Source organism: Ranitomeya variabilis, chromosome 2 (assembly GCF_051348905.1).
Source record: "Ranitomeya variabilis isolate aRanVar5 chromosome 2, aRanVar5.hap1, whole genome shotgun sequence".
Lineage (NCBI taxonomy): Eukaryota > Metazoa > Chordata > Amphibia > Anura > Dendrobatidae > Ranitomeya > Ranitomeya variabilis.
This window is the reverse complement of record NC_135233.1, coordinates 883,272,573-883,560,930: the sequence shown is the minus strand read 5'-3', so window position 1 is coordinate 883,560,930 and position 288,358 is coordinate 883,272,573. Positions and strand designations below refer to the sequence as shown.

The 288,358-nt window shown below is 44.7% G+C and overlaps 2 protein-coding genes across 3 annotated transcripts; one reads left to right on the top strand and one right to left on the bottom strand.

Moving 5' to 3' along the window:
• Nucleotides 1-72,553: 72,553 nt before the first annotated feature.
• BDH1 (3-hydroxybutyrate dehydrogenase 1) lies at nt 72,554-166,919 on the bottom strand. Its single transcript, XM_077290371.1, has 7 exons — nt 166,788-166,919; nt 164,310-164,411; nt 148,197-148,257; nt 130,302-130,409; nt 123,392-123,533; nt 90,648-90,800; nt 72,554-75,067 (listed from the first exon to the last, which is right to left on the bottom strand). Exons 2-7 carry the CDS (start codon nt 164,381-164,383, stop codon nt 74,598-74,600), a joined length of 1,008 nt encoding a protein of 335 aa, XP_077146486.1. The 5' UTR covers nt 164,384-164,411; nt 166,788-166,919; the 3' UTR covers nt 72,554-74,597.
• Nucleotides 166,869-250,756, top strand: LOC143808097 (D-beta-hydroxybutyrate dehydrogenase, mitochondrial-like). 2 transcript variants are annotated; one of them, XM_077290369.1, is made up of 5 exons: nt 166,873-167,160; nt 213,018-213,128; nt 217,455-217,596; nt 223,650-223,802; nt 247,445-250,756. In XM_077290369.1, exons 1-5 carry the CDS (start codon nt 166,945-166,947, stop codon nt 247,909-247,911), a joined length of 1,089 nt encoding a protein of 362 aa, XP_077146484.1. In that variant the 5' UTR covers nt 166,873-166,944; the 3' UTR covers nt 247,912-250,756. The 2 variants fall into 2 exon arrangements, with proteins under 2 accessions (XP_077146485.1, XP_077146484.1); XM_077290370.1 differs by lacking the exon at nt 213,018-213,128 and having other exon boundaries at nt 166,869-167,160.
• The last annotated feature ends 37,602 nt before the right edge of the window (nt 250,757-288,358 follow it).

Genomic DNA, 288,358 nt, shown 5'->3' with positions numbered 1-288,358 from the left:
CATTGCGTTAGGGCAATCCGTTTAGCGCTAGTGCTAGCGGATTGCGCTAACGCAATGTTTATTTAGGGGCCGCGTTAGGGGTCGCGTTAACGTCCCCGCTCTCGCAGATCCCCGATCTGCGAGAGCGGGGAACGGACCTCGGGCGCGCCGCGGACGCTGCAAGCAGCGTCCGAGGCGCGCCACAGAAGAACGGCACATCGCTAGCGCGAGCCGAAAAAGGCACGCGCTAGCGATGCGCTACAGGGAAACTTCACATTGCTGTCAATGGGTGCGCTAACGGACCCGTTGCACGGCGTTAATTGCGACATTTTCGCCGTGCAATGCTGTCCGTTAGCGTGCACACATTAACGCAATGTGAACCTAGCCTAACTCATTAAATTTTTGCACAACCTCATGTTGCACAGAAATATTGCAACTTTTCAGTGTTTTTCCTCCAGAATTCTGGGATAAATGCTTTGATAACTCATCAGAATGTATCCCCTTGGTACCACAGTCACTTTTTTGTTTTTCCACTGATATAGCCACATAAGGACTTATTTTGCAGGGCAAGTATTTTTTGTGGCAAAATTTCATTTTTCTTTTAGCAGAGGATAACTTGGAAAGTACCTCCTTGGGCTCTGGTTTTGTATAGTTTCTGGACCATTCTAGCATGAAAGGGCTTGTTTAAATGGCATAGTTTTATTTATCAATTTGCAACAAACTTTACAAAAGTAGTTTCTTATCAAGTTGTATTTGTGGGGAAAACCTCCTTAAGAATGGCCTTTAGTATGTCTATATTTCTAGCAATCACTCTTTTCTTGCAGCTCAAAGGGGATTGTCACTACTCTCCCTTCTCTGTGTTATTTTTTTCTATAATATCCAATGTCTAGTATTACAAGAATTATTTATTGCTAAGTCATGACGCTTTGCAGAAAAATCTTGACTAAAATACTCAATTTTGTGTCTATAGTTCCTATGCAGACCTAGGTGTCTTTATGGTCACAGACAACGAACTATACCTGCGTACTCTGATCTGGCAGTAACACTTCCTTACATTTGGAAATTTAAAAGTTAGCAAGAAGTACAGAAGAGACTTAAAGGGAACCTGCCCAGGCAGAGGTGTATATAGGGGGGGCAGCCGGGGCATGTGCTACAAGGAGTGCGCACCCAGAAGCCTGGAAGGGGAAACGCAGTCGGGCAGCCCAATGTGGCGGTCCGATGTGTCTCCCCGGCAGCTGCATTCTGCTGCCCCCTGGACTAGGAGTTGGGAGCCGGCACAGAGAAGCTGCAGTGCGCCGGCTTCCAGTATTCATTAGTACTCTCGTCTAACAGACACGAGTACAATTAAAGCTCTGATTGCCGGGTCAGAGCGACGCCATCAGTGTGATCATGTCATGTGATCACGCTGCTGATGTCACTTGCCGGCGCTGCAGAGGCGCAGATGGTTGCCATGACAACGATCAGCAGCCCGCGATACTAAACACTTCCAGACCATGACGTATAGGTACGTCAAAGGTTGAGAAGGGGTTTTTAAAAATCATTTCACCTGATGAATGAGTGTTTTGCTGATTCCTTGGGTGATTGGCAGCCTGATTATAGAATTGAGCATAATAGGAACACATGGTCATGATAACTGGCCAGTATAAAAATCCAACATTAGAATGCAGGGTGCACAGTGCTACCATGGCTGAGACACCTTCTTAGTATTTCCTGCACAATGACGCTCTTCCGGACCCCACCGATCAGAACACTATTAAATTTCCTTGTGGTCTACCATAACATTTAATGATGGGAATACCTATTTAAGCATTGAACAGATAGACAGTAGATTATTCTGCATTTTTCTGTAGTTATAGTTTTATCATAATCTATTGTTTTATCCCTGACATATTACCAGTGCAATAGAGATATTTGATGAATGTCACACAAGAATAATTAAATCCACTGAGGACAGAAAATGCACAATTTAGGGTGAGTCAAGTAAAGCGAAGGAGTTATGACAAACTGTGTCACAAAGAGACAGAACAAAGGTTTGTTTCATTCGTCTTGAAGAGAATGGATCCTTTGTGGCAGGAACTCAGTGTCACTGTGTGCCAGACTCACTCAGGGAAATGGTCTCCTCCACTGTCCGGCCTGGCCAGGAGACAAGCACTCATTGTCACTATTCACTCTATGAGGGCCAGAAGACTGTTGCATTTTAATAGCCCATTACTGGTTCACAGAAATATCACAACCTATCGGTGGTAAAGATGTTTTGTTCGTCGCTGGCGGGAATCAGTCTTGTCTATGATAAAGATGAGCAAATCCCAGCAACAGCGTTAGATATGATTGAGTTAACAGGCTTTTCTGTTGGATCAAAAGAAAAGACGGGAAATAATGTGGGAGTCTCACTCAAGAGGTCTCTGTTTTTAACTTAGAAATATATTTGACTTTTTAAACCCACGTATCCATCATGTCTAAGGCTCTCTGTGTTACTATGTTACCATGCGGTTGATTTTCACAGATGTTGGTTAGACTGATTCATTAGTCAGAAATATAACATTAACAGCAATAAATCCCACACCTTCCCCTTCATTATGAAGCCCACATTCTAGAAAAGAAACACTTTTGACTTTTAATAGTCTCGGCGTACCCCGCATAGGTACAGTGTCAATGAAAACGAAAAAAGAAATGGACACAACAGTGCCATCTGCTGTACTAGTGTGTTACGAATGATGGACAAAAACGCCAAACACAACAAAGTCTATTTTTTATGTTATATAGTTTTAAGACATCTTTAATAGGAGTACTTTTATGTACAAAAATCTTGAGTAAAAAATGTTTTGAAGGAAAATAATATATTTACTCTAAAGGGTTTTTCACTTTCAGCATTCTGTACGCAATTGGTGTGTCTGTATTCTAAAATAATAGAAACAGTATTCGGCCTCCCTGGGTCCAGCGTGGTGTCTCCACTGGTGTAGTAGCTGTAGATGGTATGAGCAACTAACCCCATTGATGGCAGTACCGTTGATCTGAAGTCCCCTCTAATTCCGGTAAACAGTCCCCAGAACAGTGGTGGAGATGCAGGGTGGTACACGGTGAGGGTGAGTACCATCTATTTGTATTATTTTTAACACAAGCACAATCAACTACTTTATCATTGATGACCTATCCTTAGAATGGGTCATTAATGTCTGATCGGTCTGTGTTCGTCATCCAACAACCCCGCCGATGAACTGTCCTCTGTGTTTGCGGCTGCCAGATGGAAATGCTCAATTGCGGAGCTGCTCCATCTTCTGATAGTGGCCGCTGCCAGGTACTGCACATCAATTTTAATAGGAGGATGTGCAGAACCCGGCCACAGCCACTTTCAAAAGATGGAGATTAGCTTCCTTTAGTTGAAAGTGCAAAGGATGAGGTTACCCACAGAAACAAGCCTGTGAAAGAGAGTGAAAGTCTCACCACATGGAGTGAAAGAAACCTGTAAGTGAGGAGCACTGACTGCTAGAGAGGCAAAGATAATGGGACTAACGTATTATTGAGTAAAAATTGGACAGTAAAATGACCAATTTGATGCAATAAAGCTGTTCAGATGAGTTTCCCTTCCAAGCATTGGATGAGAATCTCCTATACAAGTTGTAAGGTGCCAGTTGAACACCTAGTGGTTGGGAGATAAACATGAGTAATGATTTAGTACATCTAGGACAAAAAGGGGTTAATTGGCTATAACAGATTGTTTGTGAGCAGCTGAAGAGTTGGGAGAGAGGGCTGCCACCATATCTCCACCCCTGGGTGTGGTTTACTTTGTAAATTGAGAGCTGTTTGTCTCACACATGGCTGTGTATATGGAGGTGTGCAGACCTCTTGGACTGAATGCCTTTGCTAAAGGACTAAGAAGCTGGACTCTAAGCCAGGCAGGTTAACCAGCACTATTAAATGGACTTGTTGCTTTATGTTTTTTATTTTATGCTGGACAAATATGACAGAAATTGAAATAAATGGAGCTACGGTAGAGGCCCCCTAGAAGTCTAGAGGGGCTTTCTTCCAGCTCCATATAACTTGTAGGTTGTAAAGAGCCCTACTAAGGCCTTGCACAATCGTCGCCACCATATATTAATACTGGTTTATTTACAAAATACAACACAATAGTCACAAAAGCCTTGGTCACTGGTGACGTAACCGCTGTGCTTTACGGCCGGCGCTCACAGTCAGTGCGGGAAGCTGACGGCGAGGGACGTGACAGACACCGGAATGTAAGTATGTACTGTTTTTTTTTTTTTTACATTTACAATGGTAACCAGGGTAAACATCGGGTTACTAAGCACGGCCCTGCGCTTAGTAACCCGATATTTACCCTGGATACCAGTGAAGACATCGCTGGATCGGCGTCACACACGCCGATGCAGCGATGACAGCGGGTGATCAGCGACCAAAAAAAGGTCCTGATCATTCGCAGCGACCAACAATCTCCCAACAGGGGCCTGATCGTTGGTCGCTGTCACGCATAACGATTTCATTAACGATATCGTTGCTACATCACAAAAAGCAATGATATCGTTAACGAAATCATTATGTGTGACAGTACCTTAAACGTCCACTCTGCAACCTGGTAGCTGCGCTACTGTATACTGTGGCTACAGACATCAGACTTTACACCAGCCACATAGTTCCCTGTATATAACATCCGATATCTGTGCACACCTTATATCATATCCCTAATATATCCTATACTATGTACAGATATCGGATGTTATATACAGGATAATATGTAATGCTATACACTGTGTTCCAAATTATTATGCAAATTGGATTTAAGTGTCTTAAAGATTTAATTGTTTTGTTTTTCAAATAAACTTGTGGATGGTATTGTGTCTCAGGGCTCAATGAATCACTGAAATCAATCTTAAACACATGTGATAATTAGTTTTCCAGGTGATTCTAATTAAAGGAAAACTACTCAAAAATGATGTTCCACATTATTATGCAGGTCACAGGTTTCAAGCAATATGGGAAATAAAAAGGATATCTCTGCTGCTGAAAAGCGTTAAATAGTGCAATGCCTTGGACAAGGTATGAAAAAATTAGATATTTCATGAAAACGTAAGAGTGATCATCATACTCTGATGAGATTTGTGACTGAAACAGAGCACAGACAGAGTTCATGCAAATAAAGGCATAATGAGGAAGTTTTCTGCCAGAAAAATTCATTGGATTAAGAGAGCAGCTGTCAAAATACCATTACAAAGCAGCAAACAGTTATTTGAAGCTGCTGGTGCGTCTGGAGTCCCTCGAACCTCAAGGTGTAGGATCCTTCAAAGGCTTGCTGTGGTGCATAATCCTACTATTCGGCCACTCCTAAACAGTGTTCACAAGCAGAAATGGTTGCAGTGGGCCCAGACATACATGAAGACTAATTTTCAAACAGTCTTGTTTACTGATGAGTGTCGAGCAACTCTGGACGGTCCAGATGGATGGAGTAGTGGATGGTTGGTGGATGGCCACCATGTCCCAACAAGGCTGCGACGTCAGCAAGGAGGTGGAGGAGTCATGTTTTGGGCTGGAATCATGGAGAAACAGCTGGTAGGGCCCTTTAAGGTTCTGAAGGTGTGAAAATGACCTCAGCAAAGTAAATAGAGTTTCTGACTGACAACTTTCTTCCATGGTCTAAAAAGCAGAAACGTGCCTTCAGGAACAAAATCATCTTCATGCATGACAATGAATACCTCTGAGTAATTGGCTGCTATGGGCATAAAAGGAGATAAACTCATGGTGTGGCCACCATCTTCCCCTGACCTCAACCCTATAGAGAACCTTTGGAGTATCATCAAACAAAAGATCTATGAGGGTGGAGGCAGTTCACATCAAAACAGCAGCTCTGGGAGGCTATTCTGACTTCATGCAAAGAAATACAAGCAGAAACTCTCCATAAACTCACAAGTTCAATGGATGCAAGAATTGTGAAGGTGATATCAATGAAGGGCTCCTATGTTAACATGTAACTTGGCCTGATAGGATGTTTTGGAGTTAAATAGCTTTTTTGTTCAGTGAATGCGACCTCCTAATGCTGCAAATTCCACAAATGAGCATTTTCAGTTCTTTAAAACATATCAAATGTTTAGAAATACTACTGTGCCTAATAATTTGGAACAGTGCATTTTGAGTTTTTATTCATTTTGGAGATTATACTGTTATCATTGGGAGGTTTCTTCAATAAAATTCGATGTATACTCTAACAGGTGATGACTTTTATTAGACTGACTGTCATTTGCACTGACCATTTAGGAAAATCCGAGAAAAATGTCATTTGCATAATAATTTGGAACATAGTGTATATGACACTATGTATATAGACATCAGATCTTATATCATCACATATTATCCTGTAAATAAGATCAGATGTCTGTGCACATAGTATAGGATTTATGAGTGACATATTCTCCTGAACACTGCATATACTATGTGCACTGTGTATTGTATATTATGATATATGCACTGACTGATCTCTCATGGACCGGGCTACAGGACACACATGATATAATATATGGTGGCTCTATATATATACTCTATGTATGAAATTTATGATGTCCTGCAGCTAGGTTCAGGAGCAGTCAGTATATGATTCTGTATACAGCTGCTGCAGTCACTCTGGGACTAGGAGTTATTGCTGCAGCTTGAAACTTACACACAGATCGGGAGACGCTGGAGCAGATGACTCCACTGACAGCGCGACCCAATCTGTTTGAAGCTTCAAGCTGGGCAATAAATCATCTCACCTGCCTCAGAGCGACTGCAGACACCACGACAAGGCAAGATCCGACACTGCCAGAAACCTCCTGCCCTGGCCCCCTGCTCTGCTGACCTCCATGCAGAAGCTCCTCTCAGCCCGGCGGGCTCGCAGGTGACATCCACCCTCACATCATGTGGTGTGTCTGCAATGCTGGGATGGCCGGGCCGGCACCAGTACAACTGTATAGTACAGTACAGTGCTGGGAGGCCTAAACCGTCTGTACGGGGAACTGCACAGCCCACCCCTGCTTGTGCACATGATCGCACTGCAGAACTGAAATCAGCAGGGCCAAGGGGCGGCACAGAACAGCACAGCGCCACCCCTGGTCCTGGTGGTTTCATCACTGCAGCTTGATTGTGTGTGCAAGGCAAGCTAATGCTGCCGAACGTGCATGCTGAAGAGCGAGTGATGGTGACTGAGCGGCCCATTAGAGGCACCAGCCGTTCTGGCATTTGCCAGAAATACCCGATGACCAGTCCGGCCCTGGCTGCCATTCATGTGGAAATGTCACCTCAGAGGTGATGATAATCTCTACATCTGCTCTGTGTGAGTAATTGATCTTTTTTAGAAATGTATTCTACTGCAATCTCAGAACATGTTATTTTTAGTTTTCTGATAAACTGGCGTGTTGCTGTTGTACCTTGTAACCACGCCGCCTACAGAGCTTTCACTCACCTGCAAGTTGCCATTTCCTATTTTATGACACCTTGTACGATCTGAGCTGTGCTAGTAAACTACTGTAATTTAGTAAAACAAACAAAAAAAAACCAGTGAATGATGAAGGGTTAAACTCGTAATGAATGTCGCAATGATTGGAGAATTCCAAATAAAACGTGTGATAAATCCTTTCGTCCCCCCACCCTTGCAGCATTAAGTGCTCTATTATTCCGCTCAAAATGGAAATCTACTGAATCCCCAACTAAGGAAGACTGGTTTGGTGAAATCGCCATGATATAAAGAATAGAGGTGTCATGATCCATTCCGGAGTTTAGTCCTCTCTGCTCGTTCTCTGGGTGGATCATGTCTAGGGTTAACTTGCTCTGCCTCATTCTGGGCACGGGTTTGCTATTTAGCTCCCAGGTATCCTGAGGGTGGTGTCAGCTATAGCTCTGTCTTTTGCGTGTGAACCTGACTCTGGAAGCTCTTGATTTGTCCTGGTGTGAACCCTGACTTGTCCTGTGTCTCTTATCTTCCCCTGCCTGCCCTTTCCCAGTGTCTCTTTGTCTGTAAATCTGCTTGACTCCCTGGTTCTGACCTCCTGGCTTGGCATTTTGACTCCGTCTCAGCTTGTCCCTATGGTACCGTATTTTGCCCGTCCTGGTTTACTGATCCCTTGCTAGGTCCTGACTATCCATTCTGTCTAAACCATTTTGTACTGTAGTGCTATTTTGTGTTCTGACTTGGCTATCCTGACCTCTCTCTCTCGCCACTAGGTGGCGTCTGTTCAGCTGCTCTGTGTGTGCATTCTCGCTTCTCTACCAAGCTCCCCCTGGTGGAGGTTGCGCTGTACTGCACTGCAGCGGCATGACAAGAGGAACTCATTGCGCAAACCTCTTGGGTATGCGACATATATATAAATACTTAGCGATATTGGCTATAGTTCCAAACTTCCCCCACATAACATGCTATGACAAATTATATAAACTTTGACAATATGTTCTGTGTCATATATTCACTCTTCTCTATCTCTGATTACTTTATCTTGTAACCCACTAGCTTGTGAACAATTATCAACCATCACAGTAAATCATCTACAGGAGGAAATTTATAGTTACTTTCTCGGCACTTCTGTTCTCTCCATCCCTTTTGTTTTCTGTTTTATGAGGGAAAATCTCTGCCGCTTTGAAATTTTTTTTACAAATTTTTTTTCTATTGTGAGGCAGTGACTGGTGTTACATGTGAGGGTCCCTGTGTGTTTCCCCCAGGATGCGCACAGAGGCGTATTGAGGCCAAGGGAGTGCATTGCAGTCACAGGTGTAGCTTTGATTGCAATGCAGAATAAAAGTGAGAATAGGTCTTGGATAAGCTATTTGTCCAGGGCAGATTTAAGAAAACCTGCTGGGCTTTTATTTTTGAAGCGAACTACAGGATGGTAGTGGCGCAGTCCGTTTCCTTCCTGGCCCGGTCTTCCATGTGGCCCAAGGCCACAGATTACAGTTAAAAACTCTGCAGTAAAGGGTTTGGGTGTGTCAGGGTTAGTGTCAGTGTCAGTCTGGTGTTTGCAAGAGTGCAGAGCAGAAGGCTCTGCAGAGATCCACCTGTGTGACACAACACAGGCAAGCAGAGCCAAACAGCCAAGGGAGATGAAAGACACCCACGGCAACTGGTCTCGAAGGTGGACTGGCGTTTTTGTTGGCTGCAAACTGGAGAATGTGGTCCCGGCTGCGATCCGAAGGATATCATGTGCTGTGTATTGCTGTGAGTTGAACATTAAAACGTTTTGTTTTGGAACTTTCCTGGGTTACTGCCTCATCACTGCACAGCGTGGATACCGCTGCACTACACTATATATAATTTTTTAATGTCTTGTCTTGCTTTTAGTGTTGAGCATTCCGATACCGCAAGTATCGGGTATCGGCCGATATTTGCGGTATCGGAATTCCGATACCGAGTTCCGATATTTTTGCGATATCGGGAATCGGGATCGGGATGCATATTCATGTGTAAAATAAAGAATAAAAATAAAAAATAGGGATATACTCACCCTCTGACGCGCCCTGGTTGTAACCGCTGCAACCGGCAGCCTCCGTTCCTAAGAATGAGCGAGCGAAGGACCTGCGATGACGTCGCGGTCTTGTGATTGGTCGCGTAACCGCTCATGTGACCACGACGTCATCGAAGGTCCTTCACTCGCTCATTCTTAGGAACGGAGGCTGCCGGTTGCAGCGGTTACAACCAGGGAGCGTCAGAGGGTGAGTATATCCCTATTTTTTATTTTTATTCTTTATTTTACACAGGAATATGGATCCCAGGGCCTGAAGGAGAGTTTCCTCTCCTTCAGACCCTGGGAACCATCCAGGATCACTTCCGATATTTGTGTCCCATTGACTTGTATTGGTATCGGGTATCGGTATCGGCGATATCCGATACTTTTCGGATATCGGCCGATACAATCCGATACCGATACTTTCAAATATCGGAAGGTATCGCTCAATACTACTTGCTTTAATTCTAAACATTTTTTTGTCATTTATTGCACTCTTTTCCGCTCTATTTAGCAATAGTGTTTTTTTTAATTCTAACTCGTATATTTTTTTTTTGCTCAGGATCTATTCAGGATGTTCATAAAAGTGTCCCATTTTCTTTGTGTACTTTTATTTTTAAGGACAGTCCACGATTGTGGTATTAGGATGATCTCTTAGGCGATGAAGTCTAGCCTTCATTATTATAGTGTTTTTGTAACTCGTACACAAAGTATCTTATTAAATAATAAGTGAAAGCTCATTATGTTTTAGCCACCGTTACGTGACTTCTAACCTGTACATTTGATATTCTGGCTGGCCTATTCGTTAAAATAAGATCTAGAAGGCAAGTGACTGCAATCTTTGTAGTGATGCCAAAAAATATGTGGTTTCTGTGGCAGAAAAAACCCACAGAAACAATATGAGATGATATCGCAGAACAGTAATGTAATTCTTGAGGTTTTATTAAATCCTGATTATAACACTGAGGATTATCCGGTGGCTAGACAAGGAACAATACAAAGCAATTTCAGGTCATTGATGTTTCCACTCAGCTTATAAGCTTTATAAAAAAAAAAAAGAAGACGTAAAAGAGTATTTATTGCGGTAACTGTTCTTGACAGCAACCAGTCCATTGTTCCATAGCCATATTAATCAAGGACTGCTTCATGTAAACTCTTAAGAGCCTTCCAAAGTATGTTGCAATCATCTTGCATATTGTCTCCAAGATTTGGGAGTGCATTCTGTTGTATTGCTCATTTTTCTGTTGAATGTCTCCGATTTACAGGACCTACTTTGAGTAACATTTTCAGACACCCGCTTTCCTCCTGCTTATCCACTAAGGATAGAGGAAGCTTCTTCCAGCCATTGCCTAGGTCCCCGATAAAATGTAGTTAAAAATATTGTGTCACAAACTTATTGTCGTCAACATAATTTACTGGCATTTCAAAAATGGTTACAAGACAAAATATTCTTTCAGTCTGGTTTAATAATTAGCAAGAACATTCTGTAGAGTTAAGCTGTGCCAAGACTGCAAGTATGACATGAATAACTTAGCACCACAATGTCATTGAAACCTAAACAGGACATTTCTTGCATTTCATGTGTACCAATGCCAGGTATCTCATTTGAACCAAACTATCAGATTGAAACTTGGAACTGAGAAGGGATAGTTTAAAGGGAACCTGTGAGCCGATTCCTGCTGTTCAAATCAGTGGCAGGATGAATGACAGCCTGGCTGCATAACTGCAGCTACACGTATTTTTCTCTGAAAAGCTACAGTTTTTAGCAAGAGACCTGTCAATCATCTGGAGCTGCACTGCAAAAAGCCAGCCAGTGGCGGTGCTGGACTAGACTCATCTCTGCCTATGGTCCCCCGCTGGCATTTCAAACTATATTTTCTCGAAAACACTGAAGCGTTTCAGAGAAAAATATACTTGGCTGTAATTGTTCTGCCAGTCTCTGATTCAGGCTGGCCATTGCTTGGGCAACACAACATAAATCGTCTGAAAAGTTCCCTTTACTTTCCATAAAAAATTGATAAGAACTATGAACTGGGAAGTAATAGGATCCCGGCACCAATATTATTATTATTATTTCTTTTTTTTAACACAGTAATGCACCATGCTTACAGTGATTAAAATGTATTGTATTTGGGGAGGTCTTTTTTTTAAATGACTATTGACTCCTTGTAACTGTAACAATATGGATAATATAAATTAAAGGGAAGGTTCAGAATGTTTCCAGTCAAGTGCATTTGTCCTCCACATGAAAATGCTTGATGACTAGCGATGATAGAAAATACCAGTTTCAAGTCAGAAGTTCCTGTATGAGATTTACATATTAGAATCACTTAAGTAACATGACTGAGAAGAATGCTGAGCACCGCTACCCAATTAACAGACTTCCCTTATGAGGATGGGAGATTAGTAATGAAGTCCATTGAGAGGTGATTCCAAGGTTGTTTTGGGGGTGCGTAAGGACTGAAGAAGTCCAACGGGACGAGTTCAGAGTGTTCGTTCAGGCACAAATTTCGCAAGTACCTTTTCCCTACAATCACAAACAGTGGTTGACCACTGAAAATTCTTGGTTATAAGTCAGATTAATATTTTTCGTACTAGGTCTAAATGTCATCACAAAATCAAACCTAGAGAAGAAGACAGCTCATAGAGCTTGCCTAAGATTTAGTCTTTGAGTTGATTCAAAATACATAACGTTTTTGTGGTCCTTAATAACAGTAATTTTATGTTTAGCACCTTTGAAGAAGTAGCACCATTTCTTAAAGGCCCATTTTTTTGCCAACAATTCACAATTGCTGATATACCGTAATTATTTTAGTCAGCAGATGAACATTTTTGTAAAAAGAAGACACATAGATGGAGTCGAGTGAGAGACTGTGTACCCTGTGATAACACCACTCCCACGCCAATCTTAGAGGCATCAACTTCCATTGCAAAAGTATCTTCAAGAACAGGCTCGACCAATACAAGGTCAGATTAGAAACACTTAACTCAGTAAAGGTGTGGATGGCCAAGAAAATGTACTTTTTGACCAGGAACACACATTTTTCAAGTTTAGCAAACAAAAATTGCCTTTGAGTCTCTGGCATCCAGTACGTTCAAGTTGGATGTGTGACATAATATCAGGTGAATAATAAACCAATATTTCATCCAGATAGACAAACATATTGAACACTGATCTCTCTGAATATGTCATTAGCATAACTTTTAAAAACAGCCGGCACTTTACTTAGCCCAAAAAGCATTGCAAGATATCCGTAGTGATCCTCAGATATGTTAAATGCTGTCTTCTACTCAACTTCTTCCGTGATATGTATCAGGTTATATGTTCCTCTGAGATCAAGTTTGGTGAACCAAGTGGCTCCCAACAACTGGTTAAAAAGATCAGGTATCAGTGTCAGAGGATACCGATTCTTTACAGTAATTTTATTAAATACCCGATAGTGAATACGTGTTCTGAGGACTCTATATTTTTTACAAACAAAAAAGATACCTACACCTACTGGTGACACGGAAGGTCTGATGAACCCTTTTTGCAGACTGTCTTATATATACTGTTTCATAGCCTGACATTATGGACCAGAAAGATTACATATTTTTCCCTTGGGCAGATGTAAGTTTGGCACCAGATCATTGTGACAATTAAAATCCCTGTGTGGGGGTAATTTTTCAGATTAAGACACAAAAAATACATCAGCAAAATTTCTAAATATATCGGGTACACCACTAGGTATGACTTTAGACTTAGATTTACAGAAAAAGACATACATTTGACCTGATACTCATTGCTCCACGTACAATATGATCCTGGAGTCAATCAATATCCTGATTACTTTAGAGTAAGCAAGGCATGCTCAAGACCACAGCCCGAGACAGGTTTTCCAGTACAAAAATGACATGGATTCAAAATGTAATTTACAAACAAGAAGGGATAGCTCCTTAATGATATGTTTCAGCATGCCTTGAGTGAGAGGGGTACCATCAATACCTGTGATTTTCATTGGAAAACAATTTTAGCAGTGGTAAACCAAGATCTTAAGCCACTTGGACATCAACACAATTGGCGGCTGAACTAATGATTGAAAGGACCACCCACTGGACCAAAAATTCCAGAAAGAGAAAAGGTTTAAATGATTAAAGGGAACCTGTCACCCCGTTTTTTCCGTATGAGATAAAAATACTGTTAAATAGGGCCTGAGCTGTGCATTGGAATAGTGTATTTTGTGGACCCCAATTCCCCACCTATGCTGCCGAAATACGTTACCAAAGTAGTCGTTTTCGCCTGTCAATCAGGCTGGTCTGGTCAGATGGGCGTGGTGTCTTCCCCCAGATCTTGCTTAGTTTTCCGTTGGTGGCGTAGTGGTGTGCGCATGTCCAAGGTCCCGAATCCACTGCACAGGGGAGTGAAAAGAGCGCGATGTGCGATATTTCATTGGTGATCGGTGGGGGCGGCCATCTTCCTTTGGCCGCGCGTGCGCAGAAGCGGCGCTCTGCTGGCCGCGGCTTCAGGAAAATGGCCGCGGGATGCCGCGCGTGCGCAGATGGAGATCGCGGCGGCCATTTTCCTGAAGCAGAGATGCCAGTCCACCAGCCTTAGTCCTGTAACCTTAACACACTCAGGAGGGTTTCACCTCCACATATATCCCCCTGTGTTAAGCATTAGCCTGTCTTATATAGAGCTAACCACACCCAGTAACCCATCACATGATTAGCCATGTGGTCTGACATCACCACAGGTCCTGGAACACACATATATACATGGTTATATACAACAAAGAAATACTTCGGGCTACATTACAGCAACAAGGCACTTATGTGGCACATACTTCCCGTCGACTACACACCCTTTAGGCATGCTACATACCTCCCCCCTCTGCCTAAAGCCGTGGGGCTTGGCACTTTTCCCCACTAAACAAGGGATTCTTGATAGGGCATCCGCATTACCGTGCAGCTTTCCAGCCCTATGTTCCACATGGAAACTGAAGTCCTGCAGGGCTAAGAACCAACGGGTGACCCTAGCATTTCTACCCTTTGTTTCCCTCATCCATCTTAGTGGGGCATGGTCAGATATCAGTCTGAATTTACGACCCAGCAGATAGTACCGTAACGTGTCCACCGCCCACTTTATGGCCAAACACTCTTTTTCCACAACTGAGTAGTTCTTCTCAGATGAGGACAGCTTTCTACTCAGATAGAGAACAGGATGCTCCTCCCCATGTAGCTCTTGGGAAAGGACTGCTCCTACCCCAACATCTGAGGCATCTGTCTGAAGAATAAATTCTTTATTGAAGTCTGGGGCCATCAGAACGGGCTGCTTACATAGAGCCCCTTTTAACTCTTGGAAGGCGGACTCTGTCTCTTCGGACCATTTAACCATCACCGATTTTGTCCCCTTTAGCAGATCAGTCAGAGGCGCAGCCACTGTGGCGAAGTTCGGGATGAACCTCCTGTAATATCCCACGATTCCCAGAAAGGCTTTAACTTGCTTTTTGGAGAGTGGTTTCGGCCATGTTTGGATTGCCTCCACTTTCCTGATTTGGGGCTTTATTTCTCCACGACCCACTATATAGCCTAGGTATTTAGCTTCTTCCTTACCCAAGGCACACTTCTTCAGGTTTATTGTAAACCCCGCCTCTCTTAGAGCATCAAATACCGCTTGGACTTTCTCCAGATGACTCTCCCAGTCCGGGCTAAAGATGACGATATCATCTAGGTACGCAGCAGCGTAGGCCTTATGGGGTGCAAGGACTCTATCCATAGCCCTCTGGAAGGTCGCCGGAGCTCCCTGTAGGCCAAACGGCATCCGGACATACTGGAAGCATCCATCAGGTGTCGAAAAGGCCGTCTTCTCCTTGGCTTCCTGTGCCATGGGCATCTGCCAATACCCCTTTGTCAAATCCAAGGTAGATATATATCTGGCGTGCCCAAGCCTTTCGATGAGCTCATCAACGCGGGGCATGGGATAAGCGTCAAACTTGGAGACCTCATTCAACTTCCGATAGTCGTTACAAAACCTCCACTCTCCATCAGGTTTTGGGACCAGGACAATTGGGCTTGACCAACCGCTCTTGGATTCCTCAATGACTCCAAGCTTCAACATACGCTCCACTTCCTTGGAGATAACTTCTCGACGAGCCTCAGGAATACGATAGGGCTTCACGTTCACCCGCACATGTGGCTCTGTTAGGACCTCGTGCTCTATGACCTTCGTGTGTCCTGGCAACTCTGAAAACAGGTCCCTGTTTTTCTGGAGTAACTCCCAGCACTGCTGTTTCTGGGTCTTCGATAGCGTCTCCGCTATAGTAACCGCTCCAACCTCACCTTCTGGGTTGCTTAACAACGATGGAGTTACTGTCGGCTCTCTATCTTGCCACGGCTTGATGAGGTTGACATGGTATACTTGGAATGGTTTCCGTCTTCCTGGTTGGTGAATTTTATAATTTACTTCACCAAGTTTCTCGACAACCTCATATGGCCCTTGCCATTTGGCCAAGAACTTGCTCTCCACCGTCGGAACTAACACAAGAACTCGGTCTCCCGGATTGAACTGCCTCACTCTTGCAGACCGGTTGTAGACTCTGGCCTGAGCTTCTTGTGCCTGGAGGAGGTGTTCTTTCACAATAGGCATCACCGTTGCAATCCTCTGCTGCATCAGGGCCACATGCTCAATGACGCTTCTGTGGGGCGTGACTTCGGCTTCCCAGGTTTCCTTGGCTATATCCAGGAATCCTCGCGGATGTCGGCCATATAGAAGCTCAAACGGTGAGAACCCTGTGGAGGCCTGTGGAACTTCACGAATAGAAAACATCAGGTAGGGTAAGAGACAATCCCAGTCTCTACCATCTTTCTCTATAGCTTTTCTCAGCATGCTCTTCAGTGTCTTGTTAAATCTCTCAACAAGGCCATCTGACTGGGGATGGTACACCGAGGTCCTCAACTGGGAGATTTTCAGGGCTTTGCACAACTCCCTCATCACTTTGCTCATGAAAGGTGTCCCCTGGTCAGACAGGATCTCCTTCAGCAGACCTGTCCGGGAAAAGACATGGACCAACTCGCGGGCTATACTCTTCGAGGAAGAATTTCTCAGAGGAATTGCCTCAGGATAGCGTGTGGCATAGTCCAGGATGACTAATATATACTGATGGCCCCGGGCTGATTTAACTAAGGGACCGACCAAGTCCATGGCAATTCTCTCGAACGGTACCTCAATAATGGGCAGGGGCACAAGGGGGTTCCGGAAATGCGGAGTGGGAGCAGTTAGCTGACATGTAGGGCAGGACCTGCAGTAGTTCACTATTTCCCGGTGACACCCAGGCCAATAGAACCTCTGCACAACCCGTTCCTGCGTTTTTTCCACCCCTAGGTGTCCACCCAAGATGTGTGAATGGGCCATGTCCAACACCTTCCGTCTATATGGACCCGGCACTACCAACTGCTCTACCAACTCCTCCCTTATTTTCGTGACCCGGTACAACAACTCCCCACTCATCATAAAATGGGGAAATCTTGTGTCTGCCCCCGGCTCCTGTACCACCCCGTCAATAACTGTGACATTATTAAAGGCTTCCCTCAGAGTGGGGTCCCTATGTTGGGCAGTCCCAAAATTTTCACCGGTTACCTCTAACTCCAGAATGTCAGATGTAGGGGACACTTCCTCCTCATCCCCAACCAGAACACAAAAAGGAAACCTGTCTGACTCCGGGTGTGGCGACACCTGTTCTGGTTCTGGTGGTTAGGAACACATGAACTGACCAGATAAGTAAACCAAAAATAAGGACAAGCTCTGGGAATGTGGGAACTTTACTGACCGCAATCCTGATCCTATCAACACACTATAGGCAGCTGTGGAGCGTACCTGACTCGGCCTAGACGCCTCTTCACAGCCTGAGAAACTAGCTACCCCTAGAGAGAAACAAAGCCTCACTTGCCTCAGAGAAATTTTCCCCAAAGTGAGAGCAGCCCCCCACAAATAATAACGATGAGATAAGAGGAAAACACAAACATAGAAATGAAAACAGGTTTTAGCAAATGAGGCCCACTAATAACTAAATAGTCAGAAGATAGCAAGGAATCTGTGCGGTCAGTATAAAATACTACAAAAATTATCCACGCAGAGAATACAAAAAGACCCCCACACCGACTCACGATGTGAGGGGTGCAACTCCGCACCCCAGAGCTTCCAGCTAGCAATCAAATAGCATATAAGCAAGCTGGACTGAACTCATCATATACTGAGAAACATTTTCAAATAGCAATGAGCAAAAATAGGCTAGCATGAACTTAGCTTCTCCACGAGGAGACAGGTCACAAGGGAAGTCCCAGAGAGATCTGAACCAGTACTGAATACAACGACAGCAGGCAACAAGTAAAGGTCCAGGTGGAGTTAAATAGGCAGCAAGCCTAGCAGGAAACGAGGCAGCTGGAGTCCAGCTAAAGACCAGCCGTAACACTCAAAGCCACCAGAGGGAGCCCATGAACAGAACTCACAAAGTACCATTCATGACCACAGGAGGGAGCCCGAGAACGGAATTCCCAACAGTACCCCCCCTTGAGGAGGGGTCACCGAACCCTCACCAGAGCCCCCAGGCCGATCAGGATGAGCCAAATGAAAGGCACGAACCAAATCGGCAGCATGGACATCAGAGGCAACAACCCAGGAATTATCCTCCTGACCATAGCCCTTCCATTTAACCAAGTACTGAAGCTTCCGTCTCGAAATACGAGAATCCAAGATCTTCTCCACCACATACTCCAATTCTCCCTCGACCAACACCGGAGCAGGAGGATCAACAGAAGGAACCACAGGCACCACATACCTCCGCAACAATGACCTATGGAACACATTATGAATGGCAAAAGATGCTGGGAGGTCCAAACGAAATGACACAGGATTGAGGATTTCTGAAATCTTATAAGGACCGATGAAACGAGGCTTAAACTTAGGAGAGGAAACCTTCATAGGAACGCAACAAGATGACAACCATACCAAATCCCCCACACGAAGTCGGGGACCCACACAGCGACGGCGATTAGCAAAGCGCTGAGCCTTCTCCTGTGACAACGTCAAATTGTCCACTACGTGGTTCCAAATCTGCTGCAACCTATCCACCACAGAATCCACCCCAGGACAGTCAGAAGGCTCAACCTGACCTGAGGAAAAACGAGGATGAAAACCAGAATTACAAAAAAAAAAGGCGAAACCAAAGTAGCAGAACTAGCCCGATTATTGAGGGCGAACTCAGCCAATGGCAAAAAAGTCACCCAATCATCCTGATCAGCAGAAACAAAACATCTCAGATAAGCTTCCAAGGTCTGATTAGTTCGTTCGGTTTGGCCATTCGTCTGAGGATGGAAGGCCGAAGAAAAAGACAAATCAATGCCCATCTTAGCACAAAAGGACCGCCAAAATCTGGACACAAACTGGGATCCTCTGTCAGACACAATGTTCTCCGGAATACCATGCAAACGAACCACATTCTGGAAAAACAGCGGAACCAAATCAGAGGAGGAGGGCAACTTAGGCAAGGGCACCAAATGGACCATTTTAGAAAAACGATCACAAACCACCCAGATGACAGACATCCTCTGAGAGACTGGAAGATCCGAAATAAAATCCATGGAAATATGCGTCCAAGGCCTCTTCGGGACAGGCAAAGGCAAAAGCAATCCACTGGCACGAGAACAGCAAGGCTTGGCCCGAGCACAAATCCCACAGGACTGCACAAAGGAACGCACATCCCGCGACAAGGAAGGCCACCAAAAGGACCTGGCCACCAGATCCCTGGTACCAAAAATCCCAGGATGACCCGCCAACACCGAAGAATGAACCTCGGAAATAACTCTACTGGTCCATCTATCCGGGACAAACATTCTCTCCGGTGGACAACGGTCAGGTCTATCGGCCTGAAATTCCTGCAGCACCCGCCGCAAATCAGGGGAGATGGCAGACAAAATCACCCCCTCTCTGAGGATACCAGCCGGCTCAGAAACTCCCGGAGAGTCAGGCACAAAACTCCTAGAAAGGGCATCAGCCTTCACATTCTTTGAGCCCGGAAGGTACGAAACCACGAAATCAAAACGGGAGAAAAACAGCGACCAACGAGCTTGTCTAGGATTTAACCGCTTGGCAGACTCGAGATAAATCAAATTCTTGTGATCCGTCATGACCACCACGCGATGCTTGGCTCCCTCAAGCCAATGTCGCCACTCCTCGAATGCCCACTTCATTGCCAACAACTCCCGATTACCAACATCATAATTCCGCTCGGCAGGTGAAAACTTTCTAGAAAAGAAAGCACATGATCTCATCACCGAGCCATCAGAGCTTCTCTGTGACAAGACAGCCCCTGCTCCAAACTCAGAAGCATCAACCTCGACCTGAAAGGGAAGAGAGACATCAGGCTGACGCAAGACAGGAGCCGAAGAAAACCGACGTTTCAGCTCCTGAAAGGCCTCAACGGCTGCAGAAGACCAATTCGTCACATCAGCACCCTTTCTAGTCAAATCCGTCAAAGGTTTAACCACACTAGAAAAATTAGTGATGAAGCGACGGTAAAAATTAGCAAAGCCCATGAACTTCTGAAGACTCTTCACCGATGTAGGTTGAGTCCAGTCATAGATGGCCTGGACTTTAACTGGATCCATCTCGATAGTAGAAGGGGAAAAAATAAAGCCCAAAAAGGAAACCTTCTGGACTCCAAAGAGACATTTAGAGCCCTTCACAAACAAGGCATTGGCACGCAGGACCTGAAACACCATCCTGACCTGCTTCACATGAGACTCCCAATCATCAGAAAAGACCAAAATATCATCCAGGTACACAATCATAAATCTATCCAGATACTCTCGGAAGATGTCGTGCATGAAGGACTGAAACACGGAAGGGGCATTAGAAAGCCCAAAAGGCATCACCAAGTACTCAAAATGACCTTCGGGCGTATTAAATGCTGTTTTCCATTCATCGCCCTGCTTTATACGCACAAGATTATAAGCTCCTCGAAGATCTATCTTGGTGAACCAACTAGCCCCCCTAATCCGAGCAAGCAGATCGGACAGCAGAGGCAAAGGGTACTGAAATTTGACCGTGATTTTATTTAGAAGGCGATAATCTATACAGGGTCTCAGAGAACCATCCTTCTTGGCCAAAAAAAGAACCCTGCACCCAAAGGTGACGAGGACGGACGAATATGCCCTTTCTCCAAAGACTCCTTTATATAAGTCCGCATAGCGGTATGTTCTGGTACAGATAAATTAAAAAGTCGACCCTTAGGGAACTTACTACCAGGAATCAAATTTATAGCACAATCACAATCCCTATGAGGAGGTAGGGCACTGGATTTGGGCTCATCAAATACATCCTGGTAATCCGACAAAATTTCAGGGACTTCAGAAGGAGTAGAAGAAGCAATTGACATCAAAGGAACATCGCCATGTACCCCTTGACAACCCCAACTTGATACAGACATTGCTATCCAATCCAGGACTGGATTATGAACCTGCAGCCATGGCAGACCCAACACGACAACATCATGCAAATTATGTAACACCAGAAAGCGAATAACCTCCTGATGTGCAGGAGTCATGCACATAGTCACTTGAGTCCAGTACTGAGGCTTATTCTTGGCCAATGGCGTAGCATCAATTCCCTTTAGTGGAATAGGGAATTGCAATGGCTCCAAGATAAAACCACAGCGCCTGGCAAATGACAAATCCATCAAATTCAGGGCAGCGCCTGAATCCACAAAAGCCATAACAGAGTAGGATGACAGAGAGCAAATCAATGTAACAGACAAAATGAATTTAGGCTGTACAGTACCAATGGTGACAGACTTAGCGAACCTCTTTGTGCGCTTAGAACAATCAGAGATTACATGAGTGGAGTCACCACAGTAAAAGCACAACCCATTCTGACGTCTGTGATTTTGCCGTTCAATTCTGGTCAGAATCCTGTCACATTGCATAGACTCAGGCCTCTGTCCAGAAAACACCGCCAGATGGTGCACAGGTTTGTGCTCCCGCAAACGCCGATCAACCTGAATGGCCAAAGACATTGACTCATTCAGACCCGCAGGCGTGGGGAACCCCACCAAAACATCCTTAAGGGCTTCAGAAAGACCCTTTCTGAAAATCGCTGCCAGGACACACTCATTCCATTGAGTGAGCACAGACCACTTCCTAAACTTCTGACAGTAAACCTCTGCTTCACCCTGACCCTGAGAGAGAGCCAGCAAAATCTTTTCTGCCTGGTTTACTAGATTAGGTTCCTCATAAAGCAATCCAAGCGCCAGAAAAAATGCATCCACATTTAGCAATGCAGGATCTCCTGGCGCCAGGGAGAATGCCCAATCTTGAGGGTCACCACGTAACAAAGAAATAATAATTTTAACTTGCTGAGCAGGGTCACCGGAGGAACGAGGTCTCAGAGAAAGAAACAATTTGCAATTATTTTTGAAATTCAAAAACCTAGATCTATCTCCAGAGAACAGCTCAGGAATTGGTATTTTAGGTTCAGACATTGTTATGATCCTTAGTGGTTGAGGATCACAAATTACTCCAGCTAAGTAACAAAACATAGGACAAGCTCTAGGGAGGTGGCAAACTGGACTGACCGCAAATCTGAACCTATCCAAACACACTAGAAGTAGCCGGTGAACGTGCCTAAAAATCCTAGACGTCTCTAGCCAGCCTGAGGAACTAACTACCCCTAGAGAGAAAGAAAGACCTCTCTTGCCTCCAGAGAAATAATCCCCAAAGATATAGAAGCCCCCAACAGATAATAACGGTGAGGTAAGAGGAAGGCACATACACAGGGGTGAAAGCAGATTCAGCAAAAGAGGCCCACTAATTCTAGATAGCAGAAAATAGCAAAGGGGTCTATGCGGTCAGTAAAAAACCCTTACAAAATATCCACACTGAGATTTCAAGAACCCCCACACCAACTAACGGTGTGGGGGGGAGAAAGTCAGTCCCCTAGAGCAACCAGCAAGTAAGAAATCACATTTTAGCAAGCTGGACAAAAAAACATGATGAACGCTGATAATCAGAAAATGAACAAATAAGGACTTAGCTTGTCTTGGAGAGACTGGGAGCAAGGTAGTCACAAGGAATCTGAAGAGCACTGAATACATTGATAGCAGGCAAGGAACTGAGTATCCAGGTGAGTTAAATAGGAAACCAACCAAGGATAACGAACCAGCTGATGAGGCCACCTGCAGAAAGACAACACTACACAGTACCGCTTGTGACCACTAGAGGGAGCCCAAAAATAGAGTTCACAACAGACATAGGACTGTGAACTACATAATCCTGAATGCTTTGTATCCTTGTAGCGAGCTGATCCACACAAGAGGACAGACCTTGAATGTCCATATCTGCAGCTGAGTCCTGAACCACCCAGAGATTAAGGGGAGGAGAGAGGCTAAACACACTGCAGAGGAAAAAAAAAACAAACCTCAGAGCTTCTCTTATCCCTCTTTTGCGATGCATTGACACTTTACAGGCCTGCTGTACTGTTCTGGTTCTGGTGGTTAGGAACACATGAACTGACCAGATAAGTAAACCAAAAATAAGGACAAGCTCTGGGAATGTGGGAACTTTACTGACCGCAATCCTGATCCTATCAAACACACACTATAGGCAGCCGTGGAGCGTACCTGACTCGGCCTAGACGCCTCTTCACAGCCTGAGAAACTAGCTTCCCCTAGAGAGAAACAAAGCCTCACTTGCCTCAGAGAAATTTTCCTCAAAGTGAGAGCAGCCCCCCACAAATAATAACGGTGAGATAAGAGGAAAACACAAACATAGAAATGAAAACAGGTTTTAGCAAATGAGGCCCGCTAATAACTAAATAGTCAGAAGATAGCAAGGAATCTGTGCGGTCAGTATAAAATACTAAAAAAATTATCCACGCAGAGAATACAAAAAGACCCCCACACCGACTCACGATGTGAGGGGCGCAACTCCGCACCCCAGAGCTTCCAGCTAGCAATCAAATAGCATATAAGCAAGCTGGACTGAACTCATCATATACTGAGAAACATTTTCAAATAGCAATGAGCAAAAATAGGCTAGCATGAACTTAGCTTCTCCACGAGGAGACAGGTCACAAGGGAAGTCCCAGAGAGATCGGAACCAGTACTGAATACAACGACAGCAGGCAACAAGTAAAGGTCCAGGTGGAGTTAAATAGGCAGCAAGCCTAGCAGGAAACGAGGCAGCTGGAGTCCAGTTAAAGACCAGCCGTAACACTCAAAGCCACCAGAGGGAGCCCATGAACAGAACTCACAAAGTACCACTCATGACCACACGAGGGAGCCCGAGAACGGAATTCACAACAGACACCCTTCCAGGGTTCATTGGTTCCCTACTCTTGCTAGGGAGCTCAGAACCTTTTCCCCACAAATCCCAAAACAAACAGAAATCCCGGCCAATAATTATAGGGTGCAACAAGTCCTGCACGACGCCGACTATGTGGGACTCAGTGCCACATGCCGTTTCAATGTCCACCCTGGCCAAAGGGTAGTCCTTTGCATCACCATGTATGCATCGCACTCCGACCTTCCTTCCCGGGAGCAGGTGGAGAGGAAAAGTGGCCCTCACCAGGGTCACTAGGCTCCCCGAGTCTAACAGTGCCGTTACCGCTCGACCGTTCACCTTTACGGGACACGCTTGAGGTCCCTCGTTGGGCGGAGAGTTCACACTGCAGGCTGGATACGGATAGTATGAACAACGGCGTCCCATGCTGCAGTCCATCTGCTCAGTGGTCTGGGAACAATGGGCAGCTATATGTCCTGGCCTGTGGCACCTCCAGCAAATAATATCACCCGTAGGGACCTTGGGCACCACCTCCCCCGCCCTTTGTGACCTTGGACGCGCCACCCCTTTTTGGGACTCAGCAGCTTTCTGGGACCCCCAGTACGGCATGGGCTGCCTCCCAAAGGAGCCTTCCATCCCTTGGTATCTCTCGACCAGTCCGATCAGTTCGTCGGCATTCTGGGGATCACCCTGGGCAACCCAAGTCTGTATGGACCTCGGGAGGGAATGCACAAACCGATCCATCATCACTCGTTCCACCATCTGTGCAGGTGTACATGACTCTGGCTGCAGCCATTTCTGGACCAGGTGCAACAGATCAAACATTTGAGAGCGAGGCGGTTTGTCCCGGTGATAGGCCCAGCTGTGAACTCGCTGTGCCCTGACAGTCAATGTCACCCCTAAACGTGCGAGAATCTCGACTTTCAACTTGTGATACTCTTTGGCATCCTGCAAGGTCAAATCATAGTACGCCTTCTGGGGTTTTCCCGTCAGGTATGGTGCCAGTACCTCTGCCCACTGCTCTGGTGGGAGTTTTTCCCTCTCAGCAACCCTCTCAAACACCATCAGGAAGGCCTCAACATCATCCCCGGGGGTCATTTTCTGCAATGTGCGTCTTACCGTCTTCCGAACGTGGGTGTCATCAGCCAGACCTGGGGTTGGGGCACTCGTCTTGCCCTGGATGGCGGTTGCCAGAAGCTGCATCTGCTGCCGTTGCTCCTGCTGGTTCTGTTGCATCTGCTGTCGTTGCTCCTGCTGGCTCTGCCGTTGCTCCTGCTGACTCTGTTGTATTTGCTGCATCAACAGCTTGCTGCTGTTACTGCGACTGGACCAAGTGTTTCAGCAGTTCCTCCATTTTCTCCGGCTGGCTTACAACAGACTTGACCCAGGACATTCAATAACAGACTTTTCGTCTCCGCTGGGAACACTGCCCGCACGTCTACCACCAATTGTAGGGATTTCACTCACTCAGGTGCGACGGCTGACACTCAGGAGGCACGTTCCTTTAAAGTTCACAGGGTTTATTACGTCATAAACCACATAGAAAAATAACAGCAAACAAATAGCCTTTAGTTCAGGAAAAGAAAAAACAAAGTGTCCAGTCCACCAGGCTTAGTCCTGTAACCTTAACACACTCAGGAGGGTTTCACCTCCACATATATCCCCCTGTGTTAAGCATTAGCCTGTCTTATATAGAGCTAACCACACCCAGTAACCCATCACATGATTAGCCATGTGGTCTGACATCACCACAGGTCCTGGAACACACATATATACATGGTTATATACAACAAAGAAATACTCCGGGCTACATTACAGCAACAAGGCACTTATGTGGCACATACCTCCCGTCGACTACACACCCTTTAGGCATGCTACAATATATATAGGCATTCAAAAAGTGACATGAACCTCAAAAATTTAGTAACATAAACTTCACTTTGTCAAGCTAAATAACAAGCTCTGACACATGTTTGTCAATGAAAAAAAAAAAAAGTTATTGCTCTAACAAATTTCCACCCAAAATATTACCGTATATACTCGAGTATAAGCCGACCCGAGTATAAGCCGACCCCCCTAATTTTGCCACAAAAAACTGGGAAAACTTATTGACTCGAGTATAAGCCTAGGGTGGAAAATACAGCAGCTACCGGTGAATTTCAAAAATAAAAATAGATGCTCCATACCGTTCATTATTGCCCCAAAGGAGGTTCCATATAAAGCTGTGCCATATATAATGTTCCATACCGTTGATTGTTGCGCCATAGATGCTCCATATATAGCTGTGCCATATAGAATGCTCTGCACCGTTCATTATGGCCCCATAGATGCTCCTTATAAAGCTGTGCTATATATAATGCTCTGCACCATTCATTATGGCCCCATAGATGCCCCATATACAATGCTCTGCACCGTTCATTATGGCCCCATAGATGCTGCATATAAAGCAGTGCCATATATGCTCTGCACTGTTCATTATTGCCCTATAGATGCTCCTTATTAAGCTGTGCCTTATATGCTCTGCACTGTTCATTGTTGCCCCATAGATGTGCCATATAAATCTGTGCCATATATAGTGCTCTGCACCATTGCCCCATAGATGTGCCATATAAATCTGTGCCATATATAATGCTCTGCACCGTTGCCCCATAGATGTGCCATATAAATCTGTGCCATATATAATGCTCTGCACCGTTGCCCCATAGATGTGCCATATAAATCTGTGCCATATATAGTGCTCTGCACCGTTGCCCCATAGATGTGCCATATAAATCTGTGCCATATATAGTGCTCTGCACCGTTGCCCCATAGATGTGCCATATAAATCTGTGCCATATATAGTGCTCTGCACCGTTGCCCCATAGATGTGCCATATAAATCTGTGCCATATATAATGCTCTGCACCGTTGCCCCATAGATGTGCCATATAAATCTGTGCCATATATAGTGCTCTGCACCGTTGCCCCATAGATGTGCCATATAAATCTGTGCCATATATAATGCTCTGCACCGTTGCCCCATAGATGTGCCATATAAATCTGTGCCATATATAATGCTCTGTACCGTTGCCCCATAGATGTGCCATATAAATCTGTGCCATATATAACGCTGCTGCTGCAATTAAAAAAAAAAAACACACATACTCACCTCTCTTGCTTGCAGCTCCTCAGCGTCCCGTCCCGGCGTCTCTCCGCACTGACTGATCAGGCAGAGGGCGGCGCGCACACTATATGCGTCATCGCGCCCTCTGACCTGAACAGTCAGAACAAGAGGACGCGAAGACAGAGCGGCGCCCGGCGGTTGGAACGTGGACAGGTGAATATAAAATACTTACCTAGTCCCGGCGATCCGGGCGCTCCCCCTGCCTGTCACACTGTCTTCGGGTGCCGCAGCTCTTCCTCTGTCAGCGGTCACCGGCACCGCTGATTAGAGAAATGAATAGGCGGCTCCGCCCCTATGGGAGTGGAGTCCATAATCATTTCTCTAATGAGCGGTCCCACTGTGAGCGCTGAACAGGGGAAGAGCTGCGGCACCCGAAGACAGTGTGACGGGCAGGGGGAGCGCCAGGAGCGCCGGGACTAGGTGATTATGCCTCAGCGCCCTCTCCCCCTCACCCGCCGACCCCACCGCCGACCGTGACTCGAGTATAAGCCGAGAGGGGCACTTTCAGCCCAAAAATTTGGGCTGAAAATCTCGGCTTATACTCTAGTATATATACGGTAATTACTTTATTAAAGGGGATTTTATTGTGAAAAAATAATAACATATTAATAAACAAATATGCATATTTGGTTACATTTTGTCAGTAATAATTTTATTTATATAGCGCCAACATATTCCGCAGCGCTTTACAAATTATAGAGGGGACTTGTACAGACAATAGACATTACAGCATAACAGAAATCACAGTTCAAAATAGATACCAGGAGGAATGAGGGCCCTGCTCGCAAGCTTACAAACTATGAGGAAAAGGGGAGACACGAGAGGTGGATGGTAACAATTGCTTTAGTTATTTAGACCAGCCATAGTGTAAGGCTCGGGTGTTCATGTAAAGCTGCATGAACCAGTTAACTGCCTAAGTATGTAACAGTACGGACACAGAGGGCTATTAACTGCATAAAGTGTATGAGAACACGATACGAGGAACCTGATTATGGTTTTTTTTTTATTATGATAGGCCACACAGGGATCGTTAGGTTAATGCATTGAGGCGGTAGGCCAATCTGAACAAATGAGTTTTTAGGGCACGCTTAAAACTGTGGGGATTGGGGATTAATTGTATTAACCTAGGTAGTGCATTCCAAAGAATCGGCGCAGCACGTGTAAAGTCTTGGAGACGGGAGTTGGAGGTTCTGATTATTGAGGATGCTAACCTGAGGTCATTAGCAGAGCGGAGGGCACGGGTAGGGTGGTAGACTGAGACCAGAGAGGAGATGTAGGGTGGTGCTGAGCTATGGAGTGCTTTGTGGATGAGGGTAGTAGTTTTGTACTGGATTCTGGAGTGGATGGGTAGCCAGTGTAATGACTGGCACAAGGTAGAGGCATCGGTGTAACGGTTGGTGAGGAATATGATCCTGGCTGCAGCATTCAGGACAGATTGGAGCGGGGAGAGTTTGGTAAGAGGGAGGCCGATTAGTAGAGTTACAATAGTCCAGACGGGAATTAATAAGTGAAACAGTAAGAGTTTTTGCAGAGTCGAAAGTAAGAAAAGGGCGAATTCTAGAAATGTTTTTGAGATGCAGATAAGAGCGAGCCAGTGATCGGATGTGGGGGGTGAATGAAAGCTCGGAATGAAGGATGACCCCAAGGCAGCGGGCATGTTGCTTTGGAGTAATGGTGGAACCGCACACGGAGATGGCAATGTCAGGCAAAGGTAGGTTAGTAGAGGGAGAAAACACGAGGAGTTCAGTTTTTGACAGGTTCAGTTTCAGATAGAGGGAGGACATGATGTTAGAGACAGCGGTAAGACATTCACTGGTGTTTTCTAAAAAGGTCGGCGTGATAAAAGGAGAAGAGGTGTATAATTGAGTGTCGTCAGCATAGAGATGGTACTGGAAACCAAATCTACTGATTGTTTGTCCAATAGGGGCAGTATACAAAGAGAAGAGGAGGGGGCCTAGGACTGAGCATTGAGGAAGTAAGGGGAAGGTGAGAGGAGGAGGAACCAGCAAAACATACAGTGAAGGATCGGTCAGAGAGATAGGAGGAGAACTAGGAGAGAACGGTGTCCTTGAGGCCGATGGAGCGGAGCATATTGAGGAGCTGATGATCCACAGTATCGGAGTATGCTGCGGAGAGATCCAAGAGAATTAGCATGGAGTAGTGACCATTAGATTTAGCGGTTAGTAGGTCATTAGAGACTTTAGTGAGGGCAGTTTCAGTAGAGTGTAAAGAGCGGAAGCCAGATTGAAGAGGGTCAAGAAGAGAGTTATCTGAGATAGCGGGTAAGACGGGATGTCATGTCGGACGCTGTTCAGACCAGATCGTCCGACAGACAGCGGTAATTCCGCTTTTGACCACTATTTACTGATTGGCGTCTGCTAGATTTTGTCTAGCTGTTCCGGGGTTAATTTACCTGATCCTCGGATTGGAAGCTGGGCCATTTCCATGGCCTTTAAATAGTTCTCCTGATCATTGGGCGTCGCCGATTATAGCTTCTGTCTTGCGTTGTTATCTCGGTCTGGAGTGGAGAGCTGGTGGTTGGAGATTCGTTGCTGGTGGTGTATATTCCTTCGTCTTATTTACTCCTTCCTATATTTGTGTTTATTTTGCCCTGCACATTTATAGTGTATTCCTGAGTGTCTGCGGCGTGGTGTATATTTTCCTTTATCCTTGTATTTGCTAACTGTGGGTATTTAAGTATTACCTCTTCACTGGGTGGTGGGTGGAGGTTTCAGCCTAGGGCTGAGCTCAGGAGTTAGGGTGAGGTTCGAGGCCTGAACATGCACACCATCAGTGTAAACTTCAGGTAGAGGGTCAGTCAGGATTTCCCTAGTCTTAGGGAAATTGCAGGAGCCCGGGTTATTAGCTCTCGCTCACCAAGTCTCTCCCTGACACGGGAGTGGACCAGGCGTTCAAGGAGTTTAGAGATGAAGGGAAGATTAGAGACAGGTCTATAATTAGCGGCACAGTTTTGGTCGAGGGATTTTTTTAAAGTAATGGATGTATGATGGCATGCTTAAATGAGGAGGGAAAAATACCGGAAGAGAGAAAGGTTGAATATTTTTGTTAGGTGAGAGGTGACAGCCAGGGAAAGGGACTGGAGGAGATGTGACGGAATGGGGTCACTGGTGCAAGTGGTCGGGTGAGAAGATGCAAGGAGCCTGACTACTTCTTCTTCTGTAACTGGCTCAAAGTCAGAGAGTGAACTAGATGCAGTGGGGGAGGGAGGACAGTGCATGGTATGAAGAGATTGGGAGATGATTTCCTGTCGAATGCGGTAAATTTTTTCTTTGAAGTAATTGGCCAGATTGTCAGCGCAGAGATCCGTGGTTGGAGCCTGCTCTCTTGGGTTGAGTAGGGACTGGAAAGTGTCAAAGAGACGTTTAGGGTTATTTGACAGTGAGGTGATCAGGGTGTTGAAATAGGTTTGTTTGGAGAGGTGAAGGGCAGAGTTGTATGTTTTTAGCATGAACTTATAATGGATGAAATCTTCGGGTAGATTAGATTTTCTCCACAGACGTTCGGCGCACCTGGAGCACCGCTGCAGGAAACATGTTTGCAGCGTGTGCCACGGTTGTCGCCATCTGTGCTGAGTCGTTCTATGTATAGGAGGTGTAGCTTCATCCAGGGCACTTTGCAGGGTTTCATTGTAATGCTTCAGAGCAGAATCAGGACATGAGATGGAGGAGATTGGGGCCAATGAGGACTGCAAGTTCTTCATAAGTTTCTGGGTGTTAATGGCCTGTATGTTTCTATAAGTGTGTAATGACACACATATAAAACTAGTAGTTTTTAGCCTGCCCAGTGATGACTGTAATATAGAAAATATAAAATAAAGTCACCAGGACTCCCATAAAATGGAATAAAAAGCGATCTTAGAATGCAGAGCCAATTTTTTTTTTTTTAAATAGTAGAGTTTATAGTTCATGAGTATAAAAACATAAAAAATATATACATAATTGAAAATAACTCATTCATCAAAGGCATCTGAACTGTAACTGTAGCCAATTATTAACTTGCAGATAACTGTTAGGGAAGAAATAGATTAAAAACATATACAATAACATTACGGTAGGTTTTATTTTTTTTAATCTCTTACAATAAAATATACTAATGGAGCACAACATAGAAATTAAAAAGTTATAGCTCCCAAAATATGGCTACACAAAAATGCTTTAATGGTTTTTTATTGTGCAAAACATATTGAACATAAGCATACTGAACCACCAAAACAAGCTAATATGTCACTGATACCACATGGTCAACACAGTAGAAAAGTTAACCCAAAATAGGTTAAGAAATTTAAATGTCACTTTTTACCATATGCCACACATTAATTTTTCAAAGACACTTTTAGGGTCAAAATGCTTTTTATAATCCTTAGGCTAGGTTCACATTAGCATTTTGGTGCACAGCGTATCATATGCATGCTTACACATCCGCATCATCTTGCGCATGATGCAAAAAAACCCGCTGCGTGTGCATGCGTTTAAATGTGTTTTGGCATGTGTTTGCTTTTTTTATGCGCATGGTGGAGTTGGTGACATCATTTCCTGGACATGCGCAGTCTAAAGTACGCATGCGTATCGAATGCATGCCCTTGCGTACCAATGCGTTCCCATAGACAGTAATGTTTTTTTGACACTCATCCGCATGCACATGATTGTGCAATATTTGACTTCTCAAAAAATGCAGCATGTTGCGTTCGCTGAACACCGCCGCACACGCGAAACGACGCATTCGTACGCATCCACATGCGCACGCATGCAAACGCATGTGCCTGCATGCACCATGTTAATGATATGTACACATGTGGATCTATGCGGATAACACGCTGCGCACAGAAACGCTAATGTGAACCCAGTCCTAGTAATTGCCTTGAGGAGTGGAGTTTCCAAAAGGAGGTGCTATTTCAGGGGTATTTAAAAAATATTTTTTTACTTTATAACCTCAACAATTGTAGCACAAAGCTCTCAAAATCACCAAATGAGACCTTAAATGCATATGGTGCTGTTTCACTCTTGATCTCTGTTGATTATCAAGCTAAAAGATTATGATCAAGAATCGAGACATGAAACGTGCATAAGACTGGCTGGACAGTGTGTGACACATGGTATATTTATTATAGTGTTTGGTGGGTATATATTGGATTTGTATGCTGTATTTCAAGGGTGGGCAATTCATTTTCTCTGTGGGCCACATGAGAGACCGTGACTATTGTGAAGGGCCAAACCAATAAGGAAACTAATTTGGCTCAATTTTAATATTAATATATCAATTATAATTATTTTATATTATTTGTATCTAATATTGAGCAGAACTAAGTATACTGACATCCCCCTATATGCCATGAGCCTACCCACAGCCCCCTATATGTTGTATGATCCTGCACACAGCCCCCTATATACTGTAAGAGCCCAAACACAGCCCCATATATAGTGTGAGCCCCACATAGCCCCTCTATATAGAGTATGAAACCCTCACATAACCTCCTATATAGAGTACGAGTCCCCACATAGTCTCTCTATATACAATATGAGCCCTCACATAACCCCCTGCATATGGTATGAGCCCCCACAGTCCCCTATGTACAGTATGAGCTCACACATAGGCCCCTATATACAGTATGAGCATCCAAATAGCCTCCTATATACAGTATGAGCCCTCACAGTCCCCTATATACAGTATGAGAACCCACATAGCGCCCTATATACAGTATGATTCCCCACATAGGCTCTCTATATATAATATGAGCCCTCACATAGCCCCCTCCAAACAGTATGAGCCCACAAATAGTTTACTGTATACATTATGAGTCCCTACATAGCCCCCCTATATAAATCAGAGTGTTCCCATACTCAAAGTATCGCTAAAATAAATAAGGGAGTGGAAGGAAATGAAGAGAGGAATTAACCTCTGTTACCTACCCCTTCTTCCTCCTCCCAGTCCATTTTTTGCAGCGGATTTCATCCATGCTAATGAATGGTGAAAATAAGCATCAAAAGCATACAAAAAATGTGGCAAAAAAAATGTATTTTATGCAATGTTCTTCCTGCCAACACATTAGGACAGTGTTCCCCAACTCCGGCCCTCAAGAACCACAACAGATCATGTTTTCAGGATTTCCTTAGTATTACACAGGTGATGGGATTCTTGGTCGTCCAGCTGATACAAGTATCACCTGTGTAGTACCAAGGAAATCCTGAAAAAATGACCTGTTGGTGGTTCTTGAGGACCGAAGTTGAGGAGCACTGCATTAGGATATGCAGCAGAATTTTCTGCTACAAATCCTGAACGCATGCACATAGCTTTAGGCCCTGTCCTGTGTCCCTCCCCATTGATTTTAAGTCCTTCAAAGCTTCATAATGAATTTGAGGGTGGCAGAAGACATTATCAGGTACTTAATATCTTCTCCCATCTCCTAATTCATTACAAATCCCTGACAGTGTCTTCTCCTACCTTTCAATTCATTACAAGTATCCTATGCACCTTATCTCCTTCTCAATAACTTTTAAGTCCCTGATAGTATCATAATGAATTGTGGGATGAGGAGGATGCTTTCAGGGACTTATCACCCTCCTCTATCTCCCAATTCATTTTACATCCATATCTAATCATATCATCCCCTCCCTTTGTTCAAAAGTCCATCATATGTCCCTCTTACTCCCATCCCAATCCTCCACATACCTCATTGTTCTCTCCACCAACCCTATCATTTTCATCTCACCCACCCTCCTGTTATGGTCTGGTGATTAAGGAGCGACATGAGACTAGCTCTGAGCAGGTGGTAACTATACCGACAGCAGTTCCTAATCTTAACACAGACACTAGCAGTAGCCGTTGGATGTTCCTATCACTCCCTGGACACCTCGTCACAGCCGGAGAACTAGCTACCCCTGAAGGTTGAAACAGGAAAGCTATCTTGCCTCAGAGAAAATCCCCAAAGGATAGGACAGCCCCCCACAAATAATGACTGTGAGAGGAGAAGGAAATGACATACGTAGTATGAAACAAGATTTAGCAAAGGAGGCCACTACTAGCTAGACAGAATTAGTACAGAACAGAAAACTGTGCGGTCAGTAATAAAAACTAGAAAAAGTCCACCGCAGAGAAATGCAAAAATCTCCACACCTGACTAAAGGTGTGGAGGGCAAACTCTGCTGCCCAGAGCTTCCAGCTTAGCTAAATAGATCCATACTGATAAGCTGGACAAATGAGCAAAACATAGAAAATGCCAAACAACAAAGTCCACAACAAGTGAACTGCAAAAAGACAAGCAAGGACTTAGCTTTGCTGAAATGGTCAGAGTGGCAGGGAAATCCTCAGAGAACCATGACTCCAAGCTCAACAATTGACAACTGGCATTGAATTAGGGATAAGGCCAGACTAATATAGCCGAGCCAGAAAAACGATCAGTGAGAACAGCTGCTGATGCTAAATCCAAGAAGCAGCATTACCACTCAAAACCACAGGAGGGGGCCCAAGAGCAGAATTCACAAAAATGCTACTTATAACCACCGGAGGGAGCCCAAGAGCGGAATTCACAACAGTACCCCCCCTTGAGGAGGGGTCACCGAACCCTCACCAGACCCCCAGGCCGATCAGGACGAGCCAAATGGAAAGCACGAACCAAATCGGCGGCATGGACATCGGAGGCAACCACCCAAGAATTATCCTCCTGGCCATAACCCTTCCACTTGACAAGATACTGAAGCCTCTGCATCGAAAAATGAGAATTTAAAATTTTCTCAACCACATATTCCAACTCCCCCTCAACCAACACCGGAGCAGGAGGATCAACAGATGGAACAACGGGTACCACATATCTCAGCAACAAAGATCTATGGAAAACATTGTGGATGGCAAAAGAGGCTGGAAGGGCCAAACAAAAAGACACTGGATTGATAATCTCAGAAATCTTATAAGGGCCAATAAACCGAGGCTTGAACTTAGGGGAAGAAACCTTCATAGGAACATGACGAGAGGATAACCAGACCAAATCCCCCACACGAAGCCGAGGACCAACACACCGACGGCGGTTAGCAAAACGCTGAGCCTTTTCCTGGGACAATGTCAAATTGTCTACCACATGAGTCCAAATCTGCTGCAATCTGTCCATCACAGAATCCACACCAGGACAATCAGAAGGCTCAACCTGCCCTGAAGAAAAACGAGGATGGAAACCAAAATTACAAAAGAAAGGCGAAACCAAAGTAGCCGAACTGGCCCGATTATTAAGGGCAAACTCGGCCAACGGCAAGAAAGCCACCCAATCATCCTGATCAGCAGACACAAAGCATCTCAAATAGGTTTCCAAGGTTTGATTAGTTCGCTCAGTTTGGCCATTTGTCTGAGGATGGAACGCCGAAGAAAAAGACAAATTAATGCCAATCTTAGCACAAAAGGCCCGCCAAAACCTGGAAACAAACTGGGAACCTCTGTCAGACACAATATTCTCTGGAATGCCATGCAAACGAACCACATGCTGAAAAAATAATGGAACCAAATCAGAGGAGGAAGGCAATTTAGGCAAAGGTACCAAATGGACCATTTTAGAGAACCGGTCACAAACCACCCAGATAACAGACATCTTCTGGGACACAGGAAGATCCGAAATAAAATCCATGGAAATATGCGTCCAAGGCCTCTCCGGGACAGGCAAGGGCAAAAGCAACCCACTAGCGCGGGAACAGCAAGGCTTAGCCCGGGCACAAGTCCCACAGGACTGCACAAAAGAACGCACATCCCGCGACAAGGAAGGCCACCAAAAGGACCTAGCAACCAAATCTCTGGTACCAAAAATCCCAGGATGACCGGCCAACACAGAACAATGGAACTCAGAAATTACCTTACTTGTCCATCTATCAGGAACAAACAGCTTCCCCACAGGACAGCGGTCAGGTTTATCAGCCTGAAATTCCTGAAGCGCCCGCCGCAAATCAGGGGAGATGGCAGACAGAATCACCCCTTCCCTAAGAATGCCAAGCGGCTCAAGGACTCCAGGAGAATCAGGCAAAAAACTCCTAGAGAGGGCATCCGCCTTAACATTCTTAGATCCTGGAAGATATGAGACCACAAAATCAAAATGGGGGAAAAACAGGGACTACCGAGCCTGTCTAGGGTTCAGCCGCTTGGCCGACTCGAGGTAAATCAGATTCTTATGATCGGTCAAGACCACAATGCGGTGCTTGGCTCCCTCAAGCCAATGTCGCCATTCCTCAAATGCCCACTTCATAGCAAACAACTCCCGATTGCTGACATCATAATTGCGTTCCGCAGGCGAAAACTTTCGGGAAAAGAAGGCACATGGCTTCATCAAGGAACCATCAGAATTCCTCTGTGACAAAACGGCCCCTGCCCCAATCTCAGAAGCGTCAACCTCAACCTGAAAAGGAAGAGAAACATCCGGCTGACGCAAGACAGGGGCAGAAGTAAATCGGCGTTTAAGCTCCTGAAAGGCCTCAACAGCCTCAGAGGACCAATTAGTCACATCAGCGCCTTTCTTCGTCAAATCGGTCAGGGGTTTAACCACACTAGAGAAGTTGGCAATGAAACGGAGATAAAAATTAGCAAAGCCCAAAAATTTCTGAAGGCTCTTCACAGATGTGGGTTGAATCCAGTCATGAATGCCTTGGACCTTAACAGGATCCATTTCTATAGACGAAGGAGAAAAAATAAACCCCAAAAAAGAGACCTTCTGAACTCCAAATAGGCACTTAGACCCCTTCACAAATAGAGCATTATCACGAAGGATCTGGAATACCATCCTGACCTGCTTCACATGAGACTCCCAATCATTGGAAAAAATCAAAATATCATCCAAATACACAATCAAGAATTTGTCAAGATAATTGCGGAAAATATCATGCATAAAGGACTGAAATATAGAAGGAGCATTAGAAAGCCCGAAAGGCATCACCAGGTATTCAAAATGGCCTTCGGGCGTATTAAATGCAGTTTTCCATTCGTCACCCTGTTTAATACGAACAAGATTATATGCCCCTCGAAGGTCAATCTTGGTAAACCAACTAGCCCCCTTAATCCGAGCAAACAAATCAGAGAGCAAAGGTAAAGGGTATTGGAATTTGACCGTGATCTTATTAAGAAGACGATAATCAATACAGGGTCTCAAGGAGCCATCCTTCTTGGCAACAAAAAAGAATCCCGCTCCCAATGGTGACGAAGACGGCCGAATATGCCCCTTCTCTAAAGACTCCTTTACATAGCTCCGCATCGCTGCATGCTCTGGCACAGACAGATTGAAAAGTCGGCCCTTAGGGAACTTACAGCCAGGAATCAAGTCAATAGCACAATCACAGTCCCTATGTGGAGGAAGGGAACTGGACTTGGGCTCATCAAATACATCCTGGAAATCTGACAAAAATTCAGGAACATCAGAAGAGGGGGAAGAGGAAATTGACATTAAAGGAACGTCACTATGTACCCCTTGACAACCCCAACTAGTCACAGACATTGATTTCCATTCCAGCACTGGATTGTGTACTTGTAACCATGGAAAACCCAGTACAACAACATGATGTAAATTATGCAACACCAGAAAACGACAATCTTCCTGATGTACTGGAGCCATGCACATAGTCAGCTGAGTCCAATACTGAGGTTTATTCTTGGCCAACGGTGTAGCATCAATACCCCTTAAGGGTATGGGACTCTGCAAAGGCTGCAAAGAAAAACCACAGCGCCTAGCGAATTCTAAGTCCATTAAGTTCAGAGCAGCGCCCGAAACCACAAATGCCATGACAGAAAAAGATGACAATGAGCAAATCAGGGTCACAGACAGGAGAAACTTAGGCTGCACAGTACTAATGGTAACAGATCTAGCGACCCTCTTAATACGTTTAGGGCAATCAGAAATAGCATGAGCAGAATCCCCACAGTAAAAACACAAGCCATTCTGACGTCTGTATCCCCTCTGTTCCGCTCTAGTCAATATCCTATCACATTGCATAGGCTCAGGACTCTGCTCAGAGGACGCTGCCATATGGTGCACCACTTTGCGTTCGCGCAGGCGCCGATCAATCTGAATGGCCAGAGACATAGACTCGCTCAAACCAACAGGCGTGGGGAACCCCACAATAACATCCTTAAGGGCTTCAGAAAGACCCTTTTTGAAAATTGCTGCCAGAGCATCCTCATTCCATTTAGTGAGCACAGACCATTTTCTAAATTTCTGGCAGTATAATTCTGCCGCTTCCTGACCCTGACACAGGGCCAACTGTGTTTTCTCAGCATGCTCTACAGAGTTAGGTTCGTCATACAATAATCCGAGCGATTGAAAAAATGCATCTACATTAAGCAATGCTGGATCCCCTGACTCAAGGGAGAATGCCCAGTCCTGAGGGTCACCACGCAGCAGAGAAATAACTATTTTTACTTGCTGAATGGGGTCACCAGAGGAACGGGGTTTCAGAGCAAAAAATAATTTGCAGTTATTTTTAAAGTTCAAAAACGTAGTTCTATCCCCGTAAAACAAATCCGGAGTAGGAATTCTAGGCTCTAAGGCCGGAGTCTGAACAACATAATCTTGAATACTCTGTACTCTTGCAGCAAGCTGATCCACACGAGAAAACAACCCCTGAACATCCATGCCCGCATCCAAATCCTGAATCACCCAGAGATTAAGAGGAAGGAAAAAGACAAAACAGACTAAAGAAAAAAAAAATGGCTCAGAACTCTTTTTCTTTTCCTTCTTTTGAGATGCATTCAGCTCATTTTTGTCCAGTTGTACTGTTATGGTCTGGTGATTAAGGAGCGACATGAGCAGGTGGTAACTATACCGACCGCAGTTCCTAATCTTAACACAGACACTAGCAGTAGCCGTGGGATGTTCCTGTCACTCCCTGGACACCTCGTCACAGCCGGAGAACTAGCTACCCCTGAAGGTAGAAACAGTAAAGCTATTTGCCTCAGAGAAAGTCCCCAAAGGATAGGACAGCCCCCCACAAATAATGACTGTGAGAGGAGAAGGAAATGACATACGTAGTATGAAACAAGATTTAGCAAAGGAGGCCACTACTAGCTAGACAGAATTAGTACAGAACAGAAAACTGTGCGGTCAATAATAAAAACTAGAAAAAGTCCACCGCAGAGAAATGCAAAAATCTCCACACCTGACTAAAGGTGTGGAGGGCAAACTCTGCTGCCCAGAGCTTCCAGCTTAGCTAAATAGATCCATACTGATAAGCTGGACAAATGAGCAAAACATAGAAAATGCCAAACAACAAAGTCCTCAACAAGTGAACTGCAAAAAGACAAGCAAGGACTTAGCTTTGCTGAAATGGTCAGAGTGGCAGGGAAATCCTCAGAGAACCATGACTCCAAGCTCAACAATTAACAACTGGCATTGAATTAGGGATAAGGCCAGACTAATATAGCCGAGCCAGAAAAACGATCAGTGAGAACAGCTGCTGATGCTAAATCCAAGAAGCAGCCATACCACTCAAAACCACAGGAGGGAGCCCAAGAGCGGAATTCACAACACCCTCCTCAATTACCTCTCCCCACATCCCATCATAGCACTCTCCCCCACATCCCATCACATCCTATTGTAGTCCTCTCCCCTACATCCATCAGTCTTCTCCCACACATTCATCATTGTCCTCTCCCACACATCCATCCTTGTCCTCTTCCCTACATCCATCATTTTCCTTTCCCACACATCTATCATTGTCATTCCCACACATCTATCATTGTCATCTCCCACACATCCATAATTGTCCTCTCCCACACATTCAACATTGTCCTCACCCACACATCCATCATTGTCCTCTCCCCCACATTCCTCATTGTCCTATTGTCCTCTCCCCCCACATCCAGCCTTGTCCTCTCTCACACATCCATAATAGTCCTCTAACACAAATCCATTTAATTTATTGAACCACAAAGCAGGCAGATAACACATAGAACAGTCCCAGCAAAATACCTAAGATGGTGCACATTACAGAGTCCCACCCTTCCGCTGACTCGCCAGGATAAGAGCCAGTGTAACTTCAGAGCTTCCAGGGCTGACTACTACATCTGTGGAACGCACAGAGAGAAGGTAACGACAAGCTTAGGAAGATGACAGTCCATTCAGGTACAAGGCCAGTTGATCATTGCTTTGTACTGTACCGGTAGACACCGGTATAGTTCAATGCTGTGGTGGGGGAGTCTGCGCTGGCAGCAGGTGGGCACCCCTGCCTCACAGGGGCCCCATAGTGGCTGTGTGATGTGTCGCTAGCTGGGGGCCCCTGGGGAGAGCGGAGGGCCCTAGGCAGCTGCCTGGTCTGCCTGCCCCTAACGCCGGCCCTGTGTGATGTGGTGAAGTAGCATGTTGTTAGTGTACAATATAAGGATAGGACATAAGATATAATTATAAAAGGGTGAGAGTGAACAAGGGAGAGTCAGCTCATCGCAATCAGACCATGACTAAGGCATGCTAGCCAAAATGCATTGTTTTGTTCTGTAGTCCTGCACTGTGTCATGCCAATATTTTGGACTTTTAATATGCTTAAATAAATGTGAAGTTTTATACTTACCTATTTTTCCATCATAGCTGGAGAACCACTTTTTTCTACAGGACATAGGATAAGGACAATAGGCTTAGCACATACTGTTATAGAATAGTAACTGTAGTTAGCTGAAGGTATACGATAAGATACACTTAATGTTTAGGGGCGAGCCCACAGTTGGAGGAGTTTAGTGCTAGTGAAAAACAGGCACTTTCTGTTAGTGAATCAGATAGGGAAGTACAGTAGCAAGGTCAAGTTCAGGTGCAGTGGGCTGCTAGGGCCAGTATGTACCTATCCTTTGATGCAGTGGGATCCCATACTAGAAACTTGTTCAGACATTCCAACAATGTCAAGAACTCAAGGTGCGACATAGTTCCAGACACATGACAGCACACTGGGACTGAAACATGGTTTTCCTGGAAAGTGTCAGGACACTATGAAGGAGCAGCTTGGTCATTGCTACCACTTTACACAGCTGGTAAGCAATACTCTGTAGCTGGCCGTATCGCTGAATCCAGCCAATTTTAAGGTCACTGTGCTCCTACTCTGCTTGCACTATGGGAGAGTGCACAGTTCAGGCCAGTGACATGATAATGCTGCAGATCCAAACTATGAATTATTCAAAACCCCACTGCCTCCTGGGAAGCAGAAAGCATGTGTGCTTATAGCGACATGAGTATAATGCATGTTTATTTTTCCATATTGATAGTTGGTACTATTTATATATCTTGCATGTATGTTTTTTTTTTATTTTGCCTTGCATGAATCTTTTGATGACACTCTTTGAAAACCTAATTGTAGATATCTTGTAAGTTTTTTTTATATTTAATTACAGGAAAGATATATATCTTCGCACCTTGTTAGCCAGTAGATAGAAAAATATTTATAATTAAGAGTCCTCAGTGGTTGATATCTTTTAATGGCTAACTGAAAAGATGGTAACAAATAAGCTTTTGAGACTACACAGGTCTCTTCAACAGGCCTGAGTAGTCTCGAAAGCTTATTTGTTACCATCTTTTCAGTTAGCCATTAAAAGGTATCAACCACTGAGGACTCTCAATTCTAAATATTTTAATATTTTGTCTTTTTCAATTACTGTTTAATTTTACATATCAACCTATTTATTCTCGCATATTTGAATTCCAGTTGTTTAGGCAAGTTGTTTTCATTGTATACTGTATATTCTGGCAGTTAATTTTTTTCTCTTTGAGGTAAGTTCATACAGGGCGTTTTTTTTTTCAGCTATTTTTATGCTAATTTTCAGCTGCTTTTTCCATTACCAGCAAAGCCAATGAGATTTCAGAAATCTCATGCACACACATTGTTTGTGTTTTTTGTGTCTTCAGGATTTTGTGATTTGCTGCGTTTTTTTGACATAGAGGATGTCACTTCTTTCAGCGTTTTTACTGCGTGTTTGCAGCGTTTTTCACCCATTGGCTTGAATGGGTGCAGGAAAAATGCTGCAAAAACTCAGGTATCATTACTTGCTGCTTTTTTATGCAGAAAAGTCATGGCCAGCAGGAAGTGACCTCACAGCCAAGAGCTTTGGGGTGTGGTTACTGAAGTGTCCATAGTGACAGTGAGCTATTGTGAGGTAGTGAGGTGTCCTGATAGTGATCTATTGTGAGGGAGTGTCTGGTAGTAGTGAGGTGTGAAGAGCTATTGTGAGGTAGTGTCAGGTAGTGGGGTGTTAGCCATGTCTTGGTAAAGGAGCTTTAATGTTTCCCAACTAATCATATGGGTGGTTCTACAGGAAGCAGTTATTTTTTTTTCTCTGGGGGCACTCAACTTTATTAGCATGCACAAAAAGACAAAAAAGCCTGAAAAAAACCACACCAAAAGACGCACCTAAACCTGCGTTTTTGACGCACCCTTTTTTCTGGCAAGAAATCAGGTTTTGCTGCAGAAAAAAAAATCATCAAAAAAGCCCTGTGTGAACTTACCCTTACAGTTGACCATAAAGGTCAATTTTTTTTTCATACATAGGACTCTTACAGACATGGTAACACCAAATGTTTAATTTTAACATTGGAAAAGGGTAATTTTTTTAATTTTTTTATTAACTTTCATTTTATTTTTTTGAGTCCCCATTGGGCATTTGAATCTGCCTTAACTTGTACTATATACTAAAATACTGTCAATAGCCAACTTCCCCAACTTTTGCTTACAGAATAGCACTTGTTTTGCCGAACTTTCCAACGGTCTTTAGGAAAACTGCTACCAGACAACATTGGCCATGGCTTATCACAAAATGATCAGCAGACCAAAGTCGGACATGCCAGATCCATGGACCATATATCTCTCCAGTGTCTGCTTTCACAGCTGTATAGACAACTCCCTTTAGAGCCATACACAAGGCAAACATCTGCATTGTAGATGTAAAAGTTGACTTGAGCAGCATTTTTTAGTATTGACGATTATTGTTTTTTGCACAATTGATTTAGATGAACTTACAAAATGTGAGGCTGCTTGAAGATTGATATTGGTGTAATTAAAGTCCAAATCTATATGTGTATTCTCAGCCTAAGGGAAAATAAAAAATTTGTTCATTTTGCCACTTACATCCTCTGCTGAACTTCTTCTTGTAGAGTCACTGAATGGCTTTTGGGGTTTTCAGCTACGCTGTATTTCAAGTCAGAGATAGCCTTAAAAAATTCAATTTTCTTTCTCATTTGCTTTATTTGAATAGATGACAAGACCACAGTCCTGCTGACTACTACACACTGAGGAGAGATTTACAGACTGATAAGAAATTAGATCTCAATGCCTTGTACTGCACCTGAGGTATTAGGGCCCCTTCACACTGTGCAATCAAAGTCTGAACGAGCGTTCGATTTGTGACGTTTATCCGTCCTCGTTCCGAGGTTGCAAAGTGTGACATGGCGTTACGATTTGCGACGCAGCCCAGCATCGTACGATGTGAAAGAAAGAGCAGAACTTTCTTTCGTCGTAAATGTCTCGCTGTGGCGGTCGAAATCGTAGTATGTGACGGCGGTCATACGAGCTCGTAATGCGACTACGTGGGTTGGGCTTCCGCATACCTGTCTCCTGATTGGGCGTGACGTTTTAGCACGCCCATGCTGGTAATACGTCACGCTCGGAGTCGTAGGACTATGGCGGTGTGAAGGGTAGCGTACGATTGCGACGCGTGACGTTCACATCGCAACTACGTCAGAAAAAGCGTTAACATCGTAGAGTGTGACCGCTGGCTACGAGCTCGTACTGCGATGTCGAATATGACGCAAATGCGTCGTAATCGTAGCAGAATCGACCAGTGTGAAGGGGCCCTTATTCTCTCTGACATGCGCTAAACAAAGAGAGACAGAGTAAGTAAAACATGAGAAGCATTGCACCCAAGACCAAACTGCAGTGTTTTGTCAGTATTTTACATCCACATTTGTAAGCCAAGGCCAGGAGTCATTCTTCAGTTGTGCCAACATCAAAGATCATTGAATGAAGCTGGATTCTACAGTCACTTATTTTATTTATATTAATTAAAATCTAGTTCACATTGGTCAATTATTGTGAACCAGCGTTCCCAGGAAAGCTTTTTCCCAATAATTAGCCAGTGTAAACAGGCTGCCAAATCACTCGACCAACAAGCAAAACACTCGTTTGTCAAGTTAAATGATTTTTAAGCTTGCTTATAAAGCATCGTTCTTGGCAGCACATCATCTTGTGCAAACAGCATATATGTTGTTGAGAATAATGGTATTTTATGCAGACAGAGCTATCTATTACCGATAGTGCTGTGCACCTGGGAAGAGCGGTCTGCCCATGAAAAGAAGGAAAAAAATGCTATTATCCACTTAGTGACAGAGCAAACTTTGAGCTTAATGACGAAGCTCCAATTTTCAAATCTGGCATTTTAATTAAATCAACAAAAAAAGTCCTTATGAACCCTGAGGAAGCTTGGCGAAACGTGGTTTGGTTTTGAGAAAGTAACTGACCTACATTTACAGCAGCAACTATCTACAAAAAGGTACTATTTGCATGGTTACCATGATGATTATTGTTTATACCCAATGCCTCATAGTACATCATATTGACGTACTATGGGTTGGAGCAGTTGGGGATCTGAGCACTTTAATTGGCCCCTTCTTTGTGACATGCTGAATTATTTACTGCATGTTTTGAGTGGGCCTATTTAGTGTCCCTTTGGGCTCTTGCACACGACCGTTTAAATTGGACAAGTGCTACCCTTTATTCTATGTGGCTCTGCACATGCCCGACCAAGTGTTCTGAACAAAAAAAAAATCATTGATGTCCGATTATGATCATAGTGTCGGCTCAAAATCAGCAATGTAAGTCTATGGGTGGTCTGATTTTCACGGACTGACTGAATGGAGAAGGTGGAGAAACTTTTTTTTTCTCTCTCCACCTCCAAGAAAAATCGATCCCACTTTGATAAAACTCTGATCAGAGTCTGATTAGCATAATTGGACCATTTTTCTCAGATGAAGAGAAAATGGTCATGTGACCCAAGCATTGCTATGAGTCATCTTGTGCTTTTAACATTATAAATTTTTGGATACCTAATATAAATAATTTTTTCAGAGGATACATTTAAAGCGAATCTGTCAGCAGGATTGTGCTCGGTAAACTACAGACACTAGAAACAAAGCACGCTGGACAAGGGCAAAACACATATATATATATATATATATATCAACTAAAAATAAATTACGGATGTATCATTGAAGTGGTGATATATATGTGCATTGAGGAAAAAATGGCAGACCATTCATATTGTACAGAGAAACCAAGAGAGGAAAAAAACTGAATATGTGGTCAAAGAATATTCCAAGGCATAAATAGAAAAAGATAAAACACCTTTATTAGAACAAACTTGGTGAATGGTGGCACAACTACAGAGAGAGTGCCACACTTAAATATATTAGGAACAGTACATACAATTAATAATAAATAAATACACAGTAATAAATTGTAAAGAAAGATTCAAGGTCCAAAAAGTAAGTAAATAGCAGCATATGGTACACTAGATTAGATACAGAGTAATCATGGCATGACAGATTGCCCAAGTAGTGCAGGTAAGAAGTCCAGCAACATTATTAAAAAACAGTGAAGTCAATAGTAGATACTAATCTCTCACTTACATAATGCATAGAATATTGTGTGGATAAAAAAGAACATTCATCACGCAGGCGGCGGCGCTTGTGCTGTAGCATGATACAATGGCTAATATGCATGTATTCATTTATTATTTAGACATACAGCTCTGGCAAAAATTAAGAGACCAATGCAAAATTTTCATTTTGTCTGATTTCTCCCTTTATAGGTATATTTGAGTAAAATGTAAATTGTTCTTTTATTCTATAAACTACTGACAACATATCTCCAAAGTTCCAAGCAATAAATTTTGTATTTATTTTCTGAAAATGAGAAATGGTCAAAATAACAAAAAAATGCATTGCTTACAGAACTCAAATAATGCAAAAAAAAAAGTTCAGAATCATTTAGAAACAACAATACTAATGTTTTAACTCAGGAAGAGTTCATAAATCAATATTTTGTGGAATAACCATGATTTTTAATCACAACTTTCATGTGTCTTGGCATGCCTTCCACCAGTCTTTCACACTGCTTCTGGTGCAAAAATTTAAGCAGTTCTTCTTTGTTTAATGGCTTGTGACTATCCATTATCCTCTTGATTACATTCCAGAGGTTTTCAATGGGGTTCAGGTCTGGAGATTGGGCTGCCCATGACAGGGTTTTGATGTGGTGGTCCTTCATCCACACCTTGATAGACCTAGCTGTGTGGCATGGTAGATTGTCATGCTGGAAAAAACACAGTCCTCAGAGTTGGAGAACATTACTTTTTATCTTTCCCTAAGCATTTTTTTTTAAGCGTCATTTTATGTGTTAATATAAAATGCAGATGCCGCTCACTTCCTTTTGATTACTTACACATCCATAGGTGGGGACAGTGAAACCAGCGCCGATTTGGCACAGGGTTCATGTGTCATAACAATCTCATGTGGGCCCTGGGAACATGCAGCGCCCCAGAGTCCTGGTCGTTGCAGTACTGTGGCTCCGCCACTAAGGGGAGCTATGGTACGTCTGATGGCACTGAAGGAGTTCACCTGACCAGGTATCACAGACACCAATACATTTCACAGCCGGGCCTCCAGGGGGAGCTAAGGGTTCTATTCATTAGGCCACTCCTCACATACTGGTAAAACTGGGGGTCAGGCAGGAAGTTAGACAGAAAGCTGACTGGGTTGGAACCAGGCAACACCTTGTGGCAGAGGGTGTTGTGGGGGAAGATTCGGTAGGGCCCCTGTCGGGGGTGGGATCCTGACAGAGGCCTGGCAACTTGAGAGAACGTCACAGGACCGTGCCTGCTCAGCATAGCGGCGGTGCCCAAGGAAGGATTAGAAGCGAGATAGATTGTGCTGAGTGAGAAACGAGATCAAAGCAACAAGGAGAATACCAGTAGGAGTCGTGCTGTGAGACCGAGGCAACATCCTACTGAGGCGCACAACCGGCGGCCGGAACGCCGAGGAAGTATTCATAAATCTAGCTTCAAGCAATACTTCAAACCAACGGCAGGACAGTCAGTCATAGGCGGGCTGTCTCACCTAAATCACCTACGAAGACATAGGGGGCAACTTGTGGAGAGGGGCGACTCTAGGGTCCCGGAAGAGCTCCGAGCCTACCCGTCATACGGGTGCCGTCCTAACCGTAACATCAGGGAGGGACGGAAGATTAGCAGAACATCATCTAATCGAGTTGTGAGGGAACTTAAGAAACAGACACAACAGTTGTGGGGGACTTTCCGTAAGCACAGCAGGGAAGGACCACAACACATAGCGCTAGCAGGAAGGCACAGATTTCCACCTGCAAAGAGAACTCTGGAGGTGCCATTGGACCGGCCGGACTTGCGCAGCCTGGTTAACCGTATTCCGGATTGAGGACCCAGAGATCTTCAGTAAAGAGGTAAAGAGACTGCAACCTGGTGTCCTCATTATTCACTGCGACCGGCATATCACAGCTACACCATTATTCTCCACACTATCTCCGGACGTCCCCCTGACAGGCAGGGCCACGGACCGGGCCTAGCCACCGTGACAACCCCAGGGCAGAGACTCAGAGGCCCGGTACCGGGTACCCCTTGGCCCTGCGGCAGTGGGGGCGCTCCAAACACACATGCCGACACCATCGGCACGGGAGGGGAGTATAAATGTTTATTTTCATGGGGGCAAACAATAAGATAGAGAAGGGGTTGTTCTAGTAGTGGACAACCTCTTTAAACTAGATAGTCATACTACAAGGTTTCCGCTTGGCTACTTGAATTCATAATTTTTCAAACCTCCTTTGAAGATGTTAGGTTGGTTTAAAGGGCCACTGTCACCCCCTCCAGCCGTTATAAACTAAAAGACTCTTTTAGTTTTTTATTCATTTATTACCTCAATAAAGCGTTTTAAAAATTGGCCACACATACCAGATATTGTCCCAGGAGGCAATCCGAAGCGTCCTGTATGAATCCCCCAACTGCCGTCACTCTTCTCTTCAGGGCCGATGGTACCCGCCCCCTTCGCGTTGTTGCTTCTTAAATCCGGCGCCTGCGCTGTGCGTGCCTGCCTGGGGCCTGCGCAGTGTTCTTTGTCAGTCACATCTCAGATGCCGGGTGCCTGACTGCGCCCTGTTACTGAATCCCCGCCCCGCACTGTGTTATTCATTATGCACAGTGCGGGGCTGGGGTTCCTGGGAAGGCGGGGGAGCGTCAGAGATGGGAGAGCGTCCGAGATGGGGGAGCACCTGAACAGCGCAGTGCGCATGCCCAGGAATGCCAGCCCCGCACTGTGCATAATGAATAACACAGTGCGGGGCGGGGATTCAGTAACAGGGCGGCCGCACTGCCCGCACAGGCGCAGTCAGGCACCCGGCATCTGAGATGTGACTGACAAAGAACACTGCGCAGGCCCCAGGCAGGCACGCACAGCGCAGGCGCCGGATTTAAGAAGCAACAACGCGAAGGGGGCGGGTACCATCGGCCCTGAAGAGAAGAGTGACGGCAGTTGGGGGATTCATACAGGACGCTTCGGACCGCCTCCTGGGACAATATCTGGTATGTGTGGCCAATTTTTAAAACGCTTTATTGAGGTAATAAATGAATCAAAAACTAAAAGAGCCACCTTGTTAGACTGCAGCATTACTGCTGCACAAGGTGGCTCTTTTAGTTTATAACGGCTGGAGGGGGTGACAGTGGCCCTTTAAATTTACAAAATCAGAAAAAGGATACAAAAAAAAGTGCAATTCTAATATTAGGCAATCAATCCATGCATGAATTAGTAGGAGTGTGAGTGGTTGTTTTATCAGTATTTTTCACTTCACCAAGGGTGCTGCTGCATCCTGCATTAGTTTTTTTTTACCTGTACTGGTAAATACGGCTGTATTTGTTGAATGGTTCATATTTAGCAGCAATTTTTCATTTTTATAAGGAAATTTATAAACCCTATTTTATACAGATCTATTCAATTGTTAACTGACTGAGTGTGTATATTGGAAAAAAAACAAAACAAAATTGAAACCATTTTAAAGACTGTACCTCTCAAATTATTCTAAACTGCTGTGAGAAAATGTGTTGACCATCCTGGCACTACACAGAAATTAAGGCATAGTGGAATGAAAAACTACATCTTTTTCCGCTAAAATATTCCATTAGACACACATTTTCCATTTTCACCAGGGATATTAGGAGGAGAAAATGGACCTCAAAATATATTACTCGTTTTCTCCCATATGTGGCAATATCACATATGTGTTCAAAAACTGCGTTGGAGCTCAAGGCAGGGCTCAGAAGAGAAGAAGCTCTATTTGGAATATAAATTTGTTTGGAATACACTGTACCTTGTCGAATTTGTAGAGCCCCTGTGGTGACTGCATTATGGAAACTAAACCATATAAGAAATTCGAAATTCATCTAGGATTGTGTTCACATTTTTGAATACATAAGTGCTTGCCAAAATTTTATAACATTTGGAAGTCAAAAAGAAAAAAAACATTTTTTACAGTGAAATTATGTTTTAGCCCCACGTTTGTCATTTTCAAAACAAGAACAAGAAAAAGAAGGACATTATAATTTGTTACACAAGTTATTATGAACATTTCATTTTTGGAGCCCAAAGTTGACTGTAACAGATTGGAAAATGTTGCATATAGAGAGCCCCTTAGGTGCTAGAACAGCAGGAACACCCACAAATGATTGGTTTTGGTAGCTGAACCCTTCAAAGAATCCATCTAGGGGTGTGTTGAGCACATTGAGCCCACAGCTCCTTCACATGATTTTATAACATTTGGATGTGATAACAAGAAATTAAGTTTATGCAGTAAAATTTTGTTTTAGCATCAAAGGGGTAAGAGTGGAAAATGGACATCATCATTTTCTATTCAATTTCCCCCAAACGCAGTAATAAATCAGATGTGGTAAAAACTAATGTTTGGACTCACAGCAGAGCTCAGAAAGCAAAGAGCACCATTTCATTTTTGGAGCGCAACTTTGGATGCAATGTTGCATTTATAGACCCCTTGAGGTTCAAAAAAAGCCGACAGTGACCCCATTTTGAAAATTAAACACTGGAAGGAATTAAGCTTGTAGTGTGGTGAACATTTTTAATTGACAAACTACATAAAAGTATTTTATATGTTTGTGTCGTAAAAATGAAAATTTAGATTATTTTACACTAAAATGTTAATTTAGCCTCAAAGTTTTAATTTATACAAGGGGCAATAGGAGCAAACGGTCCCCACAATTTTTTATCCTATTTTTAGAGAATGTGGCAATATGCCATATGTCCACAATTGTTTGAGCATACGGTGGGGTAAAAAGGGAAGGAGTGTTTCTTGGCTTTTGGAATGCAAATTTCGTTCGAATTAGTAGAGCCCCTGTTGTAAAGAACAGCGAAAGAAAAAATAAACACAAGTGACCAGATATTGCAGACTTCACTGCTCAAGAATTCGGAAGTCATCTAAGGGTATAGAGAATATTTTAAACCCACAGGTGCCTCGCAGAATTTTATATAATTGGGCCATGGAAATACTGTAGAACATTTTAGTGTTAAAAATGTAATTCCGTACTAGGTGTACATTTTTCATTCACACAAGAATAATGGCTAAAAATAGACCCATAATTCATTGCACAATTTCTCCCAACTGTGATACCCCATATGTCATCGGAATTTTTAGCTTTTAGAGCACAGATTTTGCTAGAATAGTTTGCAGGCACGGTTTGCAAAGGTGCCAGAACTGCAGAAAACCCTCAAAAGTAGACTCCTTTTAGAAATTACACCTCTCACTGAATTTATCTATGCCAGTTTACTGCCCATACATTGTGCCCAGCTTGTGCTTCTGGGAAAAAAAAACAACATACATTGTAGAGTGGTTTACAGTCACTACAGAAATGCCAAATGTGGAGAATATCTGTAGATTAGACAGGCTGTGGGGCCCAGAAGGGAGGGAATCATTTTGATTTAAGAGTGCAGAATTTATTTTATTTTATTTGAGGGAGGGAGGTCACTTTTCCAGATCATCTACGCAAGATAAACTGACATCCTGCAGTCTAGAAAGACACGCCGCATGTGTGTATACGCAGGGAAGCCGCGTGTGTCCCTGTACGCATAGTGGAGATGGGATTTCATAAAATCCCATCCATTATGCTGTAGCATCTGGCCTCTGTGGATTGGACGTTGCAGCCGTACGCGTTTACTGACCATGAAAACATACCCTCACATTTTTTGTTCCCACCCAGATCCTCAAAAAGTACGATTCAAACAAGAAACCACTATAATTGTCACGCTCGCTCCCTGATTAGTGGGCATGAGCTCGGGGGGTTTGTGGCCCCACTGTGCCACAAACCAGACTACCCTGGAAGGTGCGTGACTATGACAGCTGCCTGGGTTTTCGCTGGAGCCTCTGATGGTGAGGTCAGGCTTGTGCAGCAGGCAGCTGCCATGTGCTACTCCAGGGTGGTGTCTGGCTGTGGCTGCTGATCCCACTTGGGAGACAGGAACACTAGGATTGGTGCGGGCATCAGGCAGGACTAGCAGATGAGCACGGATGAGATTCAGACGAGTAGGCTGGCACGGCTGAGACACAGAGCTGGCAGAGACACAGGACTGGCAGGAACGAGAGACACAGGGCTGGCAGGTATGGCAGAGAACACAGGGCTGTCAGGCACGGCAGAGAACACAGGGCTGGCAGGCACGGCAGGGAACACAGGGCTGGCAGGCACGGCAGGGAACACAGGGCTGGCAGGCACGGCAGGGAACACAGGGCTGGCAGGCACGGCAGGGAACACAGGGCTGGCAGGCACGGCAGGGAACACAGGGCTGGCAGGCACGGCAGGGAACACAGGGCTGGCAGTCACGGCAGGGAACACAGGGCTGGCAGGCACGGCAGAGAACACAGGGCTGGCAGGAACAGCATATGAAGGTGTGGTGTATGAAGGAACAGGTAGGGACCTATTCACACAGGAGGTTCAGGTAAGGAGACAAGCAGAAAGGAATGAAGTATGACGGAACAGGTAGGGACCTGTTCACACAGGAAGAGAAGTGCAAGGCTGCAGATAGGAGCAGAAGAGCAGCAAGAGATAGCGCAGCAACAAAAGCTAAGCAGAGCGGAACTGCAAGGAATGCGGAGAGGAGCTGCAGCAAGATATTACTGCAGCAGCAGAAGCTAAGCAGAGCGGAACCGCAAGGAATGCGGAGAGGAGCTGCAGCAAGAGATTACTGCAGCAGCAGAAGCTAAGCAGAGCGGAACCACAAGGAATGCAGAGAGGAGCTGCAGCAAGAGATTCCTGCAGCAGCAGAGCAGCGTAGAATGGAGCAGAATCGCAGGAGTGCAGAGCAGAGGCAAAGCAGAAAGGGAGCGGAGCCCAGGCAAAGTCACAAGGGTTCAGAGCAGGCAGAGTCGCAAGAGTGCGGGACTGAGAACACAAGGAAAGACACAGCAGGGAAGGAAGCCACAAACAAGGAGACAGAGATAGGACTAAGTTCAGACAAGGTAGTGGAACAAGACAAGGTACAAGAACAAAGACACAGGGACCAGGATATTCTGCCTCCTGGAGGGCGGACAAACCTAAACAAGGCAAAGCAAGGACACAGACACAGAGACCAGGATATTCTGCCTCCTGGAGGGCGGACAACAAGATCAAGGTAAGAACACTGAGAAAAGCCTCCAGAGAGGGAGTAACACAGAGAAAGGCCTCGCAAACTCAGAAGCTAAACACAAACTGAGCTAACACATTGCACAGGCCCAGTCCACTGGGTGGAGCTGCACTAAATACTGGAGGTCTCTTGATAATTGGTCAGGAACAGATTAGTCAGGTGCACCTGATTCCTATAAGAACCAGAGAGTTCAGGCGCCGCCCCCTATGCACACAGCCAGGAAGCATGAAGAGAGCAGAGGCACAGAATATGGAGCTGACACGAAACAGAAATCACATCATGACCTGGAGCAGTGGGTAAGATAGTGTGAGAGATGAGAGGCCATGTCGTGATGCCAGCAAAGTTGTTACAATAATGAGGCAATGAGTCACTTTGGACGTCACTTGGCATCTGTTCTGGTAGTGTCCTTCTGAATGTGGTGAAAGTATCTGTTGTTTAGGTGTTTATATTTGGTTATGTGTAACTGAATACTTAATAATTATCATAATCTTTATGTTTATATAACGCCAACATATTCTGCAGTGCTTTACCGTTTGCACACTATCATCGCTGTCCCCGATGGGGCTCACAGTCTAAATTCCCTATCAGTATGTCTTTGGAATGTGGGAAGAAACACACGCAAACACGGAGAACATACAAACTCCTTGCAGATGTAGTCCTTGGTGGGATTTGAACCCAGGACTACAGTGCTGCAAGGCTGCAGCGTTAACCACTGAGCCACTGTGCTGCCCAATTAATAATACACCAAAACATTTTAGATGCAAAGTGGAGCATTGTGTGACTTGAATATTTCTCACTTTAATCGCAGGTCTCATGGACTGCAGTACTTATGCAGTGCATTAGACTTGTCAATCTTTAAACTGACACAACCTATTAGATCCTTTTGCAAACAGGCTACATACAGTAGTGTTCAAAATAATAGCAGTGTGTTCAAAAACATGAGTTAATCACTAAATTTTTATACTAGTGTTTATTTCCATTCATTGGGAACATTGCACATTTTTTTCTAATTCAAAACATGAAGAGTAATGTATATAATTTTAAGTACTTTACAGAAAATAAAAAAATGAACATTTGTGCTGTTCTTAAAAATAGCAGTGTCTGCATTTGTCTTTACAAACTAAAAATATGTACTATTTTTTTTTGTATTTCTGTGAATCATTAACCTAATATTTAGTTGTATACCCAGAGTTTTTTTAGAACTGCTTCACATGTATGTTGCATAGAGGCAACCAATTTATGGCACCTATAACCTGCTATTCCAGACTTGGATGCTTGGATTGCATCACACAATATTTTGGCATTTGTTTGGTAGGTTACAGCAGTTCCTAGCACTTTTTGCCAGGCAGATCTGTGCCAGTGCTGTGCAAGTGTTTGTCACAGCATTTGGTGTAATCTAGTTTAGCCAATCCTTTTGGGCTAGTAGCACTGTCTGATAGTCATCTGAGTAGCCCGCCTGTGAAGCTAGCTACACCGCCTGTGTATCTAAATTTTTACTGCATCTAACCCAGGAAATCGTTTTGGGCTTAGTAGCAGTGTCTGCACGTCAGCAGAGTAGCCCACCTGTGAAGCTAGCTACACCGCCTGTGTATATAAATTTTTACTGCATCTAACACAGTAAATTGTTTTGGGCCTAGGAGAAGTGTCTGCACGCCTGTATATCTAAATTTTTACTGCATCTAACCCAGTAAATCTTTTTGGGCTTAATAGCAGTGTCTGCACGTCAGCGGTGTAGCCCGCCTGTGAAGCTAGCTACACCGCCTGTGTATCTAAATTTTACTGCATCTAAAGGTACCTTCACACTAAGCGACTTTACAACGATAACGATAGCGATCCGTGACGTTGCAGCGTCCTGGATAGCGATATCGTTGTGTTTGACACGCAGCAGCGATATGGATCCTGCTGTGATATCGCTGGTCGTTGCTGAAAGTTCAGAACTTTATTTGGTCGTCAGATCGGCGTGTATCGTCGTGTTAGACAGCAAAAGCGACGATGCCAGCTATGTTTTACAATGGTAACCAGGGTCGCGCTTAGTAACCCGATATTTACCCTGGTTACCATTGTAAAATAAAAAAAAAAAAAAACACTACATACTCGCCCTCTGATGTCTGTCACGTCCCCCAGCGTCCGCGCTGCTGCTCAGAGCTTCCTGCACTGAATGAGTCAGTGCCGGCCGGAAAGCAAAGCACAGCGGTGACGCCGGGGGACGCGAATGTAAGTATGTAGTGTTTGTTTTTTTACATTTAACACTGGTAACCAGGGTAAACATCGGGTTACTAAGCGCGGCCCTGCGCTTAGTAACCCGATGTTTACCCTGGTTACCCGGGGACTTCGGCATCGTTGGTCGCTGGAGAGCTGTCTGTGTGACAGCTCTCCAGCGACCAAACAGCGACGCTGCAGTGATCGGCATCGTTGTCGATATCGCTGCAGCGTCGCTTATTGTGAAGGTACCTTAACCCAGTAAATCCTTTTGAGCCTAGTACCACAGTTTGGTCACTCAGTTCTGCTCGGTTTTCATCCATCGGTTGTTGTACCAACAACTACAGATGCAGAGTTGCCAATTAGTTAAGCACCAAAATGAGTGGCAAAAGGCCTGCTGCTGGTGGAAAGGGGAATAGGCGTGTTAGAAATGAAAAAAAGGTTGTGTCCGTGGGGTAGGTGGTAAAGCAACAGTAACATCTGCAGAAGAAAGACCATCTTCCAGCTAAAGTAAGATGTCTACTTCTTTTCGTGGACAACCTGATATGATTCCTTTCTTACGACCATCGCTACGAACATCGCCACCAAAAATTCCAGATGAGGCACAAAAACAGCAGGTGCTTGAACGGATATGAAGTGCTCGTTCAAGTGGGCTCTCCTCCATGTCAACTTCAACATCACAACTACTCCAGTCCTCAAAGTTGTCACCCCAATCGCACTTGCTTCCTCACAGCTCCCAAATCTCCAGCTGCTCGTCTGAGCATGGGGTAGCACAGATGGTTGAGTCTGCAGAGCTGTTTACTCATACTATAGCCTGGGAATTAGAGGTCTGCTCCAGAGCTTCTGTGAATCCAGACGAGGAAATGATCTGCACTGAGTGATGCCCAGAATCTTTGTGAGTCGGATCCAGGCCCAGGTGAAGAAGGTTCTGAGCATAATGTAGACCCTTGTTCCCAAACTAACTCCTTTTGGTGGAAACAATGAGGAAGATGATGATGAGACTGAGATACCTGATTGGAACGAAAACTTGACTTTTCGGTCAGGGCAGGAAGAGGTTGGCTCTGAGGACGACGGGTGTGAGAACACACAGGATGATGAGGTTGTAGACCTCACTTACTGTCAACCCACAGTCCGCCAGTCCATGAGGTCAGCAGAGGAGGTGGAGGAGGATGCTAGTGACGAGTCTGACGATGAGGTTAGGTTCCGCCACCAAGACAACAAGGACTTGGTCCTCCTGGATGCGCAAGACACATGAGTGCCTTCTCGCTGCACTACCTGCAACATGACCCTCGGATTGTCAGAATCCTAAGTAATGCCGACTACTGGGTTGCCACACTCTTAGATCCCCGGTACAAAAGCAAATTTGGCTAAATAATTCCTGCCATAGAAAGGGATTCACGCATGCAGGAATATCAGCAGAGACTGTTACAGAATCTAACATCTGCTTTTCCACAAAACACCAGTGGTGCACGTAGTGAATCTCGGAGTTCTAACATGCCAACCGTGGGACTATCGTGTCATCACTCAAACCGTAACAGTAACATCGTATCTGGTGGTAACAGCAATTTTTTCCTATTGTTTCAAGATTTTTTTAGACCATACTTTGCAAGGCCACAGGAGACAAGAAGTCTGACGCACAGCCTGTTGTGAACTCTGTTTTTGGGCTCCCTCTTGTGGTCACAAGTGGTACTGTGTGAGTGCTGTCTTTGGGCTCCCTCTGGTGGCTCTTTGTGTCATTCTGCAGGTCTGAGGCTGGTTCAGCTGTCTCGTTATCTGTTAGCTGGTTTCTTATTTAGCTCACCTGGACTTTCAGTGGTTGCCTGCTGTCGATGTATTCAGTGCTATTTTGATCTCTCCTGAATCCCTTCGTTATCAGTCTCGCCAAGAGAAGCTAAGTTTCTGTTTGGTTATTTTTTGCTCATCAGTGTTCAATATGTTTCTTGGTTATTTATTTGTCCTTGTCCAGCTTGCTAATATGTGATTTCCTTGCTTGCTGGTAGCTCTAGGGGGCTGAGTTTCTCCCCTCACACCGTTAGTTGGTGTGGGGGTTCTTGTATTCTCAGCATGGATATTTTGTATAGGGTTTTTTACTGACCGCACAGTTCCCTGCCTGTCTTCTGCTATCTAGTATTAGTGGGCCTCATTTGCTGAATCTGTTTTTATTTCTACGTTTTGTATTTTCCCCTTACCTCACCGTTATTATTTGTTGGGGGCTTCCTATATCTTTGGGGTCATTTCTCTGAGGCAAGTGAGGTCTTACTTTCTCTATAGGGGTAGCTAGTTTCTCAGGCTGCGTCGAGACGTCCAGGAATTTAGGCACGTTCACCGGCTACCTTTAGTGTGTTTGTTAGGATCAGGTTTTGCGGACAGTCCAGTTACCACCTCCCTAGAGCTCGTTCTATGTTCAGTAACTTAGCTAGTCCATTCTGTGATCCTCAGCCACTAAGGATCATAACAGTACAGCAGGCCAAAAGAGTGTTTAATGCATCGCAGAAGTGGGATAAGAGAAGTCCTGAGTACTATTTTTTTCTTTTTTTTCCTCTCCCTTTGCTGCAGTCTGTCCAGCTTCTCTCATCCCCTTAATCTCTGGGTGGCTTTGAGTTCAGCTGCAGACATGGATATTCAGAGTCTGACTTCTAGTGTGGATCATCTTGCCGCAAGGGTGCAAAGCATTCAGGATTTTGTTGTTCACAGTCCTATGTCTGAGCCAAAAGTACCTATTCCTGAGTTGTTTTCTGGAGATAGATCTAGGTTTCTGAATTTTAAGAATAATTGTAAATTATTTCTTTCTTTGAGACCTCGTTCCTCTGGTGATTCATCTCATGTTATCTCAGCATGCTCTAAGCGCGTAAAAAAAATTGCTAAATCTGTCACCGTTGGTACTATACAGCCTAAATTCATTTTGTCTGTTACTTTAATTTGTTCTTTGTCTTCCTATTCGGTTATGGCTTTTGTGGATTCAGGTGCTGCCCTGAACCTGATGGATTTGTCGTTTGCCAGGCGCTGTGGTTTGGTCCTGGAGCCTTTGGAATTCCCTATTCCACTGAGGGGAATTGATGCTACACCATTGGCTGAGAATAAGCCTCAGTATTGGACTCAAGTGACCATGTGCATGACTCCTGTACATCAGGAGGTGATTCGCTTTCTTGTGCTGCATAATTTGCATGATGTTGTCGTTTTGGGTCTGCCATGGCTGCAGGCTCATAATCCAGTTTTGGATTGGAAAGCTATGTCTGTTTCAAGTTGGGGTTGCCAGGGGATTCATGGCGATGCTCCTTTGGTGTCAATTGCTTCTTCCACTCCTTCTGAGGTCCCTGAGTTTTTGTCGGACTACCAGGATGTATTTGATGAGCCCAGATCCGGTGCCCTGCCTCCTCACAGGGATTGTGATTGTGCTATAAATTTGATTCCTGGTAGTAAGTTCCCTAAGGGACGACTTTTTAATTTGTCTGTACCAGAACATGCCGCGATGCGGAGTTATATAAAGGAGTCTCTAGAGAAGGGACATATTCGCCCGTCCTCCTCCCCTCTTGGTGCAGGATTCTTTTTTGTGGCCAAGAAGGATGGTTCTCTGAGACCTTGTATAGATTATCGTCTTCTAAATAAAATCACGGTCAAATTTCAGTATCCTTTGCCATTATTGTCTGATCTGTTTGCTCGGATTAAGGGGTCCAGTTGGTTCACCAAGATAGATCTTCGTGGTGCGTATAACCTTGTGCGTATAAAGCAGGGGGATGAATGGAAAACAGCATTTAATACGCCCGAAGGCCATTTTGAGTACTTGGTGATGCCTTTTGGACTCTCTAATGCTCCTTCTGTGTTCCAGTCCTTCATGCATGACATCTTCCGAGAATATCTGGATAAATTTATGATTGTGTATCTGGATGACATTTTGGTCTTTTGTGAGGACTGGGAGTCCCATGTGAAGCAGGTCAGGATGGTATTTCAGGTCCTGCGTGCCAATGCCTTATTTGTGAAGGGCTCAAAATGTCTCTTCGGAGTACAGAAGGTTTCCTTTTTGCGTTTTATTTTTTCTACTTCTACTATTGAGATGGACCCAGTCAATGTGCAGGCTATTCATGACTGGACTCAGCCTACATCTGTTAAGAGTCTTCAGAAGATCTTGGGTTTTGCTAATTTTTACCGTCGCTTCATTGCTAATTTTTCTGGCGTGGTTAAACCCTTGACGGATTTGACCAAGAAGGGTTCTGATGTGACTAATTGGTCTCCTGCGGCCGTGGAAGCCTTTCGGGAGCTGAAGCGCTGGTTTTCTTCGGCTCCAGTTTTGTGTCAGCCTGATGTCTCTCTTCCTTTTCAGGTCGAGGTTGATGCTTCTGAGATTGGAGCAGGGGCTGTTTTGTCGCAGAGAAGCTCTGATTGCTCTGTGATGAAACCTTGTGCTTTCTTTTCAAGAAAGTTTTCGCCTGCCGAGCGGAATTATGATGTTGGTAATCGGGAGTTGTTGGCTATGAAGTGGGCATTTGAGGAGTGGCGACATTGGCTCGAGGGAGCTAAGCATCGTGTGGTGGTCTTGACTGATCACAAAAATCTGATTTATCTCGAGTCTGCCAAGTGGCTGAATCCTAGACAGGCTCGTTGGTCGTTGTTTTTCTCCCGTTTCGATTTCGTGGTCTCGTTCCTGCCTGGTTCGAAGAACGTAAAGGCTGATGCTCTTTCTAGGAGTTTTGTGCCTGACTCTCCGGGAGTTTCAGAGCCAGCTGGTATCCTCAGAGAGGGAGTGATTTTGTCTGCCATTTCCCCAGATTTGCGACGAGTGCTGCAGAAATTTCAGGCGGATAGACCTGACCGTTGCCCACCAGAGAGACTGTTTGTCCCAGATAGATGGACCAGCAGAGTTATTTCCGAGGTTCATTCTTCGGTGTTGGCAGGCCATCCTGGGATTTTTGGTACCAGAGATTTGGTGGCTAGGTCCTTCTGGTGGCCTTCCTTGTCGCGGGATGTGCGTTCCTTTGTGCAGTCCTGTGAGATTTGTGCTCGGGCTAAGCCTTGCTGTTCTCGTGCCAGCGGTTTGCTTTTGCCTTTGCCTGTCCCGAAGAGGCCTTGGACGCACATTTCCATGGATTTTATTTCGGATCTTCCAGTCTCTCAGAGAATGTCTGTCATCTGGGTGGTGTGTGATCGTTTTTCCAAAATGGTCCATTTGGTGCCCTTGCCTAAGTTGCCTTCCTCCTCCGATTTGGTTCCTCTATTTTTTCAGAATGTGGTTCGCTTGCATGGCATCCCTGAAAATATTGTGTCTGACAGAGGATCCCAGTTTGCGTCCAGATTTTGGCGGATTTTTTGTGCTAAGATGGGCATTGATTTGTCTTTTTCGTCGGCCTTCCATCCTCAGACGAATGGCCAAACCGAGCGAACTAATCAGACCTTGGAAACTTATTTAAGATGTTTTCTTTCGGCTGATCAGGATGATTGGGTGACTTTTTTGCCATTGGCCGAGTTTGCCCTTAATAATCAGGCTAGTTCTGCTACTTTGGTTTCACCTTTTTTCTGCAATTCTGGTTTTCATCCTCGTTTCTCCTCGGGTCAGGTCGAGCCTTCTGACTGTCCTGGGGTGGATTCTGTGGTGGATAGGTTGCAGCAGATTTGGAACCATGTGGTGTACAATTTGAAGTTGTCACAGGAGAAGGCTCAGCGCTTTGCCAACCGCCGTCGCGGTGTGGGTCCCCGACTTCGTGTTGGGGATTTGGTATGGCTGTCTTCTCGGTATGTTCCTATGAAGGTCTCCTCTCCTAAATTCAAGCCTCGCTTCATCGGTCCTTATAAGATTTTGGAAATCCTTAACCCGGTGTCATTTCGTTTGGACCTCCCAGCGTCGTTTGCCATTCATAACGTGTTCCATAGGTCTTTGTTGCGGAGGTATGTGGCGCCTGTGGTTCCTTCTGTTGAGCCCCCTGCCCCGGTGCTGGTTGAGGGCGAATTGGAGTACGTGGTGGAGAAGATCTTGGATTCTCGTGTTTATAGACGGAGGCTTCAGTATTTGGTTAAGTGGAAGGGCTATGGTCAGGAGGATAATTCCTGGGTTGTCGCCTCTGATGTTCATGCGGCCGATTTGGTTTGTGCCTTCCATGTGGCTCATCCTGATCGCCCTGGGGGTTTTGATGAGGGTTCGGTGACCCCTCCTCAAGGGGGGGGGTACTGTTGTGAACTGTTTTTGGGCTCCCTCTTGTGGTCACAAGTGGTACTGTGTGAGTGCTGTCTTTGGGCTCCCTCTGGTGGCTCTTTGTGTCATTCTGCAGGTCTGAGGCTGGTTCAGCTGTCTCGTTATGTTAGCTGGTTTCTTATTTAGCTCACCTGGACTTTCAGTGGTTGCCTGCTGTCGATGTATTCAGTGCTATTTTGATCTCTCCTGAATCCCTTCGTTATCAGTCTCGCCAAGAGAAGCTAAGTTTCTGTTTGGTTATTTTTTGCTCATCAGTGTTCAATATGTTTCTTGGTTATTTATTTGTCCTTGTCCAGCTTGCTAATATGTGATTTCCTTGCTTGCTGGTAGCTCTAGGGGGCTGAGTTTCTCCCCTCACACCGTTAGTTGGTGTGGGGGTTCTTGTATTCTCAGCGTGGATATTTTGTATAGGGTTTTTTACTGACCGCACAGTTCCCTGCCTGTCTTCTGCTATCTAGTATTAGTGGGCCTCATTTGCTGAATCTGTTTTTATTTCTACGTTTTGTATTTTCCCCTTACCTCACCGTTATTATTTGTTGGGGGCTTCCTATATCTTTGGGGTCATTTCTCTGAGGCAAGTGAGGTCTTACTTTCTCTATAGGGGTAGCTAGTTTCTCAGGCTGCGTCGAGAGGTCCAGGAATTTAGGCACGTTCACCGGCTACCTTTAGTGTGTTTGTTAGGATCAGGTTTTGCGGTCAGTCCAGTTACCACCTCCCTAGAGCTCGTTCTATGTTCAGTAACTTAGCTAGTCCATTCTGTGATCCTCAGCCACTAAGGATCATAACACAGCCAATGCCTAGAGAAGATGGTACAAGAGTATCTCCAAGTTAACATCGATGCCATGACTGTGGAACTGGACCTGTGCTCATTTTGGGCTTCCAATCTTGGAAAATGGCCTGAGCTCGTCACTCACGCCTTGGAGATCTTATCGTGCCCGCAGCCAAAGTTCTCTCTGAACGTGTGTTCAGCGCTGCTGGAGGTGTGCTGACAGATAAGCGCAAGCGGCTGTCCAGTGACAATGTAGACAGACTAACGTTCATCAAGATGAACAAATCCTGCATCCGCAAGAACTTTTCACCTCACCAACCGTTTTAAAAACTCTGGTGAAATTGATGCCACTTAAGTGGTGTCTGTGGCCAAATTTTTGAAAAAAATGGAGACTTTATTGAGTCCCCTTGCTGTGTTTTACATGACATTGCCATAGTCAATTCCAGCTGGGTGGGAGTGCAGAGTTGTTTACTTATACTACGGCCTGGGATTCAGAGGTCTGCTCCAAAGCTTCAGTGTCTGCTAGTCAGCAGAGTAGCCCACCCACCCACCGCCTGTTTACCTAAGTACTATTTTTTAACTGCATCTAGCCCAGGAAATCCTTTGGGCCTAGTAGCATTTTATGCTACTCAGCAGAGTACCCCACCCATGAAGCAAGCTACACCGCCTGTTTACCTAAGTACTATTTTTTAACGGCATCTGGCCCAGGAAATCCTTTTGGGCCTAGTAGCAATTTCTGCTACTCAGCAGAGTACCCCACTCATGAAGCAAGCTACACTGCCTGTTTACCTAAGTACTATTTTTTAACTGCATCTAGCCCAGGAAATCCTTTTGGGCCTAGTAGCATTTTATGCTACTCAGCAGAGTACCCCACCCATGAAGCAAGCTACACCGCCTGTTTACCTAAGTACTATTTTTTAACGGCATCTGGCCCAGGAAATCCTTTTGGGCCTAGTAGCAATTTCTGCTACTCAGCAGAGTACCCCACCCATGAAGCAAGCTACACTGCCTGTTTACCTTAGTACTATTTTTTAACTGCATCTAGCCCAGGAAATCCTTTTGGGCCTAGTAGCATTTTATGCTACTCAGCAGAGTACCCCACCCATGAAGCAAGCTACACCGCCTGTTTACCTAAGTACTATTTTTTAACGGCATCTGGCCCAGGAAATCCTTTTGGGCCTAGTAGCAATTTCTGCTACTCAGCAGAGTACCCCACCCATGAAGCAAGCTACACTGCCTGTTTACCTAAGTACTATTTTTTAACTGCATCTAGCCCAGGAAATCCTTTTGGGCCTAGTAGCATTTTGTGCTACTCAGCAGAGTACCCCACCCATGAAGCAAGCTACACCGCCTGTTGATCTAATTACTAATTTTTAACTGCATCTAACCCAGGAAATCATTTTGTACCTAGTAGCATTTTGTACTACTCAGCAGAGTACCCCACCCATGAAGCAAGCTACACCGCCTGTTTATCTAATGACTAATTTTTAACTGCATCTAGCCCAGGCAATACTTTGGGCCTAGTAGCAATTTCTGCTACTCAGCAGAGTACCCCACCCATGAAGCAAGCTACAGCGCCTTCTTCCTTTCTCAATCTAACCCCTCGGCTCTGGGGTGTCCACTCTCCCTCCAGCTCTCTCCTTCTCACAGGTGGACTACCGCGTGTATTCACACTGTGGCGAATCTTTTGGGCCCAGGCATAAGAAGTCGTCGAGGTAATGGATAATATGTGCCGCCTTAGAAACGTCCATGACAACACATTCGAGGAAGCAACTAAACGCCTCTAATAGTGAGCAGGATATGGAGCACCCCAAGGGCAAACAGCGATCTATGTAGTATGCTCCTTCACAGAAGCAGCCCAATGGGAGGACACTATTCGGAGGCACAGGTAGTAACCGGAACGCCCCTTCAGTGTCTGTTTTGGCCATTAGGGTGCCCCTTCCCAACTTCTTGACCCGCCTGATTGTACTGTACCTCCTTTGACTAGGCATAGTACTGTACTTGGTTCCACGTCGATGTTGTCGTTTACTGACCTGCCCCTTGGATATGACAAATGGTGGATTAGTCTGAATGTATTGGGTTCCTTTTTTGGCACAACTCCCAATGGGGGTACCACTACGTCTTCTAAGGAAAGTGTTCTGAATGGACCCGCCGCCATTCTACCTAAAGATAAGTCTTTTTTATTTATTTTTTTGTCATGACGTCTGGGTGTTGGTAGGGTGATTTGAGATTTTTACTTCAGCTTTTTTTTATTTTAGATGGGCATGACATGCCTATCTCTGTGTCTCCTCCTTTTACTCCTCCACCTCTTTTCTTTTCGCATGACTATATGTAGTTTTGACTTTTCCATGTGTTTCTTGTGTCTTCTGAGCAGTTTGTGAGCTTTTGGACACCTTTTAAAGGTGTTTTCTATGTGTTTTCTATGTGTTTGTATGTGTTTGTGTTTGCCTGCCATTGGTTTCAATGGGGTTCGACGGTGTTCGTCGAACACGCCCCAGTTCGACGAACCGAACTCGAACACTAGGGGGGTGGCTCAACACTAGTAAAGGGGTTAACCCATTCCAATCAACTTTTTAATCCAAGTACGCTGTTCTTCTAAACAATACTTCGAACAACCCATATTTCTCAGGCTTTCAAGGAGAAATGCATGTACAACATATCCTTGCTGCACCCTTAAATATTGCTCACACATATTTCTTCACAGAATGATTGACCTCACTAATTGATCTCCACACTGCTATTTTTATCATCCCCCTTTCAATTAATTATTCTGATACACAGACTCAAAAACATGCAGATCATGAATGGGGACTGTTGGTTTTCTTAGAATCTACTGCACCAAAATTGTTTGACATGTGGTAACATAATTTATACCAAAAACAGTCTGGTTAGTCATATAGCACTGCTATTGTTTTGTACACTATTGTACCTCGACATCAATAAATGAGATCGGGTCGGGATAGAAACTATCGGCACCCACAATAGCGATGCGCAGATAGGATTAGAGGGAACTTTCTCCAGCTTAACCATCTAGATGTTAATGCCGCAATGGTCAGCTGCATCTGAGCAGTTAATCGGTCCTGATGGGTTCTAAAACCGATTGGGACTGATGTCGCAGTTTGTCTGCTGTCATATATAGCCAGACATTGCTGCATTTTCGCCATTGAGGGACACATTCACTGAATCTTGAACACCAGCCAAACAGTGGTTCTAGGTTTTATGTCCACTGTTAAAAGGGGTTAAAGAACCACTTATAACAAACCGGTAGCAGAGAAGAAGCCGTTTAATGTCGCATGTCATTAAGTGTAAACGCACCTCAAGTCCTGCTTCAGATAAAAATATATCAGTATCTTTAACTGAAGGACCTATAATGAGATTAACCTATAATGACAGTGTTGCTGAACATCCATTTTTTCCTGTATGACATACCTAATAAAACTGGTTCAGGCCATTGCTTACTGGCCTGAACCAGTAAGATTAATAGAAGACAGTCAAAAGCAAATTGTTAACAAACATTGTGCCCTCAGGTGGATGCATAAGTGGTAGAACTTTTGAAAAAGTGCAGCTTATTGTAAATAGTCCTTCCCATAAGGCGCTTATCCCTTAGTTTTCCTTCTATGCTGTTAGGAGTCAATCCAAACTACAGAAGGCTTACACATCTTTTCATTATGCTTTTGCTCAGCTTACATTTTACTCCTGGTTTTGGCTTAGAAATTTTGATGGAAAATACTGGTGTGTGGATAAGGTCTAATTCTACAGTAGATACTTTAGATGTTTTATAGAATCAAAGCAAAAATTAATGAAAATGCAATGATAAATAATAATTGGAAAATTATATCAATTAAGAAAAAATTCTTGAATATTATTGGAAATATTTTATATCCTAATGTGGTACGGTAATACATCTACAAATCTCAGGATCAAGCTTTTCAAGGTTATAAAAGGAGGCAGAGTGATCATTGCTCGGATCACATTATGTTAAGTGAGTGAAGCATTAAATTAAAACAGATGGAAGCAAATAGAGTGAGTAGTTCAGTGACGTCAAGTCCTCGGAGATTCTGAGAAAGTAGTGATGTTATTGATAATCAATTGACTGACTGGAGACTACATTTATGGGGCGCTTTTTATGTACCACCCACATTGAAAGGGCAAAAAGGAAAAAGTCTCAGTCCAACATTACATGTCTGACTCAGAAATGCTTTCAAGACTTAAGACTTATTTGGACTAACCAAATAAATTGATCATAAGACGCTTTCATGCATATTAGCAGTATAGAGCACTTAGTCATAGCCTCTAATTGCTATAACGGTGATATCGCAGTTAGCAATTAGCTGCCAATGTAATTTAGCCTGGATTGCTAAAGTGACAGAATGACAGGTGTACTGCAGACGCAATGTACAATTTTACAATCTTAAATAGGATTAGCTTGTTGTACAAAGAGATTCGTAATAATTTCAATAGGGATTTTACAATGGACTGTAAATAAGTCAAACATGACATACTCCTCCTTCCCATATTGGCTGATGCCCATGCATCATAAGACACATTCAGAAAGCATTTTTAATACATGAGAATAAAAATAAAAAGCCGGATTACTTACCGGTAATGCTCTTTTATTTAGTCCACGACAGGACCCACATGAGAGGGATCCGCCCATTGGAACAGGAAACTTACAGAAATAAAAGGGGTGGTCCACCTCTCCTCCTCAGTTGGATTTCAGAGGAACCGCCCAAGTATTAGGTCAAAATATAACTTAATTTTTACATCCAGCAAATATATCCTACTATATACACATACATATACATAAATATATTCCTATATACAACCACCACTACGTACTCTGCTTATATCTAACTTAGGGAAGGTAGTGAGTGAGTGCTGTCGTGGACTCAATAGAAGAGCATTACCGGTAAGTAATCCGGCTTTTTACTCTTTGCCACGACAGTACCCACATGAGAGATTTTTTGGAGAACCATCACCTGGGAGGGACCACCATGCTGAGGATAGCTCTCCCAAAGGCTAGTTCAGAAGAAAATGAAAGATCCAGTCTGTAGTGGGTATAAAAGGTGGACGGTGCTGACCACGTCACGGCCTTACATAAGTTCAATTAGGATGTCCGCGCTTTCAGCCCAAGAGGATGCCACAGCTCGCGCTGAATGCGCCTTTATACCCTCCAGGGAATTTTCGCCTTTCATGGAGTATGCCAGGTAGATTTCATCCGTGATCCAACGAGATAAGGTGCCCTTTGTGACTCCGTACTCCTTCCTGTGGCCCCGGAAGGATACAAACAGAGCACTACTGTGTCTCCAGGCCCTAGATCTATCTATATATTTCAGGACAGCCCTTCTCACATCTAGGGTGTGAAACCTCTCTTCCTCTGGAGTGGAAGGATTACTAAAGGAGGTAAGAAAGATCTCCTGTGACCTGTGAAACTTTGCTGCCACGTTAGGAAGGTAAGACAGATCTGGTTTTAATACTATCCTGTCCTGAAATACTAACAGGAAGGGTGGATCTATAGAAAGAGCCTGGAAGTCGCTAACTCTTCTAGCTGATGTCAATGCTACCAAACGGAGTGTCTTTAGTGAAATGTATTTCAGGGGAACAGACTAATGGCTCAAATGGGGGACCTGTTAGGGCATCCAGAACTAAATTTAGATCCCCGTGAGGTACCCAAGGAATGTGAACCGGGTCACTTCGTTCACAAGCTGCGATGAACCGTGAGACCCATCTATCTCCTGCCACATTATAACCATAAAGGGCCCCCAAGGCAGATACCTGGACCTTTAGCGTACTAACGGACAGGCCCAGGTCTCTACCTCACTACAGAAATTCCAAAATAGCTGTGAACCTCCCAAGAGAAGGTACCCGTATGGAATTCTAGGAATTTCCTCCGTACTTTACTATAAATTTTTGTTGTAGAATCTTTCCTATTCTGGAGTGTGTTAATTAGGCCTTCCGAAAATCCCCTTAATTTTAATAACCGCCTCTCAAGTTCCATACCGTCAAGTGGAGACCTTCCACTCGAGGATGAAGGCATGGACCCTGAGAGAGCAGATCCAGGACTGATGGGAGGGCCCATGGGTCGGTTATGGACGTGGCCCGCAGCCAGGAGAACCAAGATCTCTTGGGCCAGAACGGTGCAATGAGGATTATCCTTGCCTTCTCCTCCCTGATCTTTCTGATGACCAGTGGTAAAAGCATTATTGGTGGAAAGGCATATGCCAGATTGAACTGCTAAGGAGCTTGAAGGGCATCCACTATCTCCGGATGATCTGCTGTATTCAGGGAGGCAAATCTCTGCACCTGCTTGTTCTCTCTCGTGGCAAAAAGGTCTATTTGAGGAAGACCCCATAATCCTATGATCTTCCTGAATATGTGGTGGCTGAGACACCATTCTCCTTGACGTAACACATGATGGCTGAGGAAGTATGCTTTTAAATTCTCCTTCCCCTTGATATGAAGGGCTGAGAGAGATAGCAGATGGGTCGAAAATTTTTACTGCGGAAGACATCTTTTTTGATTGTGTTCCACCTTGTTGGTTCACATAGGGGACTGCTGTAGTGTTGTCTGACAGGACTCTTACATGCGAACCTCGAAGCTTTGGAAGAAAATGGTGCAGCGCATGACTGACCGCATTCAGCTCTTTCAAGTTTGATGAATCATGCATCTCCCCTATGTTCCACTGTCTCTGAGCCTGGCTGTCTCCCATATGGGCGCCCCATCCTTCAGGACTAGCATCAGTGGTGATTATACTGGATGGTCTTATTACCCATGGGACACCTCTAGAAAGATGGGTATCATCCAACCACCAGGACAGGGAGGTTAACACTTCTGCAGACAAGGTTATAACACCCCCAAGATTGCCCCGCAAGCACTTTTCCTCACGGATGACCTCATGCTGCTACTCCCGGATATGATACTAGGTCCATTGGACTGCCAGAATGCAGGAGGTAAGGGATCCTAGAAGGGACATAGCCTCTCTTAAGGACATCCGAAGTCTGTCCATTGCTGTCCTAACTTTCACCCTTATGATGGACTTCTTTACCTCTGGAAGCAGACACCATTGACTTGTCGAATCTAAGTGAAGACCCAGGAAAAACTGAAGGGTCTGTGGCTCCAGCCTGGACTTCTCAAAGTTGACAATCCATCCCAACGCCTGTAGGGACGAAATTGTCTCAGCAAGGCGGTTACTACATTGAGAGTTTGAGTTTCCTATTACCAGGAAATCATCTAAATATGGTATGATCAGCGTGATGCTTTTGTGAAAACTCGAGGTGCCATAGAGAGACCAAAGGGCATCGCTGCGTACTGGAAATGGTGCACTCTCCCAGCCAAGATCACTGCCACCCTGAGATATTGCTGGTATTTGGCATATATAGGAAGATGATAAGACACATCTTTCAGATCCAATCCAGCCATCATACATCTAGGGAATAAAAGTTTAATAGTGGATCTAATTGATTCCATCTTGAATTTATGATTGTAAATAAAGGTGTTTAACTTCTTTAATTTTATAATGGCCCCAAATGACCCATCCGGTTTAGAGACCAGGAACAAAGGGGAATAAAATCCCCTTCCTTCCTGACCTACTGGGACTTCTACTAGGACATTCTTGGACAATAAGTTCAGAACATCTGATTCAAGAGCTATTTGCTGCCTCGGTGACTTAAGTGATGTTATAATGAATGATTCATGGGGAATTCGACAGAATTCCAGTTCCAATCCGAACTTCACTAGGTTCAGGATCCAGGCACTTGCTGTTATTTCCTTTCATTTTTGGTGGAAACATTTTAGTCTGCCTCCTACCGGAGGATCTGGGCTATTGGAACCTACTACCCTTCTGGGAAGAAGGCCCTTTAAACATTGCACCTCTATGACTTCCTTTGTAGCCCAACAGTCTCGGCTTCCCGACATATTCCTTTTGTTCAACGGACGTCTTTTAAACGATAGAAAAGATTGATTAGGGAACCCCTTTTTTCTGTCCCCCGCTTTGGTAAGAATCTCATCCAGTACACTTCTGAAGAGAAATTCACCCTGGCATGGGATTGCACAGAGTTTTGTTTTTGACTGTGTATCTCCCTTCCAGCTCTTAAGCCACAGAGCACATAGGGCGGCATTAACTAGACCAGCTGATCTAACCACTAAGCGTAATGAATCTGCCGATGAATCCCCTAGGAATGCTGCCGCTCTCCTGATTAATGGAATAGCGGATAACAATTTGTCCCTGGGCACTTTCTGCTCAATCTGTTGCTCTAGGTGGTCTATCCATACCAGCATCGACCTTGCCGTGCACGTGCTGGATATGCCTGTCTTAAATGTCCCAGTAAAGCAGGGGTGGTGAACCTCAGGCCCCAGGGCCATTTACGGCCCTTGATGACCTTTGATCAGGCCCCCGAGCAGAATTTCAGGGACCACATTCTTATGCAGGGAGGTATATTTTGATTAAAATCAGCTCATTAATTTCTTCTTGCTCTGTTAGCACACACATGCAGAGTTCACTACTGAACACTGAAGGGCATGCAATGAAAGATTACATCCTGAAACCAGTGCCAGAGTCAGGATGTACTTTGTGGGTGGAGTTTGTGCGGCCCCCGAAGGATGGTATAAATATCCAAATGGTCCTTGGCATCTTAAGTGAAGTCTCCACTCTGCGATCAAGCAGGTCAGATAACATGCATGCATCCTCTACTGGTAGAGTCGATTGCTTACATGTGGAGGCTACCACCGCGTCCACTTAAGGGACTTTGGCCCAGGTTAACAATTCCTCATCACTGAATGGATATTTTCTCTTGGAAGCCGAGGGAAGGAAGCCCCGCTGGTTTTGTTTGTCCCATTCCCTCTTTACTAGGTCCTTTACTGCCGGAATGACAGGGAAGCCTTTCCTCTTTCTTTCAGCAAGCCCTGCAAACATTAAGTCCTGCGTTGTTCAGGCTTCTTTTGCATCCGTGCACTCCATAGTGTTTCTGACTGACTTGACTAAATTGTCTATACCATCTATAGGAAAGCACGAACAGCCCTCTACGTCAGATGAAAGATGACGAAGACATCTGTGAAGAGTCGGAAGCCTTCCCTTGGTCACTATCAGACTCTGAACTGGAGATGGGGGACACCTTTTTCCTTTTACTTGTATGGCTCTTAGGCATTTTGGTCTGGCCTTAGGCCTGAAGCTCCTCTCTTATCAACATACGAATGTCCGTTGTCCCCCTGTAGCGTCTCATTAATACAACTCTGACAGTCTCTTGGGGTAGGAGTCAGGAAGGAGCTGCTTGCACACTCCTTATGTTTAGATTTTTTGTTTTCTTGGTCTGAAAGAGGGAGGTATACGGAAAGGGAGTTAGCTTTATAGGTAGAGCCCAATACACTCACCCAGTGAAGCTTATATGGTACTGGTTCTAGAAGTCGAGATACAGTCAGAGTCCTGGGTGGGTTCCATGTTCCACCATGTTCTCTGGAGTGTCCACTGCCTTTGCCCACGCTATGCGCCTGCAAGTCCACCGCTGGTGGGTGCATCTCATTTCCACCTGGAGATGACATGTTTAGCACACTGGCGGTTCTGTAACCACCAGTATTTATGGTTAGCTCCCCAGGACGCTCTTTTTTTTTTGTGCATGCGCTGTCCAATCCTGGCCTCGCGCTGTTTTGCTTCCTCCGTCATCCAAGCCACTTCCGGGGCAGGGATCGCTTACCGGTCTACTGTGCATGCACGTCACTGGCCTTACGCAGGAGCCAGGCAGGCGGTGCCCAAACCCTCGCTCCCGCGTGAGTCAGGGCGTCCTCACCTGGACCCTGGCCTCACGCCATCCACGAACTGCTTCTGCGGCGTGATCCCCGTGAGACCAAGCAGCCCTCCCCAGACCCACTCCTCCCAGATATGAGCCAGATGAGGAGAGAGACTGATAGACAGAGCTCCCCCGATGCTGCTTCTGCAACCTCAGCCCCTGCCATTCTCAACGGATACTGCACAAGTGGCATGCATTGGCCCAGGTATTTTTTTTCTCCGCAAGTCCTTTGGAAACAGGAAACCAACTGAGGAGGAGAGGCGGACTGCCCCTTTATTTATGTAGGTTTCCTGTTCCTATGGGCGGATCCCTCTCTCATGTGGGTGCTGTCGTGGCGATGAGTAAAAAGTACATAAATGATTCTATTATGGTCTACCATCCAGAAGTTTATAATGTTGTCGAGGACTATTTGATTTTTTTTTTTTTTTTTTTAATATGGGTCTACGATCTAACAGACAGAAAGTTGCCTGTTCTGCCCAACACAGAGCGGTCACAGACCGCTTCTGTAGGTGAATCTGCAGCTTCTGCTGAAGTAACGACAACAGAGCAGCAGCTTGTCTTCCACTCAGTTGACGGGGCGTGACTGACGATGTTATGCTGATTCACGGCCAGCTCTCCGCTGCACAACTGCAGGGAACTAGCTGTCAATCAGCGTGACGTCAGTAGTCACACCCTGTCAACAGAGTAGACCAGAAGAGCTGCTCTGTTGACATGGAGCAGCAGAATCGCCGACATGAGCGGTCAGTGACCATTCTGAGCCGGCACCGGGTAGAACATGCAGGTAGTTAGCAACTACCTGCATGTTAGTTGTTAAGCCCATGGTAAAAAAAAAAAAAAATCAAATGGATAACCCCTTTAAGTTAAATTTATAAAGTCATCCCAATGAGTTATAATAAGAAGTGTTTCTGATATGGAGAAGTTTGAATTATTATTTTATGTGCTGATAATATTAAGTATTTTGTATTGCAACATGAGTGTATTTAGATAAAAGAAACAAAGCAGATATTTGCCTGGTAAAATATTTTAATAAGAATATGATATAGGTAACAAAGCATGCATTACTATAAGACAGGTACAGAGTAAAGGTAAAATAAATGCACAAATGTGCTACAAAATATGAGATTTCTGGAAACTTACTGGAAGAGTCTTCATAAGATGCATAAATGTGGTAGTAATAACAAACATTAAAAAAAATATAGTCATAAAACCTCAGAAGAATCAGTAGGGCATTGGTTGTACCAATAAGCCAAGGTGCAGCAGTGTATTTGCAGTAGCTATGACAATTCTACCACCAGTTCATGATCATGAGAACCTAAATCCAATGAAAAATAAAATAGAATCAAGTACCAAATTCTCTAAGGAGAAAATGAGGAAGGATATATGCAGATTTTATAGTACTGCCATCCGTGGCTTGTCACTTTTTTTTTTATATAATATAAATCTTTACTTTTTTGTAACAGTACAGAAAAACAAATGAGGTAGGTTCCTACAAAGCGCACAGTGTGAGGAACTAAATCTAAATTCAAGAATATTTATGGCCACTTCACACGTAATTATTTGTAAGTATAAAACATACAGCATCATGTCTGTGCTGCAACCCATTGCAATCTATGAGACACACATTTGATAAGATGTTTGACGTACCTTTTTAAGCAATGTTGCTGTTATATGTTTTTAAAGGAATCTGTCACATTTCTATGCTATCTACTCTGAAAGCAGCATAAAGTACAGAAAGTGATCCTGATTCCAGTAATGAGTCACTTACTGGGCTGTTGCATGTAGTTTTAATAAATTCAGTGTTTTATCAGCAGGAGATTATCATTAGAGGACTAGTAAACCTGCTGCTCGGTAGCCCAACCACACTCCCACCTATACACAGTCTACACATAAAGCTGCCAAGCAGTAGAGTGGGTTATACAGCGCTCAGTATTCATAGAACTGGTAGGTCTGTGATTTCATCAAACCGACAGTATGAAGCCTAGTAAGTAATACATACCTGGAATCAGGGTCTCAGTCTCTACACTATGCTGCTCTCAGAATGGGTAGCAAAAACCTGTAGTCAAAATCAGCTGCAGGGAAACCCCCGATTGGTGGGGGTCCCAGAGGTGAGAGACCTTTAAGTTATGCTATGGTTGAATACCCCTTTAGGACTGCGGAGGTAATGTAATCTCTTAGCTGTCAACAGATTCCCTTTAAAAGTTGGAGTGAAATAGGCATAATGTAGAAGTCTGACCTGTATGGTCCTCTTTCTTTACCATTAGACTATGTTCCCACGATGAGGTTTTGGTGTTTTTGATATTGAAGATCATCTGCACTATTTCTGCCCCTATTAAGTAAAATAGGTTACTAGCATTTTTTCCAAAATACATAGCATAAAAACCTCACCAAAAACTCATTGTGGGAATTTAGCCTTAAAACAGCTTCTGAGTTTTAATCATATATATCTGGCGCTTGTAAAAATAAGTAAAGCGAATATGGACTGATTATAGTAGATCTGTAGGTAATTTGTCACGTGATATAGTTTCTAGTGACATCACTCATTAGATAAAACTCTTGGAGTGAAACAAGAGACACAGATGTACTACTGGCTCTGTACATATCGGCATACTGGCTATAAAAATAGCAGAAGCCATGGCAGTCTGCTCGATCTCTCATTAGGATGGGAAAGTAGCACTGCCTTCAGCCTTAAGAAATGTAAAAAATGCAACATTCTGGTCGTTGTGAGATAACACCATGTGAGGTAGTAGAGGCGGCTAATTTTGCTATCTTGTTAAAGGGAACCTATCAGGAGAATCATGGTGCCCTGAAACACCAACAGGCTTCCTCATGATAAAGAACAATGCACCGCCGACAGGTCACCTATGTACATATAGAGACACCAGTCAGGCCAAGGCAGAGGACGCTCCTCCCAGGGTCATATTTTCAGAGATAAAATAATCCTTAATATAGAAGGAGTCGGTCAATATTTAATGATGTCAGAGGTAATGGCAGAATGAATCTCCTGAACTGTTACCTTCTAAATAGAAGAATAGAAAGCTACTAAAAATGTCTAATGAATGTATATTTTATCAGATATTGCCCCGGGCATGTGTGTCATAATCTGCATCCTGGTCCACCAGTAGTAATCCATGGGATTGTAGCGCGTATATGGCGTCTCCGCAGTCAGAGCATGGGTCACGTCATTAATGACTGGAGACGTGTCTGTTGAACCACTATTACAATACGTGTGCATTCTGGCGATTTTCTCGTCAAAGTACTTTCTTCCATAATCATTCTTCACGGTTTCTGATAACTCGTCCCACATCTTATCGCCAATTGCTTTTATTTTTTCAGGGCTGTATAAACTGGTGGCTGCGATGAAATTCCCAGGTTCAACCACACTCACTTTCACTCCAAGGGGGTGCATCTCATAACGCAAGCAATCGGAGAAAGCTTCCACCCCGAATTTGGTGACACAATAGGGAGAACGAGCCGGGTTTGCCATGCGACCCAACATACTGCTTATATTCACTACACGTCCTGGAATAAAACATGGGCATAAAATCATATTAGCGAACATTTCAACATACAGTCTTATTATTTTATAATGACCAGTCTTACTGAACTCTGGAACATACTGACTGTGAATAGTCGTAGTCAAGAATGACGACCCTACGCTCAATGGAAATATGTTGGAAATAAATGATCAGTTCCGTTGTTATCACTTTCTTTTATTTATATAGTAGCTGGATCTCTATTTTTCTGAAACAGATCTCCAATTTCTTTTTATAATGCGGTAAGGGGGTAAATATTGTTTATTTTTATTATTTGGAAACACTCCACTAGCTTATTTTTTACATTTTCAGACAACCTTTTTAAAGAGTAACCGTCGTTTTAATTTTTATTTTCTAAATCATTGGTACATATGAAAATAAGAAAATTTGTAATATATTTTATCAGAGAAATCTGTTTCAAATAAAAACTCTGAATTCTGATGTAAAATCTGTATTCATTGAAGACTTTCCCATTACTGCAAAAACCCTAGTCCATGCCCTCATCATCTCTCGCCTTGACTACTGCAACCTCCTGCTCTGTGGCCTCCCCTCGAACACTCTCGCACCCCTCCAATCTATTCTAAACTCTGCTGCCCGACTAATCCACCTGTCCCCCCGCTATTCCCCGGCCTCTCCCCTCTGTCAATCCCTTCACTGGCTCCCCATTGCCCAGAGACTCCAGTACAAAGCCCTAACCGTGACGTACAAAGCCATCCACAACCTGTCTCCTCCATACATCTGTGACCTCGTCTCCCGGTACTTACCTACACGCAACCTCCGATTCTCACAAGATCTCCTTCTCTACGCCCCTCTTATCTCCTCTTCCCACAATCGTATACAAGATTTCTCTCGCGTATCACCCCTACTCTGTAACCCTCTACCACAAAACATCAGACTCTCGCCTACCATTGAAATCTTCAAAAAGAACCTGAAGACCCACCTCTTCTGACAAGCCTACAACCTGCAGTAACCACCGATCGACCAAACCGCTGCATGACCAGCTCTATCCTCACCTACCGTATCCTCACCCATCCCTTGTAGATTGTGAGCCTTCGCGGGCAGGGTCCTCACTCCTCCTGTACCAGTTATGACTTGTATTGTTTAAGATTACTGTACTTGTTTTTATTATGTATACCCCTCCTCACATGTAAAGCGCCATGGAATAAATGGCGCTATAACAATAAATAATAATAATAATTACTGAGAGAGGGGATGCGAGCTGCTACCGATACAATTCTATATAGACGGGAGGAGGAGGAGCTGGAGGCCGAGCTCTTCCCCATCTTATGTAGATAGAATCTTATATGTAGCAACTACCATCCCTGATCCCAGTAATGGGAAAGTCTTCACCAAATACAGATCTTACATCAAAATTCAGAATTTTGAGAATGACAAATCAATTTTGGCAGAAAAAGAAGTACATTTCTCTGACAAGATATATAGTGGGGAAAATAAGTACCGGTATTTGATACACTGCCGATTTTGCAAGTTTTCCCACCTACAAAGAATAGAGAGGTCTATAATTTTTATCGTAGGTACACTTCAACTATAAGAGACAGAATCTAAAAAGAAAAAACAGAAAATCACATTGTATGATTTTTACATAATTAATATGCATTTTATTGCATGAGATAACTATTTGATGGAATAGAAAAACAGAACTTAATATTTGGTACAGAAACCTTTGTTTGGAATTACAGAGGTCAGACGTTTCCTGTAGTTCTTGACCACATTTTACACAGTATCTTATTGTCATGTGTACTATCGTTTTATGAAATAAAAATTAAAACAACATTTACACTTTAAATTTTTATCTGAATAGGAAATCTTCAGCTCTCTATCAGAAAACTAGGAATTAGTCCTACTGGTAATGGTATTTCCAGGAGTCCATTATGACAGCACCACCAGGAGGTTGCCTTTCATATCCTTGATAGGGACAGGAACACAGAAGAGGTTAAATAGCCCCTCCCCACCTCCACCCTTCAGTGATTTTACAAAGTACCACACCAGGATGGATACAACGCAATTTTATTGAACTTCCTCTCTATACAGGTTTATATCACACATCAGATAGGAGTTCAAGGGAGGGTAAATAATGGGTGCTGTCATGATGGACTCCTGGAAATACCATTACCGGTAGGACTAATTCCTAGTTTCCAGGTCGTCCCTCCTGACAGCACCACCAGGAGAAATACCAAATAACTCCTATTTAGGGCGGGAAAACAGCTTGGAGGACCTTCCTCCCAAAGACAGTCTGTTGATTTGACAGAATGTCCAGCTTGTAGTGTCTGCAAAAGGTATTCGAGCTAGACCAAGTTGCCGCCCGGCAAATTTGGTCCATGGATGCACCTGCACTCTCTGCCCATGAAGTAGATATTGCTCTCAGCGAGTGGGCTTTTAGGTGTTCTGGAGGAGATTCACCGGCTGAAATATACGCAGACATCTGGATAAAGAGGTTTGGGTCAATTCTTCAGCCGTCTGTAAGTTTCAGATATTGCAATACTGTTCTTTTAACATCCAAGGAATGAAGAGAATGTTCTTTGTCATTGTTGTAGTTCTGGCAGAACGTAGGTAAAATAATTTCCTGGTTTCTGTGAAAGTCTGTCACTACTTTTGGGAGAAACGAAGGATCCAATTTTAGGATGATGCAATCCTCTTGAATTTTTAAGTATGGATCTGTTATGGACAGGGCTTGGATCTCGCCTATTCGCCTTGCTGACGTTATTGCGACTAGGAAGACAGTCTTGAATGTTACAGACTTTAGGTCTGCCTGATCTAGTGGCTCGTATGGAGCTTTCTGTAATTCATTCAGTACCAAGCTGAGGTTCCATGGGGGTACTGAACTACATATTGTTGGTCTGATATGTTGCGTAGCTTTGATGTACCTCAATATCCAGGGATGATCCGCTAGCGGATAATCATAGAAAGCACTTAAAGCTGAGATTTGTACTTTTAGCGTACTAGGCCTCAAGCCCGTATCAAAGCCTGCTTGGAGGAAATTTAAGATCTAAGGAATATCTGGTTCTTGGGAAACGGATATTGGAGTACTGCTCTGTGCACAAAATTTCTTCCAAATTTTTAGGTATATGGCCGAGGTCACTGGCTTTCTGCTTTTTTGCATGGTTGAGATGACCGAATCCGATAGTCCTTTTGATCTTAGGATCTCTTTTTCAAGATCCATGCTGAGAGTTGTAGCATGCTTAGATTTTGATGGACCAGCGGTCCCTGCGTTAGAAGATCCCACCTTAGTGGTAGTAGAACTGGTTCTTCTACTGCCATCCACCTCAGCAGAGGAAACCAGCTCCTCTTGGGCCAATATGGCACTATTAGGATTACCACTGCTAGACTTTCTTGAATCTTCCTCAAAACTCTGGGAATTAAAGCAAGTGGAGGGAACGCATAGGCAAGTTCCATGTCCCAATGTTGAGCCAAGGCATCTACGGCAGTTGGATTGTCTCTTGGATTTAATGAAAATAATTCTTTTGTCTTTGTATTTTGCTTTGAGGCGAATACATCTATTTGTGGAGTGCCCCATTGTTGAGTTAGCTGAACAAAGACTTCTCCATTTAGAGACCACTCCGAAGATTGCACTTTTTCTCTGCTGAGAAAGTCCGCTATCTGGTTTTCTGAACCTTTTAGATGTACCGCCATGATGGACTTCACGGTGCCTTCCGCCCAAGAGAATATTGATTCTGCTAGTCCCTGGAAGTGACAGTGCCTCGGACCTCCCTGATGAAGAAAAGATACCGTGGTCGAGTTGTCTGAGAAGATTCGGATGTGATGTCCCTGCATCTCGTTTTGGCACCTTCTTAGTGCTTCCCAAACCGCTCTGAGTTCCCTGTAATTGGAGGAACTGTCGCGTACCGATGATGGCCATGTTCCTTGAAGGTAACGTCCTTCTATGTGGGCTCCCCAGCCCCTTGAGCTTGCATCGGTGGTTATGTTTACGCATGGAGATACTCTCCAAGGTTTCCCTCTTTTGAGGTTTTTTATGTCGATCCACCATGAGAGGGACTGTTTTATCTCACTGGGTAACCACATCTTGTTGTCTAATGAACTTTTCTTTCCATTCCATACCGAAAGAACTTCCCGTTGAAGCGTTCTGGAGTGAAACTGGCTCCACTGTACGCTGGGGATACATGAGGTCATCAGTCCTAGAACCCTCATGGCTTTCCTGATGGAAATGTATTTGCGTTTTCTTAATGTTTGAAGTTCTTTTTTGATTGACCGTTGTTTTTGGTCTGGTAGGAAGGAGTATTCCAGTTCAGAATCTAGTAGCACTCCCAGAAATATTTTCTGTGTTTCTGGTTTGAGATTCGACTTTTTGGAATTTATTATCCACCCCAGACACTTCAGGAGTGATATGGTAATTTTTAAGAATTCTTCCATCTGCTGAGATGAATCTGCTATCAGCAACAGATCGTCCAGGTATGGCGCGATGAGAACTTCCTTTTCTCTTAGATGAGCCATGACCTCTGTCATGAGCTTTGTGAATATCCTTGGGGCAGAGGCGAGACCGAATGGCAGACACAAACTGGAAATGAAGTATCTTCTTGCGGTTTCTGGATGGAAGGGCACATGATAGTATGCGTGTTTGAGATCTAGTGTGCACATCACAGAGTTCTTTTTTATTAACGGTATGATCGATTTGAGAGATTCCATCTTGAAGCGTTTGTAAGCCACCCATTTGTTTAATGGTCTTAAGTTTATTATTGTACGGTATTCTTCGCTTGTTTTTTTTATGGAGAATAGACTGGAGTAATAACCTTGAAACCGCTGATGATGGGGTACCGGGATTATGACTTGCAGCTCTAAGAGTTCTTGTATGTCTGTTAGAAGCCTTTGATGTACTGCTGACGACTCTGTGTGTGTCAAACAGAACCTTTTGGGGGGTAGATGAGTAAACGTTATTTTGTACCCCTGTGCAACTGTCTGTAGAATCCACTGATTCAGAGTAATGTTCTGCCATCCCTCTAGGAAGTATTGTAGTCTTCCTCCTATATTTTTGGCGTCATTGTTTGCTGGGTCCTGATGACTGGTCTCGAAAGGAACCTCTTCCTCTGCCCCCTTTAGGGTAGCTCCATCTGCCGGACTTCCCTTTCCCTCTGTAGTCCTGCCTTGGGTGGGAGCGAGTTTTCCGAAAGAATTGTGTTTTCTTCGGGAAAGCCTTTTTTCTTGTCAGATGCTTTCTCGAGCAGCTCATCTAGGACTGGAACAAAAACGTGATATCCTGAAAATGGAATAGAACACAGTTTGTTTTTTGATTGGGTATCTCCCGTCCAAGATCTCAGCCACAAGGCCCGTCTTGACGCATTTGAAAGCGCGTTATTCCTGGCAGCAAATCGCACTGATTCTGCTGAAGCATCCGCCATGAAATCAGTTGCCATTTTCAGTACTGAAAGAGATTTTAGGATTTCTTCCCTGGGAGTCCTGTCTTTAATATGACCTTCCAGCTCGTCTACCCAGAGAATTATGGATCTTGCTACAGAGGTGGCTGCTATGTTTGCTTTCATAATGGCGGCTGACGACTCCCAGGCTTTTTTAAGAAGATCTTCTGATCTTTTATCCATTGGGTCTTTTAACCCCGACGAGTCTTCACAAGGAATAGTTGTTTTCCTTGAGACTTTAGCTACAGGAATATCAATTTTTGGAACAGATTCCCAGACTTTAGTTTCTTCTGGATCAAAGGGAAGACGGTACTTGAAGTCCCTCGGGACTACTAGCTTTTTTCCCACGTCTTCCCATTCTTCCATTATCATCGCTGTTATGTGGTTGTTGACAGGAAATACTCTATTTCTGCGGGTTCTTAGGCCCCTGAACATTTCGTCTTGAACCGATAGTGGTTCAGTCGAGTCCTCTATCTTCATAGTGCTCCTAACTGCTTTTAGTAGCACATCCGTGTTTTTGGACAAGAACAGGTATCTTTTACGTTCCTCTGGAAACACAACTGAGGAATTGCCACCTTCATCTGAGTCTGGATCGGAATAACCTGAAACCTCTCCTTCTTCAGAACTTAAGTCCATATCCCATCTGGGCCTCTTAGGGCGCGGAGACTGGGGTGGCACCAATGTTGATACTGTAGCCTGGACTTCGTCTCTAATCATGGTTTTGATGTTAGTTAATAACGAAGCCTGTTCGTCCTTTAGTAGTTTAGCGATGCATACTTCGCATAACTTCTTTTCTGGGAGCTTGGTGGTGCATAATGGACATCTGATAGTCCTTTTCTTAACAGTTGACTGTTTGGGAATGTCCTTGTCCTACACATGTAAAGGAAATCCCTGTAGCTATGGATCTAAAGTCCCGTAAGGTACCCCACACCACGACTACTCACATGGTCTGTGGGCAGCTCCAAGGATTGGACGTCTGGACGACTAGCACCTTCCATCTTACTAAGTCAAGTGTGCTGTCAGCTGTCCGTCATTAAATAGTCAGTCTTACCCGGCTTCAAGACATCTGATTCGTCCTCCTTCAGAGCTTAGCTGCTGGCATCTACGGTGATTTCAGGTCCCCAGCTGTACTGCGCATGCGTCATCTGGAACGCACGCCGACCAGCTTGAGACCTAGATCCTGGCCCCTGATCCTGGCGCCACCCTGTTCCGGCCTCTGTTTTCGCCGTAGTTCCCTGGTGTCCGGCCACGCCCCCGGAAGTCGTCATCGGCGCCCTCCGACCCGGAGCGCCGCCGGCTGCACATGGAGCCCGAGGAGGCGCCGGACACCGCAGCAGCACCCGCTGCCTCAGAGCCCCTTTTTCGAAGGGATGAGGCAGCCAACGGGAGCACACAGCTCTACCTTGTCGCGGAGGGACCTCCTTCGGTATCCTGTGACTTGGGGAACCCCACTACAAGACTCCCGCGGCCAGAGCCCCCTCCAGGAGGATAGGACCGCACTCAGGAGCGCCTGCTCTATCGAGACCTGACTCCGGTATCCGGTAAATCTGATCTTCTGGAGAACTCTCTCCTGCGTCTGTCCCTGATAGGGACAGGAAAAACACTGAAGGGTGGAGGTGGGGAGGGGCTATTTAACCTCTTCTGTGTTCCTGTCCCTATCAAGGATATGAAAGGCAACCTCCTGGTGGTGCTGTCAGGAGGGATGACCTGGAAATAAAACTTTAATTTTCTGTATAGATAAAAAAAACAACATGGTGTTAAAAGGTTACATTGTAACAAAGAGGTATTCACCTTTCGTACAGAGGTGATAGCTTGCTGAAAATGAGAATAGATATTGTGTGAATAGTTTATGACTTCTAATCAGTGGGGGGTTTGACAGCTGGGTCCCCCACATATAACGAGAACAGGGCTGTGAAGAGTCCCCTCTGAATAGAGTAGTGGCTGGACCTGCACAGCACTACGCAACTCATTCTCTGAGACTGTTGAGCGCTGTACACAGCCATCGTCAGCAGTCTGATATAGAGTGAATGGAACAGGGGACACATGTCCAGTAGCCACCCCAGACAGGGCTCTGCAGTGCCCGTTTCTAGGGTTCAATGGGGATCCAAGCAGTGTCAGCAAGTTATCACCTGTCCTATCACTATGTCATAGCTTCTAATGATCTAATTGACCATTAAAGGCTGGAATTACATAAAGAAATCTGGTTGCAGTTTCCAATACAATTCTATATTTTAGTAAAACACGGTAATAAATATAATAAAAAGTGAAATATCTGTCTCTTTAAATGGTCACTATTATTTCAACTCTGCATAAAGCAATTGTACAAGAATGTAAAAAATGTTGTGATATATCTCATCAGAGAATTCTGCTTCTTTCTCCATCTATTTGGCACTTCTCTTCCCCTTTCTAACTAATCATTCACTCAAAAAGTCACTTAAAATCTGTGTCTTGCTCAAGAGAGGCTGCTCCCTTAATGAGGGATCAGATTAAAGCTGCTTATCACAGTTCATAGAAAGTAGAGTGTGGAGGAGCAGCAGAGTGAGAGAGAAGCATCCGGACAGACTGGCCATCTTATCAGTAATTGTTTTACCCACATCCCAGACGAGCTAGATTCACAGGTACACTGCTAAGTACTAATGTAAAAAAGTGAGAATGCTGCTTCTGTGTTACTTAGAGACAGAAGAGCAAATATTCCTTGTGAGTGCGCTTTATATGGGAGAAATCATAGCAGCTGTACTTATGTATTTCCTTTCTGCACACTGTGGGCTATTGTGGCGCTGTTGTATGTTCCCATCCGGTCACCCACATTGTTGCGGATTGGGCATCAATGCACTGGACTTGTTCCATACATTTGGGATCATAACCTCTTCATTGACCTGAAGGAGTGGCATTAGTTACCTACCAATGATATTGTGGGGCATTGGTGACATTTAATCTCCTTATGTATATTTTTAATGTACTTTATTGAGATTGTGCATTATAATGGGGTGGACCTATATGATTTCACTTATGTTTTAATGTAAACGTGTGGTAATAAAGTTTTCTAATTTTGATAATATTGGTTCTGTTCACAGCACACAGTGGTTCTTTTCCTTTTTTTGGCATATTATGGTTCACCACTGACCGTGCACCCCCTGTGCTTTATTTATTTTGCTTATGGTAGTGCACCCTGTGCAAATTTTTGCGTTATAAAATACTCCTGCCCACAGACTCAATTAATCAGTCAGACTCTAAACTCTACAAAATGGGCAAGACCAAAGAGCTTTCTAAGGATGTCAGGGACAAGATCATAGACCTGCACAAAGCTGGAATGGGCTACAAAACCATAAGTAAGATGCTGGGTGAGAAGGAGACAACTGTTGGTGCAAACAGTAAAAATGGAATACAAAATGACTCAATCGACATCAATCTGGGCACCATGCAAAATCTCACCTCATGGGGTATCCTTGATCATGAGGAAGGTGAGAGGATCAGCCTAAAACTACATGGGGGAACTTGTTAATGATCTCAAGGCAGCTGGGACCATAGTCATCAAGAAAACCACTGGTAACACATTACGCTGTAAAGGTTTAAAATCCTGCAGTGCCCGCAAGGTACCCCTGCTCAAGAAGGCACATGTGTAAGCCCATCTGAAGTTTGCCAATGAACACCTGGATGATTTTGTGAGTGATTGGGAGAAGGTACTGTGGTCAGATGGGACAAAAATTGAGCTCTTAGGCATTAATTTAACTCACCGTGTGTGGAAGAAGAGAAATGCTGCCTATGACCCAAAGAACACCATCCCCACTGTAAAGCATGGTGGTGGAAACCTTATGTTTTGGGGGTGTTTCTCTGCTAAGGGCACAGGACTATTTTTCCGCTTCAATGGGAGAATGGATGGAGCCATGTACCGTAAAATCCTGAGTGACAACCTCCTTCCCTCCACCAGGACATTAAAATGGGTCGTGGCTTGGTCTTCCAGCAAGATAATGACCCAAAACAAACAGCCAAGACAACAAAGGAGTGGCCCAAAAAGAAGCACATTAAGGTCATGGAGTAGCCTAGCCAGTCTCCAGACCTTAATCCCATAGAAAACTTATGGAGGGAGTTGAAGCTCCAAGTTGCCAAGCGACAGCCTCAAAATCTTAATGATTTAGAGAGGGTTTTCAAAGAGGAGTGGACCAAAATTCCTCCTGACATGTGCGCAAACCTCATCATCAACTACAAAAAAGTCTGCTGTGCTTGCCAACAAGGGTTTTGCCACCAAGTATTAAGTCTTGATTGACAGAGGGATTAAATACTGTATTTTCCGCTTTGTAAGACGCACTTTATTTCCCCCAAATTTGGGGGGGAAATGGGGGTGCGTCTTACAAAGCGGATATACCGCTTATCGTTACAGGCTGGGATGAGGGGGTGTCAGACGCCGCGGTTGTCCGCCACCGCTGCCGCCCGCCATCGCTGCCACGGTTGTCCGCCACCGCTGCCGCCCGCCACCACCCCGGGTGATGCTGGAGGCTCCGGTGCTGCGGGGGGCTCTGGTGACATTTTGTGAAAGATCAGAGCCCCCCGGCAGTTCGTCCATGCTTTCCTGTATGACTGACTCCGGGAAAATGGCGGACGGAATCTCGGGAGATGAGATTTCAGGGCTGAGATCTCATCTCTCGAGATCCCGGCGGTCATTTTCCTGAAGTCCACCGCACAGGAGAGCATGGACGAACTGCCGGGGGCTCTGGCCTTTCACAAAATGTCGCCAGAGCCCCCCGCAGCACCGGAGACAGCCCTGCAGCACCGGAGACAGCCCTGCAGCACTGGAGACAGCTGTTGTGAATTCTGCTCTTGGGCTCCCTCTGGTGGTTGTTAGTGGTAGTGCAGTGGTCTCTGGATTATAGGCCAGGGCAGGTGTTTCTGCTTATTGCAGCTCTATTAGGTATTTAGGTTTGTAGGATCCATCTATCCCTGCCAGTTGTCCATTGTATCTTGGAGGGATTGCATCTCTCTGGCTCCCCTGCCCTGCTGTCATTTCAGCTAAGATAAGTGCCTTGTTTTGGTTCTCTATGGCCCAAAAAGAGCAAATGGGGGCACCACGGTCGGTGGGACTCAAACCTAGGCCCAAAGACCACTATATGACATAAAAAAAGAAAAAAGATAGGCCTAACAAAAACGGGAGTCACCACCATATAAATAACAGGATAACAGCTTTATTCCACAAATATGCAAAAGACAGAACATTTTAAAAAACATTAAAAACAAAGGGATGTGACATATCCCTGTGCAAACAAAAGGCCCATAATACGGCCACAGCACCGCATCACCCTCAAAGGGGTATTAATTACACATGCCCAAAATAATAAATTGCCTGTCCTACAGGATCATGTAATGGCTGAGAATAATGGCTGAAGATAACCAGCTCCCTCAATGCTTACTGTCACTGAAATGAAGAAATAAAGTGCATGCCTAGTGGTGACATGCAATCTGGAAAAGGAAAAAAATGCACACAATCTTTAACATTATTAAATGACCAGACTTGGACAGCCTGCTGTAGGTTGACATGGATGAAATACCCACCAGAAGAGGGAGGACCATGACCTGGAGCACAAGGGCAAATGCAATAGCCCAAAGATACCGCAAAATGCTTACACGGGCATGTGTACCCTAAAGGAGGTGCGGGCAGCAGACACCCAACGCATGTCGCCACACAGCGGTGGCTTCGTCAGGGGTGATGTCTGCATGCCCTGCCTTCAGCTTAAATACAAGTCATAAAATGACTTACCGATATGCAGCTGTGTGGGCGGCCAGATGGGCCGCGTGGAGCAGCAGTAATGGCGTTTGTTTACCTGCCGGGCCCGGCATATGGTTACTGCGTATGCGCCGGCGTCCCAGAGCGGAAATGTGAGCTCCGCTCCTGGTTGCCATGGCAACGCATACACAGTGGTAAAGAGCGCTTGCGCTAGGGAACTGAGATAGAAGACAAATAGGGTTAGACTTAGGGGTACCTTTCCGTGTGGTAACTGCAGCATCTGCCCCTTCACCAGTCGTGATGAAAAAGTGATGGTGCCTTTTTTGTCTTCACAGACGCCCACTAAGACCTACTTTAATTGCAGGACACGGAATTTGGTTTACGCGTTGGTGTGCCCCTGCCCTAAGGTCTACGTGGGCCAAACCACACAGGAACTTAGGAGACGTACGCAGCAACACTTCTCCAAAATCTCTACAGCACAAAAGGACAAGTCAAAGGGGAAAACCCTTACATCAGTGGCGGCGCATTATTTGGCTCAACATAACTCACAGTGGGCTGGCACGAAGATTTTAGGACTCGAACAAGTAAATATGAACATGAGGGGTGGAAATATTACCCTTGAACTTCTAAAACGGGAATCCAAGTGGATTTTTGACCTGAATAGTGTCATTCCACTCGGCATTAATGAAGATCTGTTATTTACCGGCTTCTATAAACAATGAAATGGACAATTAGCTGTGTGTATAGTTTTGTTAGTATTTTTTCAGCATGGCTGAAGCCATGTATTTGGCTCCCATTTTTGTTTTACCCTGTTTAACAGCATGTCTATATGTTTATTTTTGCTTTGAGTTTTGCCTTCTAATGAGTATTGTCTTTAGTGGTTGTTATTAATTGGCATCTGATAGCCCTGTCTGTGCTTTCTTATATCTTTATTTCAGGGCATATTGTGTGATTTGTGCCACCAAGTGTACAGTGTGGCCCCCCTTTCTTTCCTCCTCCTCCCCCTCCCCCCTTTTTCTCCCCCTATAGGGGGCTGTAGGGTCTGTATTTTCATCTCGGGGCACTCCCTTTGTTCACTGGTGGGGTTCATACACTGTTCTCCTTATTTTTTTTAACTATCATTTATCATGTTCATTATAAGTAGATTCATGGCGATTATCAGTCTGCCCAATAGTGGCAAGGTTTTTCCGCTGCCAAACATTGCGCTAATACTCCAGGCAGGCCCCTGCTGTTTTTTCAGTATTTGTCTTCTATCTCAGTTCCCTAGCGCAAGCGCTCTTTACCACTGTGTATGCGTTGCCATGGCAACCAGGAGCGGAGCTCACATTTCCGCTCTGGGACGCCGGCGCATGCGCAGTAACCATATGCCGGGCCCGGCAGGTAAACAAAAGCCATTACTGCTGCTCCATGTGGCCCATCTGGCCGCCCACACAGCTGCATATCGGTAAGTCATTTTATGACTTGTATTTAAGCTGAAGGCAGGGCATGCAGACATCACCCCTGACGAAGCCACCGCTGTGTGGCGACATGCGTTGGGTGTCTGCTGCCCGCACCTCCTTTAGGGTACACATGCCCGTGTAAGCATTTTGCGGTATCTTTGGGCTATTGCATTTGCCCTTGTGCTCCAGGTCATGGTCCTCCCTCTTCTGGTGGGTATTTCATCCATGTCAACCTACAGCAGGCTGTCCAAGTCTGGTCATTTAATAATGTTAAAGATTGTGTGCATTTTTTTCCTTTTCCAGATTGCATGTCACCACTAGGCATGCACTTTATTTCTTCATTTCAGTGACAGTAAGCATTGAGGGAGCTGGTTATCTTCAGCCATTATTCTCAGCCATTACATGATCCTGTAGGACAGGCAATTTATTATTTTGGTCATGTGTAATTAATACCCCTTTGAGGGTGATGCGGTGCTGTGGCCGTATTATGGGCCTTTTGTTTGCACAGGGATATGTCACATCCCTTTGTTTTTAATGTTTTTTAAAATGTTCTGTCTTTTGCATATTTGTGGAATAAAGCTGTTATCCTGTTATTTACATGGTGGTGACTCCCGTTTTTGTTAGGCCTATCTTTTTTCTTTTTTTATGTCATATTGTTTTGGTTCTCTGTAGCACGCATGCAGTGTGCTTTTATGTGCAGTGCAATCTATTGTGTTTTTGTCCAGCTTGACTTGTTTGGATTTTTCTGTCATGCTGGTTTCTCTGGAGATGCAGATATACATCCTATGTCTTTAGTTAGATGTAGTATATAGTATTTTCTGCTGTGGAATTTTCTAGTGTTTTAATACTGACCGCTTAGAACTCTGTCCTATCCTTTCTATCTAGCTAGAAGGGCCTCTTTTGCTAAACTCTGTTTATTCTGCCTGTGTACGTATTTCCTCTTAAACTCACAGTCAATATTTGTGGGGGGGCTGCCTATCCTTTGGGGCTCTGCTCTGAGGCAAGATAGGATTTCCCATTTCCATCTTTAGGGGTATTTAGTCCTCCGGCTGTGTCGAGGTGTCTAGGCCTGGTTAGGTACATCCCACGGCTACTTCTAGTTGCGGTGTCAGTATTAGGATTGCGGTCAGTACAGGTACCACTTACTCCAGAGATAGTCTCATGCGGCTCCAGGGTCACCGGACCATAACAGACAGCCCTGCAGCACCAGAGCCCCCTGCAGCACCAGAGCCCCCTGCAGCACCGGAGACAGCCCTGCAGCACCGGAGACAGCCCTGCAGCACCGGAGCCCCCCTGCAGCACCCCGCATCCCAGCCTGCAGCCCAGGAGCCCCCCTGCAGACCCCCTCATCTCAGCCTGCAGCAATGCTCCACTCCTGCCTCCAGCAACGACCCTGGGACCCTGATCCACCGCAGCCACAACCCCTGGTAAGCAATAAGACTCATGGATTATAAGAAGCCCCCCCCAATTTATTAAAAAAAGTTTTTTCCTATTTTTCTCCTCAAAATTTGGGGTGCGTCTTATAATCCGGAACGTCTTACAAAGCGAAAAATACGGTACTTATTTCTCACTGCAAAATGCAAATAAATAAATATAATTTATACAATGTGATTTTCTGGATTTTATTTTTGACATTCTATCTCTCAGTATTAAAATTAACCTACCCTTAAAATTATAGACTGTTCATGTCTTTGTCAGTGGGCAAACTTACAAAATCAGCAAGGGATGTAATACTTATTTCCTTCACTGTATACACAAATGAAAGCTGATTATGAGAAGTCACCTGAAAATACAGGTACACAAGAGTTTTAGAGGTTAGGGAGAAAGTATTTTTTTTCATTGTTGCCTTTCAGAGACATTTGTATTTTTTCAATTATTTTATTTTTCAATGGCACAATATACAATATATATATATAATTTCAAGTTGGCTTTTATGGGTGGTCTGAATATGACAATATATAAAGAAATTAAGAAAAAAAGTTTGATTTTTTTGGGGGGAGGGAAGGTTGAGAGGGTGATTCTCAAATGATCACAAACAAACTTTAGTGGTCTCTGATCAGTACATAATGAACAATGTAGCCGTTTGAAAAATAAAAAAATAATTTAAAAAAATGATGTGTCGCACTAGACTAACAGATGTTAACGTCTCACAAAATTCTTGAGCCAAATGAAGTCAGTAATTAGTTAAAGGCACAGATGATTGGCCTCGGGGAGACCAAAACATCCAACACCGCGGAGACACCATCATGTGTTTCTCAACGCAGTGATCCAGAACACTACCCTCATCCCTTATGGGAAATATGCAAATGCATGTAGAGTAGCTGCGGAGACACCATCACGTGTTTCTCAACGCAAGCAGTGAATAGCCAGGCCTTTCCCCGGGAAGGAACAACCACGGGAAGGGCAGCATCCAATAGAAAACATCCAATACAGGAAAACCACCTATGCCAAGCATGGTATCCATCCACAGACAGCTGTTTCGGGGTCTTTATTGGATGCTGCCCTTCCCGTGGTTGTTCCTTCCCGGGGAAAGGCCTGGCTATTCACTGCTTGCGTTGAGAAACACATGATGGTGTCTCCGCAGCTACTCTACATGCATTTGCATATTTCCCATAAGGGATGGGGGCAGTGTTCTGGATCACTGCGTTGAGAAACACGTGATGGTGTCTCCGCGGTGTTGGATGTTTTGGTCTCCCCGAGGCCAATCATCTGTGCCTTTACAGCCTTTTTACTAGGCACTGCTCCTAATAGCCAGATTCCTACTCCACACTGATGAGGGGCAAAAACCCCGAAACAGCTGTCTGTGGATGGATACCATGCTTGGCATAGGTGGTTTTCCTGTATTGGATGTTTTCCTTTATTGGATGCTGCCCTTCCCGTGGTTGTTCCTTCCCGGGGAAAGGCCTGGCTATTCACTGCTTGCGTTGAGAAACACGTGATGGTGTCTCCGCAGCTACTCTACAAGTAATTAGTTAAAAACATTATTTGTCAATACACATTGCAGTGGAAAAACAAAAAGTTTACCTTTAGCTCTGCGAATTAGAGGGAGACAGGCTTTGGTAGTTCGGACGGTGCCCCAGAGATTCACCTCAGCCACTTCTTTGTAGGTCTCCATACTAGTGAACTCCACTTCTCCAAATGTAGATATTCCAGCATTGTTCACAACACCCCATAACCCTAAACAATGGAAAATAAGATATTTAACCCCTTCATGACCCAGCCTATTTTGGCCTTAATGACCTTGCCGTTTTTTGCAATTCTGACCAGTGTCCCTTTATGAGGTAATAACTCAGGAACGCTTCAACGGATCCTAGCGATTCTGAGATTGTTTTTTCGTGACATATTGGGCTTCATGTTAGTGGTAAATTTAGGTCGATAATTTCTGAGTTTATTTGTGAAAAAAACGGAAATTTGGCAAAAAATTTGAAAATTTCGCAATTTTCACATTTTGAATTTTTATTCTGTTAAACCAGAGAGTTATGTGACACAAAATAGTTAATAAATAACGTTTCCCACATGTCTACTTTACATCAGCACAATTTTGGAAACAATTTTTTTTTTTGCTAGGAAGTTATAAGGGTTAAAATTTGACCAGTGATTTCTCATTTTTACAACAAAATTTACAAAACCATTTTTTTTAGGGACCACCTCACATTTGAAGTCATTTTGAGGGTTCTATATGGCTGAAAATACCCAAAAGTGACACCATTCTAAAAACTGCACCCCTCAAGGTGCTCAAAACCACATTCAAGAAGTTTATTAACCCTTCAGGTGTTTCACAGCAGCAGAAGCAACATGGAAGTAAAAAATGAACATTTAACTTTTTAGTCACAAAAATGATCTTTTAGCAACAATTTTTTTATTTTCCCAAGGGTAAAAGGAGAAACTGGACCAGGGACGTTGTTGTCCAATTTGTCCTGAGTACGCTGATACCTCATATGTGGGGGTAAACCACTGTTTGGGCGCACGGCAGGGCTCGGAAGGGAAGGAGCGCCATTTGACTTTTTGAATGAAAAATTGGCTCCAATCTTTAGCGGACACCATGTCGCGTTTGGAGAGCCCCCGTGTGCCTAAACATTGGAGCTCCCCCACAAGTGACCACATTTTGGAAACTAGACCCCCCAAGGAACTTATCTAGAAGCATAGTGAGCACTTTAAACCCCCAGGTGCTTCACAAATTGATCCGTAAAAATGAAAAAGTACTTTTTTTTTTTTCACAAAAAAATTATTTTAGCCTCAATTTTTTCATTTTCACATGGGCAACAGGATAAAATGGATCCTAAATTTTGTTGGGCAATTTCTCCTGAGTACACGAATACCTCACATGTGGGGGTAAACCACTGTTTGGGCACATGGTAAGGCTCGGAAGGGAAGGAGCGCCATTTGACTTTTTGAATGAAAAATTATCTCCATCGTTAGCGGACACCATGTCGCGTTTGGAAAGCCCCTGTGTGCCTAAACATTGGAGCTCCTCCACAAGTGACCCCATTTTGGAAACTAGACCCCCCAAGGAACTCATCTAGAGGCATAGTGAGCACTTTAAACCCCCAGGTGCTTCACAAATTGATCCGCAAAAATGAAAAAGTACTTTTTTTTCACACAAAATTTCTTTTAGCCTCAATTCTTTCATTTTCACATGGGCAACAGGATAAAATGGATCCTAAAATGTGTTGGGCAATTTCTCCTGAGTATGCCGATACCTCACATGTGGGGGTAAACCACTGTTTGGGTGCACGGCAAGGCTCGGAAGGGGAGGCGTGCCATTTGACTTTTTGAATGGAAAATTAGCTCCAATCGTTAGCGGACACCATGTCGCGTTTGGAGAGCCCCTGTGTGCCTAAACATTGGAGCTCCCGCACAAGTGACCCCATTTTGGAAACTAGACCTCCCAAGGAACTAATCTAGATGTGTGGTGAGCACTTTGAACCCCCAAGTGCTTCACAGAAGTTTATAACGCAGAGCCGTGAAAATAAAAAATGTGTTTCCTTTCCTCAAAAATATTTTTTTAGCCCAGAATTTTTTTATTTTTGCAAGAGTAACAGGAGAAATTGGACCCCAAAAGTTGTTGTCCAGTTTCTCCTGAGTATGCTGATACCCCATATGTGGGGGTAAACCACTGTTTTGGCACACGTCGGGGTTCGGAAGGGAAGTAGTGACGTTTTGAAATGCAGACTTTGATGGAATGCTCTGCGGGCATCAGGTTGCATTTGCAGAGCCTCTGATGTGCCTAAACAGTAGGAACTCCCCACAAGTGACTCCATTTTGGAAACTAGACCCCCAAGGGAACTTATCTAGATGTGTGGTGAGCACTTTGAACCCCCAAGTGCTTCACAGAAGTTTACAACGCAGAGCCGTGAAAATAAAAAATCATTTTTCTTTCCTCACAAAAGATGTTTTAGCAAGCAATTTTTTATTTTCACAAGGGTAACAGGAGAATTTAGACCCCAATATTTGTTGCCCAGTTTGTTGTGAGTACGCTGATACCCCATATGTGGGGGTAAACCACTGCTTGGGCACACGTCAGGGCTTGGAAGGGAAGTCCTGACATTTGAAATGCAGACTTTGATGGAATGGTCTGCGGGCGTCACATTGCATTTGCAGAGCCCCTGATGTGCCTAAACAGTAGAAACACCCCACAAGTGACCCCATTTTGGAAACTAGACCCCCGAAGGAACTTATCTAGATGTGTGGTGAGCACTTTCAACCCCCAAGTGCTTCACAGAAGTTTATAACGCAGAGCCGTGAAAATAAAAAATAATTGTTCTTTCCTCAAAAATTATGTTTTAGCAAGTAATTTTTTATTTTTGCAAGGGTAACAGGAGAAATTGGACCCCAACAGTTGTTGCCCAGTTTGTCCTGAGTACGCTGGTACCCCAAATGTGGGAGTAAACCACTGTTTGGGCGCACGTCGGGGCTTGGAAGGGCGGGAGCACCATTTGACTTTTTGAACGCAAGATTGGCTGGAATCAATGGTGGCGCCATGTTGCGTTTGGAGACCCCTGATGTGCCCAAACAGTGGAATCCCCTCAATTCTAACTTCAACACTAACCCCAACACACCCCTAATCCTAATCCCAACTGTAGCCATAACCCTAATCACAACCCTAACCCCAACACACCCCTAACCACAACCCTAACCGCAACACACCCGTAACCCTAATTCCAACCCTAATCCTAACCCTAATCCCAACCGTAACCCTAATCCCAACCCTAACCACAACTGTAACCCCAACACACCCCTAACCCTATCCGTAACCCTAACCACAAGCCTAATCTTAACCCTATTTCAAACCCTAGCCCTAATTCCAACCCTAACTCTAATTCCAACCCTAACCCTAAGGCTATGTGCCCACGTTGCGGATTCGTGTGAGATTTTTCCGCACGATTTTTGAAAAATCTGCAGGTAAAAGGCACTGCGTTTTACCTGCGGATTTACAGCAGATTTCCAGTGTTTTTTTGTGCGGATTTCACCTGCGGATTCCTATTGAGGAACAGGTGTAAAACGCTGCGGAATCCGCACAAAGAATTGACATGCTGCGGAAAATACAACGCAGCGTTTCTGCACGGAATTTTCCGCACCATGGGCACAGCGGATTTGGTTTTCCTTAGGTGTACATGGTACTGTAAACCTGATGGAAAACTGCTTCGAATTCGCAGCGGCCAATCCGCTGCAGATCCGCTGCCGATCCGCTGCGGATCCGCTCTGTGTGCACATGCCATAACCCTACCCCTAACCCTACCCGTAACCCTAACCCTACCCGTAACCCTAACCCTAGTTCTAACCCTAGTTCTAACCCTAACCCTAGTGGAAAAAGAAAAAAAAATATTTTCTTTATTTTATTATTGTCCCTACCTATGGGGGTGATAAAGGGGGGGGTTTATTTATTATTTTTTTATTTTGATCGCTGTGATAGAACCTACCACAGCGATCAAAATGTACTTGTAATGAATCTGCCGGCCGGCAGATTCGGCGGGCGCACTGAGCATGCGCCCGCCATTTTGAAAGATGGCGGCGCCCAGCGAGGAGACGGACCGACACCGGGAGCCTCGGTAAGTATAAGGGGGGGGAGATCGGGGCACGGGGTGGGCGTCGGAGCACCGGGGGGTGACATAGGAGCAGGGGGGGAGCGGGCAGGAGGACGGGGGAGCGGAGCACAGGACAGAGGGGACCGGACCCCATAACGGAGCACTGGGGGGGCGATCGGTGGGGTGGGGGGGGTCACTTCAGGTTTTCCAGCCATGGCCGATGGTATTGCAGCATCGGCCATGGCTGGATTGTAATATTTCACCAGTTTTTTAGGTGAAATATTACAAATCGCTCTGATTGGCAGTTTCACTTTCAACAGCCAATCAGAGCGATCGTAGCCACGGGGGGGTGAAGCCACCCCCCCTGGGCTGAAGTACCACTCCCCCTCTCCCTGCAGATCGGGTAAAATAGGAGTTAACCCCTTCACCCGATCTGCAGGGACGCGATCATTCCATGACGCCACATAGGCGTCATGGGTCGGATTGGCACGGGTTTTCATGACGCCTACGTGGCGTCATGGGTCGGGAAGGGTTTAATGTAAATTCAGCACTTACCTATCGTGAATAGCATAGGCGATAAGGACCAAGCTGTTAAAATGGTTATGTACATTGAACAAATAATATTCATCAGAGTTCGGGTTCCTTACAGGAGGTGGCAAATGGATGGAATCTATCACCAGGTTTATGCCATCTAATCTGAGTACAGCATAACGTAGGGGCAGAGACCCCGATTCCAGTGATGTGTCACTTACTGGGTTGCTTTATGTAGTTTTAATAAAACTAAAGGACTAATAAAGCTGCTGCCATGTAACCGGCCATAGTCATGAACTCGGTATAACACCACCCCCACCACTGATTGGCAGCTTTCTGCCTATGCACCGTGTACACAGAAAGCTGCCAATCAGTGGTGTGGGCGGGGTTATACAGGGCTCAGCATTCAGAGAACATTGACTGTATCAAAATTACAGCAAGCAGGTCAGTAAGTGACTCAATGGGTCTCTGCCCCTTGCATCATGCTTCTCTCAGAAGGATGAGCTAAAACTTGGTGACAGATTCCCTTTAAAATCAACTTTCTTTTTTGCAGTTTAGAATTTTTTTTTTTATCTATAAACTATACTGATTGTTGCTCATTAGGTACAATGATGTTGGAAGGTAGAGGGGGCAGCCTGGTGGGTGGCACAGTCTAATGGAGCAGGAGAGCAGATTTCAAAAGTAACCGTCATTTTAATTTTATCTCATAAATCAATAGCACACATGAAAATAAGAAACTGTGTAATATATCTGTATATAATCTGTATTCAGTGAGGACTTTCCCATTACTGAGACAGGAGATGGCCGTTGCTGCTGATGCGAGTCTATTTAGATAGAAGGGAGTAGAGAAGGAGGTGTTCCATCTCTAGCTCCTCCCTCCTCTGCTCAGCTTGGGTATAAATATATATATGTAATAGATATTTATTACACACACATAAGTCTATAGTCTAAGTTGTATATTAATTATTAATAGTCAAGTTCGACGTTAATTGGCAATATTGGAGCTTCAATAGAGGTACATGGAGAGTTCCACTCCTGCCCCTGGAAGATGATAAGTGAAATGTGCGTTGGGGTGAGGGGGTATGCCAGACCTCTCCTGACTGCTGTACCTTTATATTCATATATAGGTAGCACCTTTATTAATTACACTACTTACAATATACTAGCATGCATGGAGTTCATTTTTGACTATAGCCACTGGGGACGGCATTTGATGGTTGGCCTTTTTTTTGTATGTATTTATATTGCATATATATGCAATATATTATACATTACCAGGACCACATCGTTTGCTTCCAACAACTGCTTTTCATCACTGTGACTTCATTCTGCTTTGTGGTTGTTAAATATTAATTAATCGACTTATTCTTGGTCTCGATGCAGTACAGAGCACATTGCTTCTTGCTGACAGTACAAAGAGCTATTTTTGTGTATGTATAAGTCAATGCCTTATAAAGGGTAACACGTGGTCTGTAGACCCATATATAAACAACACTTAGGAGGGTGGAGGGGGCTGTTGTGAACTGTATTTCTTGGCTCCCTCTTGTGATCACTAGCGGTATGACACTTGGATTGTCTTTCTCCAGGTTGGTACCCACCTGGTTTGTTAGGCCTTGGGTGTTCCTATTTAGACTTCCTGGAAACTCAGTCTAGTGCCTGGAATCGATGTAGTCAGTCTATGTCTGTTTGCTCCTGACTCCTGGTCTCCTGCTTTTTGCAAGATAAGCTAAGTCCTGCTTTCTTATTTTTGATTATTCGCATTTCTGCTATTTTGTTCCAGCTTGTTACAATGTGATTCCTGATTTTTGCTGGAAGCTCTAGGGGGCTGATATTCTCCCCCCACACCGTTAGTCGGTGCGGGGGTTCTTGGATATTCAGCGTGGATATTTTTGTAGGGTTTTTGCTGACCGCATAAGTTCTCTTCCTATTTTCTGCTATTAATTAGTGGGCCTCTCTTTGCTAAATCTAGTTCATACTTACGTTTGTCTTTTCTTCTTACCTCACCGTTATTATTTGTTGGGGGCTTGTATCATAACTTTGGGGTCCTTTCTCTTGAGGCAAGTGAGGTCTTATTTTCTCTGAAAGGGTTAGTTAGTTCTCCGGCTGGTGCGAGACGTCTAGAGTCAACGTAGGTACGTTCCCCGGCTACTTCTAGTTGTTGCGCTAGGATCAGATATACGGTCAGCCAAGTTACCACCTCCCTATGAGCTGGTTTTTGTGTTTGCGGACTTAGCTTGAACTTCTGAGATCCTCTACCACTAGGATCATAACAGGGGGCCCTTTTGTCACGTGGGACTGTCATCTCCCTTCTTCACCCTCATTCTCTCCATGGATGTCCGAGAAGGAAGGAACAACAGCTGTTGGCAGCCATCATGACCTTCAAACTTCACACAAAGAGACGGCTTCCATTCAGGACTTGGGAAAGATGAGTAACCAATGCTGATATCTACACATGGACAATCTGTTCGTAACCATTTCGTCTATTTTTATGTTTTGCTGCAATATGATTTTTCTATGGACAATCAATAAACCACTATACTTTTTATGAGAATATGACGACATTTTTCTTTTAAGAATAACGCACCTGGTTAAGTCCTGATTTAAATAAATGTACAAAATAAGCATATTTAACATTGCCGAAGCTAGCCAGTTTTGATTTTTGTGCTATTTTTTTGTGAATTTCCTTCATTTTTGCACACGGGGGGAAGACAGAAGAGTTTGCAAGATTTTGTGCAAGTATTCAGAAATTTCACTTCAAAACTTCAAGTCACAAAGATCTCAGAAGAACCTATGACTTTGTAAACGTAACAGAGACTAACAGGTGTTAGTTGAATTGACAAGTAGTAGGAGTACTACAAGTACCGGACGTGCTAAAAATAGACGTGCTGAAAATAGCTGTGGTGAAGTGAAGTCCGGAGCCCAGCAAAAGAACTACAAGCTGAGATTTCAAGGTAAGACAAATGGATTTGATTAATTCATATGCTAAATCAAGTCAGATAGAATTTTTAAGTTTGTACAGATCTAGTGTAGAAATATTTTGGTTTTCTTTATTTGCGGAATGCAGGATCGCGAATTTGAAGTTAGATTCTAAGCTAGTATCTAGGAAAAAAGAAAAAGAGCAACTGAAATATATATTACATATGGTTAATGTATTTCATGAGTTTGTTACAGAAAAGTCCAAAAAAGACAGTGTGGAAAGAATTTCTAAGGAAAAGGAAATTAATGATGTCCCCAAGATTGAGTGTAATGTGAAGAGTAAGGAAGATGAAGAAGTGAAGCACGTGCCATTAATGGCCACCCAAGGTGACTTTGTGCCTCATGATGAAAAACAAGATGGAGGACACGTAGGAGACATGACAACTGACAAAGATGATGTACAAGAATCAGATGTGGAAGGGCCACTAAAAATAGAAGACGGCTCAGAGGCCCAACTCCAAACTAAATCTAGAAAGACCTTGTTAAAATTATGTAAAATCATTCCTGCATATGATGACAAAATCGATGTGTGCAGAAATTCAGAGATTTTTGAAAGTTTTGCCGATAAGTTTAATTTAACTAATATTGAGAAAAATTGGTTGTTTAAAATTTGGCTCCCAGTAACTTTCTCCAGAAAATTCTCATTAAAAATGCAGGTTGAAGAATTCCACGAAGAAATGACTGATGTAGAAAGATTAAAAATGTTGATATTTTGTGGATTAAAAGAAAATTATCCAGATCTTGATATTCTTCTAAAATTGAGGATTGGCCGGAAAGAATGTACTTTTACATTCATGTCCATTTTTGAAAGGGTTTACAAACTGATCAGTACTAATTCCAGTAAAAAATCAATGATAAATTGTTTTGTGAACAAATTTCGATTCCTAAATCCTGTATCTCGTGTTATTGCGAGACAAAAAGATTCTTTATATGAATGTGCACAGTCCATTGAATTTTCTAGAAAACATGAGAATCTTGAAAGGAAAACAAATCATACTAAGTTTTTTAAATCAGACAGAATTATATCTTATCAGAAGCCAAAATCTCCAAAACTGACCCAAAATCACATCTATGAAGAACGAAGAAAATTACATATTTGCTACAAACCCTATGAGTCTTCCACTGAAGTTGCACTGAAAGGGTTAAAAGCTGGAGGTTCAGATCTGTCTGTAAAAATGGCGGAAATTGACAGACAGAAACAAGTGGCGAGTATCCCCGGGCCTGTTCAACTGAACACTCCATTATCTCAGCTCATAAGTTTAACCCCTTCATGACCTTGCCGTTTTTTGCAATTCTGACCAGTGTCCCTTTATGAGGTAATAACTCAGGAACGCTTCAACGGATCCTAGCGATTCTGAGATTGTTTTTTCGTGACATATTGGGCTTCATGTTAGTGGTAAATTTAGGTCGATAATTTCTGAGTTTATTTGTGAAAAAAAACGGAAATTTGGCAAAAAATTTGAAAATTTCGCAATTTTCACATTTTGAATTTTTATTCTGTTAAACCAGAGTTATGTGACACAAAATAGTTAATAAATAACATTTCCCACATGTCTACTTTACATCAGCACAATTTTGGAAACAAATTTTTTTTTTGCTAGGAAGTTATAAGGGTTAAAATTTGACCAGTGATTTCTCATTTTTACAACAAAATTTACAAAACCATTTTTTTTAGGGACCACCTCACATTTGAAGTCAGTTTGAGGGTTCTATATGGCTGAAAATACCCAAAAGTGACACCATTCTAAAAACTGCACCCCTCAAGGTGCTCAAAACCACATTCAAGAAGTTTATTAACCCTTCAGGTGTTTCACAGCAGCAGAAGCAACATGGAAGTAAAAAATGAACATTTAACTTTTTAGTCACAAAAATGATCTTTTAGCAACAATTTTTTATTTTCCCAAGGGTAAAAGGAGAAACTGGACCACGAACGTTGTTGTCCAATTTGTCCTGAGTACGCTGATACCTCATATGTGGGGGTAAACCACTGTTTGGGCGCACGGCAGGACTCGGAAGGGAAGGAGCGCCATTTGACTTTTTCAATGAAAAATTGGCTCCAATCTTTAGCGGACACCATGTCGCGTTTGGAGAGCCCCCGTGTGCCTAAACATTGGAGCTCCCCCACAAGTGACCCCATTTTGGAAACTAGACCCCCCAAGGAACTTATCTAGAAGCATAGTGAGCACTTTAAACCCCCAGGAGCTTCACAAATTGATCCGTTAGAATGAAAAAGTACTTTTTTTTCACAAAAAAATTATTTTAGCCTCAATTTTTTCATTTTCACATGGGCAACAGGATAAAATGGATCCTAAATTTTGTTGGGCAATTTCTCCTGAGTACACCAATACCTCACATGTGGGGGTAAACCACTGTTTGGGCACATGGTAAGGCTCGGAAGGGAAGGCACGCCATTTGGCTTTTTGAATGGAAAATTAGCTCCAATCATTAGCGGACACCATGTCGCGTTTGGAGAGCCCCTGTGTGCCTAAACATTGGAGCTCCCGCACAAGTGACCCCATTTTGGAAACTAGACCTCCCAAGGAACTAATCTAGATGTGTGGTGAGCACTTTGAACCCCCAAGTGCTTCACAGAAGTTTATAACGCAGAGCCGTGAAAATAAAAAATGTGTTTCCTTTCCTCAAAAATATTTTTTTAGCCCAGAATTTTTTCATTTTTGCAAGAGTAACAGGAGAAATTGGACCCCAAAAGTTGTTGTCCAGTTTCTCCTGAGTACGCTGATACCCCATATGTGGGGGTAAACCACTGTTTGGGTACATGCCGGGGCTCGGAAGGGAAGTAGTGACGTTTTGGAATGCAGACTTTGATGGAATGGTCTGCGGGCATCATGTTACGTTTGCAGAGCCCCTGATATGCCTAAACAGTAGAAACCCCCCACAAGTGACCCCATTTTGGAAACTAGACCCCCCAAGGAACTTATCTAGATGTGTGGTGAGCACGTTCAACCCCCAAGTGCTTCACAGAAGTTTACAACGCAGAGCCGTGAAAATAAAAAATCATTTTTCTTTCCTCAAAAAAGATGTTTTAGCAAGCAATTTTTTATTTTCACAAGGGTAACAGGAGAATTTGGACCCCAATATTTGTTGCCCAGTTTGTTGTGAGTACGCTGATACCCCATATGTGGGGGTAAACCACTGTTTGGGCACACGTCAGGGCTCGGAAGGGAAGTAGTGACATTTGAAATGCAGACTTTGATGGAATGGTCTGCGGGCGTCACATTGCATTTGCAGAGCCCCTGATGTGCCTAAACAGTAGAAACACCCCACAAGTGACCCCATTTTGGAAACTAGACCCCCGAAGGAACTTATCTAGATGTGTGGTGAGCACTTTCAACCCCCAAGTGCTTCACAGAAGTTTATAACGCAGAGCCGTGAAAATAAAAAATAATTGTTCTTTCCTCAAAAATTATGTTTTAGCAAGTAATTTTTTATTTTTGCAAGGGTAACAGGAGAAATTGGACCCCAACAGTTGTTGCCCAGTTTGTCCTGAGTACGCTGGTACCCCAAATGTGGGGGTAAACCACTGTTTGGGCGCACGTCGGGGCTTGGAAGGGCGGGAGCACCATTTGACTTTTTGAACGCAAGATTGGCTGGAATCAATGGTGGCGCCATGTTGCGTTTGGAGACCCCTGATGTGCCCAAACAGTGGAATCCCCTCAATTCTAACTTCAACACTAACCCCAACACACCCCTAATCCTAATCCCAACTGTAGCCATAACCCTAATCACAACCCTAACCCCAACACACCCCTAACCACAACCCTAACCGCAACACAACCGTAACCCTAATCCCAACCGTAACCCTAATCCCAACCCTAACCACAACTGTAACCCCAACACACCCCTAACCCTATCCGTAACCCTAACCACAAGCCTATTCTTAACCCTATTTCCAACCCTAGCCCTAATTCCAACCCTAACCCTAAGGGTATGTGCCCACGTTGCGGATTCGTGTGAGATTTTTCCGCACGATTTTTGAAAAATCTGCAGGTAAAAGGCACTGCGTTTTGCCTGCGGATTTACAGCAGATTTCCAGTGTTTTTTTGTGCGGATTTCACCTGCGGATTCCTATTGAGGAACAGGTGTAAAACGCTGCGGAATCCGCACAAAGAATTGACATGCTGCGGAAAATACAATGCAGCGTTTCTGCACGGAATTTTCCGCACCATAGGCACAGCAGATTTGGTTTTCCTTAGGTGTACATGGTACTGTAAACCTGATGGAAAACTGCTTCGAATTCGCAGCGGCCAATCCGCTGCGGATCCGCGGCCAATCCGCTGCCAATCCGCTGCGGATCCGCGGCCGATCCGCTGCGGATCCGCGGCCGATCCGCTCTGTGTGCACATGCCATAACCCTACCCCTAACCCTAACCCTACCCGTAACCCTAACCCTACCCCTAACCCTACCCCTAGTTCTAACCCTAACCCTAGTGGAAAAAGAAAAAAAAATATTTTCTTTATTTTATTATTGTCCCTACCTATGGGGGTGATAAAGGGGGGGGGGGGGTTTATTTATTATTTTTTTATTTTGATCGCTGTGGTAGAACCTACCACAGCGATCAAAATGTACCTGTAACGAATCTGCCAGCCTGCAGATTCGGCGGGCGTACTGAGCATGCGCCCGCCATCTTGGAAGATGGCGGCGCCCAGGGAGAAGACGGACCGACTTCGGGAGGATCGGTAAGTATGAGGGGGTGGTGGGGGGGTGGATCGGAGCACAGGGGGGGGGATCGGAGGACGGGGGGAGCGGACAGGAGCACGGGAGAGCGGACAGGAGCACGGGGGAGCGAACAGGGGGACGGAGGGGGGTACCTGACAGAACGGAGGACTGGGGAGGAGATCGGGGGCTTTGGGGGGGCCAGTACATGATTTCCAGCCATGGCAGATGCTATTGCAGCATCGGCCATGGCTGGATTGCAATATTTCACCATTTTCATAGGTGAAATATTGCAAATTGCTCTGATTGGCTGTTGCACTTTCAACAGCCAATCAGAGCGATCGTAGCCACGTGGGGGCAAAGCCACCCCCCCTAGGCTGAAGTACAACTCCCCCTCTCCCTGCAGATCGGGTAAAATAGGAATTAACCCTTTCACCCGATCTGCAGGGATGCGATCATTCCATGACGCCGCATAGGCGTCATGGGTCGGGAAGGGGTTAAAGATGATTTTATTAAATAGTGCTGTCCAACAAATTATCAACAGAGAGGTAAATTTTGGGTTAGGAATTGGCTAAAAATGTAATCAATTATATGATGTGTAGGGGAGTTATACAATGTATTTATTAATATGTAATTATTTTATACAATATATTTCTGCAGTTACATATATATATTAATATAGTATACAGTAAATACTGTAGCATATTTGTATAGGTAGAGATTATATTAACTGTATTTTTATATGTTTAGTGAAATAATTAAAATTTATTCCAGTAATAATACTTAGAATTACATTACATATATTAAATATATGCATATGTATAACATATTTAAATTGTTTTGTTTCTGAATAAATATGAAATTAACCTTATCTTTTATTCTTCCTTAGAGCTTTCATTTCAAAACAGGAATTGAACAAAAAACCTTCTTACATGAATTTATGTTTTATTTACACAGAAAGCTATAATAACTGCATGATTGTATATATTTAACACTTAATAAAAAAATATATAACTAATAAACTAAAAACTTGTTTTTTTCCCTTTGCATGGTAATAATGTAGTTTTTTTCCTTCACTGCATGGTGTGACAGGTCACACTCTTGTTTCAACTTAGAGCTATAAGAAGAAACTTTAGAAGTTCCAGGCCTGTACCAGAAATAGCTGTGGAACAGATGCTAAAATTTCTTATAGATGAGACTTAGCCATAGGATAGAACATAGCGTTACTGTAAATAATAATTGGGGAATTTTCAAATAAATATTAGAATACTAAATTTAATAGATTACAAATGCGCATTGATAATTAGGATACAATATTTTGGGTTAATATACATGTTGTTTGTATGTGATATATATATTGTCAACTTATATGTGAGTCATAGTTTGAGTGACATATGACAGATGAGCATTTGCTAAGTGCACTTAACGTAAGAGTGAAGTTAACGAAGGAGCGTGGAATGTGGAACGTGTGGTATGTGAGAGGCCTCATGACTTATGGTATGTGGAGAGAATGAAAAAACAAAAACAAAACAAAACAAAAAAAAAAACCTTGTGTGTAAGAGAAATAAGATTCAGTTAATTAGAATATTACGATATATTTAAATATTATTTACTAAATCTATATATATATATTTCTTTAGTAATTATTATTTATTAATTTCACACATCAATAAGGTTTATCAAGAAATCTACATTTAGAACATTTTCCAAATTATAACTTTTTTATATATCTAGTGTATTTTTTATTGATTACATAAATGGATATCCATTTTCAAACAAATATATGGCACAAGCTGATATGACAGTTATAAAATTAATTATTTTTAATTTTGGTTTTTACAAATTTATTTTTTTCATAAAATAATATTTTTTTATATTAAGGGGGAAATGTGTTTTTGATCCAGATTACGTCATCACATTTCATCAATACCTCTTTTTCACATAGTTTAATAAAAAAGAAATATTAATAAAGTATTATTGGGTACAATACAATAAGTATTATAAAAGTCATTTTTTCCTCTAATGAAGGATATTATATGCAAAGCTGCATAATTTCAATATTTTGGTAATCCAAGGTTATGACAACATCTAGATTATGGAAATATTAAAGGGAATGTGTTATTGAGACATAACCTCTGCATTTATCATCAACATATAAAGGCCTTATTTTTATTTTATTCTCATTTTTAATTTTTCACTATTTCTTATTTTTATTTGTTTATCATTTTTATTTTTCATTTTTCCTTCAATTTTTATTCTTAATTCTCAATTTTTATCTCAAGAAAAATAAAAAAATCAATATTTAATAAAGTAATGTCTAATACAAGAATATTGCTTTGTCAAATATAATGGTCATATGGTTTCATTATATAACAAATGTTTCAATTCTGAGTTAAATACAACAATTCTTTCACTTATTCATTTATTCATATATATATCCTTATTTTGGTTCATGGCTACACATTCTTACATATTATTGGTTATAGTTTATTAATAAAGTTTTAGTAATATCAACATTTGTTACATAAAAGACACACTGACATCTATGGATTCAAAAAGAAATTACACCCATGACATAAAAATGTCCTATCACATGAAGAATATGGTTAATAATATCTTGTCATTATTATTATTATTTTATTTTTCCAAATATGAGTTCCATATTAATATTCCGATAATAATTATATGGATATTATTGATTACTATGGTAAGCTATGATATTATAGGTTAGGAAAATTACCAGATTTGGTATAGAATAGGGAATGAAGACTTCAATCAAGATACTAAAGTTACGTTAATAAAGACTTTGTATATTTTTAAATTCAATTAAAAGTTGCAAGAAGAAAAATCCGTTATCCAGAAGTTTCACAAGGTAACAATGCTATGATTTCTGAGTAATAATAGACTGTGTCAAATACAATTCATGTCACCATTCACAACTACAGCATCCATCACTGATAAGTATGAGTATAATATCCTACCTGCCAACCACGGAGAGGACGATGATCCTATGATGCTAAGATGAACTGTGTTATGTTCCAGTGGTTTCCTATCACCTATAAGACTTCCATGAAAGCTGGTGAACAATCAGGTGATTGTCAGGACGCTACAACCCTGACATGTGTCCTGTGCACTAAGGACTGGTTATGCTGCTATGTTTAGCAGGGAAGAGTTAATTTAACCCTTGCCATGCTGACCTCACGCCTGTTCCAAGACCACTGCGGATGATATGGAGATTCCAGAAATATCCAAGGCGAGCCAATGTAAGTCCAGGTTTTTAAAGGTGACACCACACAGATATTAAAGCTACATCACATCTATGAACTTTGTTTTCTTATCAACATTTGAATTTATGGACTTTGATTGACACATAACACACAGTCTCTACAATATCTACATGCCATCATCTATTTCATAAGAATTATAATAAAGATTGTTTTAAAAGAACCAAAAAGAAGACATCAAGATGAAGACCAGATGACATCAGATGACATCAGACCTGAGATGCTTCAAGTAGACATAGGGAAGTATAATTATATATTTTATATAGATATTAGTTACGGCTTACCATAACATGAATTTACATATCATTATATTAGTGAAAACGTAGAACAATATTATTATTATTATTATTGATATTATGAACACTAAATTATTTTGCCAAAGAGAAGAAAAGAAGAAAGAAGATTTTATTAATATATTTAATTTGAGGGTTCCAATCAATGAATGTCTGTCACCCTCAAAAGGGGGAATTGTTAAATATTAATTAATTGACTTATTCTTGGTCTCGATGCAGTACAGAGCACATTGCTTCTTGCTGACAGTACAAAGAGCTATTTTTGTGTATGTATAAGTCAATGCCTTATAAAGGGTAACACGTGGTCTGTAGACCCATATATAAACACCTCTTAGGAGGGTGGAGGGGGCCCTTTTGTCACGTGGGACTGTCATCTCCCATCTTCACCCTCATTCTCTCCTTGGATGTCCGAGAAGGAAGGAACAACAGCTGTTGGCAGCCATCATGACCTTCAAACTTCACACAAAGAGACGGCTTCCATTCAGGACTTGGGAAAGATGAGTAACCAATGCTGATATCTACACATGGACAATCTGTTCGTAACCATTTCGTCTATTTTTATGTTTTGCTGCAATATGATTTTTCTATGGGCAATCAATAAACCACTATACTTTTTATGAGAATATGACGACATTTTTCTTTTAAGAATAACGCACCTGGTTAAGTCCTGATTTAAATAAATGTACAAAATAAGCATATTTAACAGTGGTTTTGATTGAAAGAAAAAAAAATCTTGATACTAATACATACAAACATTGCAGATATAAAATTACTTATGACAAAATTATTGCACTAGTGGTCTGTTTTTTCAATATGTTGTCAAGTGTGAGGTCTGACTCCGATAGTGAATATATTATATATTTTCTGTTCTTAGTACCCTTATGACAATGTAAGATAAATGCATGGCACTAGACGGAATACTGGACACTCTGTTATAGGATATATACAGTGTTTTTATGTTTTATATTGTCTTTTAATGCAATGCAAATATTTTATTTATTTTACTCACTTATATAGCATCATTAATTTCACAGCGCTTTACAGAAAAATGTTTAGAATTGAGAGTTCTCAGTGGTTGATACCTTTTAATGGCTAATTGAAAAGATGGTAACAAATTGCAAGCTTTCGAGACTACACAGGTCTCTTCATCAGGCATAGACTAATACAAATTCTGAAGAATCACATATTTATGCACAACACAGCACAGAAAAAAGAAAAAAGAAAAAACAGCGCTTTAGGCCATGTGCACATGCAGCGCCCCAGAGTCCTGGTCGTTGCAGTACTGATGCTCCGCCGCTAAGGGGGGCTATGGTACGTCTGATGGCACTGAAGGAGTTCACCTGACCAGGTATCACAGACACCAATACACTTCACAGTCTGGCTTCCAGGGGGAGCTAAGGGTGCTATGTATTAGGCCACTCCTCACAATCTGGTAAAACTGGGGGTTGGATAGGAAGTTAGAGAGAAGCTGACTGGGAATCGAACAGGCAACATCCTGTGGCAGAGGGTGTTGCGGAGAGAGACTCAGGGGGGTCCCTGTCAGGGGTGGGATCCTGACAGAGGCCTAGCGAACAGAGACAACGTTACGGGACCGCGCCTGCACGAGATAGCGGCGGTGCCCTAAGAAAGGACAAGAAGCGAGGTTTATTGTGCTGAGTGAGAAACGAGATCAACGCAACAAGGAGAAACACCAGTAGGAGTCGTGCTGTAAGACGAGGCAACATCCTACTGAGGCGCGCAGCCGGTGGCCGGAACGCCGAGGAAGTATAGAGCTCCAGGCCTAACTTCAAACCTACGGCAGGACAGTCAGTTATAGGCGGGCTGTCTCACCCAAATCACCTAAGAAGACATAGGGGGCAACAACAGGAGAGGGGCGACACTAGGGTCCAGGAAGAGCTCCGAGCCTACCCGTCATACGGGTGCGTCCTAGCCATATCATCTGGGGGACGAAGCAGAACATCATAATCGAGTTGTGAGGGAACTTCAGAAACAGACACAACAGTTGTGGGGACTATCCCGTAAGCACAGCAGGGGAGGACCACAACACACAAGCGCTAGAAGGTAGGCACAGATCTCCACCTGCAAAGGGAACTCTGGAGGTGCCATCGGACCGGCCGGACTCCCACAGCCCGGTTAACCGTATTCCGGACCGAGGATCCTGAAGCCTTCAGTAAAGAGGTAAAGAGACTGCAACCTGGTGTCCTCGTTATTTACTGCGACCTGCACCGCACCACTACAGCATCACCACCCACACCTTTCATTGGGCGCCCCTCAGCAGGGTCACGGACCGGGTCTAGCCACCGTGACAACCCCAGAGCAGAGACTCAGAGGCCCGGTACCGGGTACCCCTCGGCCCTGCGGCAGTGGGGGCGCTACACACACGTTCAGTATTTTTCGCGTTTTTTCTGCGTTTTTTCGCTATAAAAACGTGATAAAAACGCGAAAAAAACGCAAAAAAAGCCTCCTATTATTTACAGTGTATTCCGCATTTCTTGTGCAAATGTTGCATTTATTTCCGCGAAAAAATCGCATCGCGGAAAAAAAAGCAACATGTTCATTAAATTTGCGGAATTGCGGGGATTCCGCACACCTAGGAATGCATTGATCTGCTTACTTTCCGCATGTGGCTATGCCCACCATGCGGGAAGTAAGCAGATCATGTGCGGTTGGTACCCAGGGTGGAGGAGAGGAGACTCTCCTCCACGGACTGGGCACCATATAATTGGTATAAAAAAAGAATTAAAATAAAAAATAGTGATATACTCACCTTCGATGGCCCCGGAGTCTTCCCGCCTCTCAGCGGTGCATGCTGCCGCTTCCGTTCCTATAGATGGTGTGTGTGAAGGACCTGCGATGACGTCGCGGTCACGTGATTGGTCGCGTGGCCGCGACGTCATCGAAGGTCCAGCACACACACAATCTATAGGAACGGACGCCGCTGAGGAGATCGGCTGTCTGCAGGTGAGTATAACCATTTTTTTTTTTTTTTTTATTATTTTTAAACATTCTATCTTTTACTATTGATGCTGCATAGGCTGCATCTATAGTAAAAAGTTGGTCACACTTGTCAAACACTATGTTTGACAAGTGTGACCAACCTGTCAGTCAGTTTTCCAAGCGATGCTACAGATCGCTTGGAAAACTTTAACATTCTGCAAGCTAATTTCGCTTGCAAAATGCTAAAAAAACCCGCGAAAAAAACGGGAAAAAAACGCAAAAAAAAAAATGCTGATTTCTTGCAGAAAATTTCCGGTTGTCTTCAGGAAATTTCTGCAAGAAATCCTGATGTGTGCACATACCCTTACAGACATTACTGGCACTGTCATTATTGGGGCTCACAATCTAGAATCCCTATCAGTATGTCTTTAGAATGTGGGAGGAAACTGGAGAACCCAGAGGAAATCACGCAAACATGGAGAGAACATACAAACTCCTTGCAGATGTTTGTCCTCGGTGGGAATTGAACCCAGGACCCCGGCGCTGCAATGCTGCAGTGCTAACCACTGAGCCACCATGCTACCCAAACTGTTTTTTTACTTTAGTGGTTCTCTTCATTTGGAAATAATTTCTGTTAGTCAGAATTTGAGTAAGTATATTCTGGCAGAGCAATGATTACTGGATAAACACTGATCTCGGCATTTCATGTCTAGCCACTAATTTCAACCAACAATTGTACCCCCTGTGATCGCCAGGTACCTTCTCAGTGAAGGGGGGTTAAGAATAATGGATGTCCCCCTTTGCTGGGTTTATGGATCTGGGTGGATGAGTAAGCGAAAAAATCCCATCTATGCATTACAGATTTATAACCATGGAAGCGGGTGGATCTTACATTTGTTTTTTGGACTTACAGATACTACATGTCTCCTCCTCACAACAAAAATGTGATTACCATAGAGGAGAACAGATTTAAAAGAGATCCTGTCACCATGAAAATGCCGTCCAGTCTGCAGGCTTCATGTGATAAAGCAGGAGTAGCTGAGCAGATTGATATATAGTTTTGAGAGAAAAGATTCAGTATTACCGGTGTTCCATCATTTAAACCTCTGCTCTTTCTGAGATTTCTGGTCCAGTGGACGGTCCTATCAGTGACTGACAGCTGTCTCTGTATGCACATTTATACAAAGATGTTGTCAGTCACTGATAGGACCGTCCACTGGACCAGAAATCTCAGAAAGAGCAGAGGTTTAAATGATGGAACACCGGTAATACTGAATCTTTTCTCTCAAAACTATATATCAATCTACCCATTTCCTCTAGCTTTAACATGGCACCTGCAGACAGGACAGGACTTACTTGGTGGCAGATTCCCTTTAAGCGAACACAGCTATTGTAATGAAGGAGTAATCCCCTCCTGCTTTGAAGCTGGTACTACTATAAAATAAAACATAAGTTCCCTCTGATACACTAGAACTGACCAGGGCAAAGTGCGGCCTGCAGGCCACATCCGGCCCTCTGGCTGTTCCAGTCTGGTCCACGGACCGAGACAGCCGATGGGCTGAAAATAACGGCCCACGGGCTGCACCATCCCTCTGCCATTCATCCACCACCACTGTCACCACTATCCACATCCTAGGGATGCAGGTAGCAGTGAATACGTTGGTGGAGGAGGGGCCGCTGGTCCTTCTTCCAACAATCAACGTGTGAGACAGCAGATGCGATAAGATCACTTTTGTAGGCTATGTGGGGGCTCAAAGTGTATATAGGAGGCTATGTGGGGCTCATACTGAATATAGGAGGCTATGTGGGGGCTCATGCTTTATATTTTAGGCTTTGTGGGGCTCATGCTATATATAGGGAGGCTATGTGGGGGCTCAAAGTGTATATAGGAGGCTATGTGGGGCTCATACTGAATATAGGAGGCTATGTGGGGGCTCATACTGAATATAGGAAGCTATGTGGGGGCTCATGCTATATATAGGGAGGCTGTGTGGGGGCTCTTACTGTTTGTAGGAGGCTATTTGGGCGCTCATGCTGTATATAGGGAGATTGTGTGTCGGGGCTCATGTTGTGGGATGCCAGCATACTTCATTCTGCTCAATATTAAGTGATTATATAAATATAAAATAATTATCTCCGGCATCTCCCACAGAGCAGAGCGGTGACGTCACCGCTCTGCTTTACGGCCGGCACTTACACAGGATGCAGGAGGAGTGCAGGGAAGCGGACGCCGGGCACCGGAATGTGAGTATGTGTTTGTTTTTTTTTACTTTTACAATGGTAACCAGGGTAAACATCGGGTTACTAAGCGCGGCCCTGCGCTTAGTAACCCGATGTTTACCCTGGTTACCAGTGAAGACATCGCTGGATCGGTGTCACACACACCGATTCAGCGATGTCAGCGGGAGATCCAGCGACGAAATAAAGTTCTGGACTTTCAGCAACGACCAGCGATCTCACAGCGGGATCCTGATCGCTGCTGCGTGTCAAACACAACGATATCGCTATCAGGACGCTGCAACGTCACGGATCACTATCGTTATCGTTGTAAAGTCGCTTAGTGTGAAGGTACCTTTAGGAAGGTGCCTGGCCTCTGTACTGAAAGTGGAGCTCCTAGGAGAAAATGAACTTTTTCCTCCTGAGAGCTGCTAACTTTCAGTCATACTCGCCCACTGACGTGGCTACAGTCACAGTACTGTGAGCAATGGCTGTAAACATGCCCCAGCACTTTCACTGACTGCTGGCTCTGCACTGATGCACAGCAGAGCAGATTTCAAGCCAAAGTCCCGGAGTGTGGTTACAGCCGCCACTCATTATGTACAGAGCAGTGCATATAGCCATGCTGGCACGTGCCTGAATGACTGAAAGCTGACGGCAACCAGGAGAAATACATTTAATTTTGTCCTGGGTACTGCACTTTCAGTAAAGTGACGGGGCACTTCTCTAACGCTATCAACCTGCATTTTAACCCCTTAGTGACGGAGCCAAATTTTTGAAATCTGACTAGTGTCACTTTATGTGGTAATAACTCTGCAATGCTTCAACAAATCCCAGTGATTTTGAGATTTTTTTTTGTGACACATTATACTTTATGATAATGGTAAATTTAGGTCAATATGTTTTGTGTTTATTTATAAAAAATATCAAACATTTGAGAAAAATGTTAAAAAATTTGCAATTTTCAAAATTTTAATGATTATCCCTTTAACCCCTTTCTGACATCTGACGTACTATCCCGTCGAGGTGGGGTGGGCCCGTATGACCACCGACGGAATAGTACGTCATATGCGATCGGCCGCGCTCACGGGGGGAGCGCGGCCGATCGCGGCCGGGTGTCAGCTGCCTATCGCAGATGACATCCGGCACTATGTGCCAGGAGCGGTCACGGACCGACCCCGGCACATTAACCCCCGGCACACCGCGATCAAACATGATCGCGGTGTACCGGCGGTACAGGGAAGCATCGCGCAGGGAGGGGGCTCCCTGCGGGCTTCCCTGAGACGATCGGTACAAGGTGATGTACTCACCTTGTACCGAGCGTCTTCTCCCTGCAGTCCCCGGATCCAAAATGGCCCCGGGGCTGCATCCGGGTCCTGCAGGGAGTACTTCCGGGTCAGGGTACGGAGCCGGCAGCAGAGCAGCCTGCTCCGATGAAAGTAAGATCGCCCATCTGACAGAGTGCTGTGCAAACTGTCAGATGGGCGATCTGTGATGTCCCCCCCTGAGACAAAGTAAAAAAAAAAATTTCCACAAGTGTGAAAAAAAAAAAAAAAAAAATTCCTAAATAAAGAAAAAAATATATATATATTATTCCCATAAATACATTTCTTTATCTAAAAAAAACAAAAAAAAATAAAATAAAAGTACACATATTTAGTATTGCCGCGTCCGTAATGACCCAACCTATAAAACTGTCCCACTAATTAACCCCTTCAGTGAACACCGTAAGAAAAAAAAAAAAAACGAACCAAAAAACAACGCTTTATTATCATACCGCCAAACAAAAAGTGAAATAACACGCGATCAAAAAGACGGATATAAATAAGCATGGTACCACTGAAAACGTCATCTTGTCCTGCAAAAAACGAGCCGCCATACAGCATCATAAGCAAAAAAATAAAAAAGTTATAGTTCTCAGAATAAAGCGATGCCAAAATAATTATTTTTTCTATAAAATAGCTTTTATCGTATAAAAGCGCCAAAACATAAAAAAATGATATCAATGAGATATCGCTGTAATCGTACTGACCCGAAGAATAAAACTGCTTTATCAATTTTACCAAACGTGGAACGGTATAAACGCCTCCCCCAAAAGAAATTCATGAATAGCTGGTTTTTGGTTATTCTGCCTCACAAAAATCGAAATAAAAAGTGATCAAAAACTGTCACGTGTCCGAAAATGTTACCAATAAAAACGTTAACTCGTCCCGCAAAAAACATGACCTCACATAACTCTGTGGACCAAAATATGGAAAAATTATAGGTCTCAAAATGTGGTAACGCAAAAAATATTTTTTGCAATAAAAAGCGTCTTTCAGTGTGTGACGGCTGCCAATCATAAAAATCCGCTAAAAAACCCGCTATAAAAGTAAATCAAACCCCCTTCATCACCCCCTTAGTTAGCGAAAAATAAAAAAATTTAAAAAATGTATTTATTTCCATTTTCCCATTAGGGCTAGGGTTAGGGTTAGGGCTAGGGTTAGGGCTAGGGTTAGAGCTAGGGTTAGGGTTAGGGCTAGGGTTAGAGCTAGGGTTAGGGCTAGGGTTGGGGCTAGGGTTGGGGCTAGGGTTGGGGCTAGGGTTGGGGCTAAAGTTAGGGTTAGGGTTGGGGCTAAAGTTAGGGTTTGGATTACATTTACGGTTGGGATTAGGGTTGGGATTAGAGTTAGGGGTGTGTCAGGGTTAGGGGTGTGGTTAGGGTTACCGTTGGGATTAGGGTTAGGGGTGTGTTTGGATTAGGGTTTCAGGTAGAATTGGGGGGTTTCCACTGTGTAGGCACACCAGGGGCTCGCCAAACGCGACATGGCGTCCGATCTCAATTCCAGCCAATTCTGCGTTGAAAAAGTAAAAAACAGTGCTCCTTCCCTTCCGAGCTCTCCCGTGCGCCCAAACAGGGGTATCAGAGCACTCGGGACAAATTGGACAACAACTTTTGGGGTCGAAGTTCTCTTGTTATAATTGGGAAAATAAAAATTTGGGGGGCTAAAAATCATTTTTGTGGGAAAAAAAAGCCGGATTACTCACCGGTAATGCTCTTTTAGTGAGTCCACAACAGCACCCTACTGGAGAGAGAGAGGGATCCGCCCCGCAGGAACAGGAAACCTATTGAGAAATAAAAGGGGGCGGTCCGCCTCTCCTCCTCAGTTTTGATTTCAGAGTACCCGGAGGACCGCCAATATTAGGCAAATATCATTTATTTCATTCTTTAAACTTATTTGCTTATGATTAAAAGGATTTTACTCAAATAATATGCATTATATTAATATAGGGAGGGATGTAAGAGGGTGCTGTCGTGGACTCACTAAAAGAGCATTACCGGTGAGTAATCCGGCTTTTTACTCTTCGCCACGACAGCACCCTACTGGAGATCTTTCAGAGACCATCACCTAGGGAGGGGACCACCGTGCTGAGGACAGTCCTGCCAAAGTCTAGGTCAGAAGTTGACGATAGGTCTAGCCTATAGTGGTTATAAAATGTAGAAGGATTTGACCACGTTGCCGCCTTACATATAGTTTCAATCGGGACGTCTCCCCTCTCTGCCCAGGAGGATGCCATCGCTCTGGTAGAGTGTGCCGTTATGCCTTCCGGAGGGTTTTCTTTCCTCACGGAGTAAGCCAGTCTGATAGCTTCTCTGATCCACCGGGATAAGGTGCTTTTTGTTACTCCATGACCCTTCTTGACACCCTGGAAGGAAATAAACAGAGCCCTACTCTGTCGCCAGCTACTGGTCTTTTCAATGTATTTTAACACTACTCTTTTAACGTCTAGAGTGTGATATTTTTGTTCTTCAGGAGTGGAGGGATTACTGAAGAAAGTGGGCAAGATTATTTCTTGTGACCTGTGCAATTTTTTCACTACTTTGGGTAGGTAGGAAGGGTCTGGTTTAAGAATTAACTTATCCTGAAAGGTTAACAAAAAAGGTGGATCTAGAGAGAGTGCTTGGATGTCACTGATTCTCCTAGCTGAAGTCAGTGCTACCAAGAGGGCCGTTTTTAGTGATAGACATTTAATTGGTATTGAGTCTATTGGCTCGAATGGAGAGTCTGTTAGGGCTTGTAAGACTAAATTTAAATCCCAGGGTGGAATTCTAGGTATGTTAACTGGATTCATTCTTTCGCAGGCCGTAATAAATCTGGATACCCATCTATCCCCCGCAATGTTATGGCCATAGAGGGCTCCTAGTGCTGAAACATGAACCTTTAAGGTGTTTACAGTTAGACCTAGTTCTCTCCCTTTTTGAAGAAACTCCAGGATAGAATGTATCGGAATCTCTGATGTGTTGGTAGATGTATGGAATTGAAAAAATTTTCTCCATACTCTTGTATAGATTTTTGTGGTGGAGGGTTTTCTACTATGGAGAAGCGTATCAATTAAACCCCCCGAGAATCCTCTCGATCTTAGCATCTGCCTCTCAAGTTCCAGGCCGTCAGGTGGAGATTGTCCACCTGAGGGTGGAAAAACGGACCCTGGAAGAGAAGGTTGGGCGTTGAGGGGAGGACCCAAGGATCTGAGACCGACATGGTCCGTAGCCATGAGAACCATGGTCTCTTGGGCCAGAATGGAGCTATCAGTACAACTCTCGCCCCTTCTTCTCTGATTTTGCGTATAACTTGAGGTAGCAATATGATCGGAGGAAATGCGTACGCCAGACTGAACTGCCAAGGGGCTTGGAGAGCGTCCAGAATGTCCGGGTGATCCGCTGGAGATAGAGAAGCAAATCTCCGGACTTTTCTGTTTTTCCTTGTGGCGAAAAGATCTATCTGAGGACGGCCCCAAAGAGATATTATGTCCAGAAATATTTGCTGGTTTAGACACCACTCTCCTTGTCTCAGGGTGTGTCGGCTTAAAAAGTCCGCCTGCTGATTGCTTGCTCCTCTTATGTGCAGCGCAGTAAGGGATGTTAGGTGACTTTCTGCTAGATTTAGGATTTCTGTAGCAGAAGACATCAGAGTCTCTGATCGCGTACCTCCTTGCCGATTTAGATACGCCACTGTGGTGGTGTTGTCGGATAGGACTCTGACGTCTTTCACCCGAAGCTGTGGGAGGAAATGATATAAGGCGTATTTTACAGCATTCAGTTCTTTAAAGTTAGAGGAGCTGCCGCTTTCCTCCATGCTCCATGACCCCTGGCAATAATCATTTCCCATATGAGCGCCCCATCCATGAGGACTGGCGTCAGTGGTTATGGTATGAGATGGCGTTATTACCCATGGAACCCCACTCATCAAATGGTTTGAGTCTAGCCACCACTCTAAGGAAGTTAAAACCTCCTGAGACAAGGTTATTTTTGCATTTAGGCGCCCAAACAACAGTCTATCCTCTTGTAAAACTTGATGTTGTAGTGTACGAGTATGGTGTTGAGCCCATCTCACTGCTGGTATACAAGAGATAAGGGACCCTAATAACGACATAGCTTGTCTTAGGGATATACGCGGATTATTTATTGCAGCTAGGACTTTGTGTCTGATCAGTAGAACCTTTACCTGCGGCAGAAGACACTTTTGAGATATGGAGTCTAACTGGAACCCCAAGAACGCCTGATGGGAAAGTGGAGTGAGTCTGGATTTGTCGGTATTGATTATCCAGCCCAGGTCCTGTAGAGAGGAAATTGCGTGAGCTAAACGATCAGCACATTGAGTAACTGAATTTCCTATTACCAAAAAGTCATCCAGATAGGGCACAATCAAAGTTTCCTTCTGGCGTAGGTATGCCATCACCTCTAGCACTATCTTGGTGAAGATCCTCGGCGCTGTTGAGAGGCCGAAGGGTAAGGCCGCATACTGGAAGTGACGAACCTCGTTGTTGATTTTTACCGCCACTCTGAGGAATTTTTGGTATCTGTTATGAATGGGGAGATGATAGTAAGCATCCTTTAGATCAATGCCCCCCATCATACAGTTTGGGAAGAGGAGTTTTATGGTGGACCTAATGGACTCCATTTTAAATGTATAATTTTCAATGAATGAATTGAGTTTTTTAAGGTTTATGATGGTTCTGAAAGAACCGTCGGGCTTAGAGATTAGGAATAGGGGAGAATAGAATCCCCTACCCTCCTGTCCCACCGGCACTTGGACTAGGACCCGTTTTGATATTAGGGTTTGGATTTCAAGCTCTAAAGCCTGTTGCTGTATAGGCGAGCTGAGAGTTGTTATAATATAAGACTCGTGGGGCACACGAGAGAATTTTAATTTAATTCCATCTCGGACGATATTTAAAACCCACGAGCTAGATGTTATCTTCTCCCATTGGGTGGTGAAAAATTTAAGTCTGCCCCCAACTGGTATGTCCTCAGTATTTGTCTTTTGGGGGGTTGGGTCTTCTAAACATGGTACCTCTCTGCTTGTCGTCCTTAGGGGTCCATGTTGTAGACCTATCCGTTTGCCTCCTTTTGCCAAACGGCCTCCTCTTAAAGGCTCTCCTGTAAAAGGGAATAGAGGATTCAGGAAAAGCTTTCTTCCTGTCCTTTAGCTTTTTGAGTATCTCATCTAAGGTTTTACCAAAGAGGTACTCACCCTCACATGGGATTGCGCATATTTTAGATTTAGATTGCGCGTCCCCTTTCCAACTCTTCATCCATAGGGCTCTTCTTGCGTTATTCACAAGGCCCGCAGATCTTGCTGCTAAACGGAGTGAGTCGGCGGAGGTGTCTGCCAGAAAGGCCGCTGCTCCTCGTATTAAAGGGATGGCTGCTCTTAGTTTTTCCCTTGAGCTTTTCTTTTCAATTTGCTGGTCTAACTGATCAATCCAGATGATCATTGACCGGGCCGCGCAAGTGCTGGCTACTGCAGGTTTGAATATTCCTGTAGCCGCTTCCCAGGAACGTTTAAGGGATGATTCAGCCTTACGATCCAAAGGATCGACCAATAGTCCCGCATCCTCCACAGGTAGAGTGGATTGTTTGGAGGTAGAGGCTACAGCTGCGTCGACCTAAGGGACTTTGGTCCAAGTAAGAAGCTCCTCGTCACTAAACGGATATTTACGTTTTGACGCTGAGGGTAGAAAGCCTCTCTGATCTTGCTTCTCCCACTCTCTTTTAATTAATGTTTTCACTGCTGGTATAACCGGAAAACATCTCCTCTTTCTGTCTGCCAAACCCGCGAACATTATCTCTTGCGCGGTTTGCGCACCCTTAGACTCCTCACACCCCATGGTATTTCGAATAGATTTTACCAAGTTGTCCACACTGTCCAAAGGAAAACATGAGCGTCCCTCAACCTCTGATGAGGATGATGACGCTGGACATGATGATAGGGAGGCATCTGACAGTATCGGTTGGTCACTGTCGGAGTCTGACACAAGTGTCGGTGTTTTAGATTTAGAACTACGCGGTTTTTCCTGGGTCATATTTTTTAGTTCTTCTCTAATAATGGCCCGTAGGTCCGTAATGGACACTGCTGCTCCCTGTGTTGTTTCTTTAAAACAGTCCTCACAAAGTTTTTTGGGGTATGAGTCAGGGAGGGGCTGGTTACACAAGGCACATTCCCTGTGCTTCGTTTTTTGTCGTTTTTTGCTCTAAACGTGTAAGTAGAGAGAGAAAGGGAAAAGAGAGAGATAGGGAGACAGCGTTAGCTTAATAGGCAGAGTTCACAACTCACCCAGTGAAGCAAACAATACCGGATCAGAAGGCCGAGATCCTGTTCTGGAACCGTCGCTTTTACGAGCGGTGTCCGAGGATCCTCTGGCGTGATCTTTGGCGGGGGGTACTGGAACTCCGGTTGTGGGGTCCATGGCACCTGGGGATGACATCTCTGCATCGCCGTTTCAGTGTTAGTGAGCGCTTTAAATAGAGCGCCAAAACGTTTTTTTTTTTTTGTTTTTTGTTTTTTTGCGCATGCGCAGACCAGTGCCGGCTCCCCTGCCCTGGATCCGGCCTAGGCGCCCCGGAAGTCCAAGATCCACTTCCGGGGTAGCCTGTATTTGCGGCGGTCGGCGCATGTGCGGCCCGGGATTCAACGCCGGGCCGCAATGGAAGGTCACCTTACCCGGCTCCTGCTGCCGTACCGCACGCTGGGAAGGACGCCGGTCAGCTTTTCCCGGACCCGGCCGTCTGCCCGCTCCATCAGACGAGGAGGGAGCCGTCTAACGGAACTCCCCCGACGCTGCTTCTGAGCCGCAGCCCCTGCCGTTCTCTCGGATACTGCGCAGGCGGCATGCAAGCCCAGGTATGCTTTCTCATTCAGAAGTCCTGTCGTTCCCGCAGGAACAGGAAACCTAAACTGAGAAGGAGAGGCGGACCGCCCCCTTTTATTTCTCAATAGGTTTCCTGTTCCTGCGGGGCGGATCCCTCTCTCTCTCCAGTAGGGTGCTGTCGTGGCGAAGAGTAAAAAAAGATTTTATATTTTCACGGCTCTGCGTTGTAAACTGTAGTGAAACACTTGGGGGTTCAAAGCTCTCAAAACACATCTAGATAAGTTCCTTAGGGGGTCTACTTTCCAAAATGGTGTCACTTGTGGGGGGTTTCAATGTATAGGCACATCAGGGGCTCTCCAAACGCAACGTGGCGTCTCATCTTAATTCCAGTCAATTTTGCATTGAAAAGTAAAATGGCACTCCTTCCCTTCCGAGCTCTGCTATGCGCCCAAACAGTGGTTTACCCCCACATATGGGGTATTGTCGTACTCAGGACAAATTGCACAACAACTTTTGTGGTCTAATTTCTTCTCTTACCTTGGGAAAATAAAAAATTGGGGGCAAAAAGATCACTTTTGTGAAAAAATATGATTTTTTTATTTTTACGGCTCTGCATTATAAACTTCTGTGAAGCACTTGTTGGGTCAAAGTGCTCACCACATATCTAGATAAGTTCCTTAAGGGGTCTACTTTCCAAAATGGTGTCACTTGTGGGGGGTTTCAATGTTTAGGCACATGAGGGGCTCTCCAAACCCAACATGGAGTCCCATCTCAATTCCAGTCAATTTTGCATTGAAAAGTCAAATGGCGCTCCTTCCCTTCCGAGCTCTGCCATGCGCCCAAACAATGGTTTACACCCACATATGGGGTATCAGCGTACTCAGGACAAATTGGACAACAACTTTTAGGGTCCAATTTATCCTGTTACCCTTGTGAAAATAAAACAAATTGGAGCTGAAATAAATTTTGTGGAAAAAAGTTAAATGTTCATTTTTATTTAAACATTCCAAAAATTCCTGTGAACCACCTGAAGGGTTAATAAACTTCTTGAATGTGGTTTTGAGCACCTTGAGGGGTGCAGTTTTTAGAATGGTGTCACACTTGGTTATTTTCTATCATATTGACCCCTCAAAATGACTTCAAATGAGATGTGGTCCCTAAAAAAAAAATGGTGTTGTAAAAATGAGAAATTTCTGGTCAACTTTTAACCCTTATAACTCCCTAACAAAAAAAAAAATTTGTTTCCAAAATTGTGCTGATGTAAAGTAGACATGTGGGGAATGTTACTTATTAAGTATTTTGCGTGACATATCTCTGTGATTTAAGGGCATAAAAATTAAAAGTTGGAAAATTGCGAAATTTTCTAAATTTTCGCCAAATTTCCGTTTTTTTCACAAATAAACGCAAGTTATATCGAATAAATTTTACCACTAACATGAAGTACAATATGTCACGAGAAAACAATGTCAGAATCGTCAAGATCCGTTGAAGAGTTCCAGAGTTATAACCTCATAAAGGGACAATGGTCAGAATTGTAAAAATTGGCCTGGTCATTAACGTGCAAACCACCCTTGGGGGTGAAGGGGTTAATCCAGATGGTCATACCACAGCAAACCATTAATAAAAAACATTTCCCACATGTCGGCTTTACATCAGCACCATTTGTAAAATTTTATTTTATTTTGTTAGCATTTTAGGAGGTTTAAAAATGTAGCACCAATTTTTCATTTTTTCAAGGAAATTTACCCCCAAAATTTTTTTTAGGGACTTATCCATGTTTGAAGTGACTTTAGGGGTCTCATATATTGGGAAACCCCCAGACATGATACCATTTTAAAAACAGCACCCCATGACATATTGAAAACTGCTGTCAGGTAGTTTATTAACCCTTCAGGTGCTTTACAGGAATTAATGCAAAGTGGTATGACAGAAATGAAAATGTGTATTTTTACCACCTAAATGCCTCTAACTTCTGAACAGAATACTACAGCCGTCAGACTCCAAGGCCACTATTTGGTCATGAATTGCCATGGCAAACATCAGGACCACAAAATCAAGATCTGAGGACAGCAACTGGGATAAAGAGGAAGCCCCCAAACTCTGTTAACCATTTACAATGATGCAGTCACTATTGACAGCAGCATCTAAGGCAGGGGTGTCAAACTGCATTCCTCAAGGGCTGCAAACAGGTCATGTTTTCAGGATTTCCTTGTATTGCACAGGTGATCATTTAATCACCTGCACAGAATGATTTCAGCACCTTGTGCAATGAGAAGGGAATCTAGAAAACACGCATGGTTTGAGGCCCTCGAGGAATGCAGTTTGACACCCCTGATCTAAGGGGTTAAACAGATTTGGACAGTGCAAACACTGATCGTGGCTGATACAGCAAGTTGTCAGCTATAGTGTACAGCCACCAGCTGCAGGATCGTTACCTGTTATATCTCAGGTCAGTAAAAAGACGTATTAGCTGTCATTAAGGGGTTAATAGCGTTATCTGACCAGACAAGTTCCCTTTAACTTCCTCAGACCACCAGGGAAATATATTGTCTATACACATTAAATGGCTGTTGACCGAACAATGTTGCCGATAGACATCTCAGCCGACACTCTCATACACTCGACACTCTCATACACTTGACAAGCTTTCCTGTGTGCTCTATGAGAAAGCCACCAGCCAGGGAGAACCATGCAAGCCACAGCTCAAAATCAGAAATGCGTAATTGCCATCTTCCTTGATCTTACAAGTCTGTGGGTGCCACCATACAAATTAGACTGTTGGCCAAACCTGTCAATATCAGCAGGTTCTGTAGACATTAACGTACCGTCACATTAAGCGACGCTGCAGCGATATAGACAACGATGCCGATCACTGCAGCGTCGCTGTTTCGTCGTTGTGTGGTCGCTGGAGAGCTGTCACACAGACAGCTCTCCAGCGACCAACTATGCCGAAGTCCCCGGGTAACCAGGGTAAACATCGGGTTACTAAGCGCAGGGCCGCGCTTAGTAACCCGATGTTTACCCTGGTTACCAGTGTAAATGTAAAAAAAAACCAAACACTACATACTTACATTCCGGTGTCTGTCACGTCCCCCGGCGTCCGCTTCCCTGCACTGTGTCAGCGCCGGCCCTAAAGCAGAGCGGTGACGTCACCGCTGTGCTCTGCTTTACGGCCGGCCGGCGCTGACACAGTGCAGGGAAGCGGACGCCGGGGGACGCGACAGACACCGGAATGTAAGTATGTAGTGTTTGTTTTTTTTTTACATTTACACTGGTAACCAGGGTAAACATCGGGTTACTAAGCGCGGCCCTGCGCTTAGTAACCCGATGTTTACCCTGGTTACCAGTGAAGACATAGCTGGATCGGTGTCACACACGCCGATCCAGCGATGTCAGCGGGTGATCCAGCGACGAAATAAGGTGCTGGCCTTCTAGCTCCGACCAACGATGTCACAGCAGGATCCTGATCGCTGCTGCGTGTCAAACACAACGATATCGCTATCCAGGACGCTGCAACGTCACGGATCGCTATCGTTATCGTTGTTAAGTTGTTCAGTGTGAAGGTACCTTAAGTCTAATGTGTATGGAGCCTTAATAAATATTTTATTTTATTTTCTATGTCTACATCTGGTTCTTACAGTCCAAGAGATACAGTATATGCGGTATTCTGCATACTTGTTAATTACCGGGGACTCACCCTTTTCTGGGTCTTTCAAATTTTCTTTTATAAATTCCACAGCTGTGTCCACTTCTTCCTGTTTCACTACATTCAGCTGTATAGTCCTCATCCTATCACTTTTCATGTTGTCCAGCTCCTTCTCGCCAGCATCTCCCTTGTCCTATGATGGCAATAATACGAGCTCCAGTTAAAACAAATTACTCTGAGGCTTTTGTATGAACGCTGGTCTAGAGCACAGAACAATTGACGGTATTTACTTTACTAACTCGGAGTAAAAAAATAACTGGAATCTAATTTTATCGAGGGGACAACCTGATTTTCTGTGCACTAGTCATATATTTTTATCTGTTACAGATTTCCATGAACTCCTAAAGCTGGAAAAGCAAAACATTTTTTCAACTCCCTGAAAAAAAAGCACAAATCTTACCACCAATAACCTCTACAGAGAAGAAAAAAATGATAGGGAATTAGCAGGATTACTGCTGCATATTAGACCAGAAGCTTTTAGGCCTTGATGTGTGACATCAATTTTCATGTTTAGCTTTGAAGTCAATAAATTTCTGTTCATCATGTTTGATTTGCCTGTTCTGTGATATCGATCTCTCACACAATGACTTTGCTCCTCAGCAGGGGTTGCCATGTTGTAAAGTAAACCATATCACACAGAGATGATTAGGCGACCTTGTGGCCACACACAGGACCTCAGCTCTGACATTGCATTCTCTAAGGCTACGTTCACATTTGCGTTGTGCGCCGCAGCGTCGGCGCCGCAGCGCACAACGCAAACAAAAACGCAGCAAAACGCATGCACAACGCTGCGTTTTGCGCCGCATGCGTCGTTTTTCATTGAATTTGGACGCAGCAAAAATGCAACTTGCTGCGTCCTCTGCGCCCCGACGCGGGCGCCGCAGCGACGCATGCGGCGCAAAACGCAAGTGCGCCGCATGTCCATGCGCCCCCATGTTAAATATAGGGGCGCATGACGCATGCGGCGCCGCTGCGGCGCCCGACGCTGCGGCGCTGGCCGCAAATGTGAACGTAGCCTAACAAAGCCACAGGGACATGTCACAACACAACTGGTAATGAAGGGGACAACCTACTGGATGTTTGACCGACATTCACCTTCAGAAACAACTTGTTTTATTACCTATAAAAACAGACTTCATTCCTCACCTGCAATGCTGCGTGTTGTCTCTGCGTTTGTATCTACCTAAATGGTTAGTGGGATTTGGCTTCCACGCATAATAGCATTCCTCCAGAAAAAAAAAAAGAAAAACAGATTGTCTCGCTAGTCCCAGCTCTACTGGCTACTCTGCAAGTACATGTACAATTCATTAATGAGGTTGCTCTTCCCTGGGAAAATTTTTGTCAAGCCCTATAGCTTGCTAAATCTTAGTGGTATGTAATATACACACTGTTAGGATTTGGCTCCGCTTGCCAGTTACAGCAGTCTTTACATGACTGCAGGTATGCGAACGAAAGTAGCAGAGGAGATGTGTTCTAGATGACACACGACTACAACTATGCAAATCACATATTTTCAGTCACGTGACTGCTGGAGCCGGCAGGAGGAGCCAAATCTTAGTTTCTATATTTCACACTGCTAGGATTTAGCAAGCTGAAGGGCCTGCCGAAAATCTTTTTATTGGGAGCTAGCCAAAACCTAACTCAGATAGTACTGGCTCCTCTTGTGGATCTCAAACTGGATCTTCACAAGGGGAATCAGTAATCTTCAAGAGTCAAAATATCTAAGGATTTATTCAAATTAGCTTCGCTCACTAAGGGTACTGTCACACTATACGATTTACCAACGATCACGACCAGCGATACGACCTGGCCGTGATCGTTGGTAAGTGGTTGTGTGGTCGCTGGGGAGCTGTCACACAGTCAGCTCTCCAGCGACCAACGATGCCGAAGGCCCCGGGTAACCAGGGTAAACATCGGGTTACTAAGCGCAGGGCCGCGCTTAGTAACCCGATGTTTACCCTGGTTACCAGCGTAAAAGTAAAAAAAAACAAACAGTACATACTTACATTCCGGTGTCTGTCCCACGGCGTTCTGCTTCTCTGCATTGTGTCTGCGCCAGCCGGAAAGCACAGCGGTGACGTCACCGCTGTGCTCGCTTTCCGGCCAGCCGGCGCTCACAGTGCAGAGAAGCAGAACACCGGGGGACAGACACCGGAATGTGAGTATGTACTGTTTGTTTTTTTTTACTTTTACGCTGGTAACCACGGTAAACATCGGGTTACTAAGCGCGGCCCTGCGCTTAGTAACCCGATGTTTACCCTGGTTACAAGCGAACGCATCGCTGGATCGCTGTCACACACAACGATCCAGCGATGACAGCGGGAGATCCAGCGACAAAAGAAAGTTCCAAACGATCTGCTACGACGTATGATTCTCAGCAGGGTCCCTGATCGCTGCTGCGTGTCAGACACAGCGATATCGTATGGATATCGCTGGAACGTCACGGATCGTACCGTCGTAGCGACAAAAGTGCCACTGTGTGACAGTACCCTTAGGCATGCATTTTCGCAGGGGTGCATAACCTACGGCAATGGGGCCATGTGTGCCCTCTATGCCTTTCTATCATGCCCTCAACTACCTGCTCATAGACATGCCTGGTAGTGTCTGATCTTCCGTATTTTCCATGTTATGGACTAGTAGGGTTTCAGGTAGCACCATAGGGAGCATAGTGACATGGCCACACAGTGCACTACAGTATGTATGGAGTAAAGAAGTGGAAAAGCAAGAGTGCTGCCATAATCATTGCAGTATATGGGAAAAGAGAAGCACTTGGATGTATCAGCGTCTAGCATAAATTACAATTAAGAAAGCTAAATATTTAGAATTGAGAGTCCTCAGTGGTTGATACCTTTTAATGGCTAACTGAAAAGATGGTAACACATTGAAAGCTTTCGAGACTACATACGTCTCTTCATCAGGCAAAGACTAAAACAAATTCTGAAGAATCACATATTTATGCACAACATAGTATAGAAAAAAAAAAAAAAAAAAAAAGAGGGGAAAAAAACCATGGATAAGCCAGGTGACATGAAGCAGAATTACCATGGGTGATAAGCAGTTATGCCCATAAATATTGGGCCAATTCTTAGATAAGGATTGTTTATCACCCATGGTAATTCTGCTTCATGTCACCTGGCTTATCCATGGTTTTTTTCCCCCTTTTTTTTTTTTATTTTTTCTATACTATGTTGTGCATAAATATGTGATTCCTCAGAATTTGTTTTAGTCTTTGCCTGATGAAGAGACGTATGTAGTCTCGAAAGCTTGCAATGTGTTACCATCTTTTCAGTTAGCCATTAAAAGGTATCAACCACTGAGGACTCTCAATTCTAAATATTTTTCTATCTACTGGCTAACAAGGTACCAAGATATATTTCTTTCCTGTAATTAAGAAAGCTATCACAATCCCCTTCTGGATTGTGAATGGTAGAAAAGAGGACCTCTATTTTCCTGGTAAGTGGGAGTCCTAAAATGGAATCAGAATCTATTAGATATTTATGTTTTGATGTTTAAGACGTTTCATTGCGGCCCATAAGGTTGGTTCAATCTGACAATGTGGCCCTCAGGAAAAAAAAAAGTTCACTGCTTGTATAACCTATTCTCTCCAAAGTATATGTTCAACAAATGTATTAGGCCGGGATCACACATGCGAGAAATACGTCCGAGTCTGAAATGGTAATAATAATAATAACTAGATGGGTATTTCCTGAAGGAACTACAGATAGTGCTTTGGAATGGTGCCCGGGCTGCCCCTGCAAGACTTTCACACTTGGGTGCCCCTCAGGCGGTCCGATTTGGTGGGTTGGGTCAATCTGGGTCTGATTTTGTGGGCGGGGTAAATCTAGGTCCGATTCGGTGGGCGGGGTCACTTTTGGTCCGATTCTGTGGGCGCGGCCACTCTGGGTCCGATTCGGTGGGCGGAGCCACTCTGGGTCCGATTTGGTGGGCGGGGCACCTTAGGGACCAATTTGGTGGGTGGGGTCACTCGGTCCGATTTGGTGGGCTGGGCACCTCAGGGTCTCATTTGGTGGGCTGGGCACCTCAGGGTCCGATTTGGTGGGTGGGGTCACTCTGGGTCCGATTTGGTGGAAGGGGTCACTCTGGGTTTGATTTGGTGGAAGGGGTCACTCTGGGTTCGATTTGGTGGGCGGAGCCACTCTGGGTCCGATTTGGTGGGCGGGGTCACTCTGGGTCCGATTTGGTGGGCGGGGTCACTCTGGGTCCGATTTGGTGAGCCGGGCCCCTCGGGGTCCGATTTGGTGAGCGGGGTAATCTACTATATAATTGTCTAAGGGCACTTCCGTCTTTCTGTCTCACAACACCGCTACGTCATCATCTCATGAGACCGCAATGCACTCTTGGGACCGGAGCGCGCAACAAGCATCGGGTACCGGCCACTCCAGGTGCAACAAGCATCGTGTACCGGCCGCTCTAGGAGGTGCAACAACCATCAGATACCGGCCGCTCCAGGAGGTGAGTATGTAACTTTTTTATTTTAATTCTTTTTTTTTTTTTTAACAGGGATATGCAGTATACTATGTGACTGGACAATATACTACGTGACTGGGCAGTATAACTACGTGGCTCTGCGCTGTATACTGCGTGGCTCTGCGCTGTATACTGCGTGGCTCTGCGCTGTATACTACGCGGCTCTGCGCTGTATACTACGCGGCTCTGCGCTGTATACTGCGCGGCTCTGCGCTTTGTACTGCGCGGCTCTGCGCTATATACTGCGTGGCTCTTCGCTGTATACTACGCGGCTCTGCGCTGTGTACTGCGCGGCTCTGCGCTGTGTACTGCGCGTGTCCGTGCTGTGTACTGCGTGTGTCTGCGCTGTATACTGCGCGGCTCTGCGCTGTATACTGCGTGTGTCTGCGCTGTGTACTGCGCGGCTCTGCGCTGTATACTGCGTGGCTCTGCGCTGTGTACTGCGCGGCTCTGCGCTGTGTACTGCGTGGCTCTGCGCTTTATACTGCGCGACTCTGCGCTGTGTACTGCGCGGCTCTGCGCTGTGTACTGCGCGGCTCTGCGCTGTGTACTGCGCGGCTCTGCGCTGTGTACTGCGCGGCTCTGCGCTGTGTACTGCGCGGCTCTGCGCTGTGTACTGCGTGGCTCTGCGCTTTATACTGCGCGACTCTGCGCTGTGTACTGCGCGGCTCTGCGCTGTGTACTGCGCGGCTCTGCGCTGTGTACTGCGCTTTATACTGCGCGACTCTGCGCTTTGTACTGCGCGGCTCTGCGCTTTATACTGCGTGGCTCTGCGCTGTGTACTGCGTGGCTCTGCGCTGTGTACTGCGCGGCTCTGCGCTGTGTACTGCGCGGCTCTGCGCTTTATACTGCGCGACTCTGCGCTTTGTACTGCGCGGCTCTGCGCTGTGTACTGCGCGGCTCTGCGCTGTGTACTGCGCGGCTCTGCGCTGTGTACTGCGCGGCTCTGCGCTGTGTACTGCGCGGCTCTGCACTGTATACTGCGTGGCTGTGCAATATACTACGTGGACATGCATATTCTAGAATACCCGATGAGTTAGAATCGGGCCACAGTCTAATAATCATAAGACTAAGGATAGTGGTTTGGAATTGTGCTGTACTGTCACTTTAAGAGCTGATATTATCTGACAAAACTTGTGACCTGGTGAGCTGATGTAGACTTCATAGGCGTTGGCATAGTAACTGTGTCTGACTGCGCATATCAATGAGCTAATCAGCCAGGTGGCAGTTATTTTTAGAAATTGCCTCAGAAACCAGCCCATTATAAACGTATGGGACAATTTCCCTATTGAAACGCATTGAAAGACTTTTTTCAAACACAAATTGCGCAAAAACTACAAATCCGATCGGCACGAAAAATACTTAGCACACCTCTTGGGGACGCTGGCTTCGAAATGACACCTCACTGGAGTCTGTGAGTTTAGCGGTTCGGGCCGCATTACGTGCGGACTGAATAATAAGAATAAGAAGAAGTTTACCACGGTGGAATAACAGTATAGTGCTTTGTTCCAAAGCACTATAATAATAATTTTTATTTATATAGCGCCAACATATTCCGCAGCACTTTACAATTAAGCGGGGACATGTACAAACAATAAATTCGGTATGAGTTAAGACAACTTAAACAGTGAAATTAGGAGTGAGGTCCCTGCTCGCAAGCTTACAATCTACAAGGAAATGGGGGGGGACACAATAGATGAAAAGTGCTTGTTATTTCAGGTCTGGCAATTATAATAAATAGGGATTTTCATACAAAGCTGCATGATCCGGTCATCAGCCCGTGTGTTTAAGTGCAATAGTCAAGTATCAAGTGCAGTTATCATGTGCATGGAGGGTGTGGAGACAGATGAATAGTAGGGTGCAGATTCAGAGTAATATTTGGAAGGAGGGAACAGGATGGCGGATGGCGCTGTGAGGAATCTGCCTAAGGCCGGGACCACACATGCGAGAAATACGCCCGAGTCTCGCATGGTAATACCCGGCATTGCCGCCGTCACTGAGGAGCGGAACGTGCCGCTGCATAGCAATACATGCGGCTGCACGCTCCGCTCCACAGAGATGGCGGCAATGCCGGGCATTACCATGCGAGACTCGGGCGTATTTCTCGCATGTGTGGTCCCGGCCTTAGGCAGATTCCTCACAGCGCCATCCGTCACCATTGGAATCCATCCTAAAAAGCATACATGCATATTCTGTTTGGAATAAAGTAGTTGATTGGTTAATTTTACTATGTCAAACAGCAGATTTCCGATAAGAAAAATGTATAGTACAGAGATTCAAATCGGGACACTATATGAAATTCATATGAAACATCCATTTAACCTATATGTTTGAGTGCTAAATGCATTCCTAAAATTTGCCATTTCTGTCAGACATTTCTGCAAGGTATGAACATATGCTTATAGTAACATACCTTTAACAGACATCCTGCAAACACTGTGAATCCTTTGCCATGAAGATGCTTAGCCAGTGAAAATCCAAATCCTGAATCACATCCTGTGACAAGCACAGCTTTACTAGCCTGCAAGGATAAAATAAGAATATCTGTGTGTAGAAATAGCCATAATCTATATATTGCCAAATGAGCATATGATATTATGCCAGGAAATACTACATAAAATAAAGGAAATTAAAAACAAAAGTGAAGTAAAGGACAAAGCAGTACACAACAGAACACGTGCATACAATGGTTTTCCATGTGGGATATTTACACATCAGGTGAAATAATAGAAAACATAATTTACAGGGCAGAGCACTTGTAATACAGAGCCTTGAAAAAGTATTTACAGTCGTGAACTTTTCCACATTTTTTCATGTTACACACACAACCGTAAATGCATGTTATTGGGATTTTATGGATATACCAACACAAAGTAGCAAGAATTTGTGAAGTGTAAAGGAAATGATACATGGTTTTCTAAAGATTTTTAAATTATAAATCTGAAAATTGTGATGTACATTTGTAGTCTGGTACCGTTAAATAATATTCTGAGTGACCAACTGATTCCAAAATTGGGTCCAGCTGTTTATTCTCAGTATAACTACAGCTGTTCTGTGACAACCTCAGATGGTTGTTTGAGAACATTAGATATCAAACATGTTCACTCTGGAGGAGCTGCAGAGAGCTACAGCTCAGGTAAGAGTATCTGTCTGTTGGACAACTATTAGTCGTATACTCTGGCTTTTATGGAATATTTGGAGTATATTGGCCAGGTGGGTCCCCTGAGTATATTTGGTCTGCGACGCCGGGCAGGACCTCCACCATACATCGCACTTTCAACTACATCGGTATCCTAGATGCCAATACAGTTGAAAGCAATGAAGGAGCAGAGAGCGTCAGCTGACGGTCCTTTTTCTATCATTCCCCTTCTGCGTCTGTCTCAGCACAGCAGGTGCGATGATGTCATTACAACGTGCCCGCTGTACCGAGATGTGCAGAGGATCTGAGGATACATGAAGAGACCGGAGCAACAGGGAAACAGGCAGATTTGCAAATGTATTCTTTTTAATGTGGAACTTATACTGTGTGAAGCACGACGTGGGGCCATTATACTGTATGGAGCACTGTGCAGGGCCATTATACTGTATGGAGCACTATGTGGTGCCCATTATACTGTATAGAGCACTATGTGGGGCCATTATGCTGTATGGAGCACAAAGTGAGGCTCAATATACTATATGGAGCACTTTGTGGGGCTCATTATAGTACATAGTAACATAGTTATTAAGGTTGAAGGAAGACTAAGTCCATCTAGTTTAACCCATAGCCTAACCTAACATGCCCTAACATGTTGATCCAGAGGAAGGCAAAAAAAAAACCATGTGGCAAAGAGTAAGCTCCACATTGGGGAAAAAAAAATCCTTCCCGACTCCACATACGGCAGCATGGAGCACTTTTTGCGGCTATTATACTGTATGGAGCACTATGTGGGGCTCATGAGATTATATGGAGCACTTTTTGTGGACATAATACTGCATGGAGCACTATTTTGGGGCCATTGTACTGTATGGAGCACTTTTTGTGACCATTATACTTTATGGAGCACTATGTGCATCAATTATACTGTATGGAAGGCAATGCAGGGCCCTGTTATACTGTATGGAAGACTATGTGGCGCCTATTGTATTGTATGGAGCACTTTTTGTGGCCGTAATACTGTATGGAGGGCGGTGTGGGGATCACAGTTGGAGAATCATACTGTTATAGGGTCATCACATTGTGCATGTGGAGGGTACTGCGGAGGAATTTACTATGAGGCATCTTACTGTGTTTGGGGGGCACTTTTGTTGGCATCAAATTTTATTATCTGTATTACTCAAGGTTTTTTATCCATTGTTATTAGATATTTAAATTAGGCTACTGGGCTATATGATTTTTACTGCTCTTACATAACATATTACATTATAGCAATATTTTATTCTAAGATCTATAAATTAAAATGTACTTTGTGGGTGGGCCAATGCCTTTAAGATTAATCTTTTCATATGGAAACAATCATTATATTTGATATTAAGGAAAAACTTTTCAATTGTAGACAATTTTTTTTAAATAAAAAAATCAAGCCTTCTGTGTATTTGAGTTTGACATCCCTGGTCTAGAGAGGCTGTAAAACTTGAAACTGGAGCGTAGGTTCACCTTCCAGCAGGACAACAACCCTAAACCTACTGCCAGAGCTAGAATGGAATGGTTTAGATCAAAGCATATTCATGTGTGCGAATGGCCCAGTCTCAGTCCAGACCTAAATCCCATTAAGAATCTGTGGAAAGACTTGAAAATTGCTGTTCAGATGCCTCCATACAATCTCACTGACCTAGAGCTAGTCTGCAAAGAAGAATGGGGAAAAATTTCAACCTCCAGATCTTGAAGTCTGGTAGATACTAGTGATGAGCGAATAGCATTGTGTTCGGGTCTCCCCAAGCTCGGGTGGTCTCCGAGTATTTTTAGTGCTCGGACATTTAGTTTTCCTTGCCTCAGCTGCATGATTTTACGGCTGCTAGCCAGGCTGAATACATGTGGGGATTGCCTGTTTGTTAGGGAATTCCCACATATATTCAGGCTGTCCAGCAGCCGTAAATCATGCAACTGAGGCGAGGAAAACTAAATGTCCGAGCACTAAAAAATACTCGGAGATCACCCGAGCACAATGCTATTCGCTCATCACTAGTAGATACATACCCAAAAAGACTTGCAGCAATAATTTTTTTTTTTAAATTCGTTTATTTAAACGCTTAATTCACATGTACATACAGTTTACATATTTCCAGGTCAGTGCAGGTACATCATAACGATAGATACATTAACATAATGTTATATACACCGATCGGATTATGCATATTTAAGATATAATAGTATGTCACATATACTGAAAATCCTAAAACTCAACCTGTCTTACTGCCTAAACAAAACAAACTCCATCACCTTAGTATAACGGTTTCAGTGCTCAGCGTGAATCGTATAGTCTCCCAACTCATTAATATACTGAATCTAGGCCCTTAATTACGTGGTGACATGGTGAGATACGACGAGTTCCATAAGTCCCAGATTTTATTAAATTTCTCTAAACAACCTCTATTCTGGTATAAGGTGCGTTCATACGGCACAATCAGATTCACCAACTCTATCCAGGCCCTAAGGGACGGATGCGAAGTACCCATCCAGCGCAAGGCAATCAATTTTCTTGCCAGAAAAAGTGTCTCCCTCAAAAAAATTTGAACGTGGTGGCCCCAGATTTCCTCCTCCAAAATCCCAAACAAACACACTGATGGGGTCAAGGGAACAGGAATATGTACAAGGGAAGTCAACAACGAGGCTACCTCTCTCCAATAAGACATAATAACCGGGCATTCCCATATCATGTGTATGAAATCCGCCTCCTCCATATGACATCTAGTACATTCAGAAGATCGGGACCACCCAATTTTAAATAGTCTCAATGGGGTTAGATATGATTGATGCAGAATATATAACTGTATCATTTTATTGTTAGCCGAGGGGGACACCCTGGTTGGGGACTCAAGGGCCATCTCCCAGTCCTCACCCTGTAAGTCAGGTATCAGGACCCTCCACTTCTCCCTTATCGGCAACAAAGTAGCATCCGCACCCACGGACAACATGTAAGTATACAGTGCAGAAATAAGACCACGGGGTCCCTGTGACTTAAAAATCCCTATCAGTGGGAAGGAGGAAATAACCTGTGTCACCTCCACACTTCGAAGATGCGACTGAATCGCCGATCTAAGTTGAAGGTATCGGAAGAATTGAGGCCTCGGTATATCATACTTATGTTGGATTTGTTCAAAGGACATTAGGGTTCCCTGTTCATAAAGATCACCAAGCGACAAAACACCGCGTGACGTCCAAAATTGAGCGGAAGGGTGATTCAGTAAGCTCGGGAAGTATTCACTATCCCATAATGGCATTTCAGCTACAATACCGTCAAAACGGATCACCTTTTTCACTTGTCGCCAAATCAACCTTGCCAACCGAAGCAACGGCAACAACTTAGGGGCAGAGGGTTTATTTATTTCCAGGAAACCCAACGGGCAGCTGATCTTGGCAGCATAAGCCAGGTGGTTTTCCGAGTTTGGTAAATCGCTCCCAGGCATCCATTTCCCCAGAGCTCTAAGCTGTCCGGCCAAGTAGTATAAAAAAAAATCTGGCAACGCCGCCCCTCCCATTTGCTTAGATCTGTGTAAGGTGGATAATTTGAGTTTGGGTCTAGCCCTCCCCCAGATAAAGGATGTAGTTAAAGAATTTAAGTTAGCAAAAAAGGATTTAGGAACCAGTACTGCACTATGTTGGAGGGAATAATTAAGCTTCGGGAGGAGTATCATTTTTATCAAATTTATACGACCCGAGACAGATAGAGGCAGCTTACTCCATATAGCAAATTTATGTTTAACAAACTCCAGCAACGGGAGAATATTAAATTGTAAATCCAGTCTACTATCTTTTGATATAATTATTCCTAGGTATTTAAAACTAGTGACAACTGGCAATAGGGACAGCGTATTAAGGTGTGCTGCCGAGCCATGAAAGAGAGGCATCAAGGCAGATTTATCCCAGTTAATATATAGTCCAGAACGTCTACTGAATCCCTCTATAGTAGTGATCACGTGAGGCAGGGTCTCCTCTACCTCATCAAGAAATACAACCATATCATCCGCATATAGACCCACAGTATCCACGCGGTCTGCTATCGTAATGCCCTTAACCAACGGGGAGGATCTCATACGAATCGCCAATGCCTCCATTGCAAGGGCAAACAAGGCCGGAGATAGAGGACATCCCTGGCGAGTCCCTCTCTTTAGGGAGAAAGATTCAGAAATAGAATTATTGATAATTATCCGGGCTCTTGGTTTCAAATATAATGCTGCAATCCATTTTTGAAATTTAGGACCAAATTGGAAGCGCTGTAAACATGCGGACAGAAAAGGCCATTCAAGGGAGTCAAATGCCTTAGCCGCGTCCAGCGAGGCCATGGCCCATTTATTCTCAGGGACCAACGTACTATATTGAGCTATTGATTGAACCCTCCTGATATTAATAGAGGTACTCTTACCCGGCATAAAACCTGTCTGATCTGGATGAATTATATCTAATATTACCGTGTTCAATCTAGTAGCTAGAATTTTAGTGAAAATCTTGTAGTCCACATTAACTAATGAAATAGGACGATAAGATCCACAGTCTAGGGGGTCCTTCCCTTCCTTTTTTAAGACTATGATATTTGCTTCATAATAAGAATCCGGCAAGGAACCTCCCTCCCAAATCCCCTGAAATACTTTCAGCAGAGTTGGAACCAAAGCATCTCTATATTTTCTATATATTTCAATAGGGAAGCCATCCGGACCAGGTGCCCTGCCAGAGGCCATGTCAGTTATAGCCTTGTTCACCTCATCAAGAGTAAAGTCAGCGTCTAAAAAGGCTTGTTGTGCAGCATTCAACGCGGGGAACACTAAATCTGATAAATAACTTAGACACTCCGAGGTATCAGAGTCTCCCTTGGAACTATACAGTTCTTTATAAAAATCACAAAAGCATTGGAGTATGTCATCTGTCGAGGTTACTACAGAGTCGTCTGATTTCCGGATTTTAAGTATAGTATTGGACGTATTGTGCTGGCGTACCATGTATGCTAGGAGTTTACTGGACTGATTTCCCATTTCAAAGTATGTCTGTCTAGTAAAAAATAGTTTGCGCTTAGATTTAGTGTCAGTATATTGACTATGGAGTCTGTGCAAGTGTAGCCACTCCAATCTGTTCTCATTCGTCTGGTTAGCTATATAAGCCGCCTCCGAAACTCTCAGTCGCTCGTCCATGTCATCGTCTTCCTTTGAGGTCTGTCGCTTAATATACGAGATGGTAGAAGACAAACAACCCCTCAGGTATGCCTTAAGGGCGTCCCAGAGAATATTAAGGTTTTGCGGCATAGGGTGGGATGCAATAAAACAGTCCAGTTGGTCAACAGTCCGGTCCTCCGGGCCTATTAACTTCAGCCAGAATGGATTTACTTTCCACGTTAAAATATTCCCCACCCGACCCAATTTAAGTTTAAGGATCACTGGACTGTGGTCTGAAATTCCTCTATTCCCATGACACACCTCCCCCACCCGTACCGCCAAGTTACTGGAACCGAATACATAGTCCAAGTGAGATAAAGTACGTCTGACAGACGAATGACAAGTATATTCCCTTACGTCGGGGTGGTGCATTCTCCAAAGATCTAACCAGCCAGTACCTTCCATGAATATTGACAATCGAGATGGTGAAGAACCCACATCCGTGGTCCCCCCATCAAGCCGGAGTCTATCCATACCCTCATTCATTAACATATTGAAATCTCCCATACAGAGAACATGCGCATCTGGATAGTTTAAGGCAAAGTCGACCGCCTTCTTGACAACCGACATATTAGCAGGAGGAGGGTTATATATACACATCATAACATACTCCTCTGAATTCATATTCGCATACACAAACACAAAGCGACCTTCCGGATCCCTCCGAACTTCTCTGACCTCCCATCTAATATCCTTATGGATTAACAAAGATACCCCTCTAGAATAACTAGTGTGGAATGCGTGCACAGACCATTGTACCCAAGGTTTCTGCACATAACGGGACGAGTCTCTAGTTAGGTGTGTTTCAACTAAAGCTACTACATGAGGGCGATAACGTCTTATCTGAGAAAATACTTTGACTCTCTTACGAGGCGACCCCAGACCTCTCACATTCCAGGTCATGCATGTTACTTCAGACGCCATATCTCATCAGTTTAGAAAATATAGTATCACGTCGAGTGTCCGTCACGCCGGTGATGAAGAAAAACATGGCAGTAATGGCTATATAACTAACAATGAACAAAACCAAAACATTGAAGATCAAATAATGCTTCTTAAGGGAGCAAAAACCCGTGCTCCGCATAACCCAGTCCAAAAAAGGGGATACCATCTCTGGACACAGAGTTCGGTAAAGTTGTTTCCTAGGGCGCTGGCAAAGGAGCTCCACTCATCAACAAGGAAAAACCGGTGAGAGAGTTCCAGATTCCTGATGAAAAGAAACTAGAAAATCTGTCCGACAAGAGGGCTCCTTTTTTGTAGATCCATGTAAATATAAACAGCAGCCAACTTAGGATTTCTCTCCTCCCCTGTCCACTCCCACACATGACCGTAGCCACTCTTCAGCGTCCGCCGGGGTGGTAAAAAAGGAAGAAGAACCTTTATACACGACCCTGAGTCTAGCAGGATAAAGCATTGAATACACGACATTTTCCTCTCTTAGTCGTTTCTTTATCTCCATGAACTGAGACCGTTGTTTTTGTAACTCCATAGAAAAGTCTGGGAATATCGAGATAGTAGCGCTGTTAAATTTAATAGGACTTTTTTGCCTCGCCATACGAAGAGCCATATCTCTGTCTCTGGAGTTAAGGAGGCGGGCCAAGAAGGGTCTCGGTGGAGCGCCAGGAGGAGGAGCTTTTGTTGGGACCCTGTGGGCCCTTTCCACAGCAAATGTAGGGGAGAATTCATCTCCCAGAATATCTCTGAGCCAGCCCTCCAAGAATTTTTCAGGTTGTTGGCCTTCTGAGCGTTCCGGTAGGCCTATAATACGGATGTTATTTCGGCGTAGTCTGTTTTCCAGATCATCCGCCTTCTGTTTCCAAGCATTTATGGAGCCTGCCACTTTTGTCAATTTAGCTTCCATAGGTGCGGAGTTGTCCTCCAGGCGAGACACCCGTGTTTCAACCTCTGTAATACGGCCCTTCATAGATTGCATATCTTGGCGAAGGCGCCCCACCTCAGAGTGCACCTCCTCTATCTTCCCAGTTAGAGAGGTTCTAGTCAGTGATATAGCTTGCATCAATTGTTCAGATGCCTGTCTCAGAGTCAAGTCCTCCTGATCTCCATCCCCCTCATCCTCGGAGGCACGATTTTGTACCTGGGTCTCGGATTTCCCCATAGGAGAAGTATTATTCTTTTTAGAGCGTAGATTATCAGGAGGATCAGAACGTGTAAATTTTTTGAGTTTTTCAGCAGCACTTAGATTTTTGGTGCGATGTGCGGATGACATAATGAGGATCACTTAGTATTTTAATAGGGTACAGGTTCTGCCCGAGCAATGCAATACTGTGGCACAATACACAAACAACCTATGGGGTCCTATCAGCCGTGCACCACAGGGTTAATGGTAGATTATAATCCAACCCAATGTACTCTCAGGAGGGAGAGGGATCCAGGGAGTAGAACCAGCAGCGAACGATAAGAACGTAGTATCTGTATTAATTCTCAGGGTTACACCCAGGTAGCTGTAGTATATACCGTAGTTAGAATATGGCAGATCCACATCCACCGTGCAGGTAATGGAGTGGGGGAGAAGTTCCAGTATAGTATGCGCCAGGAACAGTCAGCGCTATAAAGCGTTGTGCGGCACTGATGAGAGGGAGCCCGGGGCCCGTTTCTTAGGGCACACACCGTGAGACTCCCCCCCCCGTACCTTGAAGAGCTGCACCGGAGATCAGCCAGCTCTCTCCCGTGCAGCAGGATCAGCTTCGCGCCTTCCGCCGTCAGCGCGCGTGGTAGTGAAAATGGCCGCCGCCTCTAGCAGCGCCGTCCTCCTTCCAGGCTCTCCCGGAGTTCACCCAACCGAAGCCGCCCGCGCAGCCTCTCTGAAGCCGGGCACCTCCAGGCACCCAGGGGAACACAGCGGTGGATCGGAAAACCCCCGCAGGCAAATATTAGCAGAGGATTCAGGTCAGGATTATCGGAGCTCCAGCCAGACGCGTCCTCACAGCTCCGCTACATAGCCACGCCCCCCACTTGCAGCAATAATTGCAGCGTAAGATGGTCCTACATAGTATTGGCTCAGGAGGGCTAAATACAAATGAACTGCACAAATTTCAGATTTATATTTTTTAAATATTTTAAAAAAAAATCTTGTATCATTTCCTTTACAGTTCACAAATACTTACTTTCTGTTGGCATATCACCTAAAATCTCAATAAAATACATTTAAAAAAAAATGGAAAAGTTCATAGGGTATGCATACTTTTTCAACACACTAACTACTGTACATATGGTAAAGAGGGATTTTCGGTTCTTACCGTAAAATCTCTGTCTTGGAGCCTTCATTGGGGGACACAGGTAACCATGGGTGTATGCTGCTGTCACTAGGAGGCTGACACTATGCAAATAAAGAAGTAGCTCCTCCCTGGCAGTATACACCCTCCGACAGGCACCAGGCAACTCAGTTGGTGCAAAAGCAGTAGTAGGAACAGGTAATACAAAACTCAACCTATGTACCAACCCACAACAACAGCACATTAGCCAACACGGTACAACTTCAAGGGAGGGTGCTGTGTCCCCCAATGAAGGCTCCAAGAAAGATTTTATGGTAAGAACCAAAAATCCCTCTTTCTTTCTCGCTTCACTGGGGGACACAGGTAACCATGGGATGTCCAAAAGCAGTCCCTAGGGCGGGTATTCTGCAGAAAAAAGAGGAGTTAGGTCGGCCGGTGAGAAACCACCGCCTGCAGTATCCTCCTACCCAGGCTCGCGTCCGCAGAAGCCTGAGTATGCACCTTGTAGAATTTGACAAAGGTGTGAATGGATGACCACGTTGCGGCCTTGCAAACCTGTGAGGCCGAAGCTTGGTGACGAACTGCCCAGGAAGCTCCCACAGCCCGGGTAGAGTGAGCTTTCACCCCCGAAGGGAGCTGTTTGTCTTGGACACAGTATGCCTCCAGTACCGCCGAACGGATCCAACGAGCAATTGTGGACTTGGAGGCGAGAAGTCCCCTTCGACGCCCATCCGAGACGACGAACAGAGGATCGGCCTGACGAAATCAGGCAGTTCTGGTGAGGTAAATCCGCATAGCCCTGACCACATCCAACTTGTGAAGAGATTTCTCCAAGGGATGAACCGGAGAAGGGCAAAAGGAAGGGAGGACAATGTCCTCATTGATGTGAAAAGATGAGACTACCTTCGGTAAGAAGGAAGGAACCGGACGAAGAACCACTTTGTCTTGATGCAGGACTAGAAAGGGAGAACGACAGGATATTGCCGCCAGCTCTGACACCCTTCTAATGGAGGTGATGGCGAAAAAAAAGGCAACCTTCCAGGATAGAAGTGAGAAGGAAACGTCCTGAAGCGGTTCAAAGGGCGCACGCTGGAGGGCGTCTAAGACGAGGTCGAGAACCCAAGGCTCGACAGGAGAACGATAAGGGGGAGCTATATGAGCGACCCCCTGGATGAAGGTCCTCACCTGAGGCAGGGGGGCCAGGTCTCTTTGAAAAAGAACGGATAGAGCGGAGATCTGACCCTTCAAGGTGCTAAGAGAAAGACCCGAATCTAGACCCATTTGAAGGAAGCTGAGAAGGGAAGGAAGGGAAAAGGTCATAGGAAACAGATTGTCCTGACACCACCGGAAAAAGGCCTTCCAGCATCTGTGGTAAATACGCGAGGAAGCCGGTTTTCTCGCTCTTATCATAGTCTGGATGACGCTATGAGAAAAACCAGCGTTCTTCAGGACCGCGGCCTCAACGGCCATACTGTTAAATTCAGAGACCGAGAATTCGGGTGGAAGAGGGGCCCCTGCGAAAGAAGGTCCGGAAAATCCGGAAGCCTCCACAGAACGTCCGAAAGCATGTTCACCAGTTCCGCATACCAGGCCCTGCGAGGCCAATCTGGAGCTACCAAGAGTATGGGGACCTCTTCTGTCTTGATCTTCTTTACGACCCTTGGGATCAAGGGGAGAGGCGGGAACAGATAGGGCATCTGGAACGGGGCCCACGAGATCACGAGGGCGTCAACTCCGACGGCCATCGGATCCCGAGATCTGGAGACATAGTTACATAGTTACATAGTTATTAAGGTTGAAGTAAGACTGTAAGTCCATCTAGTTCAACCCATAGCCTAACCTAACATGCCCTAACATGTTGATCCAGGGGAAGGCAAAAAAAACCCATGTGGCAAAGAGTAACTCCACCATGGGGAAAAAAATTCCTTCCCGACTCCACATACAGCAATCAGACTAGTTCCCTGGATCAACGCCTTATCAAGGAATCTAGTGTATATACCCTGTAACATTATACTTTTCCAGAAAGGTATCCAGTCCCCTCTTAAATTTAATTAATGAATCACTCATTACAACATCATACGGCAGAGAGTTCCATAGTCTCACTGCTCTTACAGTAAAGAATCCGCGTCTGTTATTATGCTTAAACCTTCTTTCCTCCAGACGTAGAGGATGCCCCCTTGTCCCTGTCTCAGGTCTATGATTAAAAAGATCATCAGAAAGGTCTTTGTACTGTCCCCTCATATATTTATACATTAACATAAGATCACCCCTTAGTCTTCGTTTTTCCAGAGACCGAGAATTCGGGTGGAAGAGGGGCCCCTGCGAAAGAAGGTCCGGAAAATCCGGAAGCCTCCACAGAACGTCCGAAAGCATGTTCACCAGTTCCGCATACCAGGCCCTGCGAGGCCAATCTGGAGCTACCAAGAGTATGGGGACCTCTTCTGTCTTGATCTTCTTTACGACCCTTGGGATCAAGGGGAGAGGCGGGAACAGATAGGGCATCTGGAACGGGGCCCACGAGATCACGAGGGCGTCAACTCCGACGGCCATCGGATCCCGAGATCTGGAGACATAGTTACATAGTTACATAGTTATTAAGGTTGAAGTAAGACTGTAAGTCCATCTAGTTCAACCCATAGCCTAACCTAACATGCCCTAACATGTTGATCCAGGGGAAGGCAAAAAAAACCCATGTGGCAAAGAGTAACTCCACCATGGGGAAAAAAATTCCTTCCCGACTCCACATACAGCAATCAGACTAGTTCCCTGGATCAACGCCTTATCAAGGAATCTAGTGTATATACCCTGTAACATTATACTTTTCCAGAAAGGTATCCAGTCCCCTCTTAAATTTAATTAATGAATCACTCATTACAACATCATACGGCAGAGAGTTCCATAGTCTCACTGCTCTTACAGTAAAGAATCCGCGTCTGTTATTATGCTTAAACCTTCTTTCCTCCAGACGTAGAGGATGCCCCCTTGTCCCTGTCTCAGGTCTATGATTAAAAAGATCATCAGAAAGGTCTTTGTACTGTCCCCTCATATATTTATACATTAACATAAGATCACCCCTTAGTCTTCGTTTTTCCAAACTAAATAGCCCCAAGTGTAATAACCTATCTTGGTATTGCAGACCCCTCAGTCCTCTAATAACCTTGGTCGCTCTTCTCTGCACCCGCTCCAGTTCAGCTATGTCTTTCTTATACACCGGAGACCAGAACTGTGCACAGTATTCTAAGTGTGGTCGAACTAGTGACTTGTATAGAGGTAAAATTATGTTCTCCTCATGAGCATCTATGCCTCTTTTAATACATCCCATTATTTTATTTGCCTTTGTAGCAGCTGCCTGACACTGGCCACTGAATATGAGTTTGTCATCCACCCATACACCCAGGTCTTTTTCATTGACGGTTTTGCCCAGAGTTTTAGAATTAAGCACATAGTTATACATCTTATTACTTCTACCCAAGTGCATGACCTTACATTTATCCCCATTAAAGCTCATTTGCCATTTATCAGCCCAAGCTTCTAGTTTACATAAATCATCCTGTAATATAAAATTGTCCTCCCCTGTATTGATTACCCTGCAGAGTTTAGTGTCATCTGCAAATATTGAAATTCTACTCTGAATGCCCCCTACAAGGTCATTAATAAATGTTAAAAAGAAGAGGGCCCAATACTGACCCCTGTGGTACCCCACTGCTAACCGTGACCCAGTCCGAGTGTGCTCCATTAATAACCACCCTTTGTTTCCTATCCCTGAGCCAGCTCTCAACCCACTTACACATATTTTCTCCTATCCCCATTACTCTCATTTTATGTAACAACCTTTTGTGTGGCACCGTATCAAAAGCTTTGGAAAAGTCCATATATACTACGTCCACTGGGTTCCCTTGGTCCAGTCCGGAACTTACCTCTTCATAGAAGCTGATCAAATTAGTCTGACATGAACGGTCCCTAGTAAACCCGTGCTGATACTGGGTCATGAGGTTATTCCTCTTCAGATACTCCAGCATAGCATCCCTTAGAATGCCCTCCAGGATTTTACCCACAGTAGAGGTTAAACTTACTGGCCTATAATTACCGAGTTCAGTTTTTGCCCCTTTTTTGAATATTGGCACCACATTTGCTATACGCCAGTCCTGTGGTACAGACCCTGTTATTATGGAGTCCTTAAAGATTAAAAATAATGGTCTATCAAGGACTGTACTTAGTTCCTGCAGTACTCGGGGGTGTATCCCATCCGGGCCTGGAGATTTGTCAATTTTAGTTATTTTTAGACGCCGCTGTACTTCCTGCTGGGTTAAGCAGGTGACATTTAATGGGGAATTATTATCACTAGTCATATTGGCTGCCATGGGATTTTCTTTTGTAAATACTGATGAAAAAAAGTCATTTAGCATATTGGCTTTTTCCTCATCCTCATCCACCATTTCACCCAGACTATTTTTAAGGGGGCCAACACTGTCATTTTTTAGTTTCTTACTATTTATATAGTTAAAGAATATTTTGGGATTATTTTTACTGGGTAACCTTGTTGTTTGCCCGGGAGGTCATCAAATCGACGTCTGGAACGCCCCATCGCTGGCAAATCTGGCTGAAGATTGCAGGAAGAAGAGACCACTCGCCCGCCACAATGCCCTGGCGACTTAGAAAGTCGGCTTCCCAATTGTCCATCCCTGGAATGTGGATGGCTGACAGAGAGGGAATGTGACCCTCTGCCCAACGGAGAATTCTTGCCACTTCCGTCATGACTTGACTGCTGCGAGTCCCTCCCTGATGGTTTATGTATGCCACGGCTGTGGCGTTGTCCGACTGAATGCGGACCGGCTTTCCCGAGAGGAGGGACTCCCAGCGGATGAGGGCTAGGAAGATGGCTCTGATTTCCAAGAGGTTGATAGGGAGGCACGCCTCCTGAGCAGTCCAGCGGCCCTGGGCTGTGAGATGGAGAAAGACCGCTCCCCAACCCTGGAGACTGGTGTCGGTGGTGATCACCTGCCAGCGGGGAGGGAGAAATGACCTCCCGCGCAGAATGGAGGAGGACAGCGTCCACCAAGATAGAGACTGCTTCACCTTGGAAGAGAGGCGAAACAGACGGTCCAGGAAAAGGGGGTTCCTGTCCCAGGCAGACAGAAGGACCAGCTGGAGGGGACGAGAGTGGAACTGAGCATAGGGAACCGCTTCCATAGAAGCGACCATCTTCCCCAGAACCCTCATGGCGAGACGGAGGGACAGAGGGTTCGGACCCTTTAAGGCTCTGACACCCCGAAGAAGGGAAAGAAACTTCTCCATGGGGAGGAAGACCTGAGCCTGAAAGGTGTCGAATTCCATGCCTAGGAACTCCAGACGCTGGACTGGAATCAAGGAAGACTTCTGGTAGTTGATTATCCAGCCGAGGCGAACCAGGGTGTCCAGAGTAAGCTGGAGGCTCTGGCTGCAATCCCGACGGGATGAGCCCTTGATCAAGAGGTCGTCGAGGTATGGGATTACCAAAATCGCTTTTGAGTGCAGAATGGCCATGACAGCTGCCATGACCTTGGTAAAGACCCTGGGAGCCGATGCCAGCCCAAAAGGTGAATCCGTAGATGGCGGTTCAATCGCTTGAGATCCAAAATCGGATGGAGAGAGCCGTCCTTTTTTGGAACCACGAACAGGTTTGAGTAAAAACCCGAAAACCGCTCGCAAAAAGGCACCGCCACTACGACTCCCGACGTGAGGAGCGAATCGACGGCCTGGAGAAGCCCTGAGAGATGAGAGGGCTGTTTGGGAGGACGAGAGAGGAGAAAACTGCTTCCTGGGGCGAAGAAAATTCTATTTTGTAGCCTGACGTGACGATCTCCCTGACCCAGGCGTTGTCGACTACTGAAAGCCAAACTTCTGAGAACAGAAGCAGGCGGCCTCCCACCCTGGAAGGATTTCCAGGTGGGGGCGACCCATCATTTATTAGCAAACCTGTGGCTCCGAGATCCAGATGGTTTTGCGGGGTGACTCTTAGCTCTCCAGTGCGGTGGGGACCTGAAAGAAGGCTTTCTTCGGTCCCCTTGTGAGGAGGAACGGTCCTGGTTGGGGTTTCCTGGGGAGGTAAAGGACCGAAAGGGACGAAAGGACTGGGGGCCCCTTCTGTTGAAGGGACGTTTTGGCTTGGACTGGGGTAAGGAGGTACTCTTACCACCCGCAGCATCCGAGATCATTTGATCCAGCTGCGTGCCGAAGAGTCTGGAGCCCTGGAAGGGCAGACCAGTGAGAGATTTCTTAGAGGCGGGGTCAGCGTTCCACGCCTTTAGCCAGAGAATCCGGCGAATGGCCACAATGTTGCCGTTAGCCCTGGTGGAACAGGCCGCCGCATCAAGTGAGGCATTCATGAGGTATTTTCCTGCCAGAGAAATCTGATCCGCCAAATCAGACAGTTCCTCAGTAGGAGCAGAGGCCAAAATGCCCCTGTGCAGGGTCTTGGCCCAGGCTGATACAGCCTTGGCTATCCATGATGAGGCGAAACTAGGGCAAAGGGAGGCTCCAGAGGCCTCAAATGCCGATTTTGCTAGCGTCTCGATCTGTCTGTCCGTGGGGTCCTTAAGGGAAGCTGCGTCCGGGATAGACAGAACAGTCTGTGAAGATAGCCTGGACACGGGCGGGTCAACCTTAGGAGACTCGGACCATTTGGAGACCAGGTCGGAGTGAAAAGGGTATAACATGTCTAGCTGTTTCCTGCCCGGGAAACGCTTACCAGGGTTTTCCCAGTGAGTGGAGGTAGTGCTGTCAAACTCCTTGTGATTAGGAAAAACCCTAGAGGGACGTTTAATCCGTTTAAACGCAACGGAGACGTCCTGAGAGCTTGCTTCATCCTCCTTAAGATCAAGCATCTGAATGATAGCTGAAATAAGGCTATTGACCATGTCCTGTGTTCCAGAAGTCTGATCTGCATCCGAGTCAGATTCCGACTGAGAGGTTACGTCAGACCCGATGTCCACCTGCGATGAAGGGGAACGGGCAGATAGGGGAATCCCGATGTGGCCCGGGGAACTGGAGGAGGATCTAGATAAAGTCCTTTTTCTGTCTCTTTTGTCCGGTCTGCCTCTGTGAGGGTCTAGGACAGGTGCGAGCGAATCGCCGTGTGAGGCGTTCGTGGCACTGGTGGCAGTAGAGAGAAGCGGGATACGTTCAAGTGCCTGGACCAGGGACTGAGACACCTTAGTCAGGTCAGACACTGATTGAGACATTGCAACAGCCCACTCCGGGGGAGGGGGGGTGCACTCGTCCCGGGACCTAGGAGCTTCCAGGGGAGCTGACATGGTGGGAGGAATGCAGGACGGGCAGAAAGGAGAAGGCTGACCTGAGGCCCACTTTTTCTTGCAGAGAGCGCAGGCGTAATGGATGGCCGTAGTGGCAAAGGCAGGAGCGGGGTCGGACATAGGTGGATATTACCTTGTCCAGGAGAGGAGAAATAATGCCAGGGGGAGTCCACGAGAGCAGTAGCGGTGAGCCTGCTGAGGAACAGCGACAGCGGAAGCCGCAGGAGCGTGTGCCTGTGTTCCCCCGAGGATTCTGTGTCCCACGCGGTGAGCAGACGCCGGCAGGAAGAGGCAGAAAGAGCGCGGAGACAGCGCGACGCTGTGGGCATGCACAAGCGCTGAAACTGGACTCCCGGCAGCAATAATGCCGGCCGCCACAAGAGGGCGCGTGAGCGCCGAATGAATGAAAGGAGAGCGGGAGAAAGAGAAGAAAAAAAAATGGCGGGCGCACGCGCCCGCAGGTTTAACTAAAAAGGGAGGGAAATGCCAGCGAGACCCGCGGCAATTGTGTATCCCATTCCCCGAAATTGCAGCCGCCATCTTTAGAACGCCCCCAGCAGGAGACCCTTGAAAAGGGTATAAAACATGCAGCCGGTAAGATAAGGGAAATAGCTTGTCGGGGGCGCCGGGATGCCGGAGGGGGGCCGGGATGCCGGGGGGATTTGGAGGGGAGCGTACTGTTGCTTGAAGGCTCCCTACCTGGTGATGAGGACGCATCAGGATCCCTAGAAGAGTAGAGGGTCCTGGAAGAAGTCCTCCTTCCCGCGCCGCAAGTCCCGGCGCAGACCCCTGACCAGGGGGAGAGGGTCACTGGAAGTGACCGCCGTCTTCCTCTCAGCCCTCTCCGGGGCGAGGGGTGAGGAGGGGGAGGGGAAACGGGCAGGACTGGCCACCGAGGAAAGGTCACCCTGAACACCCAAATGGGTGACAGGGGACAAAGTCCAGCCCAGCGGGTCCGAGAGGGTGCGATGTGGGTGATACCACACTGCTCTCTCGGTCACTCAAAGTGGGGAAAACAGGGTGAGAAAAACTGCACCCTGTTACCCTGAAGAAAGAGTCTGAAAGAGAAAGGAGAAATGGTTAATACACACAACAAAACCCTGTAAAAGAAAATGCGGATCTGGTGTTAGATCCAGGTCCGCCTCCTACAGACACTAAGCAAAAACTGAGTTGCCTGGTGCCTGTCGGAGGGTGTATACTGCCGGGGAGGAGCTACTTCTTCTTTATTTGCATAGTGTCAGCCTCCTAGTGACAGCAGCATACACCCATGGTTACTTGTGTCCCCCAATGAAGCGAGAAAGAAAGTATAATTTCAGTATAAGGGAAAATTTAGTCAGAGTTGTCTACAATGTAGTAAGTAATAAACAGCATGTGAAACAAGACACTTATCTGGGAAACATAAATGTGGAGGGAATAGATATACGTGTACTACGTACATACCCCTTCGGGTTGACTTGCATAGGAACAGTTCGGCACAACGGAAGACAACTTTTGCAGAAATCTAAGAAGTTTGAAAAAGAAAACAGAAATCCAACTATCAAATACATTTAACTTAAAAATTCAAAAATGTTTACAGAATAAGGAACCTGATAAATAAATGTGGAAGTGGGTAGCACATAATTCCAGTATGATATTTTGTTTTTACGTTTCCTGTACTAAATGTTTTTATTTTGTCCATGCAGCAAAAGAGAAAAAAGTGCAACTCATCGTCCTTAAAATTCACTTTATTTTGGCAATTTTAAAACATCCTGACCTGTTGAAGTGCCTGTGCGTGAAACGATCGTCGTCCAGTTCTTTGTTCCATCGACTACTCTCCTGGCCTAGATGTTTTAAAATTACCGAAATAAAGTAAATTTTAAGGACGGTGAGTGCCACTCTTTTCTCTTTTGCTGCATGGACATTTGCATTGTTTTTTTCTATGAGTGAGCACCCAGGAGTCTGATTTGGGCCGCCATAAGCACACTGGATATTTAAAAAAAAAAAAAAAAAAAAAGCCAAGCACAAAGTGTTGCGGATCATTTTTTCATTGTCTGTTTTTTATTTTTGTGTCATACTTCTTCACTCGTTAATGAACACTGCCATATTACGCATATGTTTTGTATGGTTATATGATGGTTTTTTTTTCTAAAATTGCCTGATATCAGAGATCAATCGGGCCAAAATAGACAAGACAGACATACATGCCTCAGGGTATACTTTCCTTAACAACGCCGCCCTATGGGTGACATATCCTACTAAATGCCTGTATGTCGTGATATGTCGATGTCCTGTACTGGGAGATTTTCTTAGCTTAGACGATATACAGATATCACTAATGTGATCTGAACACAGACTTATGGTAAGCTCACATTAGCGTTTAAGTCCCCAGCGTGGGGCTGCGGACTTCTTTCCTTAAGCTCCGCCTACTTCCTACGTACCTATCTTTAACACTGCATATGCAGGGACATGCGTTGTATGCGGATGTGTCTGCCTGCGTCGTTTTGACATGCCCGACGAATGCAAGAAAATGCAACATGTTGCGTTCAGCGGGCATGTCAAAACACCGCACACGGACGTATCCGCATACAACGCATGTCCCTGTGTACCCAATGTTAAAGATAGGTACGCAGGACGCATGCGGAAGTAGGTGGAGCTAAGGAAAGAAGTCCGCAGCACCACACTGCGGACTGAAACGCTAATGTGAACCCGGCCTTATAAAGAAAGGAAAAGGAGCAAGAAGTGAAAAGCAGCCAACAAATGAAGGATAGGGCTGAGTGATCTGAGCATGCATGTCCAACTTGCAACTCTATAGCAAAAAATGGGTAAAATGCAAATAGCGAGTGCCCTATGGACTCTGCATTGTCAGAAAACTTGCTACCTAGACATTTGTTTGTATTAAAGAGCATCTGTCAGTAGGATCAATCCTCCTAAGCCATCTATATGGCCATGCAGGTCATAGGAAGATGAATAAAATGATATCTGAGCTCTGACTGTTGTGAATTAGACTTTTTGGCTCCCTCTTGTGGTTACTAGTGATATTACTCTGGGAGTTTCTTCCCTCAGTTTGCACCCACCTGGGCCGTTAGTCCAGGGGTGTTGCTATATAAACTTCCTGGATCCTTAGTCCAGTGCCTGGCATCGTTGTAATCAGATCCTTTCTGTTTGCTCCTATCTGCTGGTCCCGGTTCGTGCTAAATTAAGCTAAGTCCTGCTTCTTTGTTTTTTGGGTTATTTGCTTGCTCTCATTTTTGTCCAGCTTGTACTAAATGTGATTCCTGACCTTGCTGGAAGCTCTAGGGGGCTGGTGTTCTCCCCCCGGGCCGTTAGACGGTTCGGGGGTTCTTGAATTTCCAGCGTGGATATTTTTGATAGGGTTTTTGCTGACCATATAAGTTATCTTACTATATTCTGCTATTAGCTAGTGGGCCTCTCTTTGCTAAATACCTAGCTCATTCTTACGTTTGTCTTTTCCTCTTACCTCACCGTTATTTGTTGGGGGCTTGTATCCAACTTTTGGGGTCTTTTCTCTGGAGGCAAGAAAGGTCTTTCTTTTCCCTTTTAGGGTTAGTTAGTTCTCCGGCTGGCGCGAGACGTCTAGAATCAACGTAGGCACGTTCCCGGCTGCTGTTATTTGTGGTGCTAGGATTAGATATATGGTCAGCCCAGTTACCACTGCCCTATGAGCTGGTTTTTGTGTTTGCAGACTTAGTAAATATTTCTGAGACCCTCTGCCATTGGGGTCATAACAGTATGCCAGGCCAACATTGAATGTTTATGCATTGCAGAAGTGGGATAATAAGAAAGGAAATTCTGAGTTTTTTTTTTTTTTCCTCTCTTTCTCCCCTTTACCTTTGAATGGCTTGTGCTTGCTGCAGACATGAATGTTCAGACCTTGATTACAAGTGTAGACCAGCTTGCTGCTCGTGTGCAGGGCATACAAGATTTTGTTACCAGTAGTCCTATGTCTGAACCTAAAATACCTATTCCTGAACTGTTTTCTGGAGACCGATTTAGGTTTAGGAATTTCAAGAATAATTGTAAAATTGTTTCTTTCTCTGAGAACCCGTTCATCTGGAGATTCAGCTCAGCAAGTTAAAATTGTTATTTCTTTTTTACGGGGCGACCCTCAGGATTGGGCTTTCTCGCTAGCGCCAGGAGATCCGGCATTGGCAAATATTGATGCGTTTTTTCTGGCGCTCGGATTGCTTTACGAGGAACCCAATCTTGAAGTTCAGGCAGAAAAAGCCTTGCTGGCTATTTCTCAGGGCCAGGATGAAGCTGAAGTGTATTGCCAAAAATTTCGGAAATGGTCCGTGCTTACTCAGTGGAATGAGTGTGCTCTGGCCGCAAATTTCAGAAATGGCCTTTCTGAAGCCATTAAGAATGTGATGGTGGGTTTCCCCATTCCTACAAGTCTGAATGATTCCATGGCGCTGGCTATTCAAATTGACCGGCATTTGCGGGAGCGCAAAACCGCTAATCCTCTGGTGGTGTTGTCTGAACAAACACCTGATTTGATGCAATGTGATAGAATTCAGACTAGAAATGAGCGGAAAAATCATAGACGTCAGAATGGGTTGTGTTTTTACTGTGGTGATTCTACACATGTTATATCAGCATGCTCTAAACGCCTAACAAGGGTTGTTAGTCCTGTCGCCATTGGTAATTTGCAACCTAAATTTATTTTGTCTGTGACTTTAATTTGCTCATTGTCTTCTTACCCTGTTATGGCGTTTGTGGATTCAGGTGCTGCCCTGAGTCTTATGGATCTGTCATTTGCCAAGCGCTGTGGTTTTGTTCTTGAACCGTTGGTAAATCCTATTCCTCTTAGAGGTATTGATGCTACGCCATTGGCGGAAAATAAACCGCAGTTTTGGACGCAGGTAACCATGTGCATGACTCCTGAACATCGGGAGGTGATTCGTTTTCTTGTTCTGCATAAAATGCATGATTTGGTCGTTTTGGGGCTGCCATGGTTACAGACCCACAATCCAGTCTTGGATTGGAAGGCAATGTCTGTGTCAAGTTGGGGCTGTCAGGGAATTCATGCTGATTCCCCGCCGGTGTCTATTGCTTCCTCTACTCCTTCGGAAGTTCCTGAGTATTTGTCTGATTATCAGGATGTGTTCAGCGAGTCCAGATCCGGTGCTCTGCCTCCTCATAGGGACTGTGACTGCGCCATAGATTTGATTCCAGGTAGTAAATTTCCTAAGGGAAGATTATTTAATCTGTCTGTACCTGAGCATGCCGCAATGCGTTCGTATATCAAGGAGTCTCTGGAGAAGGGGCATATCCGTCCATCCTCTTCCCCTCTTGGTGCGGGATTCTTTTTTGTGGCCAAGAAGGACGGATCTTTGAGACCTTGTATTGACTATCGGCTTCTGAATAAAATCACTGTTAAATTTCAGTATCCTTTGCCTCTGTTGTCGGACTTGTTTGCCCGGATTAAAGGTGCCAAGTGGTTCACCAAGATAGATCTTCGTGGTGCGTACAACCTTGTGCGCATTAAGCAAGGAGATGAATGGAAAACTGCATTTAATACGCCCGAAGGTCATTTTGAGTACTTGGTGATGCCTTTTGGGCTCTCTAATGCTCCCTCAGTGTTTCAGTCCTTTATGCATGATATTTTCCGGAAGTATCTGGATAAATTTATGATTGTTTATCTGGATGATATTCTGGTTTTCTCTGAAGATTGGGACTCACATGTGGAGCAGGTCAGGATGGTGTTTCAGGTTTTGCGTGAGAATGCTTTGTTTGTTAAGGGCTCAAAGTGTCTCTTTGGAGTACAGAAGGTTCCCTTTTTGGGGTTTATTTTTTCCCCTTCTGCTGTGGAGATGGACCCAGTCAAGGTCCGAGCTATTCATGAGTGGACTCAACCCACGTCAGTTAAGAGTCTTCAGAAGTTCTTGGGTTTTGCTAACTTCTACCGTCGTTTTATCGCTAATTTTTCTAGCGTTGTTAAACCTTTGACGGATATGACCAAGAAAGGTTCTGATGTTGCTAACTGGGCTCCTGCAGCCGTGGAGGCGTTCCAGGAGTTGAAACGCCGGTTTACTTCGGCGCCTGTTTTGTGCCAGCCTGATGTCTCACTTCCCTTTCAGGTCGAGGTGGATGCTTCTGAGATTGGGGCAGGGGCCGTTTTGTCACAGAGAGGCCCTGGTTGCTCGGTAATGAGACCATGTGCTTTCTTCTCTAGGAAGTTTTCACCTGCAGAGCAGAATTATGATGTTGGCAATCGGGAGTTGCTGGCCATGAAGTGGGCATTTGAGGAGTGGCGTCATTGGCTCGAGGGTGCTAAGCATCGTGTGGTGGTCTTGACTGATCACAAAAATCTGATGTATCTCGAGTCTGCTAAACGCCTGAATCCTAGACAGGCCCGCTGGTCATTGTTTTTCTCCCGTTTTGACTTTGTGGTCTCGTATTTACCAGGTTCAAAGAATGTGAAGGCTGATGCTCTTTCAAGGAGCTTTGTGCCTGACTCTCCTGGAGTCGCAGAACCAGTTGGTATTCTCAAAGAGGGAGTTATTTTGTCAGCCATTTCTCCTGATTTGCGACGCGTGTTGCAGAGATTTCAGGCTGGTAGACCTGACTCTTGTCCACCTGACAGACTGTTTGTTCCTGATAAGTGGACCAGCAGAGTCATTTCCGAGGTTCATTCCTCGGTGTTGGCAGGTCATCCGGGAATTTTTGGCACCAGAGATCTGGTGGCTAGGTCCTTTTGGTGGCCTTCCTTGTCACGGGATGTGCGGTCATTTGTGCAGTCCTGTGGGACTTGTGCTCGAGTTAAGCCTTGCTGTTCTCGTGCCAGCGGGTTGCTCTTGCCCTTGCCTGTCCCGAAGAGGCCTTGGACACACATTTCCATGGATTTCATTTCTGATCTCCCGGTGTCTCAGGGTATGTCTGTCATCTGGGTGGTATGTGATCGCTTTTCGAAAATGGTCCATTTGGTGCCTTTGCCTAAGCTGCCTTCCTCTTCCGATCTGGTTCCTGTGTTCTTTCAGAATGTGGTTCGCTTACACGGCATTCCTGAGAATATTGTGTCTGACAGAGGATCCCAGTTTGTTTCCAGGTTCTGGCGATCCTTTTGTGCTAGGATGGGCATTGATTTGTCGTTCTCGTCTGTCTTTCATCCTCAGACTAATGGACAAACGGAGCGAACTAATCAGACTCTGGAGGCTTATTTGAGGTGTTTTGTTTCGGCAGATCAGGATGATTGGGTGACCTTCTTGCCGTTGGCTGAGTTTGCCCTTAATAATCGGGCTAGTTCCGCTACTTTGGTTTTGCCATTTTTCTGCAACTCTGGTTTCCATCCTCGTTTTTCCTCGGGACATGTGGAGCCTTCTGACTGTCCTGGGGTAGATTCTGTGGTGGATAGGTTGCAGCAGATCTGGAATCATGTGGTGGACAACTTAAAATTGTCACAGGAGAAGGCTCAGCGTTTTGCCAACCGCCGCCGTGGTGTGGGTCCCCGACTTCGTGTTGGGCATTTGGTGTGGCTGTCTTCTCGATTTGTTCCTATGAAGGTCTCCTCTCCTAAATTTAAGCCTCGCTTCATCGGTCCTTACAAGATATTGGAAATCCTTAATCCAGTGTCCTTTCGCTTGGATCTTCCGGTGTCGTTTGCCATTCACAACGTGTTCCATAGGTCCTTGTTGCGACGCTACGTTGTGCCTGTGGTTCCTTCTGCTGAGCCTCCTGCTCCGGTGTTGGTTGAGGGCGAGTTGGAGTACGTGGTGGAGAAGATCTTGGATTCTCGTCTCTCCAGACGGAGACTTCAGTATCTGGTCAAGTGGAAGGGCTATGGTCAGGAGGATAATTCCTGGGTGGTTGCCTCTGACGTGCATGCGGCCGATTTAGTTCGTGCCTTTCACGCTGCTCATCCTGATCGCCCTGGTGGTCTTGGCGAGGGTTCGGTGACCCCTCCTTAAGGGGGGGGTACTGTTGTGAATTAGACTTTTTGGCTCCCTCTTGTGGTTACTAGTGATATTACTCTGGGAGTTTCTTCCCTCAAGTTTGCACCCACCTGGGCCGTTAGTCCAGGGGTGTTGCTATAAAAACTTCCTGGATCCTTAGTCCAGTGCCTGGCATCGTTGTTATCAGATCCTTTCTGTTTGCTCCTATCTGCTGGTCCTGGTTCGTGATAAATTAAGTCCTGCTTCTTTGTTTTTTGGGTTATTTGCTTGCTCTCATTTTTGTCCAGCTTGTACTAAATGTGATTCCTGACCTTGCTGGAAGCTCTAGGGGGCTGGTGTTCTCCCCCCGGGCCGTTAGACGGTTCGGGGGGTTCTTGAATTTCCAGCGTGGATATTTTTGATAGGGTTTTTGCTGACCATATAAGTTATCTTACTATATTCTGCTATTAGCTAGTGGGCCTCTCTTTGCTAAATACCTAGCTCATTCTTACGTTTGTCTTTTCCTCTTACCTCACCGTTATTATTTGTTGGGGGCTTGTATCCAACTTTTGGGGTCTTTTCTCTGGAGGCAAGAAAGGTCTTTCTTTTCCCTTTTAGGGTTAGTTAGTTCTCCGGCTGGCGCGAGACGTCTAGAATCAACGTAGGCACGTTCCCGGCTGCTGTTATTTGTGGTGCTAGGATTAGATATATGGTCAGCCCAGTTACCACTGCCCTATGAGCTGGTTTTTGTGTTTGCAGACTTAGTAAATATTTCTGAGACCCTCTGCCATTGGGGTCATAACATCTGACGTCTTATTCCAGAGAAATCCACATTCTTCTTATATGCAAATGAGCTGTTCAGAATTATAGGCCGGATACTGATCTACATGAGAATCTGCCTCTAGAGATCATTTTATATGAAAATTGACCTTGCAGGTGGCGGTAATCAACTCTACCTGCCCATAAATTGTAGGTTTAGCCCAGAGTGACATGTTTTGTCCATAGTTGTAGGCTGGTGGCCCAAGAGTGGCATGTACGGTAGAGTAGGACCCATCAGAGGGAGATCACCTTGCTGTGGTTGATGGGCACACATGAATTGGCCAATTTATACGCTAAGAATCTTCATTTCATCTATTACTGTAAGTTTTATGAAAAAAAAAATTTGTGAAAAAATTTGTGAAAAAATATTTCTGAGAAGTATAATTCATATTGAATATTTGTCTGTGTTTTCACATGGCCTAGATTCATGTACATGTGTTGCTGTGTTTTTTTATCTATATAATGTTAAAGATAGGTACGCAGGCCGCATGCCGGCCGTATGCAGAAGTAGGCGGAGCTAGAGGCGGAGGTGCGGCCGAGGGCGGGGCTACACGGAGGAAGTCCGCAGCCCTCCGCAGCTCCTCCAAACGCTAATGTGAAACCGGCCTAAGTGATACATCGTTGGATTCAGCTTCTCTTTGCCTACATCATGCTGCTCTCAGATGAGGTAGCAAAAACCTTCGACTGATTCCCTTAAAAAAAACAATGAGGGTGCATACAGTGAGGGTATATGGTTTGAAATTTACGTGATAGTGTGTGTGTGAGAGTGTGTGTGTGTGTGAGAGTGTGTGTGTGTGTGAGTGTATATGTGAGAGAGTGTGTGTGTGAGTGTGTGTGTGTGAGAGAGTGTGAGAGTGTGTGTGTGTGTGAGTGTATATGTGAGAGAGTGTGTGTGTGAGAGTGTGTGTGTGTGTGAGAGAGAGTGTGAGAGTGTGTGTGTGTGTGTGAGTGTATATGTGAGAGAGTGTGTGTGTGAGTGTGTGTGTGTGTGTGAGAGAGTGTGAGAGTGTGTGTGTGTGTGTGTGTGTGTGTGTGTGTGTGTGTGTGTGTGTGTGTGTGTGTGTGTGTGTGTATATATATATTATAGATGTATTTATATTATAGAACAGAAAATTATAGACAAACTATTGAAAAAACAAATACAAATATAATATCAATAATGATTCACATACAACATAAAATCAAGTAGTAATCAATACAAAATTGTTTTTCTACTCTGGAAGCGCTTTCTACTGAGCACAGTCTACAGGGCTTTTGTAATGCTAGTCACTACTTACAGACAAGCCGTGAAGCTGGGTAGTCAAGAGATCTGGGGTCAGGTACCAACAGGGCTCATCATAAACAAAAAGCGTAAGGCAAAGACATGGTCAGGTCAAAGTCCGAATTCCAGGAAGGTAGCGGATCAAGACAAAGGGGCTAAGCAAACGGATGGTCAAAGGCAAGATGCAAGGTCAGGCAGCAATAGATCATAGACAGATTGCAGGCGAATATGGTAAACATGCACTACTGAGATAAGGCTACAAGTGGCAGTAGTCAGAGGCAGTCAGCCAGCTAAACAGCCAGGGAATCACACAGAACAGGAGACACCAGTAGAAAACCCAGCACGCCCTGGCCCTGACTGTCACTCACAATACCAAAAGCTCAGCATGCCCCAGGCCTCAGATTGGACGGCTGAGCTGTCTATCACAATACTGACCGGAATTTTGACAGTTTTAATTGCTAAAGATACAAATATCTGTGCCATGTGGCTAAGGATGTGTACACATACTGCTGCTTGCCGCGCTGCTCCCCTGTAGTGAAATAGTGGTTGCACGATTTTGTTTCACAAAGAAAATGTCCATTGACCTGCTGTGGGTGTATAAATTTTCTGCGGCATGGAAACTGATGACGTCCTAGTTTCATCTAGTGCTGTCCTTTTTACACTGGTTATTTGATAGGAGACGCTTGAGAGACGTCCATCAGTTTTTTGTAGCATACACTAAAAACTGATGAAGTACTGATAAAAAAGGTAAAATGGAACCTAACCAGACACAGATGAAATTCTGATCCAGTACACTGATGAAAATCAGTCTCTCTTCTTGATCACAAGAAGGAAAAAAAAAAAAATCTGTGAAGTCTCAGTGACGTTTATGCCGTTGTTAATTGTAGTCACACAAGTCTAAGAGACAGTGTACGCCATGGACACATTTACGTAGCTAACGTGGTTGAAAATAGACAAATCAGGTTAAATGTAGGAATAGGAAAGGATAAAAGGATCCTTGTGCATACAACCACCATGTTGTAAATACACATGGAGTTCGCTCCACAAAGAAGTAATCTTTACCTCCTGATCCCAGTTGTCGATCCACTGGGTTAAACATTCGAAAAGTTATGATTGTTTATGTTCCATAAAGCCAATTCGATGATAAAACACCATATTAGCCATGATATATACTAAAATCAGCATATGACAAGCAAAGTGTGCACTGGAGACAAAATCTGTAGGAGGAAGGTGGATTCCCCAAAAAATATATTATAGTAGCATTGTTCAGGTAGCCCGTCCACTCCCCAATGTAAATTATATTGAGAAACAATAGCGATGTGTCCTTGCTAAAGTTATATAAATGACTTGTTATGTACTGTCCCACAAACTGTTAAGTACTCACATAAATAGGTGAAAAGCTGAAGCACTAACAGATCTTGGTTAGATATTACTCAAGGCTGGGCACCAACCAGTGGTTGCGAGGTAGTATCAACTTTTAAATGTGTATTTAATTTTAACTGACACAAAAAGAACCAAGTAGATTTAAGGGGGTTATCCAGGACTACATTTTTTTTACTATGGTCCTAAAAATGAACAGGCAGCTAGTTGCTCACTACCTGCCTGTTGTGCCTTGTCCTGGCTCAGAGCACTCACCGACCCCTCCTCATTCAGCTGCTCCATGTAAAAAAACAAAAATATGAACAGGACTATGAGCTGGTAGATGTGCACAGTGTAAGAGCTCATTCACACTGTGGCCATTTCACAGACAAAACCCAAGAAAAGAAAGGGAAAAAAAACAAAATGAGCATATAACTTACAGCAAGTAAATAATAATGCATATAAATAATAAGGGGTCCTAACCTGTCTCTAGTATTAAAACCTTACCATGTGTCAAACGACATCTTCATGGATGGGGGTCTCAGTCAGAGCCATGTCCTGCTCTGCCCTTATCCACATTGATGTCATTTGACACATGGTACCCTATATTATTGACATGTACATACTATTATTAATTAGAGTGGGTACGAAAAGTAATCAGACCCCTTTAAATTTTTCACTATGGTTTCATTGCAGCCATTTGGTAAATTCAAAAAAGCTCATTTTTTCACATTAATGTACACTCTGCACCCCATCTTCACTACATTTTTGCAAATTTAATAAAGAAAAACTGAAATATCACATGGTCCTAAGCATGCAGGCCCTTTGCTGAGACACTCATATTTAAGTCACATGCTGTCCATTTCATTCTGATCCTACTGGAGATGGTTCTACTCCTTCATCGGAGTCCAGCTGTGTTTAATTAAGCTGATAGAACTTGATTTGGAAAGGCACACATCTGTCTATATAAGACCTCACAGCTCACAGTGCATGTCAGACCAAATGAGAATCATGAGGTCAAAGGAACTGGCCAAGAAGCTCAGAGACAGAATTGTGGCAAGGCACAGATCTGGCCATAGTTACAACAGAATTTCTGCAGTACCCAAGGATCCTAAGAGCACAGTGGCCTCCATAATCCTTAAATGGATGAAGTTTGGGACCACCAGAAGTCTTCCTAGACCTGGAAATCCAGCCAAACTGAGTAATCGTGGGAGAAGAGCCTTGGTGAGAAAGGTAAAGAAGAACCCCAAGATCACGGTGGCTGAGCTCCAGAGATGCAGTAGGGAGATGGGAGAAAGTTCCACAAAGTCAACTCTCACTGTAGCCCTCCACCAGTCTGGCCTTTATGGCAGAGTGGCCCGATGGAAGCCTCTCCGCAGTGCAAGATATATGAAAGCCCATACGGAGTTTGCTAAAAAACACATGAATGACTCCCAGACTATGAGAAATACGATTCTCTGGTCTGGTGAGATGAAGATAGACCTTTTAGGTGATAATTCTTAGCAGTATGTGTGGAGAAAACCAGGCACTGCTCATCACCTGCCCAATACAATCCCAACAGTGAAACATGGTGGTGGCAGCATCATGCTATGGGGGTGTTTTTCAGCTGCAGGGACAGGATGACTTGTTGTCATTGAAGAAAACATGAATGCGGCCAAGTACAGAGATATCCTGGATGAAAACCTATTCCAGAATGCTCTGGACCTCAGATTTGGCCAACGGTTCACCTTCCACCAAGACAATGACCCTACGCAGACACTAAAATAACAAAGCAGTGGCTTCAGAACAACTCTGTGACCATTCTTGACTGGCCCAGCCAGAGTCCTGACCTAAACCCAATTGAGCATCTCTGGAGAGACCAGAAAATGGCTGTCCACCAACGTACACCATCCAATCTGATAGAACTGGAGAGGATCTGCAAGGAACAATGGCAGAGGATCCCCAAATCCAGGTGTGAAAAACTCGGTGCATCATTCCCAAGAAGAGTCATGGCTGTACTTGCTCAAAAGGGTGCTTCTACCCAATACTGAGCAAAGGGTCTGAATACTTATGACCATATGATATTTCAGTTTTTTTTTTAACATGCAAAAAGTACTACATTTGTTTTTTTTCAGTCAAGATGGGGTGCAGAGTGTACATTAATGAGAAAAAGAACTTTTTTGAATGGCTGCAATGAAACAAAGAGTGAAAAAATAAAGGGGTATGAATACTTTCTGCACCAACTGTACTTATTTACTTGCTGTAGGGTATAAGTGCGGAGCCCTGCAAAGTCAGGTGTCACAAATGTGAACTCTGATGGTGTGAGAAGCCAGCTCTTCAGCCATTTTTACACACACACACACACACACACACACACACACACACACACACACACGTAATTAGTGTAAGGGCTATTGTGAAGTCTGGTGGGTAGAAGCTCCTACAGGAGAACTACCGAGTCCAGGAGAAGCAACCCTGCACCCCTGAGATTGGGTACTGCTGGAGATCAAGGAGGCCAGCCAGTGCCTTCGCTGTGGTCACTGTCGGGACTCCAGTAAAATCTGTGCAGCCGCATGGGACATAGTGTCCTCTGCAGTTTAGGAAGTGCCGAACTGCCAGACGACATATTTTAGGTATCAGACGATAGATGACTTAATATGATCCTGAGATCGAAATGGTGGGAAGAGAGCTGAGGTTCTTTCTGGTAAGCCTGAGGTGCTGTGGATGCCAAGGTCCAGGCTGAGAGGAGACATTTTAGTGCACATATGGTGCTATATGCAGCGGGAGTGCTGACAAAAGCTGGGTCCATCACACCATGAGGGGCTGTTGGCTCAGTGTAATGGAAGGTCTCTGGAGGAAATTGTGGCACCTAAATGAGTATGAGTTTTATGGTTTAGGATCCCTAGTTGGTAAATCAATAATTGTCAGTTTTCTATCCCATTAGGTATAATGTTTGTGAGGTAATTCTGCTGATCACTCGAGGGAGCTCGGCCTTAACCTTAGTAACAGTGGCTCGTGATCCTTGATTGGCTGAGTCATCTGACTGGACCATGGACGCTATTCTGGCAGCAGTGGACTAGTTATATGCCCTCAGGGATCTGGATCACCTCAGCAGCTGTTTAGCATCTGGAAGAGATACACCCACCCGCGCCTTTGTGAATTTTCAGTTCATCTTTTTATGTCATCTGGTTTTATTGGAGGGATAAATTAACCCATGTTTTTGGGTGCTTTTTGGAAGTATTTTGTTTAGTCAAGTCTGCGACTAAACTGATTGAGTTGTTTTAGGTGCTTAATTTAATAAACAGTATTTTAATGATATATAGGTAACCCTCAATAAGACTTAAGGCCATCTCACGCCAAAGCATTGCCTGTAGTCTTTATTTCAGCTGATTAGAGTTAAGTTCTAAATTGGAGTCTACAATCTCCTGAATAACTGTGGAGAGCTGTAATCATCATCACAAACTGCTCCACTAAGGCTACTTTCACACATCAGGTTTTCGCAGTCAGGCTCAATCTGGCTAAATTTCAAAAAATGGCAAATGTTGCCGCTGGATCCGTTTTTTTCCCATAGACTTGTATTAGTGCCGGATGACATTGCGTTTCGTCCGTTTTTCGCCGGATCCGTAAAATCTGAGGTTTCTGGAAAAAACGTCCATAGCAACATTTTTGTCTCCGGCGAAAAAGCCGGATCTGGCGCTTCCGGCTGTTTGCTAGAATGGAAGCCTATGGGAGCCGGAAGGTGCCGGATCTGGAAAATGACGGATTCCGTTTTTTTAAACTGGGCATGCTCCAACTTTTTTTTTTATCCAATAATCTAGATATGATAGCCGTATCCGTTGAAAAAATAGATCAGTCGCATCTGTTTTTCACAATCTGCGCCGGATCCGGTTTCTCCAACATTCGCCGGATGGTGCCTGATGCAAAAATCCTGATGTGGGACAATAGCCTAAAAGTGATTTTTTTCCTATTGCACCTGAGGTCTGGACATTGTGTATTGAGAGCGGCTGATCCTGCATCCCTTCCACAATGACTGCCTGTTTATTCTGCTGAAGACTGCCTACTGGCCAGCAAGCCCATCGTGACTATTGGTCGCCATTACGTCCTGGCTCATTGGAGGCGACCCAGACATATGCTCATTTATAGAGCAGCTCTTCACCTTCTGGGCTGATTCGTCAAAGTCATGCTGATTTGCCGCTGGTTTCCTAGAGTTGGGAAGTCGTCTGTCAATCAGCATGGCGCCGGTAGTCATGTCTTATTCAGCAGAGCAAAACAGAAAATAAGCTGCTGCTCTGTTGATGTAACGACAGCGGACCCCACAGAATCGTTGACAGGAGTGGTCTGTGACCACTCTGAGCCCAGCAGGACAGGCAGGTAGTTATCCAGAAAGATTACTCCAGCCAGGGGCAGGCATACATTTGTTTTACTTGTTATATAGCTCCATTTGGGTTCACAATCTAAATTCCCTATCAGTATGCCTTTGGAGTATGGGAGGAAACCAGGGAACCTGGAGGAAACTCACAAAAACACAGGAAGACATACAAACTTCTTGCAGATGTTTTTGGTGGGATTTGTACCCAGGAACCCAGTGCTGCAAGACTGCAGTGCTAACCACTGAGCCACTGTTGTGCCCTATTGTGGTGGTTGTGACATTTCTGTCAAAAATTCTTTGAAGAATCTGAGCCTGTGTCTCAGTTGCAAATTCTTCCCTGATAAATTTCATAATATGTCTTCATAAGGATTTGAGCTCCATTTTCCTGACACAAAGCTCCTTCTAATACCTCAAGTAAGCTTTGTAGGGATGGGGGTCAAATAAAACCAATGCTACGCAGCAGGACAAGATAATTCTGAGGATACTAAAATCAGTTAGCTATGCCTACTCTTAGGCCACATTTACACCTTCAGTATTTGGTCAGTATTTTACCTCAGTATCTGTATGCCAAAACCAGGAGTGAAACAGTCTTAGGAAAAGTATAATAGAAACACGTCACCACTTCTGCATTTTTCACATGCTGAGATAAAATACTGACCAAATACTGAACGTGTGAACGTGGCCTCACTGTGAAACTCTGAGCATTTCCAAGAAACACCAGGTTGATATACACTCACCGGCCACTTTATTAGGTACACCTGTCCAACTTCTTGTTAACACTTAATTTCTAATCAGCCAATCACATGGCGGCAACTCAGTGCATTTAGGCATGTAGACATGGTCAAGACAATCTCCTGCAGTTCAAACCGAGCATCAGTATGGGGAAGAAAGGTGATTTGAGTGCCTTTGAACGTGGCATGGTTGTTGGTGCCAGAAGGGCTGGTCTGAGTATTTCAGAAACTGCTGATCTACTGGGATTTTCACGCACAACCATCTCTAGGGTTTACAGAGAATGGTCCGAAAAAGAAAAAAAATCCAGTGAGCGGCAGTTCTGTGGGCGGAAATGCCTTGTTGATGCCAGAGGTCAGAGGAGAATGGGCAGACTGGTTCGAGCTGATAGAAAGGCAACAGTGACTCAAATCGCCACCCGTTACAACCAAGGTAGGCCTAAGAGCATCTCTGAACGCACAGTGCGTCGAACTTTGAGGCAGATGGGCTACAGCAGCAGAAGACCACACCGGGTACCACTCCTTTCAGCTAAGAACAGGAAACTGAGGCTACAATTTGTACAAGCTCATCGAAATTGGACAGTAGAAGATTGGAAAAACGTTGCTTGGTCTGATGAGTCTCGATTTCTGCTGCGACATTCGGATGGTAGGGTCAGAATTTGGCGTAAACAACATGAAAGCATGGATCCATCCTGCCTTGTATGGAGCATCTTTGGGATGTGCAGCCGACAAATCTGCGGCAACTGTGTGATGCCATCATGTCAATATGGACCAAAATCTCTGAGGAATGCTTCCAGCACCTTGTTGAATCTATGCCACGAAGAATTGAGGCAGTTCTGAAGGCAAAAGGGGGTCCAACCCGTTACTAGCATGGTGTACCTAATAAAGTGGCCGGTGAGTGTATATCTAGATGGGAACTACCATTCGGTGCAATCCGGGGTTTTGCCGAAGCAGTACACCCTTTAAATGTCATAAATGTAGCATGTCACGCGGTGCAGCGTGATAGTGATATTTCAGTAAGTGTTGGCTCCCAAATTTGAAGAATATGTCTGCTAAAGTATTTTCCGTTTCTCAGCAGTAGCAGGAAGTCTTCATGTGAATGGCAAGGTTAAATGGTAGGGATTTAACCTATTGCTGGCAGAAAAATATTCTGCATCTACTACATACCTTGCATGATTAGCATGGTCGCTGAAGTGCAGTGTCCTTGTGGGGATCCGGAGGCAGGTCCTTGCAGCCAGCATTCTCTATCAGTTACTTTCACCTTGACTGCTATAAAAAGAAACAAAGCAATGTCTCCTTTATCTGATCTAGATACTGTAATTGCTCAGTAGCACATAGGTCCTCAGAAAGTAGGAAATCCAGACAATAAAGCATATCTCTCAGATTAAATGCATTGCTAGTTATCAAACCTTACCCAATAGGCTCCCACCCTGTGGTAACGTTAGTTAATATCATAGGACTAGAATTATGTGAAGCCCCTTACACCCCCCGGCGCTCTCACTCGCTGTATTCTCTAGCAGAGCGACCCAGTCTTATATCTCTGGTGGCAGCTTATCTCTTAGGCTATATTCACACTAGCCGTTTTCGTTGCTTTTTTAATGCAAATTTTCAGCTGCGTTTTTTTTTTGGCACAATAGAGCATGTCACTTCTTTCAGTGTTTTTTCAGCATTTTTCACCCATTGAAAGTAATGAATGGTGGAAAAAAAAGAGGAAAATCAACACCAAAAAACACAGGTATGAGGATTGTGGCGATTTTGCTGCTGAAACCTAATTAAATAGAATGAGATTTTTTTTGTTACTAAACTTTATCAGCATGCACAAGAGACAAATGTAGCATGCCAAAACCGCAGGGAAAAAAAAAACGGCCAAAAACCACACCAAAAATGCAGCAAAATCTACATTTTGTTGCATCTTCTTTCAGGCTAAGAGATCAAATTTTGCTGCAAAGACAAAAAAAAAAAAAACACAGCAAAAACACCTAGTGTGAACATAGTCCTAGAGAGCAAAAGGATCATTAGTTCGAGTTTGGACATGCCGGATCCTTATCTCCAATACACATTAGACTGTCGGCTGTTAATGTCAGCCAACTTCAGTGTAAAGTGTATGCGGCCTTAAGGTATATTACCTGAAAAAAGTCACTCTAGCTTTCTACCATGTTTCTCCTGTGTATTGCGGTTAACAGTGGCTGTGCCAGGAGGATGGCCATCTCTTCCTGGCACAATGCTGAGAAGAAAATAAGTGGTGCTCCATAAAATTAATAAAATTCATGTCAGGTCAGCTACAAGTGACAGACTTATCATTCCCTATAAGAACTGAGCCTTGTTTAAAGGGGTGTCTTAGTAAGATCATACTTATGACCAATCCATAGGGTGTCATCAATATCACATGGGTGGGGATCAGACATCAGGGACCCCCACTGATGGGTGGTGCTCAACTCCACCGGCAGCCGGATACATTTGCGGAGATTAACAGTATAGCTCTATCAAAGCTTTGTCAAGTGTTTAGTGGCCACAGCCAGGTACCGCAGACCAGCGCTACATTCACTTGAATAATAGCTACTCTGCAGTATCCGGCAGCGGCCACCAGATGCAATTCCATATATCCAGGTGCCGCCATACCAAGAACAGCTAACCACTGTCAGGCTTTTGACCCACACAACCAATCTGATATTGATCATATATCAATCATTAGATCATGAGTAAGGAAAGGACATCAGTATCATAGTATTTAACATGAGATTATCCTTAGATATATTGTGGTATATTATAATAAAACAGGAGGGAGTTGTAAGCACTCACACACAAACGGTATCCAGAGGAACCCCTGACGTGCCATAGACTCATGTCCGTGTGGTCAGATGGGCACAGAAACACAGCCTGCATTATTTCTGTGCCAGTCTGAACAAAAGGACACAATGGGAAATAGGGCCAATCTGTGGCCCCAGATTCAGACGGACCCAGCCGAACGCACTGAAGAAAAGGTACTTTGGCATCGGGCGATCCTTCTTGGCCAATTACCTGTGTACATATGAAGTCAGACGGAGCAAACTTACATATTCCCTCTGCTGTATTCCTATGGAATCTATGGGACCTCATGACAGGCCTGTACAACGCAGAGCCGCAATACAGCCGCAAATACAACACCAATCAGATGTTTGGGCACCAGACGTCCCACAATGGAGATTGTGACGCATTTAAACACTGAATGAAAAAAAAAATCTTATTTTTGACAATATGAATATTAAGAGTTTTCATGGAATGCACCAATTAAGGCAACACAGGGTGGCGCCATATGTTACTCCAGCATATGTGTGTATCCATGTGTCATTGTGGAAGACTAACGCTACACTGAGAAGGTATAGTGTGACCCTGACCTTAGAGGGGCACTGTGAGCAGAGGGGGGCCTGACCGTACAGCCAATGACCTTCCCAGCAGATTCATCAGGATAATCAATGAATGACCAGCGAGGTCGTGGGCAGGCGCCACGTCGTGTACACACCATGTGCTGAGATGCCAGCAGTGCCAGGAGCAGTAATGGAGGCAGCTGCTGCCCAGCATGTGTCAGAAGTACAGACCGTGTGATAGCTGCACACAACTGCCACAGAGATAGCACTGCTCCTACAGAGGAGAAGTCTCCATACAAACCTGCAGCGTGAACCTGCCCTTGACTTCCACAGTGGAGGTGTCAGTGGAGGAGGAGGAGGAGGAGGCAGCAGCCAGCTCCCTCGGAAGTCATCTGCTCTATCTCCGGCTCCTCCTTTCTGTGTAAGCTCAGAGCTGCCAGCTAGAGCAAGAACAGAGGATGGCAGTGCCAGGTTCCAGCCTGCGGACAGCCCTGCTGGTGCTTCTGTCTCTGGGGCTCACCCTGGCTCTGGGTCTGCTGCTCCCTGAGGCTCTCAAGCTGCTCTTCTCAGTTTTGGGGTTCCCCTGTGATAATGCCTCACATGCCATTGTGTTGGTGTACTTTGTGTTCATGCTGTTTGTGGCCATGCCAGCCTTCCCAAGGGGCACTGTACCAGTAAGTAATACCACCATTCATTTTTATTGCCTCTTTTAAAAGCCACCAGTTGCTTTGCAGTATGTAGCAGTATGTAGCAGTCCATTATTTAGTGGGGGGCTCAGGTTACAGAATCCAGGTAGGTAGAAGTGTATGTGATGTGCTAATGTTCCTGGAGGTGAGCGGAGTGCATGGGCACAAAGCAGGCAATAGACCCCGGGGTGCACCAAGTTCTAAATCTATCTATCTATCTATCTATCTATCTATCTATCTATCTATCTATCTATCTATCTATCTATCTATCTCTGCATGCATTACTACTGTATAGATTATAAGCCAAAACTGAGGTTATTGGGCACATTTTGATCAAACTGTATAAGCCCATTTTCCCCGATAAAGTGACCTCTTCCAGTGGGACCCTACACTAGACATCCGCACAACTCTTAGAGCTAAGCCCCCAAAGTGATTTCTGGGTAGGTGGAATCCACCAATGTAATTCAGTATCCGCATATGTATGTGCTCAGTGCTCTGACAGACCTTCGTGCTTGCAGAGTGCACATGCAGCTTTTAATTTCGCTTTACAGCCACAACAGCAGACCCCGACCGTCATTTCACTTTGTATGGATGTACGGTCTGCGGCTAATTTCAGATTCTGTGGAAATGTACCCAATGTTAAGCTGCATTTACACCGAAAGATTACTGCAAACATAGCCACTGATATGGATATCTGTATAAGAGTTCACCGCACGCTCCAGTAGACTTCGCCAGTGCCATTTATTGTGCACTACATCGTGGTGTAGAAAATAAGCAACGTTCATCTGTACGGCAACAGTATTCCAGCTACGAACCTCCCCGGAATTATCAGACTAGTTGCAGCTAGCACCAATGCATATGTTTCCTGTTAAGGACTAAGTGTCCCCAAAAATGTACAAAGCCGTGTCCAATTTTAAACTGTGTCACAGATCAAAATTGCGCATTCATGTCTATGGGGCCATGAAACGCTCAGACAGCACACAGATGCCATCCTAAGGCCAGGATCACACATACGCGTGATACGGCCGAGTCTCGCAGGTGAAATCCCTCCTCTGGCGCCGGCACTTGGGAGCGGAGCGTGCAGCTCCATGTGTTGCTGCGCGCTCCGCTCCGGAGTGACGGCGATAGAGGAGGGATTTCACCTGCGAGATTCGGCCGTATCACGCGTATGTGTGATCCCGGCCTTATTCACATCCTAGTACTCAGTTTGCTCACAGACTGTTTGATAGGAGGACTTTGAGAAACCGCCATCAGTTTTCTGGTTTGTGTATGAGAATTGGTGAACACTGATGGTAAAAAGACACACTGGCTAAATATTGATGAATATCTGATCCAGCACACTAATGAAAGACGGTACATTTTCTTAGGCTAAGTTCACACTGGGCGTTTTTGCTGCAATTTTTTTAAATCCTTTTCTATGCTAATTTTTAGCTGCATTTGGCAGTACCAGCTACGTCTATGAGATTTCAGAAATCTCATGCACACAGCTTGATTTTTTTTTTTTTTTTGTCATCAGTATTTTGTGCTTTGCTTTTTTTTTTGGACATAGAGCATGTCACTTCTTTCAGTGTTTTTCACCCATTGAATTGAATAACACATGAAAAAAAAAACCGCAGCAAAACATGTGTTTTTGCTGCAGCTTCTTTCCTGCCAAGCACTCATATTTTGCTGCAGAAAAAAACACAGCAAGAATGCCCAGTGTGATCTTAGCCTTAATGTACGAGAAAATATGTGGCCGCCTGAGGCCCATTTACACACTATGGTGATGCACTGGGTTTAAAAACCTCCTCTCATGACTGAGTTGTCAGGTGTCCCTGGACCAGGGGCTCCTTCCCTGTCCCTAGCAGTAGGGGCGCCTTCGCTTGCCCTGTTCCCCAGATTACTTCTGGTGCTCAGTACATCAGGGCCACATACCTTGCCTTAGCTCCTGAATCCGCCCTCAGTCTGTACCCTTCTCCCACCCGGGGAAGAGGGGAGTAGTGGTGTACTGTAATACACCAACCAGACTAACAAGGTAATACAAACAGGGAAAATGCTCATCATACAAATAGACACACATAAACAAGAGTGGTAAACGCTGGGGAATGGAGGATGATAAAAAAAAACGAAGTAGGAGAAGAAGGGGATTATCACACAATCAAAACCTCGCAACAATCTTAGATAAATCTAAACAACCCACCATCTCCTAAACCATGCAGAAGCTAGCTCTGGCAATGCGTTCTTGCCAGGGCCCAGATTATATACAGTAGGAGATGGGAGTCTCTAAGGCTACTTTCACACTAGCGTCGGGAAAGACCCGTCGCTGTGCGTCGGGCCGACGTTCCCGATGCTAGCGTGGTCTCCGCCGCACAACGGGGGCAGCGGATGTATTTTTCCAACGCATCCGCTGCCCCATTGTGAGGTGCGGGGAAGTGCGGGGAGGTGGGGGCGGAGTTCCGGCCGCGCATGCGCGGTCGGAAAAAGCGGACCGTCGGGAGCAAAAAACGTTACATGTAAGGTTTTTTTCTCCCGATGGTCCGCTAACACACGCCCAAGCGTCGCAAAACGGACGCGACGTTTGGCAATGCGTCGCAAATGCGTCGCTAATGCGTCGCTAATGTTAGTCTATGACGAAAAAACGTATCCAGCAAGAACTTTTGCTGGATGCGTATTTTCGGCAAAACGACGCATTTGCGACGTATTGCAGTTAACGCTAGTGTGAAAGTAGCCTAACAGTGAACAGTGGAGAGCTTTAATGCAGGAAAGCTTCCAAGAGCTCTCAACTGAGCAGATTAACCCCAGCACTGCTAAAAGAAACCTGCACCATTTTATATGAAGGTGAAGTGCTTCTAATCAGTGGAAGAGTACGGTAAGCAAAATCAGACATTGCAACATTGCGGTATTCTGGCTCATCTCTGTCACGGTAAACCCATGACAACTGCCAGCAGGGATTGTACATTTCCAGTTCTTCTGTCTTCCGTCTACTTAGTATGTGACTGCATATCCTTTAACTGTACATGTATGTATCATTGATAATACTAATTTTAACATTCAAAGGGGTTGTCCATTATCAATAAAATGGGAGATAGCTAATGTATTGTCGAGGTTATGACTGTTGGGACCTCTACCGACCTGAGAGTGGGCCTTTGCAGTGCCCTTTTTAAATGATGTGGAGGACAAGCATGGTCACCTTCACTCTAATCATTCTCTATAAGACTGCCTTACATTGCAGAACACAGCACTCGGCTATCTACGGCACCCTGATAGAGAATGAGTAGAGCAGGGGTGCGCATGCTTGACCTCTGCTCCATTCAGATGGACTTTATACTCGTTGCTTTGAAGTAAAAGAGCCAAAAACAGTTGTGAAAATATCAAGACTGATAAATCATTTACTTACCCTAAACACAATTTAATATTACTGTGAATAATACTGTACTGGAGAACTTAGCAGGTCAAGTCTTTGTTATTGTTTAACACAGGCCACGTGTAAGAAAATGCCTTTTAGAAGCGTCCTATATGGATGACACATTTTCTCAGCCATGTGTCACATGTCCCCATAAGGCCTATAACTATAAATATAAAAATAAAAACACAAGACACCTTTAATGTTTGGAATAAATGGCCGTGAGGTTTTATTTTGGGTTACAAAATCCAATTAATTGAATAAATAACCAATAAATAATATCCATAAGTTCATAAGTCCAAAATGTCCATAAACTTCCATAAACCAAATCCACCCAAAATTGAGTGATTTTTACCCAAACGGCCAAGGTTCAAAGAGCCGAGGCCCCCCCCAAACCACACAGCCATTTTTCGATTATATTGCCCATATTAAGATTGAATATATCGAGACCGATTTCGGACAAATGAATCGAATCATCTCTGAACATCCCTGGTAAAAAACCTTCTAAATCTGTATGTCTAAACGAAAACCCAGAAATAAGAGGCAAAAACTTCTTCATGGAAAAATTAACCCTCTTCCTGATCTTATCCAAAAATGAAAGTTGATTACAATACCAAGCACGCCTGGGGATGACTTCAGAAAAAACAACACCAGATAATGGAAAAGTTTGCCTTAAATAAGTAAAATCTGACCGCATAATGGCCAGCAAATTCAAAGTGTTGATTCTTCCCAAGTCATTCCCAGCGAGGTGCACTACAATTAGATCCGGGTAAGGGAAACTCTCTAAACAACTCTTCACTTCAGAAACTAAAGAAGGCCATTTCAGGCCGCGAATACCGTGCCAAAACACTTGTACTTTAGAAGAATGGAACGATAGATTCTCAGAATATGATCGAAGGCTGGCCCTCTTCTGAGCCCAGAAGACAAATGAATGCCCAACGATCCACACAACTGCAGAATATAAGAGAAATAACAATTAATCAGGATATAGATCCGGACGAACATAAATTTTGAATCTATTCGACTCCCATCTTCCCAGTCTTTTTATTCTATTGTCAGATAGTCCAGCCCTTGATGCTTCTGTAGCCGCACCTATTCTGAAAGAATGGGAAGTAATTTTGAGATGACTCTTTCCCAAAAATGCCAAACACTTTTTTAAAATAAAATTAAATTGAAAAACCGTCACCGGGGAAGAATCTCTATGAACAAATAGGGAGCCCTCAACAGAAGGCCTGAACAAAATCCACTTACACAGGTTAGACACAGGGCAAATCTTAGACTCAGGAAATGAATTCAATCTTAGCTCAGATCCTCTCCCCAATTGATCTGTTTTAGACTTCCTGATAAACAAGAGAAGAAAGTGTTGAAAAATTCTGACGTCTGAAAGCATAAGCCCGGATGAAACAGTTTTCTTAGCTGAAACTACCTCACTGACCCTTAGCGCCCCAAAAAAGGAGATAGAAAATATGGAATTAAACAAAAGCGATTCCTCCATATTCCTACAAACATGCCCGAGAGCGGAACAAATATCAATTAACAAAGAAATAGAAATAGGGCACCTCAAATCTGGACAAAACCTCTCCCTCTTCAGGCCCTTCAAAAATTGCTTAACCAAAAAGAATTCTGTTAACGCAGTACCGCCATGCAGTTTCAAAAAGAAAGAGACACCCGCAAAACTTTTTGCTATCGTGGAAAAAGATAATCCCTGTTTGACCAAAGACTCAGCGAATTTCAAAGCTGAATTTGGGTCAGGAACAGAGGGGTTAAAACCGAAAAGCACAGAAAAATCGACCCATTTCTTCCATGCGACTGAGTAATCAGCCCATGATCTTACTGATAAAGAATTTTGAATAAAATAAGGAATTATATTGGAATCAGGTCCTGAATTGAAAGGGAGCAATCGTACGCTTCTTTGTCTGCCATTGGGACCTGTAGATAAAAATCAAGCCACTGACGATGTAATATAAGATCAGTTAAATGGCTAACTTTACCATCTCCCAAAGCTGCTTTTAACCAAATATTGCAGTTCAAGCACTCCAAAACCAATTTTCTCAGAATTTTTGCAGCAATCGCATTCTTGGAAGATAGAGTATTGATCGAAAAATTCACTGCTGGATTCATGGAATGTAATACGATCCTGAAATTTCTTAACTCATGACCCCATAGGCAAATACACAGAAGGATTGATAACAGCTCAGCAATAAACGGGTTCTTGTTTATACTTCTAGCAACCCAGTTAGCAGGCCATTCCCGGGATACCCAGTGAGTTTGGAATAAACAAGCCAAACCCATACTGGAATCTACCGAAAAAACGAGGGGAATAGAGTCTGAGGAAATAAAAGGGGATTGGATTATTGATTTACCATTAAAGCCTTCTAAAAATGCTAGCCAGATTCTGGCGTCTTCCTTCACTTCAGAACATAGTCTGATATGGGAATTGGGAGTGGAATGCCCTTTAGTGGCTTCATAAAGTGACCTGGAAAAAACCCTGCCAATCGGAATGACTCTTAAAGAAAAATTCAGCAGGCCCAGTAGGGACTGAAGCTCTTTCAGAGTGATTTTGTCCTTTGCTAATAAGTTTTCCAATGAACCACGAAGTTTGTCAATTTTCTCACGCGGCAAAAGAGTTTCCATTTTAACTGAATCAATCGTGATACCCAAAAATTCAATACAACTACAAGGGGGTACCGTTTTCTCGTGGGCAATTGGGATTCCAAAATATGCGCACAATTCTAGGAACCTAGAAAGCGTATTTTCACAAGCCATAGATTGGGAAGGGCCAACAAAAAGAGAATCATCTAAATAATGTAAAATACCCGCCTCACAACCGCTAGATTCCAAAACCCAATGCAAAAAACGAGAAAAATTCTCAAAATAAAAACAGGACAGGGAAAAACCCATAGGAAGGCATTTGTCAAAAAAGAAGCAGTTATCAAAATGAAAACCCAAAGAATTAAACCCCTCCGGGTGCACTGGGAGAAGTCTGAAGGCAGATTTGATGTCTGATTTGGACATAAGGGAGTTAGGGCCGAATTTTCTAAGCATATCCAGAGCGATATCAAAGGATGAGTAGGTGACAGAACACAATGACTTGTCCACCTCATCATTCAGTGATTGGCCGACTGGATAAGATAGGTGATGAATCATACGGAAAGAACCCGACTCCTTTTTGGGAACGATACCCAGAGGGGATAACCGAAAATTTAAAAACGGGGGAGACAAAAAGGGGCCCGCGACCCTGCCTAGCTCTATTTCCGAAAAAATTTTTTCCCTAGCAACATCGGGGAAGTCGGTAATGGATGGGAGATTTTTAACTAAAACACACCCATAGCCTTTAAATTGAGGAACACGAAAACCTAGAAAAAAGCCATTATATAATAAACTACTGATCTCCCTGTCTGGGTATTTGTTTAGCCAGTGGGCCATTCTTTCCAACCTCACTGGTGATTGAGCCCTTAGAAATTGCTTCTTTAGAGGATTGCTGGGCAGCCTGCTTTTTAAAACATTTGGACATTGGGTGGGGGTTCCCACAAAAAGAACATTCGTGCCGAAAACGGCAGCTATTGTTCCACTTACAGGATGAATCATTATAAGCAAAACAAACACCTTTTTATCGGTCGTCCATGACAGCACTACGGAGAGAGGGGATCCGCCCTTCAGGAACAGGAAACCTACAGATACATAAGGGCGGCACCTCTCCCACGCATCAGTTGGTTTCCTGTTCCTGGAGGACAGGATTCCCTGCAGATACGACTTCGTTTCTCCTATCAATACCCAGGCCGGCTGTCCGACCCAGGTAGCGAGGGGGTCTCCTACCTCGGGCAGTGCGGGTCCCTGGAAGCGCCACGGTGGGTCCGGGTAGGGCTCCACGACAGTGAGCGGTGCAGTGTGGAGCGACGTCCGGAGGAGGTCCATCCCCAGTGGTCAGCAGGTGAGTATGTCCCCCCCCGGGGTCCGCTCTCCCCCCTGGGCCTCGGTCTTCCCCACTCTCCCCGTCGGTGCGGTGCAGCGCGGCGTCCTGTGTGCTCCTTTCGATTCGGGACCGGAGCTGGGGGTCGGACGCCGGCCTCTGCCGCGGTCACCGCTGGGCTGCGGCCGTGGAAGCGGCGGTGGCGTAGCGGGGGGGCGGCTGGGGGGTCCGGCGGCGCCGTTCCCAGGCTTCCGGGCACGTTTCTGAGCGTTCTGCCCGAAACCGGAAGTGACGCGCAGGGGGCGGGGCCAAAACCGGAAGTCAAACGCCGGCCGGTTTTTTTCTAAAAACGCCGCTGTCCTGCATGCGGCGGGGGCGGGGGGGGGGGGCGTTTGGGTGCAGGGAGGGGTGGAGCAGTCACCTGCAAGTCGGGGGGGTGGATTTGGCCACACACCTGCACTGATTCCGGATCCGGGGGAGGGCTATTTATAGCCAAACAGAATGCTGCAGCACTGCTTGTGAGCCCATCTGCAGCTATGGATGAGCCGGAAGCTGCCGTCGGTCTGCTGGAGCAGGAGCAGGATGGATCCTCGGAGAAGTCCCATGCGAACCCCCAGCTGAAGACCCGCGGACGCAGTAACCAGACCAGTCGCAGATCTAAGCAGAAGGATCTGGACCGACCCCCCAGTAATCCGGTACCTACCGCTACTGCCTGGGTAAGAGATCTTCGTGAATGTACCCTGATGCAGTCTTTTCCTATGTTTATTTCCGTAGGGGAAAAAAAGCGCTGGTAAATCAAAAAACAAGGAGTGCGCGCTATGCGCTTGCCCTTTGCCAGACGCCTACCCTAAGAGACTTTGTCAGTCGTGTGTACGGCAGACGGTAGGAAATAAATTGATGGGAACACTGATAGCGGTAGCGCCAGATAAATTACATAGCCTTTTTCTCCGCTCCCATAGGTGGCGGAAGAGTCTCCTGATTTCACATCAAGCCTTAGGGAGATTATCAGGAAGGAGGTGAAAGATTCCCTGAAATCCCTGTCCCGGGGGGAGTCTTCCAAAAGAAGAAGGGAGCCTAGCGCCTCAGAGTCGGATTTGTCCGCTGGCCCTAGTAGGGAGAATGAGTCAGACGCCTCTGTCTCCTCAGCGTCCTCTTCGGAAGAGGAGTCTAACCGGTTCTGTTTCCCATTGGACCAAATGGACAAACTTATTAAGTCAGTTAGATCCACCATGGGGGTGGCTGATGAAAGGCCAGAACTCTCTACACAGGACCTAATGTTTGGCGGTCTAGACCCTAAAAAACGTAGGTCTTTTCCGCTCAATGACAAGGTCCAGAACCTCATCAAAAGGGAATGGAAAAAACCGGAGAAGAAAGGCTCTTTCCCACCTGCCTTTAAACGCAGATATCCCTTTGAGGACCCCATGGTGAATACATGGGATAAGGCGCCGAAATTGGACGCAGCGGTGTCTAAGGCGTCTAAAAAATCATCTATCCCCTTCGACGACATGGCTTCCCTAAAGGACCCTCTCGATAAGAAGGCTGACTCATTCCTTAAAGGGACATGGGAGATGTCGGCGGGTGCCCTGAGACCTGCTGTAGCTGCGACATGTGCAGCCAGATCGATGATGGTCTGGCTGGATCAGCTAGGGTCTAAGTTGGAAGGCGGTGTTTCCAGAGACTCTATGTTGAAATTCCTGCCAACAATTCAGAATGCCGCTGCCTTTCTCGCGGACGCATCTGCGGATTCGGCAAGAATGGTGGCTAGGGCGGCCGGACTATCAAACGCAGCACGCAGGGCCCTGTGGCTGAAATGTTGGCCAGGTGACCTTCAATCCAGATCCCGTCTGTGCTCCATCCCATGCGAAGGGGAATACCTGTTTGGTCCAGTCCTAGACGAACTGCTGGAGAAAGCTGGAGACGAGAAGAAAAAGTTTCCCAATCTACCAGCTACCTCTTACAGGCGTCCCTTCACAGGGAAAAGATTCTTTCGGAGGAGACCAGCCAGAGACCAGAGCAGATGGGATGAGAAAAAGAAGAAAGGTACTGGATTTATGTTTGGAGGTGGAGGACGTCAGGAGCCATCCCGTGAGGTCAAAAAACCACCCCAATGACTAGTCGCCCCGGTGGGAGGTAGACTATCTGCCTTCTACCCGGCCTGGTCCAAAATCTCCAGTAGTGATTGGATTTTGGGGTTAATAGCTACGGGTCTGCGGCTAGAGTTCTCCTCCATCCCTCAGAACTTCTTCAGAGTTACCCCACTCAGGTCCTCTCCAGCAGAACAGGCGGCCCTGGAAGCAGAAGTTCACGACCTGCTCAGTAAGAATGTCCTGTCAGAGGTTCCGGAAGGAGAACAGGGTAGAGGATTCTACTCTCCTCTATTTCTAATAAGTAAACCTGATGGCTCCTTCAGAACAATTATTAACCTTAGGGCTCTTAATAATTTCCTGACCGTCCAATCATTTAAGATGGAAACTATTAACACCGCAATAAAGCTGCTGTTTAAAAACTGCTTTATGGTAGTATTGGATTTGAAGGACGCCTATTACCATATCCCCATTTATGCAGGTCACCAACGATACCTGAGGGTGGCGGTAAGGTTGGATGGGGTAATCAGACACTTCCAGTATAGGGCCCTCCCCTTTGGTATATCGGTCGCCCCTCGAGTGTTTACCAAAGTTATGGCGGAGGTTATGGCTCACTTGCATGAGTCCAACATTCTAATAATCCCCTACCTGGACGATCTCCTTATCGTAGGTAAAACGGCGGATCACTGTCTGGAACAGTTACATAAAGTGATGTCTGCTCTGGAGCGTCTGGGGTGGATGCTAAATGTCAAAAAATCACGCTTACAGCCCATGACGGTGCAGCGATTTTTAGGCCTGACCCTGGATTCCCAGGTTCAGGAATGCCGTTTGCCTCAAGAGAAAATTGATCGCTTGCACCTTCAGGTGCTGAATGCCTCTAAAAACCCCACCATGTCCCTTAGAAGAGCCATGTCTCTGTTGGGCTCTCTCTCGTCCTGTATTCCAGCGGTCCGATGGGCCCAGTATCATACGAGGATACTTCAGGGCGAGGTGCTGTTACAACAAAAAAGGTTGGGGGGATGTCTGGAGAGCCTGATGACCCTATCCCAAGACGCTATTATATCCCTCGGATGGTGGCTAGTCCAAGAGAACCTGTCCACAGGGGTCCCCTGGGAATATAATGTAACTCGTATAGTCACCTCGGACGCTAGCCCTTCTGGATGGGGGGCTCACATGGGGGATACATTGATCCAGGGGCTTTGGGATCAGGATCAGATAGAAATGTCTTCCAACCTAAAGGAGTTAACGGCTGTGGAACAGGCAGTTAAATCACTCCTTGTCTATCTACAGGGCCACCACGTGCGGGTATTCTCGGACAATCGGGTCGCCGTGGCATACATAAATCACCAAGGCGGGACTCGTTCCAAATCCCTAATGTGCGTAGCAGATCGTCTATTCCATCTAGCAGAGCAACATCTTCTCTCATTGACGGCTCTTCACATAAGAGGGGCAGAAAACACTACAGCGGATTTCTTAAGCCGCAACACATTGAGGCAGGGGGAGTGGTCCCTGAACGACTCCATCTTCAACCTCATCGTGGGAAGATGGGGTCAACCAGAAATAGACCTGTTTGCCACAAAAGAAAACAGGAAAGTGGCACAATTCTGCTCTCTCAACCCCAGAGAAAATCCTCTGTCAGTAGACGCCCTCCTCATAGACTGGAACTTCAGGCTAGCCTACGCCTTTCCTCCCCTGTCTCTACTTCCTCTGGTGGTGAGGAAAATCAGGAAGGACAAAGCCACAGTGATAATTGCCCCCTTCTGGCCCAGAAGGACGTGGTTTCCATGCCTGAGGGCTATGTCGATATCCGACCCATGGGTCTTGCCAGACATCCCGGATCTCCTGTCCCAGGGCCCAGTCTACCATCCTCGGGCGGTTGGCCTTCATCTGACGGCGTGGATTTTGAGCGGGCGCTGTTAAAGGATAGGGGGTTCTCTCCGGGCCTCATTAACACTCTGCTGAAGAGCAGAAAAATAATCACCACAAAGATTTATGTTAGGATCTGGAAGAGGTTCCTTCAAAACTCGGGGGTAATAGCTGGTCAGTCAATACCAATAGACCAGATTTTAGAATTCTTACAGAAAGGGTTAGATATGGGGTTATCCCCAAATACACTTAAAGTGCAGGTATCAGCCTTAGGGGCCCTCTTTGGCTGCAACATTGCTGAGAATCACTGGGTCAGCAGATTCATCAGAGCGACAAAACGGTCCAGGCCAATGGTGAAGAATAGGGTCATGCCATGGGACCTGAACCTAGTCCTCTCAGCCATGACAGAGGCCCCATTTGAGCCAATTGCATCAGCCTCTATTAAAAATGTATCCCTTAAAGTAGCCTTCCTGGTGGCCCTAACATCGGCGCGTAGGATAGGCGACATCCAAGCATTATCCAGGGTTCCCCCTTACATGCAGCTTAGGGATGATAGAGTGATACTATCCCCTGATCCAGCATATCTTCCTAAAGTAGTGTCCAGGTTCCACAGAACACAGGAAATAGTTCTTCCATCCTTCCTCCCCAATCCTACTAACGATAAGGAAAGGAAGCTACACACTTTAGATGTAAAAAGATGTATCCTGGAATATCTGGCAGTAACTGATCCCTGGAAGATAGATAACGCCCTATTCATGTCCTATCAGGGTAGTAGGAAGGGTCACAGGGCATCAAAATCTACTTTAGCTAGATGGATCAGGGAGGCTATCTCGCTGGCATACATCTCAAAGGGCAAGCCGGCGCCTGAAGGTCTAAAAGCGCATTCCACTAGAGCTATGGCGGCTTCGTGGGCAGAAAGATTGGAGGTGTCGATCGACCAAATTTGTAAGGCTGCTACTTGGTCTTCTCCACACACATTCTATAACCATTATAGATTGAACTTGGGTGCCTCTTCTGACCTTTCGTTTGGTGTAAGGGTGCTGCAAGCTGTAGTCCCTCCCTAGTTAGTTACTCTCTGTAATTCTCTCCGTAGTGCTGTCATGGACGACCGATAAAGTCTTAGTTACTCACCGGTTAACGGTGTTTTTCGGAGTCCATGACAGCACCTGTACATACCCTCCCGTCTTCTTAAGTTCTGGGTGTACACCTCTTCCTTTATTTATATAATTCACGGGTAGTGAATAGTTAGTTATTTGTATCATTGTTTATTATGTATGCTATTAACCTTGGTGGTCCTCTTGTGCTCTGTAAACCAACTGATGCGTGGGAGAGGTGCCGCCCTTATGTATCTGTAGGTTTCCTGTTCCTGAAGGGCGGATCCCCTCTCTCCGTAGTGCTGTCATGGACTCCGAAAAACACCGTTAACCGGTGAGTAACTAAGACTTTTGGTAGCAGAAAAAGAAGGCTGCCTAGCAACAGTAGTCCTCATAGGAAGCATGAGATTGATCCATAAGCCAATATCTTTGGAACCCCATTTTACTTCGGGATGAACTTGACAGCTTGTGTCTAAAAGCCTCATCATAACTGAGCCAAGCGGAGCCACCAAAATTTCTATAAGCTTCCAAAATGATATCAACGTGTTGGAAGAGACTACTACAAAGGTTAGGAGATTTCTCTCCCAACACGGAAGCATAGATGGCAAACGCTTGGACCCAGTTATTAAAGGACCTAATATTACGCTTAGTATCATCATTATCAGATTTGTCATCTTTCTTCTCAGATTTAGGGGGGTGATCCCTACTGGGTAACAATGAAAATAGATCGACAAATTGATTATTCCAAATGAGCTCCTTAACAGAGGGGCTCAAATGGAATCCCAGCGGAGAAAGCTCACAAGTTAAAGCCTCCTTGAAAGGATTCAAAGGAGGCACAACAAGGGCAGCAGCTTCTGAGCAAAAAAGAGCAGGAGAAGCTGCTGCCCGAGAAGAATTACTAGCCTCGCATAATGCTTCGGCTACCACAGATTTAATCAAATCTCTTAACTGGTTCTGAGGGACAGACAAGGGAGTATTATAAATCTCACCCCTCGCTGATCGGTCGTCCGGTCCTCCTCCTTCTTCACAGCCTGAGCTCCAGCCCGCAGGATGGGGCGAGCACAGCTGCCTGGCAGATCCTGGATCACGGTCCTCTTCTTCCTCAGATGATATGGGGGGTGGAGCGGACCTCGAGCTCCGTACAGCAGTTTCAGGAGCTGACCGGGCGCTAGCCGAGAGGGGCACCGCGGCGCTTTTACGGCCGGTGCCCTTTCTGGCTCTTCCGGCCGCTCCTGATGACGTGGACGGCTCACCCAGATGACGACTTCCGAAGTCTCGCGGAGGGCTGCGAGACTTTGACACGCAGCGGCGGCCGGACTTCCTGTTCGCCGCTGACACACCGAGCCTGGATGCCGCAGGAGACGGAGCCGCTGAAGAAACCGTCTTCTGTCTTCTGGCCTTTGATGGAGAGCTCACAGCGGCCGGAGCTACCATTTCTTGCCCCGCATCTGGCGTCGGAGGTTCCGGAACAGGCGGAGGAGCGATGGCTTCGGAGGCTGCTAACGGAGGTTTTACAGCTAAGCAGCTTCTCAGCCAATCCTCCCCGTCCTTCTCGCCGGCTCTTGATAGGAGTTCCTGCAGGAGCTTCTCCATCTCTCGACGAGGTCTCTTCTTTTCTTCAAGCACCGGCGAACTGAGTATCTAACGCCGGTGCACAGGTATATATAATCACAAAATCTGCCCAGCAACTGATTGACAACCAATCAACTTGTCAAAATTTAGGCGGGCAAAAAGCCAGCCAGAACCAGATCTGGCTGCTTTTACATACAAGAACTGTAGAATGTGTTGACCTCAACTTGACCCTAAAATCATGGCTAAAATGAATGTATTAGGCCTATGTGGACATGGGACCCCCGCTATATTATTATATATGGTGTATTACCCTTTGTCTTATTTACTCCTTCCTATATTTGTATTTGTTTTGCCCTGTGCATTTATAGTGTATTCCTGAGTGACTGCGGCGTGGTGTATATTTTCCGTTATCCTTGTCTGTGCTAACTGTGGGTATTGGTGTATGATCTCTTCACTGGGTGGTGGTTTCAGCCTAGGGTTGAAACAGGAGACAGGGTGAGGGTGGAGGCCTAGACATGCACACCATCAGTGTAAACTCTAGGTAGAGGGTCAGTCAAGATTTCCCTAGTTTGAGGGAAATTGCAGGGGCCCGGGTTATTAGCTCTTGCCCACCTAGGCTTCCCGTGACATTATAATCGGCCTTAAAAATCCCTTGGATCCCATGACTTCCATAACCCGCCAGTTGGAGGCGCTGTCCCTATAGGTCACTGAGTTGAGGGGGGCAGTGCAGCAACAGGGATTAGCAGTATCTAATGTGCAAGCTGGAGCGACAGGTAGAGTTGCTGAGCCTAAGTTTCCTTTGCCTGAAAAGTTTGCTGGGGAACGCAGTAAATTTGTTTCTTTTCGTGAAGCTTGCAAACTATATTTCCGAATGCGCCCGATCTCCTCGGGTAATGAGGCTCAGCGTGTGGGCCTGGTGTTGTCATTGTTAAGCGGGGATCCCCAAGCATGGGCGTTTTCTTTGCCATCTGATTCTGCTGCATTTGACTCTGTGGAGTTTTTTTTCCTTTCTTGGAAACATTTACAATGAGCCTGACAGAATGGCTCTAGCAGAATCTAAGATACGCACTATTCGCCAGGGGGAGCGAGTTGCAGAGGATTACTGTTCTGAATTTCGTCGCTGGGCGGTCGACACACAGTGGAATAATCCAGCGCTGTGGAGTCAGTTTATTCATGGGGTTTCTGGAAGGGTTAAAAAAGCCCTTCTGATGTACGAGACTCCTGCTTCTCTAGATTCCGCTATGAGTCTGATTGTCCGCATTGATCACCGTTTGCGTCAGGGGGAGCATGAGACGCCGCCTATGGGAGAAGGCGTAGGTTCACGTGAGGTTGCTGCAGGTGAGCCCACGGAGCCTATGCAAATCGCAGGGGTGTCACATGTTAAGCGCCGAGCCCCTGTGCTCAGGAAGCAGGGAGCCTGTTAATACTGCGGTAAAACTGGTCATTTTGTTAACATCTGTCCTCTGCTGTCTAAGAAAAACGCAACGGCGGAAAACTTCTAAGCTCAGAGGGTGTGGAGGAGGCCAATCTGAGCTTATGTATATCATCCATGGTGGTTTCTCAATGCATGCTCCCTGCTAAGGTTATTATCGCTGGCAGTGAGCTGCCAATTACTGTTTTTATGGATAGTGGTTCTGCCACAAATCTCATTGATGAGGAGTTTGCGTGCACAGCAGGTTTTAGGATTGAAAAACTGCCTCATCCTATCCGCGTGGTCACCATCAATGCTGCTCCTCTCTCACAGGGGGAGATTACTGAGTTTGTGGCTGAGGTGAAACTCCACATTGGGGTTCTACATTCCGAGCAGGTTACATGTAAGGTGCTCAGGAATCTTCCTGCACAGGTGGTCTTGGGTTTTCCATGGTTGTCTATGCACAACCCGGTAATTGACTGGAAAACTCAGGACATAATTCAGTGGAGCGAGTTCTGCCAGGAGAATTGCCTGGCCACATGTGTGTCTGCTGTGACTTCAAGCGTTCCGGAGTCACTTCTGGATTTTGTGGATGTGTTCTCTGAGAAGGGATGTTCGGAGTTGCCACCACATCGTCCCTATGACTGTACTATCAGGTTTAAACCAGGGGCCAAGTTGCCTAAGGCAAGGATGTTTAACATCTCCGATCCGGAGAGACAAGCGTTAAAGGATTACATTGCTGAAAGTTTGAGCAAAGGGCACATCAGGCCTTCATCCTCGCCTGTGGCAGCAGGGTTCTTCTTCGTGAAGAAGAAAGATGGCGGATTACGCCCGTGTCTGGATTTCAGGGAGTTGAACCAGATTACGGTTCGGGATCCATACCCTATGCCATTGATACCGGATTTGTTCAATCAGGTGGCAGGTGCTAAATGGTTTACCAAGCTTGACCTCAGGGGGGCGTACAACCTCATAAGAGTCCGTCAAGGTGATGAGTGGAAGACGGTTTTTAATACCCCTGAGGGTCATTTTGAAAATTTGGTGATGCCATTTGGGTTGACTAACGCACCTGCAGTGTTCCAACATTTCATTAATGATGTGTTCTCGCATGTTTTGGGGAAATTCGTTATCGTGTACCTAGATGACATTCTCATATATTCTTGCGACCGTGATACTCATTTAGATCATGTCAGGCAGGTGTTACAGCTTCTCAGAGAGAATACGCTGTATGCTAAACTTGAGAAATGTGTATTTTCTGTTCAAGAGTTGCCTTTCTTGGGTTATATTGTGTCTGCTTCTGGTTTTAAAATGGACGCCGCTAAGGTGCAAGCGGTGCTGCATTGGGAACGGCCTGATAACCTGAAAGCACTTCAGCGGTTCCTTGGGTTTTCTAACTACTATAGGAAATTTATCAAAGATTTTTCCATCATTGCTAAACCGCTAACTGACATGACTAAAAAGGGTACCAATTTCTCCGTTTGGCCTGAGGCTGCTGTGCGCGCATTTGAATTTCTTAAGAACAGTTTTGTTTCAGCTCCCATTCTTGTGCAGCCAGACATATCAAAACCTTTTGTTGTGGAAGTCGATGCGTCTGAGGTTGGTGTGGGGGCGGTACTATCACAAGGCTCATCTTTGAGTGATTTGCGTCCATGCGCCTATTTTTCCAAGAAACTGTCGCCCGCCGAACGTAACTACGATATCGGCAACAGGGAGTTGTTGGCTATCAAGTTGGCCTTTGAGGAATGGCGACACTTCTTGGAGGGGTCGGTTCATCAGGTTACTGTTATTACCGACCATAAGAATTTGCTTTATTTGGAGTCTGCCGAGCGTCTGTCTCCCAGGCAGGCTCGCTGGGCATGGTCTAAAAACACTAAGGCGGATGCTCTGTCCAGGTGTTTTCCGGGGGGAGAACCTCGGGAGGATCCAGTACCCATCCTCCAAAAGGGTGTTGTGGTTTCGGCTCTCACTACCGAGGTTGAGGCTGAGATTGCCGAGGCTCAGGAGGAGGTACCATCTGAGCTTCCCATCAACAAATCTTTTGTACCGCTTCATCTCCGCTTAAAGGTTTTGGCGGAGCATCATGATGCTGTCCTGGCTGGCCACCCAGGGGTTAGAGGTACCTTGGAGTTGGTGTCACGTCGGTTTTGGTGGCCCAAGATCCGACAGGACGTGGTCTCATACGTGTCAGCTTGTACCACGTGCGCTAGGGCTAAGACGCCCCGCTCCCGTCCTGTTGGCACACTACTTCCTCTTGAGGTACCTAGTAAGCCATGGACGGAAATCTCCATGGATTTCATCACTGATTTGCCCTCCTCAGCTGTGTCTTTGCCTTCGTTGCCTAACGCTAAGACTCTGGCTAAGGTATTTGTGCAGGAGGTGGTCAGACTTCATGGGGTTCCATCTGACATTGTGTCTGATAGGGGTACTCAGTTTGTGGCAAAATTTTGGAAAGCATTTTGCTCACGCCTGGGGACCAAGTTGTCTCATTCTTCGGCGTTTCATCCTCAGTCAAATGGTCAGACCGAGCGTATGAACCAAAATTTGGAACAGTACTTACGCTGCTTTGTCTCTGATAACCAGGAGGAGTGGTCAACGTTCCTTCCTTTGGCTGAGTTTGCCATCAATAATCACCGCCAGGAGTCGTCTGGGGAGTCTCCGTTTTTTTGTGTTTACGGGCTACATCCTCAATTTTGTACTTTGAGTCAGAGGGGCTCTTCCGGCTTTCCGGAGGAAGACCAGTTAGGAGCACAATTGTCATCAGTCTGGAGGAGAGTTAAACAGCCCTTGCTGAGTGTGGGTGCTAGGTACAAACGTGTGGCTGACAGTAGGCGTGTGCCAGGTCCGGACCTGAGTGTGGATGACTGGGTGTGGTTATCCACAAAAAACATAAGACTCAAGATACCATCCCTTAAATTGGGTCCAAGGTTTATTGGTCCATTTAGGGTCGCCGCCGTCATTAACCCTGTAGCGTACCGATTGGAGCTTCCTATGGTGTATAAGATACACAACGTGTTCCACAGATCGTTGCTAAAAAAGACGGTGGGTCTTGTGGACACGACACCTATGCCTTCTCCAGTCTTGGTGGATGGTAATTTGGAATTCGAAGTCTCCAAGGTGGTCGACTCTCTTGTAGTGCGCCACACTTTACAATACTTGGTACACTGGCGTGGTTATGGGCCTGAGGAAAGGCCCTGGGTACCAGCCTCGGACGTTCATGCGGACCGGCTGGTCAGTATGTTTCACCGCCGTCATCCGGACAAGCCGGGTCCTATAAGCCGTGAGGGCCCTGGGGTCCCTCGTAGAAGGCAGGGTACTGTCATGTCGGACGCTGTTCATACCAGGGCGTTCGACAGACAGCGGTAATTCCGCTTTTGTCCACTATGTGCTCAGTGGCGTCGGCTAGATTTTATCTAGCTGGTCCGGGGTTAATTTAGCTGGTGCTCGGATTGGAAGCTGGGCCACGCCCACTGCCTTTAAATAGTTCGTCTGAACATTGGGCGTCGCGGATTATAGCTTCTGTCTAGTGCTTGGTTATCTCGGTCTGGAGTGGTGAGCTAGGAGTTGGAGTTTCGTATCTGGTGGTGTATTACCCTTTGTCTTATTTACTCCTTCCTATATTTGTATTTGTTTTGCCCTGTGCATTTATAGTGTATTCCTGAGTGACTGCGGCGTGGTGTATATTTTCCGTTATCATTGTCTGTGCTAACTGTGGGTATTGGTGTATGATCTCTTCACTGGGTGGTGGTTTCAGCCTAGGGTTGAAACAGGAGACAGGGTGAGGGGGGAGGCCTAGACATGCACACCATCAGTGTAAACTCTAGGTAGAGGCTCAGTCAGGATTTCCCTAGTTTGAGGGAAATTGCAGGGGCCCGGGTTATTAGCTCTTGCCCACCTAGGCTTCCCGTGACAACATGCCACACATGAAACGGCATATGATAACTATTTGCTATTGTTCATTTTAGCCACATTGGTATGAATATTGCTAAAAAAAATTCTCTACTGTACTTCCTACAATATTCCATCTATGCATTACACAGACAGTCCATAGAATCCAAGAGACACTATGTAATTCTGTACTGTCCCTAAGGCCTCCTTCACACGTCTTGGTGATTCCAATATCCATTGCTCTTTCCTAAACTATTAATAGCTCTCTGCTTAGACTTTGCTGGTTAGTAATTATAGGGGGACCCTACGTCATTTTTTTCTGGGGTCCCAGTAAACTGTCACACTGATGACACACGTCATCAGTGTGCACATGTGTGGCACGCGTTTCGTTCGTGGTGCTGGTAAAAAAACAGACATGTCTTCAGGGTTATCGCACGGTCCTTGTGAAAAACCTGACATATGCGCACCACCTTTGAATACAATTGTTGTGCATGTGTGCGTATTTGCAGTCCTTAAAGGGACCGCATACAGACATGAAAAATGAAAGTGTAAATGGAGCCTAAGGTGGCGCTGCAGAAGGATCGCTTGCTTGGCATCCTGTGATCAGTCCCTCCACCCTTTTTTTTTTTTTTTTATTATTATTATTATTATTATTATTTATTTAAGGCCACAGTCACACATTGAGTATTTGGTGAGTATTTTACCTCAGTATTTGTAATCCAAAACCAGTAGTGGAACAATCAGTGGAAAAGTACAATAGAAACCCATCACCAGTTCTTTTTTTTATCCACTCTATGTTCTATGTCTATCCACAAATACCAAGGTAAAAGCTCACCAAATGCTCACTGTATTGCTCAACGTGAACAACACACTTAACCCCTTCACCCCCAAGGGTGGTTTGCACGTTAATGACCGGGCCAATTTTTACAATTCTGACCACTGTCCCTTTATGAGGTTATAACTCTGGAACGCTTCAACGGATCTTGGCGATTCTGACATTGTTTTCTCATGACATATTGTACTTCATGATAGTGGTAAAATTTCTTTGATATTACCTGCGTTTATTTGCAAAAAAAATGGAAATTTGGTGAAAATTTTGAAAATTTTGCAATATTCCAACTTTGAATTTTTATGCCCTTAAATCACAGAGATGTCACACAAAATACTTAATAAGTAACATTTCCCACATGTCTACTTTACATCAGCACAATTTTGGAACCAAAATTTTTTTTTGTTAGGGAGTTATAAGGGTTAAAAGTTGACCAGCAATTTCTCATTTTTACAACACCATTTTTTTTTTTTTTAGGGACCACATCTCATTTGAAGTCATTTTGAGGGGTCTATATGATAGAAAATACCCAAGTGTGCCACCATTCTAAAAACTGCACCCCTCAAGGTGCTCAAAACCATATTCAAGAAGTTTATTAACCCTTCTGGTGCTTCACAGGAATTTTTGGAATGTTTAAATAAAAATGAACATTTAACTTTTTTTCACAAAAAATTTACTTCAGCTCCAATTTGTTTTATTTTACCAAGGGTAACAGGAGAAAATGGACCCCAAAAGTTGTTGTACAATTTGTCCTGAGTACGCCGATACCCCATATGTGGGGGTAAACCACTGTTTGGGCACATGACAGAGCTCGGAAGCGAAGGAGCGCCATTTGACTTTTCAATGCAAAATTGACTGGAATTGAGATGGGACGCCATATTGCGTTTGGGGAGCCCCTGATGTGCCTAAACATTGAAACCCCCCACAAGTGACACCATTTTGGAAAGTAGACCCCCTAAGGAACTTATCTAGATGTGTGGTGAGCACTTTGACCCACCAAGTGCTTCACAGAAGTTTATAATGCAGAACCGTAAAAATAAAAAATCATATTTTTTCACAAAAATTATTTTTCGCCCCCAATTTTTTATTTTCCCAAGGGTAAGAGAAGAAATTGGACCCCAAAAGTTGTTGTACAATTTGTCCTGAGTACGCTGATACCCCATATGTGGGCATAAACCACTGTTTGGGCGCATGGGAGACCTCGGAAGGGAAGGAGCGCCGTTTGACTTTTCAATGCAAAATTGACAGGAATTGAGATGGGACGTCATGTTGCGTTTGGAGAGCCCCTGATGTGCGTAAACATTGAAACCCCCCACAAGTGACACCATTTTGGAAAGTAGACCCCCTAAGGAACTTATCTAGAGGTGCGGTGAGCACTTTGACCCACCAAGTGCTTCACAGAAGTTTATAATGCAGAACCGTAAAAATAAAAAATCATATTTTTTCACAAAAATTATCTTTTCACCCCCAATTTTATATTTTCCCAAGGGTAAGAGAAGAAATTGGACCCCAAAATTTGTTGTCCAATTTGTCCTGAGTGCGCTGATACCCCATATGTGGGGGGAACCACCGTTTGGATGCATGGGAGGGCTCGGAAGGGAAGGAGCGCCATTTGGAATGCAGACTTAGATGGAATGGTCTGCAGGCGTCACATTGCGTTTGCAGAGCCCCTAATGTACCTAAACAGTAGAAGCCCCGCACAAGTGACCCCATTTTGGAAACTAGACCCCCCCAAGGAACTTATCTAGATGTGTTGTAAGAACTTTGAACCCCCAAGTGTTTCACTACAGTTTATAACGCAGAGCCGTGAAAATAAAAAATCCTTTTTTTCCCACAAAAATTATTTTTTAGCCCCCAGTTTTGTATTTTCCCAGGGGTAACAGGAGAAATTGGACCCCAAAGGTTGTTGTCCTATTTGTCCTGAGTACGCTGATACCCCATATGTTGGGGTAAACCCCTGTTTGGGCACACGGGAGAGCTCGGAAGGGAAGGAGCACTGTTTTACTTTTTCAACGCAGAATTGGCTGGAATTGAGATCGGACGCCATGTCGCGTTTGGAGAGCCCCTGATGTGCCGAAACAGTGGAAACCCCCCAATTATAACTGAAACCCTAATCCAAACACACCCCTAACCCTAATCCCAACAGTGACCCTAACCACACCTCTAACCCTGACACACCCCTAACCCTAATCCCAACCCTATTCCCAACCCTAACTGTAGCCTTAACCCTAGCCCCAACCCTAGCCCTAACCCTAATGGGAAAATGGAAATAAATACATTTTTTTTATTTTTCCCTAACTAAGGGGGTGATGAAGGGGGGTTTGATTTACTTTTATAGCGAGTTTTTTAGCGGATTTTTATGATTGGCAGCCGTCACACACTGAAAGACGCTTTTTATTGCAAAAAATATTTTTTGCGTTACCACATATTGAGAGCTATAAATTTTCCATATTTTGGTCCACAGAGTCATGTGAGGTCTTGTTTTTTGCGGGACGAGTTGACGTTTTTATTGGTAACTTTTTGGGCACATCACATTTTTTGATCGCTTTTTATTCCGATTTTTGTGAGGCAGAATGACCAAAAACCAGCTATTCATGAATTTCTTTTGGGAGAGGCGTTTATACTGTTCCGCGTTTGGTAAAATTGATAAAGCAGTTTTATTCTTCGGGTCAGTACGATTACAGCGATACCTCATTTATATTATTTTTTTTATGTTTTGGCGCTTTTATACGATAAAAACTATTTTATGGAAAAAATAATTATTTTTGCATCGCTTTATTCTCAGGACTATAACTTTTTTATTTTTTTGCTGATCATGCTGTTTGGCGGCTCGTTATTTGCAGGACAAGATGACGCTTTCAGCGGTACCATGGATATTTATATCTGTCTTTTTGATCGCGTGTTATTCCACTTTTTGTTCGGCGGTATGATAATAAAGCGTTGTTTTTTGCCTCGTTTTTTTTTTTTTTTTCTTACGGTGTTTACTGAAGGGGTTAACTAGTGGGCCAGTTTTATAGGTCGGGTCGTTACGGACGCGGCGATACTAAATATGTGTACTTTTATTGTTTTTTTTTTTTTTATTTAGATAAAGAAATGTATTTATGGGAATAATATATATATATTTTTTTCATTATTTTGGAATATTTTTTTTTATATTTTTTTACACATTTGGAAATTTTTTTTTTAAACTTTTCTACTTTGCCCCAGGGGGGGACAATACAGATCGGTGATCTGCCAGTTTGCATAGCACTCTGACAGATCACCGATCTGAGAGACGTGCAGGCTGCTTCACAGTGCCTGCTCTGAGCAGGCTTCTGTGAAGCCACCTCCCTCCCTGCAGGACCCGGATCCGCGGCCATCTTGGATCCGGGTCTGGAGCAGGCAGGGAGGGAGGTAAGACCCTCGCAGCAACGCGATCACATCGCGTTGCTGCGGGGGGCTCAGGGAAGCCCGCAGGGAGCCCCCTCCCTGCGCGATGCTTCCCTGCACCGCCGGCACATCGCGATCATGTTTGATCGCGGTGTGCCGGGGGTTAATGTGCCGGGAGCGGTCCGTGACCGCTCCTGGCACATAGTGCCGGATGTCAGCTGCGATAGGCAGCTGACACCCGGCCGCGATCGGCCGCGCTCCCCCCGTGAGCGCCGCCGATCGCGCTGGACGTACTATCCCGTCGGCGGTCATACGGGCCCACCCCACCTCGACGGGATAGTACGTCCGATGTCAGAAAGGGGTTAAAGGAAATCTTTCACCAGTGTTAGGCTAGTTTCACATTTGCGTTAGAATCCGCAGTGTTTAATCCACATCCGCAAGTCAAGGAAAAAACGCATAGAAACACGTACAAACGTGGCGTTTTTTAGACACATGCATTCCCGCATGTGGTTAAAAAAACGCAGCGTTTTCACGCTTTTCCATGCGTTTTGTCATGCGTTTGCGTTTTTGGTGCGCATGGTGAAAAATTTTACAGGAGAAAAATCTAGATAACCAGACACCGCCAATGTGACTACAGAGGGCGTGTATTATGGGATCTCTATATATAGACCCTAGGACTGCTGAAATCTTAACAGTGTGCTACTGTATCCTGTGTCATGATGGATCTTCGCATGGAGAGCTTTTATTTCAACCTGGATTTAAGCATCAAGCTGTTTCTTGCCTGTGCGTTTCCTTGGGAGCAAGACAGAAATCGCGAAAGATGGAGAAGGAGACGTCGTTGGCATTTTTGGAGACACCCAATTATCGAACTACGTGAGAGCCGTGGAGCCTATCACACGCTGTATGGCGAGCTTAATGCCAACCCGGACAAATTCCCGGAATATACAAGGATGGCGCAAGACTAGTTCCGGGATTTGCTTGCTCGTGTTCAAGGAGCCATATGGAGACAGGACACCCAGCTCCGTAGAACGATTCCACCAGAGGAACCTCTGCTGGTTACATTAAGGTACGTAACAAATCTAAACAAATGCCAGTGCTAATTCTGGGTGTTCTGACATGTATATTTTTTTTTTTTTCCCTTTATGTCTTTAGCATAACAACACCATAAATAGAATTGATTGTAATTTTTTTATTTCACTAAGATAATATACCTCCCAAGTGGAGGAACCGTTGGAGTACTGTAGCCCGCAGTTGTGATACTGCCGCCTCAATCACAAGTAAATACTTTCAACAATCTGAAGCCCGCAATAAAGTCGTACGGCCTGAATAGGAGAATACCTTCAAAATCAAGCTGGATCACTTGTCCATCGTTGAGGATCCTTGAGGTTCCTGGATGATGTGGATAGAGTCTTTGCTGGGGTGTCTGTATCGGAGAGCTGCCCCGGCCGGTGGCAGCTGCTCCGTGTACCGAGCTGAAGTTGGAGGCAGAAACACTCCGTCCAGGGCTGACAGCGCCGCACAGTGCGAGTATAGTGAGCGGCGCGTCTAGGACCTGTGTGACGCAGTGAAACAGGTGACCGCCCCACGTGACTACAACGTACGATACAGATCGCGGTAAGGACCAACACAGCCTACGCGTTTCGAAAACTGCTGTTTTCTTCCTCAGGGCTGGTCCTTGCCCGACTTATGGGTCCTTATATAACATCCGCGATCCTTCCTTCAGTAAAAACCAAACAACTCCACTCCATAGTTTAATCCTCTAGGAATTATCGTATCTAACAAAAAGATCCATTTGCTCTCAGTCCTGGACATAGATTTTATAAAGTCCCCACCTCTCCAGTGTGGGTGTATAATTTCGATGCCGGAGATTTCCATTGTTTGGACCCTACCACCATGTACTTCTATAAAGTGTTTAGAAAGTGGGTGACCTGTAAAGTTCTTCTTTATATTACGCATGTGTTCATTAATTCTGGTTTTTAAAGCTCGTTTTGTGCGCCCCACATATAATTTATTGCATGGGCACTTGATCATATAAATAACTCCTGTTGTTGAACACGTGATGAAATCTCTTATTTTATAATTCAGATCACCTTTTTCTATATTAATGGTCTTCTGTGTGTTAGTGTGTTTACACATGGAGCACCTACGACATGGAAAGAAGCCTTTTAATGAATTCTGAAAGTAGGAGTGATTGACAAGAGGTGGTCTATTCTGTACAGTGGGAGCAACCATATTTCCCAAATTCTGGGCCTTCTTATATATGAATCTGGGCCGAGTCGAAATTTTGTCCCCAATCACCTTGTCATCCTTCAGTAAATGCCAGTGTTTATTCACTATTTTACGTAAAAGATGTGAGTTGGCATTATATTGGGTGATTATGGGGATACACTCATTAGTTGTCTTCTGCTTTCCAATGGGATTTATCAAGTCCTGACGTGGTTTTGTCAGGGCATTATCTCTAGATATTCCCAGAGTATCTTGCTTATACCCTTTTTGTAAGAATTTTTTTGTCATTATATCAGCTTCCCTGCTAAAGTCCTCATTTCTTGAACAGTTCCGGTAGATTCTCATAAATTGACTTTTGGGAATGTTCAATAGCCAAACTGGGAGATGGCAGCTGTCCAGGGGAATAAAACTGTTAGTATCTGTGGGTTTATAAAAGGTCCTCGTTTGGATGGCACTATTTTCGATAAAAATTTGTAAATCTAAAAAATTGATGACATTCGTACTGATGTTAAATGTGAATTTTAAAAGAAACTCATTTTTATTTAAATCATTTAAAAATTTATTAAGAGTGTTAGGTCCATTTGACCATATAAAAACGATGTCATCAATATAGCGCTGCCAGAGGACCAGGCCCGCCCTCAGTCGCCCCTCTGGGTATATGGTGGTTTCTTCCCACCCCCCCACATAGAGGTTAGCGTAACTGGGCGCGAACCTGGTCCCCATAGCAGTACCCCACTGCTGGGAGTAGTAGTCCTTATTATAGATAAAATAATTGTGGGTTAAAATGAATTGCATGGAATCACCTAAAAACTCAATCTGTTCCTTTGGAAGATTTGAAAATTTATTTAAAAAGTATTTAGCGGCATTACACCCTTTGGTATGATCAATTACCGTATATAAGGAGGTGATATCCAATGTGCCAAGTATGAAGTGGTCCTGCCATTGAATATCCTGTAAAAGCCTTAAAATGTGTGCACTGTCTTTAAGATAAGCTGGTAGCTGTGACACAATTTTCTGCAGGTGACAGTCCACATATTTTGATAAATTAGCGGTAAGGCATTGGATGCCCGATATAATTGGTCTACCGGGTGGATTGGCTTGATCTTTGTGTACTTTTGGCAAATAATAGAAAACAGCTAATCTCGGTGTGGAATTATTAATAAAATCATATTCATGTTTATTCAGGAGGCCCATATTCAGTCCCCTCTGGATTAAATCTCTCATATCTCTCATGTATTCCTCAGTGGGGTCCTTATTAAGTTTTCTATATGTAACTGAGTCATTAAGCAAACGTAGAGCTTCTTTGTGGTACGCTTCTTGATCTAAAATAACGATCCCTCCACCCTTATCCGCCGGGCGTATGACTATTGCTTTATTTTGCTGTAGTGATTGAATTGCCTTTTTTTCTTTCATAGTCAGATTGAATTTATATTTTTGGCATTTCTTGTCATTAAGTTTGCGGATTTCATCTGTTACATTTTTTTGGAAAGTTTCCATCTGTTCAGAGTATTCATTCATTGGGTGGAATGTAGATTTTCCTCTCAGATCTGTGTGCACATAGGGATTAATTTGGGTTCCTTCACCATTTTCCAAGATAGGGTTTTTTATAAAATGTTTTTTAATGGCGAGTTTCCTCATAAATAGTTTTATGCCGATGAAGGCATCAAACTTGTTGAATTGACTAGATGGAGCGTATTTTAGGCCTTTTTGTAATAAGGCTGTCTCATATGAATCGAGAGTATGTTTACTTAAGTTAAAGATTTTTTGAGAGTCAGACTCCCCTATATTGCCTAATTTTTTCTTTTTGGTGAGTTTCCCGCCTCGGCAACCCCTTTTCCGTGTTTTTTTGTACCTATCTGAAAAAAAGGGTGCCTCGTGGTGTTCTTTTTGGGAAATCGAGTATATGATGGTGCTGGGTTCTTCCCTTTCCCTTTATTGCCTTTATTTGCTGGAGTGTTACTACTTGGTGCAGCGGGATTTGGTTCACTTGATGCTTCTATATTACTGTTTGTTAAAACTTGAAAGCGATTATGTGTACTGGTCGAGGTGGAGGGAACCACTGGTGACTGATTCTGGCTAGGTGTAATACCATTGGGAGTATTAGATATATCGAAGTCCCTCAATTCAGTAATTGATTCTAATCGCCCCATGGGCGAAGGAGGGGTAGGGTGTAAGGAAAATATTTCTGAAATACTACCCTCCACCTGATCAACTGTCTCAAACTCTGGTTCAAGTTGTGAAGTGTCTTTAAATAAACCCTCTGGGACTGCGTCCCTCCCGAACTTTTTCTTCTTCCTAATAATAATTTCCTGCTCTTTGCTATAAATTCTGTTCCGAATACTGTTTGATAAATTAATAATATCTGGGTGTTCTTTAAATGGTTGTATAATTTCAAATAGTGCGGAGATTTTCTCCTTACTCTTAACCAACTGTTTTTTCCTTTTTTCTATTATAAATTCCACCGCTTGTTTGGAAAAAGAGCGGAACATCAGGTTCCATTGGGATAATGTATCAGGGTCCCCAATGTCCCCTGAGAGCGTTTTGTAAACCATAAGCCCTTTGGGGATGCAGTCATAGGCAATATATCTTTCAAGTGTTGCCACCTCCCACATGTCTCGCATTTCTTTAATCAGGAGTTGTTCTAATACTTTTAGGGAGTCCTTTATACGTGCCATATCCTCCCTGTTAGAGCGGGGAGTGTTAGGTTCATAAGATAAATTAAAAAATCTTTGTATATTATTAATGCGATCTTTCCTATCAGTCCATAGATCGCCCATTGTAATGGTGAGAATTTAATCAAACAGAGAGATTGAATCACTTAAAAAAAAAAAAAAAAAAAAAAAAAAACCGCTGCCAACCTTCCAAAATGTGGTGTATAGGAAGATAGTTAAAAAAAGAGAATGGAAGTAGCGCTGGTTTTGGACATAGTATTTTTGCTGCAGGTAGCGCATATTCTAACAGTCACCACACAAGACTGTTAAAATAAATAAAAACACATAAAATAATACAGGTATTTCGCGCTGGTAAGCTCAAAAGTGCACTAAGATAATATACCTCCCAAGTGGAGGAACCGTTGGAGTACTGTAGCCCGCAGTTGTGATACTGCCGCCTCAATCACAAGTAAATACTTTCAACAATCTGAAGCCCGCAATAAAGTCGTACGGCCTGAATAGGAGAATACCTTCAAAATCAAGCTGGATCACTTGTCCATCGTTGAGGATCCTTGAGGTTCCTGGATGATGTGGATAGAGTCTTTGCTGGGGTGTCTGTATCGGAGAGCTGCCCCGGCCGGTGGCAGCTGCTCCGTGTACCGAGCTGAAGTTGGAGGCAGAAACACTCCGTCCAGGGCTGACAGCGCCGCACAGTGCGAGTATAGTGAGCGGCGCGTCTAGGACCTGTGTGACGCAGTGAAACAGGTGACCGCCCCACGTGACTACAACGTACGATACAGATCGCGGTAAGGACCAACACAGCCTACGCGTTTCGAAAACTGCTGTTTTCTTCCTCAGGGCTGGTCCTTGCCCGACTTATGGGTCCTTATATAACATCCGCGATCCTTCCTTCAGTAAAAACCAAACAACTCCACTCCATAGTTTAATCCTCTAGGAATTATCGTATCTAACAAAAAGATCCATTTGCTCTCAGTCCTGGACATAGATTTTATAAAGTCCCCACCTCTCCAGTGTGGGTGTATAATTTCGATGCCGGAGATTTCCATTGTTTGGACCCTACCACCATGTACTTCTATAAAGTGTTTAGAAAGTGGGTGACCTGTAAAGTTCTTCTTTATATTACGCATGTGTTCATTAATTCTGGTTTTTAAAGCTCGTTTTGTGCGCCCCACATATAATTTATTGCATGGGCACTTGATCATATAAATAACTCCTGTTGTTGAACACGTGATGAAATCTCTTATTTTATAATTCAGATCACCTTTTTCTATATTAATGGTCTTCTGTGTGTTAGTGTGTTTACACATGGAGCACCTACGACATGGAAAGAAGCCTTTTAATGAATTCTGAAAGTAGGAGTGATTGACAAGAGGTGGTCTATTCTGTACAGTGGGAGCAACCATATTTCCCAAATTCTGGGCCTTCTTATATATGAATCTGGGCCGAGTCGAAATTTTGTCCCCAATCACCTTGTCATCCTTCAGTAAATGCCAGTGTTTATTCACTATTTTACGTAAAAGATGTGAGTTGGCATTATATTGGGTGATTATGGGGATACACTCATTAGTTGTCTTCTGCTTTCCAATGGGATTTATCAAGTCCTGACGTGGTTTTGTCAGGGCATTTTGTCAGAACATTCCCAAAAGTCAATTTATGAGAATCTACCGGAACTGTTCAAGAAATGAGGACTTTAGCAGGGAAGCTGATATAATGACAAAAAAATTCTTACAAAAAGGGTATAAGCAAGATACTCTGGGAATATCTAGAGATAATGCCCTGACAAAACCACGTCAGGACTTGATAAATCCCATTGGAAAGCAGAAGACAACTAATGAGTGTATCCCCATAATCACCCAATATAATGCCAACTCACATCTTTTACGTAAAATAGTGAATAAACACTGGCATTTACTGAAGGATGACAAGGTGATTGGGGACAAAATTTCGACTCGGCCCAGATTCATATATAAGAAGGCCCAGAATTTGGGAAATATGGTTGCTCCCACTGTACAGAATAGACCACCTCTTGTCAATCACTCCTACTTTCAGAATTCATTAAAAGGCTTCTTTCCATGTCGTAGGTGCTCCATGTGTAAACACACTAACACACAGAAGACCATTAATATAGAAAAAGGTGATCTGAATTATAAAATAAGAGATTTCATCACGTGTTCAACAACAGGAGTTATTTATATGATCAAGTGCCCATGCAATAAATTATATGTGGGGCGCACAAAACGAGCTTTAAAAACCAGAATTAATGAACACATGCGTAATATAAAGAAGAACTTTACAGGTCACCCACTTTCTAAACACTTTATAGAAGTACATGGTGGTAGGGTCCAAACAATGGAAATCTCCGGCATCGAAATTATACACCCACACTGGAGAGGTGGGGACTTTATAAAATCTATGTCCAGGACTGAGAGCAAATGGATCTTTTTGTTAGATACGATAATTCCTAGAGGATTAAACTATGGAGTGGAGTTGTTTGGTTTTTACTGAAGGAAGGATCGCGGATGTTATATAAGGACCCATAAGTCGGGCAAGGACCAGCCCTGAGGAAGAAAACAGCAGTTTTCGAAACGCGTAGGCTGTGTTGGTCCTTACCGCGATCTGTATCGTACGTTGTAGTCACGTGGGGCGGTCACCTGTTTCACTGCGTCACACAGGTCCTAGACGCGCCGCTCACTATACTCGCACTGTGCGGCGCTGTCAGCCCTGGACGGAGTGTTTCTGCCTCCAACTTCAGCTCGGTACACGGAGCAGCTGCCACCGGCCGGGGCAGCTCTCCGATACAGACACCCCAGCAAAGACTCTATCCACATCATCCAGGAACCTCAAGGATCCTCAACGATGGACAAGTGATCCAGCTTGATTTTGAAGGTATTCTCCTATTCAGGCCGTACGACTTTATTGCGGGCTTCAGATTGTTGAAAGTATTTACTTGTGATTGAGGCGGCAGTATCACAACTGCGGGCTACAGTACTCCAACGGTTCCTCCACTTGGGAGGTATATTATCTTAGTGCACTTTTGAGCTTACCAGCGCGAAATACCTGTATTATTTTATGTGTTTTTATTTATTTTAACAGTCTTGTGTGGTGACTGTTAGTATTTTTGCTGCAGGTAGCGCATATTCTATGTCCAAAACCAGCGCTACTTCCATTCTCTTTTTTTAATTTTTTTATTTATTTTTTTTATTTTCTTCCAGATTTCTGGCAACCGGAGAGAGTTTATCATCCCTCCACTTCCAATACCGGCTTGGAATTTCCACCCTGTCTGGAATAGTTGCGGACACCTGCCGGGCTTTGTGGAATGTTCTCCGTGATGAGTTTATACCCCTACCCACCGCGGACATGTGGATGGCAATTGCTGAAAAATTCTGGAGTGTGTGATTTCCCCAACTGTTTGGGAGCGGTGGATGGAAAGCACATCCGCATTATCAAACCGGCCAGAACAGGATCGCAGTACTTCAATTATAAAAAATATTTTTCTGTTGTGCTCATGGCAATAGCTGATGTGGACTGTCGCTTCATCGCCATGGCAACGATTCCCAGACTTTTAAGAACTCGGATATGGGCCGCCGTTTGTATGGCAAAAATTTTAATTTTCCACGACCTCTCCCCAACACTCAAGGTCCACCGATGCCATTTGTTATGGTTGGGGATGAGGCCTTTCAGATGTGTGAAAACCTACTGAAGCCATATTCCAGTTGGGACTTGAAACCACACTAAAAGGATCTTTAACTACAGACTGACCATGGCCCGAAGAACAGTAGAGTGTATCTTTGGGATTCTTATCTCAAAATGGCGCATTCTTGCAATAGCCATTAATCTAAAAGTGGAGACAGTCGACGAGGTGGTCAAAGCCTGTGTGGTTCTGCACAATTACATAATGGCTAAGGAGCGACCCAACATTGAACTGGATGAACCAGTTGCACACCCATTGCCCTATTACCAGCATCACCCACTGCGGTCAACTGCTGAAGTTGGCCACATGCGGGACCAATTTGCTGCCTTTTTTGAATCAGATATTGGAGGTGTGTCATGGCAGGACAATGTTGTGCAAATGTCCTGTTGGGATTTTGTCTGTACCAGTTATTTTCTTAAATGTTACAAATATTGGTTGTTAATAAACTTTATTTTTTGGTATCTTGACCGTGTCTCCTATGCATTTCCTCTACAAACCAAGGCTGCCCTCACACTAGCAGTATTTGGTCAGTATTTTATATCAGTATTTGTAAGCCAAAACCAGGAATGGGTGATAAATGCTGAGGTGCTAAATATGTTAATATTATACTTTTCCTCTAAGGGTATGTGTCCACGTTCAGGAAACGTTGCATTTAAGACGCAGCGTTGAGCCGCAGCGTCAAAAACGCAGCGTCCAGATGTTACAGCATAGTGGAGGGGATTTAATGAAATCCCGTCTCCACTGTGCATTAAAAAACTCATGCGTTTTTCCCGCAAAAACGCACATGCGTTGCGTTTTTTCAGAACGCAGCATGTTGCTACAATGAGCAAAACATGCAGGAACACCGCAGGTGACCTGCCAGTGACCTCAGGTGCATTTTTGGTCAGGATTTTACCTGCATAAAATCCTGACCAAAGCCTGAAGCAAACCTGACCGTGGACACATACCCTAATTGTTCCACTCCTGGTTTTGGCTTACAAATACTGATGTAAAATACTGACCACATACTGCTAGTGTGACGGCAGCCAGGTTGTTTTAGTGGTAAGGTTATTGACGTCATTGCGTCCTGATTCTGTTCTGCAGTATCCATTGGACGCAGACTGAAGAGACAATGGCTGTAATACAAAACAGATCTATACTCAAGTCAGGTGTCAGAAATAATGAATTCATGATGCACATATAACAGCCTCGTGAATTCACTATTTCTGACACATGTCCAGGTGAGCATAGATATATCCTTGCATGACCGCTATTGTCCCTTCACTTTGTGTGAAATAGATTACGTACACTGAAGAGAAAAAGGAGGTTATACAATGCACTTCTCTACTCACTAGGTCAGGTGTCCTAACTAGTGAGTTTTTGGACACCTGACCTGTTGAGTATAGTTCTGCATTGTATTGCCACCATTTTCTCTTCAGTCTGCAACACTAGTCACAGACTAAGCAGAATGAAGAGATTATGGAGAAAATACAAGTGTAAATTTTTTGGTCCACCTCATATCTCTATACTAAAGACACACAAAGTGTTGTACTTGATAACGACTGGAGCTATGATGTGGACAAAAAATAATAAAGTGTGCGGCGCAGTGTTTTATTTGGCGCACGGTGTGTGTTGCCGGCGGCGAAATACACAATTAACCACACATAATTGGGGGCAAAAAACAATAGTATTTATATTACTACAAAAATTTTTTATTTAACTGTGCCTGCTTGGGGTAGAGTGATGGAAATGGGGGGTGTGAAGCTGTGATGCCTGGCTAAGTGTGGACGACGCAGGGGTGGCAGGAGAAGGGGCAATGAAACTAGTGGGGTCTTGTAGTTCGGGGATGGGGCTTGACACATGAGAGGCCTGAGATGCACTGGAAGGGTGAGACAAACCTGACATTACAGACACACTGGGAGGTGAGGGGGGAGGAATACTGATAGTACGCATTTTTTTTATTTTTTTTCCCTTTCTGGGATCGATGTGTTCTGGGAAGCCTCGGTGGGCTCATTTGTCATGGCATGGTCATGGTGGGTGACCTGTCAGGGTCCGGCTGCACTGTGCTAGTACAGCGTGCAGCCATGCCAGAGTCCATAGTGCTCGTAGAGCGTGCAGCCATGCCAGTGTCCATAGTACTCGTAGAGCATGCAGCCTGTTATGACCCCAATGGCGAGGGTCTCAGAGAAACAAGTAAGTCTGCGACGTACAAAAATCCAGCTCATAGGGCAGTGGTAACTGGGTTGACCATATATCTACTCCTAACGCCAACACTAGCAGTAGCCGGGGAACATGCCTACGTTGGTCGCGCCAGCCGGAGGACTAACTACCCCTAGAAGAGGAAAACAAAGACCTCTCTTGCCTCCAGAGAATAGACCCCAAAAGTAGGATAGTAGCCCCCCACAAATAATAACGGTGAGGTAAGAGGAAATGACAAACACAGAGATGAACTAGATTTTAGCAAAGAGAGGCCCACTTACTAATAGCAGAATGTAGCAAGATAACTTATATGGTCAACAAAAACCCTATCAAAATCCACGCTGGAGATTCAAGAACCCCCGAACCGTCTAACGGCCCGGGGGGAGAACACCAGCCACCCTAGAGCTTCCAGCAAGGTCAGGAAACAGATTATATACAAGCTGGACAAAAATGCAAACAAAAACAAATAGCAAAAAGCAAGAAAGCAGACTTAGCTTAATCAAGCAGGAACCAGGATCAGTAGACAAGAGCACTACAGATTAGCTCTGATATCAACGTTGCCAGGCATTGAACTGAAGGTCCAGGGAGCTTATATAGCAACACCCCTGACCTAACGACCCAGGTGAGCATACAAGGGATGAATGACATACCCAGAGTCAAATCACTAGTAGCCACTAGAGGGAGCCAAAAGGTAAATTCACAACAGCAGCCATGCCAGAGTCCATAGTGCTTGCAGAGCGGAAGGCCATGCCAGGGTCCATAGTGCTCGTAGAGCAGAAGGCCTTGCCAGGGTCCATAGTGCTCGTAGAGTGGAAGGCCATGCCAGGGTCCATTGTGCTCGTATAGCGGAAGGCCAAGCCTGGGTCCTGCTGTCTCGTGGTGGTAGAGCGGAAGGCCATGCCTGGGTCGTGCTGCATTGTGGTGGTGGTGGAGCGGAAGGCCATGCCTGTGTCCTGCTGCATCGTGGTGTGGTGGAGCGGAAGGCCATCCCAGGGTCCTGCTGCTGCATCGTGGTGTCAATTTAGGTCCAAGCAGGAGCAGCGGTTGTCGTGGTGGCAGTGGGCTGTCCTACAGCACTCGGCATGGTGGTGGTGCTGTAGTGGTGTCCAGCAGTGCTAGGAATGGAGGTGGCTGTGCAGTGGTATGCAGCAGAGGTCAGCATTGAGGTCAATCGTGACAGTGTTGGCCAGGGCTGTGGAGTCGGTAAGCCACAGTTGCGACTCCGACTCCTGGATTTTATCAGGTTCCGACTCCGACTCCTTCATAAATGGCCAATTCGTAACAGTAAATTTACTGTTGTAAAATACTAACATCGTGCTTATTCAGTTTCTCATCATAAGTAATCAGACCACTTAGTGCAAAAACTATATTTATTAGAATACAATTAGAATATAGCAAATAACTTTTATAAACTTTTATAAACTCTTGTAAGTAAATATGCAATAAACACTGTTATGCAGTTAATAAGAAGAAATCTATAAATTTGTCCTCAGAAAAAGTATTGCCTCTGTCAGATCCTCCTTCATGGATGCCCTCAAATCTGACCTAATTATTTTGAGAGCAGAGAACAACCTCTCTACACTAACTTGGGTTGGTGGCAAAGCAGTAACCACTCGGGCAACATCTTTGACAATGTCAGGATACAGAGGAATCGCTTGTTGCACTGTTATTTTTGATGAACGGTCAAATTTCTCAATTTCTTTTAGTGCACATGAAAAATTCTGCTGAAATGTACTGGCTGTGTTCTTTGACGGGGATGACTCTTCTTCTATGTGGGAACGCTTTGCACGGTCCTTGTGATCCAAATATTTTTAGAAATTAAATTCTTCATCAGTTGATGAGGGTGAAGATGTGGCAGGACGACCAAATTCTTCTTGTTCCTCCTGACTGTTCTGCAACCCTTTTATCCTTACTGCTATTTCAAACAGAGCTTCTTTTCCTTTAGTTAGCTGTTGATCATCTAGAAGAATCTGATGCATTGGGTCTACATAAACAGCTGTCAAAAGAATGTTATTTTGTAATAGTAGCTCCTCTCTCCGTTTCATTGATGTAGCAATGCCACTTGCAATTAACCCTCCTCTTTGGGACAGGCGAAACATCAGGTTCTTCCACTCCTTTAAGAAAATACCTGGAGTCAAGTCCTCTGCTTGTAATTTTTTAGTCACTGTAAATGGGTGCTCTAGCAATTTTTCCAGCTCAGTCACCTGATTCCACTGTCTTTCATTTAGCGTCAGTTGAGGGTTAGCCATGTCTACAAGAAAGGTTTTCAGTTCAACCAAGAGCTGAATCATTAAGTAAGTACTGCCCCATCGTGTGGCTTGATCAATAATTGCCCCTTTTCCAGCACGTCTCTTCAAAATTGAGTCAACTTTAGGGGTTCTGGCAACAGTAGCCAATTTTCTTACCTTGCCAATCAGTGCAGCAGCATGTCCTTCTTGCAGACTGTCTCTTATAGCCAGCTGTAGCGTATACACAACACAGCGCATGTGATGAATGAAAGAACGTATTGACACAGTTTCAACAAGATCATCTAAACTATCATGTTGCTGTTCATCTGAAGCAACTTCCGTTTGCTCCCCAGTTACAATACTGTGTTCTTCTATTTCAAACATTTCTGTGTCTGTGGACCCAGAATGTTCTTCTAGCTGCTGGTCACCATCATTACTCTCATTCATTAGCTTAATAGTACTTATCATATTTGAAGCATTGTCAGTTACGACAGAAAGAACTTGCTCTTTTTTAAGTTCATAGTCTTGCAGACCTTTTCCACCAAGACCTGGAGAAACTCACTGGTGTGATGAGCTTTGGTGTCTTTTACTGCCAATGTCTTGGTAACTATTTTATTTTTGTCACAAACAAATCGGACATTGATGGCAAAATAGTTCACTCTGTAATGTGTGCAGGCATCCATTTTAAGAAACAGAAAGCGTCCCTTCAGAGTTTTTTTAAGTTCTTCCTTTTGTTTAAAAGCTTCTTCGATTAGGCTAGGTTCACATTGCGTTAATGTGTGCACGCTAACGGACAGCGTTGCACGGCGAAAATGTCGCAATTAACGCCGTGCAACGGGGCCGTTAGCGTGCCCATTGACAGCAATGTCAATTTCTCCTGCAGCGCATCACTAGCGCGTGCCTTTTTCGGCTCGCGCTAGTGATGTGCCGTTCTTCTGTGACGCGCCTCGGACGCTGCTTGCAGCGTCCGCGGCGCGCCCGAGGTCCGTTCCCCGCTCTCGCAGATCGGGGATCTGCGAGAGTGGGGACGTTAACGCGACCCCAAACACGGCCCCTAAATAAACATTGCGTTAGCGCAATCCGCTAGCGCTAAACGGATTGCCCTAACGCAATGTGAACCTAGCCTTACTAATTTTCTAATACTCTCTCTCTCCAGAGAAACACCAACTTGCGGGCCATTTCCTCATTCAGACACGTAAAAGCTGGTCGTGAAAATAATGAAATAAGCACACTATCCTTTACAAAAAGCTCTAAGATCTGTTTTTTAAATATATCTACTGTCATTGTCACAGTAACTTTGTCACTGACAAAATACCTTGCAACTGATGGCTGCAAAGTTCTCTACTCCTTTGTTTGGCTGGAAGAGCTGGGCACTGGTTCATTGGTTTGGATGCCGTCTTTCTCATCCACTGCTTTCAGTACTTCTGGATGAAAGTGCTGTAAATGTCTCTTTAGATTAGAAGCTCTGGTAGGAGCATTTTTATCTTTGCCTGAATATGCACTGATCTTGGCTTCACAGCATTTGTTTTCGTCTGGATCATTTGTCATACACTGACAGACATAATGTTTTCTATCTTGAGTGATGGTGAAATGTTCAAATACAGCTGATTTAATGTGACGCTTCTTTAACATTCCTAGGTTTTTAATTCTGCAGTCACAATCCAAATGACAATTGTTTTTCCTAAAAACAATTGTACAAAATTATTGCCAGGTTGTACAACTGATATAGTGGTCAGTAATACTGTTATTCCTCATGTACTCAGTTAACTGATGCAAAGTTTGTTGAAAGGATAATACTTCTTACAGTCTTCCTCTTCTGAGTAGCAGCTGTGAGATGCTTGGAAGACGCACACCTAGTAAACATCTAGTCTAGAGGAGGAGCTTTACTACCAAGAATTTGCAACACATTTTCACTTTCAGTTTTATATATTGTAAGTAGGAGGGTTGGGGCAGCATGAGGTTAACCAAGTATAAGATTAGATAAGGGCAGTGGAGAACAGTGACACACAAGAAGTAAGAAATGTCTCTATCTCCAGCAGAACTGCTTATCACTGTTGTTCATAGTTTGATTGAACATATATATTTGAGTAACATTTATAAAATTCATATGAAAGTTCAATTATGAAATATTAATTCCTTTTTTTTTTAAAGCTGGAGTCGGTACATTTCTACCAACTCCGACTCCAACCAAAACTGACTCCGACTCCACGACTCCGACTCCACAGCCCTGGGGTTGGCACAGGTGGATATGCCGCCACTGTCTGCTGAAAATACCGACTCTGCTGCATAGCCTGCACGTAAGTAGCATTGCAGGCCTGCATGACTAAGCTGGAGATCAGGAGTAAGGTGTTCCGACATGCCCTTTTCAATTTGATTAAAAAAATGATGTGCTGGCCTCTGGAGGTCGGCTTTTACTTGGTCAAGGCTTTTGGTGACCTCCCTGGATACGTGTATTCATATGGCTAATGGCAGTATCCAGTCGGTCACCCAAAGCATTGAGTCAATCGTGAAAAACCGAGCTCAAGTGCAAAAATTCGGGCATGAGTGACCTGTCCGATGCCCTCTGCCGCTGCCGGGAGGAGCCCCAAAAAAAAGGGGCAGAGGACTGGGAAAGGGGAACACCTGATGGACCAGCTTCCTGGTCTCCAGTTAGTGTGGCAGGCCCACTTGCTGCAGCGCTGCTGGATGGCTGGGACGGGTCCGTGGCTGTCTGATGAAGGACCGCTCCAGAACCTGGTTCAACAGTGCTGCCCCATGTGTTATGATCCTAGTGGTAGAGGATCTCAGAAGTTCAAGCTAAGTCCGCAAACACAAAAACCAGCTCATAGGGAGGTGGTAACTTGGCTGACCGTATATCTGATCCTAGCGCAACAACTAGAAGTAGCCGGGGAACGTACCTACGTTGATTCTAGACGTCTCGCACCAGCCGGAGAACTAACTAACCCTTTCAGAGAAAATAAGACCTCACTTGCCTCAAGAGAAAGGACCCCAAAGTTATGATACAAGCCCCCAACAAATAATAACGGTGAGGTAAGAAGAAAAGACAAACGTAAGTATGAACTAGATTTAGCAAAGAGAGGCCCACTAATTAATAGCAGAAAATAGGAAGAGAACTTATGCGGTCAGCAAAAACCCTACAAAAATATCCACGCTGAATGTCCAAGAACCCCCGCACCGACTAACGGTGTGGGGGGAGAATATCAGCCCCCTAGAGCTTCCAGCAAAAATCAGGAATCACATTGTAACAAGCTGGAACAAAATAGCAGAAATGCGAATAATCAAAAATAAGAAAGCAGGACTTAGCTTATCTTGCAAAAAGCAGGAGACCAGGAGTCAGGAGCAAACAGACATAGACTGACTACATCGATTCCAGGCACTAGACTGAGTTTCCAGGAAGTCTAAATAGGAACACCCAAGGCCTAACGAACCAGGTGGGTACCAACCTGGAGAAAGACAATCCAAGTGTCATACCGCTAGTGATCACAAGAGGGAGCCAAGAAATACAGTTCACAACACCCATGTGCTGTGAACAATGGAAAAAAACAATACCATAAACTGAATAAACGCCAACTCCTGTTGAATACAAACATACAGATTATGGCAATACAACACAACCCGTTCTCTGGGCAAGGACCGGTCTTAAAAATGCCAAAATGTGATGGTATTTATACTTTCGGATCCTTGCTCCAGAACCACTGGGAACACTGCTCTCTTGACGCAGGTCCTTGTTGGAGCGGTCCTTCATCGAACGCCAACGTGTTTTGACTTTGAGCACTGTTGAAAAAACAAAACATAATGGTTAGACAATGTACTTTTGGCCGTGCTCACACGGGCTCACATGAGTTTCACTCATGACACAGTTGTGTGAGCACGGCCAAGGTCTCTGCTGCTTCACACTGCATTGCAATACTTACAAAATGCAGTTCGGACCCGAGTCGGGGCGTTGTCCCAGCCATCCCACATCGCTTTGGCCACCTCATTCCATAGGCGCCGAATCGTCACGTTGTCAGAGTGCTGTGGAACTCAGGTGTCCCACAACGGGACTCGCTTATGGACCAGGGAGATGAGGATATCGTTGTCAATGAGGTCCTCATCCCGTTCTGGAACCTAAAACATAAATGAAGACATTAAATGTTGTATACATTAGCATAAGGAAAAGAAAGAAAACAGAGGCTGAGAAATGGCATGAATAAGGAAAGTCAAGATAAAAAAGGAGTCCAGAAGAAAAATGTAAAGAAAGGAAGATTCAAGAATACTAAAGTGAGGATACAGTAAACAGTCAGCAAGGTATACTTACATGCTGCCGTACTTGACACTTGACCGTGACCCCGCTGCTCCTGCTCACCCTCTGCCGCAGTGGAAGAAGTGCTCTAAAAAAAGGGAAAAAAATTGTCATATGTGTAGATGTGACAGTGAATACTTACCAATTGTAACAACTCTTCTGACATCACGGCATGGCCTCACATCTCTCACACTATCTTACCCACTGCTCCAGGCCATGATGTGGTTTCTGTTTTATGCCAGCTCCATGTTCTGTGTCTCTGCTCTCTGCATGCTTCATGGCTTTGTGTATAGGGGGGCGGCGCCTGAACTCTCTGGTTCTTATAGCAATCAGGTGCATCTGTCTAATCTGTTCCTGACCAATCACCAAGAGGCCTCCAGTATATAGTGCAGCTCCACCCAGTGTTCTGGGCCTGTGCAATGTGTTAGCTCAGTTAGTGTTTAGCTTCTGAGTTTGCCAGGCCTTGCTGTGAGTTAGGGTACCGTCACACATTGAAATTTCCATCGCTACGACGTTACGATTCGTGACGTTCTAGCGATATCGTTACGATATCGCAGTGTCTGACACGCAGCAGCGATCAGGGATCCTGCTGAGAATCGTACGTCGTAGCAGATCGTATGGAACTTTCTTTCGTCGCTTGATCACCCGCTGACATCGCTGGATCGTTGTGTGTGACAGCGATCCAGCGATGTCTTCGCTTGTAACCAGGGTAAACATCGGGTAACTAAGCGCAGGGCCGCGCTTAGTAACCCGATGTTTACCCTGGTTACAAGCTTAAACGTAAAAAAACAAACCGTACATACTCACCCGTCGGTGTCCTTCAGGTCCCTTGCAGTCTGCTTCCTGCTCTGAGTGCCGGCCGGAAAGTGAGAGCAGATCACAGCGGTGCTGCGATCTGCTCTCACTGTACGGCTGCACTCAGAGCAGGAAGCAGACGGCAAGGGACCTGAAGGACACCGACGGGTGAGTATGTACGGTTTGTTTTTTTACGTTTACGCTGGTAACCAGGGTAAACATCGGGTTACTAAGCGCGGCCCTGCGCTTAGTTACCCGATGTTTACCCTGGTTACCCGGGGACTTCGGCATCGCTCCAGCGCCGTGATTGCAACGTGTGACCGCAGTCTACGACGCTGGAGCGATAACCATACGATCGCTGCGACGTCACGAATTGTCCCGTCGCAGCGATGAAAATTTCAATGTGTGACGGTACCCTAACTCCCTCTCTGGAGGCTTTTCTCTGTATTTTTGCCTTGGTCTTGTTGTCCGCCCTCCAGGAGGCAGAATATCCTGGTCTCTGTGTCTTTGTCCTTGTGACTTGTTCCATTGCCTTGTCTGTACTTAGTCTTATCTCTGTCTCCTTGTCTGTGGCTTCCTTCCCTGCTGTGTCTTTCTTTGTGTTCTCAGTCTGCTTACACTCTGCACTCTTGCAGCTCTGCCTGCTCTGAACCTTTGTGGCTTTTACCTCTGATCCGCACTCCTGCGGTTCTGCTCCGTTCTTCTCTGCTCCGCTCCCGTTGCTGTAAGAATCTCTTTCTGCAGCTCATCTCCGCATTCCTTGCGGTTCTGCTCCGTTCATCTCTGCTCCGCTCCCGTTGCTGTAAGAATCTCTTGCTGCAGCTCTTCTCCACATTCCTTGTGGTTCTGCTCTGCTTTGCTTTTAATGCTGCGATACCTCTTGCTGCTCTACCTGTTCCTTCATTCTCCCTTCCTTCTGGTTTATTTCCATACCTACATCTCCTGTGTGAACAGGTCCTACCTGTTCCTTCATATTTCATATCCGTTGCCGTACCACCTGTGTGAACAGGTCCCTACCTGTTCCTCCTAACTACATATCCGTACCTGCACCTCTAGTGTGAACAGGTCCCTACCTGTTCCTTCTTACACCACATCAACCAGTCCTGTGCTCTCTGCCGTGCCTGCCAATCCAGTGTTCCTGCCAATCCCGTGTTCCTGCCAGTCCTACCGTTCCTGCCGTGCCTTCCAGTCCTGTGTTTCCTGCCGTCCCTGCCAGTCCTGTGTTCCTGCCAGCCCTGTGTTCTCTGCCGTGTCTCTGCCAGCCCTGTGTTCCCTGCCATGTCTCTGCCAGCCCTGTGATCTCTGCTGTGTCTCTGCCAGCCCTGTCTCAGCCGTGCCAGCCTACTCGTCTGAGTTTCAGCCGTGCTCTTCTGCCAGTCCTGCCTGATGCCCGCACCAATCCTGGTATTCCTGTCTCCCAAGTGGGATCAGCAGCCACAGCCAGACACCGCCCTGGAGTAGCACCTGGCAGCTGCCTGCTGCACAAGCCTGACCTCACCATCAGGGGCTCCAGTGAAAACCCAGGCAGCTGTCAGTCACGCCCCTTCCAGGGTAGTCTGGTTTGTGGCACAGTGGGGCCACAAACCCCCCGAGCTCACGCCCACCAGTCAGGGCGTGAGCGTGACACCAATCTGAGGAGGTGAGTACTCACTTCACTGACATGTTCGGCTTGAGAAGGCAAAGGACGTTGCTCCTCATCAGAAGATGACATTCTGATGCATGCATGCAGAAAGAAATGGCAGAAATTAGGACATGTAGAGATAGAAAATAAAGGCATTGGCTAGGATATACTTACATTGTTCTGCGTGTAGATTCTTTCCTGTTTCTGCTCTGCTGCGTCTGGAAAGCTTCTCTGTCTGCTGAGTAGTGACCTGCAAATGTCCACTCCCTCCATTTATCACCTTGTATGTGGGGGGTGGCTAATCAGTGTCTAGACATGTTTTTCTCTGGTGCAACGCATGCGTTCACGAACGCAAGCAAACGCATGTGCTTGCGGCCGCATGCGTTCATATAGACAGCAATGCGTTTTTTTGCCGCATTTCTTCCGCTAACAACCGCATACGTTTCTAGGCGGCAAATTGACGCCTCTAAAATTACTACATGTAGCGTTTACCGCGCCAAACCGCAGACGACGAAACGACGCATGCGTTGTCAAATGTGGCAAAACGCAATTAAAAACAGACACATGCGTCCCCAATGTTAAAGATAGGAATACACAACGCATGCGGATTATTGCGGAAGAAACGCTGCGGACACAACCTCAAATGTGAAACCGGCCTTATTCTTCTCTTTGAGGGCAACTTAAAGTTGTTGCAGAAACTGGTTTTAGATGGGGGTTACTATACTAGATGTTTTGCAATTTTTTCCATAAAGGTACCCTTTATAAGGTACAGTGAAAACCCTCCCTCCCACAGCTGATTGCTACCTTTCTTTTAAGGCCAGGTTCACACGTTCAGTATTTGGTCAGTATTTTACCTCAATATTTGTAAGCCAAAGCCCGAAATGGAATAATCAGAAGAAAAGTATAATAGAAACAAGTCACTATTTATGTATTTATCACCCACTCCTGGTTTTGGCTTACACATCCTGAGGTAAAATACTGACCAAATCCTGAACGTGTGAACGTGGCCTTAGCCTGTACACAGGAAAAAATTTGTCAGTGCGCTGCGTTTTGGTGGGATACTCTATGATCATCTATCAGTACAGTACTGAAAGGTATTGGTGCATTTTCACCTGACGATCCAAGCGGTTAAAGGGAACCTGTCACCCCTAAAATCGATGGTGAGGTAAGCTATTCTGTAATGCTGTAGATAAGCCGCCGATGTTACCTGAAAGAGGAGAAAAAGACATTAGATTATACTCACCCAGGGGCGGTCCCGCTCCGATGGATGTCTCAGGTCCGGTACAGCGCCTCCCATCTTCATTCCATGACGTCCTCTTCTGGTCTTCACACCGCGGCTCCGGCGTACTTTGTCTGCCCTGTTGAGGGCAGAGCAAAGTACTGCAGTGCGCAGGCACCGGAAAGGTCAGAGAGGCCCGGCGCTTGCGCACTACAGTACTTTGCTCTGCGCTCAACAGGGCAGACAAAGTACGCCTGCGCCGCGGCAGGAAGAAAAAAAGAGGACGTCATGGAATGAAGATATTAGGCGCCAGAGCGGACCTGAGACGCCCATTTGACCGGACCGCAGCGGGACCACCCCTGGGTGAGTATAATCTAACCTCTTTTTCTCCTCTTTCAGGTAACATCGAGGGCTTATCTACAGCATTACAGAATGCTGTAGATAAGCCCCTGATGACAGTGAGCTTACCTCACCATCGATTTTGGGGTGACAGGTTCCCTTTAAAGGAGCGCCAGTCAGCTTCACACAAGCCAATTGTCTATTGCTTACTGGCCTTTAACATAGAATACAACGTTATCAGCAGCACTTCTCCTATCTACAGAAAACTACCTGCTGTTAATAATGCTTACAAATCTTTGCTCCCAACAATGTGCATTTTTCTTGTTTGTTGGGTGATTTGCCAGCTTGTCTAAAAAAGCTGATAATTGGGAAAGAGCATTCCAACGGATGCTTGTTCCCAGACTATTGACCTGTCTAAATGGGCCTCAATGAATGAATAAATCATTAATCATGATTATTAGTGCACAACTGCCAGGAAAATTTTGTTTGGTGGAAAAATCTTTGACCATTTGTCATTGTAGAATTAGGCTGCGTTCACACTAGCGTCTGTACGGGGCCGTCCGACGTACCGACGCATACTGTGAAGAAAATGCCTGACGTTGGCAGCGGAAGCAGTCTTAAGACGCTTCCGCTGCTTCATTGTAAGGTCCGGGGAGGAGGGGGCGGAGTTTCGGCCACGCATGCGCGGTCGAAAATGGCGGTCCCGACGCACAAAAAAAAGTTACATGTAACTTTTTTTGTGGCAGCGATGCGCCAAAACACGACGCAACCGTCGCACGACGGTTGCAACGCGTGACACTGCGTCGCAATGCGTCGGTAATGTTAGTCTATGGGGAAAAAACGCATCCTGCAGACAACTTTGCAGGATGCGTTTTTTCTCCACAACGACGCATTGCGACGTGCAGTGCACAACTCTAGTGTGAAAGTAGCCTTACTAAGTTTACTTTGAGGAATGTACCTTGTATGCAGTGTATACAGTACATTATTTCCCCACCTTGTATGCAGTGTATACAATACATTATTTCCCCAGCTTGTATGCCGTGTATAATGTACATTTTCCCCACCTTTTTTGCAGTGTATACAATACATTATTTCCCCACCTTTTTATGCAGTGTATACAGTATATTATATGTAATGATCTTATTTCTATATATAATTCTATACTGTTACAATGAGGGTATTTTTTGTCTCGCAGATTCAAGGCAAAGCTGTTCTGATCACCGGCTGTGACTCTGGCTTCGGATTAGCCTTGGCAAAACATTTACATAATTTAGGGTTTACAGTATTTGCAGGTTGTTTATTAAAGGTGAGTGATGTCCTCCATTGTCGTGCTACAAAATGAGTATGACGGCTTTGTAAAGTTCTTTGCTCCATTTGGCCTTTGTGGGTTGGTTGGGACCCAGCACCATTGGGTCCATGTGTCCTGTACCATATTTCTACAGTATATTGCGTACATTTGCAGATCTTTTGGTCCAAGAAAAATAATGTTGATCTACACATTCAAAAAGATTAAATCTTCACATTTTATTCCATATATGTCAATTAAAATCCATATGTTTATCACCAATATGTGAATTTTAATTGTTTGGCATATATAGAATCAAATTTGAAGATTGTATCTATTTTTTTTTTTTTGGGTGTCGATCAGTTTTCTTTTTTTTGGACATGTTTTCTGTCGGTCAGCAGCATTTGAAATGGCAGCCATCACACTTTTTAAGGACAGATTTCATCATTCATTACATGGTGAGCGATTTATTCAAGTTACGGTATTTTGGATCCCTTTATCTTTAAGGAAAAAGATTTCTTTAGCATTGTGCCACCCTGTCACGCACAATGTAGCTTCTTTGGCTATGTATTTTCTCTGTGCAGACTTCCACAGGAGATTAGTGTGTAGTATGTAGATTTTGTCATGCACCCAGTTAATTAGAAGAGAAAACTGCTTAAGCAGCAAAAGATAAAATGAGTCTTTGTAAAGCTGCCGCTCCGGTAATCAGAAGAAGCTTTGTAAATGCCTCCATGCTTATGGATTAGTTCCTGGGAATTATAAGTCCAGCATTTTCTGGTGATTATCCTTTTTGCTAACTATAGGGCAGATTTCTTATTAAAAGAAAATGGCAGCATTTCATTATTCCTGTGGATTTGTATTCATTATTGCATTATGCATTTGTGCATGATGCATTTTACACATGCAGATCTGCATGTAATGCCGGGGCCACACTTGCGTGTGCAATGCGAGAAACTCGTATCAATACCTGGCACTGCCTCCGGCACTCGGACCAGAGCGTTTGGCTGTATAGAAATACATGCAGCCGCACACTCCGGTCCCTAGTGCCGGAGGCAGTGCCAGGTATTGATACGAGTTTCTCGCATTGCAATCGCAAGTGTGACCCCGGCCTAATGAGTACAATATAGTATGTCAACTGTCCATTTACATGCAGAAGTGTCTACAGGTGCAATCTGTATGGGGATGAACAGTCATTCCTGCAGTTGTTCACAGCAATCCGGCAGCCGTTTTGTCAGCAGCGCACACCCTGCTTGTTCACATAGGTCAATGATCAGAACAAGCATTCCTGTAGTCGCTCATTAGCCAAGAATTGACCTAAAAGTCGATATATAAGGGCCTTTATTTCCGAAGAAACTGGCCAATATATTGACCTGGCACATGAATGTTTGCGATAGTAGTTGAATGACACAAAGGCTCCTTAGATTTTCCTTGTGGGATTTACTCTATGACCCTGACTTGTAGATTAGAAAAGACTTTCCCTATAGTTACATAGTTATTGAGGTTGAAGGAAGACTTTAATTCCATCTAGTTCAACCCATAGCCTAACATGCCCTATACTACAGATAAGGAAATCAATATGGCATAACAAGGCAAACTTTTTCAATTTAAGCCATTAGGGCTCATTCAAACGTACATTTTTTTCATGTAAAAGCAGTTTTAGTTTCACAAGTGGTTTAGTTTAGATTTTCAGCAGAGTGTCATCCCAATGGTGTCCGAGTTTCCTTAGTTTTTCTTGGGTTCCTCTACCTTCTATCTAGCAGACTCAGAAAAACAGACTGCACTCGGATGGCATTTGAGTGCTGTCTGACATTCACGGGTCCAAAGACTCGCATTGCCGATTTTGATCGGATACTCGGATCGATATTGGACATGTCTTCCCGAACCACTCTATCGCAAAAACCAAAAATCAGATATGTGAGCAGCCCCCTGTAGACTATACTAGGTACTTGTGCTATCTGTGAAAAACAGAGAGAACTTGTATATGAAAAAACCTACCGATTTGGGGTTAATCGCTTTCTGAACATGCCCAGTGCCTGAACTTTGAGTTCCCCCTTTCAGTGTTCGGCGTTCAGTCACCGATCTGTGTATAGAGAATGGCGGCTATAATCGTGCCCCCGATATTAGGGCTGGGTACAAGTCACTGTTACAGCAGTCGCACTCTATACACGGAGCAGTGACTGAACGCCAAACGCTGCCAGAAAGAATTAAGTTTATTTCCTTCCAGCAGCGGAGCTTAAAATGCGGGCACGGGGCAGGTTCAGGACAGTATTAACTTGCAGATTAACCCCATATCTGCAGAGTAATAGCTTTTTTTTTTTACGTGATAGGTTTCCTTTAAGGCGAAGTTCCTACAATGAATATTTGGTGCATTTTTGATGCTGCATATTTTCGCTGCACAAAAAAACGCAGCATCTTAAAGTTCCAGTAAAGTGGATGAGATGTATAGAAATATCATGCCCACTGTGCTTTTTTACTTTTTTAAGGCAGTGTAAACTTTTTGAACAGTGGCGTAACTACAAAGTTATGGGCCCCGGTGCGAACTTTCAAATGGGGCCCCCCCGCCAAAATATTTTCCACCCAAATCCACATCCTGCCCATGCTCCTGCCCCATCTGTCTCCACATTCTGCCCCATCCGTCCCTGCATTCTGCCCCATCCGTCTCCGCATTCTGCCCCATCCGTCTCCGCATTCTGCCCCATCCGACTCCGCATTCTGCCCCATCCGACTCCGCATTCTGCCCCATCCGACTCCGCATTCTGCCCCATCCGACTCCGCATTCTGCCCCATCCGACTCCGCATTCTGCCCCATCCGACTCCGCATTCTGCCCCATCCGACTCCGCATTCTGCCCCATCCGTCTCCGCATTCTGCCCCATCCGTCTCCGCATTCTGCCCCATCCGTCTCCGCATTCTGCCCCATCCGACTCCGCATTCTGCCCCATCCGTCTCCGCATTCTGCCCCATCCGTCTCCGCATTCTGCCCCATCCGACTCCGCATTCTGCCCCATCCGACTCCGCATTCTGCCCCATCCGACTCCGCATTCTGCCCCATCCGTCTCCGCATTCTGCCCCATCCGTCTCCGCATTCTGCCCCATCCGACTCCGCATTCTGCCCCATCCGTCTCCGCATTCTGCCCCATCCGACTCCGCATTCTGCCCCATCCGACTCCGCATTCTGCCCCATCCGTCTCCGCATTCTGCCCCATCCGACTCCGCATTCTGCCCCATCCGACTCCGCATTCTGCCCCATCCGTCTCCGCATTCTGCCCCATCCGACTCCGCATTCTGCCCCATCCGTCTCCGCATTCTGCCCCATCCGACTCCGCATTCTGGCCCATCCATCTCCCCATTCTGCCCCTGTCTCACCAGAACAGCAGGAACCGGAAATCTGCTGCTGGTTGATACCAGGGAACACGAGCTGCACACAACCAGGACGGAGCTGCTGAGAGCTGAAGGACCTGTGGTGACGTCATCGTCATGTGATCAGGAGGCGGAGCTGATAAATGGTGAAAGACATATGATAGTGATGACTTCACCACAGGATCTTCAGCTCTTCCTTTCAGATCAGGCGTCGGCTGCTGATCTGATGTGTGCGCCCGGCAGGTCAGGTGGAGGGCAGGTCTGTCTGTTGCCGTGTGGGAGGAATCACCTGCACGGCAACAGTTTTTAACTTTTTGCTGGTGTCGGCGTGCATCTGACCTGCCGGGGCCCCTGACTGCCCCGGGCCCGGTCGCAGTGGCGACTGCTGCGACCGTGGTAGTTACGCCCCTGTTTTTGAAGTCTGCAACATGTCCATGTCTAAATATGCGGTTTTATTTGCAGATTTTCCCCATAGACTGGAATGAAATTAGTAAAATCCACATATATGTTTTTATTGAATTTGAATGGCAGTGGAAACACAGTAAAAAAAACGTGCAATCCAGACATGATTGTATCATTTTTTTTTTTTTCAGGTTTACCAAAGCTAAGTAACCGGAAGTATCAAAACGAAGTAGTTTATTTCAAACATGGCATACCAAAAGGAGACACATAAGAAATGTAAAAAAAAAAAAAAGCGTTCAAAAACGCAATGAAAAAAACAAATGTAATCTAGTTTAGCTAATTGGGGCAGGAATGCTGCTGAATATTAGTAACATCAAAAACTGTAAAATAATAAATTTGGGAACTTAGCTGAACAAGCCTAAACAATCCTATATTCTTATTATAAAATGTGAAAACCTGGGAGACATCAGTACTTACATATGTAGTACAGTTTTTCTTGTATCATCACATGTAGTTTTCTTTTTGAAATTTGCATATTTGATTTGTAATATTATGTACTTATAAGTCTTTTACTGTGTGTTTCTAGGACAAGAATGGTGAAGGTGCCAAGGAGCTGCAAAGTTTATGTTGTAATCGTATGAAGGTGCTGCAGCTGAATGTCTGCAGCCAGGAAGAAGTGACACAAGCTGTTGAATTTTTGGCCAAAAACCTAGAAGACCCTCATAAAGGTACATTGAAATACTTCAATACTAACACAAGGGAGAGAATTGAGTAAAATCTCATTCTTCTAAGGGTATGTGTCCATGTTCAGGAAACGCTGCGTCAAAAACGCAGCGTCCAGATGTTACAGCATAGTGGGGGGGATTTAATGAAATCCCGTCTCCACTGTGCATTAAAAAACGCATGCGTTTTTCCCGCAAAAACGCACATGCGTTGCGTTTTTTTCAGAACGCAGCATGTTGTTACAATGAGCAAAACACGCAGGAACACCGCAGGTGACCTGCCAGTGACCTCAGGTGCATTTTTGGTTAGGATTTTACCTGCATAAAATCCTGACCAAAGCCTGAAGCAAACCTGACCGTGGACACATACCCTAAATGATTTTATGTAATTGAGACCTAATGCAGGCGTAGACACTGACAGTTTAGGGCCCCTGTTCAAGAACTGTGTCTGGGCCCCCCTCCTTTCATTGTGACAAAGATGTACGTATGTATACATAGTCTCCTCTCGTTATCTATATTACTGTCCCTTATTACACAGTGCCGTCTCTTATTATATACAGCTCCATCCCTTACATATTGGATTATATAGAGCCATGTTTTTTTTTTCATACCGTCCTTTCTTGTTAGATAATACAGTGGGTACGGAAAGTATTCAGACCCCTTTACATTTTTCACTCTTTGTTTCATTGCAGCCATTTGGTAAATTCAAAAGAGTTCACTTTTTTCTCATTAATGTACACTCTGCACCTCATCTTGACTGAAAAAAAAACAAAACAGAAATGTAGATATTTTTGCAAATTTCTTGAAAAAGAAAAACTGAAATATCACATGGTCATAAGTATTCAGACCCTTTGCTCAGACATTCATATTTAAGTCACATGCTGTTCATTCCCTTGTGATCCTCCTTGAGATGGTTCTGCTCCTTCATTGGAGTCCAGCTGTGTTTAATTAAACTGATAGGACTTGATTTGGAAAGGCACACACCTGTCTATATAAGGCCTCACAGCTCACAGTGCATATCAGACCAAATGAGAATCATGAGGTCCCCCACCCCATCATGGTCCTCTCCTCCACATCTCTCATTGCCCTATCACCACCCCATCAGTCCTCTCCCCACTTTCATCATTGTCCTTTCTCCCACACATCTCATCACTGTTCTCTCTCTCCCACCCCATCATTGTCCTATCCCCCACATCCCTCCTTCTCCTCTCCCCCACCCTCCATCATTCTCCTTTCCCCCACACTCCATTATTCTCTCCCCCACCCCCATCCTTCTCCTTCCCCACATCTCTCATTGTCATCTCCCCAACACCCATCATTGTCCTCTCCCCTGACATCCCTCATTGTCCTCTCCCCTGACATCCCTCATTGTCCTCTCCCCACATCCAACATTGTCCTCTTCCCCACCCACATCATTGTCCTCTTCCCCAACATCATTGTCCTCTCCCCCACATCCAACATTGTCCTCTTCCTCACCCACATCATTGTCCTCTCCCACATTCCATTGTTATCCTCTTCCCACCCCATAATTGTCCTCTCTCCCTTGCATCCCAATGTCCTCACTCCCACCCATATCATTGTCCTCTCTACCAAACATCCCATCATTGTCCTCTCCCCCACCCCCTTCACTGTCCTGTCTCCACTGCTATCATTGTCCTCTCCCCCACACATCCCATCATTGTCCTCACCCACCCCCATAATTGTCCTCTTCCCCACATCCAACATTGTCCTCTTCCCCACCACATCATTGTACTCTCCCCCACCCACATTATTGCCATCTCCCCCACATCCCATCATCGTCCTCTCTCCCACAGATCCCATCATTGTGCTCTTCCCACCCCCATCATTGTCATCCTCTCCTTCACACAGCCCTGATTGTCCTCTCCCCCACATCCCTCATTGTCCTCTCTCCACTCCCATCGCTGTCCTTTCCCCACCCCATCATTGTTTGTCCTTTCTCCCAGACATCCCACCATTGTCCTTTCTCCCACACATCCCGTCACTGTCCTCTCCCACATCCTGTCATTGTCCTCTCATCCACCCCATCATTGTCCTCTCTCCCATACATTCCATCATTGTTCTCCCCTTCCACCCCTCATTATCCTCTCCCCAGTGTATTGGGAAAAAAACAAACAAAACACACTCACCTCTCTGTCCGTTCCCCCACAGCATCGCTTCTTTCTTTGTCGCCGGAAACTTTCTAAATGATACAGGCACGTGCTGCATGCTGACATCATCAAGCCACGTGAGCCTGTGTCACGGAGAAAGCGCTGGGCAGCAAGCTGAGGATGTGTTCCCGTAGCTCCGCTGCCATATCTGCCTGTAGGTGGATGAGCTGCAGACTTGCTCTCTGCCCCCTGCCACCTACTCCTGTAGGCAACGGAGCTGCAGGATTGCTCCTTGCCCACCACACCGCACATGATGAGGACAATCTTGCCATGAGCCCCACGTAGCCTTGGGCTCCAAGAAATCGGACGGATTACCCTCATTATTAGCCACCCTGCAAGGACCCCTTCCAGCTCCGGTGTGCTGCATCAACTATATGTCCTCCCCTGGCCTGATGCACATAGGATGGAAGTGAGTGGCAGCTCTCGGAGACAGTACAATATTACATTGGGCTACCATACAATGCTGTAGTGGATTCCATATTTAATTTTTTTCTTTGAATAGAATGTTAACATTCTGTTCAATATTTATAATTAATAATAGCTATCATCATAATGTCTTATTTTAAGGGAGGCTTTAAAGGGAATCTGTCAGTAGGATCAACCCTCCTAAGCAGTCTACATGGGCATGTAGACAAATATCAAAATACTGAAAGTCACTTCCTAACAGAAAACAGGTGTATACAGGTGCTTACTAAGAGTAGCTATCTTCATATACAGGTGCTTCTCACAAAATTAGAATATCATCAAAAAGTTAATTTACTTCAGTTCTTCAGTAGAAAGAGAGAAACTCATATATTATATAGAGTCATTACAAACAGAGTGATCTATTTCAGGTGTTTATTTATGTTGATGATTATGGGTAGCAGCCAATGAAAACCCAAACGTCATTTTCTCAGTAAATTAGAATAATTTTAAAAAAAACCTGGAAAGGCTTCCTAAGCGTTTAAAAAGGTCCCTTAGTCTGTTTCAGTAGGCTCCACAATCATGGCAAAGACTGCTGATATGACAGATGTCCAGAAGGCAGTCATGGACACACTCCACAAGGAGGGTAAGGCCGGCGTCACACTGGCGTTTTAATCGGCCGAGTGCAATGCGATAAAAAATCGCATTGCACTCGGACCAATGTTAACATATGGGGCAGCTCCCAGCAGCCGACTTTTTGTCGGCCGTTTTCTTCGGTCCGAGACAATCGCAGCATGCTGCGATTGTCTCGGACCGAGAAACTCTGGGCTCACTCGCACCCATATAAGCCTATGGGTGCGAGTGAGACAGCGCACACCATTCGGATATCATCCGAGTGCTGTACGCTATAAGCGGACCCCAGCAATGGAGGAGATGGAGAAATTATTTTCTCCGCTTCCTCCGCAGCTGTGCTCCGATCCTCCCTGTGCGAGAGAATCGGAGCACAGACGCATGACTCTCGGCTCCTGCACTGCTGCGAGCAGGAACCGAGGGTCATTAGCATATTGCATCCGATGATCTCGCATCGGATGCAATACGCTAGTGTGACCCCGGCCTTAGTCACAAAAGATCATTGCTAAAGAAGCTGGCTGTTCACAGAGTGCTGTATCCAAGCATATTAATGGAAAGTTGAGTGGAAGGATAAATTGTGGTAGAAAAAGGTGCATGAGCATTCAGGATAGACGCAGCCTTGTAAGGATTGTTAAGAAAAGGCCATTAAAAAATTTGGGGGAGATTCACAAGGAGTGGACTGCTGCTGGAGTCATTGCTTCAAGAGCCACTACACAAAGACTACTCCAGGACATGGGCTACAAGTGTCGCATTCCTTGTGTCAAGCCACTCATGATCAATAAACAACGCCATAAGCGTCTTGCCTCTGCCAAGGAGAAAGAACTGGACTTTTGCTCAGTGGTTCATTGTGTTGTTTTCAGATCAAAGTAAATTTTGCATTTCATTTGGAAATCAAGGTCCCAGAGTCTGGGGGAAGAGTGGAGAGGCCACAATCCAAGCTGCTTTAGGTCTAGTGTGAAGTTTCCACAATCTCCCCAGTGATGGTTTCGGGAGCCATGTCATCTGCTGGTGTAGGTCCACTGTGTTTTATCAAGACCAAAGTCAGCGCAGCTGTCTACCAGGAAATTTTAGAGCACTTCATGCTTCCCTCTGCCAACAAGCTTTTTGGAGATGGAAATTTCATTCTCCAGCAGGACTTGGCACCTGTCCATACTGCCAAAAGTAATAATACCTGGTTTAAAAACAGCAGTGTCACTGTGCTTGATTGGCCAGCAAACTCGCCTGACCTTAACCCCATAGATACTCTATGGGGTGTTTATGGGGTGTTTGTCAATGATGAAGATGAGACACCAGACCCAACAATGCAGATGAGCTGAAGGCTGCCGTCAAAGCAACCTGGGCTTCCATAACACCTCAGCAGTGCCACAGGCTGATCACGCCCATGCCAGGCTGCATTGATACAGTAATTGACCAAGTATGGAGTGCATTTACTGGACATACATTTCAGTAGGCCAACATTTTGGATTTTAAAATCATTTTTCAAGCTGGTGTTATAAAGTATTCTAATTTACTGAGATAATGTCTTTTGGGTTTTCATTGGCTGTAAGCCATAATCATGAAAATAAACGGAAATAAACACATGAAATAGATCACTCTGTTAGTAATGACTCTATATGAGTTTCACTTTTTGTACTGAAGAAATGAAATAAATTAACTTTTTGTTGAAGCACCTGTAAAACCAAGAAATAAAGTTGCACTCTGTAGTGCTATAGCTTGCAAACATGAAATATATGAAATCTGAGTTGCATTACTGCTCTAGACAATTGGAAAAATTGAGAATACTTAGCACATAAATTTGGCTAATTCACTTGTACCCAGCAGCCACAAAAAGGCGATTCTCGTTGCTGGGAACCTGCCTAGAAAACCCCTAGCTGCTGGTATTACCCTGACCATATGCTTTATAGTAATGCTTTGCTCATGAAATATTGCTACTAATCCCTTTGATTTATTTTGGGAATATCAATTTTCAAGTTTCTATTTCCTAGAGGGAATTAAATACTCTTTATACAAGGAGTTATTTCTGATGCACCTTATTAGACACACAGTTAGTGAATTATACTGCTGTAATTCTAACTCCTATAACAGACAGTCTTACGTATTAAACACATACAAACTACTCTGCTGACAATGTGTTAGGTTCCCCTTAGCAATAGTAGCAATATTTCATGACCAAAGCATTACTATAAGGCATCTGTGCTGGGTAATAGGGGTTTTCCAGTGCCTTTCTGGCTTAGGGCAGAGTGCAATGATAATTGTGTATAGGTAGGAAGTAAAATACAGTGCAGCTGCTCCATGAAATCTAGTAACACGTACAAGTAGAAGAACATGTTTTATTTGATTGTTAGTATCCAAATCTGACTTATAATAATGGTGAGAGAGAATAGACCGCACTAATAGTATGGTGGATAAGAAAAAAAAGTATTTTAATATCTTAATAAAGGTTACATTTTAATATACCGTAGTTAGTCCACCCAAGTCTGTAAACCGGAACTTTTCTTCTGATTCATGCTACCAAAACGGTGGGCAGCATAAATCAGAGCCTGATTGTGCAATTTCAGCCAGATATATTAACACTGAAGCATTTCAAAGAAAATGTACTTTTAGGATCCAGCCGGGGGCGACACTGGTCTCAGGCTACAGTTCTTGGCCGAAAACTTGTGCAAGTCATTAATACCATTTTTCAAATGCTTTTTAGAGAGGCTCCAATGTACTTTTATTTGTCATTCCATCAAACGAATTAAGAATGAAGTGAAGTAACTTGTACGGAAATTGAGCAGTGGCTTGAACTAGTAGAAATCACAAATTCCAGGGACTGTATCTTGTATGAAAACTTGACCATACAGTTAATCTCCTTTGCAGGTTTGTGGGGTCTGGTGAATAATGCTGGGATTTCTACTTTTGGAGACATAGAATTTACAAGTTTAGACACATATAAAGAAGTGGCAGAAGTGAACTTGTGGGGAACAATAAGAGTCACAAAAGCATTCTTACCATTAGTACGCGAGAGTAAAGGTGAGTTATATCACATTGTTACCAACCAAAAGAGAAAACAAAGCTGGTGATATTTAATGCAATTCTTCTCTTATAGAAAATCTTATGCCATAGTTAAAAAAAAAAAAAAAAAAAAAAAAAATGTACTACTTACTCTTCCCATGTCTAGTGCTGCTCCCGTTTGCTCTGTTTGGCTGCAGTGGTGACGTCACGACAACAATACAGCAGTCAATCACAGAGCTCCTAGATACCTGAGCATATGTTCTACAAGAGGACAACCCCTTTAAAGCACTGTACACACTGGCTTCAAGTAAAATTCGTGACACCTGTAACACATCTGTTTCATTTTAATGGATGTGAAATCTCTGTAATTTACAATTTCATAATGTAAAAGATCTCATTATCCAGGACTGAAATGAAATGTAATGTAGAATGTCACATTCACTAGAAGCAGAAAGGTATAGATAATCAGAAATCATCCGGCAGATCGTCATAAAAGCTGATTTTCACATGGACATATGTTTTGTGTTTTCTTTGTACATGTTCTGAACACTTACAGGTAAGTTTCATATACTTCTTGTTTGATTGTCCAATAATTCACAGTATATTTTACTGGCATTATTTGGTCCCATGGATGCCAGTTTAAGGTTAAGTTCCCACAATGAGTTTTTGGTAAGTTTTTTTATGCTACGTATTTTCGCTGCACAAAAAATGCATTGTCTTGCAGATCCTGCAGATTGGATGGGATTTATAGAGATCTCCTGCCCACAGCGCTTTTTAATGCACAACTTAAACTGACCTGCGGTGTGTGTTTGAGATCTGTAAGGCTATGTGCACACGTTGCGGATTTGCCTTAGGAATTTCTGGTGCGGATTCTGCCTCTCCTGGCAGAAAACGCACCTGCGTATTTGTCGCGTTTTTTGTGCGGTTCCGCAGTGTTTTTTCTGCGTTTTTTTCGCGGATTTGCTGCATTTTTTACCCCTGCGGTTTTCTATAATGGAATGGGTACAAAAACGCTGCAGATTTGCAAAAAAGAAGTGACATGCTACTTCTTTTAAACCGCAGCGTTTCCGCAGTGGATTTTCCGCAAAGTGTGCACAACATTTTTTTTTTCTCATTGATTTATATTGTACTGTAAATAAATTGCGGATCTGCAGCGTTTCTGCACCTCAAAAAACGCTGCGGATCCGCAGAGAATCCGCAACGTGTGCACATACCCTTACATGTTAATTTCTCTTGCGAGTACGCTGAGATTTATGTGCAGATTTTCTCCATAGACTTCCATTAGATGAGGGAAAATCCTCAGGTAAAAAATGCATGTGTGTTTTTAGTGTGTTTCCACTGCGGAAATACACTAAACGCATATAATCCGCAAATGATGTTGTTTAAAGGGAATCTGTCACCCCCCGGGACGTATATGACCTATTAATATGGGCATACAGGTAATGGAAATGTTACACTAGTCCTACCTGTATGCCTCATATTAATGGTCTTGATGCTGAGAAATGTTACATTCTGCCTTTATGTTAATGATATCTTCCAGGCTTCGGGGTGAGTGGTGCTGTAAGAAATCCCTGCCTCCTGTCTTCATTGTAACACTACCCCCCTCCCATCTACGTCAGTTATGGCCTGTGCCCTGCACTCCCTCAGAAATACATACCTCTCCCTCCCTTCTATGGGCACTGCATTCAGGGATCTTCTGCGCAGGCAAATCACTGTAACCTCTGGTGTGCGCCCCGATAATATGCTCTCCCCACTTCCTCCCTGCACAGTCATTGCTAGGAACCATGTGTACATGGCAATGACTATGCAGGGAGGAAGTGGGGAGAGCACACTGGAGTGGTAGAGCCTGCGCAGAAGATACCATAGAAGGGAGGATGAGGTATGGCTTTCTGAGGGAGTGCAATATTCCGGGGCCGTAACTGACGTGCATTGGAGGGGGGAAGTATTAGAGCTCATTCCCACTTACGATGAAATCGGACAAATGCTATCCAATTAAAAATCGGATTGCATTCAGACCAATGTTATTCTATCTTTGTCTGTTCATCTGCGTTTTTTTTTTCCAGCTCGGATCGGATTACCATCGAAAATTTGATCACATTCAATGGATGCTGTCCGATTTTTACACACCAATGTCCTTTGAAAAGCCAGCAATTCATCTGCCATGTAAAGTAAAATCACAGCAGGACCCAACAGGATAGAATAGATCGATTACATACAGTATATTCACATAGAATAGGTAGATATACAGATGTCAGTGTCATACAGTTATTGCAGTGCGTGGACAGCTTGCTGTACATGTATTTAATTATTAAAAGATTATTTTTCTGAAAAAAAAATAGTGTGGGCTCCCGCGTAATTTTCATAACCAGCAGTGGGAAAGGCAACTGCTTGGGGCCGATGTTTATAGCCTTGGAAGGGGGTAATACCCATGGAGCTTCCCAGGCTATTAATATCAGCTCACAGCTGTATACTTAATCTTTACTGGCTATTAAAATGGGGGACCCCCCCTCCAAAAAAACCTAGGGTCCCCTATAATTAATAAACAGCAAAGGCTATGCAGACAGCATTAAGACCACTAATATGAGGCATACAGGTAGGACTACTTTAACATTTCTATTACCTGTATGCCGATATAAATAGGTCATATACATCCCAGGGGGGTGACAGATTCCCTTTAAAATATGACAAAAAAAAAACAAAAACTGCAGTGTTAAAAACGCACTAAAAAATTCAATGAAATAATGCAAGTCACCTAATTTACATAATAAGTGTAGAAATGCTAAATCTAGATCTAAAGTCTGCAACATCAAAACTCTCCAAACACTTATTGCGTTTTTGGCGAGTTTTTTACTCTGCATAGTTTCGAAAAAATCAAAGTAACCTATTTGACATAAGGCAATGTGCTCAGATTGAGTATTTGAGGTTTTTTAACCTCAGTATAAGTAAGCCAAAACCAGGAGAGGAGGTATAATAGAAACATGTCACCACTAGTGTTGAGCGATACCTTCCGATACTCAAAGGTATCGGTATCGGATGGTATCGGCCGATATCCGAAAAATATCGGATATCGCCGATACCCGATACCAATGCAAGTCAATGGGACACAAGTATCGGAAGGTATCCTGGATGGTTCCCAGGGTCTGAAGGAGAGGAAACTCTCCTTCAGGCCCTGGGATCCATATTCATGTAAAAAATAAAGAATTAAAATAAAAAATATGGATATACTCACCCCTCCGGCGGCCCCTGGACCTTACCGAATGTAACCGGCAGCCTCCGTTCCTAAGAATGAGGAGTTTAGGACCTTCGATGACGTCGTGGCTTGTGATTGGTCGCGCGACTGCTCACACGACCAATCACAAGCCGTGACGTCATCGCAGGTCCTAAACTCCTCATTCTTAGGAACGGAGGCTGCCGGTTACATTCGGTAAGGTCCAGGGGCCGCCGGAGGGGTGAGTATATCCATATTTTTTATTTTAATTCTTTATTTTTTACATGAATATGGATCCCAGGGCCTGAAGGAGAGTCTCCTCTCCTCCAGACCCTGGGAACCATACACTGGGAACTTCCGACTCCGATTTCCGATATCACAAAAATATTGGAACTCGGTATCGGAATTCCGATACCGCAAGTATCGGCCGATACCCGATACTTGCGGTGTCGGAATGCTCAACACTAGTACCACTTCTGTATTTTTCACCCATTCCTGGTTTTGGCTTACAAATACTGAGGTAAAAAACTCACCAAATACTCAATGTGTGAACATAGCCTTACTTCCACAGCTAAATTTACATGTGAGTTTCATATAAAATATATACAGCTGGCATAACCCCTTCAGTGCCAAAAAGTAAATATGTATACTGGGACACGAGTATAACAATGGTCATAGACACAGGTGTGTGTCAAATTTATAATGCAAGGGCCAACATGTTCTACTCCATGTTACTTTTTTATTTTTTATTTTTTTCCTGTCAGTTTTGCTCCTTTTACGCCAACAAGTGAGCTTCTACAATAGAGGTTACATATATTTGATGCACACCAGGTAGATTTTCTAATGTCCATTTGTTTTCTATAATGTTGGAGGACATTGAATATGCTGCTGGCCGGATGTGATAAATCCACCTTTTATATCCGCTATAAATTTAGAACACGCATTTTAATATCACGGTGAGCCATTTTATGAAACACAACTGTTTTTATTTTTTAACCTTAGAAATAGTGAAGAGAGGTGCACAATATATTCAGTACATTCAGTAACTGGCTCTCACATGGGTTGAGTGAAGGCATATTTTAATCATCCCAGTTGGAAGTAAAAGCTGGTGGGTGTAAGCTAACATTTCATTCTAAAGAACATGCTTTCGTCAAAGATGTTTCTCTTAAAATAGAACCGTGACTGAACTAAAGTATTATAGGCCTGTAAGTCTCAGCCTTTGTGGATTTAAAGGATTCATTTGTTTAGAAGTACGCCTAAATTCATTATAGGTTGCAATTATACATTCATCAAAGACCGTATACAACCCGCCACGTTAGGCTGGATTCCCACGTCCTGATATTTCCGGTGCTGCAAAAACCTGTACCGGAGATATCCGTGTCAGTGTGTCCGTGTGTACCATCCATGTAGCATCCGTGTCTGTGTATTGAAACAATTTGTTTCAATTTTAACCCTATGACGTGTGTGGTACGTGTTTACACGGACCTATTGACTTGTATGGGTCCGTGTGATCCGTGCACTCAGTCCGTGAAAACACGCTGACATCTACATAGACCCATTCATTTGAGTGGGTCTACTTGGGTCAGTGTCTCCGATACGTGAGAAAACTCACTACACATATGGGAGGCACTGACCTGTGAAACCGACCTTACATAGTAGTGGGTGCAGGTTCTGATCTTATCTAAAAATAAGATAATAGTGTGAAAACACCTTGTTAACCCCTTCACCCCTAAGTCTGTTTTCACCTGCAGGACAGGGCCAAATTTTACAATTCTGACCAGTGTCACTTTGTGTGGTAATAATTCTGGAACGCTTCAATAGTTCCCACTGATTCTGAAACTGTTTTTTTTCATGACGTATTTAATTTTATCATACTTGTAAAATTTCTTCTATATGACATTTATTTGTGAAAAAGAAAAAAAATTGGCAAAAAGTTTGAAAATTTTGCAATTTTTATATCCTTAAATCAGAGAGTTATATAACACAAAATAGTTAATAAATAACATTTCCCACATGTCAGCTTTACATCAGCACAATTTTGAAACATATATTTTTTTTTTTGTTAGGAAGTCATGAGGGTTAAAAGTGACTTTGAGGGGTCTATATGACAAAAAAATTACCCAAAAGTGACACCATTCTAAAAACCGCAACCCTCTAGGCGCTCAAAGCCAAATTCAAAAAGTTTAGTATTCCTTCAGGTGCTTCACAGGAATTTTTGAAATGTGGAAGGAAAAAAATGAACATTTAACTTTTTGTCATAAAAATTTTACTTTAGACCCCATTTTTGTATTTTTGCAAGGGTAACAGGAAAAAATGGACCACAAAATTTGTTGTGCAATTTTTCCTGAGCATGCTGACATATGTGGGGAAAAAACACTGTTTGGGTACACAGCAAGGCTCGAAAGGGAAAGAGCGCCATTTGACTTTTTGAATTTAAAATTTGCTGGATTAATTAATGGATGCCATGTTGTGTTTCGAGAGCCCCTGATGTGCCTAAACAGTGAAAACTGCCCACAAGTGAAACCATTTTGGAAACCTTGAAACCTCAGGTGCTTCACAGAAGTTTCTAACGTTGAGCTGTGAAAGTAAAAGAATCACATTTTCCTCACAATTTTTATTTTTTTTTCACCCAAATGTAGGCATTTTCACAAGGGAAACAGGAGAAATTGTTGTGCATTTTCTCCTGATTATGCAGATACCCCATATGTGGGTGAAAACACTATTTAGGCTCACGGCAGGGCTCAGAAAAGGAGTAATGTTTTGGAACGCAGACTTTGATGGAACGGTCAGCCGATGCCCTGTCTCTTTTCGAGAGCCCCTGATGTGCCTAAACAGAGCAAACCCCCACAAGTGACACCAATTTGGAAGCTAGACCCCTCAGTGAATGTATCTAGATGATTGGTGAGCACCTTGAACCCCCAGCTGCTTCAGAGAAGTTTATAACCTACACTGTGTGCAGAATTATTAGTCAAGTTGTATTTTGATCACATGATACTTTTTATACATGTTGTCCTACTCCAAGCTGTTCAAGCTTGAGAGCCAACTACCAATTAAGTAAATCAGGTGATGTGCATCTCTGTAATGAGGAGGGGTGTTGTTTAATGACATCAAAACCCTATATAATGTGTGCTTAATTATTAGGCAACGTCCCTTCCTTTGGCAAAATGGGTCAGAAGAGAGATTTGACGGGCTCTGAAAAGTCCAAAACTGTGAGATGTCTTGCAGAGGGATGCAGCAGTCTTAAAATTGCCAAACTTTTGAATCGTGATCACCGAACAATCAAGCGTTTCATGGCAAATAGCCAACAGGGTCGCAAGAAGCATGTTGGGCAAAAAAGGCGCAAAATAACTGCCCATGAATTGAGGAAATTCAAGCGTGAAGCTGCCAAGATGCCACCAGTTTTGCCATATTTCAGAGCTGCAACGTTACTGGAGTAACACAAAGCATAAGGTGTGCAATACTCGGACATGGCCAAGGTAAGGAAGGCTGAAAAATGACCACCTTTGAACAAGAAACATAAGCTAAAACGTCAAGACTGGGCCAAGAAATATCTTAAGACTGACTTTTCAAAGGTTTTATGGACTGATGAAATGAGGGTGACTCTTGATGGGCCAGATGGATGGGCCAGAGGATGGATCAGTAAAGGGCAGAGAGCTCCATTCCGACTCAGATGCCAGCAAGGTGGAGGTGGGGTACTGGTATGGGCTGGTATCATCAAAGATGAACTTGTGGGACCTTTTTGGGTTGCGGATGGAGTGAAGCAACTCCCAGACCTACTGCCAGTTTCTGGAAGACAACTTCTTCAAGCAGTGGTACAGGAAGAAGACGGTATCGTTCAAGAAAAACATGATTTTCATGCAGGACAATGCTCCATCACATGCCTCCAACTACTCCACAGCATGTCTGGCCAGTAAAGGTCTCAAAGAAGAAATAATAATGACATGGCCCCTGTTATGATCCTAGTGGCAAGGATCGCAGGTCGGACTAGCTAAGTAACTGAACAGACTACTAGCTCTGGGGAAGTGGTAACTAGATTGACCGCAACCTGATCCTATCCGCAAACAACTATAGGCAGCCGTGGAACGTTACCTAAAAATCCTAGACGTCTCGTCACGGCCTGAGAAACTGACTATTCCTAGAGGGAAAGTAAGTCCTCACTTGCCTCAGTGGAAAGACCCCAAAGATATAGAATAGCCCCCCACAAATATTAACAGTGAGTTAAGGGGAAAGCACAAACGCAGAGATGAAATCAGATTTAGCAAATGAGGCCCGCTAATACTAGATAGCAGAAAATAGGAAGGAAACTGTGCGGTCAATAAAAAACCCTATTCAAAATATCCACGCAGAGATTGCTCGAGCCCCCGCATCAACTAACGGTGCGGGGGAAGCAACTCCGTACCCCAGAGCTTACCAGCAAAAAGAAATCACATGTTAGCAAGCTGGACTAGACTCATCATACACAGAAATCATATTGCAGGCAGATGAGCAAAAAATATTCAAACAGAACTTAGCTTATCCTGAAGAGGCAGAAAACGAGATAATCAGGAGTAATCAGAATAGCACTGAATACATTGACAGCCGGGAACAAGTGGAAGTGAAGCAGAGCTAAATAGGAGCCTCCCTGGTGAATAACGAGGCAGCTGATCCAGCAGACCCACAGGATAATAAACCAAACCACCAGGGGGAGCCAAAAAACCAAAGTCACACAATACCATCTGTGACCACAAGAGGGAGCCTGAAAACGGAGTTCACAACAGGCCCCCTCTCGGAACAGTGTCTGGGAGGCTGTGGTGGCTGCTGCACGCAATGTTGATCGTAAACAGATCAAGCAACTGACAGAATCTATGGATGGAAGGCTGTTGAGTGTCATCATAAAGAAAAGTGGCTATATTGGTCACTAATTTTTTTGGGTCTTGTTTTTGCATGTCAGAAATGTTTATTTCTAAATTTTGTGCAGTGATATTGGTTTACCTGGTGAAAATAAACAAGTGAGATGGGAATATATTTGGTTTTTATTAACTTGCCTAATAATTCTGCACAGTAAGGCCGGCGTCACACTAGCGAGTTTTACGGACGTATGAGGTGCAGAAAATACGGATTGCATACGGTACAATGATTCTCTATGGCCCAGCTCCTATCTGCCGTATTTTACTGATCCGTATTATACGGTCTTGTACGGCCGTAGAAAATCGCAGCATGCTGCGTTTGTCACCGTATTGCGCAAAAAAAAATCGCCAATGAAAGTCTACGAGGGCGAGAAAAATACGGATTACACACGGACCATGCGTGTGACTTGCGAGAAATACGCAGCGGTGTTCTAGAGAAAAGCCAGCAATTCATTGCAGTGTACAGTAAAATCACACTGACAGAATAGAATAAATGTGTACACATAGAGTAGGTATATATATATATATATATATATATATATATATATATATATATATATATATATATATATATATATATATATATATATATATATATATATATATATATATATATATCAAAATTGGAACAGCATCACATATTACCGCAGTTGTCGTGCAGCGCTTTCCCAACCAATGTTCAATTGGCCTCCAGTAATAAAGATAAAAAAGGAAAACAGCACACAAATTAAAGAAAAAACGGGCTTTAATACCTGAATGGCTTGGCAACGTTTCGGATATAGTATCCTTTCTCAAGCCGTCATTGAGACACATATGTATTCAGCGCGATATAGCAGAAAAGCCGGTAATTCAATTGCCAGCTTTTCATTTCTCCTTCACAAACCCGACAGGATATGAGACATGGTTTACATACAGTAAACCATCTCATATCCCTGTTTTGTTTTTTTTTGCATATTCCACACTACTAATGTTAGTAGTGTGTATGTGCAAAATTTGGGCGCTCTAGCTATTAAATTAAAGGGTTAAATCGTGGAAAAAATTGGCGTGGTCTCCTGCGCAATTTTCTCCGCCAGAGTGGTAAAGCCAGTGACTGAGGGCAGATATTAGTAGCCTAGAGAGGGTCCATGGTTATTGGCCCCCCCCTGGCTAAAAACATCTGCCCCCAGCCACCCCAGAAAAGGCACATCTGGAAGATGCGCCTATTCTGGCACTTGGCCACTCTCTTCCCACTCCCGTGTAGCGGTGGGATATGGGGTAATGAAGGGTTAATGTCACCTTGCTATTGTAAGGTGACATTAAGCCAGATTAATAATGGGAGAGGCGTCAATTATGACACCTATCCATTATTAATCCAATAGTATGAAATGGATAATAAAACACACACACATTATTACAAAGTATTTTAACGAAATAAAGACAGAGTGTTGTAATATTTTATTAGACTCTTAATCCACCTGAAGACCCTTGTCACCTGAAACAAAGTAAAAAAAAAACCAAACAACAATATTCCATACCTTCCGTCGTTCTGTCCCATGTTGTAAATCCATCTGAAAGGATTAACTAATTTTACATGCAGAAGCCTGTTAATGCAGCCGCCCCTGCCTGTAAAAACCCAGGGAATGTATGGATTGCAGGGGAATGTCCTGTAGTTGCCTTCAGTTGCGGTGATACGCCCTCTGCTGGATGTCCTCATATGAACTCGAGCGTGAGAACTTTTCCCAGGCTCGAGTTCATATGAGGACATCCAGCAGAGGGCGCATCACCGCGACTCAAGGTAACTACAGGTCACCCTGCTTTCCATTCATTCCCCGGGGTTTTACAGACACGAGCGACTGCATTAGCAGAGCTCCTGGCTGTAAAATGATTTAACCCCTTCAGATGGATTTACATCGTGGGACTGACAGAACGACGGAAGGTATGGGATATTGTTGTTTTTTTATTTTTCCTTTTTTACAGAACGAGGGTCTTCAGGTGGATTAAGAGTCTAATAAAATATTACAACACCCTGTGTCTTTATTTCATTAAAATACTTTGTAATAATGTGTGTGTGTGTGTGTGTGTGTGTGTTTTATTAACCATTTCATACTATTGGATTTATAATGGATAGGTGTCATAATTGACTCCTCTCCATTATTAATCTGGCTTAATGTCACCTTACAATAGCAAGGTGACATTAACCCTTCATTACCCAATATCCCTCCGCTACACGGGAGTGGGAAGAGAGTGACCAAGTGCCAGAATAGGCGCATCTTCCAGATGTGCCTTTTCTGGGGTGGCTGGGGGCAGATGTTTTTAGCCAGGGGGGGCCAATAACCATGGACTCTCTCTAGGCTATTAATATCTGCCTTCAGTCATTGGCTTTACCACTCTGGCGGAGAAAATTGCGCGGGAGCCCATGCCAATTTTTTCAGCGATTTAACCCTTTAATTTAATAGCTTGAGTGCCCAAATTTGGCACATACACACTACTAACATTAGTAGTGTGGAATATGCAAAAAAAGGGATATGAGATGGTTTACTGTATGTAAACCATGTCTCATATCCTGTCGGGTTTGTGAAGGAGAAATGAAAAGCCGGCAATTGAATTACCGGCTTTTCTGCTATATCTCGCTGAATTAAATATATATATATATATATATATATATATATATATATATATATATATATATATATATATATATATATATTACAGAACATTTGAGCCCATAAATGCATTAGATGTCGGTTTTGCAAGCCTGCGAGAAAATCTCGCAGTACGGATGCCATACAGATTACATACGGAGGATGACATGCGCAAAATACGCTGCCACACCCTGCCTACGGATGACATACGGATCACTATTTTTGGAACATTTCTGCGTATTACGGCCGTAAAATACGGACCGTATTTTCATACGCTGAGTGTGACGCCGGCCCAACAGTTACCTGCACAAACAGATATCCTCCTAAGATAGCCAAATCTAAAAAAAAAAAACACTCCAACTTCCAAAAATATTAAGCTTTGATATTTATGAGTCTTTTGGGTTGATTGAGAACATACGGTAGTTGTTGATCAATAATAAAAATAATCCTCTAAAATACAACTTGCCTAATAATTCTGCACACAGTGTACTGCAGTGAAATAAATTATAAAATTGCCCACAAAAATGTTATTTTACCCCCAATGTTTTATTTTCACAAAGATAGCAGGAGAAAATGGACTCCAAAATGTGTTGTGCAATTTTTCCTCAGTACGCCGATACTCCCATATGTGGTCGAAAACTACTTTTGAGGCACAGCGCAAAGCTCAGAAGGGAACAAGTGCCATATTGGAGTTCACATTTTGCTGGACTGGTTTGAGGGTGCCATGTCACATTTGACGAAGCCCCTGAGGTGCCAGAAAAGCCGACCCCCCCACATAAGAGACCCCATTTTACAAACTACACCTCTCAATTAATTAATCTTGGGGTGCAGTGATCATAATGACACTACAGGTGGGTCACAGAATTTTATACCATTGGGCAATGAAGAAAAAAATAATGATATTTTTACCACCAAAATTTTTTTTTTTAGCCCCAGATCTTAAATTTTCACTTGGGGAAATGGGATAAATGGCACCAAATATTGTTCCACGATTTCTGCTGAATGTAGCAATACCCCAATTGTGGCTGTACAGTACTGTTTAGCCATACATTGAGACTCTGGAGGAATGGATCTCTATTGGCAAATAGCGCTCCGTTCCTCCCGAGTTTCAACGTGTGGATAAGCAGTGCTGTTATACAGGAGGCATCCTTGAGCTTAGAATTACAGAGCCCCTAAGCGTTAAAAGAGCAGAATCCCTCCTCAAGTGACCCTATTGTGGAAATTATACCCCTTTGGAAAGTTAATGCCAATTGTAGTGACCAGTACCTTGTGCCCAGCGCATGTACCTGCAAATTAGGCGGGCTCTCATCGCTACATAAATGCCAAACATGTGGACGCTAAATGTGGATTAGGCACACTGGGGCTCAGAAGGGAAGAGGGCATTTGGATTTGGGAGCACAGAATTTGCTGAATTTCTTTTGGTGGCAAGTAGTAATGAGCGAGTGTAGTCCTTGCTCGGGTTTTCCCGAGCACGCTCTGGTGACCTCCGAGTATTTGTTAGTGTTCGGAGATTAAGTTTTCAGCGCGGCAGCTGAATGATTTACAGCTATTAGACAGGCTGAGTACATGTGGGGATTGCCTAGCAACCAGGCAACCCCCACATGTACTTAGCCTGGCTAGTAGCTGTAAATCATTCAGGCGAATGAATCACTGAGGCGATGAAAACTTAATCTCCGAACACTAACAAATACTCGGAGGACCCCCGAGCGTACTCAGGAAAACCCGAGCAACGAGTATATTCGCTCATCACTAGTGGCAAGAGCCATTTCGCTTTTCCAAAGCCTTTGTGCTACCAGTAGCGTGCTGTTCCTCTTGCGGTATAAGTGATTAGACAACTTTATTCTTCGGGTCGGTGGGATTACACCGATAACAGATGTATTTCGGGTTTTTATGTTTGGCTGCTGTTACACACTAAAATACACTCTTTGTTTTCAAAAACTAGTTTTCTGCATCACCATATTTTGAGAGCTATAATTTTAGCTCTTCTGCACATGATCTAACTAACTTGCTAGTGCCTGGTGACCCGGGTGTTGTCATAACGACATCGGGTCATCACTGCAACAATTGAAACCTCGCGATGATGTCGCTTGGTCTCCGATTCAATGGCAGAGGGGCTTTCTTCCCTCTACCTGCTCTCCAAATACTGTGATCGCAGCATTTAGGGGGATAAAGTCAGCGATGCGGGCACCACACCTGGCAATGAGAGCCGGGTGTCAGCTGTGAGAATAAAAAGTAAAAATGGCATCCAAATTTGTCATATAATTTCAGCTGAACGCAGAAATACCTCATATGTGGCTGTACAGAATTTCTAAGACACATGGCGAGACTCGGGAGGGACAAAGTGTTATTTGACTCCTGCAGCATAGATTTTCCTAGAATAGTTTGCGGACTCCATATACAGAGCCTCTAAGTGCTAGAAAAACAGATTTCCCCCTCAACCACTCCTGGCAGTGAGAGCCGGGTATCAGCTATGATGTACGATCGCAGGTGTGCTACTCCTGTGCACGCAAAATAAATATGACGTATCCATACGTCATGGGTCGGGCATTCCTACCCTACCATGACATATGGATATATCTAAGGTCATGGTCAAAAGCACAGATTGAAAAAAATAATAATTATGGTTGCATAGTCTACCCAACATATCATTATTTAAACAAGAACTCCCAACAAAATTTGTATCCTCTGAATATATTGCAGTCATGATATTATATAGCACTGTGTACTTACAATTGCTCATTATGCCTTTCTACCCAGCTTGTTCTCATTTCTCTGTTCTATAGAGAAACAGGAAGTCTCTTGTCCCTGCATGATTCATTCCCCTCTTCAATTCCTGACCCAGCTGCTCCTATCCAACCCCATGCCATAGACTTTTGCAGTGACTCATGACTTGTGCAGAGAACATTGACTTCCTGTTTCTACATAGCGCTTAGAAGAATTCAGCTAGTCTGTTTTTCATTAGGTCTATGACATCACATGATAAAAAACTGAAGTATTAACTCGGTAGAAAGGCAAAATGAGCAATTGTAAATGCACAGTGCTATATAATATGAGGACTGCAATATATTAAAAAGTATACACATTTTGTTGGGAGTGCTTGTTTAAATAATGATATGTTGGGTAGACTATGCAACCATAATTTTTTTTTTTCAATCTGTTTTTTACCTTGACCCCTTCATGACCTTAGACGTATCCATATGTCATGGTCTCATGGCGCTCCTTCCCTTCTTAGCTTTGCACTATAACTCAAAAGTAGTTTTCGACCACGTCGGTTATTGGTGTACTTAGGAGATATTGCACAACGAATTTGGGGATTCATTTTCTCCTTATATCCTTGTGAAAATGAAAACATTTGGGGCTAAACAACATTTTTGCTGGAAAATATATTTTTTTCTATTTTCACAGTTCAATATTGTAAAATTCTGTGAAGCACTTATGGGTTCAAGGTGCTCTCCACACACTTAGATACATTTCTTGAGGGGGTCTAGTTTCCAAACTGGGGTCACTTGGGGGGGTTTCCACTGATTAGGCACATAAAGGGCTCTTCAAACGCGACATGACACCTGCAGACCTTTCCATCAAAGTCTGCGTTCCAAAAAGTAATTCCTTCCTTTCCGAATCCTGCCGTGTTCCCAGACAGTCGTGTTCCCCCACATATAGGGCATCGGCGTACTCTGGAGAAATTGCACAACAAATTTGGGGGTCCAATTTCTCCTATCACCCTTATGAAAATAAAAAAAAATGGTTACTAAAAGAAAACCTTTTTGTGGGAAAAATGTGATTGTTTATTTTTACGACTATGTTATAAACTTCTTTGAAGCATCTGGGGGGGGGGAGTTCAAGGTGCCAACAATCAGGGCTGCCACTAAGAATTTCGGGGCCCCATACTGGCAAAATTTTCGGGGCCCCTTGAAACTCCGCCCAGGCTCCACCCTAGCCCCCTCGAATTTTCCAAAGTCCCACCACCCTTTATTGGAAAAACCAACTTCTGCACCATGTCCTCACCAATCACACATTAACAGTTCCCATCATCAGATCACATATATAGCCAGCAGCTTTTGTTTTGGCCAAAAGATTTTTTAATCCGCCATCACGGCAAGGTAGACTCTCTTGGCCAGGCTCTACTCTACTGTAACTTATTAAACATTTCTTAAAATATCCAATACAATTTTAAGTATATTTTTAATTATTTTTCTATTTTTAAAATTACCAATAATGCCACATACAAGGGACAAATACCACCGCACCATGACCGAATCACACGTTAACACCACATGGTGAACAATAATACCACATACAAGGAACAAATACCATCATGCCATTGACCAGACCACATTTTACCACCAAATAGTTACCGAATAATATCACATACAAGGAAAGAATACCACCCCACAGTGACCAGATCACATATTACCACCACATAGTGACCGAATACTACAATACTACAATACTGATGCAATACTGATCATTAATATAAAAAAACATTACTAATGCTATTATACACAGGAGATCTGTACTTAGTATTCGTCTGTGTACAGGTAATACAGTGATCATGGGTGACGTTATACACAGGAGCTCAGTATATAGTGTATAGTGTACAGGTAATAGTGATCACCTGTGACATACACAGCTTTGTATATAGTGTATAATGTACAGGTAATACAGTCATCACTGGTGACATTATAGACAGGAGCTCTGTATATAGTGTACAGGTAATACAGTGATCACCAGTGACATTATACACACGAGCTCTGTATATAGTGTCAATGTACAGGTAATACAAGGATCACCAGTGACATTATACACATGAACGCTGTATATAGTATACAGGTAATACAGTGATCACCGGTGACATTATACACAGGAGCTCTGCATATAGTATACAGTGTATAGTGTAAGTGTACAGGTAACACACTGACTCACCGGTGACGTCTCTAGCTGAAGTCCTTCATACTCGCTTTTCTTCATCCAGGTCAGACCGCCATCACTTCTTCCAGCCAGGACTCGTCTCTGCAGAAAATAACACAGTTATCTAGTGCACATTGGCCAACCTCTATACTACGCCATATGAAGAAAAAAGTGACCATGTCACCCTGCACAGTAACAGGAGCTCTCCTCCCCCACACTGAAGACAGTATCCTCAAAAATAATATCCTTTAATTAGCCCCTACATTAATAAAATCCCTCATCTCTCCATACTGCCCCATGTCTTTCCATATTGCCCCCATAGTCATCCATAATAGTATAATGCATCCCATAGTCATATATAGTAGTATAATGCAGCCCCATAGCGGTATAATGCAGCCCCATAGTAGTATAATGCACCCCATAATATAATGCAGCCCCATAGTGGTATTATGCTGTCCCATAGCAGTATAATTCACCCCCATAGTGTATAATATGCCCCATACCGCGGCTTTACCTGGCTGAGATCCAACAGTGCCCTCCATTCGGTGCATCTGAGGCCCGGACCTTCGTTCCGGCGTATGACAGTGATGTAATATGCCGGCTAAGTGCACGCTGACGTCAGCTGCCAGCCTGTGATTGGCTGGCGGATGTTAACTGTTGCAGTGCGGTAGCAATCTTCCGCACAGCAACAAATTTTAACTGCCTGTGTGTCTGAGGACACACGATCAGTTGCTGAGCAGGCAGAAGCCTTTAGCTGGGGCCCGCTGAGTAGAGGAGAGAGGGCGCAGTGCTGGCCCTATCTGCTCTTCGGGCCCCATCGAGTAAGGGCAGTAATTCCCTGATGGCAGCCCTGCTAAGGTCAGTGGGTTTGGGAAGAAGGATACTTATACATTTTTCGGGAAGATTACGAATAATTAAGGTATCTACTATATAATTGTCTAAGGGTCACTTCCGTCCTTCTGTCTGTCTGTCTGTCACGGATATTCATTGGTCGCGGCCTATGTCTCATGGAATCCAAGTCGCTGATTGGTCGTGGCAAAACGCCCACGACCATTGCCACGACCAATCAGCAATGCGCACAATCCGGAAGAAAATGGCCGCTCCTTACTCCCCGAACTCAGTGCCCGGCGCCCGCATACACCCCTCCGGTCACCGCTCACACAGGGTTAATGCCGGCGGTAACGGACCGCGTTATGCCGCGGGTAACGCACTCCGTTACCGCCGCTATTAACCCTGTGTGACCAAGTTTTTACTATTGACGTAGCCTATGCAGCGTCAATAGTAAAAACATCTAATGTTAAAAATAATTTAAAAATAAATCATTAGATACTCACCTTCTGCCGCCTTTCCCGCTCCTCGCGACGTCATCACATGGCCTGCGCGAAAAGGACCTGCCATGACGTCACGGTCACGTGACCGCGACGTCATCACACCCTGGGACCGGAAGCTGCCGCCTGCATCCCACACAGGCGACAGAACTACAACGCGCCTGTGGAAGGTGAGTATGTTTATTTTTTTAACCTGTGATATACGTGGCTGGGCAATATACTACGTGACTGCCCAATATACTACGTGGCTGGGCAATATACTACGTGGCTCTGTGCTGTATACTACGTCGCTGTGCAATATACTACGTGGCTCTGTGCTGTATACTACGTCACTTGGCAATATACTACGTCACTGGGCAATATACTACGTGGCTCTGTGCTGTATACTACGTCACTGGGCAATATACTACGTGGCTCTGTGCTGTATACTACGTCACTGGGCAATATACTACGTCGCTGGGCAATATACTACGTCGCTGGGCAATATACTACGTCACTGGGCAATATACTACGTGGATATACATATTCTAGAATACCCGATGCGTTAGAATCGGGCCACCATCTAGTCTACTATATAATTGTCTAAGGGTCACTTCCGTCTGTCCTTCTGTCTGTCTGTCTTTCTTTCTGTCACGGATATTCATTGGTCGCGGCCTCTGTCTGTCATGGAACCCAAGTCGCTGATTGGTCGTGGCAAAACAGCCACGACCAATCAGCGACGGGCACAGTCCCGTGGAAAAATGGCCGCTCCTTCCTCCCCGCAGTCAGTGCCCGCTCCGTACTCCCCTCCAGTCTGCCCTCACACAGGGTTAATGGCAGCGGTAACGGACCGCGTTATGCCGCGGTGTAATGCACTCCGTTACCGCTATTAACCCTGTGTGACCAACTTTTTACTATTCATGCTGCCTATTCTAGAATATGTATGTCCACGTAGTATATTGCACAGCCCACGTAGTATATTGCCCAGCCACGTAGTATATTGCCTAGTGACGTAGTATACAGCACAGAGCCACATAGTATATTGCCCAGTGACGTAGTATACAGCACAGAGCCACATAGTATATTGCCCAGTTACGTAGTATATTGGCCAGTTACATAGTATATTGCCCAGTGACGTAGTATATTGCCCAGTGACGTACACAGCACAGAGCCACGTAGTATATTGCACAGCCCACATAGTACATTGCCCAGCCACGTAGTATACTGCCCAGTGACTTAGTATATTGGCCAGTTACGTAGTATATTGCCCAGTGACGTAGTATACAGCCCAGAGCCACTTAGTATATTGCCCAGCTACGTAGTATATTGCCCAGCCATGTATGACACAGGTTAAAAAAATAAAAAATAAACATATACTCCCCTTCCGCAGGCGCGTTGTAGCTCTGTCGCCTGTGTGGGGTGCAGGCGGCAGCTTCCGGTTCCAGGGTGTGATGACGTCGCGGTCACGTGACGACGTCACGGTCACATGACCGTGACGTCACGGCAGGTCCTTTCCGCGCAGGCACGCAGGACTTGTGATGACGCATTCCTTTCATTAACTGCTCAAACAGATCTGAGTAGTGAGGTCTCGGTAGCATAACTTTTCCTTTTTGGCAGCATTGAGTAAACTGATTGTCAGATGGTTTTTCATCAATGAAATTCAGAGAGTCGCATTTAGAGCAAACTGCATTCATATTCCCACAGTCGTGTTCATGAATTGTACTTTCATTGTCTGTTACGTAATGTGCAAGTTGTTGAATATTGTCCTGGTCGTGCCTTAGTTGGTAAAGCATTTGTTTTTTATGAATTTGGCGATCATGTTGTTCCTGTCATACAACAGTTTGTTGTGGTGTCTCCGGTTGGCGACGGTGTCTGTGAGATTCCACATCCTGGGCTTGTCTGGCGGCAGTTTGTTGTGGTGTCTCCTGTTCCCGATGTTGTCGTTTTCTTGCTGCTGCTGCTGCTTTTCTGTCATCCTCATTGGCGTATTTTCGTTTACGACCCATTCTAAGATAGAAACACAGGGAGATGCCGCCCATACAGGGAGACGCAGGCACACTCCCTACACAATGGCGGCACATGACAGCAGTGGAGGACAATGATGATTCCAGAATTCGCGGCAGACTGTGCTCGGGATTTCCGAGACAGATAGACAATTAGACCCTTAGAAAGCACAATGGCGGCACTTGACAGCAGTGGAGGACAATGCCCGTCGCCTGGCGGCCTCGACCAATCAGCAACACGGGATTTCCAGGACAGACAGACAATTAAACCCTTAGACAATTATATATATAGACTAGATAGTAGCTCGATTCTAACGCATCGGGTATTCTAGAATATGTATGTAGTTTATTTATGAAGATTTTAGAATAATACATTGAATACACAGGATTCGGCCGGACTGCGCCTGTCGCTGATTGTTCATGGCCGGCCACGTAGTATTTAGCACAGCCACGTAGTATATAGCACAGCCACGTAGTATATAGCACAGCCCACGGAGTATATAACACAGCCACGGAGTATATAACACAGCCACGTAGTATATAGCACAGCCACGTAGTATATAGCACAGCCCACAGAGTGTATAACAGCCCACATAGCATATGACACAGCTCACGTAGTATATAACAGCCCAAGCACGCAGTATATAACACAGGCCACGTAGTGTATAACACAGGCCACGTAGTGTATAACACAGGCCACGTAGTATATAGCACAGCCAAGTAGTATATTGCCCAGCCCATGTAGTATATTGCCCAGCCCACGTAGTATATTGCCCAGATCACGTAGTATATTGCACAGCCACATAGTATATTGCACAGCCCATGTAGTATATTGCACAGCCCACGTAGTATATAGCAATGTGGGCATCATATCCCTGTTAAAAAAAAAAAAAAGAATTAAAATAAAAAATAGTTATATACTCACCTTCCGTTGGCCCCCGGATCCAGGCGAAGCGGTTACCGACGCTCCTCGCGCGCTCCGGTCTCAAGAGTGCATTGCGGTCTCGCGACATGATGACGTTGCGGTCTCGCAAGACCGCTACCTCATCATCTCGCGAGATTGCAATGCATGGAGCGGTCACCAGAGCGTCGCGAGGAGCGGGAAAGGCCTGTTCTGGATCCGAGGGGCCGACGGACGGTGAGTATATAACAATTTTTTATTTTTTTTATTATTTTTAACATTAGATCTTTTTACTATTGATGCTGCATAGGCAGCATCAATAGTAAAAAGTTGGTCACACAGGGTTAATAGCAGCGTTAACGGAGTGCGTTACACCGCGGCATAATGCGGTCCGTTAGCGCTGCCATTAACCCTGTGTGAGCGCTGACTGGAGGGAAGTATGGAGCGGGCACTGACTGCAGGGAGGAAGGAGCGGCCATTTTGCCGCCGGACTGTGCGCTGCTCCGTGACTCACTCCCGACTGTAACTGTGTGACAGGAGAATACTGGAACTGCACTAAGCCTGCGCTCAGCCGGGATTGGATGCTGGAAAGTCCCGCCCTCCTGTTGCTCAGCACTGGCTGCCTCTCCCACTCCCAGCTGTCTGTCAATGACTCCTGCTCCCTCCACACACGCACACCGCTCTGGTTTATGAAAATTCTGACTGTGGGCCCCTCCAGCTCCCAGGCCCCTTACACCAGTAAGGGTAATAATGCCCTGATGGTGGTCCTTCTCACAATACATCTATAGACATTCCTTGAGGGGTCTAGTTTCCAAAATGCTGTCACTTGTGGGGGTTTCCACTGTTTAGGCACATCAGGGGCTCTCCAAAACTGACATGGCATCCATGAACAATTCCAACCAATTTTGCTTTCAGAAAGTCAAATGGCCCTCTTTCCTTTCTATGCCCTGCCAAGCACCCAGACAGTAGTTTTCCCTCACATATTGGGTATCGGCGTACTCAGAAGAAATTGCACAACAATGTTTGGGTTCCATTTTCTCCTATTACCCTTGTGAACAAAATAAAAAAAATATTTTCCCACAAAAGTGTTTTTAGCCCCAAATTTATTTTCATGCTTCACTGTTATAACATTCTGTGAATCACTTCTGGGTTCATAGTGCTCAGAACACATCTAGATAAATTCCTTTAGGAGTTTAGTTTCCAAAATGGGGTGGCTTGTGGGGGGTTTCTATTGTTTAGGCACATCAGGGGCTCTGCAAACTTGACATTGCATCTGCTATCTATTCCAATGTTGCACTTTAAAATTCAAATGGCGCTCCTTCCCTTCCGAGCCCCGCCGTGGCCCAAACAGTGGTTTTCCAACATATATGGGGTATCGGCGTACTTGGGAGAAGTTGAACAACAAATTTTATGGTGCATTATCTCATGTTGCCATGTGAAAATATTAAATTTGTGGCTAAAGTAAAATTTTTGTGAAAAAAGTAAAATGTTCATTTTTGTGAACCACCTGACGGGTTAATAAACTTATTGACTGTGTTTTTGAGGGGTGCAATTTTTAGAATGGTGTCATAACTGGGTATTTTGTGTGTCACGATGTGACTGGAGTGGTGTGACTCGACCCACCGAATGGTCAGTCAACAGACGGCACAAACACACCAGGGAAACAATAACAATGGTGGGCCCTGTCGATAAGGAATGAGAGAATGGACACCTCCTGCACTCACCTGAGCCTGTACCCTAATCTCCCTAATGTCCCTATATGGGTTCTTTCACCCCATCGCCGAGCAGGATACCTAATATACCTAATCCCTCACTTGCCCTACTCTTATCCCTAAGTAGGGAACTGGCAGGTGAGAGCACTGGTCCCACCATTTCACTAATCCGACAAAAGGTAAGGTAAGACAGACACCAAAAGGGACAGGGTAAAAAATGCAACACATAGCTCCCTCTGCTGAGAAGCAGTAAGGCACCAAAAAAGCGAACCCAGCAAAGCACCACTGCACCCAGCAAGCTTCTTCCTCCAGCTTGGTCGCTGTCGAATGCATTAACACCGACAGTCAGCTGATACATCATGTGACCTCTTAAACAATGATGGGATGGTCACCACCCACAACAACTGACCCAGCACTAATGCAATTACACCATCATGCCACCAAGGAAAACTGCATTAACCCCGATGACCTGAATAGAAAAACATTTTAATCTGAGAGAAACCAGATCTGCCACAAATCCAAAAATGGATCGTGACATTGTGTCATATAGGCCCCTCAAAGTCACTTCAAATATGATGTGGTCCTTAAAAAAAAAAATTGTTTTGTAAATTTTGTTGGAAAAATAAGAAATTGCTGGTCAACTTTTAACCCTTCTAACTTCCTCACAAAAATAAATTATGGTTTGAAATTGTGCTGATGTAAAGTAGACGTGGGAAATATGCAAAATTTTTGCCAAATGTCCGATATTTTCACAAATAAATGCAAGTCATATTGAAAAATTTTTACCACTATCATAAAGTACAATATGTCAAGAAAAAAACAGTCTCTGAATCAACAGGATCCGTTGAAGCGTTCCAGAGTTATAACCTCATAAAGGGACACTGGTCAGAATTGTAAAATTAGGCCTTGTCATATAGGTGAAAACAGGCTTGGGGGGGTGTTAAAGGGGTTGGACACTACTTGGACAACCCCTTCTAAATGCCTGTGTTTTACCCCCTAAAATAATACACTTTACATTTATTTTGTTAAAAGGCTACTCTACTCTAATTGCTGCCATTGTCTCTTTTTACTTTAAAAGGGGTTGACCAATACTGGGCCCAGGAAGTTGAATACAAAAAAAGGAAAATGATTGATACACACCTCCTGGGACTCCTGGGTCGTGTTTTTTATGGATAGAACTCGTACCTATTATAGTTTATGGGGTTGTTCACATGTCCGTGTATTTTCGCTGATGGGTCCTCACAAAATCACAGAGACTTGTCCATCTTTGATCTGGGTCTCGGATCAATCTCACTAATGCCAGACTATGGGTCTGTTAAAAAAAAAAAAATAGTCAGCGCTCATGTCATCTTTGTGCTGTTTGTTCAAAAGTAAGCTGGGTCATCCAACGTAATTGATTTATTTTAAAAGAAATCTTACGTTAATTGGCCTAAAAGGAGTCTCTATTATCCGGAAACTTATGTCACCAGGCAGTTTGTTGTTGTTAATAAAAAAAAAAAATCTTTTCTGGGTCCAGCTCTGAATATCTACTGCTGCTCCTGGTGTCTGCTGTGTTGAAAATCACATTGACTGAGCTTCACCTAGTGAGAGAGCTCAGTGGCTCCTGCCCTCTATAGGGGCAGAGCGGTTGTGCTCTGTGACTGACAGCGCTGCCTCCAATGTGATGACAACGCTGCAGACAATTATAGACACTGAGGCAGTGGTGAAGACTCCGTGCTGGACCCAGGGACCCAGGGAAGGTGAGCAAAGTACTTTTCTTTTTCTTACAACAAACTGTGTCTAGAGACACAACTTTCCTGAAAACAGAAAATTCTTGTAAAGGGTTTTTCCCACTAAATTGTAAGCTATCCCCATCATAAGAGATAACTGATTGCTGGGGGTCCTTCACGGAAGCTAAAAATGGAGCTTCCAAAGTTCCCTGTATGAATGGACAAATGGATCACTTGCGTGACCACAGCTCATGTGAATCCAGTGGAGCATGCAATTAATATAGAGAAAAACTGATTACTTCTATCTGGCAGGAAAAAAAGACTATGTGTGATCACCTTGTCAGACAAAAATTAAAAGTGGTGCTTCAAGAGGGTACAAATTATTATTATTTTTTCCTCCTCTAGGCCGAGTCTTGTGCATGGCCAGCATGTTCGGAAGAATGGGTTGCCCTTCTCGATCTAGCTACTGTGTTTCCAAATATGGAGTAGAAGCCTTTTCTGACTGTTTAAGACAAGAGATGTACAAGTGGAAGGTAAAAGTCATTACCATAGAGCCTGGAAACTTTACAGCTGCTACAGGCATCTTTACCAAAGAAGGAGTAGAAAACCGAGGACAAGACATGTGGGAGCAAGCCTCAGAAACTGTACGAGCCGATTATGGGAAGGTTTATTTCTCTCATCAGGTTTCCAGAATGAAAGCCTTTGTCAGCTCTGGTGTGAAGGACATGAGTCCTGTTATCAATGCACTGGCAGATGCCCTGACTTCCAAATATCCATACACAAGATACAATCCAATGGACACCTACTGCTGGATCAAGGTTCAGGTGATGTCTCACCTTCCTACTGCCATCGCAGACCGCATTTATATTTAATCAGGAGAGACTGTTGGAGCTTACTGAAGCAAAAAGTGTTCAGGTATCAAACACATAGCAATCTGCTGTTACATGCAGGAACTGGTTTTCTTGCAAGGTACTTCTAGTATGACATTTGTCTTCTCAGTCTTGTTATTCAATAGTGATCAAATGGTATAAATATAGATAATCCACCAATTACTATAAAATGTCTCTATCCACCGGAGCGGTACACGAAGGAAGAACATATAGAAGGCAACGTATTACTAATGATATTTAAAATGAATTTGTCAAGGTTTTTGCTATGTAATCTGGGGACAGCATTTAGAAGGGGATAAAACACAGAATTCAATGATTTGTCATATGTCAGGTTGTGTGCTGCTGTTTAGCTAACCCCTTATCGACCGCTGATACTCCTTTTAACGGCGGCAAATAAAGGTACTTATTCCTCAGCACTGCTTTTTAACGGCGCTGAGAAATAAGGTTATAGCGCCCCCCCAGCGTCGGAAAATCTCCAGGGTCTTAGCTACCTGCAGAACATGATTCTGCTCATTTTTTATCGACCCCAGTGTTGCGATCACCGTTATTCAAGGAATAACGGCGACCGCAAAAACAAAACAATTTCCTATTTATTTCTCTCTCCTCTGATATGATCTAGCACATCAAAGGAGAGAGAAATGGGGTCCCCCGAGCCCTCCCGGTACCTCTGGCACCTCCTGCATCCCCCGATCCTGTCCCCCCTTGGCGTCTTCTTCTGGGAAGAAAATGGCGGGCTCAGTGCACCAGCCAAGATCTGCCAGCCAACACCCTGCACCAATAGATTTCTTCTATTGGTTCATTTTGATCACTGTGATAGGGTCTATCACAGTGATCAAAATAAAAAAAATAGTAAATGAAACCCCCTTTTATCACCCCTTATTTATGTAAAAATAGTAAAATTAAAATTTTTTATTTCCATTAGGGTTGGGACTACGGTTAGGGTGTTGGGGTTAGGGTTGTGGTTAGGGGTGTGTTGGGGTAAGGGTTGGGATTAGAGCTCTATTAGGGTTGGAGTTAGAATTGGGGGGTTTCCACTGTTTAGGTACATCAGGGAGTCTCCAAACACAAGATACAATTAATCCCCAATCCCCACAGTTTTAAGCGTGCACTAAAAACTCATTTGTTCAGATTGGCCTACCGCCTCAACGCATTAACCTAATTATCCCTGTGTGGCCTATTAATAAAAAACAACAACATAATCACGTTCCTCCATCATGTTCTCATACACTTTATGCAGTTAATAGCCTCTGTGTCTGTACTGTTACATACTTAGGCAGTTAACTGGTTCATGCAGCTTTACATGAACACCCGAGCCTTACACTATGGCTGGTCCGAACAACTAAAGCAATTGTTACCATCCACCTCTTGTGTCTCCCCTTTTCCTCATAGATTGTAAGCTTGCGAGCAGCAGGGCCCTCATTCCTCCTGGTATCTGTTTTGAACTGTGATTTCTGTTATGCTGTAATGTCTGTTGTCTGTATAAGTCCCCTCTATAAGTTGTAAAGCGCTGCGGAATATGTTGGCGCTATATAAATAAAATTATTATTATTATTATTATAAACACGACATGGCTCCCACCATTGATTCCAGCCAATTTTGGGTTCAAAAAGTCAAATGGTGCTCCCTTCCTTCTGCACCCTGCCATGCACCCAAACAGTAGCTTTCACCAAATACGGGGTATCGGCATACTCAGGAGAAATTGCACAACAAATTTTGTGGTCCATTTACTCCTGATACCCTTGTAAAAATAAAAAAAGTTTTAGTTCCAAAGTAAATTTTTTGTGAAAAAAGTACAATGTTCATTTTTTCCTTCCACATTGCTTTAGTTCTCGTGAAGCACCTGAAGGGTTAAAGGGAACCTGTCACCCTCAAAATGGATGGTGAGCTAAGCTCACAGTCATCAGGGGCTTATCTACCGCATTCTGTAATGCTGTAGATAAGCCCCCGATGTATCCTGAAAGATGAGAAAAAGAGGTTAATTATACTCACCCAGGGGCGGTCCCCGCTGCGGTCTGGTCCGATGGGTGTCGCGGTCCGTGGCCTCCCATCTTCTTACAATGACGTCCTCTTCTGGTCTTCACGCTCCGGCGCAGGCGTACTTCGTCTGCCCTGTTGAGGGCAGAGCAAAGTATGACAGTGCGCAGGTGCCGCTCTCTGACCTTTCCCGGCGCCTGCGCACTGCAGTTCTTTGCTCTGCCCTCAACGCAAGTTATATGAAAGAAATGTTACCACTAACATGAATCCGTTGAAGCATTCCAGAGCTATAACCTCATAAAGTGACAGTGGTCAGAATTGTAAAAATTGGTTCCGTTATTAAGTCCAAATTGGCCCTGTCACTAAGGGGTTAAAACTTTCATTGCATCACCCTTCGATTTTCCTTGTCCTATCTACTCCGCCTCCTCCTGTGATCAGCACCTCACTGTAATAAGACAATGGAAATAGAGCCTGGTGTGGGCAGGGTTAGCTTTCTCAGCTCTCCTGCATTGCTAAATCTGAAAACTTGGATTGCGTCAGAACAGCTGCACACAGTAAATTAAGTGATACATCATTGGATTCAGGCTCTTTTTGCTTACATCAGGCTGCTCTCAAATGAGGTTACAAAAATCTGGTGACAGACTCACTTTAAAGAGGCATCCCCAGCAAAATTGTATTCCCTTATTTCTTATTAATATATTGTGGCTATATCTAAAAACGTACAGATCGCCGTCTTCTCCAGTTCTGAACGCCGTTTCAATCATTCTGTGAACCAACTGGCTGGAAAAACAGCATAGTTGTATTCCCAGTGTAAGTCCTATAAGACCCACTTTATGTCTCATGAGTTATATTAAGAAAGCGACTTACAGTGCACAGAATGCACTCAGAAGATACCGGAATTCAAACAGCTCTGGGAACCGGAGAAGATGGCGATCAGTAAGTATGTAGACCCATCCGTATATTTTGATAAGAAATTTTCCAGTCTGAGAAGAAACACCGGATTACGTACCGGTAATGCTCTTTTATAGAGCCACGACAGCACCCACTTGAGAGAGGGGATCCGCCCCTTAGGAACAGGAAACCCTATGGAGAGAATAAAAGGGGCGGTCCCCCTCGCTCCCACAGTTGGGTTACAGAGAATGAGAGGAACCGCCCACCAGTATTAGTAGGCAATCCAATATCATCGTTTATCTTTAGTTAACATAAGTATAGCTAACTACAAGAACCATTCACCCTTATCAGTGCTCATATATAAAATTTACTTATTAGGGAGGGAAGTGAAGGGGTGCTGTCGTGGCTCTATAAAAGAGCATTACCGGTACGTAATCCGGTGTTTTCTCTTCGCCACGACAGCACCCACTTGAGAGACTTACAGAGATAGTCATTTGGGAGGGATCACCGTGTTAAGAACAGATCTACCGAAAGACAAGTCAGATGAGGAAGACAAGTCCAATCTATAGTGAGTATAGAAGGTAGTAGGAGAAGACCAAGTTGCGGCCTTACATATCAGTTTTATTGGAACCTCTGCTCTCTCAGCCCAGGATGAAGACATCGCCCGGGTAGAGTGTTCTTTTACAGTCTCGGGCGGATTCTCCCCTTTTGCTGAATAGGCCAGACAAATTGCGTCCGAAATCCATCGAGACAACGTGTTCTTCGTGACACCAGAACCTTTCTTGTGGCCCTGGAAGGAAACAAAGAGAGCCCTGCTCTTCCTCCAGGGGTTAGTTCTGTCTAGGTAAGCTATTACTGCTCTTTTAACATCTAAAGTATGGTACCTTTCCTCTTCCTGATTTGTGGGATTACTATAGAAGGAAGGAAGGAAGATCTCTTGGGATCTGTGAAACTTGGTCCGTACTTTAGGTACGTAAGAAGGGTCTGTTTTTTAAGACAATCCTATCCTGGAAAATTGACAGAAAGGAAGGATCTATCGATAATGTCTGAATATCGCCTACTCTTCTGGCTGATACTAAAGCAACAAGGAAAGCTGTTTTAAGAGTAACATACTTTATATGGGCTGAGTGTATAGGCTCGAATGGTCCCCCTGTTAGGGCCTCTAGAACTAGATTAAGATCCCATGGTGGTGTGTGGGGAATCTGGATTGGTTCTGCCCGTTGGCATGCTGAGATGAACCGTGCTACCCATCTGTCTTCTGCAATATTGTGACTATACAGAGCTCCTAGAGCAGAAACCTGCACTTTTAGTGTACTGACCGATAAGCCTAAGTCACGTCCTTTCTGAAGAAATTCTAAAATTGCAGAAATAGGAATTTCTTCTGATAGAGCTGCAGGGTAGAAAGTTAGAAATTTTTTCCCCCATATTCTCACATATATGGTTGTTGTAGACCTCTCTCTACTAAGTAGAAGGGTATCAATCAATCAATCTCTCTGAAAACCCCCTTAGTTTTAATAGTTGCCTTTCAAACACCAGGCTGTCAACCGTAGGCCCTTCACATGAGGGTGGTTGAAGGGACCATGAGAGAGAAGGTCCTGAGTCTCTGGAAGGATCCATGGATCTGCAACCGACATGGCCCTGAGGCACGAAAAACATGGCCTCTTGGGCCAGAATGGTGCTATTAGGATTATGCTCACTTTGTCTTCCCTTATCTTCCTGATTACGGTCGGAAGGAGTATTAATGGAGGGAAGGCATAAGCTTGTCGGAATGTCCATGGAACTTGGAGAGCATTTAGGATATCTGGGTTGTCGGACAGGAACAATGAAGCGAACTTTTTGACCTGTCTGTTGCCTCTTGTTTCAAACAGGTCTATGTCGGGGGTGCCCCCCTTCTTGGCTATCATCTTGAAGATATGCCGACTGAGTTCCCACTCTCCTTGGTGGAGAGTGACGGCTGAGGAAATCTGCCTTCGAATTTTCCACTCCTCTGACATGCAATGTCGACCAAGACCGGAGATGTATCTCGGCCATAGATAGGATCTTGTCTGTTATAGACATGAGAGTTCCCGATTGGGTTCCTCCTTGATGGTTTATATATGCAACGGATGTCATGTTGTCTGACAGTATCCTTGTGTGAGTTCCGTGTAACTGTGGAAGGAATTTACATATGGCATGATAAACTGCTTTCAGCTCTCTTTCATTAAAGGAATCCTTTGACTCACTAAGAGACCATTGGCTCTGAACTATCTGGTCTTCCAAATGTGCTCCCCAACCAGTAGGACTGGCGTCAGAAAAAATTATTCTTGAAGGTTTATTCACCCAGGGGACTCCACCGATCAGATGGTCTGGTTCTAACCACCAGTGGAGAGACTCTAACACATTTAATGGGAGGCAGAGGCGACTACTCAAATGGCCTTGCAATTTTTCATCTTCCCGTAAAATTGTGTATTGTAACCGCCTAGCGTGAAACTGAGCCCATGCAACCGCCGGAATATATGATGTAAAGGAACCCAAAAGAGACATACCTTCTCTAAGGGAAATTACCGGGTTATTAATAACTGATTGTACTTTCTTTTTTATTTTTAACTGTTTGGATTCTGGGAGGAAGCATCGCTGACATTCAGAGTCTAGGATAAGACCCAGAAATGTCTGACGGGTTGTTGGAGATAATCTGGATTTTTCCCAGTTAATTAACCATCCCATTTCCTGTAGAGATGAGATCGTATCAGATAGGGGCTGTTCACATTGTGAGGGGGAGTTTCTTACCACCAGAAGGTCAACTAAATATGGAACTATGAGGGTATCTTTTAATCTTAAAAACGACATTACTTCCGACATTAGAAAAGACTCCGGGAGCTATTGACAGTCCGAAGGGCATTGCTGTGTATTGAAAATGACGTATTTGCCCCTTGATCATGATTGCTACACGCAGATATTGCTGATGTTCAATATAAATTGGTAGATGGTAATATGCATCTTTTAGGTCGAGGACTGCCATAAAGCACCCAGGGAATAGAAGTTTTACTGTGGACCTAATTGATTCCGTCTTGGAGGTTTGATTTACTAGAAAGAGATTCAATTTATTATAGCCCTATATGATCCGTCAGGCTTTGGGATCAAAAATAAAGGGGGTAAAAACCTTTTCCCCTCTGATGGAACGGAACTTCCACTAATACTCTCTTGGATAGGAGATGAATTATTTCCTGTTCCAAAAATTGTTGTTGGGCTTCAGACTTTAAAGAAGTCAATAGGAATGAGTCCGGAGGGACTCGGGCAAACTTTAATTTTAAGTCTAAAGTTATGAGGCTAGTCGCCCAGGAGTTATATGTAACTGCACACCATTGTGTGGTGAAAAAGGACAATCTGCCACCTACTGGCAAATCTGCACTAACGCGGTTTGTCTTCCATTTTAAATGGACGTTTCCCGAAAAAGGTGCCTCTTTGTTTGTTATCTCTATTGGCCCAGCGGTCTTGGTTTTTAAAATCCCTTTTATTAAGGATGGGTCTTCGGAATGCTCTCCTATAAGATGGAAAAAGCTATTAGGGAATCCCTTTTCTCTTTCACCCGCCTTAGTTAGAATCTCATCTAACTTTGTACCAAAAAGGTACTCACCCTGGCATGGAAGGCCACATAATTTGATTTTTGTTTGGGCGTCTCCCTTCCAACCTTTTTAGCCACAGGGCGCGACGGGCCGCGTTAGTGAGGCTTGCTGACTTGGCAGCCAACCTGATAGAGTCTGCAGATGAGTCCGCTAAAAATGCTGTAGCGCCTCTGATTAGGGTTAAAGAAGAGATCAGTTTTTCTCTAGACAGGCCCCCTTTTTAGACCTTCCTCCAGGTCATTAAGCCAGACTAACATGGACTTTGCCGTACATGTAGCTGATATAGCCGGTTTGAATGCCCCAGTACATGATTCCCATGCCCGTTTTAACAAAGAGTCAGCTTTGCGATCTAGGGGGTCTTGTAAGGAACCAGAATCTTCCACAGGCAGCAAGGATTCTTTGGACATTGCCACCGCTGCGTCTACCTTCGGGGCTTTAACCCACGCAGACATGTCCTTATCCTTAAAGGGATAACGCATCTTTGATGACGATGGTAATCCTCTCTGCCCCTGACTCTCCCATTCTTTCTTAACCAGATCTTTGATTGGTGTTATTACGGGAAAGGTAGGCCTTTTGTTTTCTGACAATCCTGCGATCATTATATCTTGCGGTGTCCTAAGGTCTTTACTTTCTTTTATACCCACGGTGTTAAATACAGACCTGACAAGATTATCTATACTGTCTGTAGGAAAGCACATATCTTGCTCCCCTTTCGAGGAATTATATTCCAGGGACACATCCGTATCTTCCTTATCAGAAGAATGATCTGATCTTGGAGAATTATACTTCCTGCTTTTTAGGAATACTTTCTGAACTACGGAACGCTCGTAACTCGTCCCTGATCACTCTCAATACAGACATAACACATTTTCTTTGTGTAATTATCCGGGAGGGGCTGGGTACATAAGGCACATTGTCTGTGCTTCGATTTCGATCTTTTTGTCTTGGGTATATAAATAAGAGGGGCCATGATTAGCTTAATAGGGAGGGTACACACTCACCCCAGTGAAGCAGATGGTCAAGGTACCGGCCGTAGAGGAGGAGATGCAAGCACAGGCTGAGGATGAAGATCGGTCAGATCTCTTCTCTTTTGTGCTCTTTGAGGAGGATTTTCGACCGCTGCATGCGCTGCTGCGAGGGAAGTTAGCTGTGATCTCTGAAAGCACCGCTGAGTCCTGAGGTGGCGTCGCCCTGCTTGGACGCCGAGGAATCAGAGCCGGCGTCATTCAATGCTGGGCGCAGCCATCTTCTTCCTGTTGAACCCGGAAGTCCTCACCACTTCCGGGTCGCGGCCATCTTGGATCTTGTGTGCACTGCCCGGCGTCATCTCTCCTCTGCTCTCGCCCTGGACGCTTCCATATCACCTCCAGGGGAGCCAAATGGCAGCTACACACTCGCGCATATCGCTAGCAGCAGCGTCGCGCATCGGAGCATGAATATCTGCCGCAGGCCCGCTGATGCGTCCTCCTGCCCGTGATCCATGTGACCTCCTGCCCTGGCCTCACGGAGCCTGCCAGCAGAGGGGGGAAAACTGACACCAGGACCCCCGACGCTGCTTCCAGCACTGGAGCCCCTGCCGTCCTCACAGGTAAACCGCACAGGCGGCATCCAGGCTAGGTATCCTCTTCTCCATGGGTTCCCTTAGGAACAGGAAACCAACTGTGGGAGCGAGGGGGACCGCCCCTTTTATTCTCTCCATAGGGTTTCCTGTTCCTAAGGGGCGGATCCCCTCTCTCAAGTGGGTGCTGTCGTGGCGAAGAGAAAAAGTCTGCAGTGACTGATTGCCCAATCATGGCAGTGTAGCTGTGCACACCGTCATGATTGCACTGCCCCGATTGAGAGGGCAGTCAGGTGACAATGATTATGAGATTTGCATACTGGTGGTAACATGCCAACTAGTCTCATCCAGCTTATCTCAAGACAAGAATTGAAAGAAGCCAGATGAGACTTTCTGATTTGGGTTCATATCCCAAGTCATTTGGCTAGTCTCTTTAAAAGATCAATATTGACTTTTTGGATTGCTACTTCCAATAGGTGACACTGGAGCGTCTGTCTCCTTCCTCTGTGAAGAGGCTGCTTGCATACTCAGAAAAATGGTGCAGCCATCAGTGGAAGCATAAAAATGTTTGTGGGACCTCTACATCGATACCAAGCTTTTCATGTCAAAACCAAGTGAGGCTTTCGGAGTCCTAAAGTGACCTTACTTATTTACCATGTTCACTAGCCCTTTAAATTATCATTTATAATTTTCCTTCCGCACATAGGTAGAATGAATAGCAACTTGAACCTGTTGGATTTTTTTGTATAACCTCACAAAAATTATCAAGCCATATAATTTATACCACATAAAATGTCATTGTAGTATTTGAAAAATTGTGATGTATTTTATTAAAAATTAATATATCAATAAAACAATTGTATTTTCTAAAGCAACCAAGCCATTTTATTGTATACTTCTGTTCCTAGAGTTTCTTACTGCTTTGTATTGTTAGTGAAAACCAAATAACAAATGGATAATAGAGCAGTATTGAAAATTAAAATATTCAAATTTATTACATAAATAATACATAGAATACAAAATATAAGAAGGCACAAAATACTATTAAAATTTAGATTTCAAAAAGCAGCAACACCATAGTGCCAGGTCCAGCAGGGTTGGTACACAGGTCTATAACTGTCTATTCAGAGTCAAGGAATATATATGAGAAAGGAGCCTAGAGAAAATTGTGTATCAAATGATATAAAGTGCTTAGTGCATTAATGTTTACATGGTCAGCAGATCTACAAAGCATATGTGAAGTTATACAAATATCAGTTAATCAATGCTCCCATACATAGAATATAACTAAGCCAGATATCAATCCACAGTGGATGGCAAAAGACCCTAACCTGTAAAGGCCAAAGTGGCTAATTAAACATAAGGCTACACAATGAGACCAGCCTGTACTGGGACGAGGGAGAAGGGACCCCAACTCGCGTTTCGCGATGTGCGTCTTCCACGACCCCCGAAGAAGCACATTGCGAAAGCGGAAAAGGCCTCTAAACACGAGTGCTGCGATTACTGCCATACAAGCGAAAACGGACGACCTTGGGAACAGGTCTAGGCGCAATAATGTGCAGCTGATTTGAGTGCCAGAAAAGACAGAAGGAGCGGCGCCGACAGAGTTTTTTGAAAAATGGCTACTAAACATTATTGTCTATGACAAGTTGTCCCGCATATATGCAATTGAAAGGGCCCATCGTGTTCCTACATCCCCTCCCCTCTGGACGCCCTCCTAGACAAGTGCTGATTAAGGTCCTGCATTACCGTGACAGAGACGTAATTCTTAGACATGCCAGAGAGCATCCAGATCTCAAGATAAATTGCTCCAGGATATCAATATTTCCTGATTTTTCCATAGAAGTGCAGAAACAAAGGGCCAAATTTGTGAATATCAAGAGGAGGCTGAGGAAGCTGGGTGTCACTTACTCAATGTTGTACCCAGCCAAATTGAGAGTGGTCGCCGAGGGGGCAGTACAATTTTTTTTTTACAGAGGATAAGGAGGCACTCAGATGGCTGGACAGCAACGAGCAACACTTGCGCCAGGCAAAATCAAAGGACTCAGTGGGTTGACGGGGCCGCTCTTCTTCTTTACTGCTGTATTTTTTGGAGGGTCCCGGTGGCCCCTTTTTTTTCCTCCATGGTATTGGTATTTTTATTTTCAGGTTTTTGGGATCGTGTTTATGGATCTCTGTTGGTCGTGAGTCTTTTTTGAAAGAATTGGAAACTGTGCTGATTTACCTGGCTGCAATCTACAAGTCACGTGGAAGTCCCAATAGTTTGGGATAAGTGGCAGGACTGTTGGACGGGGTTAGCAGACTGTTTTGGATAAAGTGCGCTCTCTCCTCCATGTTAGGAGGGGATGGAAAGATGGGATTGGGTTTTGCTGGGGGAAGTTTTTTTGCTGTTTGGGGGGAGGGGGGGAAAACATTTATACAATGATCACTGTTATGGCTTCAGCTGTACCTGTATGAAAAAATGCTGGGCAATATGTTCTGAGGAGGGAAAATGTCTGGAAGAATGGGAGTTGGAATGTCAGGGGTTTGGCGTCTAGTGTGAAACGGCAAGCTGTGTTTAAATTTTTGTGTGATGCCAAGCCATCAGTGATTTGCTTGCAGAAACTCACATGATTAAAGAGAGATCACATTTTCTAGCTAAAAGATGGGTACAGGCGGGATATCATGCCACATATTCCAGGGGTTCAGTATTCTCATTTGTGCTGGGGTACCTTTTGAGTATCATAGAGTAATTACAGACCAGACAGGTAGATTTGTATGCCTACTTTGCAAAATGTATGGATACTGGATGTGGCTTGTCTCAACATATATTCTTCCGCCATATTGTGGGAGACTGCTCTACAGAGTTTTAGAGATAATGGAAGAAACCCCAGGGGTACCATTTCTGATTATGGGCGATTTTAACAACATTCCAGACACATATTTGGACAGGGGTAGACGGGAGCCGTTGAGACAGGGAGGTAATTGCACACCATTTGGAGCGGTCCTGAAGGAAACTGCTTTGCATGATTTATGGTGCATTTCTCATCCTGGTGTGTATAAGTATTCCTGTTTCTCGTCCTCCTTTTTCATCTTTGTCAAGGATTGACCTGGCATTGGGCAATACTCAGATGTTGGGCCTTGTTGGGGAAGTAACATACATGGCTAGAACGATATCGGATCATTCCCCCCACGAGCGTGACACTTGAGGGAGTGGGCTCTGCGCCTTCTAGAGGGTGCATGTGGAGGCTGAATTCATTCTGGTTACAACTTATTGACCTAGACGGACATATAGGGAGCGATATTAAAGAATACTTTAGAATTAATGCTGGGACGGCGTCTGTTTTGATGGTTTGGGAAGCTATGAAGGCTTATTTTAGAGGGCTCTGCATTGAGATATCCTGGGTAAAGGCAGAAACTGGCAGGAAGGTTCAGATGATTAGAGAATTGGAGGAAGCAGAGGAGGCATTAATCAATGATCAGTCCCCGGAGGCACAGGGAAGGTTGAAAGAGGTGCAGGCTATAGTATGTCAGATGGCAATGAAAGTGGCAGAACGCAAGAGAATGTTTCAAAATATTCACTATTTTGAGGAGGGGGACAGGGCGGGCCATCTTCTTTCTAGGATAGTGGCAGCACAGAGATTCTACACATATAACTGCTCTGGGGGGAAAGGATGGGTGTGAACATGCTGGTAGCAGGGCAGTTTTAGAGGTGATGACGGAGTACTATTCGGATCTTTACAAATCACAGGTGTGGGGGGTGTGGTTTGCAGGCGATAGGAGCGGACGTGCTTCTGATAATCCCCTATTTTCAGCTACTTCAGCTTACTAATTTGGGGTATATTTGGTCCTAAAACCTGTAAGAATATGCCTGGACTGAGAAATAATAAGATAAAAGATGACACATCAAAAAAATTAGGGAAGCCTAATGGAGGCCTGCGTTCCCCTGAGGTAAAAGTGACTGGACATTTACCTCATAAATTGGATCACTGCCAAAACCCAACGGTATCAAAGCATTATAGATCTAAGAAGACCTGTCGGACATCTGTAATAAAGACTCCTGCTATAAAGAGGGAAGGGAGTGCTGCAAAGCAGCGAAGCCTGTCAAAGGAATTCCATTCTGACAGGATAATGAGAGAATCCTCAGAGGCTCATCATATACAGCAGGTCCCAGAGGGGAAGGTTATCTTGTTCACACAAAATGAAGGAAAACAGAGAAAGGTTCTCAGGAATGACACTTCTCGCCGACCATCTGATAAGATAAGCAGAATACCAATACTTAAATGCAAAATTCCTCATCAACCACCTAATATATTGAGCTATAACACTACTAAAGGACACATGACTAAACTACAGTTAAATGGGGCCAAACGTCTACCTAATGGGAATGATGTAAGTTTGCAACTTGGTTATTTACCAGTAGAAGATACCCTTTCTAATTCCATACATATTACCAGAGACTACAATTTGGAGAAAATTAAAGGGATGTTTCCCAATGTAACTTCCTGCTCTCCTAAATATGCTAAAGAAACAATAAATACCTTCTCCAAAGATGAATATATTTTATCTCATAAAGATTTAGAAAATAATTTGGATCAATCAAATGGGTCCCTCAACTTATTGGGACATTTGGAGAGTATTCACTTTGAGGAATTTTTTGAAGACATGGATTCTTTTGGTTATATAGGTGGTTATTCATCCAACGACATGGATCCCGATGATATCTCATCCTTATATTCATATTTATTTTCTTCCTCTGAAGATTCAAAAAGTTGTTGAAATTCCAAAACCATAGGAGAATTTCCACAAAAAAATTATTCTGGAAAATTGGTACAAAGAGAACTAGAAGGGCAATGCGCTTCTCATAATTCATTAATAGACAATATACGAGCCTCTGAGAATCATCCATCAGAAAATTTCATGATCAACATGTGCAAGGCCCTTATATTATCGGTGAATATTCTAAGAAAAGATTCTATTAAAGATGACAACTCAAAAATATCTTTGAAAGCGAAACAGAATTAGTTGATTCTACCCATTTGAATATAGCTAAGGCATCCGAGACTTTCATCAAGAAACTTTTTAAAGATACTTTTTTGCACATAGCTGATGCTACACTCTCAAATATTAAAGGGGCATCTAACAGATCTTCCGATGTCACAGAAATAATTAATTCCTCATACAAAATTTACAAGACTTCACACACTAGAGGAATGCAGGATCTCCCTACAATCTCAGATTCATTGGAAAACATCCAGAAGGATATTACTTCCTTCAGAAACAAACCAAAAAAGCCAAAATAGGAAGCCAAAAGTCATAAATACAAATTTACACAAAAAACTTTAATATTTTAAAAAACACTCCTTTAAATATTTTAAAAATGGAGACAACACATGTCAGAAAAACTACACAAAGTAAGCCACGGATGACATATCACCGTTATACCATTAATTGGTCACTCCAAAGAGCTGCTGACCACCCCTATTGCTTTAAGTATGTGGACTCTAATTTTACCCACTGACTTTAGTCCTATGGTGGACATAACACAATGTCTATGCTATATATAGGTATAAAGTGCATAGTGCTTCACTAGACATTAAGTAATAATCAGTCCACAAGTTGTTAACATGAACATAGGTCAAATCCTATTGTGAGCCAAGCTATGTCATAGTATCACAGTATACTACTGGTTTAAGTAACCAAATCCCGTATTAAACAAATACATTAGAGGTTTAGATGTCATACATGACCTGCACGTGTAGCACATTCCCCCGGACGAAGCTAACGCGAAACGTGCGTTGGGGCTCAGGACTACACGTGCAGGTCATGTATGACATCTAAACCTCTAATGTATTTGTTTAATACGGGATTTGGTTACTTAAACCAGTAGTATACTGTGATACTATGACATAGCTTGGCTCACAATAGGATTTGACCTATGTTCATGTTAACAACTTGTGGACTGATTATTACTTAATGTCTAGTGAAGCACTATGCACTTTATACCTATATATAGCATAGACATTGTGTTATGTCCACCATAGGACTAAAGTCAGTGGGTAAAATTAGAGTCCACATACTTAAAGCAATAGGGGTGGTCAGCAGCTCTTTGGAGTGACCAATTAATGGTATAACGGTGATATGTCATCCGTGGCTTACTTTGTGTAGTTTTCTGACATGTGTTGTCTCCATTTTTAAAATATTTAAAGGAGTGTTTTTTAAAATATTAAATAAAGTTTTTTGTGTAAATTTGTATTTATGACTGGCTTCCTATTTTGGCTTTTTTGGTTTATTCTGTAGTTATGGAAGTGTCATATACATAGGCCGGTTCTTTTCTTATATGAAAATTCCTTCAGAAACAGTCTAGCAAAGGCTACTTTCACACTAGCGTTTTTGGCTGCACGTCGCAATGCGTCGTTTAGGAGAAAAAACGCATCCTGCAAAGTTGTCCGCAGGATGCGTTTTTTCTCCATAGACTAACATTACCAACGCATTGCGTCGTGCGACGGTTGGTCGTGTTTTGGCGGACCGCCGCCACAAAAAAAGTTACATGTAACGTTTTTTGTGCGTCGAGTCCGCCATTTTCGACCACGCATGCGCGGCCGAAACTCCGCCCCCTCCTCCCCGGACCTTGCAATGGGGCAGCGGTAGCGTTATAAGACTACTTCCGCAGCGCGACGGCCCCGTACCGACGCTAGTGTGAAAGCAGCCCAATTTGGAAGACTTAAAAAGGAAAAACAATGTGAAAATCAGAGGGATTCCGAAGTCGGTCCAAAACTTCCAGTTAAGGGATTACATTTCTTCGCTAATTTCTCATCTAATTCCTAACGCCAAAGGGGAAAACTTAATTGAAAAGGCCTTTAGAGTACGCAGGCCATCTGCTCTTCCATCGGATGTTGCTACAGATGTTATTGTCTCCTTTTACCCCAACTGGGTAAGAAACACACTACTGGGTATATCAAAAAAGCCAAGATTCCTCTCTTCTCCGTATAGTCATTTAACCTTTTTTTTAAAGACCTATCTAAAGAAACTCTGCAAAAGCAGAAATTATTTCAATCCACTACACGTGAGCTTCTAAAAGCCAGAATACCCTACAATTGGACTCTGTTCTCTACGCTTCAAATTAAATTTGCATCTAAACTGATTGCTATTTCTTCTCCAATGGAAGGAGTGGACTTCCTGAAATGTGCCGGCATAGTTTCCTCCGTGGGCTCTCCTGGTCTCCTTTCTATGTCCAAATCAAATCTACGTCCCAAGTGAAAAAGTACTACAATCAACATTTATTGAAGTTGGTAACTTTATTATTCAAATTCCTAGAAAAGCGGTTTTCCATTTATTCCTCAATTGTGGCTTGTAAATGAACCATACTTTGCCCCCACAAAGTCCTAGGATCACCTTTAGGTGATTCCAGACAGGACAGGCCCTTATATACATCATACAACGTACTTACTTTTTTATTGAGCTGTTTGTGTAAGCTACAGTATATGTATGCCTGTCTTTTCTTTTCCTTTCACCCTTTTTTCCCTTACCCTTTACCCTTCACCTCTATTAAATTTATAAAATCAATAAAATTTGTTGGGAAAACAACGGAGGAAGAGATGGATGGTCATTTGGCGGAGTTACAGCTCCCCAAACTCTCGGCAGATTACCAGGGGCTTCTTGAGGAGCCTTTTAATTTGGAGGAACTTGATGCCACACTGGCCTCTATGCCTAATGATAAAGCCCCAGGGGTGGAATGGATCCCGGGAGAGGTATATAAAAAATATAAAGAGACGCTTCTTCCTGCTTTGCTGGAGATGTATGATGCCGCTTTTGGTGGAGGGAGAGTTGCCACGGTCCATGCAAGAGGCAATAATTGTTGTGTTGCCAAAGCAGGGTAAGGATCCAGTGGATCCAGCCTCTTATCGTCCAATCTCACTTTTGACGACAGATGTAAAAATTTTGGCTAAGATGTTGGCTAACTGCCTAAATAAGGTGATAACAACAATAATACATCGGGATAAATCCGGGTTTATGCCCAATAGTTTTACAGCACATAACCTGAGGCGATTGTTTCTCAATATGCAGGCAAAAGCGGATAATGTGGGCCGGAGGGTTGTGGTGTCTCTGGACGCTGCTAAGGCGTTAGTGTGGAGAGGAGGTATTTGTGGGCGGTCCTAAGGGCTATGGGTTTTGGCGAGAAATTTATAAGGTGGGTGCAGATGTTATACGCGTCTCCGAGAGCTAGGGTATGGGTGAATGGCTTGTTTGGGGATTTTCCCTTGTACAGGGGAACGCGGCAGGGGTGCCCTTTGTGTCCTCTGCTGTTTGTGATTGCTAAAGAGCCTCTGGCGGCGGTGATACGGAGGGATAGGGGTATAAAGGGATATATAGATATGGAAGTCATGAAGAGAAGATAGCCCTGTACGCGGATGATGTATTGTTATTTCTGGAAGATGCGCACGAGTCTTTGAGGGTGGCTATGCATAGCACTACTAAATTTGAGGCTCTTTCGGGACTATCTATTAACTGGGACAAGTCTGTGTTGCTGCCCTTGGACGTGGTAGCTCCTCTGACACTAGACACTGTGATTCCCTTACGGGTGGTTCATGAGTTTAAATATTTGGGTATTGCAATTTCGGCTAAGAGAGGACTATGTGCAGCTCAACCTGACTCCTTTGCTTGGGAAATTTCAGCAGAAGATTGGGGCCTGGTAGAAACTATTTCTGTCGGTGGCAGGTAGAGTCAATCTGATCGAAATGATACTTATGCCTCAGCTCCTCTATATACTGCATAATGGTCCATTATGGTTGGCACAGAGCAAATTCTATATAAATAATACTCTAGGGATTTGATTTGGAAAGGTGGACGGGCATGCATCAAATTAGAGCATCTGCAGAGATCAAAGGACGAAGGTGGTTTGGCGGTCCCTTACCCTTGGATATATTATATAGTGTCTCAATGTCAACGTATGGTGGGCTGGATTGAATCTAGTCAAAATACATCAGCTCGAATAATCACAATATATAGTGGGGAAGGGTCCATTGTTAACTAGTTTGGAAGCGTGTAGATTTAGATTGAACCCAGGAAAATTCCCAACCATAGTTATGATGTGGAACGTGTGGCAGATAATTAAACAGTGGAGGGGGGGTGACAGAATTCACGTGATATGCATCAGTTTGGTTTGACCCTAGAATGGCGGAGCTCATGAGATTGCAGGGGTTTGGTCAGTGGCGGCGTATTGGCATTTGGTTCGTGTCTCAGTTGTTTGGTGGTGTTATTAAAATGTTTGAAATGCTCAGGAATGAATTTCCTTTGAGCCAGAAAATGTTTTTCCAGTGTCTGCAGCTGAGACATGCCCTAAATAAGCAGAATGAAGTGTCGCATGTGGTTGTGCAGTCAGATAGTTTGCTGAATCTCATAGGACCTCGGAGGAATTCGAGGGGGTTCATCACTTTGATGTACAGGGGCTTGCTGGACACTCTTTTACTGAGACATCCATTAATGTTGAGGGAAAAATGGATGGCAGATTTGGGTTCCATATCGGAGTCTCAGTGGGAGTCCATATTACAATATATTCCCAAGATTTCTTTAAGGCTAAAAGGGTGTCACAGTTATATTTAGTTTATAGAGTATACAAGACCCCGTTATGGATGATGAAGGCAGGACTGAGAGGAGACTCTAAGTGCCCAAGGTGTTCTGAGGAAGGAGCCGACCTACACATGATGTGGTCGTGTTCTCGCCTTCAGCCCTTTTGGGTGAAAAGGCTCAATCTGATTCACGAAGTGATAGGGGTAAATATTGTGCATACTCCACTGACTTGCCTCCTGGGATGTGTGGATGATATTGCTACAGATGAATGTGGGAAACTGGCTATTGCAAGACTGCTATATGCCGCTAGGAAGCTTATTGTGATGCATTGGTTAGATGAAAAACCACCAGTCAGAAAAGAATTTGTGAATAAAATTAACTTTATTGTACTCATGGAAAGGAATATATACGTTAAGAGAAGTCAACATACAATATTTGAAAATGTGTGGGGTGGATGGATTGTCTGGGTGTGGCGTCTGCAGAGTTATTGCAGAGTAGGTTGGGAGTCAGTAAATTGCCTCTGTAGGAATTGTACCTGTATGGCTGAGCTTCTGTAAAGATGTGTTTACTTTTATCAAGAGGAAATGTATTAGTTTGACAATAAAGGATATTGGGATGGGGTTTGGGGGGGGAGTGAAAGGGGGGTGGGACACTGAGTAAAGGGGTTTAGTTCATGTTAACCCCTTAACCCCTTCCCGACCTGTGACACAGCGTATGCGTCATGAAAGTCGGTGCCTTCCCGACCTGTGACGCATATGCTGTGTCACAGAATGATCGCGTCCCTGCAGATCGGGTGAAGGGGTTAACTCCTATTTTACCCGATCTGCAGGGAGAGGGGGAGTGGTACTTCAGCCCAGGGGGGGTGGCTTAACCCCCCCGTGGCTACGATCGCTCTGATTGGCTGTTGAAAGTGAAACTGCCAATCAGAGCGATTTGTAATATTTCACCTATGAAAATGGTGAAATATTACAATCCAGCCATGGCCGATGCTGCAATAGCATCTGCCATGGCTGGAGACCCCGATCTGCCCCCACCCCAGCCCACCGATCGCCCCCCCAGTCGTCCTTTTTGCCCCGATGTCCGTTCCGCTCCCCTCCTCCCTCCTGTCGGCTCCCCCGGTCCTCCTGTCCGCTCCCCAGGTCCTCCGATCCCCCCCCCCGTGTTCCGGTCCCACCCCCCCATACTTACCTAGCTCCGATGTCCCTCCCGGTGTCCGGCCGTCTGCTTCATGGGCGCCGCCATCTTGGAAAATGGCGGGCGCATGAGCAGTACGCCCGCCGAATCTGACAGCCGGCAGATTCGTTCCTGCACATTTTGGTCGCTGTGATAAGTTCTATCACAGCGATCAAAATAAAAAAAATAGTAAATAAATCACCCCCTTTATCACCCCCATAGGTAGGGATAATAATAAAATACAGAAAATATAATTATTTTAGTTTTTCCATTAGGGTTAGGGTTAGGGGTAGGGTTAGGGGTAGGGTTAGGGTTGCACTTAGGGTTGCACTTAGGGTTGCACTTAGGGTTGCACTTAGGGCTAGGGTTGCGCTTAGGGCTAGGGTTGCACTTAGGGTTGCACTTAGGGTTGCACTTAGGGCTAGGGTTGCACTTAGGGTTGCACTTAGGGTTGCACTTAGGGCTAGGGTTGCACTTAGGGCTAGGGTTGCACTTAGGGTTGCACTTAGGGTTGCACTTAGGGTTGCACTTAGGGCTAGGGTTGCACTTAGGGTTGCACTTAGGGTTGCACTTAGGGCTAGGGTTGCACTTAGGATTGCACTTAGGGTTGCACTTAGGGCTAGGGTTGCACTTAGGGTTGCACTTAGGGTTGCACTTAGGGTTGCACTTAGGGCTAGGGTTGCACTTAGGGTTGCACTTAGGGTTGCACTTAGGGTTGCACTTAGGGCTAGGGTTGCACTTAGGGTTGCACTTAGGGTTGCACTTAGGGCTAGGGTTGCACTTAGGGTTGCACTTAGGGTTGCACTTAGGGCTAGCGTTGCACTTAGGGTTGCACTTAGGGCTAGGGTTGCACTTAGGGTTGCACTTAGGGCTAGGGTTGCACTTAGGGCTAGGGTTGCACTTAGGGTTAGAATTAGGGTTAGAATTAGGCTATGTGCACACGGTGCGGATTTGGCTGCGGATCCGCAGCGGATTGGTCGCTGCGGATTCGTATCAGTTTTCCATCACGTTTACAGTACCACGTAAACCTATGGAAAACCAAATCCGCTGTGCCCATGGTGCGGAAAATACAGCGCGGAAACGCTGCGTTGTATTTTCCGCAGCATGTCAATTCTTTGTGCAATTCCGCAGCGTTTTACACCTGCTCCATAATAGGAATCCGCAAGTGAAATCCACACAAAAAACACTGGAAATCCGCGGTAAATCCGCAGGTAAAGCGCAGTGCGTTTTACCTGCAGATTTTTCAAAAACTGCAGAAAAATCCACACAAATCCGCAACGTGAGCACATAGCCTTAGGGTTGGAATTAGGGGTAAGACTAGGGTTAGGGGTGTGTTGGGGTTAGGGTTGTGGTTAGGGTTGGGATTAGAGTTAGGGGTGTGTTGGGGTTAGTGTTGGAGGTAGAATTGAGGGGTTTCCACTTTTTAGGCACATCAGGGGGTCTCCAAACGCGACACGGCGCCACCATTGATTCCAGCCAATCTTGCGTTGAAAAAGTAAAATGGTGCTCTCTCCCTTCCGAGCCCCGACGTGTGCCCAAACAGTGCTTTACCCCCACATATGGGGTACCAGCGTACTCAGGAGAAACTGATCAACAACTTTTGGGGTCCAATTTCTCCTGTAACCCTTGGGAAAATAAAAAATTGCGGGCTAAAAAATTATTTTTGAGGAAAGAAAAATGATTTTTTATTTTCACGGCTCTGCGTTATAAACTTCTGTGAAGCACTTAGAGGTTCAAAGTGCTCACCACACATCTAGATAAGTTCCCTTGGGGGTTCAGTTTCCAAAATGGGGTCACTTGTGGGGAGTTTCTACTGTTTAGGCACATCAGGGGCTCTGCAAACGCAACGTGATGCCCGCAGAGCATTCCATCAAAGTCTGCATTTCAAAACGTCACTACTTCACTTCCGAGCTCCGGCATGTGCCCAAACAGTGGTTTACCCCCACATATGGGGTATCACCGTACTCAGGAGAAACTGGACAACAACTCTTGGGGTCAAATTTCTCCTGTTACCCTTGGGAAAATAAAAAAAATCAGGGCTAAAAAAATTTTTTTGAGGAAAGAAAACGTATTTATTATTTTCACGGCTCTGCGTTATAAACTTCTGTGAAGCACTTAGAGGTTCAAAGTGCTCACCACACATCTAGATAAGTTCCCTTGGGGGTTTAGTTTCCAAAATGGGGTCACTTGTGGGGGGTTTCTACTGTTTAGGCACATCAGGGGCTCTGCAAACGCAACGTGATGCCCGCAGAGCATTCCATCAAAGTCTGCATTTCAAAACATCACTACTTCACTTCCAAGCCCCGGCATGTGCCCAAACAGTGGTTTACCCCCACATATGGGGTATCAGCATACTCAGGAGAAACTGGACAACAAATCTTGGGGTCAAATTTCTCCTGTTACCCTTGGGAAAATAAAAAAATCAGGGCTAAAAAATTTTTTTTTGAGGAAAGAAAACGTATTTATTATTTTCACGGCTCTGCGTTATAAACTTCTGTGAAGCACTTAGGGGTTCAAAGTGCTCACCACACATCTAGATAAGTTCATTTGGGGGTCTAGTTTCCAAAATGGGGTCACTTGTTGGGGGTTTCTACTGTTTAGGCACATCAGGGGCTCTGCAAACGCAACGTGACGCCCGCAGAGCATTCCATCAAAGTCTGCATTTCAAAACGTCACTACTTCCCTTCTGAACCCCGACGTGTGCCCAAGCAGTGGTTTACCCCCACATATGGGGTATCATCGTACTCAGGACAAACTGGACAACAACATTTGGGGTCCAATTTCTCCTGTTACCCTTGGGAAAATAAAAAATTCTGGGCTAAAAATCATTTTTGAGGAAAGAAAAATTATTTTTTATTTTCACGGCTCTGCGTTATAAACTTCTGTGAAGCACTTGTTGGTTTAAAGTGCTCACTATGCATCTAGATAAGTTCCTTGGGGGGTCTAGTTTCCAAAATGGGGTCACTTGTGGGGGAGCTCCAATGTTTAGGCACACAGGGGCTCTCCAAACGCGACATGGTGTCCGCTAACGATTGGAGCTACTTTTCCATTCAAAAAGTCAAATGGCGCGCCTTCCCTTCCGAGCCTTGCCATGCGCCCAAACAGTGGTTTACCCCCACATATGAGGTATCGGCGTACTCAGGAGAAATTGCCCAACAAATTTTAGGATCCATTTTATCCTGTTGCCCATGTGAAAATTAAAAAATTGAGGCTAAAAGAATTTTTTTGTGAAAAAAAAGTACTTTTTCATTTTTACGGATCAATTTGTGAAGCACCTGAGGGTTTAAAGTGCTCACTATGCATCTAGATAAGTTCCTTGGGGGGTCTAGTTTCCAAAATGGGGTCACTTGTGGGGGAGCTCCAATGTTTAGGCACACGGGGGCTCTCCAAACGCGACATGGTGTCCGCTAAAGATTGGAGCCAATTTTTCATTCAAAAAGTCAAATGGCGCTCCTTCCCTTCCGAGTTCTGCCGTGCGCCCAAACAGTGGTTTACCCCCACATATGAGGTATCAGCGTACTCAGAACAAATTGGACAACAACGTTCGTGGTCCAGTTTCTCCTTTTACCCTTGGGAAAATAAAAAAATTGTTGCTAAAAGATCATTTTTGTGACTAAAAAGTTAAATGTTCATTTTTTCCTTCCATGTTGCTTCTGCTGCTGTGAAACACCTGAAGGGTTAATAAACTTCTTGAATGTGGTTTTGAGCACCTTGAGGGGTGCAGTTTTTAGAATGGTGTCACTTTTGGGTATTTTCAGCCATATAGAACCCTCAAATTGACTTCAAATGTGAGGTGGTCCCTAAAAAAAATGGTTTTGTAAATTTTGTTGTAAAAATGAGAAATCACTGGTCAAATTTTAACCCTTATAACTTCCTAGCAAAAAAAAATGTTGTTTCCAAAATTGTGCTGATGTAAAGTAAACATGTGGTAAATGTTATTTATTAACTATTTTGTGTCACATAACTCTCTGGTTTAACAGAATGAAAATTCAAAATGTGAAAATTACAAAATTTTCAAAATTTTCGCCAAATTTCCATTTTTTTCACAAATAAACGCAGAAATTATCGACCTAAATTTACCACTAACATGAAGCCCAATATGTCACGAAAAAACAATCTCAGAATCGCTACAATCCGTTGAAGCGTTCCCGAGTTATTACCTCATAAAGGGACACTGGTCAGAATTGCAAAAAACGGCAAGGTCATTAAGGCCAAAATAGGCTGGGTCATGAAGGGGTTAATGACAGCCAATATGTTTTTTAACTGACCTGAGATATAAGAGAATAGCATCCCCATACAGGTGACAATCCAGCAGCTGTCGGCTGTACACTATAGCTGACAACTTGCTGTATCAGCCACGATCAGTGTTGGCACCGTCCATATCTGTTTAACCCCTTAGATGCTGCTGTCAATAGGACTACATAATTATAAATGGTTGACAGAGTGTGGGGTCTTCCTCTTTATCCAAATTGGTGCCCTCAGATCATGATTTACTGGTCCTGATATATGCCATGGCAATTCATGACCAAATAGCTGCCTTAGAGTCTGACAGCTGTAGTATTCTGTTCAGAAGTTAGAGACATTTAGGTGGTAAAAATACACATTTTCATTTCTGTCATACCACTTTGCATTAGTTCCTGTAAAGCACCTGAAGGGTTAATAAACTGCCTGACAACAGTTTCCAATATGTCTGGGGGTGCTGTTTTTAAAATGGTATCATGTTTGGGGGTTTCCCAATATATGGGACCCCTAAAGTCACTTCAAACATGGATAAGTCCCTAAAAAAATAGATTTTGTAAATTTCCTTGAAAAAATGAAAAATTGCTAACAAAATATAATAACATTTTACAAATGGTGCTGATGTAAAGCAGACATGTGGGAAATGTTATTTATTAATGGTTTGCTGTGGTATGACCATCTGGATTAAAGGGATAATCATTCAAATCTTGAAAATTGCTAATTTTTAACATTTTTCTCAAATTTTTGATTTTTTTTATAAATAAACACAAAACATATTGACCTAAATTTACAATTATCATAAGGTATAATGTGTCACGAAAAAACAGTCTCAAAATCACAGGGATTTGTTGAAGCGTTGCAGAGGTATTACCACATAAAGTGACACCGGTCAGATTTAAAAAATTTGGCTCCGTCACTAAGGGGTTAAAGCAAAATGTATCAATCTGCTTTGTAATTTTGGTGTCTGTCTGGAGTTTGTGTCAGACTGTATTACATTTTGGATTTATGCCTTAATAAAAAGTACTTGATAAAAAACAAACAAACAGTTATACTCACCTAACTCAGATTCCATTGAATCCCTCGTCTTCTGTAATAAAACAAAACTAAAAAACAACAAAGTCCCTCACCTATCCGTTGTTTTTTCCCACGCCGTAATCCATGTCTGGGGGATAAACAGTTTTCAACCTGGATGGTGGAAAGATGTCCAGGCTGAGATCCACTGGGGAATGAGCTGCTGTAATGAGCTAATTGTAATTAATAGAAGACAGTGAGATTTCAGTTAAGTTGTAGAAGCTTTAGGAGTGGCCGAAAAAAAACAACAATTGAGTATAATCTTTGCATCATTTAAAAAAAGTAGGGGATGGAAGCAGTATTATGGCATGGTCATTTAGAGCTGCCAATGGGCCTGGGTCACTGGGATGAACTACTGATGGGACTGCGGAAAGAAATACTAAGATTTCAAACAGTATTTTTTGTCTTAATTGAGAAATTAATAGCACACATGAAATTAAGCAACTTTGTAACATATCTTATCAGGCAGATCTGCTTTCTCTCCTAACGATGTAAATCCGCAAAAAAAAGCAGCAAAAACGCACAAAAAACGCGACAAATCCGCCGCTGTGTTTTCTGCCAGGAGAGGCAGAATCCGCACCAGAAATTCCTAAGGCTAATCCGCAACGTGTGCACATAGCCGAATACAGATTTTCCCATTACTGAGATAGCAAGCAGATCACAGTTGGAGATTTTTAAAATTCTATGAAGCGAGGAGCTAGAGGGGGACACACACATGCTGCTGAAAGTTCTCCTGAAACGACCGCTCCAGTTCTCTATACAACTATAATAGCACCAACTGCCATCTCCTGTCTCAGTAATGGCAAAATCTGTAGTCACTGAATACAGATTTTAACTGTGAATAGAGAATTTTGAGATTAACTGATCAGTAAGAAAAATAAGCCGATTTCTTCAATGTATTATACTACAAAGTTTCTTATTTTCATGAGCACTATTGAAGTATGGAAATAAAAAATGACAATTACTCTTTAAGCTATGCATTCTGTGCAGATGCAGTCAAGTGCTATAGAAAAGATCGTCCTTCACAGTCAATATAGATAACCAAAACGCCATGCAAGCAACCCAAAAGTGTTAAAAGATCCACAAGTAAGCAACAAGTAGATGTGAATGCAATAAAAATCTGGCAAAACATGTCAGGAGAGGAAAATAAGCACTTAGTTATGTCCATGGGTTACACACTTCTGTCTCTGTAGGCATTGGATTACTTGTGGTTATCTTAAAAGGGTTATCCTAACTGCAAACATTTTTGCACATTGATTATGTCCATGCTTCTATTTTAAGTGCACACTGTGTCACGACTCAGCTATCGGGTGACCCGGCACCAGGGGCTCCTTTCCTGTCCCTAAAACTAGGGAGTGCCCTACCTCGTCATATTCCACGGGATACTTCTGAAGATGAAGGGGCCTCCACTCTCACCCTATCTCCTGAATCAGCTCTCCATCTGTTCCCTTCCCACACCCAGGGAAAAGGGGAGCTGCCGTGCACCGCAGTACACCAACTAGACGAACAAGGCAACACAAACAATGAACGATGAATGCATGGGGGAGTAGAGGATCGGGAAAATCCAAAGTAAGAAGACGGAAGGGAATTATCACACAAACCCACGCAACAGTCATAGATCACTCCTCCAAACTCCTCATATAAACACCTTGTTACGATTCATACTCACCGCTCCGTTCCTGGCTCCCGGCTTGTTGCTTCTGCTGCCGCCTCTGCTCACAGCACCCGCTCCTCTTCCGGGTCCCGGCGCACTGTTCCTTCCTCCTCCTGGGCTGCGTCACCTTCCTCCATCACCGCTCTTCCTAGCGCTCCAACTTCCGGTCAGTGGCACGCTCGTCCCCGGCGCGCGCCTCCTCCTCCTCGCCATGGGATGTCTGCTTCTGCGCAGGCGCGAAGGATTCGGCGCTAGATCTTTCTCCCTGTCCCGGATTCCTGCGCCGGATGTTTTCCTCCACGTGGGCTTCCATCTACCTATCCCTGAAGAGAGCACGGTATTTCAGGCCACCTCCCCTGCTAGAAGGTGCCTGAGTGTCTTTAGCTCTTTGCTTTTGTCTCCGGCCGCCTTTGTCTTTGAGCTCTGAATCTCCGCACCGGTTCTGCGCTCGCCCTGTGCTCACTCTCCAGCTTCTACTTGATTAACCTTCTCTTCCTTTTTTCCTACAGTACCGTCTCCGCCTCTGGTCACCTTCAGCTCATTCCCACTACTCCTGGTTTTCATCTCCCTCATTTCCCGGATTCTTGCTTTGTTCCCTCTTCTGTTTTATTTCCCTATCAAGAGCCGTCTCTCCTGGTATCTGCTACCGTGGTCTGGTATACTCCGGGCTTGCTCCTAAACAGTCCCTGTATAGGGGTTGGTTAACACCGGGCTCGCTCGTCCGGAGGGTCGCCTTCCACGGTCCAGAGGGTCCACTCTTGTTCTTGCCTCAGCAATCATAACAGTACACTCAGGCCATGGACCCCGCAGGTGCCACGTTCTTTGCTCAGAAGGAATTGGCGCACTTGCACGACAATCAACAGCGCATTATGTCCTTCATGAAAAACATGGAGTCCCGCCTGACTTCTATACAGACCGCCGACCCGGTTAATGCTAATCAAATTGCGGGACTGCAGCAAGAACTTTCTCAACAGCTCGATACGCAGGCGCGTATGCTGTCTTACATGGCTTCCATAGACGATCGTTTATTTAATTTGCAGTCCGTCTCCGCGGCTTCCGCTCAGGTCCCGCAGGACTCTAATTCTTCTCCTGCGCCTCATCCGCCGCCTCGCCTTGGCAAACCTCCTAGGTTTAACGGGGATCCCAAACTCTGTAGGGGATTTCTGAACCAATGTCGTCTCCACTTTGAGCTCCTGCCCCAGCAATATCCCAGACGGAGCCAAAGTGGCTTTTATAGTGTCTCATTTGGAAGGAGAGGCTTTGGCCTGGGTCAATCCCCTGTGGGAGCGGGATGATCCTGTAGTCTCTCAATTGGCCTCTTTTTTAGAGACTTTCCGCAGGGTTTTTGACGAGCCCGGACGCTTAGCTTCCACAACTGAGTCGCTTTTCAATCTTCAGCAGGGCTCTCTATCAGTTGGCCAATATGCCATTCGCTTCCGTACCCTGGCCTCTGAGTTAGGGTGGAATAACGAGGCCTTGGTTGGCGCCTTCTGGCGAGGTCTGTCCAGTCGAATTAAAGATGAGTTGGCTGGACGAGATACCCCAACCTCTTTAGAGGACCTCATATCCCTCTCCACGCGCATTGACCTACGCTTTCAAGAGCGATCACATGAGTCCGCTAGAGAGAGGAGGTCTGTTCGCACTCTACCACCCCTCCGCAGGTCAGGGAGTCCCAGGTCCTCGTCGTCACCTACAACATCCGTACCAGAACCAATGCAGGTCGACCGAGTCAAGATGGCAGAGCAACGTCGTCGGGAGAGACGTTCCCAGGGACTCTGCTTTTACTGCGGTAGCGCTTCACACTTACTACGGGCATGTCCTGAGAGGCTGGAAAACTCCTCTGCCTAGGACAGGTAAGAGAGGCCTCCCTAGGTGATTCTGACTCCTCTCAACCTTTGTTCTTGTCTGTTTTGCTTGTCCTCAATCAAAAGCGCTTTTCTGAGCTCGCGTATGTGGATTCGGGCGCGGCAGGCAACTTTATCAGTCTTGAGGCGGTTCGGAGGCTTCGCGTTCCAGTTCTTTCTTTGGATCCTCCTCGTCTGATTACCTCTGTGGATGGGAGACCCTTGCAAGACGCCATTACCATGGTTACGGAAGAGATTGAACTGCGTATCGGGGCTCTTCATCGTGAGAAGATTACTCTCTATGTCTTACCTAACCTAACCCATGCTCTGCTTCTAGGTCTTCCTTGGCTCCGAACACACGAATCTTCTCTGGACTGGCGGTCGGGTGATGTGCTCCGTTGGGGATCTACGTGTCAAAGACAATGTCTTCTTCCCGTTTGTCCTGTAGTTTCGTTTTCAACTGAACCCGTTCCCTCCGGACTACCTACTCCATACTGGTCCTACATGGATGTCTTTGATAAAAAAGAAGCCGAGAGTCTTCCTCCGCACCGGGCCTATGATTGCCCGATCGAGCTTCTTCCCGGCTCCACTCCTCCCAGAGGGAGAATCTTCCCGTTATCTCCCGCCGAGACCAAAGCTATGTCCGAATACGTCCAAGAGAACTTAGCTAGAGGATTCATTCGAAAGTCTTCTTCCCCCGCTGGTGCGGGATTCTTCTTTGTCAAGAAGAAGGACGGATCTCTTCGACCCTGCATTGATTACCGGGGCTTGAACAACATTACGGTCAAGAATAAATATCCGCTGCCTCTTATTCCTGAGCTCTTCGATCGACTAAGAGGGGCGCAAATCTTTACGAAGCTAGATCTTCGGGGTGCTTACAACCTTGTTCGAATCCGTTCTGGCGACGAATGGAAGACTGCATTTAACACCCGGGACGGGCATTACGAATACCTAGTCATGCCGTTCGGTCTCTGCAATGCTCCCGCAGTCTTCCAAGAATTTGTGAATGACATCTTTCGAGACCTTCTTTATTCCTGTGTTGTGGTGTATTTAGACGACATCCTGATTTTTTCGGCAGATCTACCTTCCCATAGAAGAAGCGTCCGTCTGGTTCTGCAACGTTTAAGAGAGAATCGTCTTTACGCCAAGTATGAGAAGTGCCTCTTCGAACAAGCTTCCTTGCCCTTTTTGGGATACATCATTTCGGATACTGGTCTCAAGATGGATCCGGAGAAGGTGAGCGCTATTCTCAATTGGCCACGTCCCTATGGAACAAAAGCCATCCAACGGTTTCTAGGGTTCGCCAACTACTACAGGCAATTTATTTCACATTTCTCCTCTGTAGTGCGCCCTCTTACTACTCTCACCCATAAAGGTTCCAACCCGAAGACATGGCCTCCGGAGGCTGAAAAAGCCTTTGTGCTTCTGAAACAGTCCTTCTCCGCCCCAGTGTTACACCATCCTGAAATCAATAAACCATTCGTTCTCGAGGTGGATGCCTGTTGTGAACTCTGTTTCCGGGCTCCCTCCTGTGGTCGTGAGTGGTACTGTGTGAGTTCTCTCTTTGGGCTCCCCCTGGTGGCTTTTTGTTATTTTGCAGGTTTCTGGCTGGGATCAGCTGTCTCGTCATCTGCTAGTCAGGTTTCCTATTTAGTCCACCTGGTCCTTCATTCCTTGCCTGTTGTCGTTGTATTCAGTGCTATTCTGATTGCTCCTGTCTACATCCGTTATCAGTCTCTCAAGAGAAGCTAAGTTTTGTTTGCTTGTTTTTGCTCATCTGTGTTCAATATGTTTCCTAGTATATGATGAGTTTTGTCCAGCTTGCTAATATGTGATTTCCTTGCTTGCTGGTGCTCTGGGGTGCTGAGTTGCTCCCCCCACATCGTTAGTTGGTGTGGGGGTTCTCGCATTCTCTGCGTGGATATTTTTGTATAGGGTTTTTTACTGACTGCACAGATTCCTTGCTATTTTCTGCTATCTAGCGTTAGCGGGCCTCATTTGCTCAACCTGTTTCATCTCTGCGTTTGTCTTTTCCTCTTAACTCACCGTTATTATTTGTGGGGGGCTTCTATATCTTTGGGGTTATTTCTCTGAGGCAAGTGAGGTCTTTGCTTTCTCTTTAGGGGTAGTCAGTTTCTCAGGCCGTGAAGAGACGTCTAGGATTTCAGGAAACGTTCCACGGCTGCCTATAGTGTTTGCGGTTAGGATCAGGTTTGCGGTCAGTCCAGTTACCACATCCCCAGAGCTCGTCCTATTATCTTCTACTTAGCTGGTTAGATTTGTGATCCTAAGCCACTGAGGATCATAACAGATGCCTCTTCCACAGGTGCCGGAGCAGTGCTTTCTCAAAAAACCTCTACGGGTCGACTGGTTCCCTGCGGCTTCTTTTCCAATACATTTTCAGCTTCGGAACGTAATTATACCATTGGGGACCGAGAACTCTTAGCCATAAAGTTGGCTCTGGGGGAGTGGAGACATCTTCTTGAAGGAGCCGTTCATCCTTTTGTGATTTTTTTCTGACCATAAGAACCTGGCATATCTTCAAACCGCACACAGACTTAATCCTCGGCAGGCTCGATGGTCCCTGTTCTTTGCCCGTTTCGACTTCGAGCTTCGCTTTCGGTCTGGTGACAAAAACGTCAAAGCAGACGCTCTGTCTAGACTTTCGCAGCCAGAGGACCTCGACGAGGAGCCAGCTCATATCATGGATCCCAGTAAGATCGTTACTGTAGCCCCTTTAGGGGTGATCTGTCCTCCTCCGGGTAAGACTTTAGTCACTGAAAATGACAGAGAAACAGTGCTACGCTGGGGACATTCCTCTAAATTGGCAGGCCATGCCGGAGTTAAGAAAACTCTCCTTCTCGTCTCCCGCTACTATTGGTGGCCTTCGTTACGACAGGATATCAAAGAGTTTGTCGCCTCTTGTGCGAAGTGCCAAGACAGTTACCCCGTGGAGGGTTGCTCCCTCTTCCAGTGCCTTCTAGTCCGTGGCAACACATCGCCATGGACTTCATTACCGATTTACCGAAATCCTCAAGTTGTACAGTCATCCTTACAGTGGTAGATCGGTTCTCCAAGATGGCCCATTTCATTCCCTTGCCTGGACTTCCCTCAGCTCCGGAATTGGCGAAGATCTTCATTTCAACTATCTTCAAACTTCATGGTTTTCCTCAGAACATCGTGTCTGACCGAGGAGTTCAGTTTACATCTCGTTTTTGGAGGGCACTATGCAAGCTTTTGAAGGTGTCTCTAGATTTTTCTTCTGCCTATCACCCTCAAACTAATGGTCAAGCTGAAAGAACGAATCAGATTGTGGCGGCCTATCTTCGTCACTTCACCAATTCCCACCAGGATGATTGGGTTAGCCTTCTGCCTTGGGCCGAATTCGCCTATAACAATCACTCTAATGAGTCTTCAGCTAAATCTCCTTTTTTTGTCGTCTTTGGTCAACATCCGAAAATGCCTCTTCCGATTTCTTCCACAACTGGAGTTCCAGCCGCAGACTTTGACTTTAAATTTCTCAGCAATATGGGGTGAAGTTAAAAAGGCTCTCGAGATGGCGTGTTAAAATGAAGAGACATGCTGACAAGAGACGTTTAGACTCTTCTCCATTCTTGCCCGGCGATAAGGTTTGGCTTGCCTCACGTTTACATAAGGCTCAAGATTCCTTCCTACAAACTTGGTCCTCGTTTCATTGGTCCCTTTGAGGTTCTGAGTCGGGTCAACGAAGTCGCCTACAAGCTGAAGTTGTCTGCCTCGCTCCGTATTCCCAATACTTTTCATGTGTCTCTGCTCAAACCTGTTATCCTTAACCGCTTCCATCCTTCTTCCTGTACCTCTCCTCAGCCTCTCCATGCCGATAACATTTTTGAGGTGAGGGATATTTTAGCCAAGAAGAGGGTTCGTGGGAAAGAGTTTTTCCTGGTGGATTGGAAGGGTTTCGGTCCTGAGGAGAGATCGTGGGAACCTCGAGAGAATATCAATGCACCTCGTCTTCTTAACAAATTTCTCGCTAAATTTAAGGGAGGGGATTTTAAAGAGGGGGGTACTGTTACGATTCATACTCACCGCTCCGTTCCTGGCTCCCGGCTTGTTGCTTCTGCTGCCGCCTCTGCTCACAGCACCCGCTCCTCTTCCGGGTCCCGGCGCACTGTTCCTTCCTCCTCCTGGGCTGCGTCACCTTCCTCCGTCACCGCTCTTCCTAGCGCTCCAACTTCCGGTCAGTGGCACACTCGTCCCCGGCGCGCGCCTCCTCCTCGCTGTGTGATGTCATCCTGCGCGCCTGCGCAGAAGCATCGGCGCTAGATCTTTCTCCCTGTCCCGGATTCCTGCGCCGGATGTTTTCCTCCACGTGGGCTTCCATCTACCTATCCCTGAAGAGAGCACGGTATTTCAGGCCACCTCCCCTGCTAGGAGGTGCCTGAGTGTCTTTAGCTCTTTGCTTTTGTCTCCGGCCGCCTTTGAGCTCTGAATCTCCGCACCTGTTCTGCGCTTGCCCTGTGCTCGCTCTCCAGCTTCTACTTGATTAACCTTCTCTTCCTTTTTTCCCACAGTACCGTCTCCGCCTCTGGTCATCTTCAGCTCATTCCCACTACTCCTGGTTTTCATCTCCCTCATTTCCCGGATTCTTGCTTTGTTCCCTCTTCTGTTTTATTTCCCTATCAAGAGCCGTCTCTCCTGGTATCTGCTACCGTGGTCTGGTATACTCCGGGCTTGCTCCTAAACAGTCCCTGTATAGGGGTTGGTTAACACCGGGCTCGCTCGTCCGGAGGGTCGCCTTCCACGGTCCAGAGGGTCCACTCTTGTTCTTGCCTCAGCAATCATAACACACCTCTCCTCCAAGCCATGCAGCATAAGCTAGCTCTGACTGTGTTTCAATCAGGACCCAGATCATATAGGGGATAGGTGTGACTAACCTAGTTTAGCTGATAACTCAGACTCCCAGAGCTCTCAACATGGCCGATTAACCCCTGCTGTGCCAAAAGAAGGTGAAGTGCTTCTTTTCAGCGCCTGAGTAGGAGCAATCAGACGCTGTGGTCTTCTGGCTCCTACCTGTTGCGGTAACCCCGTGACACTATGGGCCCGATTTATCAAGCCCAGTATTGTTCATACCGGTCTTGATGAGGAGATGAGCTGAAGTTTGATGCTTCTGATTCATGAATAGGTATATACCTCTACATGAATCAGGAGCGACGGACGAGTGACATGCACCTCTGTGTGCGTTTCGCCACAAGCCCAAGGCTGCTGCATCACCATGCTATACAAGAGATCAGCCTGCAAAAAATGAAAGTCCCATAGTGGGACAAAGTAAATAAGTTAAAAAAAAAATAAAAAAAAATTGAAAACATATTAAAAAAAATATATTGTGCCCATGAATTAATATTTTTATGAAAAAAATACAAACAATAAAAGTACACATTTGGTATTGCCATGTTCGGAAAGACCCAACCTATGAAACTATCCCACTAGGTAACCCCTTTAGTAAACACCATAAAAAAAATAAAAAAAGCAATGCTTTATCATCAATACCGCCAAACAAAAAGTGGAATAAAACACGATCAAAAACACGAGTATAAATAAAAATGGTACAGCTGAAATGTCATCTTTTAACACCAAAAAACAAGCCACCATACAGCTCCATCAGCAGAAAAAAGTTATAGCTCTCAGAATAAAGCGATGCAAAAATAATTATAACTGTAATCGTACTGACCCGAAACTGCCTTTTCAATTCAATTTTACCAAAAGCGGAACGACATGAGGTCACGGCAGTTCAAGCTCTGTCAGTGACTTCATCACTTGCATTCTCCCACGGCCCTGAGGTCACAGGAGTTCATGCCGGCAAGCGAGCACACTAAAGAGAAGTCTCGCACTCAAATTAAGTATTTTTTGATTTGCAGATTTTATTAGTACTAAGGTAGCACTGGAAACGTTTCAGCCTTTGTCAGGCAAGCGAGCACAGGCTCCGTGATGTCACCGTTAGTTACTGAGCCTGCGCCCGCTTCGTATCATTCATTCCCCAGTAGTTTATAGCCGAGCCGGTCCCATTAGCACCACTCCCGGTTGTAAACTGTCTATCCCCTAGATATGGATTATAGCGTGGGACTGACTGAATGCTGGACAGGTATGAGTATATTGTTAGTTTTTTTTTTTTTTTTTTTACAGGAGATCGATTACCAGTATAATAAAGATTAAAAAACTGTGTGGTGTATGATTTCAGTAAAAGACTTTATCCTTAAAGTGTGGTGTTTAATTAACCCTTTACCAACTATAGGATTAGTAATTAGTCTTATTGACACCTCTCCATTACTAAGCCGGGCTTTATATCACCTTACAATAGGAAGTAGATTAGGGAGACAAAAAGCGCATATAGGGTCTTATCCTCAGATTAAGTGCAGTTTTTTAACAGGAAGCTGCTCACCTAATGGTGTAAAGGTACCTTCACACGAAGCGACGCTGCAGCGATAGCGACAACGATGCCGATCGCTGCAGCGTCACACAGACCGCTCTCCAGCGACCAACGATGCCGAGGTCCCCGGGTAACCAGGGTAAACATCGTGTTGCTAAGCGCAGGGCCGCGCTTAGTAACCCGATGTTTACCCTGGTTACCAGCGTAAAAGTTAAAAAAACAAACAGTACATACTCACCTGCGCGTCCCCCAGCGTCTGCTTCCTGACACTGACTGAGCTCCGGCCCTAACAGCACAGCGGTGACGTCACCGCTGTGCTTTCACTTTCACTTTAGGGCCGGCGCTCAGTAAGTGTCAGGAAGCAGACGCTGGGGGACGCGCAGGTGAGTATGTACTGTTTTTATGTTTTGTTTTTTTTTACTTTTACGCTGGTAACCAGGGTAAACATCGGGTTACTAAGCGTGGCCCTGCGCTTGGTAACCCGATTTTTACCCTGGTTACCAGTGTAAAACATTGCTGGTATCGTTGCTTTTGCTTTCAAAAACAACGATACACGGCGATCGGACGACCAAATAAAGTTCTGGACTTTATTCAGCGACCAGCGACATCACAGCAGGATCCTGATCGCTGCTGCATGTCAAACTAAACGATATCGCTAGCGAGGACGCTGCAACGTCACGGATCGCTAGCGATATCGTTACAAAGTCGTTTCGTGTGAAGGTACCTTAAGGCAAAAAGTATGTGCGTATCGGCTGCTGCAGATCCACGGGCCGCCCACGTGACCTTCTCAGAGACGTTGTGCAGGATAGTTTGTGGATTAAGTCCACGCTGCAACAATAATACAGATTCAAATGTAATGAAAAGCTCTGGTGGTTTATTCAACGCGTTTCAAGGTCTATCTGACCTCTTCTTCAGGAAAATACCACAAAGACATCCTGCACGTTACAGGGCAAGTGGGAAGAATCGGGCAAAGCTCCAGAATTGGCACATCTAATAGATGCGCCTTTTCTGGGCAGCTGCGGGCTGCTGTTATTAGGATGGGGGGGCCCATATCCATGGCTCCTTACCAACCTGAGAATAGCAGCCCGCACATGTGAGTTTTGCCGGGTTGGTTTAACAACATAGGAGGGACCCCACGTCGGGTTTTCATTCGTTCATTTTCCCCTGCTCGCCGGCAGAGCAGGGGAGAATAGATGAAAATGGTGTTCAGCACCACATGCAGGGGAACAGCGCTTACAGGAGCGCTTACTTCATCTGCGGCCGTCCATGCATACGGAGGACAGTGTGCACTGTTCTCCGTATGTGGCACGTTTTGCGGCCCATGTGTCCGCATAAAAATCGACATGTCTGCGTGTTTTGCAAACGGACACACCATGGTCCGTGAAAACACGCCGACGTGCATAGACCCATTTGAGTGGGTCTATATGTGTCAGTGTCTCTGGTACGTGAGAAAACTGTCACTACACATACCGAAGACACTGACGTATGACACCAGCCTCATTATGCTGAGCTCTTACACATGGGTTTCCATGTAAATCTCTGAAATATGTGATTCAGACGGAACTCCGGCGGAAGATTTCCTATAGTGAGGCAGATGGGGGCACTGTGGATGCAATAGGACCTGTGATCCGACGATGTCTGTCTTTTTAGGATTGCATAAAAGTGCAGTTGGCAACAGTTTTGTGCACTTCTGAAAAGAAGGACATGGCTGAACAGAGGCCAGACGGAGTCTAGAGTAACTCTGCTGCTTCATTATAGTGAACGATCCCTTGGGGACTTCATTTAAATCACGTCACTCAGAGATTTAGATGGAAACCGGAAAGTGCTCAGCGTAGAAAGCCGGATAAATGTGATCCCAAGCATTATGTAAAATGGTCCCAATAAAAGCTTCAAATCAATCCGCGAAAAAAGGAAGTCCACACTCAGGTCTGTCATCTGCTAACGGAAATATTGGGGGCTTCCACGTTACTGATATAAAATGGCTCTGGACAATGGCGCAACTTGAAACTCATGGGCCCCGATGCGATAGCTGCAACGGGGCCCCCAAATAATTTAAATCTTTAATAGCAATAGTCTTTTTCTATAGGCCAAAGTGACTTTTAGGGCCCCCTAGGCTCCAGGGCCTGGGTGCGATTGCAACCCCTGCACCTGTTGTAGTTACACCCCTGGCTCTGGAAAAGCAAAATGGCTCCTCACCCCAGTGTGCATAAACCACATATAGCATCCACCTGTTGAGCATTTCTGTAGTGATGAGAGCCACCTAACTTGCGGGTGCATGACTCCAGAAGCATGAGCTAGGCATAATGTACTGGTCACTACAACGGCAGTTTGCAATTTTCACTCGGCAACATCCACTGCTGCCTGTTTCTGGAAAACAACCATGAAATCAAAATCATTACACCTGTAGATAAATTCCCAAAGGAGTATAATTTCCATAATGGGGTCACTTAAGAGGGGGGGTTCTGCTCTTCTAGCAATTAGGGGCCCTGTATATGGAGCCACAAACTATTTTAGGAAAATCTGCACTCCAGGAGGCAAAAAGCGCTCTACTCCCGAGACTCTCCGTATGGCTAAGCAGTACTGTACAGCCACATATGGGGTATTGCCACATTCAGTAGAAATTGTGGGGCAAATTATGATGCCATTTTTACCCACTTCCTGTGTGAAAACGTAAAATCTGCAACTAAAACTAAATTTTGGTGGAAAAATGTACCGTATATACTCGAGTATAAGCCGAGATTTTCAGCCCCAAAAATTGGGCTGAAAGTGCCCCTCTCTTATACTCGAGTCATGGAAGGCGGGGGGTCGGCGGGTGAGGGGGAGCGACGCCTGTCAAATACTCACCTGCTCCCAGCGCTCCTGACGCGGTACCTGCATGTCCCACGGTCTTCGGGCGCAGCAGCTTCTTCCCCTGTTCAGCTGTCACTGGTACCGCTCATTAAAGTTATGAATATGGACTCCACTCCCATAGGGGTGGAGCTGCATATTCATTACTGTAATGAGCGGTGCCACGTGACCGTTCACTACAGGAAGAAGCTGCCACTCCCGGAGACGTGGGACATGTAGGGACCGCGTCAGGAGCGCTGGGAGCAGGTGAGCATGTCATATTCAACGTTCCGCGTTCCACCGCCGCTCCGTCTTCCGCGTCCTCTGCAGTGACTGTTCAGGTCAGAGGGCGCGATGACATATTAGTGTGCGTGCCGCCCTCTGCCTGAACAGTCAGTGCGGAGAGACGGGACGCTGAGGAGCAGCTGGCTGCAAGAGAGGTGAGTATGTCATTTTTTTTATTTTTTAGTGCAGCAGCATTACATGTGGAACAATGCTATATGGAGCGTCTATGGGGCCATAAAGAACAGCATGGAGCATTATATGGGGCATTTATGGGGCCATAAAGAACTGCATGGAGCATTATATGGAGCATCTATGGGGCCATAAAGAACTGAATGGAGCATTATATGGGGCATATTTGTATATGGAGCATCTTATGGGGCCATAATGAATAGTATGGAGCATTATATGGGGCTCCTGATTCAATATGGATATTCAAAAACACTTAAAGGGAACCTGTCACCCCCCCAGGCGTTTTTAACTAAAAGAGCCACCTTGTGCAGCAGTAATGCTGCATTCTGACAAGGTGGCTCTTTTAGTTCTGGGTGCTGTAACTGCAGAAATAATACGTTTTGTAATTTGTCAGAAAATACCTTTCTTCAGTCCTGGAGGCAGGCGTTTCCCCCCCCTGCTGCAGACGCCACACAGCCGTCACTCAAATCTTCTTGACGCCGCCTTCTCAGCGCTGTTTTGAAATGAGCCGGTGCCTGCGCTCTTTTCTCCTGCCTTGGGCAGGCGCAGTGAGCGCTGCCCGTCCGTCCTCATATGCAGTCTAGCTGACTGCGCCTGTGCGGACGCCCTGCCTGTGAATCCCAGCCCCGCAGTGTCTTCTGATTTATTCACATTGCAGGGCTGGGACTCACAGGCAGGGCGGCCGCACAGGCGCAGTCAGCTAGACTGCATATGAGGACAGACGGGCAGCACTCACTGCGCCTGCCCAAGGCGGGAGAAAAGAGCGCAGGCGCCGGCTCATTTCAAAACAGCGTGGAGGAGGTGGCGCCCGGCGCCAAGAAGGCTTGAGTGACGGCTGTGTGGCGTCTGCAGCAGGGGGTGAAACGCCTGCCTCCAGGACTGAAGAAAGGTATTTATGACAAATAATAAAACGGATTATTTCTGCAGTTACAGCACCAATAACTAAAAGAGCCACCTTGTCAGAATGCAGCATTACTGCTGCACAAGGTGGCTCTTTTAGTTTCAAACGCCTGGGGGGGGGGGGGGGGGTGACAAGTTCCCTTTAACCTACTGATGTCTCAATTAATTTTGCTTTTGTTGGTATCTATTTTTATTTTTGACATTTACCGGTAGCTGCTGCATTTTCCACCCTAGGCTTATACTCGAGTCAATAAGTTTTCCCAGTTTTTTGTTGCAAAATTAGGGGGTCGGCTTATACTCAAGTATATACGGTAGTTATTTTTTTTCCACTCCCCAATGGTATAAAATTCTGTGACACACTTGTGTTAATATGATCACTGCATCAGGGCCCTGATCCTGCTGGTTCCCTACTCACACAGGGCTGTGTTCCTGCTCCTGGGGGTTTCCTGCTCACACAGGGCTGTGCTCCTGCTCCTGGGGGTTTCCTGCTCACACAGGGCTGTGCTCCTGGGAGTTACCTGCTCACACAGGTCCGTGCTGCTGCTGGGGTTCCCTGCTCACACAGGGCTGTGCTCCTGGGGGTTTCCTGCTCACACAGGGCTGTGCTCCGGGGTTTCCTGCTCACACAGGGCTGTGCTCCTGGGGGTTCCCTGCTCACACAGGGCTGTGCTCCTGGGAGTTCCCTGCTCACACAGGGCTGTGCTCCTGCTCCTGGGGGTTTCCTGCTCACACAGGGCTGTGCTCCTGGGGGTTCCCTGCTCACACAGGGCTGTGCTCCTGGGGGTTCCCTGCTCACACAGGGCTGTGCTCCTGGGGGTTCCCTGCTCACACAGGGCTGTGCTCCTGGGGGTTCCCTGCTCACACAGGGCTGTGCTCCTGAGAGTTCCCTGCTCACACAGGTCCGTGCTGCTGCTGGGGGTTTCCTGCTCACACAGGGCTGTGCTCCTGCGGGTTCCCTGCTCACACAGGGCTGTGCTCCTGGAGGTTTCCTGCTCACACAGGGCTGAGCTCCTGCTCTTGGGGGGTTCCCTGCTCACACAGGGCTGTGTTCCTTCTCCTGGGGGTTCCCTGCTCACACAGGGCTGTGCTCCTGGGGGTTTCCTGCTCACACAGGGCTGTGCTCCTGGGGGTTTCCTGCTCACACAGGGCTGTGCTCCTGGGGGTTTCCTGCTCACACAGGGCTGTGCTCCTGGGGGTTTCCTGCTCACACAGGGCTGTGCTCCTGCGGGTTTCCTGCTCACACAGGGTTGTGCTCCTGCGGGGTTTCCTGCTCACACAGGGCTGTGCTCCTGGGGGTTCCCTGCTCACACAGGGCTGTGCTCCTGCTCCTGGGGGTTCCCTGCTCACACAGGGCTGTGCTCCTGGGGGTTTCCTGCTCACACAGGGCTGTGCTCCTTCTCCTGGGGGTTCCCTGCTCACACAGGGCTGTGCTCCTGGGGGTTCCCTGCTCACACAGGGCTGTGCTCCTGGGGGTTCCCTGCTCACACAGGGCTGTGCTCCTGGGGGGTTTCCTGCTCACACAGGGCTGTGCTCCTGGGAGTTCCCTGCTCACACAGGGCTGTGCTCCTGGGGGTCTCCTGCTCACACAGGGCTGTGCTCCTGCGAGTTCCCTACTCACACAGGTCCGTGCTGCTGCTGGGGGTTTCCTGCTCACACAGGGCTGTGCTCCTGGGGGTTCCCTGCTCATACAGGGCTGTGCTCCTGCGGGTTCCCTGCTCACACAGGGCTGTGCTCCTGCAGGTTCCCTGCTCACACAGGGCTGTGCTCCTGCGGGTTCCCTGCTCACACAGGGCTGTGCTCCTGGGAGTTCTCTGCTCACACAGGGCTGTGCTGCTGGGGGTTTCCTGCTCACACAGGGCTGTGCTCCTGGGGGTTTCCTGCTCACACAGGGCTGTGCTCCTGCTCCTGGGGGTTTCCTGCTCACACAGGGCTGTGCTCCTGGGAGTTCCCTGCTCACACAGGGCTGTGCTCCTGGGGGTTTCCTACTCACACAGGGCTGTGCTCCTGCTCCTGAGAGTTCCCTGCTCACACAGGTCCATGCTGCTGCTGGGGGTTTCCTGCTCACACAGGGCTGTGCTCCTGGGGGTTTCCTGCTCACACAGGGCTGTGCTCCTGGGGGTTCCCTGCTCACACAGGGCTGTGCTCCTTGGGGGTTTCCTGCTCACACAGGGCTGTGCTCCTGGGGGTTTCCTGCTCACACAGGGCTGTGCTCCTGGGGGTTTCCTGCTCACACAGGGCTGTGCTCCTGGGGGTTTCCTGCTCACACAG

Bases quoted from the DNA above. Each gene is read 5' to 3' on its own strand.
- BDH1 (XM_077290371.1), bottom strand. From the start codon at position 164,383: ATGCTGGCTGCAAGGACCTGCCTCCGGATCCCCACAAGGACACTGCAC. The intron at 123,534-130,301 runs GTATGTTACTAT...TTGCCATCATAG, and splicing joins TTGCAGGATGTCTGTTAAAG to GACAAGGGAGATGCTGGCGA. The intron at 75,068-90,647 runs GTAAACTTTTTG...GTTTTATTCCAG, and splicing joins TCTAATTCGCAGAGCTAAAG to GACGTGTAGTGAATATAAGC.
- LOC143808097 (XM_077290369.1), top strand. From the start codon at position 166,945: ATGGCAGTGCCAGGTTCCAGCCTGCGGACAGCCCTGCTGGTGCTTCTG. The intron at 213,129-217,454 runs GTGAGTGATGTC...GTGTGTTTCTAG, and splicing joins TTGCAGGTTGTTTATTAAAG to GACAAGAATGGTGAAGGTGC. The intron at 223,803-247,444 runs GTGAGTTATATC...TTCCTCCTCTAG, and splicing joins ATTAGTACGCGAGAGTAAAG to GCCGAGTCTTGTGCATGGCC.